The sequence below is a fragment of the Mytilus trossulus genome, unplaced genomic scaffold (assembly GCF_036588685.1).
Source record: "Mytilus trossulus isolate FHL-02 unplaced genomic scaffold, PNRI_Mtr1.1.1.hap1 h1tg000261l__unscaffolded, whole genome shotgun sequence".
NCBI classification, from domain to species: Eukaryota; Metazoa; Mollusca; class Bivalvia; order Mytilida; family Mytilidae; genus Mytilus; species Mytilus trossulus.
The window spans coordinates 257,219-545,576 of record NW_026963321.1 but is presented as its reverse complement, the minus strand read 5'-3'; the positions used below and the strand labels follow the sequence as shown (position 1 = coordinate 545,576).

At 31.8% G+C, this 288,358-nt stretch overlaps 7 protein-coding genes across 14 annotated transcripts in view; 4 read left to right on the top strand and 3 right to left on the bottom strand.

Annotated features, from left to right (window-relative positions):
- The window catches only part of LOC134701714 (apoptotic chromatin condensation inducer in the nucleus-like), a 40,925-nt gene extending 14,006 nt beyond the window's left edge, over positions 1-26,919 (bottom strand). Inside the window, exons 1-15 of one of the 3 annotated variants that reach the window (XM_063562846.1) lie at positions 26,739-26,895; positions 24,586-24,625; positions 24,153-24,184; positions 23,284-23,374; positions 22,915-22,997; positions 20,753-21,031; positions 20,329-20,719; positions 19,605-19,851; positions 17,081-17,267; positions 16,613-16,692; positions 15,894-15,966; positions 12,211-12,283; positions 11,176-11,333; positions 10,345-10,458; positions 2,081-2,219 (exon numbers count right to left, since the gene is read on the bottom strand). In XM_063562846.1, coding sequence (XP_063418916.1) covers positions 2,081-2,219; positions 10,345-10,458; positions 11,176-11,333; positions 12,211-12,283; positions 15,894-15,966; positions 16,613-16,692; positions 17,081-17,267; positions 19,605-19,851; positions 20,329-20,719; positions 20,753-21,031; positions 22,915-22,997; positions 23,284-23,374; positions 24,153-24,184; positions 24,586-24,625; positions 26,739-26,885 — 2,134 coding nt within the window. In that variant the 5' untranslated portion in view covers positions 26,886-26,895. Of the gene's footprint in view, positions 1-2,080; positions 2,220-10,344; positions 10,459-11,175; positions 11,334-12,210; positions 12,284-15,893; positions 15,967-16,612; positions 16,693-17,080; positions 17,268-19,604; positions 19,852-20,328; positions 21,032-22,914; positions 22,998-23,283; positions 23,375-24,152; positions 24,185-24,585; positions 24,626-26,738 lie in introns of all 3 variants that reach the window. The other 2 variants (XM_063562845.1, XM_063562848.1) reach the window with 2 other exon arrangements.
- On the top strand, positions 26,884-44,723 carry LOC134701706 (VPS9 domain-containing protein 1-like). Its single transcript, XM_063562839.1, has 14 exons — positions 26,884-26,890; positions 27,134-27,232; positions 28,477-28,572; positions 29,039-29,174; positions 38,197-38,311; positions 39,117-39,179; positions 39,689-39,741; positions 40,174-40,261; positions 40,988-41,073; positions 41,360-42,331; positions 42,841-43,031; positions 43,225-43,291; positions 43,844-43,948; positions 44,394-44,723. Exons 1-14 carry the CDS (start codon positions 26,884-26,886, stop codon positions 44,476-44,478), a joined length of 2,163 nt encoding a protein of 720 aa, XP_063418909.1. The 3' UTR covers positions 44,479-44,723.
- A 9,814-nt stretch (positions 44,724-54,537) lies between these two features.
- Positions 54,538-60,005, top strand: LOC134701705 (transcription intermediary factor 1-alpha-like). The gene is made up of 3 exons (XM_063562838.1): positions 54,538-56,549; positions 58,089-58,095; positions 59,889-60,005. Exons 1-3 carry the CDS (start codon positions 54,619-54,621, stop codon positions 60,003-60,005), a joined length of 2,055 nt encoding a protein of 684 aa, XP_063418908.1. The 5' UTR covers positions 54,538-54,618.
- Positions 60,006-64,806: 4,801 nt separating this feature from the next.
- LOC134701725 (alanine--glyoxylate aminotransferase 2, mitochondrial-like) lies at positions 64,807-102,100 on the top strand. Its single transcript, XM_063562867.1, has 14 exons — positions 64,807-64,942; positions 73,821-73,906; positions 76,401-76,585; positions 76,899-77,022; positions 79,188-79,282; positions 84,045-84,138; positions 86,256-86,321; positions 93,558-93,692; positions 94,854-94,946; positions 95,919-95,991; positions 97,470-97,618; positions 98,968-99,117; positions 99,612-99,710; positions 100,525-102,100. The coding sequence occupies exons 1-14, from the start codon at positions 64,900-64,902 to the stop codon at positions 100,618-100,620; spliced, it is 1,488 nt and encodes a 495-aa protein (XP_063418937.1). The 5' UTR covers positions 64,807-64,899; the 3' UTR covers positions 100,621-102,100.
- Positions 102,101-110,938: 8,838 nt separating this feature from the next.
- On the bottom strand, positions 110,939-127,660 carry LOC134701728 (lysosomal protective protein-like). Of its 3 annotated transcripts, none has more exons than XM_063562873.1 (12): positions 127,572-127,660; positions 123,942-124,117; positions 122,144-122,255; positions 121,739-121,789; positions 120,856-121,190; positions 120,204-120,297; positions 119,318-119,488; positions 115,896-116,044; positions 115,226-115,301; positions 113,851-113,937; positions 113,231-113,338; positions 110,939-111,100 (listed from the first exon to the last, which is right to left on the bottom strand). In XM_063562873.1, exons 2-12 carry the CDS (start codon positions 124,106-124,108, stop codon positions 111,014-111,016), a joined length of 1,437 nt encoding a protein of 478 aa, XP_063418943.1. In that variant the 5' UTR covers positions 124,109-124,117; positions 127,572-127,660; the 3' UTR covers positions 110,939-111,013. The 3 variants fall into 3 exon arrangements, with proteins under 3 accessions (XP_063418943.1, XP_063418944.1, XP_063418942.1); XM_063562874.1 differs by having other exon boundaries at positions 110,945-111,100; positions 127,549-127,660; XM_063562872.1 differs by lacking the exons at positions 115,226-115,301; positions 127,572-127,660 and adding an exon at positions 115,363-115,438 and having other exon boundaries at positions 110,945-111,100.
- A 512-nt stretch (positions 127,661-128,172) lies between these two features.
- LOC134701727 (probable ATP-dependent RNA helicase DHX35) lies at positions 128,173-275,724 on the top strand. Its single transcript, XM_063562871.1, has 25 exons — positions 128,173-128,320; positions 129,964-130,097; positions 132,096-132,188; positions 134,279-134,356; positions 139,482-139,586; positions 139,932-139,993; positions 141,743-141,812; positions 143,046-143,105; positions 143,656-143,699; positions 145,435-145,503; positions 146,169-146,265; positions 146,545-146,576; positions 148,292-148,373; positions 148,856-148,952; positions 151,046-151,099; positions 157,149-157,247; positions 158,811-158,935; positions 159,578-159,632; positions 161,502-161,597; positions 163,007-163,101; positions 163,991-164,068; positions 168,040-168,169; positions 265,460-265,613; positions 268,308-268,419; positions 274,997-275,724. Exons 1-25 carry the CDS (start codon positions 128,287-128,289, stop codon positions 275,039-275,041), a joined length of 2,100 nt encoding a protein of 699 aa, XP_063418941.1. The 5' UTR covers positions 128,173-128,286; the 3' UTR covers positions 275,042-275,724.
- LOC134701730 (probable G-protein coupled receptor B0563.6) lies at positions 209,309-260,243 on the bottom strand. Of its 4 annotated transcripts, XM_063562875.1 has the most exons (4): positions 260,153-260,243; positions 256,687-256,789; positions 248,453-248,527; positions 209,309-212,299 (listed from the first exon to the last, which is right to left on the bottom strand). In XM_063562875.1, exon 4 carries the CDS (start codon positions 212,234-212,236, stop codon positions 210,926-210,928), a length of 1,311 nt encoding a protein of 436 aa, XP_063418945.1. In that variant the 5' UTR covers positions 212,237-212,299; positions 248,453-248,527; positions 256,687-256,789; positions 260,153-260,243; the 3' UTR covers positions 209,309-210,925. The 4 variants fall into 4 exon arrangements, with proteins under 4 accessions (XP_063418945.1, XP_063418947.1, XP_063418948.1 ...); XM_063562877.1 differs by lacking the exon at positions 248,453-248,527; XM_063562878.1 differs by lacking the exons at positions 248,453-248,527; positions 256,687-256,789; positions 260,153-260,243 and adding an exon at positions 233,354-233,465.
- Positions 275,725-288,358: the final 12,634 nt, after the last annotated feature.

The following is a 288,358-nucleotide window of genomic DNA, read 5'->3' as shown; positions in this document are numbered from 1 at the left end:
GGCAAATATTTGCCGTTCTCATAAATAAACACACTATTAAATTGATGTAAAAGAACGAAGCAAACTGAATTAGTGACATGTTTTTAACATTTAAAATAACGTAGTTAGATAGTTTGGGATGAATTTAAATGATAATTTACTTATATGTCTAACATGTATAAATACAAGAGGCTCTCAAGAGCCTGAATCGCTCAGCTTAATTCTTTTGGTTAAAACTCTCATCAATGATTATTTTGGCTTTTCAAATTATTTAAATGTTCTTTGGATCGTCCTATTTTCTTCAAAAGCCAAAAAAAATAATCATTTTCTCCTATGTTCTATTTTAGCCATAGGAGCTATGTTTCTTGACATACAAGGAAACAAAATATAAAATTTATACTAGATACTCTGGAACTCATTAAGCCTAAGTTTGGCTGAAATTGATACAGCAGTTTCAAAGGAGAAGATTTTTTAAAGTAAGTCAACATGATGAACAAATTGTGAAAAAAATCTTTAAAGGGCAATAACTCCTTATTGGGTCAATTGACAATTTTGGTCAAATAGACTTATTTGTAGATCTTACTTTGCTGAACATTATTTCGGTTTACAGTTTATCTCTATCTATAATTATATTCAAGATATTAAACAAAAACAGCAAAATTTCCTTAAAATTATCAATTCAGGGGCAGCAACCCAACAACAGGTTGTCTGATTCATCTGAAAATTTCAGGGCAGATAGATCTTGACCTGATAAACAAAATTACCCCTTGTCAGATTTGCTCTAAAGGGTTGGGTTTTTGCGTTATAAGCCAAAAACTGCATTTGACCCCTATGTTCTATTTTTAGCATTGGCGACCATGTTTGTTGATAGATCAAAACTTCGGATACAATTTATAAACTAGATACCCTAAGGAACATTCAGTTAAAGTTTGGAAGTATTTGGCCCAGTAGTTTCAGAGGAGAAGATTTTTGTAAAAGATTACTAAGATTTACGAAAAATGGTTAAAAATTGACTAAAAAGGGCAATAACTCCTAAAGGGGTCAACTGACCATTTCGGTCATGGTGACTTATTTGCAGACCTTACTTTGCTGAACATTATTTCGGTTTACAGTTTATCTTTATCTATAATAATTTTCAAGATAATAACCAAAAACAGCAAAATTTCCTTAAAATTACCAATTCAGGGGCAGCAACCCAACAACCGGTTGTCTGATTCATCTGAAAATTTCAGGGCAGATAGATCTTGACCTAATAAACAATAATGCCCCATGTCAGATTTGCTCTAAATGCTTTGGTTTTTGAGTTATAAGCCAAAAACTGCATTTGACCCCTATGTTCTATTTTTAGCAATGGCGACCATGTTTATTGATAGATCAAAACTTCGGATACAATTTATAAACTAGATACCCTAAGGAACATTCAGTTAAAGTTTGGAAGTATTTGGCCCAGTAGTTTTAGAGGAGAAGATTCTTGAAATAGTTTACGACGACAGACGCCAAGTGATGGCATAAGCTCACTTGGCCCTTCGGGCCAGGTGAGCTAAAAATGGCTTATACCACATTTTAGCATCGTTTGTTTACATTTCCTTGTTGTGATGATTTTCGGATTCACAAGTGTGAATTTTCCCATAAAATGCTTATATTCTTACATCATCGTTCTATAAAATCATTCCTTAAAAAACATATGACGTGGGGGTACAATGGGAACAGCCCATGAAATATATTCATATTTTACCATGGGTGTGTACTCAAAGCTTTTGAAGGACGTCATGTAAGAATACAAAGTAGACTTTGCCCTAATGGTCTATTAACACAAATAATGAACTGCGCCTTTCAAATTCAAATGAGATATTACTTGCTGATGCTATCATTTGACATACATGTACATTTGGCATAAGGTCAGATTGAAAAACGAGCATCAGTATGTAATATCCCTCTTAATGTTAAGAGAGATGAATGTTTATAAAAAAAAATAATCATGGACAGAAAGGCAAGTTCAGAGTATCCCCATGTGTGTAGATCAAATTTGGATAGTAAACCAACAATAGCATGAATAAGCATTATCTTACTAATGTAGTTTTTATTTTTCAATATGGTTTACCTTTTTTAACTTTTCTTTTATCCTCTTGAACCTCCATTTCAGTTTCTTCTTTATCTTCTTCCACAGTCTCTCCCTCTTCTGGAGAATCAGGGGTTTCTCCTTCCTCTAAGTCCTCTTTAGCCTCATCATCTTTAACAACCTACATAATAGACAAATGTTTATTTTACATAATGTAATATGCTTAATTTGGATATTTGGATATATATGAAGTACAAAAATCCTTCTTCTGAATTGTAAGTGAATAAACTTAGCATAGATCCATGTTAATTCAACCACCTCTGTACAAAAATTGCACATATTTCAATATGTTTCACTATCATATCAGGGTAATTTATTCCTACAGATCTATAAAGTCTAGAGAAAAAAACAATAATCAAACTGTGACAGCTCCTTCTCCTTTAAAAAGCCCCCCAAGAGATCAAGTATACAGATATGTTACCACAGTCCTCCTAATTGTCACATTTCTTTCCCTTTAAAAAGCCCCCCAAGAGATCAAGTATACAGATATGTTACCACAGTCCTCCTAATTGTCACATTTCTTTCCCTTTAAAAAGCCCCCCAAGAGATCGAGTATACAGATATGTTACCACAGTCCTCCTAATTGTCACATTTCTTTCCCTTTAAAAAGCCCCCCAAGAGATCAAGTATACAGATATGTTACCACAGTCCTCCTAATTGTCACATTTCTTTCCCTTTAAAAAGCCCCCCAAGAGATCAAGTATACAGATATGTTACCACAGTCCTCCTAATTGTTACATTTCTTTCTCTTTATAAAGCCCCCCAAGAGATCCAAGTGTACAGATATGTTACCACAGTCCTCCTAATTGTTACATCTCCTTCTCCTTTAAAAAGCCCCCCAAGAGATCAAGTATACAGATATGTTACCACAGTCCTCCTAATTGTTACATCTCCTTCCCCTTTAAAAAGCCCCCAAGAGATCAAGTGTACAGATATGTTACCACAGTCCTCCTAATTGTTACATCTCCTTCTCCTTTAAAAAGCCCCCCAAGAGATCAAGTATACAGATATGTTACCACAGTCCTCCTAATTGTTACATCTCCTTCCCCTTTAAAAAGCCCCCAAGAGATCAAGTGTACAGATATGTTACCACAGTTCTCCTAATTGTCACATCTCTTTCCCTTTATAAAGCCCCCCAAGAGATCAAGTATACAGATATGTTACCACAGTCCTCCTAATTGTTACATCTCCTTCCCCATTAAAAAGCCCCCCAAGAGATCAAGTATACAGATATGTTACCACAGTCCTCCTAATTGTCACATTTCTTTCCCTTTAAAAAGCCCCCCAAGAGATCAAGTATACAGATATGTTACCACAGTCCTCCTAATTGTTACATCTCCTTCCCCTTTAAAAAGTTCCCAAGAGATCAAGTGTACAGATATATTACCACAGTCCTCCTAATTGTCACATTTCTTTCCCTTTAAAAAGTTCCCAAGAGATCAAGTGTACAGATATATTACCACAGTCCTCCTAATTGTTACATCTCCTTCCCCTTTAAAAAGTTCCCAAGAGATCAAGTGTACAGATATGTTACCACAGTCCTCCTAATTGTTACATCTCCTTCCCCTTTAAAAAGTTCCCAAGAGATCAAGTATACAGATATGTTACCACAGTCCTCCTAATTGTCACATCTCTTTCCCTTTAAAAAGTTCCCAAGAGATCAAGTGTACAGATATATTACCACAGTCCTCCTAATTGTTACATCTCCTTCCCCTTTAAAAAGCCCCCAAAAGATCAAGTGTACAGATATATTACCACAGTTCTCCTAATTGTTACATCTCCTTCCCCTTTAAAAAGCCCCCAAGAGATCAAGTGTACAGATATATTACCACAGTTCTCCTAATTGTTACATCTCCTTCCCCTTTAAAAAGTTCCCAAGAGATCAAGTGTACAGATATATTACCACAGTCCTCCTAATTGTTACATCTCCTTCCCCTTTAAAAAGCCCCCAAGAGATCAAGTGTACAGATATATTACCACAGTTCTCCTAATTGTTACATCTCTTTCCCTTTAAAAAGTTCCCAAGAGATCAAGTGTACAGATATGTTACCACAGTCCTCCTAATTGTTACATTTCTTTCCCTTTATAAAGCCCCCAAGAGATCAAGTATACAGATATATTACCACAGTTCTCCTAATTGTTACATCTCTTCCCCTTTAAAAAGTTCCCAAGAGATCAAGTGTACAGATATATTACCACAGTTCTCCTAATTGTTACATCTCTTCCCCTTTAAAAAGTTCCCAAGAGATCAAGTGTACAGATATATTACCACAGTCCTCCTAATTGTTACATCTCCTTCCCCTTTAAAAAGCCCCCAAGAGATCAAGTGTACAGATATGTTACCACAGTCCTCCTAATTGTCACATCTCTTCCCCTTTAAAAAGTTCCCAAGAGATCAAGTGTACAGATATATTACCACAGTCCTCCTAATTGTTACATCTCCTTCCCCTTTAAAAAGCCCCCAAGAGATCAAGTATACAGATATGTTACCACAGTCCTCCTAATTGTTACATCTCCTTCCCCTTTAAAAAGCCCCCCAAGAGATCCAAGTGTACAGATATGTTACCACAGTCCTCCTAATTGTTACATTTCTTTCCCTTTATAAAGCCCCCAAGAGATCAAGTATACAGATATGTTACCACAGTCCTCCTAATTGTCACATTTCTTTCCCTTTAAAAAGCCCCCCAAGAGATCAAGTATACAGATATGTTACCACAGTCCTCCTAATTGTTACATCTCCTTCCCCTTTAAAAAGTTCCCAAGAGATCAAGTGTACAGATATATTACCACAGTCCTCCTAATTGTCACATTTCTTTCCCTTTAAAAAGCCCCCAAGAGATCAAGTGTACAGATATGTTACCACAGTCCTCCTAATTGTCACATTTCTTTCCCTTTAAAAAGCCCCCCAAGAGATCAAGTATACAGATATGTTACCACAGTCCTCCTAATTGTTACATCTCCTTCCCCTTTAAAAAGTTCCCAAGAGATCAAGTGTACAGATATATTACCACAGTCCTCCTAATTGTTACATCTCCTTCCCCTTTAAAAAGCCCCCAAGAGATCAAGTGTACAGATATATTACCACAGTTCTCCTAATTGTTACATCTCTTTCCCTTTAAAAAGTTCCCAAGAGATCAAGTGTACAGATATATTACCACAGTCCTCCTAATTGTTACATCTCCTTCCCTTTAAAAAGTTCCCAAGAGATCAAGTGTACAGATATGTTACCACAGTCCTCCTAATTGTCACATCTCTTTCCCTTTAAAAAGTTCCCAAGAGATCAAGTGTACAGATATATTACCACAGTCCTCCTAATTGTTACATCTCCTTCCCCTTTAAAAAGCCCCCAAGAGATCAAGTGTACAGATATATTACCACAGTCCTCCTAATTATTACATCTCCTTCCCCTTTAAAAAGCCCCCAAGAGATCAAGTGTACAGATATATTACCACAGTCCTCCTAATTATTACATCTCCTTCCCCTTTAAAAAGCCCCCAAGAGATCAAGTGTACAGATATGTTACCACAGTCCTCCTAATTATTACATCTCCTTCCCCTTTAAAAAGCCCCCAAGAGATCAAGTGTACAGATATATTACCACAGTCCTCCTAATTATTACATCTCCTTCCCCTTTAAAAAGCCCCCAAGAGATCAAGTGTACAGATATATTACCACAGTTCTCCTAATTATTACATCTCCTTCCCCTTTAAAAAGCCCCCAAGAGATCAAGTGTACAGATATGTTACCACAGTCCTCCTAATTATTACATCTCCTTCCCCTTTAAAAAGCCCCCAAGAGATCAAGTGTACAGATATATTACCACAGTTCTCCTAATTGTTACATCTCCTTCCCCTTTAAAAAGCCCCCAAGAGATCAAGTATACGGATATGTTACCACAGTCCTCCTAATTGTCACATCTCTTTTCCTTTAAAAAGCCCCCAAGAGATCAAGTATACAGATATGTTACCACAGTCCTCCTAATTGTTACATCTCCTTCCCCTTTAAAAAGCCCCCAAGAGATCAAGTGTACAGATATATTACCACAGTTCTCCTAATTGTTACATCTCTTTCCCTTTAAAAAGTTCCCAAGAGATCAAGTATACAGATATATTACCACAGTTCTCCTAATTGTTACATCTCCTTCCCCTTTAAAAAGTTCCCAAGAGATCAAGTGTACAGATATGTTACCACAGTCCTCCTAATTGTTACATCTCCTTCCCCTTTAAAAAGTTCCCAAGAGATCAAGTGTACAGATATGTTACCACAGTCCTCCTAATTGTTACATCTCCTTCCCCTTTAAAAAGCCCCCAAGAGATCAAGTGTACAGATATATTACCACAGTTCTCCTAATTGTTACATCTCTTTCCCTTTAAAAAGTTCCCAAGAGATCAAGTGTACAGATATGTTACCACAGTCCTCCTAATTGTTACATTTCTTTCCCTTTATAAAGCCCCCAAGAGATCAAGTATACAGATATATTACCACAGTTCTCCTAATTGTTACATCTCTTCCCCTTTAAAAAGTTCCCAAGAGATCAAGTGTACAGATATATTACCACAGTTCTCCTAATTGTTACATCTCTTCCCCTTTAAAAAGTTCCCAAGAGATCAAGTGTACAGATATATTACCACAGTCCTCCTAATTGTTACATCTCCTTCCCCTTTAAAAAGCCCCCAAGAGATCAAGTGTACAGATATGTTACCACAGTCCTCCTAATTGTTACATTTCTTTCCCTTTATAAAGCCCCCAAGAGATCAAGTATACAGATATGTTACCACAGTCCTCCTAATTGTCACATTTCTTTCCCTTTAAAAAGCCCCCCAAGAGATCAAGTATACAGATATGTTACCACAGTCCTCCTAATTGTTACATCTCCTTCCCCTTTAAAAAGTTCCCAAGAGATCAAGTGTACAGATATATTACCACAGTCCTCCTAATTGTTACATCTCCTTCCCCTTTAAAAAGCCCCCAAGAGATCAAGTGTACAGATATATTACCACAGTTCTCCTAATTGTTACATCTCTTTCCCTTTAAAAAGTTCCCAAGAGATCAAGTGTACAGATATATTACCACAGTCCTCCTAATTGTTACATCTCCTTCCCTTTAAAAAGTTCCCAAGAGATCAAGTGTACAGATATGTTACCACAGTCCTCCTAATTGTCACATCTCTTTCCCTTTAAAAAGTTCCCAAGAGATCAAGTGTACAGATATATTACCACAGTCCTCCTAATTGTTACATCTCCTTCCCCTTTAAAAAGCCCCCAAGAGATCAAGTGTACAGATATATTACCACAGTCCTCCTAATTATTACATCTCCTTCCCCTTTAAAAAGCCCCCAAGAGATCAAGTGTACAGATATATTACCACAGTTCTCCTAATTATTACATCTCCTTCCCCTTTAAAAAGCCCCCAAGAGATCAAGTGTACAGATATATTACCACAGTCCTCCTAATTATTACATCTCCTTCCCCTTTAAAAAGCCCCCAAGAGATCAAGTGTACAGATATGTTACCACAGTCCTCCTAATTATTACATCTCCTTCCCCTTTAAAAAGCCCCCAAGAGATCAAGTGTACAGATATATTACCACAGTCCTCCTAATTATTACATCTCCTTCCCCTTTAAAAAGCCCCCAAGAGATCAAGTGTACAGATATATTACCACAGTTCTCCTAATTATTACATCTCCTTCCCCTTTAAAAAGCCCCCAAGAGATCAAGTGTACAGATATGTTACCACAGTCCTCCTAATTATTACATCTCCTTCCCCTTTAAAAAGCCCCCAAGAGATCAAGTGTACAGATATATTACCACAGTCCTCCTAATTGTTACATCTCCTTCCCCTTTAAAAAGTTCCCAAGAGATCAAGTGTACAGATATATTACCACAGTTCTCCTAATTGTTACATCTCCTTCCCCTTTAAAAAGCCCCCAAGAGATCAAGTATACGGATATGTTACCACAGTCCTCCTAATTGTCACATCTCTTTTCCTTTAAAAAGCCCCCAAGAGATCAAGTATACAGATATGTTACCACAGTCCTCCTAATTGTTACATCTCCTTCCCCTTTAAAAAGCCCCCAAGAGATCAAGTGTACAGATATATTACCACAGTTCTCCTAATTGTTACATCTCTTTCCCTTTAAAAAGTTCCCAAGAGATCAAGTATACAGATATATTACCACAGTTCTCCTAATTGTTACATCTCCTTCCCCTTTAAAAAGCCCCCCAAGAGATCAAGTGTACAGATATGTTACCACAGTCCTCCTAATTGTAACATCTCTTTCCCCTTTTAAAAGCCCCCCAAGAGATCAAGTGTACAGATATGTTACCACAGTCCTCCTAATTGTTACATCTCCTTCCCCTTTAAAAAGTTCCCAAGAGATCAAGTATACAGATATGTTACCACAGTCCTCCTAATTGTTACATCTCTTTCCCTTTAAAAAGCCCCCCAAGAGATCAAGTGTACAGATATGTTACCACAGTCCTCCTAATTATTACATCTCCTTCCCCTTTAAAAAGCCCCCAAGAGATCAAGTGTACAGATATGTTACCACAGTCCTCCTAATTATTACATCTCCTTCCCCTTTAAAAAGCCCCCAAGAGATCAAGTGTACAGATATGTTACCACAGTCCTCCTAATTGTCACATTTCTTTCCCTTTAAAAAGTTCCCAAGAGATCAAGTGTACAGATATGTTACCACAGTCCTCCTAATTGTTACATCTCCTTCCCCTTTAAAAAGCCCCCAAGAGATCAAGTGTACAGATATGTTACCACAGTCCTCCTAATTGTTACATCTCCTTCCCCTTTAAAAAGCCCCCAAGAGATCAAGTGTACAGATATGTTACCACAGTTCTCCTAATTATCACATCTCTTTCCCTTTAAAAAGTTCCCAAGAGATCAAGTGTACAGATATATTACCACAGTTCTCCTAATTGTTACATCTCTTTCCCTTTAAAAAGTTCCCAAGAGATCAAGTGTACAGATATATTACCACAGTTCTCCTAATTGTTACATCTCCTTCCCCTTTAAAAAGTTCCCAAGAGATCAAGTGTACAGATATGTTACCACAGTCCTCCTAATTGTTACATCTCCTTCCCCTTTAAAAAGTTCCCAAGAGATCAAGTGTACAGATATATTACCACAGTTCTCCTAATTGTTACATCTCCTTCCCCTTTAAAAAGTTCCCAAGAGATCAAGTGTACAGATATGTTACCACAGTCCTCCTAATTGTTACATCTCCTTCTCCTTTAAAAAGTTCCCAAGAGATCAAGTATACAGATATGTTACCACAGTCCTCCTAATTGTTACATCTCCTTCCCCTTTAAAAAGTTCCCAAGAGATCAAGTGTACAGATATATTACCACAGTCCTCCTAATTGTTACATCTCCTTCCCCTTTAAAAAGTTCCCAAGAGATCAAGTATACAGATATGTTACCACAGTCCTCCTAATTGTTACATCTCCTTCCCCTTTAAAAAGTTCCCAAGAGATCAAGTGTACAGATATGTTACCACAGTCCTCCTAATTGTCACATCTCCTTCCCCTTTAAAAAGCCCCCAAGAGATCAAGTATACAGATATGTTACCACAGTTCTCTTAATTGTTACATCTCCTTCTCCTTTAAAAAGTTCCCAAGAGATCAAGTATACAGATATGTTACCACAGTCCTCCTAATTGTTACATCTCCTTCCCCTTTAAAAAGTTCCCAAGAGATCAAGTGTACAGATATATTACCACAGTCCTCCTAATTGTTACATCTCCTTCCCCTTTAAAAAGTTCCCAAGAGATCAAGTATACAGATATGTTACCACAGTCCTCCTAATTGTTACATCTCCTTCCCCTTTAAAAAGTTCCCAAGAGATCAAGTATACAGATATGTTACCACAGTCCTCCTAATTGTTACATCTCTTTTCCCTTTAAAAAGCCCCCAAGAGATCAAGTATACAGATATGTTACCACAGTCCTCCTAATTGTTACATCTCTTTTCCCTTTAAAAAGCCCCCAAGAGATCAAGTATACAGATATGTTACCACAGTCCTCCTAATTGTTACATCTCTTTTCCCTTTAAAAAGCCCCCAAGAGATCAAGTATACAGATATGTTACCACAGTTCTCTTAATTGTCACATCTCTTTTCCCTTTATAAAGCCCCCAAGAGATCAAATGTACAGATATATTACCACAGTCCTCCTAATTGTTACATCTCCTTCCCCTTTATAAAGCCCCCAAGAGATCAAATGTACAGATATATTACCACAGTTCTCCTTATTGTCACATCTCTTTTGTCTTCTTCTACATCAGAAATCCTGTCATCATCATTACCAAGGTCAAGAACAGGTTCTGTTAACTTGATATCTGGAATCAATCCCTGTTAAATACATATCAAATGTTAACCAATATTCATACTCGTAGCCCGTTGAAAACAAATAAGCACTGTTAAAGTCAATGTTCTGTTCGAATTGTGACTGTTAAAGTCGAGTTTGTGAGTCCAACGAACACCCCCCTTGGAAATTCCTGGCTACGGGCCTGACCCATTCTAATGTCTTCATGAGGTTAATGAATATCCTTATCCTTATAAAATCTGAAAATGACATGGTATAATTTTTTTTTATTCTATATTTAAAGATATAATCATTATATAAATAAGACATAGCTGAGAGGGTGATAGAGAAGATTGTTACCCAGAGAAAACATTTCCAATGAGACGAAGCAGAGGTTGACAATGTTTTTATGAGGGATACAATCTGCTCTATCACCCTCTCAGCTATGTGTTATTTAATTTTTTATTCATGTCCTATCATTATTGTCTTTTGCTGTTTAATTTTAAATTTTAAAAAATTAACTTTCATTAACAATGGCACATGAAACCTTAGTTTCTATGATTAATTGTTCATATCACTTTACTATACTGAGAAAGTAAATTATCAGTCTGACAGTAAGATCAAAGGAAAATTTCCTACTATAGCAAATCAGAGGGATCCACTTGTTATATATACTTTCAATTAATCAAAAAAAGTTTTCATTTTCTTGCCATATATCTTTTAATTTCACAATGATTATTATTTCTTCTGTGTACTCTCTTTACCTTCAGTGAGTCTGTAGATATATTGTAACTAGAGATCCTCTTCGCTCCCTTTGGCTGCCCAGTCTTAGATCCCCATTTCCTCTTTCTCACAGGTTTCTCTTTCACATTCTCCTTTTCTTCTTCTTTATCTTCTTTTTCTCCTTCTTCTCTGTCAATACCTGAATTCAAGTGTAGCATTCATGGTCAATTTTTCATTCACAAATGAACTTCTCAAAATATTGTTAGTTTCATTACAACAATCTTGCATTAAAACTTTTCGAGTCACCATCAAATTACCCCAAAAAATTGACTAATATGATTATGGGATATGTTCTTGTAAGTTGTAACATGATTAAAGATCAGTTACTGTCACTTAAAAATATAGGATTTCCTTTTAAGCAAGACAATAATGTCATATTTTTGCATTGTGTAAAACCATTGCCGTTCAATGGGGTTGTTTTGGTGGATTTTTCAGGTAACATTATTCAATATTGTTATTTTGTGAAGTTTTTGTTTGTTCTGTTTCATACTTATTTTCTTAAATTAAACTTCTTTTCAAATTTATTTGTTCAGTGTGTGTTCACTTGTGTTGATTTGTCTTTTGGTTGAGTTAAGTGATTTCAATTGATATTTCATACATGTCATAGTGTGTCTTTCTATACTCTATTGTTTTATATAAGAGTGAAGGTTGGTACCTATTAAAACGTTTAAACCCCCTGCATTTGTTTGCACCTATCCTAAGTCAGGAACCTGATGATTTGTAGTTGTCGATTGTCATTTGTTGATGTGGTTCATAAGTGCTTGTTGTTTCTCATTTTTCATAAAGATTAGATCGTTGGTTTTCATGATTGAGTGGTTTTAGACTAGTAATTTTTGGGGCTCTTTATAGCTTGTTGGTTGGTGTAAGCCTTGGCTCTGTTTTGCTGTACATTGACCTATAATGGTTTACTTTTATAAATTGTGATTTGGATGGAGCGTTGTCTCATTGGCACTCACACCACATCTTCTTATATCTATTAGAATGTAGCCTTTGGCATTACAGGCAAGTGTACAGACCTGGAGACAAGATTTTCTTTTTCATCTTCTCTGGTGATACATCTGATTCCATTGTTGTCTCTCCTTCTGTTTCCTACAGAAAACATATCAACAAATCCCCTTTCAACATTTTGTCTATGTATTACTTTTATAACATTGTAAAGTTAAACACACTACATCAAAGTCTATATAAACCTCATTCCGTTTTTTTTTCAATACTATTATTATACATATATACAATACTGTAATGATATTCATTAGATACCAAACTTCATGTATTTCTTTATGTAACTTAACGTCACAATAATAGCCTAAAAACCTTCAACTTCCAAGTTAAATAACATGTGTAACTTGTATCTTTGTAAAGTTTGTTATCATAACTTATGACTAAATAGTGATTTTTCATCATGTTCATCATACACAAAATTTGGTTTTTATGAATAATTTTTAACAATGTAACAGGATACAAATCGACTGACCTTAATTTGGAGCTAGCTTATCAAATATTATTTGCATTTATATATAAAATTCATTTTTGTCTCTGATGTCAAATGTTTTGTTAAGAGTTGATTACAAATTTTTGAAATAGGAACAGCCAAAAATTGTATAAGAGCATATTTCCTATTATAGATTGTGATTTTATGACAAGAGTCACAAGACATAAGGATTGGCCAATATTTATCGAAATTCAAATATGCTACAACTTAAACTAATTTGAGAAAGTCCACACTAATTGAAATTTTGTACATCACTTTGAAAATCCACTTTTATATAAATGTACATAACATGCTGGTGTATGGTCTTCTTTTGTTTTATTTATCTATATGTTCACAGAAAAGGTGGTCAAGTTAAAGTTCTTTCTGTATGTAAGATCTATTGGGACATATTGTATTTGCTTTTAATTTCTTGAAAGTTATATCAATTTTTGGTATGGGTTTCCATGTATGCATGTACAAATAGCATCTGAAGAATAAGACATGAATTAGTAACAATATAACACATTTATCTTATACAATCACATGTTAGGTTTTAGAGAGATAATATCTATTAAATCTATTGAACATGATGAAATAATTTCCAAATTTGAGTCCTAGATTGAAAACCATTTGCATGATTTGCAATCAGGGAACTGTTTGACTTTTCTATTATTATTTATCAAAACAATAATAATAGTCAATTCAATAAATTCATGAAACAGATTTTCAAATTATCTAAAAGAGATTGTTACATTTTGACAAAACTGTTAAATTCGACTCAACATGTGACTGCATGAATTATTAGAACGCAAGATGATTAACACAAATTAACTTCTTTCAAACAAACCAGGTGGTTACTGCCTTTTCTGCTGCTCCCGCTGTATTTAATGTTAAACAGGGAATGGGGTGAGTCAGGGAAAACCCATGTTGTCACTTAATTAGATCTGCCTTCTAACAGTATAAAGCTTCAGGTAAAATAGATTGCTATGAAGTGTTCATATGACCTCAGATTCAGTATGATCTAAACTGTTCCTGAATTTGTATTCATAAGTTCATTGTTTCGTACAAGTTTTATATGGCTAAGAACTGTAGCTGACAGTACTTAGCATGTCCCTATGCAATGTTTATACTGAATTACATCTTGGCAGGTTACATTTTACTTTCACGTATAACGTCACAGCGTGATCTATCATCTTAGATGCTAAATGTCAAATCACAGCTGATGTAAAAAAAAATAAGCCTTTTCAACTTGTAAGTGTCACATGAAAGAATTCCTAAAAGTTTGTACACAAATTTCGCATAACTCATACAGTGATCAGCAGTTCGAAAGAAAGAGCACCATTACAGTTTAGTGCTCATCATTTATTCTATGTTGTGGTGGTCTTCAATTCAGATTGCAAGTTTGAGGTTAACAGTTCTTCACAGTACAAAAAGCTTGCTGAAAGAATATCCATTCCTGCGCTACTGTTGCATGTAATTATTTGGCTGTGTTGAGAGACAAAAGAAGTTTTCAGCTGATGGTAACAATATGACGAGTTACTGATTGTTCATCTTTGAAATTAGTAATCAAGGGTTAAAATCACATCTTTTTTTCCACTTCCACAATTAATACTGAATAGTATATAACATGTATATTACAACACTCACTACAAGGTTTTAATGGTGTGTGGCTTCAGAGTCAATAAAACTTCATGATTCCAAGTCCAGTAATGGCTTGATTGAAAAATCCAATACTCTATTCTCTAGAAAGTCAAAATAAACTGACAATACTTTCTAGCATGTAAAACTTATGCAAATTGTTAGTTTGAGATTAACAAATGCATACTAAATGCAGTCCAAACAAAATGTTACTCCAGCTTCTCAGAATTGCACAACCAGACAGTTTTCAATTAACAACAGGAATAAAAAGCAGTTTTCTGAAAATGTTTACTTCAATCCATTGATTGAGAGTCAAGCGACCTGTCAGTTTTAGACTAACAGATGCCTTTTTTTCCCATGTCCCGATAAAATGTCCTCACAAATAGGAAATATAAGATATACTGGTGCATACATTGCAGTTTTGATAAAGATACACTCCTTTATCCAGCCCAGATATCTATTCACTTCAATGCACTTAGAAACAATTCAGAAAACTGCTAGTTTGAGACTAACAGCTGCCTACTTTACGCAGTCCAAAATCACTTTACGAAATCCAAAATCACTTTATGAAGTCCAAAATCACTTTATGAAATTCAAAACTAGATTTTATGAAGGATTCCAAAACGTCACATTCCATGGAAGGAATTTTCAATTCATGCAGTTCAAAATTAAACTATCGTCCACCTTCTTATGTAAAAGTTTTCTTTCAATGTCAATCTGAACTTTTCTAGATATTGCAGTCTTTGAATATTTCAACATATGTGACAACCTTGACCGTGGGGCAGGGGTTCGGGACGTGAAGAGAATTTCCTCAGTTTGGTCCTTGTTCATCCTCGTACCATTCGTCTTTGGCTCTAGTGAGTTGTGAAAAATTTATTTAAAAATTGTATTCTAGAGAAGGAGTTTACTCAAGTACAAAATAATATTTCAAATTACTAGAATTTACGTTATTCACATGAAATGGCAATAGTCTAAAAATAAAAGAGAAACAGGCCTTATCTTAATACTTTCAATTTTTATTTAATTAATCAATTAATCTAATTAATTTAATTAAATTGTGCAGTTACATAAACTGTGACATCTGACATTTCCATTTTTATCTATCAAATAAATTGCACTTAAAAAGCAGCAATAAAATTTTTAGAAAACTGGTAGCATACTTATTATCTTTCTTTAAAGAAGCAATTAATTTATTACAAAATAAGTAGACATTTTTTATACTATTATCAATCTTTAAAAAAAAAATATATTTCAATAATTATGTTTAGTGTAAACAAATGGAGATTTTCTAATTAAAAAAGTTGAAATGATACTATTGTATTGATGAAATTTTCAATATACAATACTTAAAATTTAGGTCAGGATTAATAATATATTTAACAAATAACGTCAGGTTCAAAGAAGTATTAAGTCTGAACTAAAGCAAGAACGTTTACTACTGCCATTTCCATGAGTGGTCCTTAATTTTCCAGGAACTATTTTATGAACTTTACATAATAAATATTCACCTATCAAAGTATGCTTTTTTTCACAATTCAATGTTTGTAATACTCCTTCCCTACTTGTGTACAGCAGAACAGATTAACATACCTTTTCAAATACTGATTCTACTGTAGTATCTGGCTTATTGTCACTGTCTTCTACCTCCATTGCTGAAGAGCTCCTAAAATCATTTTTTTTTTTAGAAAATAACATATTTATCCTGTATATGAAATTATCATGTATATAAAATTAGTATAATATTTGTTACAACTTGTCATGATTTGATAGCATTTTTTTAGTATGTTTTCATTCTGATTAAAAGGAACTTAAATTGTTCACAACAACTATCAGTGGATGTCTTGGGTTAATGTCGGTCATATTTGTTTTTTTCCTAAATTGTTTAATGTTAGTTTTCATTTTTCATGTCTGAGAATTTTTTAGTTGACTATAGAAAATGTTGGTTTTTTTTACAATGTTGAAGTCCTTTGATTATATTTACTTCATTTGAGTTTTGCTGGACAGTGGTCTCTTTGGCAATCATAACATATCTCCATATTTTTAAACTGATTCAAAACCTAGAACATATATATACATTTAGCATATATTACTGTTTTAACTTCTCCTGGTTCATCAAAAATTTTAATTATAGAAATTTTGTCACATATGGTATAAAAATGTGAACTATAAAATTCTTCTCCAACAAATTGCGATTGAAAATATGAAGAACTATCATATGTTTGATAGATCGGATCTGAAAAACTCAATTTTGATGCTAAGAGGGTAAAATAAACACAAGATTATAGGTCATGATATCTAAGAACTCTTACTCATCTGCCTTTACTTCATCATCCTGTGTTGCTGTTGTTGACACAGCTTCCTCAACTTCCATTTTTGCAGGTTTCTGAATCTGCAAAAAGTATATGTTTCAACAAAATTAAGACATGCTTTATCAAAACAGATTGTTTGTTTATTAGGATTATTGACAGGTGTTAAATAATTGTTACTTACCATAGCACTCAGTTATTTTTATTAAGAGGCAATTTCAAGGGAAACTCCCACAGACAAAACTCAAAATTTTCACCATAACTATAAAATACTGATGGACTTTTCTTCTTGATGACTATTTTAATAGTTCTACTTCTTATATATAATACAGAAACTAATGACTGATTGAAAACTAAACTTTACAACTAAATTGATGTTGGTTTCATCTGATATCTTATCATTTTTTTCTCTTACTATCTTGAAACAGTTATTGGCATGGATAAATACAAACTGTACGTAAAAATATTAACCTTTTCAGGCACTGGTGATGGTGACCTTGACTTGGAACTCGACGATCTGGATCTTCTTTTGGATGGTGGTGATCTTGACCTTGATGATGACCTATTATCTGGTGATTTTGACCTAGATTTTCTTTGTAATTTTGGTTTGGTTGCTGCCTCTCTTGTTGGTGACTTAGATCTAGACCTTGACCTTGAACTTGAAAAAAGTAAAATCATAAGTGACATACTTATTTTTTCTGAAATGCATATTATAACCAGATGCTCCGCAGGGCGTAGCTTTATACGACCGCAGAGGTTGAACCCTGAACGGTTGGGGCAAGTATGGACACAACATTCAAGCTGGATTCAGCTCTAAATTTGGATTGTGATTAAATAGTTGACACAGCATAGGTTTCTGACACAAAATGAATGTGTTCTAATGAACTTAAAATTTTTGTTTTCTCTTAGAGTAGAGCAGTTCACTATGCTGTTGAATATTAATCCTCTCAAAAAAATGTTTGAAGAAATTTTCTTTTTATTTATGAAATTTCAAATGAGAAAATTGAACCCAATTTTTTTAATCACATCCCCCTTTCCCTTATTCCAAAACTAATGTCAATTATAATTTCTAATGGAGTTTGCAACAATAACTACTCATTTAAATACATCATAAAATATTAAGATGTAAAAAAACTGCTTGTTATCACTGAAAGGTAAAGATTATTTTAATTTATCAGTTGGTAGTAAAAAGTGAATATACATTGTATATTGTATATAACAAAGATTTAAGTTGATTCTGGACAAAGAAAGATAACTCCAATTAAAAAAAATTCTTGCAATTGCACAATATTGTGCAATTAGATATTTCTTGCTTACTATTCTGGACAAATAAAGATAACTCTAATTTAAACAAAAATTGCTATTTCACAATATTGTGCAATTAGATATTTCTTGCCATTGCGCAATACTGTGCAATTGAAAAGACTTGCTATTGCACAATACTTAATATAATAATTTTAGATCCTGATTTGGACCAACTTGAAAACTGGGCCCATAATCAAAAATCTAAGTACATGTTTGGATTCAGCATATCAAAGAACCCCAAGATTTCAATTTTTGTTAAAATCAAACTCAGTTTAATTTTGGACCCTTTGGACTTTAATGTAGACCAATTTGAAAACAGGACCAAAAATATCAAAGAACCCCATTTATTCAATTTTTGATGAAATCAAACAAAGTTAAATTTTGGACCCCGATTTGGACCAACTTGAAAACTGGGCCAATAATCAAGAATCTAAGTACATTTTTAGATTCAGCATATCAAAGAACCCAACCATTTCATTTTTTGTCAAAATCAAACTAAGTTTAATTTTGGACCCTTTGGACCTTAATGTAGACCAATTTGAAAACGGGACCAAAAGTTAAGAATCTACATACACAGTTAGATTTGGCATATCAAATTACCCCAATTATTCAATTTTGATGAAATCAAACAAAGTTTAATTTTGGACCCTTTGGGCCCCTTATTCCTAAACTGTTGGGACCAAAACTCCAAAAATCAATACCAACCTTCCTTTTATGGTCATAAACCTTGTGTTTAAATTTCATAGATTTCTATTCACTTATACTAACATTATGGTGCGAAAACCAAGAAAAATGCTTATTTGGGTCCCTTTTTGGCCCCTAATTCCTAAACTGTTGGGACCTAAACTCCCAAAATCAATCCCAACCTTTCTTTTGTGGTCATAAAGCTTGTGTCAAAATTTCATAGATTTCTATTAACTTAAACTAAAGTTATAGTGCGAAAACTAAGAAAATGCTTATTTGGGCCCTTTTTGGCCCCTTATTCCTAAAATGTTGGGCCAAAACTCCAAAAATCAATACCAACCTTCCTTTTGTGGTCATAAACTTGTGTTAAACTTTCATAGATTTCTATTCACTTTTACTAAAGTTAGAGTGCGAAAACTAAAAGTATTCGGACGACGACGCAGACGACGACGCCAACATGATAGCAATAGAGACGAAATTTTTTTCAAATTTTGCGGTCGTATAAAAATTGTTAATAATAAATTTATTTCAATGCAACACATTATTCAGGAATTTGGTATTGAGGGCTGGCCCCTGGTTTTCTCTATTAAATATTACCATGTTTTCTAGACTCAATCTTGACATATTGTACAGTCACTTGTTTGAATTTCAAAGACCTTTTTTAACCCTTTGATTGTAGTGTTTAAAAGGGCATATACACTAATTTTCATTTATTCTTGTTAAATAATTCACCATGAAAGCTCACTACCATTTGGTAAAAAGTGACAAATACTAAATCAACTCTGCAAAATCTGTATGCCATATGAGTCACATGTAATATTTTTGACACATTCATTAAACAAAAAGGCTTGTTTCATAAGATTGTTGCAATCAGCGGTTCGAAAGCCAACAAATTTGTTGCAGCATATTCTTAGTACTGAAAATCAAAGAAGTTGTAATTGCTCCAAACATTAAATATAATTTATCAATGAAACCCCTTCATCTAGCTAAACAATTTTTCTGTTACCTTGAAGATGACCTAGATTTCCTTTTCGGAGGTGATCTTGACCTACTGCTGCTGCTGCTACTACTACTAGATGCCCTTGATCTCCTTGGTTTCTTCGACTTTTCCCTGTCACTGCTGCCACTTTCAGACCGGCGACGCCCACTGGTCTTTTCCCTCTCCCTGTTGCCATCATCGGATTTCTCAGTGGACATACTTCTTTCTTGTCTTGTCTTATCTTCAGGAGATTTTGACCTTGATTTCACAGGTTCTGCAAAAAAGAGTCATTATCTGTTTCATAGTACAAATACATCGATTAGATAGTTAATCAACCAAAAAACATTATTATGTTTAATGTTAACCCAGAAAAGTCCTTCAGACACACAAAATTTGCAAGCTGTTAATTTCAAATAAAGGACTGGTGTTATTATTGTGTATTTGATCCAAATTATTTCATATTTCATATATAATGCAGCTAAAACAGGGGTAATCTTATGCAATAAAAACAAGGATTTCCGTTGTATTCCAAAACAGGTTCATATTTATACAAAACCATAATGTAAATAGTAAATAAATTCATTCGTTTTAGTCTTCTAAACTTTATGCATGTACATGCAAAATACTTAAACAACTAAAGGTTATTATAAAATTGAATGAAATTACAAAACAGAATATGTTTTAAAATGGTTTACGTACTCTATCACAGTTTATTACCCATCACCAATACTTTGTCAATTAATATCATTACCATTAAGTGTTTCCTTTGATTCTTCAGTACATATATTTTTGATTTCTGTTTTATTTTCACCTTCTTCACTTTTTTCTCCTTTTTTGGAATCCTCTGCTTTTCCTGTTTTAGGTTTATCTGTATCAACAACTTTTAAACTAATATTTGAATCCTTAGGTGTGCCAGACTCTGCAACTTTTTCAGTTATACCTGAATCCTTGATTTCCTTAGCAACCTTGACCTCATCTGTGACCTTGTCTTCCTCAACAACCTTGATTTTATCTGTGACCTTATCTTCCTCAGCAACTTTGACCTTGTCAGTGACTCTTTCTTCTTCAGCAACCTTGACCTTGTCTGTAACCTTATCTTCCTCAGCAACTTTGACCTTGTCTGTGACTTTTTCTTCAGCAACCTTGACATTGTCTGCGACTTTTTCTTCAGCAACCTTGACATTGTCTGATACCTTATCCTCCTCAGGTACCTTGACCTTCTCTGTGGTCTTATCCTCTTCTGTAGACTTTTCAACAATCTTAGCTGCTGGCTCGTCTGGTTGTGTTGCTTCTTCCTGTGGAGCAGGACCATCTCTCGACTTTCTCCATCCTCTTTTAGGCCTTGGTTGAATTGGAGATGTCACCTCTATCTGTGCTGTTTCCTCTGTGTTGCTGTGGGTACTTGACCTTCGCCTTGAGGCTCTAGAATCACCAGCACCATCTTCTGAAGTTTTCTGAGAAAAAAAGATCTTACTTATACTTAAATAGTCAATATGGGCATTATTATTTTAAAGACGATTGTAGCAAATGTTATGGTTGCTATGACAGTTATATTTCTTAATGAATATTTACTGCTGCATTGCTTTCACCCTTTGCAAATATGATGCATCAGTTGTTAGCTGACTTAATACAGATGGCTTATTTTGTTATCAAGAAAAATATTTACCATTCATCTCCGTCAACTTTTTATAGCTTACTTTACAGTATGGGTTTTGCTCATTGTTGAATGCTGTAAAGCAACCTGTAGATGATACATCCTTATTCATTGGCCTCTGGTAGATTTTTGTCTCATTGGCAATCATATCAAATCTAATTTTATATTACAAGACAAACAAAATTTATACCGGCAAGCAATAATGCTTTTGATTCAAAATATACTCAATTACCAATGTACATCATATCATCGATGGGCTTCTAAAATGTCGTATATGACTTTTTTGGCTAAAAATACTTTTTGACACCAATGGTCTAGGCGGGAAAAAATCTTTAGTATTACAAAATAGCAAACAGTTAGACCAATCAAAATGTGTGAAATAAGACATATCACAAAATTGCCAGTGTCAGATGTTTGTAAAGATTTTTTCCAAAATGTTGTATGAAAACTTGAAAATCGTTGTAGAATGGCTTTAGGAAAAAAATAGTTGTACATTTCTTTATATCTGTGAAAATAATTTAAGTTCTTAGATAATCCAGAAATGTCAAAAGTTTTTCTTTCACTGCTATTTACAAAAATGTTCAAGTTCACATACAACATTTTGGAAGCACGAATAAAATTTTCAAAGCCTGTTTGTGAGAAAAAAAATTCTTGAAAAATGTGTAATTTACAACATTTTAGAAGCCCACCGACGATATTGCTTAATTAAAACATGTATTATACAAATGAGAGAAAAGTAAAGCCTGCTCCTAATAAACATTGGCTGGCAAAATGTAATTTACATCATGCTTTTTTCCTGAAGCTCGCAAAGAATTGAAATTAATATTCCTCAGACAAAACTCAGAAAAATTTAATTTAAGTCTTTGGTCTAATTGTGCCAACCAAGCAAATTTGAGGTTCAGGCCACACTTAAAAATATTTTGGATTGCCCAAACCCTACCCAAAGGTTGAGACAGTGGGTAGGTAGGTAGGCATTTTCTTTTTTTTTCAAAAAAGAAATTGAAGTATCAGATGTCTACTAATCTGTCTACTACATGCCTATCTGATTAAAAAAAAACTTCTTCAAATCAGGACAATAAAGAATTTGAGTAGGCAGCTTTTTTCTGGGTCGGTAGCGTTTGGGCAAACAAACCTATTATTTATTATGGCCTCAATGGCTACAGGTTTTTAAAGTAAATGTGCACACTGTGCAAGGTGAAGGATGAACAACTTCATATCGTGAATAGCTTTTTCTGGACACTCTCATCTATAGAATTTGTGTTTTAAATTTAAATCATTGAGAAGCTTAATAATCGTTTTACAACACAATGTATTTAAAACGTTTAGGTAACTTTACAGAGTTATCTCCCTGTAGTGTTAGGTACCACTGTAAATGATGACCTGATTAAATTCTAGTACTCAATAAAGTTATAACAATCATGGGCATAATATGAACAGACGTTGCAGGTAATAACTCCTAAAAGTTGTCTACACGGCTCACCAATTACAGTAATATTTGTGTAAGGTACAAAAGATAAGCTTTCACCATGACATCACAAGTTTTGACATGATAAAAATACATATTCTCTTCAAAAGACAATATGGAACAGTATCAACCACCTTGTCATAATGCATAAAATACAGTTGTATAGTGTTCAAACCAAAGGAAGAGAATATAGCTGGTTTCGCTCTATATTAAGTTACCTTTTGTTCTGGAGTTTTTCTAGCAGAAAGATCTGGTTTGTCTTTCTTGGTTGGACTTTGACATTCTTCTGATGCACTCTCATCTGTAAAATGTCACAAGTATGTAAATTACTAGTGAGAAATTAAATTACATTTTGTAATCATATTGAGTAAAAATTGTTAAATGAATTGCATTTGATTTCTTTCAGATTATTGATTTGTTTTCTCATAACTGAGTTATTTATCTATTGAATTGTTGTATAATAGTATTAAAGTAATTGATTTTTTGTTCTTTTCATACCTGATAATGAAAAAAATCTATGGCATTTGTCGAGGACAAGTTGGGTAAAATATTTATCACAAACACAGTCTTTTAATCTCTAATCTTACCTGAAAATCTTCTTATTTCTTCCTGTCTGTCTGCTAGTAACTTTTTCTGTTTTTCCAAATACAATTTAATAACATCACTCTTTTCTGATTCCTGTGAAATTTATAGAGATATTTATTGTTTTTTTTCACACTTTTTGGTCTATAGTTTTTGTTTTGGGGCCAGTTGAAGAACGCCTCCAGCTGTGGTAATTTATCACTGCATTGAAGACCAATTGGTGGCCTTCGTCTGTTATTTGCAAGTTGGTCAGGTTGTTGTTTCTTTGACACATTCCCCATTTCAATTCTCAATTTTATGGTTTTTTTTCTAAATATGATCTATATATATAATGGTTATAAATAAGAATGTGCAATCTCCTCCATCCATATTTGACTCAACACCAACTTCAAGTCAAGAAAATTATTTTTTAACTAAATCCTGTTAATATGAGTAATCCATAAAAAGATGATTGGAATAAGTTTGTGTAATTCCACATACATAATTTGTTGTATTTCTGATAAACAGTTTTGTAGTTTTCATCTATATTTGATACTGTGAAAAGATGAACATGTTTAGCAAGTTCAAATATTGATAATCATTTGTTTATGTAAACTTATTGTTGTGTCTAGGATTGAAAGATAGGTGGATATATTTTTCCACAAGGGGAATTTGCGTAAAAATGAATGAAAAAGTATGTTTCAATTTTCTCTATATTTTTACTCTATTCTTCAGACTTGTACAGAATTTTTTGATAATTTTTTAAATGATTATTAGAATTAATCCATTCACATCCACAACCATTAATGTCAAGGCAATATAAATAAGATACACAGAATAAGTCCTTATGGTAACAGTAAACTTGTAGTTTTATTTGGGGTACTGATTTTCTTACCGCTGCATTTTTTGGCTCATTATCATCTTGATCTAGAAATAAAGAAAACAATATAGTAAACAATTCAATACATCTGACATTCACTAAAATATAAATATACAATAAGAAATTTATGGTGATATTTAGTCTTTTTACACTCGTTTCTGTGGTGGATTGTTTTCTGATTGGATAATTGGATTCATCTAGTTATCTTTATTTTGGAAAGATACATATGATGACCCTTCTTACTACACATTGCACATAATGTATGAGTATTGATTTGTTGTGTAAAAGTAAAAATATAATTGTTGCAAAAATCAGTTGCTGGTTTTTAAAAAAAAATACAATACTGTTTTCTCCTTTTTCAAGCTGTCAGACAGGGCATTATTTTAACTTTTCTTCTGTATGAAGTCAAGAAAATTCATTACAAACAATCATTCTACCAGTTACTTACTTTCAGGATTTTCATCTGTCTCCTGTTCTTCTCGTAGGAACTGAAATAAACGATGACAAATGAGCAAGGTAGTTAACATGGTAAACCATATCCTGGAATGTTGGAAAGTCTTTATCCTAAGGATTTTTTTTTTCTTTTTATGTAGACTTAGTTTTGATTTTTTATTACCATGCATTGTCAAGCTTGGTAACTCATAATAGTTTCTGAGTAACTCAACGTACGATGCTGTCCCATACTTAACCTACTGACCTTGTTTTGTTTACATTCAAATTCCATGTGATGTAAAATCTTTCTACCCAATCAAATTGCTCTACTGCCAATTAGGTGATTTTTCAGTCTACGGCAATTACGTTATTTGTTTGTGGGATATTGCTTTAAAATAGGTTGCAATAATTTGTGGTTTTATTCAACAAGAAAACTCATTTTTTTGTCATCCTTTTTGACATCAATGGAATTTTGAATGAATATTTACCTACAGCAGACTACACGAAATATGCTGGACCGTTGGACAAATCCGGTGAATAATGGATCGGTCTGGTAAAATTTTGTTCAATTCCGGTCCGAATGTCTAGTGTTTTTTTTTCAATGATTTTTTCTAACATTCTGGCAAAATTGCCAAACGATCTCAAATTCATTTTCATCTTTTGATATTATTCATCACATCGATGTTTATTTTGTTCAACCGCTAGCTCTATGCCAAAAACCGTCATGAACCTGAAATATGTAAATCCGGGTAAAAACATATCTGACTGTCAAAAACAACAATAGATGCCATCATTGGCACAACCGGAAATGTAAATAAAACGGTTAAAACCGGATCCGGTTCTGGAAACGGATAAGTATAATTCCGGGTTTGCCGATTAAATACAATAAATGAATAAAAATCCAAGCAGATCACAATATTCAGCTATGAAATATAAACACTAGACACAAGAATTGAAAACCAAAAGATATATGAAAAAGAAAGAAGAAAAAGGAAATAATATTTTATACAGAAATTCTAAATTATGTTTAGTTCACAAACATTGTCAAAATCCAATAAAATGGGACATTACTCTTCACTAAAATGCATTCAAGCAATTGTGCACACAACTTTCATAACAATATACCCTCTTGTTACATCATTTTGTTTTTGTGCATTTTAGGGGGGAGTAGGGCACAACAAAGTCATATGTTGTTGGGTTTTTTTTGATAATATACAATTAGATGTAAAAAAAATTGGTCTGGTAAAATTTCATTCGGTCTGGTAAAGCTAGGATGCTTACCAAGACCGAATGTCCTGTTAAAATAAAATTCATTTGTGTAGTCTGCTACAGTTATGATAGTCAGAATATCATTGTTTTTTCATATAGTTTTCCTTTCATTTTGGTTGGGCTTTTTTCACCAGAAAATCGTAAAAGATGTAAGGATCATGTCATTTCTAAAAAATACGAATTGCTTGATGACGCTGAATGGAATGTACACAAAGCAATGGAGGCTGGAAGTGGGATTTTGTGAAGTTCTAGAATGTTTTCAGACATTCGGAATTCAGGATTGAAACGAGCATTAGAAATTGACATTTTTTAGCAAGTACTTTTTAAACAACAATGAAAACTTACCTTTAGAAATGTTTTTTAATTCAAAAGTACAATAAAAAATGTATTCTGCACCGGTTTTCTACGCTGGAAGTAGCGTAATGACGTTAATGCATAGTTTTCCAGTGTGTTCAAACACAAATACCTAACAAACTGACATTGACAAGATGACTGATTTTAGACTATGGTAGGATTTATTTAGTGGTTGTCATTAGTTCCAAAACCAAAATGAACAACAGCTTAACCAAACTGACATTGTTAATGCTCTGATTGGTTAGATTGGTTTTTTAGTGATAGTTATTGGTTTTTTTTTGCATTTTTAAGGTCTATAATTTGAGAATTATCTCCCTTGACCTTGGGTCACAATTTTGGCTTGGAGTACAATTATCACTGACATTTTCAACAGTACTTTAACAAGATAAATGTGTGATATAGAATGATGAACATTGCTTTTTGAAATACCAAAAACTACAGGTAAGCCGCTACGGCAAATTATATTTCTGATTATTTTTAATATTTTGTTTGATGCACATGATAAATTTTTCAGATGCCCTATTTATATGGTTTATTTAGCATTACCGTTCTTAGTCTCTCTACAATGTCTTCCTTTTTTCCACTTTTAGAAAGACCCCTTTTGTCACATTCTTTCTTTAAATCTACCACGCGATAGTCATTTATGTCTTTTCCCCTTAGAGTCGGAGCATCAGTGTCCGCCATTGTTGACATGTGCGGTCGTTCATTTCCGTAATAGTAAAAATTACTATTATTTTTTTATTCATTATAAGTTTCAATTACCACAAATAAATTAAACACAAAGTGAATTATTTTACAAGTATGCCTACTTAGAAAAAAATACTACATAAAAATTTCTGTGTCTTTCGATAGTTTCCGTATCCCGGAAAGTGACAAAAAGCTGTCTGCAAAATAAATGAAGCTGCAGGTGCCCCTGCTAAAACAATAATCTGTTTAAATAGAAACAAATATTGAGGATGACAGCTGTAAATACGACAATCACAACAGTGATGAGAACAGTAGCAGATGCGTTAAAGCTAGACGGAGACGGAAAAGTTCAAGTATTTTTGATAACTCTGAAAGTTTTATGTATTTCCAAAGACAGACAAAGTTCAAGTATAGTCGCCGTCAGCTGAAATTCGTAGCGGTTATCAATTAAAATAATCTAAACTATCAACCACGTTCACTCGAGATATAGTTTTTCACATTCCATTCATAAATCGCAAAAAGAAAACCACCACTGACCTACCTTTCAAGTGATTGCACTGTGATAATCCTGACCTTCACATTTTCCAAGACTATATATATTCTGTAACAATTTCATCTTCTAACATCTTAACGCAGTACATGATATATAAAGTTAAGATGTTAGATTGAAAACTGACGAGGAAAGGTAATACCTGGCCACCGAAAAGCTTTATTATTTGTAGAGCCAAGGTGATTAAGTGGTCAAGCACTTTGGGCATGGTGCAAGGTGATTTATTGCCACGATTATGGTAATATCTCAGTAGCATGAGTTCCAATAAGGCAAGGGGAGAACAAAAATTTGCTTTCAAAGATCTAACTTACATTGTTGGGCTGATGTTTAGACAAATTATATATATTTATATATACATATTTAAATATTTAATTAAAATTATCAACAATTTTTTTCAGGAATCATATATGAAGTATTTAGAATGTGTTTTAACTTAGCCTAAGTCTTGGTATCATGAATTAATTTGATGTTCAATTTTGCATTTTGTTTCAATACAAACTTTATATATTGATACTGTAATTGAATCAATCAAATGTATGGTGTTCATTTCTAAGTATTACATGTTAATAATTTACTAAAGCCTTAGAAGTACCGTTTATCAAGTTATACTCACGAGATCAAAAAGCCTTCATATAATGTCAAGCAGCTGATATTTTACAATATCAATATGCAGATAATCTGATAATCGATTTATCGGGCTATATTTGCGTGTTTTGGTAGTGTTTTCTTTTTTTCACCACCTCACAAAAGATGACTTGATAAGTTCGGGTCAAAGTTATTAACGTCGGTTCAAACATTATGACGTCGCTGATATGACCGGGTCAAAGTTATTAAGGCCGGGTCAATGTATTTGACGTCACAAAGACATATAGAATGTGGGACGACCGATAAGTTTCAATTATTATCAGTTTTACTTTCCTGTTCATATTAAGAGTATTGAGCTTCACCTGGGCTGTAGGGCTTATGTGTGTTGACCACTGGGCAATTTTCACATGAATTTTAGCAGTAATCACATATAATTTTACCAGTAATCACGTATAATTTTAGGTAACTTGAATGTCATCATTGGAAAAGACACAGTGAAGATGGTAAGACTTGGTCAGCAGTGCATGGAAAGGGTTGCTGCAGTTGTTACTCAGATTGGTAGGTGAAGTATGTTAGTGGTTTATTATAATGGTCCACAGCCTCTTTATATGGTCTGACTTTATCACAAATTTATTGCGTCTTTTTAGGTGCAAATATTTGTATTTTTGAACTTTCTTTGGCCATTTACACATGTTACAAAAGGAATGTACATGTAATTGAGTTACTGATATTCAGAATCAGATTAAAACAGATCACAAACAATGATGAAATCAAAAATACGTATATAACTTCAGATGACATGAAAACATTTTTATTTAAGCGTAAACTTTAAAGTTGACTACTCACAACATTTGTCATACCCATGATTTTTAAAGAATTGTTAAATTTCTTTATTTATAAATGAAATCTGCTTAAAAAAAAAAAATCAATTCTTCAAGAATGGATATAGACTAATAAGACATTTTTCTTCTTTTCATTTTTAAGTGTTTAATTCCAAGCATAAAAGCAATGATTATTTTTTCAGATGCACAGAGCAGTTCATTAGATAGTATACAGATAAAACCATCATATAAACCCAGTGGTACCAAGTCTGAACCTTGTACTCCATCAGATCAGTTCCAGTCTTCTAAATGTAATGTGTTTCCTGATAGTGTTCTTATGTAAGTAATTTGAACAGGATATGTTGCTAGAATAAACATTTGGTTTAAAATAACTTTGACACAGCCATCAACATGATTAAAGTCCCATGAAACTTTATTTTTGTGATTTTCTTTTAAACAGTGAGAATAGAACTGTTTCTTATTCAAATATCTTTATGCTAATGCTATAAACTACATTTTTGAAATATAAGGTTAAAAAATGTTCAGCTGTGGATATGTTTTAACGTTTTTACTGTTTTCTGCTTTAGAACATCACCACTCAGCATCCAAAAAAGTGGCAATTTGGGAACTAAGGGAATACATACATGATGAAATTCATATGAAACTTGTGGGTGATTTTAGACCAAGCTGTTCGACCTGTTTTTCTTGTGACCATTCCCTATTCTCGTAATCTGATTTTCAGTAAATAGAAGAGTTTATATTATTCATATTAGGATACCAATTTGAGTGGATTTCGTAGATACAGGCAAACCAAGAATGTAAGGTGGTACCCAACCAAGGGTCCGGAAACGGTCATATTTGCCAGTCATGTCCTAAACTGAAACTATAATGTCCTAAACTTTTAATTGGGATTTAGGTCAAATTTTATTTTTCAACAGTAATAATTTCTGTCATTTCGTTGAGATTGACTTTCAAAATCGCCATTTTGAACATATTTTTGTTTTGTTATTGACTTCCTGTAATTAAACTCCAATAAAGTGTTATAATCCTGAGGGCCCTCCTAATAACTATATAAATGCCTCGGGGAGCTATTGGCTAATGATTGCTAATCTCTTTACGGGCGTATGACATTTGCGCCGATTTTGAAAATTTTATTCTTTCATTTGCACCGATTTCTTTTTTTCATTTGCGCCGATTTTATATTTTTCTTAATTAGATTTACAGGTAAGTTCATACTTTTACATTAGCCGAGCACAGAGTATAAAGACAAATCAAGTGACATTGCAATTGGTAAATGGCTATCCCAATGTCTCGGGTTACCATTCCTTTCCCTAAATGAAATCGATGACTGCTTCACGTTTGACATTGTCTAACGCTCCACTCCTTCTGATGACAAATTTCATACATTCGTAGACAATTAACGTACAAGTACACATTCCATTACGGTCAACCAATTCGTGATGGCGTCCATAAAATTAACGAAGGGATGATTTCAACTTCACCATATGGAACTCTTGGTTTAATAGCTCCCTTGTGAGAAAATGCGAACCCTAGAAATCCCCCCACCAGTACGTATGCTAGACAAAGAAAAGACGGCCTTCTTTGTCGACAATTACGCCAAATATAGAAGAGACGAAATCATAAGAAAGGAATATATTTGATGTGTTGCCTACTATACATACTCGGCAAAAACAGATTTATGATTTGAATGTATTCCGTTTTTATGGATTTGAATGCTGTACATATATTTTGAATTCATCATTTTAGTATAAACAAAGTGCATGTTATCATTGACAATTCATATCATAATTATGTACAACTGGCTAACGAAAGAGGTCTTTAATGATAAATGAAAATAACATTACTGGGATGGAGAGTTGTCTCATTGGCACTCATACCACATCTTCTTATATCATTTCACCTGTAATTTACCTGTTATTTACCTGTAACAAAATTGGCGCATATGAAAAAAAAAAATCGGCGCAAATACAAAACGCTGCTCTTTACCTGTGTTTTTAATTCACACCTGGCAATTAATCACAAACTATTATTATAAAGAAATAAAAATTCCATACCAACTGGCTTCATTATTTAAATACCCAATAGGTCAGACAATTGTCAATTATGATTTAAAATTAAATAAAAACTTGGTTTAATTTACGTAGAAAAAAATATTTTTTTACTTTTAAAACACGTGCTTTGTTTACTATGTAATACGCATGCTTGAAATTCTCTTCCACAGATTTAGACAAATAATCGTAAATTTAAAATAATTTCATCCTAAATAAAGCTAGTGCAACTATTTTAATTAATATTCTTGCACTATTAAAGGTAAAATATTAAAAAGTCGATGATTTCCTGTGATTTGGGTAAACAAAACTAATCCCGGAAATGAGTCTGGAATTGTTTGTTTTAGTATTGTCGCATTACATACAGTTGAATTTTGACTTCAGAATCAAAACGTAAGTGATAAATGAGAATATTATCGTTTTGAGTTATTAAAATCATTTTATTTTTAAACTGGTGCATTCCCTTCATTGCTCTTGATCGATTTTTGGAAAATGGTAGGACAAATCATGACGCAAATGCGATGCAACAGTGAAACAAGTTTGTTGATGCTACGAACATGACGATCGTGTATGAGCATACTCATAATGAGTCTCATGCAGTAATGTGATTTTGACAATCATTTTTTGAAAAGGGGCATCAACTTTTAAGTTGTATGAAAATGACCGAAATTAGGTGAAAAAATTTCCGGATCCTTGTACCCAACACTTTCACTTAATTTAATTTGGCTTTTAAATTTTCACAAAATTTTGACAGAGTATTTACTTTGACCCTTTGACAAGAATATAAAAATTTCCAAAAATTTGAACCAACCATTTTATCAGAAAAATTACACTGATTACATGGCAGTTTGACTGACAGTAATTTTGATCATTGTGAAGCTTAATATTCCATTAACAACACAACATAATTAAAACGTTATGGTGATTTTACATAGTTATCTCCCTGTAGTGTTAGGTACCAACTTAAATGTTCAATGAGGTACAAATTTTCTGTTTGAACCATTGGAAAAAATGACATTGCAATTTTACTTCAGTCAATGAAAATTCTAAATCCACAGTACTTGATTTGTCAATGAATGGATTCTAAATATTCAAATTTTAAAGTAAATTTGGATTTTATTAGATAAATACTTACCATCATAAATTCTGAGTGTAACCCCAATTGCGTCATAGGTCATATGGAAAATCCCAACTAAAAATAAAAGTACTCTCACTGGTCCGGACATATACCCCTGTTTGCCCATATTCTTCCATTCCATTTCCTCAAGACAGAAACATAAGGAAAGGGATGAAGGGGAGGTGGGTGGGACCTATAATTTATGATTGTAAGTATTTATCTAATAAAATCCAAATTTACTTTAAAATTTGAATATTTTATAGCTATCAATACGTTACCATCATAAATTCTGAGTAACAGAATCTAACGTAAAGCTGAATCCCCTGTAACAGAAGAAACAGGAGGAAAGTTCAATCTTTGTGCTGAAACTATAGGTCCAAGAGAGTATAAACTCTCGGCAAAAGTAGCCATAGATTGGAGGTAGTGAGATATAAAAGAGTTCTCATTTCTCCAGAAACCTGCAGACAGTACCTCTTCTAAAGATGCACTGTTAAACATAGCCCAGGATGTAGAGATACCCCTAACATCATGGGCTTTAACATTAAAACTATTTAAAAGTTCTGCCTTAGAAGAACCATAAGCTAAAGATATGCATTTGCATATCCAAGTAGAAATAGTTTTAACAGAAAGATCTGAGATTCCTTTTTTAATAGGAATAAAGAGTCTTGAGTTAGAAACAGAACGTAAACTACATGTTCTTTCCAGATAAATAGAAAGAATTCTTACTGGACATAAAAGTACAGAAATAGAATCGCTAGGGAGTGCAGCAGTGGCGGATGCAGGAATTTTCGAAAGGGGGGGTGCTAGCCCAGGGCAAAGGGGGGGTGCAGGGGGGTGCAAACATATGTCCCGATTCAAATGCATTGATCGGCCAAAATAAAGGGGGGGTGCGGACCCCCGGAACCCCCCCTCTGGATCCGCCACTGTGCAGGAATCACAACTGGTTCTGCACCCTTATCTGGAATCTGATTCTTTGCCAAAAAAGCAGGATCTGTTAAAAGAGTAACAGAAGATTTATCCCTGTTAAATCGAAGGCAAGCATCAGAAATAGAGAAGGCATGGATTTCACTCCTTCTCCGTCCAGAAGCCAAAGCTAAAAGAAAACAGCATTTATAGGAAAGAAACCTTAAATCTATTGTTTCTGCTGGTTCAAAAGGAGGAAGTTTTAAAAAGGATAAAACTAGTCCAAGGTCCCACTTAGGAACTAAAGTTTTTTGTCTTGGTCTTTCAAGACTAAAACTACGAACCAAAAGAGAAATATGCTCATTGATTCCAAAATCTGGGCCACCAGAAATATGAATAGTTCTTGAGATAGCTGATCTATATCCCTTAATAGTAGAGGGACATAATCCTTTGGATTCAAAAAGAAAAACTAGAAAGTCTGCTAATTGTTGTACAGTGACTTGGAAAGGATCAATTTCCCACTCACTACACCAATCTGAGAAGATTGACCATTTTGCATCATAGACAATGCTAGTGGAGTCTCTGACAGACTTTGTGAGATGCTTGGTTGCTCCTTCAGAAAAACCTCTCTTTCTGAGGCTAACCCTGAGAGAAGCCAGGCGTGTAGATGAAGTTTTTCTGGATTTTGATAAAGAACCTTGCCCTTGATTTGAGACAGAAGGTCTGGTCTCAGAGGTAGAACTAGAGGACAAGCACATGATAGGAGCAGAAGGTCTGGAAACCAAGACTGTTTTGGCCATGCTGGAGCAATAACTATGATCTTGCAATTTTCCCCTGCTATTTTCTGAAGTATTGGGGAGAGAAACCTGAAAGGAGGGAAGGCGTACCCGAACATTCCTTTCCAAGATAGGCTCATTGCGTCTACCGCAAAAGATTTTGGATCTGGAATCGGAGACACAAATGTTAGATGTTTGTGATTGAGACTGGTCGCAAACAGATCTATCTGAGGTGACCCCCAATGAAGAGTCACAGCTTTGAAAACTACTTGAAGTAGTTCCCACTCCGTGTTTACTGGAGCAAGGGATCTGGATAGAGTGTCGGCTAGAATATTGAGGTGCCCCGCAATATGTCTCACCACTAGATGAACCTGGAGTTGAAAACACAGAAGGAGAATGTCTCTGGCTATCTGATAAAGAGAAGGTGAATGAGTTCCTCCCTGATTCTTGAGATAAGCTACAACTGTTGTGTTGTCCGTGGCCAGAATGACAGACTGATTCTTTAGAGACATGTGGAAATGATTCAGTGCAAACAGAACTGCTTTCATTTCCAATACATTGATATACTCTTCCAAAAGATCTGGACTCCAGACTCCCGAGACTGTAAGCCCCTCCAGATATGCTCCCCAACCGAGGGTGGAGGCATCTGTGAATAATGTTAGACTGGGAACTTGAGGGGACAGACATAGGCCCCTCATTACATTTTCCCGTACTAACCACCATTGAAGGTGTGGAAATAAAGGCTGAGTGATTGGAATCAATGCTTCCCATTCTTGTGAAGCTGCAATCCATAACTTGTGCAGATAAAACTGAAGCGGACGAATGTGAAGTCGTCCCAATGGAATTACATCTGCCAGAGAGTTCAGTAAACCCAGAAGTTGCAAGAATTGACGTGCTGTGACTGATTGAACCGTCAGGAATAAATGTATTTTCTGACATAGTTTTGTAAATTTCTCCTCTGGTGGGAGGACTAGGCCTACACTGGTTAGGAAATGTTCTCCCAGGAAAACAAAGTCTTGAGACGGAATTATCTCTGACTTTTTCCAAGAGATAAGGAAGCCTAGGGACAGAAAACAATTGATGACCAAATCTGTCTGAACCCTCAATTTGATTGGGCAAAATTCCTTGAGAAGGGAATCGTCCAGGTAGGAATGAATCTGAATAGACAGGGAATGTAGGTGAGCTATAGCTGCCTGCATGATTTTGGTAAAAGCCAAAGGGGCTGTAGACAGGCCAAAAGGGAGAGCCTTGAACTGGAAAACTTTGTTGTTCCAAACGAAGCGAAGGTATTTCCTGTAAGTTTTGGAAATGGGAATGTGGAAATAGGCGTCTGAAAGATCCAGAGAAGTAGTCCACATTCCTGGAAGGATTGAAGCCCTGATGGATCTGTTTGTTCCCATTTTGAAGTGGGGAACAATAAGAAATTTGTTCAGAATAGATAGGTCTATGACTGGCCTCATTCCTCCAGTCTTCTTTGGAACCAGAAAAAGACGGGAATAAAATCCCGGAGACAGAGTTAAGATCGACACCTCCTCTATTGCAGCTTTTTGTAACATTGTGTCCACTTCTACTGATAGAAGTTGACACTTGACTGGGTCTTGAGTATGAGACAAACTTATTGGAACTGCAGACAGAGGAGGTGGGTTCTTGAACTGAAGTGTTAATCCCCCTCGAATTATTGACAGCACATAACAGTCTGAGGTAATTTTCTTCCACTGATTTAGGAAAAAACTTAACCTCCCCCCTACTGGTATTGATTTTTGAGGAACTTGTTGTAAATTTTCCCCTGGGGAAGCTGTCAATAAGGTACGAGGGGGCAAGAACCTAGGTACTAGACCCAGGTTTCTTGGAACCCTTAAAACCACCAGAAGGCTTACCTGAGCTTTTTCCTGAGTTATTGGGTTTGTTCTGCGGTTTGCCGTAGTTATTCTTCCTTTTCTTAGCAGAAGAAGGAGGACCACCTGAAGCAGAAGTACTAGTAGAACTAGATGTAGCATTAACCGACCTCTTGCCATTAGTAACTTGTACACTAACTTTGACTGGAGGAGGGTTTTTGCTGAGTTCCTCTTGAACCCGCTGTAAGGGTAAACCAAACATCTTGTCAGAGAGTGGAGATTTCAGTAAAGAATCTTTCAAAGGTTCAGCGATAGAAATGTTTTCAAGAAACTCTGCTCTTTTAGATAGGGTGCAATTAGCAATAGAACCCATTAAAAGCAACTGAGATGAACCTAAAGCTTTGTCCAGTTGAAGTAAGAAGGATTGTACTTCTGCTGGAACAACCGAATCTTCGCTGTTAAGCAAATGACCGGTTGCAGCTAGAAAATGTTCGGCTGTGCCAAGAACTTGAGAAGCACTACGAAGGAGATTCTCAGTCTTTGACCAAACAGGTTGAGTGAAACGAAGACCATCTACTGGCTTTTTTCCCAATAAAGATGACATAGATTTGTCACAACTGGGAACAAGTCTACCCAGTGAAGAATCAAAGATATCAAAATCCTTGTACTTAACCTGATCAGAAAAGGATGACATTCCAAATCCTGAGATATTGTTATTAGCAACCTTTTCACTAGCAGAATTAGCGATACCTTCATTAATAAATTGTAAAGCAAAAGCCATATGGCCAGATTCAGGAAAAGAATTGTGAGAAGTCACAGTATCCTGAGAAATACCACAGGAAGCTTCAAAAGTTGAAGAAGGTTTCTTCGGCTTGGAAGGAGAGGCAAAAGGGATATGTGCTTCATCCCTCATCAAGGTATACACCTTATCCCTAAGATCCTTCAAGGAAGGAGGATCCTCAGTCTCCTTGGTGGGAGGTTGTTGAGCTGACTTAGAAGAAAGCTCAGGGGCCGTCTTCGATACCTTGGGAGAAGAAGAACTTTCAACATCCTCATCAGTGAGGAAAGCCCTTTCATGACTCCCAGGGGAAACAGAAAGCTCGTCATCCTCCCTCTCATCACGTTCTACAGACTTAGCTGGACAAGGTTGATGAGAAGAAACTCTATTCTCCAGTAGAGTCATACGACTGGATAGAGTACTAAATTCAGCCTTGAAAGACTCACCAAAGTCCAAAAGTAACTTCTGTAAACCATCCAAAGGTGATGCATGATCAGAAACCTGAGTACCATGAGAAGAACTAGAAGCTTGAGAGTCAGGTACGGTGGTAGAAGGAGCTACTGCAGAAGTCAAAGATACTGCTACGGGTAGAGCAGGAGCTAAAGGTGGTGCAGTAGCTACCCCAGAAGGGGGACCATAGAAATTGTCCCTATAAGGCCAAAAACCAGGTTGGTTTGGCATAAACCCACCATAAGGGTAAGACTGTGGCCAAGGTGGCTGAGACCATGAGGGTAAAGGTTGTGTGCCCGTGTTGGGAAGCATATACCCACAATAGGATAATGGGGGTCTAGAACCTGGCAAGTTCAAGCCCATAGCTGTACCTGGGACAGAACTAAAAGTACCCGCTGAATTAACAGGCCTAGATAAAGTATGAGTCACCGAAGTTGACGTAGGTACCCCCCCAAAATGCATGGCCTAACCTTGTGAAAGGGTCGGATAGGTAGCATTACCAGACACCGTTGTCGAAACTCCGGTCAATGTACTGGTAGTTTGGGGGGGACTTAAAGGTAGTGACCCATCTAAGAGATAGTCCGAACCAGGAATACTTACATACGGACTATTCAAATTAAAGTCCATAATAAATTTTACTTTAGTCAAAAAAACACAAATAATTTGTTTAGAAATTTAAACAAAACAAGGGAATATACTTCCAATAAAATACACAATATATATGAAAAGCAATTAAGCTATTCAAAAAACTAAACACTTCTCTGTTGAATCTGTAAAACTTGATGTGCACGTGTGACCGATGTCGCAGATGGAAATTGAATGGAAGAATATGGGCAAACAGGGGTATATGTCCGGACCAGTGAGAGTACGTTTATTTTTAGTTGGATTTTCCATCTGACCTATGACGCAATTGGGGTTACACTCAGAATTTATGATGGTAACGTATTTATAGCTATAAAATCCACAGTACTTGATTTGTCAATGAATGGATTCTAAATCCACAGTACTTGATTTGTCAATGAATGGATTCTAAATCCACAGTACTTGATTTGTCAATGAATGGATTCTAAATCCACAGTACTTGATTTGTCAATGAATGGATTCTAAATCCACAGTACTTGATTTGTCAATGAATGGATTCTAAATCCACAGTACTTGATTTGTCAATGAATGGATTCTAAATCCACAGTACTTGATTTGTCAATGAATGGATCCTAAATTTCAGAATAACATGCAATAAGTCACAAGTCACCCAAGATTATGATGGACACATAGTTTAAATACAAAATCTTTCAAACATAATGATTTCCCTTGAAAATTTATTTGATGATGGATTATATCAATGTTTATCATAAAAAGGACTATAACATGACTGTGTATGAATTAAAGTTATAATTTGATATAATGGTTGCTAATAATATCTTTCATTACAGTCCTAAGGAACAGTCTCCACTAGAGTTAGCCTACAAACAGAACCAACAATTAATGATGGCCTACAAGGCAAGGTTGGCTAGACTGGACCCCAAGAGAAGAACAGCTACAGATTATGTAATGCTTGTTTACTAAAGATAACAGGGGAGAATCTAAAACAGGAATTTATATGTTCTTAGTTTCTGTTACACCTTAAACTTTTTAACAACTCCATGTACAACTGGTAAAATGGCCTTTTTCTTGTTGAAAGTTTACATATACTAAATACAATTACTAACACAAAGGTTCCTGGTTCGATTCCCGTTTGGGATGAAAATTTCAGGAACTTAATTTTCGGCTCTCCCTTAAAACCATTTGCGAGTATGGTCTTGAGGAAACGATGATAGTCCGTCGGACGGGGACGATAAATGGCTGACCCGTGTTTAGAGAGAGCCATATCTCTTGCACGTTAAAGACACCCTTGTAGAATTCGAAAAAGAGTAGGCTAATGCCGCTACAAGACACCAGCACTCGCACCCGCAAAGTGGAGAGGGATTAATATAAGTTGAAAAACTTGTTTCCGAATCCACTATAAATAAATATGTTTAAACTAATTGATATTGTCAAAAATATTTTATTGTATCAATATGTAATAATTTTATCTCCCCTTATCTGAGATTTTTTTAAAATAAAATACCAACATGTAGATAATTGGGTAGCTGACGAGATAATTCTTTTGAACTATGAAAATATTCTTATGAGCTGTTTAACATACAAGTGATTCAGGGAAGTCACTTTAAAATCTAAACTGCGGTTAGGTGTGTAGTGGACTGGAAATGTAATTTAAATTCTAAAGTTCCCTCTATTGTCGATTACCCCATTTTGAAGGTGCCAGGCAGATTTTATTTTCTACTGAAAATATATATAATATATTTTTTTTCAGAGTTTGACAGTTCAAAGGAAAATGGCAGAAAATTTAGCAGTTGCAAAAGTACAAGAAGAAGCAGTATCCTTGTTCTAGAATTGTATTATATGAATAACAACTGTCACAGCAAGCACAACTTAAACTTTATCTAAATTATTAAGATATTGTGTGAAACTTTAGGTTTTAGGTAGTTTACTGTGGCCCCTGTGACTCACATAAACTTGAAACTTATTTGTTGTTGGCTCAGCATGTTGTCCAATTGGCACATTCCTGTAAATGCTTATGGACAACATCAAAAAATCAATGAAGGATAAAAAACTTAATTCAAATAGTTTTTTGGGGGGGGGGGTCAAAATTGCTGCAAGTTTTGTTTAATTGACATCAATGTTATATATATCCTTTATTGGTCAATCAATCTTTCCCAAATTAAGTTGAGTGGGGGGAGGGTCAGGGAAAAAAATATATGAATTAAGTTTGTTATCCTACATTGAACTTTCAATGTTGTCCCTTATTGTTTGCTTTTAAATTAATTTTAACTGATTTTATATCTGTAACGATGTAGTTTATATTTTTCCTTTAACTTTACCAAGCTGAAGAAGAAAATGAATGAAAGACAACAAAGATTAGAAGAACAAGCTGCAAGGTATGGTTTGTTTTTTCTAATATGTTTTTTCATGTCCTTTAGATACCTGTAGATTACTAAAGAAATAGATTTACCTATATTTGGCATAATGGATCAAAAACGTTGCAAAAATGTTTGAAAATTTTAGTCTTTTTTAGCAGAGGTATGCCACTAAAGAATAATTAATATGTCTTTGGTCCATTAAAAATAGAAAAATGATAATAAAGATTGTAATGTTATGTCCATCTCTGTTATGACTAAACTGGCAAAGTACAGTGTATTCTCCTTTGAGATAACAAAGCACTGTCCTTTATTGTACTGTTTGATCGACTCAAACAGTTATGGTTGTTTGGTTGTTTACAGAAATTCTGGAAAGTCAAATTAACTCTGTATAAAAAAAAATGCATTTATTTATCTAAGCCATATGGATTCAATGATTACCATTGATTTTAGGAGATTTGGAACACCAACAGGGCTAACAGATGATGATAAAGAACAAAGATTAATCTACAAAAAAGTCCTGGAATTTGAACAAGAGCATGTAAATAATTATATAAATATATAAGTGTTGCTTCTGTATGGGAGTCAGAAGTGTGTGCAATCTGGTCAGAAAATGGAGAGATCAACTTTTTTATGAGTACCATATTTAGTGAGAGGTCTTAAAGAAAAAAATCAATCTTATGAGAAAGAACCCCACTCTTGCATGTTTAGGTACTACATTGATAAAAATGTTATAAACAACTTTTCAAACTAGAAATAGTTATTCATTGTATCCCACGCATTACTGTTTATTTTTCTCCTTGCCTATTTGATTTGTGTCTGTGAAAACTCAAATAAAAGGACACCCGTTATTAAATCTATGAATTTGAAACAAATTGTATAGATTGCAATTTTAATAGCACTTTGAAGGAATACAAGTAAAAAGAACTATGTACAGAAAAAAGATTCTTTTAGTTCCTGTCTTGTTTATTATAACTGAAAATATTACAATAACTCAAATGATTTTGAAAGTCTCTATTGTTTTCAAGAGTTTCAAAATTCTTGTGTTGAACTTAACAAAGAGATGATGAATATATACTAAAACATCATTTCTGATGAAAACTTTCAAGTTCAACATTGTCTGACAGAGTTTGAACCTTACCTTTAAAATTATTTTAACGTATCAACAAATAATTGCAGTACGGTATTTCAACAAAAATTGTCTGAATCCTAAAAGTTGTGCTTTAAACATTTATTTACAAATACATCCATTGATTTTATTCTTTAGCTGTCTTTTAATAGTTGGAGGAAAAAGCTTGAGGAAAAACCAGATGATTCAGAACTTATAAATAAATTGATACAAGAAATAACAAGGTAATTATAAATATTCATTGTAGTGATACAGTATTTGATCTGAAATATCAAACAAGAAGAGTGTTCATATAGACATGAGTTTAACTGTATTGAATTCTCATGGAAGAGCATTTTAACACATTATCTAGGTCATTGGTATTGTGTAATAAAAATAACCATGAGAGATGAAAGATACCAGTGTGAACATATGTGTTCAACATTCAAATGCATGAGTCAAAAATAAACTGACAACAACATGGCTGATTTCTAAATGACTAAAACTGTTTTCTTCTTCATTATTTTTCAGATCTAATGAGCATCCATTAACACTGAAGATGAAGTCGCTACAGAAAAGACTGTATGATAAGTTACAACACATTGTCAATGAGAAAATTAATATTGTTGATCAAATTAAAGTTCCATTGTCAAAGTCATTGTATCCTACACATCATTGGGACAAAAGCAAAGAGCAGGATAACAGTAGTGAAGATTCCAAAGGTACTAGTTTAAAAAGGGAAGGTAAGGTAAAGGGTCATGAAAATGAAAGTGAAAGTAGAACTGATGATGAAAATAACAGTACAGATGATAAATGCCAAAGTGAAAATAAGACAGATACGGTAAAGAATGATGAAGGGAAAGATAAACATTTTCAACAGGAGATGGACAATGAAGTAGAAAATAAGGAAGATATTAAAGAAGAAAATTTAGATGAAGATGAAAACAGGGATAAATGGGAACCAAATTTTACTGCAGAAATAAGTGACATTTCTGAAGTACAAACTGAAGTCAAAAAAGATTTGGAAAAAGCAACTAACATGGGTGGGAAAGAGAGAGATAAATTGAGGGACAGTATCAGAGAAACAAAAGGCATTCTTCATCAAATTTCACAAGAATATGACCAATATAATCAAGATAATATGGATGAATTATTTGATGATGAAAATTCTGATGAAAGTACAGAGGATTCAAAAGTTGGTGAAATGACAGATGAGAAAAATATTGAAATTGATGAAGAAGATCAGAAACCTTTGAAATCATCTGCATCTTTGTCAGATTTAAAGTCGATAGAAATGAAAATTAAAAATCTTAAAAACGAGGCCTATCAGCGACATATTAAAGCAATATCACAGGATATTCACATGTACCTTGAGAAGATGTTAGTGTTGTTTACAATCTGTTATGAACAATTAGACTGCATTGAAGGCAAGGACCAATGTTATGCTTGTTTAGAGAAATCCATATTTAAACCAGTCTGGAGATATTTATTGGGACTTTTCAGGTAAGCTGACTCAGACTGTTGGTTTATGTTCCTCATAAAAAGATATAAGTGCACTTACTATTCACAAATGTCAAAATCATACTGTGTGTAGACAAAACAGAAATGAATTCAATAGAGATTACACCAAAGAGTAAACTTGAGAATGGAACAAAACCCATTTTATACGACAAAAAACATGAGTGACATCCACTTATAAGGTTCATAGACTTGAAAAGGTTTATCTAAATGTAACAAGCTTTTTAGTTAATCTGTAAACAATTTGATTGTAAAATTAATAGCTTTGTTTTTGGCTATGTAACACAATAAACTTTACAAAATGTTTTTTTTTTAACATAAGATGCACTATATACTTTTGTCATACATTTAGGAGAAGTGTGACAATAGGTTTTCATAGCTTTTTTAAAAATTTCATATCTATCATCCTTAGATTTGATATGCATTGATGTATATTATTCTAAGACGATGAATAAAATGTAGATGTTATATTTTTTTTAGTAAATTAATTGTAGATTAGCTAATGAACCAAAAGAGTTGACCTTAGCCTATGTGATGACAGAGAGACAGACATGTTTACCAGCGGACTGTAGTGTCAAACTAAAGCTTCAGATGACAGATTGTGAGGAACCATATAATATTGCAGTGACACATCTAAAAATGTTTCCAAATCAGCAGACACTCCTGGATAAACTGGAATGTTTAGGTAAGTACATGTACCTTGACATGCTTTCAGTTTAATAGTGACACACTCATTAAAGAAAACAATTTTAACAATTAGACAGTAATGAACTGCAAGCTTTATTAACTGACACACTGGTTGAGATGCAACAGCTAACTAATTTTATGGAAGACTTTTCTCATCTATAAATGTTAATAACATATTGTTTACATTTCAGTAAAGTGTTCCAGATTAGTGTGTCAGTGTATTGAAGATTACTTTAAAAATCAGAAAATTCCTTCTATGTAAGTTTTTGTCCATTATTCTGTAGACATGGTAGATATTTAGGTACTTTAAGTTTGATAATCCAGTTAAACGAGATATTTTTATTGCATATTGAGGAAGAGAACAAAATAACAAACAAATCAATAAGGTGGGTCTAGTGAAAAGGGTTGACTGGGATGAAGAATGGTGGAATAGGGCCTCTAGAAAAACGGCTACAAAATGGAGTATGGCTAAAAAACAGCTGAAGAAATTGTCAGTTCTCTGAAGATCATTAGAGGACCAGTTTTTATCTCAACAAACTCCTATTTAAGTTTGTTATTTATACACCAGTCATTCATTAAGCTATATTCTAGGATGATGATTGTCTTAACTGAATGCATGTTTTCAATTTCTGAGACTGAATAGTTATCTCCTGCAATCACATTTTAATAATCAAGTGACAAATATGTTTATACAAATCAAAAGGTATCATAACAATATACATATGATCTTAAGGATCTTAAAAGGAGACATTTTTATGTAAATCTATTTTTAACTAATGATAATGGTTTCTATTCATTTGTGTTTTACAGTGGAGCTGATGATTTGTTACCTATCCTGTGTTACGTTATCATCAAGGCTGGACAACCACAGATCTTGTCTGAATGTCTGATTCTGGAGGAGTTTATTCATGAAGGGTAATGATTTAATGCATATTTATGAAGGATATTTAAATAGGATGGCAAACTAAACCAGATATGTATTCACTAATGGTGTATACAAAGGTGAATTATTTCATAAATTTTTAGGGTCATTTTTAGTATTAAAAAAGGCCATTATGGTAAGCCAAAGCATTATGCCATGTTTTAATTCTGAGTAGCTCTGGTTAGTTTTATGTTTAAATGCCAGATAAATCTTATAGTCGACTTTGATGTTCCAGTTTTGATATTTTCACAGTTCTAATATTGATCAAATTTGCGGATTATTTTCAATGAATAAAAATTATTACACTAAAATTTTAGCTTAGTTCAATTTACTGGACAGAGAATTTGTTATAAATAATTCAAACTTACTGTTTAATGTTCCTGTCACTCTTTATTAAAATTTAATTCAGTAGCTGACATGCATGTTTTATTTTCATAGGTACATAATGGGTGAAGAAGGATATTGTTTGACATCCATACAGACAGCAGTAGGTTATCTGGTATCCCAGGGAATGGCTGCATAAGACTTGAGACCAGCTTATTCAATGATATAGGTTGTTATTACCTCCCCTGATAAAGTGAAATATAATGTGAAGAAGTTATCAGTTGTAGGTGGTAGGACTGTGATATAAAGATGCAATGTTGTTTAACAGTGAATGATTCCATTTTAATGGTGTAGTTGAAGTTTGTTTTTATGTGATTTTGATATCATTTACAAATAATTTAAGATATGTGCCATTTCTTTAAAGGAATATGAATTATGTATATATATGTTATTCATTAATGAGATATTGTAAATAATATTCATTTTTATACTAATATATAACAGTATTACAGTTACTTACTAAATATCCACTGATTGGGAAATGGATTTGAAAAAACTGTGAAAGAACATAGTGTGTGAGTATTCCCCCTAATATATGTTCAGTAACTTTTGTATTATACTACGATGAAAGGATTAGAAAACAATTTGACTATTTTTGTTTTCATCCTACATTTATCCTTTTTTTAAGCCATCTGCAGGCAGGTGAAATTAGTACAGTGGTACATTTTCACATATTGTGAATGTAAAATAAATTGTTTTTGTGCATAAAAGAATAAAAAAAATAATTATTTCACAGACAATCTTTGCATTATCAGGGTTTTCTGGTATGGGAAAGATGCAAAGTCTTTATAATATATTGTATAGTTGGTTAAATTTTGTGTGACTTTTATGAGGAAAAATAAATGCTGTACCTTTCAAAATAAATTAATTTACTTCTAAAGGTGGTGGTTTAGGTGAGAACCTACAACTATTGCCTATATATTTCCAGAATTACTGTATACTTGCAGTTGCTGATAAATTAGTTAATTCTCTTAAAATGCTTTACCTACTCTTCCATAAGATAAATATTTCTTGTCATGGCAGTTGTTTGAACTTTTTGGTGGTATTGTATTTTATGATAATTTCATGTCTGTGATATTTAGTAGTTTGAACTTTGACCCCTATGTTCTAATTTTAGTCAAGGTTGACGTATTGGTTGATCAATACTAAAAATCACAAACTTAAAAGTTGACATTCAAATATTATGGCAAACAAACTTGAGTTCTAGAGAAGAATCTTGAGAGAAATATTACAGACAAAGTATGGACAACATACTCAAAGTGATGTAGAAAGGTCAGATGGTGTTGAAATCAGATGATTAGTATTATGCATCATATATTTATATACACTTTCAGGGTCACTTTAATTTGTGTTATCCTTCACTTTATTCTATATATATTTTGTAAAGAGTTATAATTCAGATATAAGTAATACCTAACTTGTTGTAATTCTGATAATTTTAGAAACATTTATATTTATACATTGTTTAATTTTATTGTAAAGTTTAATATGAAAAATGAAATGTTATTGAAAATTTGAAATACAGATCCTGTGTCAAAGCTGTGGATCTGACAACACTCCTGTAGTACATTTGTACCTTCTGTTCTGGTTATTAGTCCTATATCCAAGAAGTTTGTACTCTGTCTGTCTTTCCATCCCTCAGTCCAGCAAATGAGTCTTCCAGACTTTTTTCTTTGTGCTAAACAATAGTGATTTGATATTTGGTGTATTGTTTTAACATGACTAGTTACAGGTCAAGTTCGATTTTCAAGACTTTAGCTTTCCTCCTTATTCAGTTAATAAAAGCTCTTTTCCTAGAATTAGATTTTTAATGAAAAGTATTAATTTCTAGATTTCTGTTAAAAGGGAAATAACTCATTTTGTAAAAGACATTGTAAATGTATTTTAAGGTAATTGACAATTTGGATTTATTTTTCTCTTTTCTCCGGTAAATTGTTTATAAAATTAAGTGGTAGATTTGTTTGTTATTTTATGTAGATACCACAATGAATTTTTAACTAGTGGTGGACTATGTATTGCCATGCATATGCTCAGAATGCTTGTTATTAAATAAGCTAATAAAATTTCAGCCTTTAAGTCTTTGGAGGTGTGCATTAATTAGAGGAAAGATATTTTAAAACAGGAAGTAGAACAGTGTTTTCAGCTCCATGCAAACAAAGCAGTATTGTATTTTGATCAGATTGATGAATAATTGTATGTCAACATCGTATTTGCATAATAAAAATGCTAGTTAAACATTTAATATGTTTGGCAAATGATGCATGCTTGAATTATCAATTTGTGTTATATATTTTACCCTTTGTTTTGTTGAGTGTCAATATGAAAATAAGAAGTTGTGGTACTATTGCCAATGAGACAACTGACCACAAAAGACCAAATAATAGCTACAAGTTAACATGCAACCTTCAACAATGAGTAAAACCCATATCCTTAGTTAGCTGTAAAATGCACTGAAATGAAAACAACCTAATTTATGGACAAAATAATAAACAAAAAACAAATATGATAAACAGCACCAAAAACAACCACTGAATTACAGGCTCCTGACTTTGGACAGGCACTTAAAGACTTTGGCAGGGTTAAACTACTTAAAATGCCAACCCTCCCCTATAAAACTGGGACAGTTGTATAACAACACCTTGACTAATATTAATTTGGTTTGTTTAATGACAAATATTCACAAATATTCACTTTGACCCTTTGACAAAAATTAAAATTTCAAAAATTTTGAACAATCCACTTTATCAGAAAAATTGCATTGATTATATAGCAGTTTGACAAACACAAATTCCTTAACAATACAATGTGATTAAACATTTAGCTGATATTTACAGAGTTATCCTGGTATCTTTGATAGCTAATTATCTCCCTTTAGTGTTAGGTACCACCTTAAGAAAAAAATATAAAAATCAAGACTTAACTCTTCAGATGGATACAAATAGAAATACATCAAACTAAAAGAAGGAGTGGGTGTGGACGGGTACATATCAAAAACAAAAACACACCAAGTACAGATCTGACAGTACTCTCAAATATAAGTTATAATCCTGGTATCTATGATGAGTTTATTATACCCCACGCAACGAGTTGCGGAGGGTATAATGTTTTTGACCCGTCCGTCCATCAGTCCGTCCGTTCGTCAGTCCTGTTTCTTGTCATCGCAACTTCTCTCAAACCACTCAACAGAATTTCACGAAACCAATCAGATAATAAGGACATACTATGTAGTTGTGCATATCGATGGGAATTTGCGATTCAATTTTTTTTCTAGGAGTTACGCCCCTTTGAACTTATTTACTTTAATGTACTACTGCAACAGTTTGTCATCGCAACTCCTCTCAAACCACACATCAGAATTTCACAAAACCTTTTCAAATAATAAGGACATACTATGTAGTTGTGCATATCGACGGGAAATTGTGATTCAATTTTTTTTCTAGGAGTTACGCCCCTTTGAACTTATTTATTTTAATGTACTACTGCAACAGTTTGTCATCGCAACTCCTCTCAAACCACACATCAGAATTTCATGAAACCTTTTCAGATAATAAGGACATACTATGTAGTTGTGCATATCGACAGGAAATTGTGATTCAATTTTTTTTCTAGGAGTTACGTCCCTTTGAACTTATTTACTTTAATGTACTACTGCAACAGTTTGTCATCGCAACTCCTCTCAAACCACACATCAGAATTTCACGTAATTTTATTTAGATTATAAGGACATACTATGTAGTTGTGCATATCGACGGGAAATTGCGATTCAATTTTTTTTCTAGGAGTTACGTCCCTTTGAACTTATTTACTTTAATGTACTACTGCAACAGTTTGTCATCTCAACTCCTCTGAAACCACACCACAGAATTTCATGAAATTTTGTAGATAATAAGGACATACTATTTAGATGTGCATGTTGGCAGGAAATTAATTTTTATTATATATTTTTTTTTCCTTACACTTATTTAATTTCTCTGATGACAATGTGGGGAGGTGGGGTATGTGAGCGTGCTCACTGAGGTTCTTTAATTTACTGACAGCTAGCTCAAAGACAATAAACCAACAAATAAATGCATCTAGTTAAACTAAATTATCAATCAGTACACATCTAACATCCAATGAATTTTGTCATTAAACAATCAGAATAAATCATGACTTAAAAGAGTTATCCTGGTATCTTTGATACAGAATTATCCTGGTATCTTTGATAGCTAATTATCTCCCTGTAGTGTGAGGTACCACCTTTAGAATAAAAATACAAAGACAGTCATGCTAGACGGGGGAAAAATCACGGGAAATATCTGGAATGCACAGGTCCTTGTCTAATTGTATTCCTCATTTACATTAATGATTTCCCAGAATCCTTAACACATAGCAATTTAAGTTTATTTACCGATGACACCATCATCTATAGAAACATAAAATAACAGAGATGATTCATCCAAATTACAACAAACTTAGATTTAACCGCACAATGAGAGAAAAAAGAAACCAGTTAACCATGACTTCATCCTTCATGGTCACATTTTACAAACTTACACAGCTTCAAAATATTTAGACCTTACCATGCAATCAGATCTTAAATGAAATAAACATGTAGATAATATAAGAAAAAATGCAAATCGACAGCTAGATTTTCTAAAACATCACTTAACCCACTATACATGATATATATACTACAATACAGGCCATGTCTCAAATATGCTTGAACAAGCATGGACTAAAACAAGATTAGTGGTTTACAAAAATTATACTAGTACATCAACATTTATAAATCTACCCCTAATGTTCTAATTACATCATACATCAGAACAAGACACAAAGCATACATATGGGAACGAACTGTGCGCCTCTCTCTGTCGACCTCTTCTTATTTTCCTATGAATCGCAGTTCCTTCATACACTTGTCAAAATCAAGAAGACCAAAGAAGCCAGATCATTTAATTTCACATTCAGACATATTGATGATGTTCTTTCCATTAAGAATCCAAACTTGTTTGATTGGTTTCCATCGCCGCCTCATTTTTATACTTATACCTCAATCATACACGGTCATCTCAGTACTAGAATCTATGACAAACGAGACGGTTTTAATTTTGAAATTATCATATTTCCCAAACTTAGAAGCAATATACCAGTTTCATCTACTTGTGGGATACACATTTCCCCAACTTATTCGGTATTCAAGAGTTGGCAGCCCCTACTAAGCACCAGTGTCTGAGCAGAAAGTTGATGAACCGAGGGTATGTCAAAAAACGTCTCGTCCTTTTTCTAAAAAATCACCAGAAGGTACTAAAAAAAATACTGAACTCCTAGGAAAATTCAAAACGAGAATTAAGGCCCCATACAAATGCATGCAAAATCAAATGATAAAACACATCAAACGAATGGACAACAACTGTCATATTCCTGACTTGGTACAGGCATTTTTAAATGTAGAAAATGGTAGATTGAACCTGGTTTAATAGCACTAAACCTCTCACTTGTATGACAGCCTTATCAAATTCCATTATATTGACAACGGTGCATAACAAATTGTCACAAATAGGGGAACAACGACTTAGGGTAATTACAGGTGCTTCTGAAGGATAAGCAGATCCTATTCTACATCTTGTACATGTTATTACAAAGCCGGTAAATAGTCTTATTCGGTAGGTCACATTCGTGAAAAGGGAAAGGGGTGGTAGTTAAAGCATATCTGATATCATCTGTATTTATTACGAATATTCCATAACGTTCAACCAACTCGTGATGGCGTCCGTAAAATTTACGAAGTGGTGACTTTAACTTCACCATTTGGAACTCTTGGTTTACAAATAAAATGGTCACAATTGGGAAGCTAAATCATCTCGTTTGTCGTAAAAATTTGTTTTCAACTGACCCTTATAGTCAATTACTGGATATAAGTCCTGAACAAATGGCAAAATCCAAAGCTCAGACATATCAAACGTAGGATAACAACTGTCATATTCCTGATTTGGTACAGGAATTGTGTAGAAAATGGTGGATTTAACCTGGTTTTATAACGCTAAACCTCTCACTTGTATGACGGTCGCATCTTGTTGACCTTGTTGATCAAAAGTAAAATCACAAAAAATACTTAACTTCGAGGAAAATTCAAATCAAAACAGAAAGTCCCTAATCATATAAATATACCGGATCAACTTCTCAAATAATACACGATGATCTATCCTGGGCCCTCTGTTATTTATTTTATATATCAATGATTTACCACTTAATATAGAACATTCATTAATAGATTTATATGCAGATGATTCTACATTACATTGTAGAGGTAATGATGTAATTCAGATAGCTTCTAACCTTCAAAATGATATTCATGTTATTGAAAACTGGTGTTTGCAAAATTGTATGAAATTAAATGCCAAAAAGTGTAAATCAATGATTATTGGTTCAAAACAAAGGCTTTGTTTAACTGGAAACAGTTTAGATATAAATATTTCAAATGAACAAATAGAAAATGTAGATTGTGAAAAACTACTTGGTTTATATATTGACAAAAACTTAAATTGGAATCAGCAAATAGATAAAATGTCAATTACTATATCAAATAGAATCAACTTATTACAAAAGATAAGAAAATATTTACCTATGCATATACGTATTATCTATTTTAATGCTTATATTCTGCCATTATTTGATTATTGTTGCAATATATGGGGAAGTTGTTGTGAAAGTGGAATAAATAAACTTAATAAATTATTAAAGAAATCTGCTAGGGTTATAGTAGAAGCTGACATAATGACATCATCCAGTTTATTGTTTAAAAGTTTACACTGGTTAAATGTGGAAAAACGAATTCAATACCAAAAGGCAATACTTGTATTTAAATCAGTTAATGGCATGGTTCCTAACTATTTAGAAGAAAATTTTCATTTTACTAATAATCAAAACTATAACTTACGTTCAGCTGATGAAAAACTATTAAATCTTCCAAAACCAAAAACAATTTTTTTAAAGAAAACATTTACATATTCAGGTTCTCAAATGTGGAACAGTTTACCAAATGAAATCAAAATGAGTGATACACTTGTATCTTTTAAAACAAAATGTTACAAATTTTTCATCAATTGTGCAAATTAATATGCCTTTTCATTATTATTTCAATACAATTGTATATTGTGTATAATATAACTTTATAATACTGTTTGTACTTATAACTATGTTATTATTATTTTGAGGACTCTCAGGAAGATTAGTTTTAACTAATGGGATCATCCTCTTGAAATAAAGATTATTTATTTATTTATTTATTTATTTATCTTGAAGAATAGATTATGGGTAATAACCATCTTAATAACATGTTATATATTCTTTTATTTGTCTTTATGAATACTACTTTTACTGTATGGTTTGTTTTTGATGATATTCATTTGACGTATCTCAGTACTTATACTTACATTCGTCATTGTGTTATAATTTTTGTTTTATTGTCTTTCATTTTTGCTAATGTGCTTTTTGTTTATATGCCTTTTTGTGTTTCTGGTGGTTTTTTTACATATGACGTGGCTCTGCATTTATATATCCCGTCATTGTGTTATTGTTCTGTGGTATAATTTTTGTATTCTTGTCTTTCACTTTTGCTAATGTGCTTTGTCTCTATGCCTTTTTTGTGTTTCTTTTTTCATATTACGAGGCTTTGTACTTTTACACCCCGTCATTGTGTTATGGTGATATGGTAAATTTTTGTATCCTTGTCTCTCATTTTTGTCAATGTACTGTGTCTATATCATGTATATCATGAAAAGCCTTTTTATGCTTCTTGGTACATTTTGATTGGCAACGGTTTGCTGTGTTCACACATCGTTGTCAATATACAGGACTTGTATACGACTGTCATGCAAGATATTAGTCTAGCTATAAATCAAGATTTAATCCATCATTTCCTACATAAGAAAATAACTGCATCAAGTTATGAATATGACAGTAGTTATCCATTTGTCTGATGTGTTTGAGCTTTTGAATTTGCCATTTGATTAGGAACTTTCCGTCGAAAATTTCCCTCGGAATCTAGAGTATTTGTGTGATTTTACTTTATACCAACCACTATCAACAAAGTAAAACTCTTATTTCAACCGCACACAATAGTACACCTCTAAAGTCATCAATTCTTTGTACAATTGACGGCTTCAAAGAGAGGATCTCTATATTTGCTCTTCCACTTATATTTTAAAAACTTCATAATTAGTTATCAAAGATATAAGGATTTTAATTTTGTACGCCAGACGCGCATTTCGTCTTCATAAGACTCATCAGTAACTTTCATATCGAAATATTGCAGTTGTCGATGGTTGTCGGAACTTCATATGCAGTGGTCACAGCGTTATATGATGTGGTCATAGCATTATACGCATTGGTCATATCTACATAATACTTCTTAACTTCAATATGTTGAAGATTACAAGAAGGCACATGCATAGCATTATATACAGTGGTCTCAACATCATATGCAGTATTCACAACACTATATGCAGTGTTCACAACATTATATGCAGTGTTAACAACATTATATGCAGTAGTCACAAAATTCTGTTTTCTGAAATTAGAAAATTGATGGGTAAACTGTTAAACCTGGGTCTGTTTTCACCCGACTTGAAATTACTTGTAAATAAAATTCTGACTTCGAATTCTCCATTTTTCCTAATGATTTCGGTTGCCTACCCTTCCGGAGCACATGAGATCATCCCCAGTTTTTGGTTGGGTTTGTTTTGCTTAGTTTTTAGTTTTTGTCGAGCCTGCGACTTTTGTAGCAGAATGCTAGACATAGGGATAGTGATCCGGCAGCGGCGGTGGCGTTAGCTAACTTCTTAAAAGCATTATATTTTAAAAGGTGGAAAACCTGGATGCTTCATACTTTATATATAGATGCCTCATGTTATGAAGTTTCCGTCAGTCACATGTCCAACGTCATTGACCTCATTTTCATGGTTCAGTGACTACATGAAAAAAAAGTTAAGATGTTTTGTAATGTTACATTCTGTCTTATTATAAGTAATAGAATAACTAGATTTGGTATGTGCGTACCTTGCAAGGTCCAGACAGTTTTAAGTTGACCTCGACATCATTTCATGGATCAGTGAACAAAAAATTAAGTTTTGGTGTTCAAGTTCATATATCAGAAACTATAAGTCATAGGTCTTGTATATTCTGAGTATCGAAGGACTGTAAGGTGTACATGTCAAACTGGCAGGTGTCATCTGACCTTGACCTCATTTTCATGGTTCAGTGGTTATAGTTAAGTTTTGAGCTTTGGGGTCTTTTTTTCTAATACTATATGCAATAGGTCAACTACATTTAGTGTATGGAAATATTTCATGATCTATGTTTCAGTCGCGCAGAATTAATTTGACCTTGACCTCATTATCATGGTTCATTGCTCAGTGTTAAGTTTTTTTGTATTTTGGTCTGTTTCTCTTAAACTATAAGCAATAGGTCAACTTTATTGTTGCATGGAAGAATTGTTACCTATATATGTCGACTTGGCATGGTTCATCTGACCTTGACCCCATTTTCATGGTTCATTGTTTAGTTTTCTTGGTAAATGTAACGTTTATGTGACAGTTATTATAAAGCTATATATTTAGCACTATCAACATAATATCAATGATTAGTAAAGAAGGCGTGTGCACTCTTGTTTATGTTATGTCTTGTGTTCTTTATTTTGTCTGTTTTTTTTTTCTCGTTTTTTTTCCTTTTTCTTTTTGCCATGGCGTTGTCAGTTTATTTTCGATTTATGAGTTTGGCTGTCCCTCTGGTATCTTTCGCCTCTTCTTTTGGTGTTGATTTGAAAGCTTTCGGCGCTGTAAAAAAGTCTTTCAACATAGATAAAAATATTTAAAAATATATATATACACAAAACGTCACAGTATAGATTTCGATTAACTGGTTAATCATTTTATTTCATAAAAAAAATATTCAGATCACCAATTTGATGAAAACACATAGTCTGGATAAGCAGAGGACACAAACAAATTTCTGAATCTAAATTTCCCTAATACGATATGAAAAAAATCATTCCCGGCTCAGACTGAAAAAAAACCCCACCCCTGCATTTGAAGTTAACTTGAAATATTTGCAATTATAATTAATAATTATAATTGCAAATATTTCAAGTTAACTTCAAATAATTATAATTGCAAATATTTCAAGTTAACTTAAAATGCAGGGGTGGGATTTTTTTCATATCGTATTGGGGAAATTTGGATTCAGAAAATTGTTTATGTTCATTAATAATAGATTATGAAGTGCATTTATTAGGTACATGCACCTATACACACAAGGAAGTTATTTACCTATATGTTGTATCATGGCGACATCAGGTCATGTGAAAGAAAATGCTATATTTACATGTTCTATCTGTTTAGAGCAACTTAAGTCACCTAGAAGTCTACCATGCTTACACACTTTCTGCTTTCAATGTATCAGTGAGTATATTTTGTCTGCTGAACGCCATGCCGGGCATGAAATTGCAAAGTATACGTGTCCTGTATGTAGAACAATTGTAACGCCCAAAAATCCAGAGCAAGATACAACACAATGGATTGAATCATTGCCACATAATTTTACTATCTCTGTTTTAATGGAAACTAAGAAAGAGCCACAGACCCAAGAATGTCATATTTGTAAACGCAAACAAAAATGTGTTTCAGCGACAAAATGGTGTCGTGATTGCACTGAAGCTTTTTGTGACAATTGTTGTGAAATGCATGGTTTAATGAAATTGTCGATGAGCCACAAAGTTGTAGACATTATGAGTATTCAAACCAATGAATTTGGAATCGATTTGAGTAAAATTTCGGACGCATGTCCCGTTCACAGTTCTAAAGTCGTGGAAGCGTACTGTTTTGATCACCAACAACTCTGCTGCGTGTTGTGTGTAACGTTACAACATAGAAAGTGTGAAGATGTCCAAGCTATTGAAGATATAACAAGTAGAAAAACCGACAAGGATTCATTTGAAGCAAATTTAACTAAAATTCAAACAGCTACTGAAAACTTACTGCAAGAACAAAAAGATGAGAAGACTATTATGAATAAATCACTGTCTACTATTGAAAGTACCGTCATCGACTCCGTTAATGCTGCAAAAGGTAGATTAGATAGTTTGTTGGTTGTATTTTTGAAAGAATTAAAGATAATAGACGATAAAACACAAGGCGATCTTGATTCAAAGTTAAATTTGGTTGAAAAACTTTTAAATCGCATCAAGGATTTTGTCCGAATTACAACATTTATTCGATCTTATGGTTCAAAACCACAACTCTTTATTCATCTCGAAAAATCCGAAAAGGAGTTTAATTCGGAAATCGAGAATGCTGTAGCGTTATTACGTCAGGTCAGTGGCGTAGAAGCAAGCTTTCTGATTGGAAATTCACTTCAGAGTTTGATGGAAATGCAGAATCTTGGAGAATTACATGTTACAGATAATTGTAGTAAATCTGTAACAAAGTATGAAGGGGTATTATCAGATAATATGAGTTTACCAGCTGGTAAAATATTTGATTCTATTCAGTTGATAAAAAGGAAATTAGTTCAAAATTCTGGACATGATTTGAAAGGTGGTATGTGTATTTCAGATCAGATAATGGTTCTATGTTCGTCTGGCATGCTGATTGTCACCGATATATTGACAGGAAAAATAAAAACAGAATTTGTTTTAACTAAAGGCCCTAAAAGAATAGCATATGATACCGAAAATCAGACATTATATATTTCTTGTTACAGTAATTATTTCTACAGTGTTAAATTTGATCAGAGCTTCGGAAAACAAACACAGTTAAAAAATATTGCACCATATAATGGTGGTGTTTGTATTCATCAACATAATCTTTATATGGTTGTCGGTGGTGAAATCACGAAAATTAATTTAAATCGAGGCAGTGGATTGCAAACCGCTTTTCCAACCAATACAGATTGCAGAGATCTTAACGGATTAACGATTGACCACAAAAAAGATCGTTTAATTCACACAACCAAAGATTTTGCTGTTGTCTGCACGTCTTTTGATGGAAAGAAAATATATTCTTACAAAGATGATGAAATGAAGAAAGTTACCAGTGTAACTGTCAATTCTCTTGGGTTAATATTTGCTGGTGATGAAACTGGTATCGTACATTTGATATCTGAATATGGGAAACAGAGAAGAACCTTACTTGACAAATGCGAGAAAATAACAAGATTGTGTGATATCTGGTTGGACAAATCAGAAAAAAATCTATTTATTTGTGGAAACGAATTTGTAGAAATTTATGAAATTAAATATTGAACATTTAAAACTCTAAAGCCATGTACAAGTTCAACCATGAAATATGGATATATGTATACTAAAAACAACAAAAAAAGATTTAAAAAAAATAACTATAATTTGTCGTTATTATGTTGAAAAAAAACATTTATATCAAATAATTTTCTATATGGTGTAACTCATAATTACTAGATAGGTCATAAATAAAAAAAAAAAAAAGAAGATGATTGCCAGTGAGACAACTCTCCTGGCTCCTCAAGACAACCAAATTACAGAAATTAACAACTATAGGTCAACGTACGGCCTTCAAAAATGAACAAAGCCCATACCGCATAGTCAGAGCTCTATAAAAGATCATAAAAGGCCCCGAAATGACAAATTAAAAACAATTCAAACGATAAAACGAACGGCCTAATTTATGCATAAAAATTGAACGAAAAACAACTATGATACACATCAACAAACGACAACCATTGAATTACAGGGGCTCTTGTTTTGGACAGGCACTGCATACAGAGACTGAATATAACGGGGTTAGCCATTTTATAGCGGGACCCCAACCCTCCAGTTAAACTACGTACTAAACTGGGACAGAAGTGTATCAGTGCAATATAAGAACGAACTATAAAAAGCAAATGAAAAAGGCAGTTGAATGGTTTTACACTAGTAATTTTGGGGCCCTTTATAGCTTGTTGTTTCGGTGTGAGCCAAGGCTCTGTGTTGAAGGCCGTACATTGACCTATAATGGTTTACTTTTTTTAAATTGTTATTTGGATGGAGAGTTGTCTCATTGGCACTCACACCACATCTTCCTATATCTATTAGCTCATTAGATGGATACAAATATAACAAAAACACAGAGTGGACTTGGCCGGGTACTTGTATATCCCAACAAAAAAAGACACTAAGTATAGATCTGAGTGTACTCGGAGTTACTGACAGCTTATTTTAAATCACTAGCAACTAATAAAAAATCATGCACCTAAGACTAAATTATCACTCAGTACACATCCAACATCCCGGAACGGATTTAGTGTGAAGACGTCATAAAAAGTCAAGAGAAAAACATGACCGTATGCAATGCCAAGATAAGGTAGCGAAAGATTGTAGGTCCATGAATTAATGTATATGTGTATGCAGCAATACTAATTAGTTCGCTTTTAATTTGCTGATAACAAAATCAATATCAATACTAACAAAAACAATATCCAATGATTTAATTACAGTGTTGAATGTGTAACCTTTTAAAATACGTTTACGTTAACTGTTAACTTGTAAACTAAAGTTTAGTTAAGGTGGTACCTAACACTACAGGGAGATAACTCTGTAAAGTCAGCTAAATGTTTTAATTACATTGTGTTGTACAATGAATATTAAGCTTCTCCATTATCAAAATTGGTGTTTGTCAAACTGCTATATAACCAGTGTTATTTTTCTAACAAAACGGTTGGTTCAAAATTTTTGATTTTTTTATGTTTTTGTTATAGGGTCAAAGTAAGTACTTTGATAACATTTTATGAAAATTAAACGAGCCAAATTAATTTTAGTCCAAGTGTTGGGTACCACCTTAACATACTAAACTACATGAAAAATTAAATGAAAAGCACAGTCAAACGCTATCAATCAACGAAACAAGCAAGCAGCCATTGTTCTTTTATCTGTTATAATGAATTTTATTTGTTTAACATTTGTTATTACGATTCTAATCCGTTAACAAAAATACAAAATAAAAAATATGTGTCGAATTACAAAAACTAATTTCGGAAACTTATTAAATTCGTGACCACATAGAAATATACATTCTGGGATGTCTTTAGAACTTGAATGGTCTTCCGTAAACTAGTGCCGTCCGCGTTTCTGATAGAAGTGCCCATAAAATCAGTTAAGCTGATGTTATACTGTCCTCAGGTATATATTTCATCTGAAAAATAATACAATTTAGTGGTATTATACACTTTTCTTATAATTTCATGATGATGTCCAAAACCAAAATGAAATAATTTGTCGCCACAGGACCTTTTCTTTTAAAAACAAATTGTTCCTTAATTATTCCCATACTTTCTTCTTGCTTATTTTTATTATAAATTCTAAAGGTTTGCCATTTCATCACTATATAGTAAGGCATCATGTGCATGTCTCGTGGTTCTGATCGAAAAGTTTTAATTCCTGATGCTCTTTACTCCTATTAGAAAGGTAATACTATAGACGAAATTCAAACAGTAAGAGTGTATCATGAACTATCTATGAATGATAACACAATTCAATTACGTGTATATTTGTCTCTGAATTAAGGAACACTTAGAACAATTGAAAACAAAAGTAAAGGAAAGGAAAGAATGTCACTCTTTTCATTGACTCACCACTAGTGTTTTCCTTAAACTAACATACACACAATATATATATATATTCAGTGATCAACCTTAATATGATCACAAAGATGTAGACTATGAACAAATTTTAGTCCATGAAACATTATTTTTTTCAATAAATTATTTGGGAAGGTGGGTGTATGTCAAAATTCAACGATGGAAGGTTTATATACAAAATCATCAAGAAAAGAACCATGTTAAAAGTCGAAAATAAAAAAGGGTCAAAGACAAATGTCACATACCAGATAGAGATCTGACCATAGGACCGTAAAACAGGAGGCTCCCAGTAAACTGGATCGATCACCTAGTAAATGTTCACCTTTGTGTTTCCTTCATGTTTGATGTTTTGCAGATATTAATATTAAGCAGCATTTTTGTAGATTTTGTATTACTGAAAATGTTTAATGTAATCGACAGCCCAGTATTCAACATTTCGGTGTTGACATGAATATCAATAATGTGGTCATTTTTATAGATTTCCTGTTTACAAAACTTTGAAATTTTCGAAAAACTAAGTATTTTCTTATCGCAGGCAAAGATTACCTTAGCCGTATTTGGCACAACGTTTTGGATTTTGGATCCTCAATGCTCTTCAACTTTGTAATTGTTTGGCTTTATAAATAGTTTGATATGAGCGTCACTGATGAGTCTTATGTAGACGAAACGCGCGTCTGGCGTACAAAATTATAATCCTGGTACCTTTGATTACCAATTAATAGTTTCTACCAACATGTATTCATGAAGGGACAATAGTTAGTTAAAAATATAGATCATGTAGACTTATTTAAAGAAGTTTATTGTGGCGAACATTTTCCCATCTATTACGGTTTCCACAAAAAATAAACTAGAGGCTCTCAAGAGCCTGTGTCGCTCATCTGTGTTTACTGTTGTTTTTTTTAAAAATTATGTTAAATAAAGCAAATCATAATCAATAGTATAAGAAAATATAGATCATTAGATCTTAGATATAAAACAGGTTGCTTGAAAATTTTAAAGCAGCTAAATCTAATCGTGATGAACATTTTTACCCCATGACAGATTAGCTCTAAATGCTTTAGTTTCAGAGATGTAAAACCAAAAACTGTATTTTACCCCTATGTTTTCTTTTTCAGCAATTTCTGACATGTTGGTTGTCAGGTGGGGTCATTATACCCATTTAAAAAAAGATACCCTATAAGGATGATTATGGAAAAGTTTTGTTAAATTTGTCTCAGTAGTTTCAGAAGAGAAGATTTTTTGTAAAGGATAACAAAAAAATAATAGAAATTGTTAAAAATGGACTATAAAGGGTAATAACTACTTATAAGGATTCAATTGGTAATTTTTGTCATGTTTTTTAAACTTATTTGTAGATTTAACTTTGAAGAACATTTTTGCTGTTTACAGTTTATTTCTATCTTGCTGCTTGCAATTATCTCTATCTATAATGAAATTGGCCCAGAAGTGAGTGGAAAATATTTTATAAAAATTTAAAAAAATTTACCAAATTTATGAAAATTTGTCAAAATTGACTATAAAGGCCAAAACTCCGTAAGGGGTCAAGTTGACTTATTTATAGCTATTACTTTGCTACAGCACATACATTATTGGTATTTACAGTTTATCTCTATCTATAATCCTTAAAATAACCAGTTCAGGGGCAACAACCCAACAACGGGTTGTCTGATTCGTCTAAAAATTTCAGGGCGGATAGATCTCAACCTGATACACAATTTTATACAATGTCAGAGTTGCTCTAAATGCTTTAGTTTCAAAGATATAAGCCAAAAAAAAAGCAGTTTTACTCCTATATATATTCTATTTTAAGCCATGCCAGTCATCGGACACATTTTTTAAACTAGATATCTTTATGATTAGTTTGGCCCAGTAGTTTCAGATGAGGATATTTTTGTAAAAAATTAACGTCGACGGACGACGACGGATGACGGTGGACGCCGGGTGATGAAAAAAGCTCACCAGGCCTTTCGGACCGGTTGAGCTGAACAAAAGGGTAAAATCATCTTACAAAAATAATAACTGCTTTCTTCTTGACTTACTTGTAGACCTTATATTGCTTTTTTCTATTTTCTTTTTTTTTTGTTTCTACAAAAATGGTTAAAAATGGTCTTTCAAGAACAGTAACTCAATTGAGCCATCAATTTACAAAATCTTCAATTCTAATTTGTAGATTTGATTGTTCTATTTATTTTTTCTGTGACATTTTCTTCAAAGTTTCTCTTTATCTGCACTCTATCTCTCTCTTACTTGTGCTTATCCTTTTCATCTAGTTTTTACATACATGTTTGACTTGAAGGTAAGCCAACGATGGCAATTTACTTCTATGTTTTTATGGATCGTATTCCAAGTATACAATTTTAAATTTAGATTAGATTAAGTTTGCTTAGTTTCTCGCTACTTGAAGGACAACTCGGACCATGTGATCTATTAAATTGTCATCACTTGTTGTTTTTTAAAATTTTGTGTGTATATCTTTTTTTATTCCATATTGGTCTAGTCTATGTAGAAATTTGTGTAAAATGCTTTGTAGAAGTCGAACATGGCTACATCGATTTAATGTCCCTTGTCATGTTCTTGTAGGAAGTCGTTGGTGGTTGTGACGAGTTGGGCTTCACTTGGGTAACCTGACGTTGCCTAGGATCTTGTTTTTCTCTAGTAGAACGTAATCAGAGATCAATATTTTAATTAGATTGGATTTTCATTGGAAAGTCTTTAGAGTAATCAAATAACTAGTAGTTTTGGAGTGAGTACTTTTTGCGGTATGTACGAGTGCTTTTGACATTTGCGGCATCTTGATCAAAAATAAAGAACGGTGCAGCTATGTTAGATGAATTAATTCATTTTCACAGAAAAGCTACGATGGAGATACGACCAGATATAGCTGTAGTAAGTTACGCCAGGATTTTCGCATTAGTTAACTTACCAACATCTTAACTTACGACGGCTTTGTGAAACGGCTGTAAAACCTACGATTTATTTACGATGGACCTACGATGACACGTATACTTACGAAGACTTTGTGAAACGGTACCCTGATGAACTTTCAAATTGATGTAGTGGGACTGTTAGTGGCTTAGAGCCTCTAGTCTCGAAAATTATAATAGATAGAGATAAACTGTAAACAGCAAAATTGTTCAGCAAAGAAAGAACTACAAATAAGTCAAACATAAAGTTAACAGATTTTTTTTATCCCTTTTTGCCATCATGTATATGTAGCATTTTCTTGTTTGATTTGGCGTGTAGAGAGTACCACACTCATAAAAAGTAAAACAAACTTTTATGACTTGACAACATTATCATAACTATAGTATCCCTTCTAAATAATTTCGTATAAATGTTTAGTTAGCTTAAATTTGAGATGAATCAATGACGGCATTTGTGTATTTAGCATAGAATATTACCACAAAAGAAATTGTTTTACATAATGGAAATTATAAAAACAAAAATGATCCTTTATTTTTAGATTAGAACAACTGGGTTATACATTACCAAATTACCAAATACCAAATTTATGGCAAATTTAAATTATTTTGTACTCGATTGTTGTAGTTTTCTTTAGAAAATAAATGAAGTGCGATGGTATTTAAAGATTTGTATCTTTACGCTTTAAAATACCTTTTTATACTTACAAGTTCAGGAAAATGAAATAAATAAAATAAAATAAATTGCGTAGTTTGTTTGAAAACGTAAATACAATGGAGTAAAATATACTTAAATGATCTTAAATGTGTACTTTAAGGATTTAAATGGGCGATTAATTTTGAAGTAGACAGTCCTAAAAAATAATGCGATGGATGTTTAAAATATACTATGCGTGGGTACATATATTGTGATGTCTTTTCATAGCTTCTCGCCCAAAAGAACTCTTGCCACCTTTCATTGGTTAAGAATATCATATTTATTATCTGTGGCTTTGATCGAACCGCCAAACTGTGTCAAAACCTATAGATTAGCAGTTTCGAGATATCTTTAGAAGTTTATCATGTGTCAGTTTTAAAAATGATTGCTAAGTAAGTCAGTAATTACGTTATAACAAATTAAAGGTACACAGATAAACCCATGAAACCTTGAAGTATAGTTTGAAATCTTCTAAAAATTATTCTGTCTTGAAGTGATTAACAAGGCCAAATTAGAGACTTATTATACAGGTCCCCGTGAAGAATGACAATAATTGACCGTTTTGACATTGTAAATTAATAGTCTAAATCACCACTTTTAGCTCACTCAAGATTTTTAATACATAATAAACGAATCTACGGAAAACAATGACAAATTAAAAGAATGAAAAAATAAAGGATTTTGGAAAAAAAAAGTGGTGAGGGCTTTAAAAAGTTGTCCTTTCACTAAGTACTTACGATAAAAAAAAAACAGAAAATGAAAATAATGAATAGAATATCATATAGCACTATCAGAAAATGAAAATGTAAAACCACAAATAAACATCGAAAATAATAATTCCCCTCTCGGTCCTATGGTGTCATCCTGGTTTGCCCACTTTTAATTACATGCATATGTAAACATAGGGAAAATTGTTGTTTTAACAATTATAGTTTATTTCTAAATAAAAGTCATAATTTTTACCTTTATTTTACCTGTAATTTTTATATAAATGATACAATATTCTGCTTATAAACCAATGAAAATCTGCAAAAATATTTTTATTTTAATATTTTTTAGCAGGAAAATGTGCAGAATTTGACATTATACCTCTTATTTTTTTTAATTAAAGATACTACATTGTATATTCTGCTATTAACTCAAGAAAAATGTACAAAGATATTTTTGTTTTGATATAATTTTGAAGGAAAGTGTATTGAAATTGACAAATATAAAAAAAGGCAAAAATGTGTATTACTTTTGTAATTTATTAACAAAAATTGTTAATTGTTGTCACATTCTGAAAAATAATAAATTAAAGAATAATAAATATATTTTTATTATTTAAATAAATACACTGCTCTGAAATTAATAAAACAAATGTCCATTTGGTTGTAACAAATAGAATATAAATGCAACTGCACCTTAACAAATGCACAATTTGAACAGTAAATCTGTCTCTAAGAGCTCTGAAAGGTAGCATTGTCTTATTTTCAAAACAAATCTGATGCTAAGTAAGGATACATCGCTAAAGAAATTCAGTAACAGCTTCATTTAGAAAGAAATATGAGACAGCAACCAACAACACAGATGGTATTCCCAACTTTATTAAGTGTATTTGTTGAAAGGCACAGAAATGTTGACTACAAACGTATGATAAATAAAATGAAATATCACTTGATTTAAAAGACGAGCCGCAGTATACCTCTTGTTCCACCCCAACTCGTTGAGGAAGTTTTGCAAAAAAGTTTAGAAGACATTGGTGAAGCTGACAAAATACTTGCTACAACATTATTGACTGATTATGTGACAGAATTCTAGGTTGAAGTATTTCGCTTTCTATCACGGTACACCAAAATTATGATGAGACTCCAACATGCCCATCCGTGCTTTATCTATTCCCTATGTAATGTACTTATAAACTTTGATTCATATATCATATAAATTATGTTTGCAATATTTGTATTGCAGTATTTATATCATGAAAATCATTCAGAAACTAAAAAAATGTGAAGACACTTTTATTACTGAATGTCATTCAATTGTTTTGTCTTTAGTTGTATGTAATATTATAATATTGAATTGATATCAAATTATTAAGAGAAAACCTATTTGATTTATTTATTATTTTTTTTAACCCGGTCCTATATTGACTAAAAAAGGCCATACTAAACGATATCACGCACTCTTGTTCAGCAGTTAAACATGGATAATTTCCCGCTAAAAAGTGTAACAGTGTTACCTCCCATTTAGTGGGCGTGTTTAATTTAAGCATGTTCGTTGTTTACAATAAGTTATCATTTCCAAAACAACTGGGTCAGGCAGCTGTTGAATCATGGCAATACACAAAATACCTGCACAGTTTTTGTGCATTGGACGTAAGTATCAATACTTTGAAAACGTTTGATAAATGCATGATATAGTACATTTATATTGTGCATATCGTGTAATTAAGAAGTATATATTATATATAACATATTACTGTTATTTTTAGATAACAGTTTACAAATGATGTTATCCAGAAATCAGAGCAGTTTCTACATGTTTACCTGACCGATTTCCTTCTATATTTAATTATACAAATGTATGTCAACGCATGTCTGTATGAATGCAGACAATTTATCACTTGAAAAAAATAGTCATATGTACATTTGTGCAAGTCTTTAACCCCCCCCCCCCCCCCCCTTATTTGCACATATCCACCCTGCTAAGTAACTGCATGTATCTTTAGTTGGATTAAAATCCTTCAAAACAATCAATTGATTAATTAATCCCACTCACCAAATTTTTGTACATTTAACCCAGGGACAAATCATTTACATGATTTATTTTCTTGTATAATAAAATTAATTAGACTTTATTTGTTTCCAATAATCATAGATACATTGCCACGACAAAAGTCTCATATGCAGACAGTTCTATATTAATATGAATCACTTAATCTGAGGTGTTGGCCATAATTATATTCAATTTATCTGCAGATTTTTAAGCTTTTATTGACTTAGCCAATACTTTGGAATTATTTTCTTTGTTTATATATACAATTTGTTATGATTGCAAGAGTACTTTTCTATGATCTTATTATGCTTGGCATATTGGTCTGTGACAGGATTGCTTCTGTTAGTAAATGTGGTAGACACTTAGTGAGCCGTAAGCAGTTGAGCTAAGGAAGTACCTCTTAAGCTCAATCGACATGCAAGCTGCCTGGTAACACAGAAGTCTTGGGTTCGAGACCTGGTGGATACAAGCAATTTTGTATTGAAAATTATACAGGTCAATGACTTATTGACATTTAATTTGGTGTAAAAAACAACAACAATCAAATCATTTCATGGTTTCTCTATGTTGCTACTAAGTAGAAAATACACCATTCTTTAACCTGGCTTTCCTTCATGGATTTTTTTTCTTCAGTAAAATAAATCAGCAGGTTTAAAGTGTTAATGCATTGTAAAAATGAATATTTCATCAATGAAATTTTAAGTTGGATATTCTCATGAATTTCCTTTTCATATTGGATACATTTTTAAAAGTTTGATGCAGATATTTTGTAGTCGAAGCGTTTCAACTGAGGTACCACAGAGGCGCCAAAAGGCGTCATTATGGAGTAAAGGTGGTGGCATCAAAAGCCGTCATTATGAAGGAAAGGGTTAAAGAACATGCAATACTTGATTATACAGGAGTTCTTTATAATCATAAGATTTTATTATCTACAGAATATTTGTGATTTTATCAGCTTGAATCACTTACACTTTAGTACACATTTACTAGTATTAGTCCTTGGATGTTATATTATTAAATTAAACATGACTAACCATGCAATTAGTTTTATGAGGATATGTATGGGGATTTCTCATTTCGGTTTCTTGAATTATTAAATAGCCCATTTTCTCCATTCTTTATATTTTTGACCCATTATTCATTATTTTTTTTTTATTTTTCCAAGCTGTTTTTTACTATTTTTTACCATTCTTTTATTCTTTTACCCATTATTCTCTATTCTGTAAACCCCATCCATACCTTTTTTTTTAACACTGTCTGGGAATAGATGTGTCTGCTTTCAAAATAATAATAAAACAAAATAGACTAGGTCTGCATTTTTTTGTTTCCCTTGAATTTAACATACATTTTTATGTAAATTCTCAAATTGAATTCATAATGTGAACAAATGGGGAAGGTTTATGAAAATATAAAATTTACCTCAATAAACATCATGATAAAGATAATCGAAATCCTGTTTTGTACTGGTAAAATATTTAATTTCTTAAAATATTGAATTTAATATTTGATTGAAATATATATTTCAGAATTCTAAGGATCAGGTAGTTTTCACACCAGATGGTTCAGATGTGACAAAATTTGTGAAAACTTGTTTTTAATGAATATTGGAAATATTCAATTTAATTCTTGAGAGATAAAAATTATTAAAGTTTCTTTAAATTCAGTGAAACATGACCACATTTCTTTTTAACCCTTTCGTACTGAAAAGATCCTTTTGGCACCCTGGAGCGCTAGCAAAAAATATTCTTTATTATAAGACTTAAAAAGTCACTTTTGTATCCTGTACATTATTTACTTAAGAAGTTTCAAACAGACTTAATTTTAAATAAAGAACACAAATACTTGATCTTACAATTATTTCAACAAAAAATATCTTTTAAGGAGATTAAAATTGATTGTTTATCATTTTAATTTTTTTTTTGTTGAAGAGAAAAGATTAATATGCAAATTGTGTCACAATCGTTTTGAAATACAAATCTTATATCATCTACTTTTACAAATTTTGACTTGGATGGAGAGTTGTCTCATTGGCACTCATAACACATCTTCCTTTATCTAATTAGTTTACAAGGACTATTCTAATTTCTGCTTAATGAACTTTCAGGATACTTAGATTTTTTCGTAATGATGCATGTCTTCAAAAATTTGATTTGGGTGATATAAAAATTACCATAACATAAAATAGAATTCATCTAATGTATGTCAGGTATGCAAGACAAGTGGAATATGAAATATTGACGCTGAAAGTTAGAACTTTGCAGGAAATTAAGTTAATGTAGAGCAAAAACATGAACATGAAAATTGTATGGTATTTTGTGTAGTGGGTACCAAATGCAATTTTCAATTTCCTTAATTTCTGCAATAATTTTTCTGCAATCAAGTTTCAGTATAGTGAAGTTCCCTAAAAAATTTAAGAAGATGTAGTATGATTGCCAATGAGACAACTCTCCACAATAGATCAAATGACACACATCTTTATTACTCAAGAGGTAACCATTACTGTCCTTAGTATTGACCGTTTCCCTTTTGTAAATAAATTGTTGTCTGTCCTTATGAAATAAAGTTATAAACAATTAAAGTACAATATGTGTGAAAAAGTATTTTTCCATATTGATTTAAAATTATTGTAAGTTGCTTGACTTAGGTTAATTTTTATGAGAACAAATTAATATTTTAAACATAATAGTTTTCCTCATTAAACTTTAAATGAAAAAGCGGGTCTCCTTTGGATCTAAGCATGACACTGGATTTGGCCTGATTATGTCAATAATTTGTCATTAAAAGATAGGTTTAATAGATTTATGAGGTCAGCATTGTTAATAATGCAAAAAAAGTGTTTGACATTTGAAAGTAGTTTTTTTTTTCCTTCTGTTCAGGGACAGTTAAATTATTTCTTAAGCCTGACACTGAAAGTCTTTTTATTTTGAGTGAAAAAGTTATTTCTCTTTACTTTTTCTTTAAATCTGCAACAGTGCGCGATATTAAGGCAGTAATAATATAATTGTGTAAAGTCTATAATTGACAATTTAAAACAAAAACTACAACATTAAAGCAATAGTATTCTCAGACACAAAAGTCATGAAATGATATTGGATTTGTATGTTGTTATGTACAATCAAGAATATAATGAGAAGGATAGGGACAAGACATTTTATTGTAAAAAACAACCATTATCAGTGGCAGATCCAGAAATTTTCATAAGTGGGGGCCCACTGACTGCCTAAGAGGGGGCCCGCTCCAGTCACGCTTCAGTGATTCCCTATATAAGCAACCAATTTTTTTCCCAAAAGGGGGGCCCGGACCCCCTGGCCCCCCTAAATCCACCTCTGCTTATATCATGGTAAGCACACCTAGCACTTCAATCACCACTTCTTCCTGTACATAGGAAGTCATGATTCTGTGTGGAGTAATGTGAGCACTATACTGATATAGAAGAATTATTATTCCTGAAGGACATAGACAGTTAATATGACAATTGTAACATGAATAATTTAGATTAAAACACAAATAGCATACAAGGAAATCAAGTACCGTATTACAAAGAACAGCTCAAGCTTTTATAATACACATACAAGTGTGGCTGATATTAAGTTAATAGCTGTACACATATATAAAAATAATCCATTATTATATTATTATAAAAACAAAAAAACATGATTATATAAAAGATATATATATAGGTTTGAAGGTTGTTTTCAATTTAGACATGTTTATATATATATATACAGTTGTGTAGCTCAGAAGGTTAAGTGTGTTTTAAGTTTTACCCTTGTTAGAATCATTAGTATATGCATACTCACATTGCTTTTGTGATATTTGTATGGTATGCAAGATAATTATATATAAGATTGTATATATACATACTGAATCAAGTTTTTGTCTCCCTTGACACAGTCAAAAAGTGAGACATAGGTATACTGTTTCAAGGCATTGGTGCCACCGCCACCGCTGACGGCAGCGTCAACAATGTATTAGTTTGTGATTAGGTAGCAATAAACAGTTAGGAAAAAATACTAAAATTTGCCCTTATGAATTTTACCATTCCCTTTTCATTGCTTTCTTGCAATATCAAGCTTACTGTTTGTGTCATATATGGGCATATGTATGTAATCAGAATCTTCCATAGATTTTATTTCCAGTATATAAAATGGTAAAATATAATTTCTTTTTGGTGTATCCATGGCAACAATCTGCATTTATTTGTTATGAAATATTGCAAAAAGGGGGGGAAAGATGTCACATATTTCCCCAAAATTTGGCTAAAAGTAGAATTTCAATCGCTTGAAGTAATACCTTTTCTGAAACTGTGTAGATATATCATTCAGCAAATCCAATGAAAATCATATGTCTTTCGTCTCATTTTTTTGTAAAATTGCGTCAAAAACTTCGTGTAGAAAAAGAGTGTTTGTAAACAGTACATTAATTTCTGGACCGATGGCCGGTCTAGCTATGAAAATATGGACTGTCAAACAGAAAACAGCCCATAAAACATGTAAAAAATAATCTTGATGCTCTTATAAACCATCTTTGAAGGCTAAATTAGCACTCATCTGTCTAAAAATGAATTTTATTACACAATAACTTTCCTATTTGAAAAATCCACAGGGGCCATAATGCGAAACTAAACTCCTAACTGTGTATTGCTACCTAGTAAATATTTTTTTCAAATTCTCCCTTTTAACTTATTTTCTGAGTTCTGCTAGCTAAAACGAGTAAAATGGCCTTTTATTTTTGAAAATTGGTTGAGTAATGAATATTTTATGAAGGTTAGCAGTTGACACTGAAACGTGACAAAAACTGATTTAAAGAAAGGTGCCAAGTCAAAGTGGGAAATCTTGTCTCTACCTAAATTTTTAGCCATATCTTAAAAATTGTACCTCTTTTGTCAGTTTTTTATTGTTGAATATCATAATAAGATCTCTGATGATGCAACATTGTACAAAATTAAGCAATTTTAAGCATAAAAATGTTAATCTTTATGCTTATTGCATACAACAGACTTGATTAAAAAAATTGGTTATAGGGAATCAATTTCTTACATCTGATTTAACTATACATTTAATATATGCCAAAATGTAACATAAAATCTTGATAAAAACAATAATTTGATTTATTCGCAAGAAAAAAACCAACGCGTTCAATACTTTGGCTACTACATGCAGCCCAATCCACCAGAAGCAAGCGTTAAGCCGATAGAATACAAATATAAGCCTAGTGTCAAAATGTCTAATTTTGGTTGCTAAGGACTGTAAACAATAAAATTGACACATATTGTCATTGTTAAACACTTAATTTACTCAGAAGTTGATTTTGAATCTAAATATCAATAGATTTGTGGCATGAAAAGTCTAAAATTATACAATTCTGAGCTTGGTAAGTATGCCATAAGGTAGCAATAAACAGTTAGGAAAAAATACTAAAATTTGCCCTTATGAATTTTACCATTCCCTTTTCATTGCTTTCTTGCAATATCAAGCTTACTGTTTGTGTCATATATGGGCATATGTATGTAATCAGAATCTTCCATAGATTTTATTTCCAGTATATAAAATGGTAAAATATAATTTCTTTTTGGTGTATCCATGGCAACAATCTGCATTTATTTGTTATGAAATATTGCAAAAAGGGGGGGAAAGATGTCACATATTTCCCCAAAATTTGGCTTAAAGTAGAATTTCAATCGCTTGAAGTAATACCTTTTCTGAAACTGTGTAGATATATCATTCAGCAAATCCAATGAAAATCATATGTCTTTCGTCTCATTTTTTTGTAAAATTGCGTCAAAAACTTCGTGTAGAAAAAGAGTGTTTGTAAACAGTACATTAATTTCTGGACCGATGGCCGGTCTAGCTATGAAAATATGGACTGTCAAACAGAAAACAGCCCATAAAACATGTAAAAAATAATCTTGATGCTCTTTTAAACCATCTTTGAAGGCTAAATTAGCACTCATCTGTCTAAAAATGAATTTTATTACACAATAACTTTCCTATTTGAAAAATCCACAGGGGCCATAATGCGAAACTAAACTCCTAACTGTGTATTGCTACCTTAATAGTAAATATTTTTTTCAAATTCTCCCTTTTAACTTATTTTCTGAGTTCTGCTAGCTAAAACGAGTAAAATGGCCTTTTATTTTTGAAAATTGGTTGAGTAATGAATATTTTATGAAGGTTAGCAGTTGACACTGAAACGCGACAAAAACTGATTTAAAGAAAGGTGCCAAGTCAAAGTGGGAAATCTTGTCTCTACCTAAATTTTTAGCCATATCTTAAAAATTGTACCTCTTTTGTCAGTTTTTTATTGTTGAATATCATAATAAGATCTCTGATGATGCAACATTGTACAAAATTAAGCAATTTTAAGCATAAAAATGTTAATCTTTATGCTTATTGCATACAACAGACTTGATTAAAAAAATTGGTTATAGGGAATCAATTTCTTACATCTGATTTAACTATACATTTAATATATGCCAAAATGTAACATAAAATCTTGATAAAAACAATAATTTGATTTATTCGCAAGAAAAAAGCCAACGCGTTCAATACTTTGGCTACTACATGCAGCCCAATCCACCAGAAGCAAGCGTTAAGCCGATAGAATACAAATATAAGCCTAGTGTCAAAATGTCTAATTTTGGTTGCTAAGGACTGTAAACAATAAAATTGACACATATTGTCATTGTTAAACACTTAATTTACTCAGAAGTTGATTTTGAATCTAAATATCAATAGATTTGTGGCATGAAAAGTCTAAAATTATACAATTCTGAGCTTGGTAAGTATGCCGGTAGCAATAAACAGTTAGGAAAAAATACTAAAATTTGCCCTTATGAATTTTACCATTCCCTTTTCATTGCTTTCTTGCAATATCAAGCTTACTGTTTGTGTCATATATGGGCATATGTATGTAATCAGAATCTTCCATAGATTTTATTTCCAGTATATAAAATGGTAAAATATAATTTCTTTTTGGTGTATCCATGGCAACAATCTGCATTTATTTGTTATGAAATATTGCAAAAAGGGGGGGAAAGATGTCACATATTTCCCCAAAATTTGGCTAAAAGTAGAATTTCAATCGCTTGAAGTAATACCTTTTCTGAAACTGTGTAGATATATCATTCAGCAAATCCAATGAAAATCATATGTCTTTCGTCTCATTTTTTTGTAAAATTGCGTCAAAAACTTCGTGTAGAAAAAGAGTGTTTGTAAACAGTACATTAATTTCTGGACCGATGGCCGGTCTAGCTATGAAAATATGGACTGTCAAACAGAAAACAGCCCATAAAACATGTAAAAAATAATCTTGATGCTCTTATAAACCATCTTTGAAGGCTAAATTAGCACTCATCTGTCTAAAAATGAATTTTATTACACAATAACTTTCCTATTTGAAAAATCCACAGGGGCCATAATGCGAAACTAAACTCCTAACTGTGTATTGCTACCTTAGGTCTAATTTATGGTGAACCACTAGTGGTAAGTCAAAGATATTGGTATGCAGTTGTATTTGTATTGGCACATCTCATTACCATGGAGATTATTTGGCCATGTACCTTCAGTTATGGTTCATTGACTTTGAATATTTGCAAAACTTAAATGTTAAAGTGTTGCTATTTTAATTTCAACATTTGCATTATCGAAGTTACTAAAAAGGGAGACATATCTCTGTGATAACAGTTTATTTTTGTTTACATCAGTTGAATTATCTAGCTCTCTGATACTGTGGGTTTTATAGTAGGATACCCCTGAGTTCAAAAGGTCTTGATTTGCAATCACTTCTTTAGGCCACCTTAAAACCTGTAGTTTATCAGTAATATATAAGCTTGGTAAATAAATCACATTGGAGGCTCTAAAGTCAACACATTTTAAAGATGTTTAGTCATAATAGAACAAACTTTTGTGCTTTTGCTGGACCAAATATTTTCAGGAAAAACCTAGGCCTCAACCTTCAAAATGTTCTGCCACCCAACATGCGGAAAGGTTCAAAATTTCATATAGAGTCTAATAAAAGACTCAACAATTTTTTAGATCAAAGGTTACAACCAAATTGAACTATTTAAAAAAATTGTTATATTTAATATTTAATAAGTTGCATTACAACACAAATATTAATATATAATTTATAAATTTCTGTTGTGCATGATGCGCGAAAAAAAGTTAATTTGTATTAAAAGTTACAGCACAACTATATCTATGGAAATTTTGAAGTATTATGGTCAGATTAAAAGAAATATTAATTTATCAGGATCTAAGGGCCAGTTTTAATGCTTCTATATGAATTATTTATCATCGAGAGAAAACGAAGATATTATGTACAAAAACAATGAAATCCATACGACCCAGTGGGTTTATGTCTATCAAAATCAGAAAAGTTTTTTTTCTCACAGATATAATATGGAGATGCGTGTTGAACATCTTAGAAATTATCTAAATCATATTGTATAAATAATTAAACCTTCATATGTTACAGGTAGAACTTTTAGCTATGGATCAATACGTTTTTCATCATCGGAACCATCCATGCCACCATGTGACTTTGTACCAGAGAAGTACCAGGTACTTATGTTATGAATAGCAGTGTTATTTTTTATACGACTGCAAGAAGTTTTTTGGGATCGTATAATCGTATGATGTCTTCGTCTGCATCCTCTGCGTCGTCGACAATAACTTAAGTTTACATGAATGGATCTCTTTGAAATTTAATAAGAAGGTTCAATACCACAAAAGGAAGGTTGGGATTGATTTTGGGGATGATGGTCCCAACCGTTTAGGAATTAGGGGCCCAAAAGAGGCCCAAAACAAGCATTTTTCTACTTGCAGGTTAATAACTTGTGTATAAGTATTTCAATTGCTCTGAAATTGTTCCACAATGTTTAATACCACAAGTAGAAGGTTTGGATTCATTTTGGGGGTTATGGTGCCAATAGTTGAGGAATTAAGGGCCAAAAACAAGCATTTTTGTAGTTTCTGGACAATAACTTGTATGTAAGAGTATGGATCTATCTGACATTGACCACAAGGTTCCATATCACAAAGGGAAGGCTGGGATTCAGTTTGGGGTTATTGCCCCATTCATGCAGGAATTAGGGGCCAAAAAAGGGCCAAAAACTAGCATATATCTAGGTGCCAGATAATAACTTGTGTTGAAGTGTATGGATCTCTCTGAAATAGTACTACAAGGTTCCATACTACAAAGGAAAGGCAGGCATCGAGTGGGGGTAATTGCTCCAAGGGGGGATTCAAAAGGTTTTGGGGGGTTCCAATTTGTTTAAGGGTTCAATTTTTTTTCTCAAAATTTTTATAAAGTTTCAAGAAAAAATCTTTTATTGCACAGTATTGTGCAATAGATTTGTAAGATCTTGATTTTTGTGTGTGTCAGAAACCTATATTATGTCAAAAATTTGATAACAATCCAATTTCAAATCAAGTTTGAATATTGTGTCCAAATTTGGCCCAACTGTTCAGGGTTCAACCTCTGCAGTCATATCAGGCTGTGCTCAGCGAAGCATTTTATTAATAATTGTAGTGGCAGATCCAGTTGGAACCCCCTTTTTTTGGATGATCAATGCATTTGAATTGGAACTTATGGTTGGAACCCCCTCCCCCTTTGTCCTGGGTTGGGAACCCCCTCTTTTTAAAATTGCTGAGTCTGCCCTTGAATCGATAGTTTGAAACTAAAAGTTACCATTTGGCTAACAAAATAGTATCATGTCACAGTCCATAATCACAAATGTGAATTCAATTGACCATTTCAGTAAGATTTAAAAAAAAAAAAGCAGGCTTATAATATGTTATGCCAGACAACCATTTCATATACAAAAGACATCATCAGTGCCAATAGAATCAAACTAAATCAAACAGGAAGTTGTTAATAACAAAATATAGATTTTTGGGTAAGGATTACATGAAATGCAATCAAAACCCTATTGTCTCTACATTGATAGCTTTATTTGCATTATTTTGCATCATCTCTATCTTTGACAGTAGTCATTATACATGTTATACATTGAGGTGAACAATCTTTAGTTCCATGTCAAGCAATTAAATATCAATAAAATATAATAGTTACTTAGATATTTTATAGATACTCAATAATATAAAAAAGAAGATGTGGTATGATTGCCAATGAGACAACTATCCACAAAAGACCAAAAATGCATGTTAGTCTCTAGAGATTCGAGAGTTTTTTTTAAATTTTCAATTTTAGCAACATGTAATTTTCACAGATATTTTAAAAGGTCATAATAAAAATATGTAGAGTACATTTGTACTAAAAAGTTTAGTTGTATTTTTAAATTTTCGTATTTTTAAATTTTCAATCAAAATTTAATTTTAGCAACATGTGCATGGTTTTGATATTTAGGTCATAACAAAAATATGTAGAGACTGAAACTTTGGTTGTACCTAAATTTAAATCAATATATATATGTCAATTCTAAGCCACCAATTTAGCATGCAGACAAAAATATAATATTTCTTTTATCTTATATCATGTGATGACAACTCAAGTATAAAATTATTTATCACATGAATTACTGTGGATCGATAAATGTATTCATGAGATATCCAATGTTCAAAGATTTTATGTGTTAATTTAAATGTTCAACAAAGTGCACATTTTCGTTATGCTTGTATGCAGAGTTTTTTGCAGAGTTGGCGAAAAATCACAACATCTAATATCCACCAACTTTTCCACAATCCATGCCAATTAGTACCCACAAAAATAATCAACGGTTCTTAGTACCTTGCATTTGGCCTTTGTTAGTCTTGTATGTTTTTTTTAGTTTTAGTTCATTAATATGTTTTGGAGTTTAGTGTAACGTCAATTTTCACTGAACTGGTAAACATTTTTTTAAGGGTCAAGCTCACCTACCAGAAGCCCGCAGGCGCTTTGCGGGAGAGGGATTTTTCTCACTATGTTGAAGACCCATTTGTGGTCTTCCGCTGTTTTCTGTCCTTTAGTCAGGTTGTTGACACATACCCCAATTCCATTCTCAATTTTATTTGATGTCAAGATTATACTTAAATAACATTTGTGCTCCTCTTTTAGGGAATAAGCTACGATGATGCTATGAAGGTCAGAAGTAAGAACCTGACCCCAGCTTTGTTGACATTCTACAAGAAACCAGTCATGATAAACCAGGGTCACATGCAATGGCTGTGGGATATCAATGGCAACAGATACCTGGACTTGTTTGCTGGTATTGTTACTGTTAGTGTCGGACATTGCCACCCGTAAGTTACAACAAACATTTATGCATCATACCTGTATGGAAATTTTGATGATCCTACTGTTATTAAATATCATCCGCTTCGACTTGGTAGTCATGCTTAACCATCAAATATGAGTTAAAAAGTGTTATATAAACCAAAATGTTAATTTGTATATTATGATTTCATAGAATGCTGCATACAATTTATACTCTTAGAATTTATAATGCCATTTCTAAATTTTTCAATACTATTTTTAGTTAATATTAGTTGATTTTTGGTAAGAGAAACATTGTTCAGCAGAGATACTAATATATAACTCTTTATTCTTTCTAAGTAAAGTTACAAAAGCAGCAGAGAAACAAATGAGAAAACTATGGCATACAACTAATATATATCTTCATCCAGCCATCCATGAATATGCAGAGAAACTTGTTGCTAAACTACCAGGAGATCTTAAGGTACTGATATTAATAAAGCTTATACAGTATATAAAAGTACTGTTTGTTCCCATCAGTTCAGTGATCTATAGTTTTTGATGAAGTTGAAGTCTAATCAACTTTAAACTTAGTACACATGTTCCCCATGATGTGATCTTTCTAATTTTAATGCCAAATTAAAGTTTAGACCCCAATTTCACGGTCCACTGAACATAGAAAATGATAATGCGAGGTTGAGGTTAAAGTTTTTTTTTTCAAGGTAGTTTTTGATGAAGTTGAAGTCCAATCAACTTGAAACTAAGTACACATGTTCCCTATAATATGATCTTTCTCATTTAAATGCCAAATTAAAGTTTTGACCCAAATTTCACAGTCCACTGAACATGGAAAATGATAGTACGAGTGGGGTATCCATTTACTATGGACACATTCTTGTTATTTTTCACTTACACTTTCTAATTTTATCAACAATATCGTCGTAACAACCATTATTGTAACATTACTTCCCGTTAACCACTATAACCGCAAAATGTGTACTTCACTGTTTTATTTCAACGATATATTACTCCTGAAGACGCCACACTTGCTGGGGAAACATGTCAACCTAATAAACCAATACCATGCAGTGAAAATTTGAGTGTTGTTGTCTTTTGTGGCCACACATACTTTTAAAGATAAACATTAACACTGAACTTACTGAATGAAAAAAACAACAGTGAATTAATTTATTTAGAGTTTTCAGTGATGCTTTAAAAATATTTAGATTTGATAAATAGAATCAAGCCCTTTGCAAAGTTTTTAGCTATGACATGCAATTAACATCATAAGCTTTTTTTAAGTACTCCCCCATTCTAATTTCATAGAAGAATATGCAATATATATATGTAGGACTCAAATCTATGCTGGGTTTCAAATCTATGGCAGATTCCTAATCTATGGCAAATGTGATGTCATGCCATCCCAAATCTATGGCAAGTTTTGTAATTTTCTAATCTATGGCGGATTTTTGTTGTTTCCAAATCTATGGCAAATTTTGAGAAAATGGAAAACAATGCAGTACATATATGATCAATGACTTGTCTGAAACCAGTGGAAATGTACGACATGTCTATAAACATTTGTGAAATAATGGTCAACCAAATCGTGATAGTAACCAAATTTTTTTGGTAAATGATGAATTCTTCAATACAGACTTCAGGCTTGAAATGTTGTGCCCCCTAAATATTAAAATATATATTTATTATCATGGTACCTATATTTAACCCATTCCTAAGACCAACTAGTAAGTCCCTTAAAAAAATAAAAATAAACAGTTTGAATTTTCATTTAATATTTATTTCATCATTAATACATCTTTATATTTGTTGACAATTTAAATCAAAAAGATATCAGTTAATTTTATCTTTCACTTAATAAACTTTGCCAGCTGTAAATAGTAAAATATTTACTATAACTAATAATCCGGTACTGAAACAAGTGGTGGCCTAGCTTGTTCATCGCGGGTTTTGGCTGGTACAGCACATTTTGCCCCTCTTCCTAATAATAGGTTACATCTTCCTTTAAACCATCCGCAAATTGTTGTCCAGTCACCTTCATCTAGAATCGTGTTCAAATCTATGAGCTTCGCAATCGTTTGTGGCAGCTACCATGTAAAATTGCCTTATTCATGCATTGTGATGCAATTTAAAGATCTACCATAGATTTGGAGAAAACAAAAATCTGCCATAGATTTGAGTTGTTTGGCGTTTGTAGCGTCACATTTGCCATAGATTAGGAATCTGCCATAGATTACGAACCCGCCATAGATTTGAGTCCTACATATATATCAATTTATAAGAAGCACAAAACACTATTTTATATTATCAATAAAGACAACATTAGCACTGATCCAAGTGAATCAATACTAAATGATGTAAAATCAGGTAATGAAAGCAAGCTAATTAACATACTGAACGTGCTGTTAAATCAGATCTGTAAATCTAAAAATTAGTTACCAGTACATTTCAATAGCTGCATGCCAATATTTTCCTAACTCAGAAAATTCCTGGAGCTTAGATACATTAACATATGAAAAATCGGTTTGAATTGAACTCAGAAGCACATGGTATATGTCAAAGTATGTCAAAATGCATTGCTGACAATTTCAAGAATTAAACTGATCAAATTTATCTTTAACTTTTTTGTAGGTTGTGTATTTTACTAACAGTGGTTCAGAGGCTAATGATCTGGCATTGTTAATGGCCAGGATGTATACTGGCACATTTGAAGCTCTCTCACTCAGGTAAATATTGTTAATGTCTGGGATGTAAACTTGTACAGTTGAAGCTCTCTATTATCATGTAAACATTGTTAATGGACAGGATGTAAACTAGTACACTTGAGGCTATACAATTGTTAATGGCCAGAATGTATACTGGTACACTTGAAGCTATACAAGTGTTAATGGCCAGGATGTATACTGGTGCACTTGAAGCTATACAAGTGTTAATGGCCAGGTTGTATACTGGTACACTTGAAGCTATACAATTGTTAATGGCCAGGATGTAAACTAGTACACTTGAAGCTATACAATTGTTAATGGCCAGGTTGTATACTGGTACACTTGAAGCTATACAAGTGTTAATGGCCAGGATGTAAACTAGTACACTTGAAGCTATACAAGTGTTAATGGCCAGGATGTATACTGGTACACTTGAAGCTATACAAGTGTTAATGGCTAGGATTTATACTGGTACAGTTGAAGCTATACAAGTGTTATAGCCATGATGTATACTAGTACACTTGAAGCTATACAAGTGTTAGTAATGGCCAGAATGTATACTGGTACACTTGAAGCTATAAAATTGTTAATGGCCAGGATGTATACTGGTACACTTGAAGCTATAAAAGTGTTAATGACCATGATGTATATTGGTACACTTGTGACTCTAAAATTGTAATAGCCAGGATGGAAACTGGAATATTTGAGGCTCTAAGATTGTTAATAGCCAGGATGTATACTGGTACATTGAAGCTCTGTCTCGCAGGTAAACATTTGTAACACCCAGGATTTTATATGTTGGTGTTTACATCTATCTCTCAAATATAATTGCTTGTTGAGGTTTATAGTACCTGTCAAGAACAGACATATCCTATAAGCTTGCATGCACACCAAATTTCCAGCCATTAAATCCATACATACTTTTTTGCAAATCTACTGGTTTTATGTTTGTTAATTTGTTTTTGGTAGGAGGTAGAAAGTCATTGTTAGAAAAAGCCATTTATAACATGATAAATATCTAGAGTTATTTGAATAAGTATTTGTGATGAAAAGATAAACACTTTAACATTGGTTTCTTTTTGACTAGCACTGAACTTTACATCATATATCAGTTCTTAAGATGTTTTACATTATCGTTTGAATTGAAAAATATTTGAACCTACATTTTAAATTGATAGAAAAAATCAAAATTCTCTGCTCTGTAGATTTTCTTAAATGTAGTCTATAATATATCCATAAAATGCACTGTAAATGAATGGATATATGAGAACAACTACTTATTACCTGCTTTGTATTGAGACATGCAACATAAAAGAGAAATTGTAAAAAAAAGAATTACAAAAGCGTTTCTTTGACAAATTTTAAACAAACTTCATTTCAACAAGTTTAAATAACATTTTCAAAAAAAAGGCTAAGAACTGTTTGCCTTGTAGTAAATTTAATTTATTTGGAATTTATTCAAACACAATGTTAAAGATAAATGAGTGCCAATTAAATACAATAATTTGGTATTTTATAAATTAGTATCTTTGTAATAAAAGTGGTCATCAATAAGCCTCATTATCATACTGGTTTCCAAAAAGATTTGTTGCATTGTTATAACAACAAATAGGTCATTCTGAAACAGACCTAGAAAAATAAACAAAAAGCAAATTTTAGAAAACGTATCTCCTAAGCCTGGAAGTGGCTGTAGTCATGTACAGTTAATTGTGTTTTTCCGACAAAGAGGCTCTCCCTCCATAAGCCTGAAAAGTCGTTGTGGTTTGGTACAGGACATTCAGATAACATCAATCCAAATCTAGAACAGTCTCTTAAACAGTCTACAGTAGAGTGGACATCTTTACATTTCTTACATTGATAAGGTGGTGTAATGTTTTGTATATGTTTTCTTTATGGGTATAGATTGTTTGTCATGTTGTCTGGAAAAAATACCCCTAAAAACAGGTTTTCACAGGTTGTAAAACAGACCACCGAGCAAAGTAAGTCTAGGACACTAATTTATAATATTCAATATTTATTTCTCCTAATAAACCCACATTCAATACTTCTTACACATATTGTTTTACTTTTGTCATTTTGATGTTGGTAGCAGAAACAATTAATGTTTTTGAAATTCAACAAATAACAGGCTATTATTTCTAGTTTGAATTACATTCAATTATGGAATTTGCATAATTTCTTGTGCTTGAAATTCTTATTTAATTCCATGTTTGTTCTGTATCATAATGTTTTGAGCTGCACATAAAACTTTCCATACAATGTATTTTGTAAAGATAGTGTTGAGTGCGGCACAGTACATTCAATTGAAAATGTGACATTCTCTATGTAATAGAAAGTGTTGTGCTCCGGACAGAATATTAAAATATTAAAAATTTCAAGCACAAGAAATACTGCAAATTCCATAATTAAAAATAACTCCAAGTTGAAATAATAGCCTGTTAAATATAGTTCTATCCTGAACTGTCTGTTTTGTGAGCTTAATTGTGAAGATTAAGCTGTGGTATCCTCTTTATGAGTTTAAATAATAAAACAATTTCAATTATCTTAACACAATTATACATTTTCCTACTATTTAAAGATGTGTCAGTCAGATGTAATATCCTGTTACTAACCACAGAAACAAGATCAACAAATTTATATATTTGTTACCTTGGAATAACTATAAATTGTTCAGGAAGTTTAAGTCATTCAAAAAAAAATCTTATGGAAAAAGGGAGAAAGGCTTGGTTTAAAATTAAAAAAAACAGTCTCTTTAGATAATTCCTGCAGTATGCTTGAAAAATTATTTGATACTTTAGTTGTTCTAATAACTCTTTATGGAAGTGAAGTTTGAGGTGTAAGCCAAGTGTTCAAAGATTCAGACCCATTTGAACATTTACATATTAAATTTATTAAAGAAATTTTAGGTGTACAGTGCAAAACAACAAATGTAGCCTGTTTAACTGAGACGAACAGAATCCCTTTGTACTTTAAAATTCAGCTTTCAGGTATAAAATTTCTAAACCATATTGTAAACTCGCCTAACACTTTAGTCCATAAAATATATAATAATGTAGAGAAAACAAGTAAATGGGTTAACATTGTAAATGACTGGTTAAATAAATTAGGTTTTGGTCATCTCACTTTTGATACTTTTAATTTAAAATATCACATAAATAGTATCCAACAAAGAATCTATGACCAGGCTTATCAAATTATAAATTGTTCTATCAATAAATGTGAAAAATTAAATTTCTTTTGTCATACTAAAAGAATTAGAAAAAGGCCCCCATATATTGATATATGTAAATTCAAAACTGACCGATCAGTTTTCAGTAAATTTAAACATTCCCTAGCAATTGAAAGAGGGCGTTATACCAACATTGAAAGAAGTAAACGCATTTGCTTATCCTGTAACAGACAAGAAATTGAGGATGAATACCATTTCTTCTCAATCTGTCCATGCTATACATCATTAAGGGATACCTATATACAAAATATTAATAAAAATCTTAATTTCAATTTTATTAAATTGCAGTCCACTATAACACTTAAGCATTTGACTGTACTTTTAAATAGCAGTCTACCAGTCATTATAAAAATCACCATAAAGTATATTAATGATTGTCTTTTATTAAGAACATCTGTATAACTTGTATTTCTTTTAATATGCAATGCCAACCTAATTTTTGTTTGTGTTCTTTTTTCAATTGTTCATGAACATTAATAATGTGTTGACTGTTGATATTTATAGCCTTTTTTCTTCTTTGCTGTGAATACCACTGTCACTCTAATATAATTGTAATCAATTTAACTATTGTAAGTTTATTGTCTTAATTTTGTATGCCATAACCATTTAATGTTAATGTGTTTGTGCGAATAAAATATTGTCTATTGTCTATATTGTCTATATTTATAATCCTGTTGTCAATTAACTTTTCCTATTTTGCAGTGATAATGATTTGTTTGTGTGATCTTGTTTTCCAAATTCACTTTTTACAAATACATTACACAATGTATTATTTTAATTGATAGATTTGGTGGTAACAGCATAGTTGTAATAGAAGAGTATTGGAATTTATTTTTTACAAATTAGATTTCTTGGAATTTTACTTTTCTACACATTTTCTACAAATTTTTAAACACAGAATATTTATACCCCCGCTTTAAAAAAGGGGGGTATACTGTTTTACCTCTGTCTGTCAGTCCGTCCGTCCGTCCGTCCGTCAGTCAGTCCGTCCCATGAAACTTTCGTCACATTTTTCTCAGGATCTACACATCCACCCTTTCTGTAATTTGGTATCTAACATTTATATATGTCAGCCATACCGTGTGATGCGTTTTCAGATTCATCATTCATCGACTTCCTGTTTACCGAACACTTGTATGATTTTACACATGATAGCCAAGTTGAAAAGTTTCGTCACATTTTTCTCAGGAACTACAATACAAGGATTTCTGAAATTTGGTTTCAGGATTTATATAAGTCAGCTATACCGTGTGATGCGCTTTCAGATTCATCACTCGACAACTTCCTGTTTACCGAACACTTGCATATTTTTACACTATTAATTAGATACAGCAGTAGCTCGCAGTTTCACTTGTTCCATTCGAATGATTCTTGTGAGTCTTTTGTAATTTTTCTCCTCTAATTTTGTAATTATGAAGAAATTTTCAGTCTGTGTTCATATTCAAGTTAATTTTTTCCCCAAATAAGATTTAATCCTGGTACAATGTACTTAGTTTCAAAATATCATGTAAGATAAATCTTAACATTCAATATAGTTTGTAATATATTTAACAGAAATGCCTACCATGGAGCCAGTCCATATCTAATGGGACTTACAGCATTATCTACATGGAAATTCAACAGTCCCACTGGGCTGGGAATACATCAGGTACATTAAATTATTATATGGAATTAAATCCCCAACATAACTTTAGATGTAGGGGCTATATTTCAATCATTGGTTGTTTGCATGTCCTTCCATCCAACTGTTTGTCCAGTCTTCCAACAAATATTTTATTTATAGTTAGTGGGGTAAAAGTGTTGAATTGTTTAGTGTGTGGGCTTTTCTGATCTTTCAGCAGTGGCGGATCCAGAGGGGGGGAGGGAGTAGAGGGCATACCCCCCCCTTTTGCATGGACTTTTTTTTTGTTTGTAAAATGACTAATCAGACTAGACTTCATGAACTTTCCCATTTCCCGTGTACTCTATATAGTATTTGATTTTTATGCGACAATTCTTTACTTATAAAGATATTTTTCGCTGGAATTTTACTGATTATCAAAGTCATGTGATTCGCTATGGTGGAGTTGACCAGTGCGTTGAAAAAAATGTCGCTCAGTCATTTTGAAATTCAAATTACAGTTAAACATTGCTTAGGCTGAGGATGACAATCATGACACCTTCAAAGCGACACAGGATTGGGCAACAACATCTTGACTTCTATTTCACTATTTCACCAACCAGAAAGTAATACTCTATAACTATTAATATGTAAACATGTTTAACCCCAAACGCCCCAGCCTATTTTAAAATAATATAGATGAATAATGATCCCCAGTCAGTATAAGCTCTAGATAGATCTAAAGTCGTAAGTACGAACCATTTGATTTGAGGAGACAGTCTTAGATATTTGAGAGAAAAAAAAATGACTGATTTTTGCCTTAAATAAAAATTCTGGACGCATCTGGATTGAAAACAAAAATCTTGTCCACTTTTAGGCTATAAGAAACGAAAATTTCCAACAGAATTATTTAGCATTAAAAGAACATGATCAATAAAAACGGGCATATTTTTTTGTGGCAGGGGTTTTCATGTCTGACCGGAATGTCTGTTTCGCTGAACTGATATATATGGAATACTTTTTTCAAGACCAGACTGCAGACTGCCTGCAGGGTGATGCCTTTATGTCTCCAGTTGTTGGCGGCCGTCATTCATAAATTTGTTGTCATTTCAGACTCATTCGTAGCCTTTGTTTGATATGGAATCCCTCACTTCCTTAAATGTTGTTGGGTGAAACATATTAATCAAACATTTGGATAAAAATTGCTTGTTTGCCTTTTTGAACTCGTGTTGGTCGTATTTCAAATTCAATCGAATAGCCCGGCGTATATCTTGTTTACAACAAGAATTCTACGAGTTTATGATAACTTAACTTACAACAAATTGGCGAGAATTTTCCATGTCTATTTTTTACTGACAAATCCCACATCTTTATCAGTACATAACTTTGGATCCATACTATCATTTATGATAGACAATTAATAGGGAGCATCGAAAATGTCCAACCCTTACACCTTAACAGCAACTACAAAATATGCATTTTGATTGAGTTAAGTCTGCTAATTGATATTTTATCGTATGTTTTTATATGTTGTGATGTTATGCTATTGTTTCAGAAAAAGGGAGAAGGTTTGGGCCCATTAAAACGTTTAATCCGGCTGCAAATGTTTGCACCTGTCCTAAGTCAGGAATCTGATGTACTGTAGTTGTCGTTTGTTTATGTAATATATACGTGTTTCTCGTTTCTCGTTTTGTTTATATAGATTAGACCGTTGGTTTTCATGTTTGAATGGTTTTACACTAGTAATTTTGGGGCCCTTTATAGCTTGTTGTTCGGTGTGAGCCAAGGCTCCGTGTTGAAGGCCGTACTTTAACCTATAATGGTTTAATTTTTAAATTGTTATTTGGATGGAGAGTTGTCTCATTGGCACTCACACCACATCTTCCTATATCTATGTCCAACGCCAGGAACCATTTAAAAAGTGCATATTGCACCTATTTTATGTTTTTAGCCCAAAAAAGGGCTCCAAAAAAATTCGTCCCCCCCTTTCCAAAATCCTGGATCCGCCCCTGTTCAGACACTTACTTCCTGTTTTCCCGATACTGGGCATTCTTTTAATTGTCCATGAACAATTGATTGTCTATTACAATCATCATGATCATTATGTAATGTATTTTTAGAATGATTTTATAAAAACTAGTATCCTAATTTATTTTACATTATAGACAATGAATGCAGATCCTTACAGAGGCCCATGGGGAGGAGCAAGATGTAGAGATTCTCCGTCTCAGGTAATCAGCTAATTAACAAGTGCATATTGGAAGATTAGGTATCTACAATTTGATAAAATTGGCAAAACTGAATTCAACAGACATGTATAATCTAGATCAGACTTCAGGAGATAAGAGAATGTTGAATTTTTGAAAATATCAGCAGTGCTCTTGTAGCTAATGTAGAGTACACCATCCACAGGGACTCAATCAACAGATTTAAATTTTGTTTACCAATGTTTTTAAATCTTTTTTGTATTTCCTGTCTATTTGTATTACATTATAGTCCAGTCATTCTAGCCAAAATATGACCAAACCTCAAACTAATTGCAACAGAATGTTCTTCTAGTTTTCCAAGCTGATTTAGGTGTACTGTTGAACATAAAAAAATCGAGAATGTTTTGATGAAGGGAAATTGTTAATTTTGGGTGAAAACCTTGATTTTTGGTGAAAAATCTCTGAAAACTGGTAATTTGCCGTGACTCAAAAACAAAAATAGCAACTTGCATAATTTTTAATGAAGTCAATAGGTATTATTACAGTAATGATTTTCTTAAACGTTGATGAACTGTAAAGATCAGGAAATTGAAAATTTTGGGTGAAAACCTTGGAATTTGATGAAAAATCTCCAAAAACTGGAAATTTGCCGTGACTAAAAAACAAAAATAGCAACAGACACAATTTTTAAGAAAGTCAATAGATCTTATTACAGTTATGTTTTATTTGAAAGTTGATGAGCTGCAAAGATCAGGAAATTGAAAATGTTGGGTGAAAACCTTGGATTTTGACGAAACTGGTTATTTGTTGTAACTAAAAAACGAAAATAGCAACGTACATAATTTTTAATCAAGTCAATACATCTTATAACAATGATAAAACATATTAAACTATGATGACTTTTGAAGTATAAGAAGTAATAATTTTGGGTGAAAATGTTAGTATTTTTGATAAAAACTGGGAATTTATGTTAATTTCTTAATAAAAATCAAATTATATCATGAGTCTTCAAATTAAATTTATATATATGTTAACTGTTTAGATCGATCAAATAATGACCAATTCGTAAATTCAATAGATCTTATAACAACAATAAAAAACGATTGACCGGTATGATACTTTTTTTTAAACCAAAATATTTACTTAATATGATAACAAAACCATGCAATTGTTTTACAAAAACCCCTTAATTATGCTTATTATGTTTTTGCGTATTCTACATAAATCTTTAGAAGTTGATTGTCACTTAATCGTCCATATCAACTGTTTTGCACGAATTTGTACAACCAGTTCCTTTACATTCGCCACAAGCTACTGAACATTCAAGTCCGTTTTTTCTACAAGTACATCTTTTGGTGTCACAGTTTGTCTTACAATTGCATCGAATAATGTTCAGCAATTTAGAGGGAGCTGCGTCCATTGTAGACTTAACTGGAACAAGGTTTCCATTAGCGACTTTCCAACCCCATTCACACGGATTAAAATTGTCCTTGTTCATCCACATTTTCATTTGAAGATAAGCCCTCTGGCTATGAAATGAAGCCGCATTTGATGTTGGCTGCAAAGTATGAATTTGAACGCATGTTTTGTTTGTCAATACTCTTGCAGCAAACTTCCTGTAGCGAAGAACATTCAGTCCTTCATATGAAGCACCATTATATAAAGAGGAAATAATGTTTTCACCAGCAGAAATAACATCATCCTTTGCGTTAGCATTGCATAGTAACTGTGCCTGAGTCTTGAGAAAGTCATGTTCTCCAAATTTCTTTAGGGTCGCTGCCTTACTGACACCGAACATTCTTGAAGTTGTGTCACAACCACTGATAGCATGAATTAGAGGTAACAATGTACATAGCTCCTCACCAAGCAGCAATTTGGTCTTCAAAATATCCCATATCTTAATATGTGTGTTTACTTTTGATACATTGCCGGATTTGAATATCAGCGAATTTGATGTAACGTTGACATGATGAAGGAGTAGTACCAGAAGATCAGTGTCCTCTCCAAGTAAAACAGTTGGTTTTGTTTTCGCTGATTCGATGGCAGTAAGGGCTATCAATACATCAGCATCGGCATCTGCATGTTTTGTTTTGATTCCCTTATCTACCATCTTTGCACTCAAGAGGTTTATAAAGTTCTGCTTATTCTCAATGTTTGCTAGAAACATTTCTTTTTTAGATTTGAAAGGAGTTCTATCTATGAATGAAACTTTTGTGCCTATGATTTCTTTGGTGCGCCGCTGGTGAGTTGCATCTTTAGTATCTGGACCTGAAGCATATCCATCAAATACAACTATAGCTTTACTGTATTTCCGTTCTACGCTGTCAATGTACCTTTGACAAATTTCACCGAAAGAAAGTCCACTTTGCCAGTGTATACGATGGAGAAGAGAGCCGCCATCAATAACATACTGAGTTTCGTTGTTTTTGCTCATTCAAATGCGCAACAATCGCCCTTTCCCCAAATAGCATCTGCAAGACTAGACTTTTGTGCTGTTCGCATGAGACCATTTGGATCAAACATTGAGCTGGGATGACTACAGAGTTCATAGGTGAATATTTCAGACTGATCTTCATATATGCCATTTGATGCAGCAAGAAAGCGCTGGAAGAGAAGCTGTGAATCAACAATAATGACATCATCATCAACTTTGATAGCCGATTTTGCACTTAAGATAATGGCCTGTTCTATCCTTTTAAATGAAAATTCATCTATTTTTTTTCCGTCCATGGACTTCAGTATTTTAATGCCTAATTCCTTCGAATTATCAACATTGACAAATTTGTCCGCCGAGACCCCTGTTTCTATGTTTCGCAAACTCGTTTCCTCTACAAAAGGACTTCTGCTAATAAGAAACGATAAAAATGTTTTCAAATCTTGACAGTCTCTAGATCTCCTTGACTCCCCACCTTCTTTATGTTGTTCACTTGTTCCATAATTGACTCCAGTAAACTCTTGCAAAGCATTGTTCATTTCCGCGCAGTCTGGCATAGATAAAATCCATTGGGCTCGCTGACCCTCTGACATACCTCTTCCTCTAGTCATCCCGCCTGTCGTCTTTAAGCTTCTCATTAAAACCTGTTCTATGACCAAATCAGAAGAAAGACCTGCCCAGAATTTATCACTCCTCCTTATAACATGATGGCCTGATTGTAGAAAAGCTAATACTTCGGGATGGGTTGTTTTCAAGTTCTCTATTTGTTGCAAGTATACCCGTGATGATTTGACATACAGATTGTGTCCCGAAGCTGCAAGATATGGAAGCATGTCCTTGACTGTTTGTAAATGTAGTTCCCAGTTACCAGTCCTTTCAGCTTTGATGAATCTACGGAGAGATCTATCATATCCATATATTGGAACCATAGTTGTGAAGTACGAAAACTTTTGTGTGACTCCCGAAAGTTATCTATCCTAGATTTAATTTGATCTATTAAAACATTGTCGCAAGCTTTTTCGATGGATATGTCCCCTTTCAGTAGTTCATCCAACATCGCATCTGCTTCATGCAACTCATCCAAAAGGTCCTCAGCGTTAATATCGGTATTGTCAGCATTTATGTAATTTGCTGGATTAATATCATTGGTACCAGTCTCATTTTCGATTTCATCTGGAAGTGGTATGCCGTATATGTGTGACAAGATTATTGACGTGAGAGCTGTATCTATCAAAAAATGTGCTCTTACTGCTCGTGAAATAGCCTTTCCGCTATTCATATGAGTAACTGCATTTGGTGCATACACTGTTTCAAGTAGCTCAGTAATTCCTGATCCTTCCATCAAGTGACCAATGCCGCCTACAAAACTCATTTCTAAATGAAAGCCTCCAAGTCTCAAGATAACTGACTTTAAAGGACTGTTCAATGGTTCATCTTTAATTATGTTCATTGCCTTCCAATAGAGGGGTTGATCAAATGTCAAAATAGGTACACACTGTTGAGCCTTTGCGTGCTTGCCTATGAAGTTAAGTGTTGAATTTATACATGTGAGATCACTAGGATTCATGTCTATCATTGGCAAAAAAACAACAGATGATTTTCCTGGGTAGTCACCATCCATCACTATGTGCATAATTGCTGGCCAACTTGGACGGTTGCATGTCAAAGGCCAGCATACTTTTGACAGAAGGTCTAACTTCCATGTTGTATCGATCATATTTGGCTCATAATGCATGGTTGCGAACTCTGCCTGTAACGATTGTTTAGATGGCATTTTATAATATTCTATGTTAATTTTTGCTAGGTCCTTTAGTGTAGGAGACAGCCTAGGGACAGCTTTGTCAAGTCTGAATCCTGGAGTGACAGCTGCAATCATGCCCATACCATGAAATGTTCCATGACCATCTAAAGTTCTCAGATTATGGTCTACATTATCAGCTATGTACTGAACGAAAGTGCCATTCCCAAACTGTGTGTTGGTTCTGTCATGAGCAGCAGCAGCAGCATTAAGTTCAAATCATTGAACCTCTGTGTAGGAAGAAGCGAAACCAAGAGTGTTCAAAGTGTCCAATAAAAATCTTGATCCAAAGTGATGGTGCATTTGTACACTGAGGGCAATTTTTAGCGGTGCAATAAGTGTTCTTGGTCGGGAAGCCTGAATAATAGCTTGACCAACAGATGCAACTTTAACAGAAGAGTCGTTTTGACTAAATAATGCACGTAGTAATGTTTGTAACGAACCTGGGACAAATATAATGTTTTGCTTTGAGTTTATATCAACAGAAGACGGATACACAGCTTTTGAATCTTTAAGACTCATAATATCAGCTTTTATTAACTTAGCTGCTGTTTCTATCATTGATAGCTTTTCCTCTTCTGGACTCTTAGATGATGGTCTTCTGTAAAATTCGTTCAGTATAGATGATGCTGTTCTCCTGAATGTGACTATATTCGGCTTTCCGTTTACTTCAGTGATGATGATATCGGATCCAAAATAAGTTTGCAGTCTCTTTTTCATGTGCACCACACTATACGCCTTATCTCCACAAATGTCTTCCATAGCCTGAACAAGATCGCTTACGGATGCAAATTCGTCTTGTGTTTCTTCTAATTGTCTAACTATTTGCAGGAAAGCTTTCTCTGATGAATATTCTTTTGGTCGTCCTGGTGTCGTTCGTTTGACCTCTTTGTTTGCTTGCTTCGAGACGGGGATTTGCTTACCAGTTCTAAAATTAACACTACATGTTTGGTGGTATATTGCGTCTGCCGCGTGCAAATCTGATGGTGCAATGTTGAGCCTCTTCAAAACGATTTCGGACCATTCATCATTTCTTTCTTTGCAGATGTTTTTAAGGGTGTTAGAAAAATCTGTTGTCCTAACAGGAAACACGTCAATTCCCCTTTTGCTTTCTGAAAATTTTGCAAAATATCCACAAAATAAACAGTTCTTCTGGAACTCAAAATCAGGAGTAGCAGATCGTAAGTCACGAGTTGGCTCGGGTATCGATACATCCTTTTCTCGCATGTCCTTCTTGATTGAGTTAGTATTAATGTTATCACGTCAACATTTCTGATGAACCTTTTGTCCTGGAGTTGTGACAATTGTATCATTTCTGGTTTGGCTGGTCCTGTTAACCGTGTTACATCCTTTTTCTCTCAGTTGTGTTATTTCTTCACCATTTTTCAGAGACACCCGACAAAAAACACAAGCATCCATCATTACCTAAAAAAAAGAAGATCAAACTGTTAAGATGAGATTCAAATATTTTGATTTTGCTTTCATATTATTTTTATCATATAAGATTTGTTTTGAATACAATATTCAAAAAGATATATGTTGACTTATAACCAATAAATTATTCCGATGTAGTATCTGTTCTCAATTGAATTGTATAATGGTATTTTTGTTGAATATTAATTTCCCTCTGTTAGTTGATTTTAAAATAAATATTCATTTTTTATCATTTGATTTTTTTTTTAAATTGTCTCATCCTGTCCTCCCTATTTATTTATTTTTATTTCATCCTAGCCCCTATACTAACATGAAAAAAATAAATGGTAGCTCCATAACACAATTTGTCTGCATCGATTTTGTATTTGATTATCGGTACAACTTCATTTTTCCATGAATTAAATTTGGTTAGATTGTAACCTTTTTGGCACTATCGGCGTTCCATAGTTTTTTTTTCTCGTCAGCAACTCCTGGCAATAAGAATAACATTTCCTTTTTTCGGGACTATTTAATGTATGTGATGTATATACTGTAGTCCAAATATAAAAAAAACCAGCTGTTTTGTATGTGATTTCTGGTTTAGAAACCTTGGCAAACCGAAATGAGCTCATTTCTGCCGCGTTCTACATTTTGACGTTTCCCATGTATCTAAGCCTTTTAAAAACATCCCAAATACCTTGCATGGTAGCGTTAACTCTTAAAAATGTTAAATATGTACAAAACTTTTATATATAAGTTTTATATTAACTTACCAGAATGAAATGGATGGAACCTAGATGTGTCGTCTGCAGTTGACCATTACGAGTTGTCTCCCATATCGTCATTCTTAATCTACGGGCGCCATATCTTTCCATAATATTTGAAGTAAAATCTAGATATTTTTGGGGCCAAAATTGACGACTTTCCCCTATTTCGATTTTTCTCGATTTTTGATATGTTTCTTATAAGTTATATTTCTCACGAATTCCACAAAAAACATTTCTGTTGCAATTAGTTTGAGGTATAACCATAGAATGACTGGACTATTATCACTATTAACATTTTTGAGGATTTCTCAGTACCGGTAAATGGATATTGATAGTAAACTGTACATAGCTAGAAAACAAAGACATATTTATGCCAATGTAAAAAATGTTAATAATGTTTCATTATTTGTAATATTATTACACAAATAGACAGGACATACAAAAAAATAGATTTGAAAAACATTGAGAAACAAAATTTTAATCATCACTGAGATCAGGATACTAAAAATAATTTGATTTGAAAAATTGAAATAAAAATAGTTACACATCAAGACTTTTTGGTACATCTGTATCTCAAAAAGTGTACAATCATGCAATATGAAAGCAGTCTGTTGCTCCACTTCAATTTTTAAAGGAATACTATACAACATTTCATGTCAACCCAACACATTTAATTTGAAATGTAATAAATATTTGCTTGTTTCACCGAAATCACAGCTTGAATTGTGATCTTTTAAATAATTCCTTGTTGCAATTTTAAAATAAAGAGAAATAAATAACATTTTTAAGCATATAAGAGAAAAATCACAAACTACATTTTGATAATATTATTATTTGATAATTTCCAGGTAGTAGGTAGATCATGTGACTGTGCTATAGGTCAGTGCCAAGCTGGAGAACAATATTTGGACCAGTTAAAGGACACAGTAGCATTCTCTATGCCAAACAAAAGATGTGGTGCCTTCTTTGCAGAATCTATTCAGGTAAAGTGTGCTTTGATAATAAATCTCTTACCTGAGCATTAGGGTTGACAATTGTTGACAATTAGTAACAAAACACAAGTTAATGTTCGAATATAATTTGTGTCTTAGAGTTTCTGGTATTTACACCAATACCAATACTTTGTCCAAAAGTAAAATCTTTTTATTAAATATTGATGACCCTGAAAAGAACCATTTATAAGAAATGTGATCTGCACTAGAAGCATTTCCAAAGCCTTGAGGGTGGTAAAGGGTTATTTTTTGTGCAATGTTATTGCCGTTTTTATTTTACGTTCAACATGTTTTTGCTTTTTTATTTGATGTTTAGTTGTGCAAGACAGGTGCCTCGTTCAATGTGTTCTGCTTATTTAATTTTACGTGCTTCATGATTTTCAAATGCTTATTTTGCGTGCTTGGTATTTTTCAAATAATATACGAACACTTAGCAGGGATCATCAATAATTACTTTTTTAAAATGCCATAAACCATTTATATCATAAATGTGTATACTAAATCAGGAATATCAAGTAAAACATAGAGTTCATTTATACAAGAAGACAGTGACTCACTCACAAAAGGTTCACATCAAACTCTTTATTTCTGGTGCAACGTTCATGCCAGAAATTATTTCACATGTTTTCCATGCAAGCAACCCCCCTTTACCACCCTCAGCCTTGTTTCCTGGTCACTCACTGGGCTTCCTGTAACATGAAAGTCTGTGACATCATTTTCATGGGAGATAACTTGTGTACAAATCATTAAACTCAAAAAGTTATTTGTGTGTGAATAAAGGGTTGTTCACCGCTGGTGTAAATTTTTAGGGTTATTCATTCTTCCTAAAAAGTGCAATTAAAAGAAAATTTAACTGAATTATTCCATGTCATGTGATATTGTGTTACCCAATAGAATTGTTTATGATATATATAAGGTATAATTACAGATTGATACATACTTTACAGTGTTATTGACAATTCATTTAACTTTTGACCTGCAAACAGCTCAGCATCTTCTGAAATGATTAAAATTAGAAAATCCACACAAATAGAAAAACACAAAACATTTTCTTATAATTCTTTAAGTTTCTTAAGTGTACTTCTGCAGATGAAATGATGTGACAAGGTATTTTGGCAAAGTTAACATTTGGATGAATTGATTATTTTGTAGGGAGTTGGCGGTACTGTGCAGTTTCCTAAGAATTTCTTGAAGCCAGCTTTTGAACTCATAAGATCTCATGGAGGAGTTTGTATCTCAGATGAAGTAAGTGTATTAATCTATTATTGAAGAAGTTCTAACTTATTTGTTGAATGAGCAGGAGTTATTCTTGTAAAAAAACTTATGATGGGGAAATACTATTTTTATATTACCAAATTTTGACTAGTCAGTATATAATTTTTTGACAGGTTACTTTATCTGTGGTAGGAAATCCTGGTACTCGGTCAGGCAAGAGCAACTAATAGAAGTAAAATCGAGTTACAAGCTCCAAAAAATTGTACTGTTAAGATAACAGTTAATGGCAGTTCTACAAAAGCAGATTTGAATTTTTGACCAGTAAATCTTATTTTATTGGATAAAAGAAATTTCTTTTTGGTCAATCAAGTCAAAGTAATTCAGTTTGCCTCTTTATCTCATTCACATGTCAGTTTTCTAGTATTGAGAAGTAATATGTTTATAATAACAAAAATAGACCTAACTATCTAGATCTTAACACAAATACAACACTATGTGGTTCTATATTGAAAATATATCTATAGAAGATTTTGCTCCAGACTATATTTCTAATAATTGCATTTATTTTCTTGACCCTTTTTTTTATATTATCAAAAATAAGAAGATGTTGTATGATTGCCAATGAGGCAACTCTTCAAAAGAGACCAAATGACACAGACATTAAAAACTATACCGCCACTGAATGGCCTTCAACAATGGTCAAAGCTCATACTGCATAGTAAGCTCATTAATAAGCAAAGCCCTTATGCCTAGTCAGTAATAAAAGGCCTGATACAAGAACACTAGTGGCCTAGTTTATGTTCAAAACAAATACAAAATCAAATTTATTACACAGCAACAAAAAACAACCACTAAATTACTGGCTCCTAACTTTGGACAGGTGCAAACAGTTTGTTGCGAGGTTAAACTGGTCATATTGGTATTAAATTATTTAGAACATTTTCATTCTGTTTTATTTTGGAAGTAAAATATTTTCTTGTAAGCATATGTTTTATATTATAGGTGCAGACAGGATTTGGAAGACTTGGATCTCATTTCTGGGGATTTGAAACTCATGACATAGTTCCTGATATAGGTTTGTATTATTTGGTCCTTTTTAGTCGTCCGTCTGTCGTCTGTTGTTGTCCATTGTCGTTAACTTTTACAAAAATCTTCTCTCAAACTACTGGGCCAAATTTAACCAAACTTGGCCACAATCATCATTGGGGTATCTAGTTTAAAAAATGTGTCCCGTGACCCGGCCAACCAACCAAGTTGCCGCCATGGCTAATAATAGAACATAGGGGTAAAATGTAGATTTTGGCTTATAACTCTGAAACCAAAGCATTTAGAGCAAATCTGACAATGAGTAAAATTGTTTATCAAGTCAAGATCTATCTGCCTTGAAATTTTCAGATGAATCGGATGACGGGTTGTTGGGTTGCTGCCACTGAATTGGTAATTTTAAGGAAATTTTGCCGAAGTAAGATCTACAAATAAGTCAAACATGACCAAAATGGTCAGTTGACCCCTTAAGGAGTTATTGCCCTTTATAGTAATTTTTTTGTAAAATAACAGAGCCCGCGCCACAATCAATAAAATGGTTAAATTATATCGACACCTGTATTTGTTGTCCTTGTAGCATGTATCATTAAAAAAGTTAAAATTGTGTGAGATAACTATTTATATTATAGTTATATATAGCTGATGATTAGTAAAATATATATGTATATACAAATATGTTTTATGTTATTAAACTAGTTCATATTTTCTAACTACATTAAAGTAGGAATTACATATATTTATTCATAAATATATTATTTATTCAACTCCGTATTTATTTTAACACATGTATATTTCACGGATTTTTCTAAGGCTTCCGATCATCAGCCGCCCAGCCAAAATTTTAAATATTATGATACTCTTGTTAGATGCTTAATTTCAAGGACCAAAATGGTCAGTTGACCCCTTAAGGAGTTATTGCCCTTTATAGTAATTTTTTACCAATTGTTCGTAAAAAATCTTCTCCTCTGAAACTACTGGTAATGTTAGATCTACAAACAAATCATGGCACCATCACTTAAAACACAATTTTGTCATGAATCCATCTGTGTCCTTTGTTTTTAATATGCACCATAGACCAAGGTAAGCGACACTTTAGAGCCTCTAGTTTAAGGGATATTACAGATTTTACATATTACACAACTTGAATTGAAAAAAGTCTTTATAGAATATGGTCACCATGACCTACATATCAATTACCTAATGTGCTCTTCATTATATGATGCTTTGTTGGTCTCTTGGTAGCTTGAACAGCTTTGCACAGGGTCATGGTTTTGATCCCCATCAAGGTTAGACTAAAGACATACAAATGGGTATTTATTGCTTCCCGAGTAAGTGCACAGCATTTAGGAGTAAGATCAAAGACTGATTGTCTTAGAGTTTGAATAGTGTGTCCAGGTGTCAATTAGTGTAAATGACTTCATTGATCTAAAACTGTTAATTCGAAATTATATAAATTGAGTAATAGCATACTATTTTGAATTATAAACTAATAGCATATTATTTTGACAGTAACCATGGCCAAGGGTATTGGTAATGGATTCCCCTTAGCAGCTGTTGTCACCACTCCAGAGATAGCTAAACAAATGGGAACAGCTCTACATTTCAATACATATGGTGGTAACCCAATGGCATCTGCTGTAGGATCAGCTGTTCTTGATGTGAGTATAGGAGAGTTCAGGGATTGTTGGAGTTTCCACACAAAAATTTGACTTCACTTGCATATTTTTAACCCTTACCTAGACGAAAAAACCTATTTTAACATGTGTAAGGTGAACATATAATAAATTGGTGTTTCCATGCAGACAACAGAAATGATCTCAACACTAGTACTGCTTAAAGTTTTGACATTTTAATGTGACTTTTGTGTTTCAAATGGATTAGGATTCAGAAAAACAGAAACAAAGTACTGGTATTGAAGAATTTAAATCTACAGTTATAAAAGTATGCCTCATTAATTAAATTGATTACATATAAATATGATTGATTGTTGGCGTTTTAACGCCCCTTTTAAGCACCACTTTTGGGCTATTTTGAGGCAGCCAGTTTTTATTGGTGGAGGAAGATGGAGTGCTTGCAGGAAACCACCGACCTTCGATAGTTGTAGTCAATTAATTAAGATTGGAATCAAGTGCATCCACCTGAGTGGGGTTGGCAGGGCTGTAACTACATTGAGGCAAATGAGGCAAATGCCTCATGTTGAAAATTTGAAGATAAAAAAACTGAAACAAAAGATATTCTTCATATCAAATTGTTTACACTGAAAGTGCGTTGCAAGAAGCAAGTTCTTTTCACTCTCTGCTGTCGCTCCTGCATTTTTTTCGTGATCCATGTTTCTATTTTACTTTTAGTTTTCAGAGATGATGGTCTATTGTTTGTACTTCTGTGTCCCGGGTTTGCCTTTTGTTTATTTATTGTCTTACTTTATATAGTCTGAGTGTTGATTTTTATTTGTAAATTTGTGGTTTTGCAAAGAATACACGATGCTACTGGACACAGAAAAAACATGGTCGTTTGTTTCTGCATGGAGAATTGAACTTGATATCAAAGAAAACTGGCTCTTTTTTGTAGATAAAACTAGATAGCCGACATGGTTTAAGTGTCGACTTAAGCAGTACTAATACTTAAAGTATAATACTGCACTGTCACTATATTTAAATCAAGTCATACAAAAATCACCAAAGTTTTTAAAAAATAGCTAAAAATTAATTGCGTTTCAATGTATGAAAGAGTCCGGGAAACGCTCAGAATGCACGATTTTGCGTTATTTTTCTCAGAGCTTCTGTGAGCCTTGAGCAGCCCCCAGACCCCTCGCAAATTTTTTTTCGCCTCGCTACGCTTGGCGAATATATTTTGCCTCACTATTAAAAGAGGCTGGTTACGGCCCTGGTTGGAACTCACAACCTCAGTGTTGACAGTTATTAAGGTAGTAGAACTACTTAGGCCACTAATGGCCTCTAAGAGCCCTTCACACATAAATATGGTCACTAACTATGTCTCATTTTTACAGGCAATTGAAGAAGACGGAACACAGGAAAACTCACATGTAGTTGGAACATATTTTATCAATAAGTTAAAAGAACTCCAGAATGAATTTGATATTATTGGAGATGTAAGGGGCAAGGGACTCATGATTGGTGTAGAATTAGTATCAGACAGGGTAGGTGTGAATTTGATCTTATCAGACCTGGAAGGAGTATATTTGGTGTAGAATATATATAAGTAGCAGACAGGTTAACAGGGTATCAAAATTGCCATATTTGATAGACGTATAATGTTCTTTCAATTGATGTCCAATAACATTAACAATACATAGAGAATTGCATAGATTTACTGGTGAAGAAAAGGAAAAAAAGATACATTTAGGAATTTTTTGTAGGATTGAAAGTTGTCCTTTACACAGGCATGTATTTTCTGGTCATTAAGATAACACAAAAAGTAACAAGCACTTAATAAATGTCATCAAAACAGTTTCAATGATGACACTATTTTCTTTTTGATTACAGCTATTTGAAACAAAACAAATTAAAAAAAAATATTATGGAAATTGGAGCTACATGTAATACCTTTTTCATTGCTTAGATAATCTAAGGCAATTGATACTGAAGGAAAGAAAGTACAAATTTTATGTTTGTATAATTATTTATAACACAGGAAAAGAAAACACCTTTGTCAACAGATATAGTTGGTAAGATCTGGGAAGACATGAAAGATATGGGTTTATTGGTTGGAAAAGGAGGATTTTATGGCACAGTGAGTTTATTAATATTATGTTTTGATAACTATTAAAAACTGTTCTGAATATTTCAGCAAAAAGAAACATTTATTACATATGATCATACCACATAAAATTATGCTTATTATTCAAAGTTTACTTTCTTCTGTTTTGTAAGAACTTTTTTCAATGTTTTTCTATTCTAATTTGTTATTCTTGTTTTTTTATGCCCCTGCTGTAGTGGAGCTTTAACTTTTACCTTTGTCCTTTATAAAGGAAAAAGTTGCTGAATTTTTCGTTTTTTTTCCTTAACTTTAGTTTGCCTTAAACTAATGTTATGAAACTTATATGCAATGCTTATTTCCACAAAACATAGATCTAAATTAAATTATGGGGGCCTCAATTTACTGTTCTAAGAGTTATACCTCTTTACAAATGGAAAAATTGACAATTATTTTGTTTTTTTTCTCTTACTTAAGTTTGCAACATGCAAATGTTATGGAACTTATGCACAATTAAATTAATGCTTGTTATCACAAAACACAGATTAAGTACACATTTGTGTAGTGTCACTTTTACGGTTCTTAAGTTATTTTCCTTTATGAATTTATATACAATCGAGGCCATCATTGGTGTCTCATGGACATGTTCCCATTTATTTGACTACATATTACATTTCAATCTTTTGTAAGTCTATATATTTTGATTGGCTTTGACTTTGTTCTGTTGATTGTATTTTCAATTCCAATTTTAGAAAACGGAAAGAAAAAAAAAGGAAATAAAAATCAGACAATTGTTTACTATATTTCTTCATTGCTATGTTCAATTTTTAAAATACTACATATTTTTCAGGCACTAAGAATTAAACCACCTATGTGTATAACTAAAGAAGATACTGACTTTTCAATTGATGTTATGAGGAAAGCGTTTCAGAATTCCTGTTCTTGAAAAGAAGACTAAAATAGTAACTAGAAGTATTACACGGTGCTGACTACTGCAAGATTATGAAATTAAGTATATTTTTTAAAGTTTGTTCACTTTTGAAGAACCAAGCTCAACAGTATTCTTTAATTTTGATTTTACATTAACTTTATATAAAATTCAATCTGGTCATTTCAATGTGGCATAAAGCAATATTTGTAAGTTTTCATTAAACAATTCTATACTACAGAATATGTAACGTAAGTTTTTATTTGAAGTTTCTTCATGTTTATTTTATATGGTAAAAAAGGAAGCTAACTCCTAGATTCAAAATATGTGATTTATCTCCCTTTGTTACAATGCTGAATCTCCGGAAAAGCATTTAACCAATTACCAGACTCATGAACAATGGTTTTGTTTACATATTTTGAATAATTTACTGAATTGAATGAAAATTGTGATCTTGTGGTGTATGTTAAGCATCAAGTGTAAAAAGTATCTTTTAGAGAATATGTATATTAGAATAATTTGCTAAACAATCAGAACTAGATAACCAGATTTCAATCCCGATTGACATTCAATTATTTTATTTGATAGATAATGGTTTTGGAATTGTTGTAGTGCATGCTGGAATCCAGTGTTTAAGGGTTATGGGTGTGATCCATATGCAGGTCGGATTTTTGTTTGATAATGCTTTTTGGTATGATAGATATTGCTATATGTATGTCTAAATAATTTTTTTATTGCTTTCAGTCAGAGATTTGACAGTGTTTTATATTTGTAAACGAACCGTAATTGAAATTGTGCACAGCTTTTTCTAGTCATAGTTATGAAGTCATGATTAGTTGCAATATTAACAAGCAATATAAGTATATATTTATATATTTCATGGATATGTCTGATAAACTATGTAAGAAACTGGTGTAGTATTCCATTTTATAAATAGAGTGTATGTTTTTGGTAATAACTGACACTGGGTGAAAAGGGGGGATTATTACTACCAATTATATTAAATATTTATAATTACGAAAAATTTGATATTGTTTAGATAAAACCAAAAAGTATCTTAGTCTACATTTAAATTATTTATGCATATTTCATTACATTAAATTGCACATTCTCATGATTGGTCTATTGTTGTCACATGTATTTACAAAATAAACATTATGTTCATTTTATGGTGGTTGTTTATTTTAATGTGTATGATAACGGCACTGTCAGCAAACAAAATTATCTATCATTATACATGTATCATGATTTATGCATTACCTAATGAACTATATTGAAACAAAGCCATATATATCTAAAGTGAATTGATTTTTCTGATGTTCAACTTTTACAGCGGTTTCATTGGCTGATATTTAGTGTATATCTTTATTGTTTTTTTCTATATATTTATACACAAATGTTTTTGTTTTTATATCTAACTGTTGATGGCTTTTTATTACTTCGTGCAATTAAATACTAGGTATACTGATATTATATATAAATAAATATGTTGACAAATAACATGTTGTACTTTTTGTCTGACTTTATAGTACACTTTTTATTTGTGCAAATTTATATTAATTTCTAGAATTACAGATTGTGACCCAAATGGACAAACCATAGAGTTAATGCTTATCAAGTCAATCACAATTATTTATAGATATAAGAAGGTGGTATGAGTGCCAATGAGACAACTCTCCATCCAAGTTACAATTTGTAAAAGAAAAACCATTACAGGTCAAAATACGGCCTTAAACAAGAAGCCTTGGCTCACACCAAACAGCAAGCTATATAGGGTCCAAAAAATTACCAGTGTGAATAAACTCATCATAGATACCAGGACTAATTTTTTTATATACGCCAGACGTGCGTTTTGTCTACAAAAGACTCAGCAGTGACGCTCAAATCAAAAAAATTAAAAAGGCCAAATAAAGTACGAAGTTGAAGAGCATTGAGGACCAAAATTCCTTCAAAAAACCATTCAAACGAGTAAAACAATTGTCTAATCTATTTAAAAAAAAAATGAGAAACAAGAAACGGTTATGAATCACATCAACAAATAAAAACCACTTAACATCAGGTTCTGAACTTAGCACAGGTGCAAACAAATGCAGTGGTATTCCACTATGTGTAGTTTTGACCACAATTTCAGGTTTCAACAAACATAGAAAATGATAGTGCAAGTGTTGGTTAAAATTTTTGGTCAAGGTAGTTATTGATGAAGTTGAAGTCTTGTCAACTTGAAACTTAGTATACATATAAAAAAAGAAGATGTGGTATGATTGTCAATGAGACAACTGTCCACAAGAGACCAAAATGACACAGAAATTAACAACTATAGGTCACCATAAGGCCTTCAACAATGAGCAAAGGCCATACTGCATAGTCAGCTATAAAAGGCCACAAATGAAAATTAAAAACAATTCAAACGAGAAAACTAACAGCCTTATTTATATAAAAAAATGAACGAAAAACAAATATGTAATACATAAACAAACGAAAACCACTGAATTACAGGCTCCTGACTTGGGACAGGCACATACATACATAATGTGGCAGGGTTATACATGTTAGCGGGATCCCAACCCTCCCCTAACCTTGGACAGTGCTATAACAGTACAACATAAGAATGAACTATAAAAATCAGTTGAAAAAGGCTTAACTCATCAGATGGACAAAAATACAAGTGGATGTTCACTATGATGTGATCTATCTAATTTTATTGCAAATTAGAGTTTTGACTCCTATTTCACAGTCCACTTCACATAGAAAATGATAGTTTGAGTGGGGCATCTGAGTACTATGGACACATTATTCGTAAGATTTTTTTAAATGGCCTGTCATATCCAATTACTGCAGTACACATTTATATCCCAGAGTAAAAGAAACTCCCAGAATCATTATTATATAAAGCCATTGTGCAACCATGTTTCAAGTTTTTAATTCATGTTATTTTTAGGGGTTTTCGCATGCTATGAACTTTGCCATTTGTTTTTGTGGTTCAGTTCCTTTGGTTGGAAATTGAACCACATACAGTGTAACTTGCATTATCTAACTCCTGAGTATTCCAACATCCTGCTTTTACCAACTCATTTTCATGGCCCCAAAATATGCCTAATCCTTGCCAAAATAAATCTGTGTATTCTGACACCCTGCTTAAGGTGGTACCTAACACTACAGGGAGATAACTCTGTAAAGTCAGCAAAAACGTTTTAATTACATTATGTTGTAAAAGGAATATTAAGCTTCTCAATGATCAAAATTGGTGTTTGTCAAATTGCTATATAACCAGTGTAATTTTTCTGACAAAACGGTTGGTTCAAAATTTTTAAAATTTTATATTTTTGTCAAAGGGTCAAAGTAAATACTTTGTCAGAATTTTACGAAAATTAAACGAGCCAAATTAATTTTAGTGAAAGTGTTGGGTACCAACTTAATCTGACATTAGTTTCTGGTCCTTCAGGTTACCCTGTACACATAATGCCATCATTGATCTATTCAGTGTTTTTATCTGGATTTATATTCAGGTTTCCCCTCAGAAAATCATGTACAATACACCATTTGGTTATCATTTGTGAACTTTGCTTACTGTACCTCTATTTTTTTGGGGGAAAGACGGCTTCAAGCCGTCAATCCCCTATGGGGTTGACCAGAGTGACACTCCCTTACATCATTCATTTTGATTTTATACATGTTATAGTGTGGAAAACCCCCCAACAAATTTTACTTAGATTGAAGAGAAGGAGACCCAGAAATGAATAGTTTGACTTTAAACACTTTTTTACACATTTCCCTTCTGTTTCTCACAAAATTATCGTATCTTGAACTCTCCTTTACACTATTAACGCTTATTTTACAATCCGGAAAAATTAGTATGACGAGATATTCTAAATATATCCAACCTACATTGCATTTTATAGTGACGTCATTCTTGGAAGAAGCAGGGACATCCTTCACCAGTTCACTGGTTTAATATTTCAATCATTCTTAGAGATCGTGCACTAATTACAAATTTGTATTTGTTAAATCTAAACATAATATTGTTTACTGTAGATGATTTAAACATCAACATACAATACTTTAATTTGTAGGTCAACAACTTTCAAAATGAACAAAGATTATGGGGTTACATGAGACGGGGGAAAGAAACGATTTTATTACTTTTTTCGAGTCCTACTAATCAGAGAAAAGAAGCGTCAAAAAGCGACAAGAAGCGTCAAGAAGACTATTTAGCGACAAGAACAAATATTCTTCTTGTCGCTTCTTGTCGCTATAATTCTTCTTGACGCTAATTAGTGAGACCACTTTTTCTGTAAAAAATCTGAGAATCTTCCTCCAATTCAGGAGCACCTCAATTGATGAGTAATTATCCACTAAAATAAAAGTTAATGTATTTAAACACTTCAAATGTAACATTTCATTGGATTAGTAGTCTTCTATTAAAACTAAATTTTTGTGTACCTACATAATCAATGTAATGGTAAAAAAAAATAAAAAAAAAATTTGGATTTTGTAGTTTAAACATATTTATTATTTACAAATATTTCAAAATTAAGATTTGGAAACAAGCTTCACACAGTTTACATCTCTCATATTGTTTTTTTTATTAGTACCTGATTCCCTGTGATGAGAGTTATAACTCTGAACTTCAACAATGGAAATTTAAAACTGAATAGATTTTTCAGTCCACACTTACTAAAGAAAAAACCTAAAAATCCAAGAGAACTATCACAAAAAATGGAAAATGGCCCGAGCCTGCAGTTCAGTAGTACACAATCAAGATTTCAGAAAATATTGTAGTTGTTGTGAAATGACAGAATTCAGTTGAGTTTTATAATTAGCTATCAACTTTAATCAAATGTTTAGATTTAGAAGATGCAGATCTCTTTCATTGGTCCAAATTGAATCCTAAACTAAGGAAATGAAATTACATAAACAACAATTGATTTCAATATTGTCAACCTTTCTACATGTTCTAGCTGTTCTCTTTTTCATTCTTCATATGAAAACTATCAAAAGATACCCCCCCTTTCCAAAAACATAATTAAATAGAAACAAGGGCCGTCTTTCCCCTCAGAGCTATTCAGCTCTTTGATTTATTGTGACTGGGAAAATGGCCTTACTACAACCACATTTGGACTCTGGTGGAAAGTTGTCTAATTAACAAACAAACCACATCTTCTTACATTCCTACTTTTTACAAAAACTTAACATTGAATGAACTGTTGAAACCTTTCAACTGACTTAATGACAAACTTTAACATGTAACAGTGTAAATGTTTTAAGATCAATAGACCTTGACTGAGGGGGAACAGCCAACTAATCTCCATGGCACAGATTATGTGTCAATGCATAAAACAGGTCCATACCACATAGCATTAACTTGTCATAAGTTGTTCACCCTAAACTGACATTATAACAAACTTTAACATGGCCACAACGCAAAAGTTGCAAGGTAATTAGATAATGACTGTGAGCAGTGGTTCCTAGAAGATAGCTAGTAAAAAAATAGGTTCTCCTTATCTGAGCAACATATATACCATCACACTTGTTTTATTACAGTTTACTCAAGAAAAAATTAAACACTGGGTATACATTAGTGGTTCTATACGTCCCCTTTCTTCACAATGGTAGGAGTAATAAAAACGAAAAGTATTAATAAGAAATCAAGTACCGGTATTGACTTAGTTTCAAAATTTAATTATGCACTTTCAAGAAAAACCAAAACATACATGCATATTAAACCATGTTTAAAATACAGGTAAAATAAGAATTTTACAATACAATAAGCTGTTACAACTTTCATAGAATGTTTTAAAAAAAATATGAATAAAAACAAGAGGCTCTCAAGAGCCTGAGTCGCTCACCTTAAATTTTGTGGTTAAATCTCTCATCAATGATTATTTTGGCTTTTCAATTTGTTTAAATGTTTTTTGAATCGTCCTATTTTCTTCAAAAGCAAAAAAAAATAAAAAAAATCTCCTATGTTCTAATTTAGCCATAGGAGCTATGTGTCTTGACATACAAGGAAATAAAATATAAAATTTATACTAGATACTCTGAAACTCATTTAGCCTAAGTTTGGCTGAAATTGATACAACAGTTTCAAAGGAGAAGATTTTTTAAAGTAAGTCAACATGATGAACAAATTGTGAAAAAAGTCTTTAAAGGGCAATAACTCCTTAAGGGGTCAGTTGACAATTTTGGTATAATTGACTTATTTGTAGATCTTACTTTGCTTAACATTTTTGCTATTAACAGTTTATCGGTAACTTTAATGATATTCAAGATAATAACCAAAACTGCAAAATTTCTTTAAAATCATCAATTCAGGGGCAATTCACCTGAAAAACCAGCTACCCAATTCGGCTGAAAATTTCAGGACAGGTTGCCTTGACCTAATAAATTAAAATAAACCTTTAACTTCTTGTCTTATATGGTCTAAATGCTGGAGTTTTTGAGATATAAGCCAAAAACTGCATTTTATCCTGTGTTCTATTTTTAGCCATGACAGCTTTTTGACGAAATAGAAAATAAAACACAAACTTTATTTTATATACACCCTACTGATCATTCAGTTGAAGTTTGGTTGAATTTGGTTGAGTAGTTTTAAAGGAGAAGATTTTTTAAAGTTAGCAAATGTTATGAACAAATTGAAAAAAATTGTCATTAAAGGACAATAACCCCTTAAGGGGTCAATTGACAATTTTGGTCATATTAACTTATTTGTAGATCTTACTTTGCTGATCATTTTTGCTGTTTACAGTTTATCTTTATCTATAATGATATTCAAGATAATGACCAAAAACTGCAAAATTTCCTTAAAATTACCAATCAAGTGGCAGCAACCCAACAATGGGTTGTTAAGTTCATCTGAAAATTTCAGGGCTGATAGATCTTGACCAAATGAACATTTTTACCTAGTCAGATTTGCTCTAAATGCTTTCTATTTTTAGATATAAGCCAAAAACTGCATTTGGCCCCTATGTTCTATTTTTAGCAATGGCGACCATGTTTGTTGATAGATCAAAACTTCGAATACAATTTATATACTAGATACCCTAAGGAACATTCAGTTAAAGTTTGGAAGTATTTGGCCTAGTAGTTTCAGAGATGACGATTTTTGTAAAAGTTAATTAAGATTAAACAAAAAATGGTTAAAAATTGACTATAAAAGGCAATAACTCCTAAAGGGGTCAATTGACAATTTTGGTCATATTAACTTATTTGTAGATCTTACTTTGCTGATCATTTTTGCCGTTTACAGTTTATCCTTATCTATAATAATATTCAAGATAATGACAAAAAACTGCAAAATTTCCTTGAAATTACCAATTAAGTGGCAGCAACCCAACAATGGATTGTTTGATTCATCTGAAAATTTCAGGGCTGATAGATCTTGACCTAATGAACATTTTTACCCCATGTCAGATTTGCTCTAAATGCTTTTGTTTTTGAGATATAAGCCAAAAACTGCATTTGACCCCTATGTTCTATTTTTAGCAATGGCGACCATGTTTGTTGATAGATCATAACTTCGGATACAATTTATAGACTAGATATCCTAAGGAACATTCAGTTAAAGTTTGGAAGTATTTGGCCCAGTAGTTTCAGAGGAGAAGATTCTTGAAAAAGTTTAAAACGACAGACGACGACGACAGACGACGGAGCCAAGTGATGGCATAAGCTCACTTGGCCCTTCGGGCCAGGTGAGCTAAAAAGAAGGCCAAAATGGATCACTTTCATCATGTTTCATATATATTTAAATGTACTACATGTACTGTAAATGCAGATATTGATGTGCCTTTTTTTTTAATACAAAATCATAAAACTGAAAAATGTGAGATCTAATTGATGCAATTGCCAACATTTTGTTTGGGAAAAATCACTTCTGAAATTGTGAATGCAAGTTTTTATTACTGCTAAATGTTGCATTTTTTTGCATTTATATAAACATTGCAATACTTTTTGACTTTACAGTATATAGATAACACATCATGAAATATCAAATGAAAACGTACAAACAGCAAAAAAAGAAATGATGGATAGTTACACATGATGAAGCATGTAAGACATGACAAAGCACGAAAGTAAATAATTTTATTGAGCATTGCACATAAAAAATCACAGATAAATCATAGCAATTTAATAATATAACAATAATTCTACAAGCTTTAAGTATCAGTTTTTAAAACATTTATGCAATTTTCAAAAATAAAAGAGAAACCAAATCTGTTATTTCATATCTCTACATACAAAATAACAATTTGGAATGATGCAGCTGTTTTAATACCAGTAGTGACATATTTTTTCAAAACATGAACACCAATTATCCTTGCAGTCAATATATACATCAGCAGAACTGAATGATTAAATATTTCAATTCATATTGCACTTTGCACAACAAAATAGAACAATATCTAATCAATATGTGACGAAGTATAACTTGTACATTGAGAATTTTTCAAATCAAATGCTTAGATATGAGAAATAATATAAACTTTAGGTGGAGATGAAAACAAACAAAACAGAAAAAAGAAGAGCAGCAGCTTATCCTAGTCCAGCCTATATTTTACATTAGACCCTTCTGGCAAATATTCCTGATAAAAAGAAATTTCAAATTTCAAAACTTGCCATTCATAATTTTTCATTTTTTATGCTTTAAAAAAAATAATGTATCATACAGTAATGTCAAAAAAATATATGTCTTATACAGTTAGCTGTGTATATATACTATGATTTTTTACCCCGTAAACTTAAGTTACCAAAATTACACACAGTCTAGTGCAAAATTATCATTAACCACTAAATGTTATATACAAACATTAATCATAACAAATAAGGAAGATTATGTTGGGGTTTATGCATTAAGTAGCAATTCCTTGATAGTATGATTTAATTTAATGATAGACAAGAGCTTGCAAGCAATATTCTTAATGCAGAATTGAGAAACCTTAATCTCACCTTGAAAAGTAACAGGAACTTTGTAATACTGTTACATGTACTTATCAAAGGAGTAAGTTCGGTAAGGGCCATATTTGGCCCCAATTATAAAGTTCAAAGTTGCATGACAATACATGCTTTAAGTTGCCTTAAAAACATGTTAGAAAGTTAAACAGAACAGTTTTTGTCAAAGTTTAATTCTTACACGTTGGTTTTTACATCCATAAAAGGTCAATTTAAGGGATTTAGGTGAAATTTGACAAAATCAGCTTGATTTCAACCAAATAAAGGACCAGGAAACATAGAGCGCAGGCGTCGACAAGCTTAAAATTCATACAACATATGTGAAATGTCTTCACAAACATTATTTTAAAAGATCTTTGTTGTCGACGTATGCGCTCTATGTTTCCAGTCCAATAATCTATGGAAATTTACCCATTTTCATTGATTTTTCGTGAAAAATCAACATGAGAACAACTTGTGACATCATAATGAAACGCAGAAACGTAGAAATTTCAAGAAAATGGTTTATATTCTAGCTAGTCAATGTATTAGCTATAATTTATCGTGATATTGGTCGATAAATCCGAGTTTGAAATTTACGCTAATAAAGGGGGCCATTTTAGGACCTTATCGAACATACTCCTTTACAAATGTTATATAAATAAATGCATACACATACTATATATCAAACAGTTCATACATATATACTTTATATAAGCAGTACTTATACAACAAATAAACTTGAACATTCAAAATAGAACAGTTGGTATTTCTTCAAGGTACATAACTCCAGTCTAACACTTGGATTTCCTGAGAAATTTTAAAACAAATTATCGTTATCTAAACAAAATGTGTTTTAAGCAACACTTCAATGATGCTGACAAAGTATGGGTAACAAAAATTTTGTTTAAGGCTTATGTAATTTTGCAGGGATCTAAAGAATGCAAAACTTTTGATAAGTAAAAATATACAACAAAGGTGTTCAAAAGCTAATATTGGTAACATCATATAAGGCAAAATAAATTTGGATAGTAATGAAGAACTCACTAGTCTCTAAGGAAATTATGGTCTAATATGTAAACTTTTGTACTTTGAAATCTGTTGTGTAAACATTATTTATTTTCTAGTGACTTGCCCACATTTGTTTTTTTAGATATTTTACAGAAACTGAAACCCTACAAAGGATCAAACAAAAATGGATTATACAGTTACTCACACTCCTTTACTGACATTTTATTCTTCTGATATAAAATAATGCCTTTATATTTCTAACAGCCATCAATTTCCTATATACCCTTTGCATATAATATCTTCTTCTTGATTGCTTACGAACCTCATATGATGAAAAAATGAGGGTGAAAAGTATAATAAGATTGTAATGTTTCGATATCATATATTAATTTTCTTTTAAAAGTTTATGAGCACATTGAGCTAATTTCTCTTCTAGGCCTGTATACTGGAATGTAATGCTAGAACTTAATCACATTTACTGGAATGGCTTGTCTTGTAAATAGTTGGTGATCATCATTAGTGCTGGTTGTGGTTTGTCTGTTGGAACCATGTGACCTGCTCCCTACAAATAACAATTAAATCACACAATGTACAATTGAATATTGTTATCTCCACAAAATATGTTCAAAATCAATTATTTTGTCAGTGAAACAAAATTTCTTTCGTACAAGGGTGAGGATTAGGGCACCATAAAACCTTGTCAAACTCACAATTTTTATTAGCAAAGAACCTGTAACAAATTAAGACCATGAAAAAACTAGAGGCTCCAAAGAGCCTGTGTCGCTCACCTTGGTCTATGTGAATATTAAACAAAGGACGCATTTGAATTCATGACAAAATTGTGTTTTGGTGATGGTGATGTGTTTGTATATCTTACTTTACTGAACATTATTGCTGCTTTATACAATCATTCTATCTATATTTAACTTGGCCTCAGAGCTTCAGTGGAAAATGTTAGTTAAAATTTACAAATTTTATGAAAATTGTTAAAAATTGACTATAAAGGGCAATAACTCCTTATGGGATCAATTGACCATTTAGGTCATGTTGAATTATTTTTAGGTGTTACTTTGCTGTACATTGTTTCCCTTTACAGTTTATCTTTATCTATAATAGTATTCAAGATAATAACAAAAAACGGTAAAATTTCCTTAAAATGACTAATTCAGGGGCAGCAACCTAACAGCAGTTTGTCCAATCCATCTGAAAATTTCATGGCAAATAGATCTTGACCTGATTAACAATTTTACTCCCTGTTAGGTTTGCTCTAAATGCTTTGGTTTTTGAGTTATAAGCAAAAAACTGCATTTTACCCCTATGTTCTATTTTTAGCCATGGCGGCCATCTTTGTTGGTTGGCCGGGTCACGCCACACAATTTTTAAACTAGATACCCCAATGATGATTGCGGCCAAGTTTGTTTAAATTTGGCCTGGTAGTTTCAGAGAAGAAGATTTTTGTAAAAGATTACCAAGATTTACGAAAAATGGTTAAAAATTGACTATAAAGGACAATAACTCCTAAAGTGGTCAACTGACCATTTTGGTTATGTTGACTTATTTGTAGATTTTACTTTGCTGAACATTATTGCTGTTTACAGTTTATCTCTATCTATAATAATATTCAAGATAATAACAAAAAACAGCAAAATTTCCCTAAAATTACCAATTCAGGGGCAGCAACCCAACAACAGGTTGTCCGATTCATCTGAAAATTTCAGGGCAGTTAGATCTTGACCTGATGAACATTTTTACCCCATGTCAGATTTGCTCTAAATGCTTTGGTTTTTGAGTTATAAGCCAAAAACTGCATTTTACCCCTATGTTCTATTTTTAGCCGTGGCGGCCATCTTGGTTGGTTGGCGGGGTCACCGGACACAATTTTTAAACTAGATACCCCAATGTTTGGATTAATTTGGCCCAGCAGTTTCAGAGGAGAAGATTTTTGTAAAAGTTAACGACGACGGACGCAGGACGACGGACGACGACGGACGACGCCGGACGCCGCCGGACGCCGGACGCCAAGTGATGAGAAAAGCTCACTTGGCCCTTCGGGCCAGGTGAGCTAAAAATAGTTGTTCAAATGGGATGACATTTTCCCCCTAAATTATAATCCAGTACATTTCTGAAACGGATAATTTTAAGGGATTTTGTTTATGTAACTAAGTGCTATTGCTATTTTAGAAGATATGAAACAAAGGAGCTACTAAATTGCAAGTATGTGACAGTTACTCTTCTAATCTTATCTGATCATGAATGTACAGGGCAAAAAAAATTATATATATATAACTATATTTTATTATAGTTTATTAACAATTGTAAATTAATCATTCTTTGTCTATTTTGTCGAGCCATGGCTGGTATCATGTATTTTATTTCTAATATTTCTGTTGTCCTAGTGGTTTTAAAAGATTTTTTTAAAATACCAATAAACTATAAATTTAGTAATTTCACTGCCTTTTTATGATCTTGTTTATTTAAGGACTCAATGTTGAAATCCCTTTAAGGTTGTCGTATGGTTAAAGTGTTTGACTCTTTCAGAACACATACTATATCCTAATGTATTGTTGGTTAATTTGTGTTGCTGTGTTGCTATCTAACATTTTCTTTCATTCATTTATACTAACTTTAATTTTATTTAAACTACACTTAATAATAATCAAATACTTCTTTACAAGACTTAAAAGTGACTTACCCTGACAGTAACAAGTGCTAAATTTTCAAACTGTTTCACAAATCCTGCAACCTGTGTACTGGTGGTGCCCTCTGGTGTATAATGCCAAGCTTTTCTTTCTGTCACCAACTAAAACATAAATATATATGTTCATGTATAAACATTTCTCTTCCTCATATGATGTCAGTACTGTAAATTCAGGAACTATTGCATGCATTTATTATTGCAATTTTGTCATTTTATACTAAAATGTGTATTCAATTTTTTCTATATTGTAAAAAAAATCCATTTAATTCTTTTTAAACAAATAAAACTTTTAAAACAAATAAAATGTGAGTTTAATAAAAAAATTTTATTATATTCCTGTTAATTTTTCACAACAAAAACGTCGCAATACTTTCCGAATTTACAATATTAAGATGCTCCAATTATGCATAAATTTTGAACATTTTAATGTTTTAACTTCATACTTTTCTTATAACAATAAAAATAATAATAAAATTCATTCTTCTTTCTACTCTTTTTTTAAATTTCTTCAACCAATTTACCAGTTAATATAATATGAACATTTATTTACTAACATCATTTTGAAACAAAAGGTTTTGATTACTTATCGTACAGTCCTAGTTGTTAATACAAACCTTTTGATTGAGACTCTCCACAAACCACTCATCTCCAAGGAAGTTACAAGCCATGTCTACATCTCCATTATATACCATTACCTTTTTCTGTAAGGGAAACCAAGCATAACATTATCTTTACTATAAAATATTTGAATTTCTACCCTTCTCGTCTAAACTCAACCAATTCAGTTCCACCAGAAGGAGAGTAAGAAGGAGAGTAGCAAATTCACCAGAGGATTGCTGATAGTTATCTGCTCGATATTCTTTCATTTGATCTTATTTACCGAGAAATGATTTTATTTTTGTCAATGAAGGATAATTAATCATCAAATCATGTAGGCACATTAACTTTAAGAAACAAATATCTATTTTCTCTCCATATTCAATAAGATGTCATTTCAAATAAAACTAATTTCTACAAGTTATACATGGAATATATATCTTTTAAATTGTATAAGTAATTTAGTAACAAAGAAACCCCAGAAAAACCTTGTCTATCTTTCAGTGAAGGCTTACAATTCCTGTATCACAGTGTTGTAAACATGAAATTAAGGACACTATCCAAACTAGAAGGAATGCTTCACATCTGAATTTTTTTCTTGTTTTATTTTATGTTGACTAACTTGACTTATTTTTGCTTCCATTCAAGTCGTAATGAGTTTTATTACTATGGTTACTATTCCATTAACCCAAATAATTCAGTCATTATATTTCACAGATCTATGATGGCTACATTAACATTACATTCCTAGTGTGGAAGGAAATCTGACACAGAGAGGGATTTAATTATTCAAGTTAATATTCCATATCTAATCAAAATGCATTTCAATGAGTTAGGATTTATTGCATTCTTGTATAATACTTGAGTTTCAGAAGAAAAAACAATCTTTTTATCTTTTGACTGTTAGCATGAAAAAGATTTTAAATCAAATGTCTAATTGTTAGTTCTGGAGAAGTGCTTTGCAGTTATCTGAAAACTAGCTTAAGTACTTGGGTTAACATATATGTTAATAGGAGTTAGTACTATGAGTCAATGCAATTATTCAAACTGTTGAAATTACTACACAAAATAGAGTAAATAGAGTAAATTTCAATGTAAAATTCCTTGGAATCTATGTAGAAAGTTTTTCCCACCCACAAATATCAATCTGTAAAATACATTAAACAACTAAGAACTTTACTCTTATTAAAGACTTTTTCATAATAGTAAATAATTTTAAAAGTGAAAAGCAACAAGAAAGAACAGAGGACAGACTGGCAACTACAAATGATCTGTACTAAACATGTAAGCAGTAAAGCTCCAGAGTTAGTAAATTAATAATATAAAATTGCCATGCACATGCCTACTAGCCATGCTCTATAAAAGAAAAACAACATGCACACGTTCACTTGCCTTGGCTAACAAGACCTTCTGATATTGTTTATCCATGGTGGAATATATACGCTTATATCCCATTCCTACAACGGCACTGGAAAAAAATCAAGATAGAATTTTTTAAAACAGGAACATTTATTAGTTACTTTGCTCACCTTGGCCAATAGTATTTTGTTATATTGTTCTTTCATTGAGTCATATTTCCTGCCATAATTCAAATTTATATCTGCACTGCAAATAAAACATGAACAAAATGTACTAATATTACTTTATAATTTTCAACTTTCTTTTTGAACATATAGTGTTTACATACATGTACAGTATGGAGTATTTGGAAGGTCAGGGACTGTGGTTATATGCAAGGGTGATTGCAGTAAAATTACTGTTTATAAATTTCTCACTGAACTAGTACACATTTTTATTCAGGGGCCAGCTGAAGACCACCTCCAGATGTGGGATTTTCTCACTGTTTTCAAGACCCATTGGTTGCCTTTAACTGTTTTCTGCACTATAGTCAGGTTGTTGTCTCTTTGACACATTCACCATTTACCATTTTATTGCATTGTAACCTATACTCAACAGACAAATCTCAGGAGTGTAGCTAAATGCCATGTAGTATTGTGACCTGATAGAAATCCTACTTTACATATTACAATGAAGCTCCCTTACTGATTTTAAACCTACATACCTACAGATATCCCACTTTTGCACCATATCAGGTATGTGTAATTGTTTCCTAACTTCAGCAGTGTTCAGGTACTTGACAACATTACTGTAGTTCAGACATGGAGGTGTTAATCTAAGGTGATCTTCTACATTTGTGAAGTCTTGGATAAACTATAAAATAAAGGGCATATAATATTTACTGTATAGTCAGTATATTCAAAGACATCTTATATTGTTAGAATTAGACTAGTGTGAGCTGATGTTCCAGAAACTTTTAAAACTTATTAAATATGTAGAAAATACATGTATGTACATATACCAAAGATAATTATACATTTTGTAAGGATATTTTTTTTTTTTTTAATGTTTCTATATGGGACCAGTATAGACCTGGCCCCGGCGCCATAAAACTTTTTTTTGCTGAGTAAAAAAATATTCTCAGAATGAATTATTTTACTCAGCTAAGAATGAGAACTTTTTTATCCGCCATAAGAAAATATTCTCAACGTTGAGAATATTCTCAGCTGAGTATTTTTGTTCTCAGTTGAGAATTTTTTTCTCAGTGATGTAAGCGTTAAAATAGATGTTTGAAAACTAAAAAGTGTACCAAACTTCGCAAATTGCAGGTTTTATCTCTTTATCAACAATGTCAAACATAAAAAAAAATCAATGATGGATGAAATGACAAGTAGCATTTTGTAAGCATTGGTAAATGGAAACCGCGCACTTTGTAAGCATCTGTAAATGGGCAGAAACTGAGAAAGTCACAGGATATAAAGTCACAAATAATTTGTGGACAATTGTTTGAAATAAAAGACAAAGATCTCAAAATATTTAAGTTATTTACCCGAAGCTTGTTATAAATATATATATTACTTTTTAATGAGTTTCAGTTTTTTTATTTTTTTTATAAAGATTATGTCTCTGTTAAAACATTACACATTAAGACATAATAATGGTATTCCTTAATTATATGTCTCTGATTATACCATAATTTATTCCAAATTATTTCAGTTTGGAAAACTAGACAAAGTTGAAAACTGCATAGATTTGTTAAGCATGTAATATGCGTGGAATGGTCTATTCTAAATAAACACCTAGTTTGAAGATAATTTCTACATCCAACAGATTTATATCGGTGCCAGCATTTATTTTCATACAACTTCTGTCTAAGATGCACGTTTTAATGGTTATGTTTTATTAATAATGGCAAAATCTTCAAAATTTTATCTCCTTGGATTGTAATATGAGTTGACGTTTACGTGAAGGGTGCTTTCTTTCACGTCCGCACTTCTATCCAGTATGGCATGCCTAATAAACATTAAGACGGATCAATAACATACATTATGAATTCAGACGACACATAAGAAGACACTATGTGACATTTTTTAGTTAATTGTTTATAACTTTTTTTTCTCAGATCTATAAACAAACAAAAAAACAAAACACAACAAAAAACCAACAAACCGGATATTTTTATAATATGAAAGCAAGTAAATAATTGTAATCAATATTCAAGATACATGTATGTAACTTTTAATATAAATTTGATACAGAATTTAAAGGGATTTAATAACTAATCAAGTAGTCATAAAAATTGCTCAGCAAGCAGCATAATGAGGTGAATATCATATTGCACAGGAAGAGAAATTGAACGTATGACGTCGTGTGAGAAGGCATGACATATATATTACCCATTTCATTTTTTAAAAACACCAAGTGTTCAAACATTCTTTTTCAAAAATAAAACAGTTGAATAGAACCAACTGCAAAACTATCCGCCACAATGATATATGAGGGTCTTTATAAGGAGTAGGGGGATTGGGGGGGTTCGTATTTTGTAAGAAATATTTATTTTGTAAAATTCTTCTGTTCTGATCGTGCATATGGGAATTTCCTTCTGTATCATGATTTTCACATGATAGATTTTTCGTTTGTATCTCCCCTGAATCTGTTACTGTACTGCACAAATTAGACATTTATCAATTTCATACCTGTTTAAAGCCAAACAGGGGGGAAATTATTTTACATCTTTGTAGAAATGGTGACATTATGTATATTTGATTATACATATATTTGGTTTGTAGATATGAGGTACCAATATTGCAATATTATTAGGGTACCTGATGCAGTAGTAAATTGTAAAAAGTAGTTATAAGAGAGATTAATCTAAAAAGAAAGAAAAACCATCACATAAACTATATTTTATCCTTGATAGGCCCAACTGTCTAACATAATAAAGGGTTATTGCATGAATATTGGGGAATATTGTCCTGAGTAGAATTTTATATTGCACGAGCTTGCGAGTGCAATATATGTTCTACGAGGGATAATATTCCCCAATATTCATGCAATAACCCTTTATTGTATAGCAATATAATATTTGAAAGTGAAAATTGGTTTAAACTGAGGTTTTATCGTTGATGACGTCATGAATTTTGAAGATTTATTGCACTAGTGCAATAATGGAATTTATTGCACGCTAACTTTTGGTTACTTTCTGTGGGAAATATTAAATTGCTATACAATAATATCAATTATTGTCTATATCTCAAATACTTTGGAGAATATCAAAATATATTTAACATTTATTGCGCGTGGTAGTGAAGAAAAAACTTATATGTACCTCAAAAAAATTCAAATAAAATGGTTTCCGTTCTATAATATCAGTCAAATAGCCCTCACCAAAAAAAATGTTCGCTCAAATATCCGATGCCCTCTAAAATGTGGGTAATTTCTTAAAACAAAGGAGCAGTGAAGCTGTTTCACACTAGAATAAAAAAGTATTTCAATCTTTTCTTAAATTCATAGTATCATAGAACTGTATGTACTTTTTTTGTTTGTTTTAACAACAGTTTGATTGCATAATTTAAATCAATCAACAAATTATGAACTCTGGAAAAAAGCCTGAAACCTCAATTTTTACAGTTTTTGACAAAATTGAGTAATTATTCTACAAAATATATGAAAAAGACGACGTTAACCAAACAAAAATTTTGGACTAAATAAATATGTGTATGCTCTTTTTGGATACAACTTGGTTTGTGTAGATTAGTGACGTTCTTCAAAATTAAAAAAAATATTATTAACAATTGTAATTTTATATCAAATACCCTAAATAGCAACATTTAAGATTTTTTTTTATACTTAAGTATGCTTTTGGCCATACTCAAATATTTAAGAATATTCTTAACTTTGAGTAAAAAAATCTGAGAATTTTTTTATGGCCGTGTATTTTGCTGAGAATAAAAAAATTGAGAAAATTCTCAGGCTGAGTAAAAAAACTGTACTCAAATAGTTTTATGGCGCCGGGGCCAGTAGTTACCAATGGCCTGGTCCATACTATTTGTTGTCAACATTGATTTGATACAGTTACTTGTATAAATTCTAAATAATTTTAAAGATCAAGCTTATCAAACCAAACATTAAATGATATTACTTTACCTTCATTTTCTGTAAAAGATATGGATTATTCTTCATTTGCCACTTCTGATGTGTGAATGCCACTTTGTTCGTTTCTTCATCAAAATAGATGCCATTGCCACCTTCACATGTACCATACAAGTTATACTCATTTAAACCACTGCCATACACAATCTCAGTTACAGGACTCAACTGTGTAGTAAATACAAACATAACATGAACACATGAATAAAATACAAACATAACATGAACACATGAATAAAATACAAACATAACATGAACACATGAATAAAATACAAACATAAATTGAACACATGCTAAACAAGTATATATGTCTATGGTATAGGACACCATGCCCTGCTCACACTATCACAACACAACATTCAATGAACTGTGAACCATAGGATACCATGCCCTGTACACAGCTGCAAAATCCTGGTGAAACTTTGATTTGGTTTATATCATAAAAGATCACATTATAAAAACATGTGTCTTTATGATTTAAAGATCGAAATAACTTAAATAAAACAGATTGTTTTTAAACCTACATACCAATATCCACAACTGATAATTTTGAAATAGACCAATATTTAAGATTGGAATTATATACTGTGGATTCAATATTATTTATGGGATACTAATTTTGGGGGATTTCCATGCAAACAAAGCACAAATCTAAATGTTCAAAGTATGTATTTTCTATAGGTTTGTGTACGTAAGTACTTTGGCAAAACTATAAAATCAAAAATACATAAAATACAATTTTTCCTCTTTTATTGAAAATGTGTTCTCATAAAAATAATGGAATCTGCAGTACAAGTGATTACATGTACATCAAATACCATAACATAATGACATACTATATTTTATAAATCACGCCATAATACATTTCTTTATAATAACTTACAGCTTTGCCACATTCCTCCTTTCCTCTGCTTTGTGAAAATGCACATCTAGTCATGTTACCCTGACAACAGTACTTTGATAAATCACTCCACAAACTGAAAGTAAATACAAAATACTCATTTACATGGGAGTGCAAAACAAGAGTACAAAATGAAGATAAAATGGTGAATGCATTAAGTTAAACTTTTCTTGTTCTCTAGGATATTTCACAAGAACAACAGCTTATTGCATTCAACTTTGAAAAGTCTGACTTAAAACTTAGTAGATTCCTATACAGTGTAATAATACTTAATTTTATTGGCAGTGAAAAGCAAAGATTAATCATAACTTAATTGCATTTAGATTAGACCGTTGGTTTTCCAGTTTGAATGGTTTTGCCTTCTTAGCTTGCTGCTCGGTGTGAGCCAAGGCTTCAAGTTGAAGACCTATAATGGTTTAAATTGCTACTTAGATGGAGAGTTGTCTCATTGACACTCATACCACATCTTCCTATATCTATTAATTGTGCACACTTATTGTTTTCTCTTCATTAAAGAAAAATATTATTTGATAGGGGCTACAATATGATAGTTAGGAGATGGAGGAATTATAGTATAATCATAATTATATGAACAGACCACAACTGTTAACAGAAACGACAAACACAAATTTACCTGTCCCCAATCAATCCATGATAATAGGCAAAGTAGACAAGAGAATCAGAATTCATTTCGTCATCAGATAATCCATTTCCTACAACAAAGCCTTTAAAGTTGATAGCAGTATCATCAACAACTCTAGCAGACAGTGTGGGAACATAAATACCACCATAGCTTTCACCAGTTATATAGAAATTGTTTTTGGCATATTCTGGAAACTTTAGGAAGAAATTTTTCAATGCCATGTGATTGTCTAGCGCCACTTGATCATCGTCTGTAGTGTAGTTTTTATCCTGTGAGTAAGAGAATCCTACTCCAGCTGGAGCCTCCAGATACATCATATTAGCTACCTAATTTAAAGATAATCAAATATTTATAAGAATGTCTGTGATGTCCTGCCAGAAAAAAATACTAAAAGGTCTCTGAGGGTAGTAAGGACCTTTACCGTCAGACGTCAACTGGCCAATTTCGGCTACCGTTAGTTTCAAATTGGTTAAAATTTTCCCATCGTCATGCATCTAAAATTATTTTTAACGTCATTTAGCAAGAATTATTACCGTTATTCGTCATGAAGGTACCTCCATTACTACCCTCATCTCTAGTATCAGTAAACAGAAAGCAGGTGTTTGAAAGTTCCAAAAAAAGCAAGCCACTAAAGAATGTGCCTTCGACAAATAAAAAATAAGCTTTACTATAAATCAATGATAGTCAGGTGGCTAAGGTGAGTCTTGAGAAATGTGTGAGACTTGCTGAATTATATATAAAGGGGAACTTTCATATGTAAATCTTTAACTGAGAATCTATTAAACATTTATTTCAAACTGCTTTAAATTTCAAAAGGGTTCTTTTTTTCTTTAATCATATTTCAGACTGCATTTGTAAATAAAAGTCAACTTACATTATTCCAGGCGTGTGGATTGTATGATACACTAGCTCCATCTTTACCAATCTAAAAATAGAAATCATCCATGCATAAAATATCACTCTTTGAAGTTATCATTAAACTATTACAAGCTTATTTTTAAAGTCACATTTATATAGTGAAGAAGTCGAAAATTCTGCTTAACACAATAAATATGTCATTTTGTTCTAAATTTTATAAACCATACTAACAATTTATATGTATTAAAACTTTCCTTTTTTTCAATTTTCGTCATTCAAATTAAAGATAATGTTAAACTGAAATTACTTTTCAAATTCTTGGTTAGAACATAGAAGGCAAACGAATATTATCAATTATGCAGATGCCTACAATGTATATCAATTCTAAACATGCACATTCATGCAGTAAACGTTTTTTTACCCTAAAAGGTCCATGTTCTGAGAGTAAACCTAAATCAGAACTGCATCCGGGTCCCCCATTCATCCACAGAACCAGAGGATCTTCTGATGGTTTATTGGCTGACTGTACAAACCTAGGTTAAAATAAAGATGATATTTAATTCACTAAATAATATCAGATTATAACATGGCATTTATCATATCGCATGTATTATCAGGCCTAGGTTTAATATCAGCCCAAGAGCCGCATGGCTCGAGGGCTGATATTGACCAAGGGCTGATAATACATGCGATATGAAAAATGACATGTTATGATCTTTTTATCATATGCTTCAACAATGGAGAAAAATAACAGATTCATATATTGATTCTTTTACGTGGTTCTAAATTAGAACTTCAAAGAGTGAAAAGTTTACGGATGTCGAATTTAGTACATACGATATGAAATCTTTCTATCATATACACTGTACCCAAACAGAAGAGAAAAATATCTAAATATGTACAAACCGACAAAAAGAAGTTATTCAACAATATTCATAATGAACACTGTTTCGAAAGTCAATTTTTTAAAGTAAATTTCTAAATTGTGTTTGAAACTTTTAAAAAAGCATTTATTTATTAATTTGTTTGTTTGCTTTTTTTTTGTTGTTTTTTTAATTATTTTACACAATATACTTTTCAGTATCTAAATAATTGTTTTGTACATTACTTTGTAATGTTTTCCACTGAAAATGTAGCATTGAGGTGTATTTTCCGGAATTTGCTGACTATCACCGGAATGCCATGCCATAACGTTACGGAAAGGCATGTGATAACAATCGAAGCATGTGATGAACTTTTCATATCAGCCCGCTAAGCACCAATTCGAAAAATATGGAGTTTACCTTTAATTTTATGCTATTATCATACAGTAAGAATCATATGTTATTTAGTCTAAGTATATGATAACTCTTTTTATAGTAGTACACAAGACACAACATCAACATAGAAAACTAAAGATTTTTGGTATCCTTAATTTGCATACTTAGTGCATGACAACTTCATTTCTCTACTTGAACTCAAGAGTATATCGAAAGGCACAAAAATCAAACCTATATTTTCTAGCCGCTAGTAAATATTTATAAGTCAGCATGTGTCTCAGTAAAGAAATAAATAGAATATTTGAATTGCAATGAATTGTATATTGTATCCTTCATATCCATTCAAACAATGTCAAATAGTGAAAAACAAAATTGATCAGGTAAAAATTTTAAAAGTAAATCTGGGTACAGTATATCTAATGGGACATGAATCTGATAGAATTGATAAAATCTCAAACTTTCTGACACTTCGTGAGAAGGATAGATTTTGGAAGCATCTGACTGCAAAACCATCCAGATTGCTCAATGAATTAACCACATTGTTACAAACATTCATCAGATATAAGTTTATCCTAAAGTAAATATATTTTATCATATGAAATTACCAGTATAAGTGTGATTTATTTGATGTAAATGGCTTTATATTGGTTTGTGAATTTCACAGTTACTGAGAATGCCATTGCATGGCACCATTTTTTTATAACATCATTTGCATTCTGTACCCTTCTGTGATGAAACAAATTAAAAGTGTTCATTATAGAGTTGACTTTAATTGACAAAATCCTCTTTATTGCCATGCTAATATTTACCCCTCAGATACTTAGAAATGATTTTTATCTTTAAACTTTAATTAGGAATTTTTAAGAAACCCTGATCATCCTGATGCTATAAATTGTAACACTTATAATATTCTATTTTCTATAAAACTATGATTTTGTTGTTTGTATACAATGTCCTTACCAGTAATGTAACTGTTTTGTTCCAGTAGCATTCAAATACCCAGAATACTGTTTCCAATATGGCTGCTTGTGTAGGCCTGGCATATATTTAATTTCGTCTGCAGGTGGCGCTCCATAACTCATATGAAGTGTCAAACTTATTGTCAACACTAGTACTGTAGTCCACATGTTGGTGATCTGAAACAAATTTGTTTTCTTTTATTTGCTCTCAATAATTACTATCACAGTATCAGCAAAGATGTGTCTATGGGGATAGATCTAGCTTGTATGAGTGAACAAGTATATATACAGTACTTTTAAGGAAATACTGAGATGGAAAACAAACATGGTCTGATGTCTGTCCTCCCATGACATACCATGTGTCTGTCTTGCCCTTAAGATAAATTAGGTCAAATAAATTAATATTAACACCTTGGTCATGTGGAATCATAAGTTAAAATCTTACACAATCTTACCAGGTGACTGATAAAAATATTACCATTTATACTTACTGATAATGAAAATGATAAAAATTGACCTTTTTCAAAGATAAATTTGATATACAAGTATATTTTTTGTGTTCTTCTTCTTATTAAAAAATTAGCATTGCAAAATGGCTCGTAGTTGTTATTATTGCTAAAAATTATAATCTTCAATCTGCATATTAAGTATATAGTTTGACATATGAATGTATGAAGCTAGATCAAGGCAAATCTTACAATAACTCAAAATGACAAAGGTAAAAATGAAAGGAATTTAACATTTCAAATAGTAACACATAAATCCTTCAATACAGTCACAGCACTGTAGGACACTTACAGGTCTGAATTGAGCAGCTGGTAGCTACATGTATCTAGGTCTCCTGATAGATATAAGGAAACCTTAACACATACTTTTTCCCACTGCTTGACTGCAGGGGTGTTTATTTTCACACCTCGTGCCACCTCTACAAAACTTAATACACTGATAGTACATGAAGTGAAATGTGTTTGATATGCATATGTTAATCTATTTCTGGTTGAAAAAAATTCTATGCCAAGTCTGTAAAATTTTGAAGATACTGAGGTCAATTCTAATCAACACAGCTCATATTCATATATTCGTAGTCTAATATAACTAGCATGACTAGTATTAAGTACATGTATTTTATTTAAAACATTTTGAAGCAGATTGCCTGTCACAAAAACAACATCTATATATATAGGACATTTTTCAAAATTGACATCAAACACACACACTCATCAGTAAAAAATATTACATCATACAATTCTTTTTCCACTGTCCACATTCCATTTAGTCAGCAGGTTGGGAACAACATCTCAAATAAAAGATAACATCTCAAAGTAATGATTATCCCTTCTATGAGGGTTTAATTTAAAGTATTAATCTTTTTATTCTTTTTTAAGGTACAATGTAAATGACCCCTTCTGAAGCCATTTTTGTACGATCTTTTCAAACTTCAATTGTATCAAAACTACAGATATAATGAATAAAAGAGATAGGCCATTTTGTACATGTCCCAAGGGGAAACTTGATGAAAAGCATTATTATATACTGATTCATTGCATTAAATAGAAAAAGAGAATTTGTGGCAAATATTAAACCAAGATTTTTTAAAGAAAATCCACAGCCTTTTATACAGAGTTATCAAAATTGAAGCATAGATTACCCACTTGCTTTTCTATGATACATGTATGCTAGCGTTTATTTTTTACAAAAAGCTCTAACCAACCTGTAATTTCCAAAATTCCTTGTGCTGAGTAATTTAAAGGCGAGAGCACATATAAGGTGTACTTGATTTGGTTCATATATTTATTTGTTTTAACCAATAACTACTTTTTTGTACATTAATAAACTTGTTTAAAGGAAATCAATGCTAGCACTGCATGTAATAATCCTATTACTATCAGTCATCTAATTGCCAAATATGAGAGTACAAGGGTTAATGCTGTGGATTTTCTATAAAATTTCCATTTTTAGCATTGAATCAACACAAATGTACAATGTACATAATCCTTAAAAACCAAGTGCTAGCTTCTTAAAATTAGTTCAAAAGAGAAAATATTTATATAATTTGCAGAAACTTTTCCCAAGGAACTATAAATCTATCTGGTATTGTATACACCTTATCTGCATTGCTATTTGGAAATCTGTATAACTTAACTAGAGAACCTGTCCCGTATGACAGAGAATCTGTCGCATACAACAATCACTTTTCCATTGTGGCGTCCAATATTTTCTATAATTATGAAGTCAAAATTTTATGGGAACTTTTGTGATGTCCAGTAAAGGCGGACAAATAATGATAAGTTGTATTGTCGCAACATGACTTTGAATTTTAAAATACTCATGGACTTCAATCTTCTTTGTCATCTAATAAAAATAAATAGCATGATTTTTCACCCTTAAAGCTGAGATTACTATAACACAGTAATCTCAGCTTAAAGGCTAAAAGCTCAGTTTTTCTTTTTAATTTTCTACAACAGCAAAATTACCTCTTGTCTGAGGGACATTGTCTCGTTTAAGGGTTACCATATTATTTTTTTTTTGGGGGGAGTGGGTTGTTCCCACCCTGATTTAGTCCAAATAATTATGACGTCTTGAAAGGCTATTATAATTTTTTCTTGGACACCTTTCTTGTTTGTCTCCACCATTATTCAGTCCAAATAACTGCTATTATACGAAGTCCCCAATAACAGTAGAAAATTCAATATTAAAAAAAAAAAATTGGGGAAAATTTCCCGAATTTTTCATTGTACTATTGAACTCAAAATCATTCAATTTTTTGTTGTGTTTTGAAATCCCGGACCTGCGCAGAAATCTACAATATACTTTCTTTTTCCGGTCTCAATTGTATGAATCTTTGAGTAAAATATATATTTATCAGTCTAGTATAAATAGGAAGGAACGCAATACAAGGCAATTTCATTTTTAAAATAATTCCTTGATATCGAAATTGTTACCTGATGATAGTGTTTCTTTGTTTACATACACCTAATGGCTATTTATTCCATTCCGGATAAGTTCTAAAATTACACAACTTTTTCATCCAGTTGAAGCTATCTGGGACCCTGTTTAAACAATTCACCATGCATGATACTTTTTAATGAGACCTGTTTATTTTTTACTTCAATTTTAATTTCGAAAAAAGTGGATCATACAATATCAAAGTTTCTTGATGATCACTTTCTAAAGTTTTTCCTCCCTCAGCTCACTGCTGATGACCTCCATTTTCGGCCTGCATAACCTAAACAGGAAGTTGCATAAATGACTGTTTTTTCCAGGAGTGGACTAAATAGCGATAAGGTGTATTGCATATGACGTCACAACAAAAAATCCCTAATAACAGAACCAAAATCAGAAACTTTACGGTATTTCCGTTTCTTTTTTTTAACAAATATTTAAGCTACAAAAAAAATCATCATACAGACTTCGTCCCCATTTACAGGTAATGCCTGCCTCATATTAATTTTTTCAAAGACACCCTGATTCAGAACCTGGTCTCTAAAATAAGGAAATCTTTGTTCAAGGTAAACCAGGAAGAAATAAAGAAAAAAATGTATTTGCTTTACCACTGGTAAAAGTTATGTTATGCACATGATATTGAGAAAACATATCTTTACATATACCTCTTTCAATGAAAAAAACCTACCAGAGAAATATTATTCAGTCATCAGTCATGAGATTCTTTCAAAGTTTGATCACGTGAATATTTTGTTCACGTGATATGTAATATATCTGATAACCAACTATTGAAAATTTTAAATATCACATGTTTTTAGTTGTTTTTACAATTCATTGCTTTTATAATTATTTTGTATGTTTGAAATTACCCCAAAATACGAATTATGTTCAACATTATCTGGAGATATGTATTGTTTAAGTCTCAATCAAAATTAAAATTAGTCATGTTTATTTATTTTCCTACTTTATCGTTGGTGATTGGTCTTACAGACGTTTCAGTCAGAATGTTAATTCATCAAATCATTTAAAAATCAAGTATAAGTTTGTGAAAATATTAGACTGCCAACGCACATCAAGGGACACTATTTAAGTTTGTTATACTTTGATGAATCCAATGTTTCCGACTTTACATTAACCTCTTGTGAAGTCAAGTAGTTAACCAATAGTTATAAAAGATAAATTCAGTGTGTGGTTTTAGCATAAACAAATGAGGAACGTGGTTGTTTATTATCTATTGAGATTGGAAGGTGTCTAATGTCATATCTTAAATGATTTTGAGTGATAAAAGTGTTAACAGAACTTGGGTTACCTGTCAACAAGGGGAAATAATCTCAACATGTGCTAAATTCAAACAAAACGAAAAGCAGACGATTTTACATGTTTGGAGATGATCATATGGGAAGATGAGCCTATTTTCTCGAAAATTCTGGAAACCAGGTACATGACTGTTTCACTCTGCGTTTTTAAAGTACTTTCTCTCAAAATTCTATAGACTAAACAGTTCAGGATAAGCGATTGGGTCTGTTCCAGCAGCTGTAGCCTGTACCTTTCAGTAAACATTAGCCAAGTTTAGGCTTAACAAATTGATCTCAACTGGCAAACTTTGCAAAAACACAGGTTAATGATCCACAAAGACATAAACAATGAAATTGCAATACCATCCCAAGATATTCTCATAAAAAGCAGTCCAAAACACAGGCAATTATATATGTTGATAGTGGGTCTTCAACTGCTTGTGAGTCCAAAACAAGATCTACCCATCAACAAATATACAGACAACTTAAAACATAGACCGTTTTAAGATCTTCTCATTTACTTTAGCCCAACAAACAAAGACTGGGTCAAATTACCACCTGCAGTTTTAAACCAAACCTTCACAGACAACTTAATTTAAAGATACACTTTCATATGCAGTCCTTCTTAAAACATTTTCTTACCTAAACCAAGTATTTGTACAGTACTAGTATATAAATACTTGCCTTAAATAAATGTGCCTATTGTTATGGCCCATTTATGGGCATTATGTTTGTCTGGTCTACGTCCGTTTGTTCTGCACCTTAAGGTTTTTTGGCAAGGTATTTTTTGATGAAGTTGTAGTCCAATCAACTTGAAACTTAGTCATACCTGTCAACCTCTGAAAATGAAAAGTCAGGTCATGACCTGCATTGAGAAAAAAAATCTCAGGTCATAACGCGTACGACATTTTGCGGGCTCAATTGAAGAACAAAAATATGTTTACATATAATTTATATAGTCAATATGTATATAAAACAGTTAGAACATGTATACAAGTTTATTTCAGACTATTGTTATATTCCATAGAAGCAGACTTGGCATTCTTTAAAAGAACTGCACTTGGTTTCAGTTCATAGCAATGCAAATGTGTATTCATTTTACAAGAAAGAAGAGCACATAGTGTATCCTTATTAAGATCAGCCCTAAACTCTGTAGCTATTTTCTTTACTAAAGAAAATACCCTCTTACTGTCTGCATTGCTGTTTGGCAAAACCAGTAATGTTTTAGCAAGTTTTGACAAAACAAAAAATCTTGGCTTGTTAAGAAAAATGTCATGCAACTTGGACATTTCTCCCCAAAATGTACCAATGTCAGTTTCAGGGGAAGTGCAAAGTGGAAGTTCATCTAATGGGGTCAACTGATAGTCACTGAACTCATCTTGTAGCTTGTTGAAAATATCGTTACGTAGCTCAGGTAAACAAGTCCTACATTTTGACTTTTGGTTACATTGAAAAAGACCGATAAAACCGAAGGTCGTATTACTTCTAAATACCGGAAACAATTCCGGTCAGAAATCCGGGTGAAACGGGTAATGTTAGAAATTCCCGGGACCCGCCGGGTAAAGAAAAACTCCCGGGTGAGAGGTGAAAATAACGGGTGTCACCCGCAAAAAAACGGGTGAGTTGACAGGTATGCTTAGTACACAGGTTCTCCATGATGTGATCTTTCTAACTTTTATTGGCCACTTCATGTGATTTTACAAAATTACTGTGTCAATGTATGTATTGTCTTGCAAAAGAGATACAAATCATTATAATTAAGAATAAATTTTTGTTTTGTTTTAGGGACAGAGGCACCAGATTCTGCTTTAAATGAGGAAAGGAAATCTACAAATGAGGATTCAGGGACCACAGTGATTTATAATCCTAACAGATCATTATCTATAGAACAGCAAAGACAAAAACTTCCAGTGTTCAAAGTATTGACATGACTTGACAATGCTAGAGAAAGCAAATATTATTTCAAATCTAATTGCTATATATTGCTAACTTCAATTTTCATATCACCTAGCTTCCAAAAAATATTTGAGCCAGCCGGACATTTCATATCTGATTCCGATTTTAATCCCTTAAGACTTAGTCACAAAAGGCAATTATGGTAATCAGATGGCCATTCCAATGATTGACATAACCATGATCATGATGATTACATTAAAAAAAAAATGATTTTAAACTTTACTTTGATATGATATGAATTTGATGTTCAGATGTAACTGTTAAATTGGCAGTGCATCATTCAAAGTGTGCACATCAGCGTGCTCATATCTGCCTTAGACTTTTTATTTGTGCAAAATGACAATGTCAAAATCTTTACTTTCGTTTTCACATTGTTCTAACCGGAAGTTGACTTGACAATGGTAATACATGGACCATAAATGGATACGTAAAATCCGTGTACGTTTACAAAGCATGACTGAGAGAAAAGCTCTTTCGACAGTATTTTCTTCAACAAAATACTTGAAATGAACGTTAGATACAGGTATCAATGATAATTTTAGCATTTTTGAAGAAATGTAGAATGCATAATTAAATTTCCCCCCTGTGCACAAGCGCAAACATGTTCTAGTTCAAACGACGTAGTTCTGACAATTTTTCATTTAAAACCTTTTTAAATTTTTCATCAAATCATGTTGATAAACTAATTTCTAATAATTTTAATCTTTTGGACTAAATCAATTAGAAACAAACCGCTGAAAAGTAAGAAAAAAATTGAGAATAAACCGATCAATTTATACGATCTCTGGTACTGAACATAGTTCACCTGTCACCTGAACAGGAAGATTTCAGGTGTCCAACTACTAATTAGCATTGATTAAAATTAGAAGTATTGAAGTAGGTGTTGTTTTGATAGTAATTAATCATCATGTCACATTTATGACTGGAAATGTGTTGATGTTAATGGCAAAAGGTTGGGTCTAAAAGATCGTGAATTATGTAAAAATGACCGAAAAAGCCTTGAAAACTAAAAAGTATATGACTGTTTCATGCTTTGCCCAGTCGGACTTTTACCGGACATTATACAAATGACTGGAATATATGACCGTTTTGGAAGCCCTGCCTAGGTTCGAGAACACAATTGTCGTCCCTTGATTTTCGTTGTTCACAAATATAGTCCCTAGTGTTGACAGTGGGTTACTTGCCATTAATTTTTATGCCCCTTCCAAATTTATTTCTCCATGTTTAATGCCTCAAATTGCAAGTAGTGGGGTGAAGTTACACTTTAAAAAAATTTGGGTTCAGAATTTTAAAGGAAAGTAGTGATTTGGTCCAGCTGAAAAAGGTTTAAAATAAGCACTTCGGAAGCTGTCAAAAGATTTCAAGACGCCCTTTACATAAAATTGTCTATATTTTGAGTTGGAGCTGATGAAGTTTTCTATAATTTTGATATAATTTGTCCCAAAAGTAGTACAACACACTGTAAAAGTTTCTTTGAGAAAGCGGAGGTGGGATTTTTTTTATTTACATTTATGTTCTAAAAGAAATGCACTACGAAATAATTGTGGTCTCGAACCACCTATGTTAGACAACTTGCAGAAATCTTGACAAATGACACAATTTTATCTTTTATCTTTTCAAAAAGTTGGACAAAAAATTATGTTGACATATTTAGTCCAGTAGGAAATTCAACTTTCACAGACTTCCATATGATAAAGTATGGTCGATTGTACTTTGCAACTGAATCTTTGGATTACCTGCGAAATTAATTGTTGGGTAATTTACAGATTTAAAGTTACACTTAAGCATACTTTCTCCTTGGAACTTTATAAATAGCTGATGTAATTAGTGTGCTTGATTTATATATGCATATAATTTTAAATCCTCAGATATATATTACTCATGTTACCTAAACATGCCTATGCATTCAATCATATCACTCATTATTGAACTAAAAATCCTTTTTAAATTTATATTTGCAGTTAAGAAATCATATTTTGTATTTACTGGAGAAATACCAAACAGTTGTGATTGTTGGTGAAACTGGATGTGGAAAGAGTACACAAATTCCACAGGTAAATCATATACAGCATTATATTAGACTCCTAATGCATTTTATAAGTATATCTTATGTATGACATTTTTGTACACATATTCCTTAGTTTAATCAACCTTAAGATATTTTTATACCGATCTTCTTTAGATAAAATTGAGAATGGAAATGGGAATGTGTCAAAGAGACAACAACCCGACCAAATAAAAAACAGCAGCAGAAGGTCACATGTATGAAAATAAGTAAAGGTATGACTGACAATGACACAATTATCCACCAGGTTATTATATATGGCCTCCAACAATAAGCAAAACACATACCATTTAGTAAGCTTTGAAAATCCACAACTTCAAAAATGTAAAACAATCAGGAAAAAGAACCAACAATCAGAAATATATGATTAGTGGTGAGGCATTACAGTAAAATATTGAATCTGAATCTTAGGCCACACCAATTTAATTTCTTGTTCTACGGATTTTTGGACTTCAAAAATTGGGGCGAGCGAGCGATTTGAAAATTTTAATAAAAAAATTATTTAATTTGCAAATTTTTGAGGCGAAGCTTAAAAAGTAAAGGCGAGCGATTATAATTTTTTTTTGTAAATATAAAATAGTAGGTTTTGACTATATTAAAACTTGATTTATCACTTGTACCTTGACATTTCTTTAATTTATGAAATATTTTTTCCCTGTTCAACAAGAAATAATTGAATAATTAAATCTGGTCTATGTATGTGTGACTGACAATGAGACATTTCTCCATCCAAGTCATAATCAGGTTCAGAACAACTCCTTAATGTTATGAATATCCCTTTTATGAGGGGTCATTATATAAGTTATATTATATTTTTTTTGTAAAAACACTAAGTACAAAAGGGCTAATATTTTCCCAAAGAACTATAATATTTTGTATTAAATGGTTGAAACGTGCCCAAGAATTTTGTAATATTCCTGGATTTTAACCATGTTAACACATTTACTTTAACAGTTTAATACTATTCAAAATAAGTGGACCCATCCCTCTTTTAGAAAAGTTGTTTAAAATATAATGTATTTCTCCTCTTTTTGAGTAAAACATTCTAAGTTGTCAAAGGTTTTGTATAGTAGCACTATACAAATCCTTAGTATTTCTGTTTTCTTTTCTACATCAGTAAACATGGTAAAATGACCCCTTCAAGGCCCTTGTCTGAGGGAAGGTTGTTCCCAACCTGGTAATAACAAACATATGTCAAAGTACGGCCTTTTACACAGATTTTTGATCCAGACCAACCAGCAACCTATAAGGGACCACAACTTAGTATTGTACACAATTCGAACAGGAAAACCAATGATCTAATTTATATTTCCAAACGGGAAAATTCCAATGAACTACATCAACAAACGATAACGGCTGAACGACAGGTCCTTGAATAAACCTGGACAGGTGCACAAACCTGCAGCGGGTATGATCGTCACCATGCATTATAATTGCAGTTGAAGGCAAATCCTTCAGACGTTCTTTGTACTTTATTTTAACAACGAACATTTTTTTATAGGGAATACAAGTTAGGGGGAAAGAAACCAACGTTTTGTTCTGTACTGGTATTTCCGGTTATATATTTATATCAGAGCCCTCCCAGGTGAAATAAATTGGTTCCCTGCTGAAACAAATATTCTCGCAGATATTTACAGTGTTGTGGGGTACTGATAGGTTTAAAATCTATTATATATAGGCTAGACTGTGATTTTATAAACAAATGTTGCGATCTTTTTATAATATTTACCAAAAAAAACGGTGCGGGAAATGGACATGATTTCATTTCCGGATGCGTGAAGCGGGAATATAATAAAAATTAAAAAATTCTGTTTTGAAAAAAATAGGTGCGGGCGGGTCCGTCGAACAAGGAATCAAATTGGTGTGGCCTTAAAAAAAGATGAAATGAATCTGACAGACAACAACTACTGAAATACAGGCTCCTGACTTTATAATATATTAATAATATCTTCACATCCAAATACATCAGATAAATCTAATTATGTGGCAACCATAGATCTGCTTCATTTTTCTAGAATATGATAAAAACAAATGGATATTTATTTGATGTTTTAGCATCATGATTGTGTTTATTTTCAGTATTTATTAGAAGCAGGATGGGCAGAAAAAGGTTATATGATTGGAGTTACTCAACCCAGGAGAGTAGCTGCTGTTACAGTAAGAATTAGGCTTAATGTTAACATTGTAAATCATTACCAAAAAGTGCTGCTCTAATCTCATGAACAGGTGTATGGTAGAGTTTAACTATGTAGTTACTCTGCAAACATCCAGAGTTTTAACCTGCACTTTATAAGATTTTTTTCACCAATAACACTGACTGTCTTAATGTTTATCATATATATGTCAATTTCCCAATCTCATTAGCCAGACTTAACTAATCGATCAGATCGGTAATCGAACACTAATCGATCATATTTGATCAGTAATCGATTGATGACTTGAAGTCATCGATCAGTAATCGATCAAACTCTCTCGGGAGTTTGATCGATTAGTGATCGATTAGATTACTGATCGATTTAAGACCGATTACTGATGGATTAGTGATTGATTAATGACAGATTAGTGATTTTATTATCATTGAGAAAACAATGCTATTCCAGAAATAAGACTTATGAAAGACATCAGTTGTGAAATAAAAGTTCCATGGAAATATTTTCACCATTGCCAAAATTACCTGGAATTCTAGAATTTAAAATCATTTCACTGCTAAGAAAACACTGGATTTTTTTTTCATGATTTTGCCAATATGGTTTGGAAATTTGAGTGTAAAGGATTGAATCAATACTTATAGAAGACATCAGTTTTAATTTTTTTTAGTTTTGAATTTATGTCTCTGTCTAAATATGCAAAAAAAATCCAAGATTTAGTCAGTAAAACAAGTTTATACAATATGCAGTCGTAACCAAGAGAAGCGTATCTGATAGGTTAGCCCTAACATATTCCTGATTAAAAACTACATTTTTGAAGGTTTACCCGTGTCTATTAGTACAATAACTATGATGTCTTGAAAGGCTATTGAAATTTTTTCTTTTACGCCTTTCATTGACGGAAGGTGTCAAGGCAAAATTTAAAAATTGCCATCCAAGATGTCATCTAATTAGTTTCAGACATTTGTGAAATAAACAGGCAAGTTGAAAACTTAACCTCCATCTAAATTTCAAGATTTTATCATGAAATATGTAATAGTGCTTGAAATAGTGACCATGGTGACCAGCCCATCCCTACCACTCAATTTATTCATCAACACTACCTGCCAAAGTTTACCCAGGAATGCAATAATCATTCCATAAAATTTCTAGACCTTGAAATCCCCATGCAAAGACGAACACATCAAAATACTGGTGTTTAAGATATGAAATGCTTTAAAAAAAAATACAGAAAAATTCCAACATCTTCATAAAAACCCAAACCAACCCATTTTGACTTTAAATCCTATATTAAAGGCAAAGGTATTCATTCACATAGAAACACAAACCAGAAAGAAAACTCTGTATTGAAAGACTATTTTATTAACTGAAATTGGTAAATCAAATTCTATCAAATTCCATGACAGAAAACATAAAATTTAGAAAAAGAAAAATTTAAAATAGATGTTAAGTATCATTCATTACATATTATCATCCTCAAGCAGAAGAACTTCAAAAAGTATTCAAGAAATACTGGCATCTTATTAAAACAGATTATTCAATAGGTGCTACATTGTGTATCATATCCCATTAAAACCTATCCATAGGATTCAAAAGAAATAGAACATTGGTGAATAAATGAAATGACCTATAAAATAGTATGAAGGTCACAATTCCTTCAAAATATTTCACTGTGCAGAACTAATTAATGACCATCACCATGTAAACCTCACATGTAAACTGATATTCTTATAAGACAAAATTCTACCAGGAAACACTTAATCTAACATTTATTGAACTATAGGTTGAAATAGTTAGAAAATCAAAAAAACAAAAAATCTTAATTCAAATTAACTGATTTTACAAAATTATGAAAAGAATCAATAAATCAAAACAGTGATACAAAAAAATGACAAAAAGAAGGGTGGTCTCTGCTGAAAGTTTCCCTTTAATCAACACATTTTCAGAAAAAACTCTAAACATTGCTACACCGTATCAATGATTTGTCCAGAACAATGATTTGTAGTTGCACTATGCAACTACAATTCATAGGTAGATATAACGGCCTTATTTATAAATTTAAAAACAAATATGTAACACAAAAACAAACGACAATCAATTACAGGCTCCTGACTTGTGACAGGCACACTCAGCAGGCACAATACTCAGTTCTTTTTAAAAACATCTTTAATTTCTTATTCATATTCATTTTACTAATCTTTAGTAATATAAGCTTTCATGTGAAAATAAAACACTAATCACAAATACTCCACTATTGTCTTGTATTAAGACTATTTTAAAATTTCAGAAAAAAGGGGGATCTTCTGTATGTAAATTCAAAAGTCAATAGACAGTTTTCCACTGACTCTGATAACAATCTATTTATTTTATCAGTATTTTGCAATCCATGGTAGAGTCATAGTCCACAGCTGGTCATTTCTGGTCAGTTTTCTACAATATTGTGATAATTAGACAATATCCTGCTGTGAAGACTAACAAGTGTGTTTGGATAAATGATGTATCAATTACCTGTTGTAAAATTGGTAAATGTTCTGGCTATTTAGTTGTGACCTAAAATCTGGCATTAGTTAATAATGTTATAGGACAAACCCTAAATTTCATCATAAAGTTAAGGATATATTTCAAATTCCACAATTTATTTGTGTTGATTAATCCTTATATATGAAAAATACAGATTTTAATGTAATATTAACTTGGTTGCAATTTTCATCCTCTTAATACCAGATAATAACATCACAAGTGTCTGAAGCTGATATTATATGTCAAAATTTATTTTGATGTGTTAACAAAGGTCATTTTCTTAAAAGGCATCAAATATTTATCGAACCATGGAAGTATATATATACAGTCGATTCCACTTAATTGCATACCGCTTAATAGCATAATTCGGTTAATTGCATACTTTTCTCCTGCACAAAACCATTTCCCATTCACCTAATGTTAAATTGTCCGGTTATATGCATAGCCTTACAAGTGGCATTTCGGTTTATTGCATAGAAAATAATCGCCAGCTAGATATGCTCAGTTAAAACTGACGAGATTTTTGACCGGAAACGGCAATTTGGTAAGTATATTTTTCTTGAATGCATCATAATTTTCATTATTATTTCACATTTACTTGTGTATTATTCAAATAAAGTTTTAAAACAGTATCTTTCGTGTTTATATGATTATAGAAAAGGCCTCGATGTGTACACAGGTAAAGTTTCCCATATTCTATTTTAAGCCTCGAGGTCATAAAAATGTCAATCAGCTGATTGTTGTAAAAACACAACCATTCTATGATCTTCTATCTCAAAAGGTGTTAATTATTGATTGGATTTCAAACAGCGTTCATAGATTATATTTTGGGTGAATTTTTAAAACATTAACGCCTGCTAATTATCGATCATTATCCAATGTGTAATTTCGTAATTCAGCTTGGGTGATCTACATTTATGTTAAATATTACAGGGCATTTATATATGGTTGAAGAATTTTATACATCAATCTTTCCTTTTTAATATTTTTCTAAAAGAAAATTAACTTCTGATTATTACATTTTCTCACTTTCAACACTCGTGTTCAGCAAATAACCCGTGCATGGCCCCATCACCTGTTAACTGCTTTGCATAAACGAAACTAGCGGTGTTAAAGTAACAGTGTCACATCACTGTGTAATTGGTAAATACTGAATATCAAAGGCAGTTCATTACACAATTATTGTTTACAATGATTATAAACTGTGTAGTATTGTTAAACAGTTTGTTTTAAACAAAGCGTAACAATTTAATTTGTACATCCGGGTCATAGAAACAAATCTATTTTTAGAACAATTTTATTATAGTATCTCAGGTAAAGGAAAAGTCGGTACATAAATAAACAAAAACAAAATGTGTTTATAAACTTTATTGAAAGAATACACAATGAAATAAAATGTATGACAGTAGACATATAACTTTTATTAGAATAAATAAGCATTCATTATGTTGTAAGTGGACTATGGACGTACATCTTTGCTGATCTGCACTATCGATGTCATTTGACTCCGTAATTTGTCATTTCGGATATAAGCATACTCCGCTTTATTGCATAATTTCGTCTGACAAATAGGCTATGCAAATAACCGGAATGTACTGTACTACTATATTCAAGTCAAATGTTGTTGTTAAATTATTTTATTTTTTTCACTCTTTCGATCTTTTGGAAAATGTAGTTTGTGCTGTATTTAGACCCCTCTACAACCAAATTTGTTACATGCACACATTTAAAAAATAGGGTTTTTATATCGATAATAATGACATCTTGGATGGCTATTTTAAATTTTGCTTTGACGCCTTCCGTCAATGAAAGGCGCAAAAGAAAAAAAATACAATAGCCTTTCAAGGCGTCATAGTTATTATGACTAATATACATGGGTAAACCTACAAAAATGTAGTTTTAATCAGGAATATGTTAGGACTAAGCTTTTATATACGCTTCTCTTGGTTACGACTGCATATTATATAAACATGTATTACTGAGTAAATCCTGGAATTCCAGAAAATTTTGGCAATGGTGAAAATATTTCCACGTAATTTTTATTTCACAACTGATGTCTTCCATAAGGGGTGGCTTATTTCTGGAAAAGCATTGTTTTCTCAATGATAATAAAATCACTAATCTGTCATTAATCAATCACTAATCCATCAGTAATCGGTCTTAAATCGATCAGTCATCTAATCGATCACTAATCGATCAAACTCCCTAGAGAGTTTGATCGATTACTGATCGATGACTTCAAGTAATCAATCGATTACTGATCAAATATGATCGATTAGTGTTCGATTACCGATCTGATCGATTAGTTAAGTCTGGCATTAGTGGCAATCTTCCTGAAAAGAAAATAGTCGCTTGGTTGACAACAATTTCTTTTTCTTAAACTAACTATTAGCAATGACTAAATTTGGAAAGACAATAATAGGGATGGAAGTTAATCAGAAAGAACATTTTAATATCCCATCTACAATAATAAGGGTATGTTGTTTTCTAACTGTCTTTAAGTTATTTATTCCACAAAGATTTTGCTGTTAATAGAGCATAATAATATGATAGTGTGAACATAGGGATAATATCTTATCTTCCTTTAAGTTAGTAATGTGATTTGTTGTTGACAGGTAGCAAGCAGAGTAGCAGAGGAAAGGGGCTCAATATTAGGGGCTGAAATAGGCTACACCATTAGATTTGAAGATTGCTCTGAGGAAAAAGTTACCAAAGTTAAGGTAGGTCAGGCAACTTAAACTTCAGAAGTTAATGAGAAAAAATCAAATGGAAAGTCTTCTATATGACTTGTGCTGATGGTTGGGTAAATAAACAGCAGATTTTTAATTAATTTGAGTTTTTTTAGTGTTGAAAATAGAGGGATTCTTTACCCCAAAAAATGTGGTTGTTAAAGCTTTGAGAGGTCAAAACTATAAAAAAAATAAGTAATTTAAATTTGAATTTAGTGTAGTATACTTTTTTAGTTTGGTTGGGTTAGAATCTCATTGAAATGTAAAACCTATATTTATTTGTAGTCATTTGTTTACACAGCAGTCGTATGGGAATATATTTTTTTCTATTTTTAGTTTCTTACTGATGGATTGTTGATAAGAGAGATCATGGGAGATCCACTCCTGAAAAAGTACAGGTAAAAGGATTTAGTTGAGTTTTACATAAAATCAGTATGAAAACAAAGATTATGATTAATTCTTTAATTTTATAGTCTCGCCAAATTCTGACTACAAACTTAGAAAGTATGTCATTCCATGAACTTTGAAACTTGTGGTTCACCTTTACCGAGGAAAAAGACAAAAGTTGGTAACCAACCAATAACAGAAGCTACAGAATAGTTATGGAAATACACCAGTAATTCATGGCCCATTGCTTTCTATGTTAAATTCATCAATTTCAAGCAGACACAGCTCTTTCATTTTAAGTTCAAATAAATTGACATTTATTGCATGTCAAAGCTGCACTTTATGGTGTCTTGTACTTAAAAAATCAACATACCTTTAATGGCATATAAGAAAGAAATGGTTCCTGGAACTTCGAATATACCAAAACAGGTACAGTAAAACCTGTATAAACCGGCCGGCTACGGGACTATGAAAAAGGGCCGGTTTGGACAGTGAGCCGGTTTATTCAGGTTTCCGTTTTGACCGGAAGTTAATGACTTGTGACGTCCATCATTATGCATGTAAAATTTCTCGTTGATTGTAAATTATATCTAATAAATTAAAATACTTTCACTTTGTTTTTCATTGTTTGCATTTGCGTCATAATGCTCGCGTTGTTTGGATGGTTAGACGAGAGTTTCGATTTACTCCCATGATCAATAATTTGAAATGTTGGAATGGCCGTTTAAAAAGCCAGAATATTATCAAACTTATTTAATCACTTTCAAAACGTTGTCGTTCAGTGTACAATATCCATTGATTGTTGTCATCCGGGTGATTTTCATTATCAAGGTCATTTGTTTAGAACATCACAACAAGGAACCCAGGATTTCGAAATCGCGATGTGAATTTTTTACTCTGCGATTTTAAAATGTTTATCCAAGTTAAAACGTAAGTTCAATCCGAGATATATTCGGTGTGTCTTTTCCTTTAATTGACACGTATATAATGTTTTAATAAATAATACAGCTCACTTCTGTACGATTGTAGATTCACAGTTTGACACCTGACTAATTGATTATCAAATATGTTTTGATTGCATATCGATCATTGAAATTAATTAGACAAACCGATTTTGACAGGTAATAATTAATGTAATTAAGAGTATTGGGACTTCATAATTAGACCGGAATTCGGAATACACAGGGTTCGGTTTACAAAGGGTATTTTAACAAAGACTTTGAAGGCAAAAATATGGGACTTTCATTTTCGGCCGGAATGGACAGGAAACCGGTTTATTCAGGGTCCGGTTTAATCAGGTTTGACTGTACTTCAGATCTGACAAACAGGCAAAATGTACCATCTTTTTAAAATTTGGTGCAGTTTTTAAATATCCAAAATTATAAGTTAAAAAGTGTTCTCCAATGATCACCAGTCATTCAGCTTTCATTTGATACCAAAAATACATAAATATTCTACATATTTAGAAAGTTACACTCATGTGTAGGAACTATTTTGTGTTAAATATATACTACTTTCTTCTGGTATGTGCTTTCTGGCCGGGCTAGAATAAGGGTGTTACCCTTATGGCATATAATTTTCTGGCTTGTCCATTTGAATTATCTCCCTTGAGATAGTAATTTTTTTATGTGAAATGATTTTATCCTTTAATTTTAGTCTCATCTTCCTATTGGCTATTGAAAAATATATGTTTTTTAGTTTATACTTTTTTTGGCAATTAAGTTTATTTCGGCTTTCATATATTAATTTTTGTATTACAGTGTGATAATGTTAGATGAAGCACATGAGAGGTCATTGAATACTGATATTATCCTGGGACTACTGAGAAAGGTAACACAATTGATTTCACAAGTATAACTAGGAAAATGAGTTGGTTTAGTGCTTCAATATCGCTACAATTAAAATTGAATTTTGTCTAAAATGACAAAATAGCAATAGTAAACAAATGCAATAATTCCTGATATCATCACACATTTAAATCGATATCTGGATGTTTATCTAATGATATTAGATTAAAACATTACAATTATCATACTTGTTAATTGGTAGTAGGTACAGACACATATCCCTTGTAGTCTGATATTCCTAAAGCTATACTTAATTTTCCATTTCATAATCATAATGAAAGTATGTACTTTAAGTTATTAATAGTGTAAAGTTGACTGACGTTTCTCTTCTTTTCAAAATTTAGAGTATGATATTGCTTAGATTGGTCTATATAACACTACCTTTGTAATGTGTATTTTCAAATAACGTTTCAAACTCATAAATCGAATACAAGGAGAAGTTTTTTTATGTTTATATATAAGTATTATATATGTCTTATAATGGTGTTAATTAAAAAAGAAATTGCAAATTTTGTTATCAATATTTTTGCAATTTATAATCTTGACATAAGACAAACTAAAATTTATATTCTTAATCTTCCAATACATTTTTTTTGTGGAAAAAACATCTCAAATTTTCCTCCTTTTAAAATGTTTGATGGCTATGTAAGGGAGATAATATAAATGTTGATATGTGTGTACACAATAAATGTGTCACTTCTCAGGAAATAAAAATTAGATATTTATAAGTTAGAGTGTATCTCCATAGCTTAGATTTTGCTCAGAATTGAACACATCAGCCATCCCTCTAAAATCAAAAATCAAATGCAATTAAAACAACAACAAAATATTGTATTAAGAAAGTTGAAATTGAAATATCCATGTTATTTATTTTACTCATCATTATTGGATTAAATTATCTGCTAAATTGTACATAAAGAATACTGTTAAGTTAGACATTATTGTAATGTTTAAGTGAATGTGAAAACATGACATTCTTCACTTTAATAAAACTTGAAATTTATCATGTTCTATACATTTTCAGCATGGTTTTAATTTAAGTCGTTTGGATGGTTGTCAAAGATTAGAAGTGAATTAATGTTTGCCACAGTAGAAATATATATTTGTATCATGATTTGTGTACCATAGTATTAAATCATTTGTAATTCTAAGTAATTTATTTTTACTTAAATCTTAAGAATATTTCGAAATGAATTAAAAATGTGCTTGCTTTCAGATTCAAAAGAAAAGGACAGACTTGAGAATAATTATTGCATCAGCTACATTAGATGCAGAGGTATGTTATGAATACAGAAATATAACTGATATATACAAAATTCCAAGTAATAAAGTTAAATATTTCAGGATCAAATCTTTAATATGAAATATATGTTAATAGATATAAGAAGATGTGGTATGAGTGCCAATGAGGCAATTCTCCATCAAGTCACAATTTGTAAAAGAATCATTATAGGTCAAAGTACGGTTTTCAACACAGAGCCTTGGCTCAAATCCAAACAGTAAGCTATTAAGGGCCCCAAAAATTACAAGTGTAAAATCATTCAAACAAGATAACCAACCATCTAATCTATATAAAAAACAAGAAATTGAAGCACTTATGAACCACATCAACAAACGACAACTACTGAATATCAGATTCCTGACTGGTGCAAACAAATGCAGCAGGTTTAAAAGTTTAGATAGGTACCAACCTTTGCCCTTATTTGAAACAATAGTGTAACATCACAACATAAAAAAGAGACACATACATATTATAATAAAATATTATTTTGATTGCAAATTGATTGAATTTGATATGTGTTTACTTTATAACTTGTTTACTATAGGAAATGAGAGATTTTTTCAACAATAATGAAACTGGAGATAAAAGGTGAGGGTAGTACACTGTTAATTGACAAATTCTTAAAGAGTTCAAGATATTATATCCTTTTGATGTGTGGTGTACAATGAAATGAGTGAATATTGATCGATATTACAGTTTTGTTATGTTTGGAAGGTATATTCTAACCTTCATTCTATTTGCCAGCAAAGTAAGGCCACACTTATTATCTCTTCAGGGAAATAGTTGGATATTATTTGCTATTTTAAAAGCATTAACTGGTTATATTTGGGTTAGATTTCATTCATGGTTTCGACTTAAATAGGTGCAAATAAATCTTTATACCATTTATTCTCGAAGAATGCATTTAAATGGACAAACAAATGTTTTATTTTGGGTAAATTCCATTGTTAAATATTTAACCTTGACTAAATGAAAAAAAGACACTTGTGAAAATTATAAATATATATTAGATTGTTTCAGATAATCTTGGCAACCAAAAAAAAAAGAAACAAAATAGATACTTGACAAAGTTTTTAAAGATTTTTAATTTGTTGTATGTGCACAATGGGTAAAGTTAGGGGTGAAACTGATATCAACTTAGAGAAATATGTTCAGTGTAAAAAGTTTAATTTGAATTTAGACACTTTAAAAGCTCAACATATATTTTTTAAGTACCTCTCTAAAAAGAGGAGAAGGCACCGTTTGATTCATTCATTTAGCTGGTTTACTAATATTCTTCAGGTTGATTATTTGGTTGGTCGATGCAACACAATTTCATATCTTCAAACTAGTTTTACTGTTTACATCAACAGTTTAATGTCAACATCAATGAACTTTAGTATCTGAAAACATAACTAATGAATACAGGCAACTTGAGAAATAAAGTCAGAAATGAAAATATAAAAAATATCACAAGGAAAATAAAGCTGTTTTAGTGAAATTGAATTTTTGAATAAGAGATAACATTATTTTAATGCTTATTTGATTTAATAGTTGTTAATTTTCTTATATCATGTATATGTTTCATTTGTTGGAACAAAATGCTTTGAATTTATACAAATTGTAAGTTGTTATACAGAAAATAAATTTTCAATCAAGTTTGTTTATAAATCTTTTAAACGGTGTTTGTGTTATGTAAATATACCACAAAGAACAAAATAAATGTTTAATTTTAACACCTGTACTGCAAAAGAATACAACAGTGATATTGTTGTCTTTTTTCAAAACTACCTCTACCCTTTTTTATTGGGAAAATATGTGTCATTTTCATCAAATTGGGAAATTTAAAATAAACCATGAATTTGACTGAAACTTCATTTTACAGACTCACTTTCAAGAGTCAAATCCTGCTTTGAAATAAGACCCCATTTTGTCAGTGATGATACATAAATAGACCCTCAAATGTGCACATATAGTCATTTTAGGCATGACAAATGTTTAGATGAGTGTTTTTCAGTTTGAATTCATGCACAATTACTACTGAGACTGCACTGTTTGGGAAAAAAGTTATCTATTTGGGAATAATTTTAAGCCATTTTTTTTTCAAATTGGGATTCTTCTCCAGGGGAAAAAGCCTGTATTCTCCACAAATTAAAGGCAAACAATATCACTGCAACTAATGAAATTTCAAAAACTCTAAATTCTAACTTCTGTAGAAATGCACTTCAAATCATTATATTGTTATTTACTTAAAATATTTTGATAAATAATCCCTTGCAATATTTCATTCATTATATTTTATAATCATTACATTTAAATTTTAATTTATTGATTATATTTACAGTAAAGATACAGCATCAATTATGACTATAGAGGGGAGAAATTATCCAGTAGATATACATTATTCATTAGAGTAAGTCTTACAACTGTAACAAACTATTCACAATGCTAAGTAACGTACCCTTTACATCTAGAAGAATTCTTAAGGTTTTGGGTTGTTTGGTTTCTGTCTCTGTAACCTCTTTTCAGCAGATGTATAGGAAGTCAAACTTTAAGTTGTCATGTTCGTATGTTATTTTTGAACTTTAAACTAACTTTTACCAAACCTAATTTGATAAGGGCTTTTCCAGAAAAAAATGTATGGTGGGGTTGGAAGGCAGTTTTTGTCAGCACCCGCCACCCAGACAATTGTAATTGAGAATTATAGTGCATTATAGTGTGAAAAGTAGCTCTGATACCCATCACCCATGTATTAATAATACAATGTGGCTTCCAACCCCCATACATTTTTTCTGAAATAGCTCTAATGCTATTTAGAATGAAGAAAACTACCCTGCGTTTTATGAATTAATAAAGATTGCTACTCTGCTTTTGAACTCAGTACTTTTGTAAAGACAGAGATAAATTATAAATAACAAAAAACAAAAAGTGTAATAAGATCTAAAAATAAATTAACTAAAAACTTCAAGTTGACTCTTTAAAGGAATCATTGTCCTTAATATTAGAATATTGATCAAAAGTTTTTCAAAGCTTTATTTGAATTTATAACATGTTACTGATTTCTTTATTCTTTTTCAGTCCTGTTCCAGATTACTTGAAGTGTACAGTTGAAACAGTTATGAAAGTACATAATTCAGAAAAAGAAGGCGATATTTTAGCTTTCCTGACTGGTCAGGTAATAGAAGTTATGGAACTTCATTGAAAAATTGTATTTATTGCTGAGCCATCAGTTTTTTTCTGATCTTTTTGATATTTTATGGTTTAAGATTTTTTCATCTTATCATTTATCATATAAATTTGACAGTTAAAGAATAAACACCCTTCTTTAATGTTCATTAAAATTAAGTGCTCATTTGAAATATGTATGATTTTCAAGCTTTTGTTTGCCAATGCACTTAAATATAACAAATGAAATATATCTGTTAATTATAAAAAGTGATGATTTACTATACAGGATGAAGTTGAAGCAGTTGTCAGGATGCTTATGTAAGTTATATATGTCAAGTTCTCAGAAAGTTAAGTTTGATTGATTTTTGTTTAACACCACTTTTAGCACTATTATGCAATTTTGTGGCGGTCAGTTTTTATTGCTGAAAGCAATCCATGGTGCCCAGAGAGAATCTTCAACCTTTAATTGAAAAACTGACAATTTTAGTCTTCTAAGATACCCTACCTCAAGCAGGATTCAAACTGACAACCTCATTGTTGACAGGCTAGTGATAGAGTAGTTAGACTCCTTAGACACTTGGCCTTCAGGCCCCTGTAATTAGAATACTTAGACCAGTGCTTTGCTTTTGCGCCAATTGGCATTTCATTTGCACAAAAAAAATCTTTCATTTGCGCCAAAATAAAACCTTTCAATTGCACCAATATTACAGGAAAATACAGGTAAATAGTATAAAACATATACATGTATATTTAAAAAAAAAGAAAAGACTATTGATAATTAAAGTTTGTATCATTGATGTATTCATGTCTGGAAAATTTCTGCTCTCAAGTGCATACCATATTGGTAAAATAAAGTCCGTTTTTTCATGAACTGCAGTCCATTTCAGTTGTTATAATTGCTTTGCAAGGTTTATTTCTATGGGGGGTACCAATAAACGACTTGGTCTCCATTTTTCAGAACGTATGATCTGATAATAAACTAAAAGTGTGGTCATCAAATATTACACACTTTTAAATTATTCTCCTGTTTTATGTCTAAATTGAAAATGTCCATCTTGACACCTAGAACATGTGAACACTATATATAATTATAAACCTTAGTGACTCTCAGCTTCTGAAATGAGTGTGGCATTGAACTCATCCCAATGATAAACCTCAGTGACTCTCGGCTTCAGAAATGAATGTGGCATTGAACTCACCCCATTATCCAGAGAAATACTGTAGAGACAAACCTTTTAGAGCAATGCATATTTAACGCTTCCGTTATTGCTTACCTGAATTACCTGTAAAATGGCGCAAATGAAGTTTTTATTTTTTTGGCGCAAATGAAATAGTACCTTGTTGCGCAAATGAAAGATTGTAATTTTCAAAAATTGGTGCAAATGCAATGCGCCCACTTAGACGCTTGGCCTTCAGGCCCCTGTAATTTGAGCAGAAATCAAATCGAAAATGGTAAATAAATAGTGTCTTCCCACTTTTTGAAATTAGAGGTAAAAAGGTAATGAAATTTTGTGGAACAATCAGGAATATGTGTGTAGGGCATTGACATTTTAGACTATAATGATATTTTGCATTTTGCAATAATGAAAAAGTCTTGTTTGCTTCATATAAAAAATTTCAAAATACAAGTTTAAATTGTTGCTATTTTAACCCTGTCGCATTTTCGCAAAATTTTCAAATTAAATGCACAAACTTGTACAAAGTTTTAGTCTACACAAATTTCAAGTTTAACATCTTTTATAAGATTGCTATGGGGCTTGATTATGCACCTTTTAGAAACTTTGTAACTGTAATAAGCATTGAAAAAGACTGTTTTTAATGTCTTGTAATAAGGCATAGAGAAATTATATGTTGCCTTTGGAATAACTTTAAATTTTAAAGCTGTGATTGTTGATTCCTTCTTGTCTATATTTTACACATCAATGACTGGATTACCAAGAGACATTTGTTAGATAGGTGATAACAGAATTATAAAAAAAATAATTTAAAAACTTTTAATTAAAAATCTTATCGATATCTTTCTCTTATTTCAGAGATGAGGCAAAGAAGATACCCAGAGATGGACATAAGATGAAAGTTTTACCTATGTATGGTACATTGCCATCCTCAGAACAGGTTTGTAGGTCAAAAATTAAGAGTGAATTAAAATGTTGGAAAAAGACATTTTTGAAGTGGCTGTTTCAATATGAAAATAACACTTAATAGATTTAGCTTGACTGAGGCTCTTTACTTGATTAACCTAAATCAGGAGTGCTCGAACCCCAAAATTCAAGTTAACATGAATATTTGAATTCTAGATGAGCTATATTACTAATACTGACATAAAGATAATAAAAGGTCTTTTTTGCCTAATATAACTGAAGTTGCCAAATGTATGTATTTTGTGAAACAAAAATGTCTGATCCCATATTCAGGTGACAAGATAAAAATAAAACCAAACATACAAAGTTTTCAACAAATTAAAAATGAAATCTGAGTAATTTACATAGTTTTGAGAGATAATGATGGTGTTTTCTGGTGTAGGTTTCCACTTTGTAACATGCCATGAGTTATACACACATGAATATTAGCACTGTATAGTAAATAACATTTTGTAGATGAAAGTATTTGAGAGAACATCTAGAAATATAAGGAAGATAGTGATAGCTACAAATATAGCAGAAGCTTCTATTACAATTAATGGTATTGTTTACAGTAAGTATATATATACTTTGGTTTTTATACATTGAAATCTTGTTATTCAGAATAACAAAAAGATTGCAGATTAGACATGTGTGTTGTTTAATATTGGATAAATTACTGAAGAATGTTTCTTTATGTCCTAGAGTATGGTAAACCAAGGATTTTAGTGTTCTCCTTCTTAAAGGCTGTATAGTATTAAACCTATAGTTGTATACTGACCCTGCAAGGGCTGTATAGCCAGTAAAGGTCGTTAAAAACTTCCATCATCATATAGTTTCTTTTTTTCCCTTTAAAACTTAATGGATAGTTGTAACATTTGTGCATCATTTTACATATCTTGGTCAAAGAAAGGCAACTCAAATCTTAAAAATGAGCAGATGCCTTTAAAAGAGGATTTTATTGTATATAGGAAAAAGAAGATATGATATAATTGCCAATGACATAACTCTCCACAAGTGACAAAATGACACAGAAATTAACTACTATAGGTGACTATACAGGGGTTGGTTGTTCAACTTGTCATTCAATTAAAACAAGTTGTTAAATTTTACTAATCACTGCGTTAAATTTAATCAGTCCATTATCATGTTGTTCAACTTGTCGTTTAAAATTGTCAAAGTGTTGTTATATTTAATCGACCTCATTGAGGTTGATTAAATTTCAATCAGTTGATTAACCTCAATCTAAGATGGTTGTCAATGTATCGTTTCAACCACCTGTTGTAAGAAGAGAGCAACATTTTTGCGGGTTTGCCCCTCTTGAAAGAGAATTTTCTGCTGAGGAGCTAAGGCAGAGATATAGATTTTGGCAGAGAGACCATTTAGTACTTGTCGGATTTAATGAGAGGGGATCTGGAGAGTGGGACAAACAAGGAGACAGCCCTATCAGTGGAGCAACATATCATGATTGCCTTGAGGTTTTATGGTAGTGGATCACACTTACATGTTGTTGGGGACACAATGGAATTTGACAATGAAAAGCCCATACTTTAGTAAATATAAAAGGCCCTGAAATTACAAATGTTAAACAATTCATATAAGAGAAAAACTAAAGACCTAATCATATGAACAAAATAATGAACCAAAAGCAATTATGTAACACAGGAACAAACAACATATTATAGAAAAAAGGAGATGTGGTATGATTGCCAGTGAGACAAGTCTCTAACAAAGGGAGAAAAACCTGTACTGTATTATTGGTTTTATGACAATTTAATTGAAAAACTAATGACCTAATATGTAAGAAAACAATTTTCCAAAGAAAAAGACATGACAGACAAGAACAGACTACAACCTCTGAACTATAGGCTCCTGACTTGGGGACAGGCAAATATAGAATGTGACAGGGTAAATTAGTTTAGTTGCATCAAACCCTCACCCTAATATAGGACAGTGGGTTAATAGTACAACAGAAGAACAAGCTATTAAAATAATTTGAATAGGGCTTAACTCAACATTGATACAAAGCTGAGAACATCTAAAGGAAACACAGACTGGATGTGACAGTGTATCTATACATACGACAACAAAAAAGACTTAAGTAAAGATCTGTGAGTAATTGCAGTTACGGACAGTAAATTCAAAACCAATAACTGGTATTAACAACTAGAAAACAAATTATGTATCTAAGACTAATATATCAGTCAGTACACATCCACATCTATAAGTGTAAATGTTTTTTTATGAACAACAAAGTAAATTAATTGCTGCTAGACAACTATAAAAACTTAGGTAATTATAGATTATCGTTAATCATTTCAATGAGATTGATTTTCTGGCTTGAGCCGGGACAGCGAAAGCGAGAAAGACAACTGAGTTGAGATGACCAATGATAATCTGTTTATCGCTATTTTACCTATGAAGACGTTGTCAATGTCATGTCAATTTCGTTAGCAACGCCAAGTGCTTGGTTAGTTTATAGCGATAATTTTCCATCTCAAGCGAGTAGCATGATATGAAAAATTATCACAAAAAAAGATCAAAGAAAAAATGCACATAATAGCAATAATATATATTATTGCTATTTCTGACTTTACTAATATATCTTAATAATTTGTAAGTCAAATCTTTGTTTGTAGTACTTTATATCAGTTTGTATTTTTTCAGTAATTGATTGTGGCTTTGTGAAGATTAAAGCTTACAACCCAACAACAGGAATAGGTAACACAAAACGTTATTAATTTAAATTATTAATATACCAAATATCAATGATGGATTTCTTGCATATGTTGATTTTTTTATGTTGCATTCTACACAAAGAAACAACAGAAGGGAGAGAAAATATATTATGAATAATTATTTAATCCTCAAAATTTCACATGTTTTTCATGTAAATATGCAAAAAAACTCAAAACATTTTCTTGAAATCTTCATCCCTACCATTAATAAGGATTGCAATCAGATCTGGAGATGTATTTTAGTGTAGACTAACAAACACTTTATGAACAATTATGAAGAACTTGTTAATATAATAAGAAAAGCATTTGTTTGTATGTGGGAAATATTGTAGTTACCCATTTTCATAGCTATAAAGTCACATGAGACACGTTTTGCATTTTATGATTTCATTTTCTCATCACTTGGCGTCCGTCGTCCGTCGTCGTCCGTCGTCCGATGAATCGGTCAATCGGTAAACAGCAATAATGTTCAGCGAAGTAAGATCTACAAATAAGTCAACATGACCAAAATGGTCAGTTGACCCGTTTAGGAGTTATTGCCCTTTATAGTCAATTTTTAACCATTTTTCGTTAATTAAAGTAATCTTTTACAAAAATCTTCTCCTCTGAAACTACTTGGCCAAATTAATCCAAACTTGGCCACAATCATCTTTGGGGTATCTAGTTTAAAAAATGTGTGGCGTGACCTGGTCAACCAACCAAGATGGCCACCACGGCTAAAAATAGAACAAAGGGGTAAAATGCAGTTTTTGGCTTATAACTCAAAAACCAAAGCATTTTGAGGAATCTGACATGGGATAAAAATGTTTATCAGGTCAAGATCTATCTGCCCTAAAATTTTCAGATGAATCGGTCAATCGGTTGTTGGGTTGCTGCCCCTGAATTGGTAATTTTGAGGAAATTTTGCTGTTTTTGGTTATTATCTTGAATATTATTATAGATAGAGATAAACTGTAAACAGCAATAATGTTCAGCAAAGTAAGATCTACAAATAAGTCAACATGACCAAAATGGTCAGTTGACCCGTTTAGGAGTAATTGCCCTTTATAGTCAATTTTTAACCATTTTTCGTAAATTAAAGTAATCTTTTACAAAAATCTTCTCCTCTGAAACTACTCGGACAAATTAATCCAAACTTGGCCACAATCATCTTTGGGGTATCTAGTTTAAAAAATGTGTGGCGTGACCTGGTCAACCAACCAAGATGGCCGCCACCGCTAAAAATAGAACATAGGGGTAAAATGCAGTTTTTGGCTTATAACTCAAAAACCAAAGCATTTTGAGGAAATCTGACATGGGATAAAAATGTTTATCAGGTCAAGAACTATCTGCCCTGAAATTTTCAGATGAATCGGTCAATCGGTTGTTGGGTTGCTGCCCCTGAATTGGTAATTTTGAGGAAATTTTGCTGTTTTTGGTTATTATCTTGAATATTATTATAGAGATAAATTGTAAACAGCAATAATGTTCAGCAAAGTAAGATCTACAAATAAGTCAACATGACCAAAATGGTCAGTTGACCCCTTTAGGAGTTATTGCCCTTTATAGTCAATCTTTAACCATTTTTCATAAATCTAAGTAATCTTTTACAAAATCTCCACTGAAACTACTAGGCCACAATCATCTTTGGGGTATCTAGTTTGAAAAATGTGTCCGATGACCTGGCCATTCAACCAAGATGGCCGCCATGGCTAAAAATAGAACATAGGGGTAAAATGCAGTTTTTTGCTTATAACTATGAAACCAAAGCATCTAGAGCAAATCTGACAAGAAGTTGAATTGTTAATCAAGTCAATATCTATCTGCCCTGAATTTTTCAGATGAATTGGACAACTGGTTGTTGGGTTGCTGCCCTCCAATTGGTAATTTTTAAAGAAATTTTGCCGTTTTTTGTTATCTTGAATACTATTATAGATAGCGATAAACTGTAAACAGCAATAATGTTCAGCAAAGTAAGATCTACAAATAAGTCAACATGACCTAAATGGTTAATTGACCCCTTAAGGAGTTATTGCCCTTTATAGTCAATTTTTAACAATTTTCATTAAAGGGAAATTCCGCGATTTTTTACTTATCATCTAATTATGTTCATCTTAACATAAAAAACACATTTGCAAAGTTTTAAATTTATATTCCTTCTAATAACGGAGAAAATCAAGTATTTGTAACTTTTTTGGTTGAATTCTCGAGTGGGTCGTGACGTATTAGCCCGATTTATTGAATTCTGGGAAAAAATAAAATCTGTTTAACTCTTATAGCTTATCGACAATATACGTAATTAAAAGCGCACAGCTGACGAATGGTCGAAGTTATTAACCACAATATAAGAATGAACGAAAGTGAATATGCATATATATACTGTTTTGTATTGATTGAATTAAACTCCTATAAAATTATCTCTAGTAAATGTTTTTGAATAAATTTAATTAATTATTGTTGAGATTTTTTTCATAAAATATTTATTGAACTGAAAATATTTCAGTTCTATTTACCGTTATTGTTTTGATAATCATTTCAATGCAACTAATGTGTGAGCAGAGTGTGTATATTATTTTGTAAAGGTAACTGTATATTTCTCGGTTTGAGGTCAATTCGTTTACCTTGTAGCTATTAATCGCTATTTAGTCGCAGGTGTGAGTTCAAGCGTACACAGGTATAAATGTTGTTATTTGGAAAGGATAAACAGAAAGGATTAGAAAGAGTATATGCTGTCATGATGTTAATACACTAAGATTTAATACACGATGAGAATAAAGATACAATAATTAAATAGTGTAAATTAATTGAAAATAAAATTCAGATTCGTAATTCCGAAAGTGTATAAAAATAAAAGGAAACAATTTTTGATTACTTTCTTAGCGGCAATTGGCGTAAAGATTCAAATATGAAGCAAAAAATAGTAGTTTTAATCTTTAATAAAAACTAAATGCAATATTACCCAATTTGATATACCATTGTGCATCTGTTTGATATCATTGACTTTACCGGAATTTCTTAACTTGTATTCAAATCTGGCTGTGTTTAAATGCTAATAAAACTATTGCAATTTTAAAGTTTTTTAATTGACAAAAAAATACAACATGCATATTTTTTTTTAGTTTCTTTTTAACATTTTATTCTTACATAATCAAATTCATTTGACAATCATTTACACGAACTTTTTGTGAAAAGACTACCAATTATCTAAGCTAAAGCATTATTTCTTTTGAGGATTTTTGAGGATTTTTTTTTAAATTCTATGATAATATTTGTGCAATGTTGAACATGATAGCCGTCATTAATCCAAATAAGTAATACAGTAGTTGTAATACAAGTTATATTTTAGTCATGCATAACAGATATTGACGAATTTATAATAGTTCGTTCATACATCTTTGTTCATGAAACAATCATTATTAGTACATGTAAGTTTCCTGACGTATAAGAGCCATTGAGGATGAGCTCCAGAGAAATCAGACTAGTAGCGTTTCGTTCGTTTGTTTGTTGGGAAAGGAGAGGAAATGCAACCGCTTGTACAGATAAACGACAGAATAACCATACAAGCATTTATAGTGATCAACACAATCAGAAAGAGTTCCCATCGTTAGACGGGGAATATGAAGGCTTCCAAAAATGAACAAGTGACATGTCGAACTCTGAACAGTTAGAAAACAGACTATCGACATCGACCGCTTGTTCTTGATATTTGAAACTGTATGCATATATATACGTATACGTTTATGATATAGTGATGAGTTCTTGCGTCTGACAAAAACTAAATTCCTTCATGGTTATATCTTGCCATACGTTTATATTGGTTTGTAAGGTGATTACTCAAAATCGTTATTTGAAAATCCTGTTTGTGAGATGTAGATTCATTTCAATACAGAAATTTCGTCTATATATTTCACAAGTGTATAACACGGAGAAGCTCTGAAGGTTCATTACTCCCATTTTGTTTGGGTGTGAACCATCGATGTTTACAGCAATATCAAAGAATAAGGTGATGATGGTAGAAAGAACAATGGGCGTCATGTGGCAAATATTACATGCATATCGGACAATGAGTTGTCAATCTGTATGAAAAGATTTCCAATACAACCATATTATTGAGAAGGAATGTTTACATGCTATACTCTCGTACTAGTATTACAGGGTTCTTGTGGCGTTCACCTTAGACATACATCGTTTTAACGATGTTTAAAAAAAGACAGAACCAATTTAATGTCATATTTCCCTATTTTTTTAAATATAACTAAAATTCTTTTATCTGACAAGAATAGCCCTATTTAGCGAACAAGTAATTTATTCTTTTTTCTGTTATTGAATACCAAGAAAGAAAATAAATCCCGAAATTAATTTGAAATTTTGATACTCAAAAGTTTCCCAGCAAAATATTCACATCCCCTGGGGATAATTAGTGTTCGTCCAGTGGCATATATAACAATTGTGATGACGAATTCCTTCCTTTGTTCGAGAACAATCTTATTGAAACATAAATCTGTGATTTTCCTAGGTCCACAGCTTCAATGAACCAAAGCAAAAGTTATACATCGACCTGTATTTAAATCAAATTGGTTCTCTTCTTCCTTTGGTATACAACTGTAGTCTATCGGCATTCGATGATTACATACTGTTGGCATACGTGGACTAGTCTATTTACAACACTTTTACCCCTATTTATTCAAAATATATGTTTTTTTCTTATGTGCAATGTATACACGTATATATTTTAAATTGCGCTATAGTTCCGTAACTTTCTATCCAGTCGTATAAACGAATCGTCGGCAAGTGCGTACATTTTTTAAATCAATATTTCTGGTCTGTTCCAATCTGTCCTTCACTATTGACAATGACTATATATTACATTTTCCTCCCAAATTCACCCTTGGAAAAAATATTTAAATAGATTTTAATTTCATCAAATCTTATGTTTTGGGTATTATTTATATTTTTATGAATTATATTCTTTACACCAGAAATGTTATTTATAAACAAGCGTATGAGTTTAGTAATGACAAGTAAGACAGAGTTGTATATTATAAATCTGATAGTTCAAAATTGAAAGTTATAAGTTATAAGTTATCAGCCGTGTACACTGATCAATACCTGCAGAAGTGAAACGAGCCATGAACTTGCAAGCCAGACAGGAAATCGCTTGAATACCTGGACGTGTCACCTCACACCCCTCACAATACCTTTGGAAGTAATACCTTTAGCCATGCTGGTGATCAGATGAGGGAAGATCAAAATATATTTGAAAAAAGTTTATTACTTTAAAGAATTATGAACAAATTAGATTTTCGAACGGAACACTTATTTATGATTTCAACTTTGACTTTTCACCTAATTCCAATATCAACAGTTTTAAAAACAACAGACCATGGTTATTTAAAAAAAGTAAGAATATTTTCCGTATCAAGTTAGTTAATCGGATTAAACAACCGTACGATTGACAAGATATCGACACGCAATTACGACTACATCGGTTACTGTAGTTTTGTTTCTTTGTGGTTTATAGACATATCGTTTTTATTAATCGGGAAAGAAGACAAGATGGCGGATCGCGAAGAATTGATACTCTAAATTTAAAATCGATGGTGATCGTTTATCTAGCGGAATAAAACTTTAATATTTACGAATTTGAGCATTTTTATACAGAATGAACATAATATCATTTTTTGATTTTTTTGCGAAGTTTCCCTTTAATTTGGTAAATTTATGTAAATTTTTACCAAATATAGTTCTCTGTTACTAATGGGCAAAGTTCATGATAGATATAATTGTAAGAAGCAAAATCGTTCAGTAAAGTAAGAACTTCAAACACATCACCATCACCAAAATACAATTTTGTCATGAATCCATTTGTGTCCTTTGTTTAATATGCACATAGACCAAGGTGAGCGACACAGGCTCTTTAGAGCATCTAGTTTTGTATTTTGAAAACCCTTTTATTTGGTAATATTGGTGCATGTATTCCTGTACGTGAAGCTGTAAAGTTTAAAAAAAAAAGGTCTAAAAAATTAATACATGTTTATGTGTGCTTTTTTTAGAATCTCTTGTAATTATCCCAGTATCCCAGGCTTCTGCCAACCAGAGAGCTGGTAGAGCAGGTAGAGTCAGAGCTGGCAAGACATATAGGCTTTACACAGGTAAGCTACAACAAATTAGAAAAGTGTAGGACTTATGAGATGGCAAATATTTAGGTAACAAGGTCATATATGATATTAAACACACACACCACAAAACCATACAGACCAACCTGATGACTGAGTAATTCTTGAAAAGAAATTGTTTATGCAGTGAAATAACCAGATAACAACATAACTTACGTCTACATCTACCAAGCTGGGATGTGGTTACTTCTCCATAACATGATCAGTTTAACACCATTGCAGTATTCAATGCCACAAATGATAAATATCAAAAGATTCTTTTCTTCTGTGATTTATTTCTGTTATACAGATTCAGATTCAATATTTTATTTAAGTCTCACTACAAATCTAGAGTTAAAATATTAGTCATTGGCTACCATCAAAGTCCAAATTAAATTTGCAAAAACTTTAATTGGAGTAAATAAATCAGCTGTAAATTAAGCAGTACTAGCTGAACTTGGTATGTATCCAGTTTTTATAGAAGCTTTAAAACTGTCAATTGGCTTCTGGTTGCATGTCATAAAATCTGATAACAATTGTTTACTAAAAGATGTATATTGTTCCAACCTGCAATTAACCAATGGATTTGCTAAAAAGATTGAACAGTTACTTGCTGCATTAAATTTTTCACATGTTTGGAAAAATCATGATACTATTTCAAAAAGGCGTTTAATATATGCAATTCATACCATACTTAATGATAGATATCTTAATTATTGGAAAGAAAATATATTTTGTGATAATAAATCAGTACATGGTAATAAGCTGTCAGAGAACATATAGACAGCTTAAAGAAAATTATAAATTGGAAACCTATTTATTGTTAAATATAGACAGAAAAGTAAAAGGGCATTTTGCTAAAATTCGTATTAGTAATAGTGTTCTTAGAATTGAACAAGGGCGTCACACTAAAACCCCTGTAGAAGAAAGAATTTGTCCTTTGTGTCTCTTAGAAGTAGAAGATGAATTTCATTTCACTTTAAAATGTACAAAACTAAATATAATTAGAGACCATCTGTTTTCCAAAATTAATGAAATAGTTCCCTCTTTTTTCAGTATGACTAATGAAGCAAGATTTAAATTTTTGTATACGTTTGTTGAGACTGATATAATTAGAATTATTGTTAAATTTATAAGCTATATGTACATTTCTAGAAATGCTCTATTAAGCACTAAATAACTTTGTGGTACCACCTCCGCATATAATGTTTATAAATTTGGTATGATATATATGTTTGTATGTTTGTGTATAACAAATTTGTATTGTCTTGGTATCAATCCTGTAATTTAGGATTTTAAACCAATAAAAATTACTTACTTTCTTACTTACACTACTTGCAATACATAAATATACAGTACATACAGAGTATATACACAATATAAAACAGACGGGATTCATGACAATACACACATATAAAATACAAGTACCATTCTATTAAGAATTACAAGAGACTGCAAAACAATTTCTATATTAAACTATTTAAATAATTTCATTTTAAGAATATAAAAATATAAAAAGGGAATTGATGGTAAGAATTTTAAATGATTTTTATTTTACAGAGGAGAGCTTCCAGAACTTGCCTCTTGCTACGGTACCAGAGATGCAGAGATCTGACCTGGCACCAGTTGTTTTACAGCTGAAGGCTCTAGGAATCATTAATATCATCAAGTTTCATTTTCTGTCAGTAAGGAAATTATGTGTATTTAATGAACTTTTTATTTATTATTCCATGGAGTTTTTCTGAGTAAAGTGATGAACTATCAGTTTAAGATATTCATGAATAGAACCCGCTTTTTATATGCAAATTCATAACTTGATTGTTTTACAAACATCCTAAACAAAAATATATTTGGTCCTTAATAAATCAGTGAAAGTTGATACCCATGGAAATATACAAATCCACAGTACATGTATCATTATTGATATATGCAGCTGTTTGTTGAAGCATGTTTATTAAGGACTCAGAGCAAAGACTGGTATACATAAAGATAGTACATTGTAGTAGAATAGAATGATATATTAAAGATCAAGATTAGCTTAGCTGCTAGTTACAAAGCAGAGCTTATAAATCATGTTGTAAAAACATGTTCTCCTGAATTTTTACTTATTATTGGGAGATCTATAAATATTTACCAACCATCCATCAGAGGGATATGCCTAAAAAAGAGATTTTGTGATGTTCAGAACTATTTTTTTGGCAATCAAAGTTTTTATTATAAAAAAAGATGGAAGCAAAATATTGGAATATTTGGTAAATTGTTTTTTCAAAGGGTTAAAACTGATGTTACCAGTTTAGTAAATTGATTACTTGACCATTGTATTTTAGCCTCCTCCTGCACAGAATATGGTTAGAGGTCTGGAATTGTTGTACGCATTAGATGGTAAGGTTAATTACTAAATAACGGAAAAGGATGATATTGGATGTGTTGTGTATTATGACTGAGGACTGCCTTCCAAAGTAAATGATTTTATTGCTGATCATCATCTTATCATTTGCCAAATAACTTTATTTTGAAGGAGAGTTCACACTTGCAGCACAATTGAGCTACTCATACTATTAAATGCCTTTTTAAACCATTTTCAGGCAGTTTGCTGTTTCAGCTTATAAATTTCTGTAGAAATTGAGGCTCATTTTGATAAAATCATTCAATTAATATTATCCCTGTTCAAAAGGAAGATGGTATAGTGGTTTACCTCTATCCTCCTGTACTTGTGTCTCCATCCCACGTCCATACAATTTTGGTCATATTTGATCAGGAACTACAAATGTAAGTTTCTTAAAAATGTAATTTTAAAAAAATGTAATCTTAAAAATGTAATTCATATTTGATCAGGAACTACAAATGTAAGTTTCTTAAAAAATTATCTTGCTTCTTTTGAGCATGCTTTACTATGTGATACATTTTCATATTCATCACTTATCAAAATCCTGTTTTGAGAATAATTTTAGTGGGGATATTAAAATTCTGTTTTGAGAATAATTGTAGTGGGGGTTCCATTAATGAGAAAAACCTTACAGCACAACTTTTTTTACAGCATACCTGATATATTTTTTATGCTGCGAAATTGGTATATATTTTTATTAGTATGTATAAATTCTATTTTACCTTGTATGAACAAATATTTTTAAAATGTTGGGTATTGAAACTCATAAGTACCCATGTAGAGTTTCAATTTGTTTAACCAGAGCAGTTACAGTCTTAACCAGGATGAAGCTTTTTTTTTTTTTATAAAATCTAAATAGAATTTGTCATTGACAAAAAAATTAGTAACACACTTATAGCAAATGCTTAACAGTACATATGAAACCTTTTGTATAAAACCACTTATTTCTGTTCACAGTACTGGTATAAAGTAAGGAATAATGTTGGAAATTGTTTAACTTGAGTTGTTTTAGAAATTAAGTGATTATTTTGATTAACTATCATTTTGTTCTCATGTCATTGTTTACCGGTAACTGATACAGTTTTTGTTAGGGCTGTTCCAGAAAATACTATGTCCCCCTCCCCAGGGACGGCACTTTTTTTTAACCCCCACTACCCACAGAAATAAAATTTAATTAGAACAGCACTCCCTTTGCATTTTTGATATTTCAAATACAACCACCCACATAATATTTAAAAAAATTGCCTTCCCTGGGGGGGGCCATAGTATTTTCTGGAACAGCCCTTAGCATTTTTTTCACAGTAGTCTACATAGATTTTTATCTTTCTTGTCAAAAAAGATTTGTAGTTGAAACCTTCTAATTATATTTTACTATAAATATGCACAACTGTTAACCATAAGATACATGTCAAGCAAAATTGTTTCTGATAACTCTTCACTGCTGATAGAATTATGTCTTGCATTTCTAATTTATTTTATTCATTCATTCCTTTGAGTTCAAGTTTTATGGTACTGTTACTAGATTAACATGTCCAGGAGAATTGTCCTTAAACAAAGAAAAGACTGAACATTTTTTTGCCATTGCTTTAACATTAAATATCAATGTTTCTTTTCCAAAATAAGTTTATATATACTGTACAATTACAAGAAAATCCCATGTTTTTGTAGACCATGTTGAAAAATACAATGCTATGTTTCCTGTGCAAGGCTTCCAAAACGGTCATATATTCCGGACATGACCGAAACTTTTATAAAAAGACCAGCTGCTCTCAGCCTCAAACGGTCAAATAGAATTATTTTTTTCAAGGCATTTTTCATAAAACGGTCATTTCAATTTTGATGATTAATGTTTCCTTCCATTACAGCTATAGATGAAGACTGTAACTTAACATCTCCACTAGGTTTACAGATGGCAGAATTTCCACTCACACCAATGTTTTCTAAAATGTTGCTAGAATCAGGTAAGTTGAATCATAAATCACCTATTCAGATGCTGCCTACATATTACATCAAGTAACCTAACAACACATTAAATTGTCGAATGCGCACAGTGCATGAGTTTATAATCAGGGTTATCCAGTCACTAGTTAAATACTTTTTGCTATTTTATTTCCTTGATTAGTTATTCGTTCTAATACGCTGACCATGGACTATTTATAGAAAATAAAGTAAAAATTTAAGGCACTAAATCTTTACATTCTCTATTTGTTTCACCTCAACGTCATCAACACTGGATGTCGACAAGACATTGTTGATGAAGTTGAGTTAAAACAAATACTGTCTTGTCGACTCCCAGTGTTGTGTTTCACCATAAGAGTGAAATTTTCTGCTTTTATTTCACTGACAAATCATGGTAATTCAATGCAACCAAAGAAATAGGTAAATGTTGTACTGTAAACTTGTCATTTCAGCAATTATCTTTTGTTTCCCTGTATTCTTGTCTGTTGCCAATTTTTCAAGTTTAAAATGTGAATTTCATACTTGAAATATTGCAGTTAGTTGATATTCATCAAGTACAGGAAGTTCAATAACTTGTTCTTGTAAAACTCTTTAAAAAAGAAGTAAAACAGTAATTAGACATCCCATTATTGTAAAGATGTTTAGTTTCTAATTATCCTGTTAAATGTACCTTGACTTGGCTTAGACTTCCAAAGGCAGGAGTCAAGGTCATTCTAAACTTGCTGTTGACAGAATACATGATACCTCTAGAAAATACAATATCAGGTATCTAAAGCATGAAAACCAGATCAGAGAGAGCTTCAAAAACATTATTTATCTATTTAATTTATTTTCATCATTTGAAACTTGCACTTCCTTAGCCATTTATAAAAGTAAGCTAGTGTAAAAAAAAAAAGGCAGAAGGGACAAAGAAATGTTGTAAGTTTGCCAAAAATGGACAATAAAATGACAAAAAACAAAAAGTGACAAACATGAGTCTGCAAAATACAACACATAAAACAAAATTTGAATAAATGTCTGGTGCTCCCTGAAAGTAAGAAGATTCTGCTCCACACATGACGGCACCCTTTGTGTACATAATGATAATACTAAAGAGGAATAAGTTAAAATGAATTTTGTAACAATAAGTATGATTAAAAACATAATATAGCTAAGATGAAACAAATGATTTTAAAATTTCAATATTTTTGGCACTAAATTGTCATTTGATATTAAAGGAACGACATTTGAATATTGAAATTTAGCGGCCTAGCAAACCTTTCAAGCATTATGACCAATTATTTTAAGCACTTTTAAAGCATGTTATAACCTGTATTTTTGTCCTCCAGAGATTCACAATTATGACATGATATGTAAATGCATGGGCTAGCTAGGACAGTTTGTTCACATTGATTCTTTATTATATTTTAAGGTAATTTTGGCTGTTCAGAAGAAGCAATAACAGTTGCTGCCATGACACAAATACAAAATGTCTTTGTTACTCCTTCTGGTAACAAATCTTCTGCTGTAAGTCTAGTGTTTATACATGTATGTTCAAATTGCCAAAATAGTTGTCTATGTTTTTGAAGTATTGAAGCTGAATTTGAATTCTATAATGTATTTTTTGCAGTATTCATGCAGATTCTTTGAAAAATTTTGGTATGCAATTGGAGTGAGTGACAGGTTTTAAGTATTGAAAATTTCAAACTTTTTGCAATATTTTTATGTTTGCAAAAATTTGACAACTTTGAATGATAAGAGAGTTATTTGTATGCACAATAACCTGAAATTACAATAGTTCATTCAAGCTCATGCCTCAATCATTTAGCACATGCTTACTGAATTCAGCTTACATTAGACCTGGAATTATAAACATAGTTTCTTTGGGCTTTGCAAAAAGATCATAGGGTAGAGATTTATTGTAGGATTTAAGGTGGTACCTAACACTTCAGGGAGACAACTCTGTAAAATCAGTCTAACGTTTTAATTTCCTTGTATTGCTAAGGAAATATTAAGCTTCTCAATGATCAAATTAAGTGATTGTCAAACTGCTATATAACCAGTGTAATTTTTCTGATAAAGCGGTTGGTTCAAATTTTTTGAAATTTTTATATTTTTGTCAAGGGGTCAAAGTAACTTAAACGAGCCAAATTTATTTTAGTTAAAGTGTTAGGTACCACCTTAACTCATTTTTTCTGTAGATTATTTATGTGTAAAATGTACTGATTTACTCACAAACAAACACAAAGTTCAAAAGGGGACTTACTATTTACAGAGGTTAAGAAAGCAGTTTTGGTAAAATGGTCAATAGAAGTGTTGACCTGAAATGGTAATAGTCCAATCATATTCAAGTATTTTATCGATGCAAATTTATTATTTAAAAAAACTGATCATATGTTTTAAATTTCCTTTGTAGGCCAGATCTAGAAGAAAATTTTCTGTAGCAGAAGGTGACCATGTGACCTTAATTAATGTGTTTAATTCATTCATCAAGGTACATTATGTCATTTGCTAATTTCATTTTACCTGAATATGAAAAAGATGTGGTGTGAATGCCAATGAGACAACTCTTCACAAGAGACCAATTGACAGAAATTAACAACTAAAGGTCACTGTACAACCTTCAACAATGAGCATAGCCCATACCGCATAGTCATAGTCAGCATGAAAATCCTTTTTACGTTGTAAATGTATAACAAATGATACATTTCTAAATGATTGGTAGTTCATATGGGATTTTTCAAATATTCTGTAAAATAATACCTTTCTCACATTTTTCTTGGATGTGATTTATTGAAGAAGACAATAACACATTGTGGCTTCAAATTAATAACATAACCTCTCCAAGCAACGAAAGTAAAAAAAATCCCCTTACATCTCTATCCAATCTTTCTTAAAAACCTTGTTTGATGGTCTTTGACTGTTTTAGGGCATGGAGCACTGCTATTTTCTTGTTGGTAATTTGCTTGTGTAAACCAGCTAATACCCTCACTAAATTTACCCAACTATGTAACTATTTTGTGCCCCACTGAAAATAGTAGGGATGGTATTTGTTTTCAATTAAATTTGATACATTGTATTACTCATAGTCCAGTCAGTCTAGCATAAATTTGACCCTAACCTGGAAGTAATTGCAACAGAAGATTTTTAAGTTTTAATCCTTAGCATTATACCCCAAATATACACAGAAAAAAGTCCCATAAAATCTTACTTGAGGAAGACTTAGAAAATCACCATTTAAAATTCCTATGGAGATTTGCACTGCAAAGGGAGATAACTTGCAAAAAAGGCAGAAATATCAATAAAAATTGATGCAAAATTATAACTTTACCACTTCTATTCATCAGAATGCATTGTTCCTTGATTTTTAGTGGTCTCTAGGGTATAACAAACAACTCTAAAGGTATTTTCATATCTTTTATTAAGCTATAATCTAGATTTTGTAATTCATTAGTTGACCATTTATTGAAATTTTCAACATGTCAATGTAAAGAATCTCAAAATTTAATAAAAATAATTAACCATGTATTCTTCTTTCTGAGGTTTATAATTTCTTTAAACAAGTAAGATGCTGAAAAAAAATACAGATATAAACAATAGCAAATTTTCACAGTTTTTTTTTCCAAAATGGTCACAAAGCCACAAATTTGCCATTTCTGTAATGAAAAACGCACAAAAAAAATAAAACTACCCATAACACTTCGGTTTTGTACATTTCATGAGCAGCAGATTTTATAATTTAGTCAAATACAAACTTATAACCCCCATCAAAGTATCATACTTTACATAAATTGTAAGAAAATCAACCAAATTCTAACCAAAAAAAAAGGCTCATTTTTGTGGAGTTATCTCCCCTTCCAATGTTAATTTCCATAGGAAATTAAAAATGCTGATTTTGAGTTTTCCTCAAGTTAGATTTTATGGGGACTTTTTTCTGTGTCTATCAAGGGCTTAACAAAATTAGAACTAAAACATTTCCTGCAATGAGTTTGAGGTTAAATCTTAGTTTGAGGGGACTATCAGGACTTTCACCCATAAGATCACATAATAGTTGCAAAACAGCTCTCAATAAGATAAGAATAAAATATACCACTTAAAATTTAGTAAGACTAAGAAAAAGAAGAAGAAGATTTGGTATTATTGGCAATGAGATAAATCTCCACCAGTGATTAAATGATATAGAAGTTGGCAACAATTTGTCAAGGTTTGTCCCTCAACAATAAGCAAAACCTGTAAACCTAACAGCAAGCTGGTTATATAACATTTATCAAACAGCTAATTATTATTTCCACATTAGTCGCATACTAGTATGATGCTTCAGTTTACGATTTAGTATTTTGAAGCTTTGCAGATTTTTGACACAAATAATAAATAACAGCATTTGATTTCACTGAGAAAATTCCTCTCTGATTAGTAGCCTTTTTTTAAAAACAGATATATTTCATCAGTAAGATGAAGCATAAATAAATATAGTATGATTGCATCTAATTAATCCTTTTTTCTCGTTTTTTTTTAACACCTGAAATGTGATAACCTTTTTTTTTCATTTATTTTTATATTTGTAAAAGTACAATGCTTAGAAATAGTAGGTGTTGGAACTGACATGGTTCAGATGAAACTCTGTTTAATCCATAAACAATGTCACCTGCAGTTTAGCTTTTTTATGTAGGCTCAATTGATTTCAATACCTCACTTATATTAAGCTCACCTGGCCCTATGGGTTAAGTGAACTTTTATCAACTTTAACGTCCATTGTCATCCATTAACTTTTACATAAAATTATCTCCTCTTCACTACAGGGCCAACTTTACCACAATTCTAATTGGGGTATCTAGTTCAAAAATGTGTGCAATGATCCCACTCCGCAAACTTCATGGCCAACATGGCTGAATATAGAACATAGGGTTAAATTGAAAGTATTGTCCATAAATTTCACAAATGTTATAAAGAGAGAAAATCTGATTGGCAGTAATGACCCCCCCCCCCTTTCCCAGTAATATTTGAAAAGGTTGAGATCTACATATGAATTTTCCTTAACATCAAGATTGTCATATTACTTCTTGTAGGATTTATTGCTCTTAATTGATTGACAAATTTTACCATTTTTTTAAAAACTTTTCCTTTAATTTTAAGAATTAAAATCGTTTTAGAGAGAAACTTTTAATAGAATAAATGATCAGCAAGATTGGATAAATTTTTCTTTATCTTTTAGCATCCCATCACAATACATTCTTTATATTGTTGCCTATATTCTTTATTTTTTACCCTTCAAGTTCAATAGATGTGCGTATTGTAATGCGTTTACTTTTCTACATTGGTTAGAGGTATAGGGGGAGGGTTGAGATCTCACAAACATGTTTAACCCCGCCTCATTTTTGCGCCTGTCCCAAGTCAGGAGCCTCTAGCCTTTGTTAGTCTTGTATTATTTTAATTTTAGTTTCTTGTGTACAATTTGGAAATTAGTATGGCGTTCATTATCACTGAACTGGTATATATTTGTTTACGGGTCAGCTGAAGGACGCCTCCGGGTGCTGTAATTTCTCGCTACATTGAAGACCTGTTGGTGACCTTCTGCTGTTGTTTTTTCATTTGGTCGGGTTGTTGTCTCTTTGACACATTCCCCATTTCCATTCTCAATTTTATATATATTACTTTTCTGTAAACACCAGCCAGACTTGCATTCACTCAACATTGTAAGATTTCTTATTTGGTATTTGTAAACATTAAGTACAAAATTGACAGATCTGCATTTTATATCTCGTCATGGTTTAATGTTTTTATTTAAATGTCACAGACTTCAATATAGCGTAAAAGTATTCATTTTAAGGCCTATGCCAGGATCAACTCATTGTAAACAAAAGGAAAAAATAATCATCACAATAGATTATTTATTTATAATCATTCAATTAACTTATTTATTTATAACAATTCTATTTAGATATTTTAAGTAATTTAACAAAGAGATATTTTGCGATAACCAATAAGACAACTATCCACTAGAGACCAAAAATGAGGATGTAAACAACCATAGGTCATTGTACGACCTTCAAAAATGATCACAATTCATACTTAGTTATAAATTCATATAAAAAACTCAATACTTATTGTATGCCTTTATTGCAATTTTCAAGGGATAAAAACGCAAGTGACATAACACATTTTGAAGCAAAAATGGCCTAAATGCTTCATGTGACAAATATCTAGCTTGAGCGATAAATGCATTGAATTTTGAAATTGTCATAGCATTCTTCATTATATTTGTGTAGTAGTTAAGAATGCTATGACAATTTCAAAATTCAATGCATTTATCGCTAATGCTAGATATTTGTCACTTGAAGCATTTAGGCCATTGTTGCTTAATTGTGTTAAAGATTTGTATGGCACTTTGTTTAAGTTTTTTTTTATATGTTCTCACCTAAAATCTGTGAAAACTAATGAACAAATAGTTTATGAATATTTATTTAGTATAAAAAGAGTTCCAAATGGTGCCATGAGTATTTCCTAAACTATAAAGGATTATGTAGAGCTGTAGAGATAAGACATCAATTATCCAGAATCCTGAAGAAGTTTAACGTACCACTGGTCTCTTGTGGAGGTAGGTGAAACATACTGTATATCATTGGAAAATATGGTGAAACTTATTGTTTTGCAGCAGAAGACAGTGATATTGTTTGCCTTAAATTAGTGGAGAATAAAGGCTTTTTCCCCTGGAGAAGAATCCCAATTTGAAAAAAAAAATGGCTTAAAATTATTCCCAAAAAAGACAACATTATTCCCAAACAGTACAGTTTCAGTAGTAATTGTGCATGAATACAACCTGAAAAACACTCATTTTTACATTTTCATGTCTAAAATGAGTATATGTGCAGATTTGAGGGTCTATATGTGCAATTATCACTGACTATAAGGGGTCTTATTTCAAAGCATGGTTTTACTGGACTTGAAATGGGGTCTGAAAATTGAAGTTTTAGTTAAATTCATGGTTTATTATAAATTTCCCAATTTGATAAAAATGACACATATTTTCCCAATAAAAAAGGGTAGGGGTAGTTTTAAAAAAAAACCATCAATATCACTGGAAGAATTGTGAAAATCATGGAATGATTTTAGTTGTCAAAGGCAGACTTAAAATATACCTTCACAGTTAAGTCTTCTACATCAGAAGTGGTAGAAAAATCAGTTAATGCCTATTTATTTTAAGGTCAGAGGTAGGGAGTTTAGCTTTGTTTCAAAATCTCGCAGATGTTGATGATGTAATTATATAAATCTTGGGTACTTAAATTAAGTCCTTGATAATAATAGAAAGGTACTGTTACTGTTACTGTTACTAAAGGTTACAGGTCAGTACAACATTACACCAAATTTATTAGATATGTAAAAATTTACCCTTATTATAGGTCTCCATTATGTTTTATTCAAGTAAACCTATATATAAAAGTCATTCTTGATCCAAAAACAAACTGGCCTTCAAAGAGATGTGATCTTTGAATTAAAGTTCAAATCCAAAGAGTTGGACAAGAAGAGGATAACTTGACCAGACAGATTTTTGCTTAATAGAAATGACCTATTCGGGTTTACTTTTTCCAAATTGTGCCTGGGATGGAGAGTAGTCTCATTGGCACTCATACCACATCTTCTTCTATCTATTGACCTTTATATTAGTTTTGACTGTATTTCTAAGCATGTTATAGGTTATCAGCCATATTATTATATATATTGCCCTCGTATATCAATCAGACTTAAATCAGACTGCAGGTGGGTATTCACCTTACAGGTAGTAGTGCCCTTATTATCACTCATAGTGTAACAATGTGCAGATACATTTTTTTCAAGAACTCTTAAATACATCAATTTTATTAGCTGTTGTGACATGAATGATATTTTTTTCTGCAATCTTCAGGTGTTTCACTTGCAGAACAAAAAATTGACACATATTTACCATTTCTGACATCTCTTAATCAGTTAAGAAATAGACCTAAGGTCTAATAGGGTGTATTATAAATTTGAAAGTTTTGTAAATTGTATTAGATTTCAAAGATGTTCTTTTTCTTAGCACAAACATGTTTTATCTTTAAACTAAGGAAGTAGCAAATCAACAAGACACGATTTGTTTTTGCGAAATGTTTGACACATAGCTGAGATTGACCTTTGCTTGGTTCTTACGAGTGCATCTGTATCACCTGGAAGGTACATATAGATTTGAATGGAATACAGAATATTGTTCTGATGTGAAACGATTATAGTATAATGTTGGGAACACATTAATTGATTAAAGTAATGTTATTCTGTATATATCATCCATGATAATCTTGATCTATGTTTAATTTGGTTTCAATATCAAGCTTTGCAATCAATTGATTGATTGTTCCTTGTTTAAAGTCCAGTGACAAATATTACATTAATTTTCGTGACATAAAAAAGATAATAATTTAAGTACAATAAAGTAGATTCTGTAAAGAAATTGAATCAGAAAACAGTGACAATTTGGACTGCCATTGGAAATTGAAGGCATGTTCAGTCAACACTTAGACTTAGCTTATGACCAGATTTGCCGCCTTTTCATTTATAAAAGAAATCAAATCTTTTGAAATGTTTTACCAAGGAAATCAATGGCAAGTCATTTTCATCGTTTTCTGTATTTTGTTGTGAGGTACAGGTTTGGTTGGAAAGAATATCAAAAGTTCACAAGTATATATTCAAATTTTCTATCAAATTTAGCTTAAATTTAAATAATATCAAAAGGTACTGTAAATTGAAAAACTGAATGAACTTCAACTAGGAAAACAAATTATTTATAGTAAATAAGTTTTTTGAATAAATAGCAATACTTTATCAATTAGCTCTTTAATTTCCCCACTCATATGCAGCTGATAGCCAGCGTTTAACAGTTTTAAATGAATTATTGAATTACAACATCATTTTGAGAAAAATATGTTTTGCCATAGATAACAATTGATAGATCTGGTTGACATTCATCTGAAACCCTGCAAGGCATCACTCACTGAAATCTGTCGTCAATTTCCCTATTAAAATAAACAAGAGAGTGGGTATTAGGTATAAATTAATTAGATATTATGTAAATGAAGTGCAGATGAAGGACAATTAACAACTCACAGTTGTTACAGTGTGAAATGTACATTAATTTTGCATTGTGGGTGTTGGTGGAGGGCTGATTGATAAGGGAAGTTCAATGGAACATGGGGAATAAGGAAAGATTACAAATTGTATGAAGGGGAACCTTGTTAAATTAGGTCAATCAAAACTGCTAATGATGATTCTAGCTTTAGGATTATCTTTAATAATTAATTTTGGTGCATTAAATTATATAAGAGATTTGATAGCTAGTTTTTGAAGATTATACAGATGAGGAAGTCAGGTACTCAAGATGCCAGAGAAGACAGCATGCTAACAGGAAGTTTTATCTATTCTTTTTTTAAAGAAGTGGTTAGATCAGATTAAAAAAAATATCAAATATTCCTTAATCATTTTTGTATTGTTGGTTTGCTGTATAATTGATGTATGGCAATACTATGAATTCATTGGATTGTGAAAAACTTCCATTTTGAAGGCTTTTTTGCCAAAGTCTGCATAGATTACTACAGAAAATTTGTAATTCCTTTGACATTGGAATTCATGGTTTCCTGGTTAACCACGAAATACACAAAAATTAGTATCCAACAAATAAAAATTAATCCTAGTTACCTTACATCTCTTTTTCATTATTAACGTAAAATTCCATGTCTAAAATAGTTGCGTAGTATTTCCTAATATTACGCTGTAGTGAGTGTAATGTAAATTGAAATGTCTCTTTTTGCTGCTATGTTTCTCCTAACGATAGTATTTGACATTTATGATCGCTATGATGGACGGCCATCACACACCTGTACGCCATTATTTATTAAAGGCATATATACTGCAGTAAGTTTTAAGTACATTTTACTTAACATTCCTTATCTAATGAGAGGAATTTGTCTGTAGATATTACATCAATAATTCTCTAACATTTTTAAAAAGTTTTATGACCAGTGTAAATTATGATTAGATTAGATCATTGTGACCTACTTAATAAGGGTTACTTACTATGAGTATAGTGTAGGTAATATGGATGTACTAAGGTATTGTACTGAGGTATAATAGTTGTTTTGATTTTTTCTCTCCAAGAAGCCACAAGTTTACTAAAACTATACACTGTAGATATTTCACAAATTATATGCGTGTTAAAACATTGATTTGCATGGGTTAATATTGTATGGTTTTGTCTATTAATTTTATTTCATAGGGATTACCCGTAATATTGTTGAGTTCAAGTCTCGTTTAAGTATGAATAAGTAATTTTCCTTGTAGGTTAAAACTGAATATGTTTTTAATACAGTATACAATTTTATATATAATGATTTTCTTCCAAAACATGGCAAGGAATAATCAAGGTTTAGAAATTATCTAGGTTTGTTAGATGAAACAAACTGTTATTTATGGCTTCAAGCCTCTTTGGTATTTACCAGTTATTACTCAGATATGAACTGTTCTTCTCATGTCTTTATTGATATGCCTGTAACTTGGATAGTTTATTGTTTTCTGTTTTTTGCCATGGCATTGTCAGTTTGTGTTTTTGCATATGAGTTAGAATATACCTTTGGTATCTTTCAAGTCTTTTTGGAATTTTGGATCCTCAATGCTCTTCAACTTTGTACTTGTTTGGCTTTCTAAATATTTTGATATGAGCGTCACTGATGAGTCTTATGTAGACGAAACGTGCATCTGGTGTACTGGATTATAGTCCTGGTACCTTTGATAACTATTATTCATGTTTTGTTTTAACTAATATTACAAGACAAGTATAGTTACAACTATATAATTATATGTACCGTAAATAAAGATAGTTGTAAAGTTTGGAGTTCAATCTTTAGTTTTCTGTGTGGTCTTTTGTGGGTTGTTGTTAGTGCTTTTGTTGCCCCTTTCTGATATTCTTCCAGTTTCAAAACAAACCATGTACTTTTCTTGATAGAGGAAGTTTAAAAGCAAGATTTGTTTTGAAGAGAAAAAGTCTTTTCCAAAAATAGAATAGCACAGGGCTTGGTAACTTCATGTATTTATTGTTTAAGTCAGAGTCTGTCAGACACTTCTGTGTGATGTTAGATTAATTTCCTTCTTGTTACATAATAAATTAAAGAGAAAATTACAACATATGAATTTTTAATCATTTTGGGAATTAGACAATTTGTGCAAATGTGCAATTGCTCAGCATTGAGAAAAAAGAATACAGTGTTTGTAGAATCAATCTTGATTTATGTCAGACTATATGATGTAAACATTTCATGACATTTTTGGTTAATACCCACAGGTACATATACCAACTGTAAATATTATTACTCTGGTGTGGTGAAATTAGACAAATAAATCTGACATGCAATAGAATTAATGAGAATTCAAATTATTGAAATGAATAAATAAATCGCAATTCATCATTCAAGATTGAATATAATATATATTGAAGTAGCATTAATGAGTACAAGTGCAACAACCTCTTGATTAGATCACAACAGCAACAAATGGAAGTTTTTAACGACCTTGACTGGCTATACAACAGCATAATCCCTGTAACTTTATGTACCTTTACTACCTCCCTACAGGAGAGTAAATTGTTCTTCATGCCTGAGGGACTCTCTAGCTGAATTGATGCGCCCAATTACTTTTCAATCAACTGAATCACTAATGTAATATGCATCTGTCAGTCATACTTTTCTTGTTTACATATCTTCTTTAAAATGAATTTGAAAAAGATTGCTCTTCAAATAAAGTACTTAGTATGGACAATTGTTGTTGTCTAAGATCACAGTGTTAGAGAAATTACCAAATTAAGGAGGGTATTGAACTTCAGCTAGCAAAAGTACATTGTATGGAAATATCTGTAATATTAGTAAGTAAACTACTTGAACCTGTTACACTTTGTTGGCTAGTCACAGAGACATGCATTGAAAGTCAACAATCAATTCAATTTTGAAACTTTTTATTTGATATAAGGTGGCCTTGAAGAAGAGTTCTGAAATTTTTTTTCCCCTGGAGGCCCTGTAGAAAAATCTGCTGGTCCTTACTATTAATTTACTGCAAAGGACAGACAAAATTTTGGTGGTCAAATGTTTTGACCACTTCTTTTTTGAGATCTCTGCTGAAGAGGTTATTATCATCATCATAGTTACAGCTTGTGATTAGTAGAAAAGAATGGGAAGATTTTAGTCAGAGTGGTAACTATATTAATAACAAAATACATTGGAGTTGTTTTTATGTTTTCAAGGAATAGTAAGTGTCTATCTGATATCTTTAAACCCTCTCCAGGAAGAAATCCCCACCCCTCTTCCCCTGTGACAAATCAAGCAAAGCTTAAAGAAGTTAAAATTGCTCAGAAAACAAATTTTTCTAGCAGTAAGAATTACATGTTGAATTTTGCTGATTTTGGAAGGAATTTGTGCACTTTGACCTCCAATGTGACAACAAAAGGGAAGTAACTTGTGTCAAACTGTCAATTAAAACCTTTCTATAGCTTACAATACTACTGTTTAGAAGCAGGTGCCCCTTGCTCATCTGCAACACATTCTTTTTGGCTCATAACTTTCAGTTCATAGGAGCATTTATTTGAAGGACCCTCATCTTCATTTTCATGTTCTATCTAACTTGTTATCCAATTTAACCAGCCAGACACTGACTGTGCCACTTATGAACAATGAATAGAAAGATAGAATACCGGTACTCAGCTGTTTAATATCATGGTACTTGATCAAGTACATTTAAAAAGTACTTGACCAAGTTAACATGTATGTGACATTTTTAAAATGTACCAATTAGACCATATGCTACTGTGTTTTTATCTGTGTCGTTTCCTTTAGTTAGATCATGATGTATCAGTTATATAGTCCATTATCACATCCAGACAGTGTTGACTTAGATGTGCACAATACAATGACCTTAATATTCCCATACTGAATAAAAAATCATAGTTGATATTTTCAGATCTTTAATGTCTCTACCTATGGTCTTATTTTGTAAACTGCAACAGTTCAATTTGATCAAACAAAATGGTATTGGATTAGAATTTTTTATGAACTGCAGTATACAGAGAGAAACACTTAAGATCAAGTCACAGTTACAGGAAATTTGCAGAAAATGACAGGAAACAGTATTCATTTGTTGTCAGTCAGTTAGTCTGTCAGTCTATTGGTCACTTTGGTTTCCAGAGAGATAAATCAAATACTTTATGTCTGATTGGGACCTTGTATTGATATAAAGTTGCATAAAATGAGTGGAGGTCAAGGTCATCATTACAAAAAACAGACAGAATTGTTTAAACAAGTGGTTTTCAGATGCTAAATCAAATACTTAATATGAGGTGGCAACGCTACTTAGAGATATGGTTACAATAGATCAGAAGATCCCTTTTCATTTGATGTCACTAGATCTAGGTTCAAGGTTATAGTTTCTAAAGATACTAGATCTAGGGTCAAGGTTATTAAGTTACTAAAGATACCCTGATTTGCTAGAAAGTGGTATCAGATGATTTATAAATCAAATACTACATTAGTTTATTTGGATATATTGGGTAACTATTATAATAAGAGTAAATTCACTTTTTATTTTGGGGTCAATACACAAAGATCAAGGTTTTAGTTATTTAATGAAGCAGAATAGTAGTTTGAGTTGCTCAATCTAGTACTGTTTATAAGATTGTAATGGTTGTATAGAATGAGAGGAATATCCCAATTGCTGTTGAGGTCACTTTATAATAGGTAAGGTCATATTGACTAAAAATAGATTTATTTAAGACAATATTACTGTCTGAAATCAAAACAATAGAAAACATATTTGAGTAATCAGTAAAACACTATGCATCCAGATCACCTACAATAAGCTATTATAAATGGGGGTTGTAAGTATTAGAGTTTGCATACAAAAAGTTACCTTCAATTTATTTTATTAAAATAAAAAATCTTAGAGTAAGTAATACACTAAATATTTTGATTTGCTTGTTTTATAAGACATTGATAATGCTTAAAAACAAAGTCACAGTTGATGATGCTATATATCAAGAATGTTAACAGTGACAAACATCATAATCTTTGTACAACTTCTCTATTGGTGTTATTAATGGTGATTAGGTATTGAATAAGGGGAAGTTTTAAAGACAAATTGTATCATGTTCTATGGATGCTTCAACCTGGTGGTATGTTTATACAAACTTCAAAGGTGTTTGTATCCTGCTATCTCATATTGTATTTTCTTGTGGTCTTGTATTGTATTTTCTTGAAGTGTTCTATTGTATTTTCTTGTAGACTCTTATTATATATTTCTTGTGGTCTCATATGGAAATATTATTTCTTGTAGTCTCATATGGAAATATTATTTCTGTAGTTTCAGTAGGAGGTTGTGTAATCTTTTGTTTGTGTAATCTTTGTTTGTGTAACTGTTGAGGGATCCTGATATAGCAAATCTCAATAAAGTCAGCATTGCAATATGATAGCTAGCCCACATTAAAATGAGCAAAAAGACCAAATAACTGCTCCAAAACAAACTACAACCAAGGCAAATATAAGGGGTTTCTGTGTGTAAACCAAAACATAGTCTCAGCAAATCATACTGGCTTAAAGCAGAAAGACAGTTAGAATAATAATATTTATTAAAAAATCATTTAATTTTGGCCCTTGAGAAACACTCAGCATACAAACGCAATTTTGAGTTCCTGCCTGAGCAAGTCAGCTTGCAACCTTCAGTGTAAGGAAGAACCTGCCTGCCCGACAATGCGCCAGCCGGGGAATGTGAAGCGAGGGTTCTCCACTTAGGTGATGAGACTAGGCGTCTCATCGGCAGCCAGGTAGTGCAAGGGTCTGCCTGGGGGATAGCCCATGTACTCGTGAAGTAGCAGGGGTCTATCAAACTGGCACTGGAATAAATTTGATAAAATTTGTCCCCGAAATGCTTGGGGATGAATGAAATTTTAGAAATGACCAGTGATAAAATTCCATTAAGGAAAACTGAAATAAAGAAAAAAAATATCACTAGTTTAAGCTGAGTTGTTTCTCTAGTCATGAAACAATATTGAAGGTGTTATAGGAAGGGGAAGGTGGGAGGTAAATTGAATAATAGCACTGTAAAACTCCATCAACTAGTCAGGCTGCTATGAACCAAGAAACTGATTATACAAAGACCATGCAATAGGCTTTACACACAGATTGGGTACATCTAACATCCAGGGGAGGAGACTGACCTACTGACCCTCAAATAATATACTATTTATTGTGTAATCAGTATTAAAGAGATCTGGTATCATATTCTGCTTCCTCTCCCACAGTGATTGTTTGTGACATGTATCTGATTAAGACAAGATTAGTGTGCCTCCTAGTGAGATTCCAGTTGTAACTTCAAAGTGTCAAATGTTAACAAGTGGTCTGTGTATGTTAATTGATTGCATGCATCCATAATGTCAGCATCTTTATCATAAAATTAATTACTTGAAAACTGAAATAACTTTTCTGTTTGTATAAACAATACTTAAATTACATATAAGTAACTATTTATACAAACTTCAAAGGTGTTTGTATCCTGCTATCTCATATTGTATTTTCTTGTGGTCTTGTATTGTATTTTCTTGAAGTGTTCTATTGTATTTTCTTGTAGACTCTTATTATATATTTCTTGTGGTCTCATATGGAAATATTATTTCTTGTAGTCTCATATGGAAATATTATTTCTGTAGTTTCAGTAGGAGGTTGTGTAATCTTTTGTTTGTGTAATCTTTGTTTGTGTAACTGTTGAGGGATCCTGATATAGCAAATCTCAATAAAGTCAGCATTGCAATATGATAGCTAGCCCACATTAAAATGAGCAAAAAGACCAAATAACTGCTCCAAAACAAACTACAACCAAGGCAAATATAAGGGGTTTCTGTGTGTAAACCAAAACATAGTCTCAGCAAATCATACTGGCTTAAAGCAGAAAGACAGTTAGAATAATAATATTTATTAAAAAATCATTTAATTTTGGCCCTTGAGAAACACTCAGCATACAAACGCAATTTTGAGTTCCTGTCTGAGCAAGTCAGCTTGCAACCTTCAGTGTAAGGAAGAACCTGCCTGCCCGACAATGCGCCAGCCGGGGAATGTGAAGCGAGGGTTCTCCACTTAGGTGATGAGACTAGGCGTCTCATCGGCAGCCAGGTAGTGCAAGGGTCTGCCTGGGGGATAGCCCATGTACTCGTGAAGTAGCAGGGGTCTATCAAACTGGCACTGGAATAAATTTGATAAAATTTGTCCCCGAAATGCTTGGGGATGAATGAAATTTTAGAAATGACCAGTTATAAAATTCCATTAAGGTCCAAAAACTCAGATGGAAACATATGAGTGCCCCCAAGGATTTAGGAGTTTGGATTATTCACCTTCAATAAAGTCATGAGAAAAATAAACAAAAAAATGATGAAAATATGTGTTACATACTGATTCATAATAATGTTACTACATGTACATGTATTACTAATGATATTTAGTATTTAAAGATTAGAAGTTAATGATAAAAATTTCTTAACAAAACTGCATACTTGTTAGGAAATAAACATGATAATTTTATAAACAAAGGTATCCAGTATTCAAAACATTAAGTGATGCTATTAACATAGAATTCAGTATCCCAAATTTGAAAATGTTATAAAAAATGATATTCAGTATTCCAATTTAAAAAAAAAAATGCTATACAAAAATGCAATCCAGTATCCAAACAAGATTAATTCAAAATTTTATATGTTTAAAGATTCAAACATGATTATACTACCATAGTCAGTATATTCAATGATGAGAATGCTATAAAAATGATACTCAGTATATTCAATGATGAGAATGCTATAAAAATGATATTCAGTATATTCAATGATTAGAGTGCTATAAAAACGATACTCAGTATATTCAACATTGTTCAATGATGAGAATGCTATAAAAAATTATATTCAGTATATTCAATGATGAGAATGCTATAAAAAATTATATTCAGTATATCAATGATGAGAATGCTATAAAAAATTATATTCAGTATATCAATGATGAGAATGCTTCAATGATAGAGTGTGTCAGTATCAGTTTCTGAAATACAAAAGCTGCACCAGATGGTTGATAAGATTTGAACCTTATAAGAAATGCAATCAGTTTTCAATTCAGAGTGGGGGAGAAACTGCCTGTATAACAATCTGCTAGTTTAGGGAATGTGGAGCGAGGATTCTCCACGAAGAGTGAGACATGGCGTCTCATTTGTAGATGTTTGTATGCAAGGTATGCTTGGGGATATCCCTGTGCTAGTACATTACCATACAGGCATGAGAACTATAAATCCATAATTCAAACATGATAAATTTTTCTAAACAAATTTGTGAAGAAAATGCCACTCTGTTCAGTTAAGGCAATTATAAAATAATACTTTCGGGCTAAAAAATTCTCATCATTGAATACGATGTTATTATATGCAGTTATATATTTAATAATTTTTTACGAGGTGTGTCAAATTTCACAGCTATAAAGTTCTGTTAGATTCTAGGGTATATGTAGTATTAAAGCTATGTATACTTCCATCTGCAATTTATCATTATGTGAGTAAAAGTTTAAAATACATTATACTCTACAGAAAATATCACTATATCCCATAGTATAAATATCTTTAACATCAATAAGACGATATAAACAATCTCTATAATATCTTAAATAAATAGGAAAACTGAAAAGATCCTTGGTTTTGACATATTTTAGATGTAAAGTTGTCTATTTAAAAAGTGTATGTTAAATTGTCCAATTTTAAGAATTCAAATTGCTGGAATAGCTACATCCCGAGTTATGGAGTAGGTTTACAATAAGGTTCGATATAATATACTTCTAGACTGCTTAGGCACTGACGAGGCTGTAGTTTGTCCTTTATGATACATCATAATTACGGAGTAGGTTTACAATTTTGGTTCACAATCAGTAACATACTTCTGGAATGTTGCACGGGCACTGATGAGGCTGTACTACTGCCTTCTAGTCAATAGCTAATGTGCTACATGATCTCATTGAAAGGTTGGAGAAATAATATGTCCACACAGATAATGGAACTGATATATACACTTATGTCCATGTTGTAATGCATTAAGTCTCATTTCAAAGTTAAATATCTGCCATGTCTGTAATGTAATCCTATTTGAAAACCTTCTGAACTTGATAAAAGTGAGAACTAGTGCTGAAAGTACTTTAAACCACATAAGCTGGTAGAATATGATAAGAACACTGGCAATGTTCATGCTCTGTATAATATGTAGGTACGACTGAGGTACAGTTGAATAAATGTAAAGTTTAAAACAAGAGTGGAAGTATATCCATGCCAAGTAAGTCAAGCTGTAATGCCACATCCAAAGTAAAAAGAAGAACTTGATCATGTTGATAATGTCTAATCCTTTGTTGTAATTAAATAGGCCATGCAGAAAAATTCATAGATTTTCTAGAAGTTATATGCTTACCATATAGTGCTGTTTATTATACTTCATGTTAAAATGCCATATTTTGAATGGCTAATACGATGGTGTTAATTTACTCTATCATATGGCTGAGAGGGTGACAATTTTTTAGATTTTTACCCTCTCGTCTAGACCAATAAAAAATCAACAATTTAAAGGAATATGAATTGAATTTAAATCAAGTAATTATTTTAAAATACAATGCTTTAAAAAGTTCTACATTTTTTTGCTCAGTTTTTGACTGTCAAAATAAAAAAAAAACATCTTAACTTTTGCTTCTTTTTATAATACCCTCAATGTTGTTATGCATGGGTTGTCATAGAAAATACTTTTAAAATACAATTAATCTTCAAAAGACAATAATGATAGGACATTCAGTATAATAAATTAAATATCACATAGCTCAGACAGTAATAGAACAAATTGGTACCCCTCGAAAAAGCATTGTCAACCTTGGCTTGGCTGCGGCTGACAATGTTATCTCGGGGTAACAATCTGCTCTATCAGCCTCTCGTCTATGTGTTATTTATATACTGTCTGTTTGATACTTATGATATGTTTTTGCCCCATTGGCATCTTCACCACTTTTCTCTTAAGCAAATTATTTTTGGGGACACCAAACTTGTAGAAGAGGATATTATCAGGATTTTATCCTACCAGTAATCATGAACTAAGCAGACCAAAACCCTTTTGCAAAAAAAAATCTCCATTTAACATTATCTAAGTTTGGAATGTCCTCAGTATCTTCCAAATACTGTGATATACATCTAAATATTTCTGACCATATGAGTTTATACTTATTTGGTTATGACCATACCTGTATTGTCCGATACACATAGTGTTCTGATCCTAAATACCATCATTTATAAATGGCATCATCATCATCTTGATACAAATTTCATTGGCTAAAATGATTAAGAAATCTCTTCTGTACACATTGAAATATGAAGCATAATTGCATATGGATGCCAGAACAGTCTTTTTAGCATGGCCTAGTAAAAGTTGATAGTAAATGCAGACAATAAAAGTACTTATATATAGGAAATGAAGAAGATAACCAGATTAACAAAACAATATATTGAATTATAAGATCAGTTGAGAAACGTTATATTCAAATAAAGCAGTGTCTCAGACTTGTAATGTTATTTGTTTTTACCAGGGACATTTTAGTTCATATAACCTATGAAATGGATGTACCAGCGACGAGACGATTAAAAATATAGTGAAAGTTGATATGGTTTTCTTTAAGGACATTAGGGACATTGCAGTCATTTTTTCCTGTGGGAAATTGTATAAAATCTGTCATGAGAAATTACATTGTTTTGCTTGTTTTACATGATTTACACAGAGATTATTTGATTTATAGACTGAGTTTTTGCTGTGTTTGAAGTATTTTTCTTCATTAACTTTTGTTAATTATTCAGAGGTGGACATTTTAAAAAGTCCAAGATGTTTGATTAAAAAAAGGAAACTTTTGCATTTGATGAAATGTTTGGAGAACAGTCATACTGTATAAACTAATGATGATTACATTTTTTCCCTGCAAATGAATTTCTGTGATAGATCAATTTGGTAATTTTCTTTTTTCTGCTATTAAAGCAAATGGACCATTGTATAATGTCTTATTATTTATTACCTGAATCACTATCAGATATGATTGCATAAAGAATTTTTTCATTGGTGAAAATCAAAATGAGTTGGTAACCTGCCATGAACCTGGTGACCTTTTAATAGCAATAATGAGTAAAAGTGAGAAAAATTGCCAGCAAAAAAGGTCATGTATATATGAGTTTTCTTGACCCAATCTTATATTTACTGGCTTCAGGTCTATATTGGCAGTCAATGAATTTGAGTTATGGGGAAAATTTATGAATTTAGGAATTTTATTCCTAATTCAATTCCTGTAAGCAATTTCAGAAAAGGGAAGGAAAGAGAAAGTTAATTGATATATCATGAAAAAGAAATTTAGGTGAAAAATACTAAGACCGCACTTTAGAAGAGACACTCTTAATTGATATATCACTAAAAAGTAGTTGGAAAAAACTAAGACCACACTTTGATTTTTATCCTACGCAAAGGTTGTTTTTGTTTTAAATCATGTATCAGTTATGTTAGCATCAAACTATTTATTCGTAGGTAGAACGTCATCAAGGTGTATGAGTTTGTTTTAAGACGTAGATTCCTTTATTTAATTAAAATACTATCATTCTTGTTTGATCTTGGAACATTAAGACATGATCACGATAATAACATAGCAAACTAAAATAGCTATTTACGTGTAACAGTTCTGTTGCTGCGCTCAATGTGAAAATAATAGAAGTTTGGTATTTTATTACTTTGTTTATTTAATTTATGTTTTTAATTAAAACGTAATTACTTTTTTACCTAGTTATCACAAGACTCGGTATGATTTTATATTTTAATGGTGTACTGTGTCAGGAACTATGGGTACTTTTATTGTCTTCACAGTGTGAGTAAGACACATATGTCTCAGCAGATGGATTAATAAAATTTGTTAAATTATTCCATGTAGCTTTAATGTTTTGTTAGAACTTAGACTAGCTGCACTTGTTGTTGCAGATTAATTGATGAAATTTGTAAAATTAGTACTCTGCAGCATGTGTTTTGAATCTTATGTGTACTGTTTTTATTTGATCATAGATACCTATGAATAGAAGAAAGGATATATGAAAGTCATGCAATGAGACAGCACCTCCCAAAAGTACAATAAAAACCATAAAAGACACGTAGATTTTCATCAAAAATAAATTAAACTACATCATACATTGTATGTTATACCTAAGTCTAGTCATGATGTGAATAAATTTGATATAGACTGTTTTCAATAAGAAACATTTTTTATATGGCATAAAATCTAGACTGAAAACAGACACATTATAACATGTACTTATGTGTTGGTAATAATTCATACAGCACTTACAGTGCTAACATCGTTACAGACAGAAAATCTTAATTTGCATACTTAAATGGCTGTGTCCTAAAAACCATAAAAACAATTGGCCAAAATATTTTTACAAGGTACAATTTGAAATCATATCTTCAAACCGACCAGCTTATACAAATATTTAGCCATTTGCTTGTGAAAGTTTTTAAGAACATGTATAAAGCAAGTGCCATTATAGATGAGAGATATTCCTACAATTCCAATTCCAGAGATTGACATTTAAAATATATAAAAAAGAAGATTTGGTATGATTGCCTGAATAAATGAGGCAGTTCTCCACAAGAGACCAAAATGACATAGAAATTAACAACTATACTGATCACAGTACGGCCTTCAACAATGAGCAAAGCCCATACCGCAAAGTCAGCTATAAAAGGCCCGGAAATGACAATGTAAAACAATTCAAACGAGAAAACTGTATTTTAAGATCATAAGCTTTAGAAATGTTCAATGAGAAATTGGTTTTATTAACTGGTGTAAGGCAGTAAACAAATGAGCTATCCAGACCTGTAACACACATTACAAAGTGGTAGAACAAACAAGACAATCTTTCTATTTTATGTGGTAGAAGATGTATGATGTTGTCTGTCTGTCATGTTATAGTTTCTCTTCATTTATTCTTTCATTCATCTACTTTGTAAGTACTAACTATAAACCAAGACATAGAGTACATTCATGTCTACTGGAATTAGTACATTGTACTATGAAGCTAACTAAGATAGTGTTTATTAGAACAGACATACTATTTGTACCTGAACAACTGATGCAGCAATTTCAACCGGTATCTTAAATAAGTAACAGTCTGATTTATGTTTTTTTAGAACTTTTCATTATGGTGAAATTTATGTTTTTACATTGAAGCTTAAAAAGAAGAAAGTTATATATCATGTCTATATATAGTTGTGTTGTTTTCAACATTTTTCCGTCTTCTGCAGTCAGTCTAAAAAAAAATAGAGTAGTTTGTAGGCCCTTTACCAATTGTTTTCATATCGGACCTATTGCACCCAAACATATATTATATATGTATATACCATTTATACAGGTGTAAAATATTTGTTTTGCATTATTTCAGTTTTGTTTTTAGCTTTTAAAAAAAATATCAGGTGTTGTAACCGAAGTTGTGTAGGTGAAACGCATGTAAATCTTATGTCAAGTCACCTGAAGCAAGCTGATGTATCAGGGTATTCTTCATACCATACATTTGTTCAAATATATCTAGGGAAAACTTATACTAGTTGACCTGTAAAGTGGTAGTTTTTGTGAAGGTTTGACTTTTATGTAAGCTTGTATATTCTGATACAATATGTGAAAATGTCCCCTGGCAGGAAATTGGTCTTTCAGGAAAATCAAATTCATGAATGTTAAAACTTGCAAACAAGTTTAATTCACCCTGGAAATTGCAAAATTTGTAATAAATTATGCACCTGTAGTGTACAAAACCAGATAGTACATTTGATTACTTTGGAATCAATTTTTGTGGTTGAAGAAAACTTCCCACTCTGGTGATACAGAATTGTTATATTTCATAATTTGCTCCTATCAAAGTATCTACAAATTGGTATTTTTTGTCCCGTAGTCACTATTGAAATTTGGTTTTTTTTCTCTACCAAGGATATCCTCTAACAGAAATAAGTAAGTCAATAATAGTTTATTTGTGGTTGATAATTGTTAAAATTAAAATGGAATTACCCAGTATATATAAGGCATAAAACCTTTGTTTACTCAATACTCATTTGTTATCGGTAATTCATATATTTTCCCTTTCAAATCTTACTGCCTTATATTTTCGAGTATCAACGCACTGGCTGTATCACTGAAAATATTAGGCAATACATTGTGTGACGTCATAATTACCGATAAACAGAATAATAGGTAGTTGAGTTATTGATACTGACTATATCATGTTGAATATCTAAACTCGCCCTAACGGGCTCGTCTAGATATTCCACATGATATAGTCAGTATCAAAAACTCAACTACCTATTACTCTATATATATGTGAAATTGCACCAATATTTCATACAAAGCTAACTTCTCAAGTTATTCCTATAACTTGTTGTTAATGCTATCTTGTTTTATTTGTCCATTCATGTCCAGCCATAACTATTCATAACATTGTATGTACAAAATTATACCCATGTAGTTTGTCTCATGATAATGAGTTACAATGGTTTCTCTGAGGAGAAATGTACCTGTGACATTTACATGTAAGATCAAGGATAAAGTGTATAATGACCAGTATGACTACATCTTTTTCCTTTGGTCTTTTGATGGACAATGGTCTGACTGGCAGGTTAACAAGGTCTAATTACTTACAAAGATGAGGATTGAGCTTACTGTTTCAGCTTCATGGGAAAAGCTTGTAAGCAGTCTGTACAAATATCATCTTGCATCTTGTCAATATGCCCTTATTGCTATTTGGTATTCTGCAAAACTGGAACTATTGACGTCATACAACAATAATTTTGCTTTGTGACATCAAAATTCATTTACGGTGGTACCTATTAAAACTACAAGGAGATAACTCTGTAAAGTCAGCCAAACGTTTTAATGACGTTGTGTTGTAAAGGGAATAATAAGCTTCTCAATGATCAAAATTGGTGTTTGTCAAACTGCTATATAACCAGTGTAATTTTTCTGACAAAACGGTTGGTTCAAAAGTTTTGAAATTTTTATATTTTTGTTAAAGGGTCAAAGTAAATACTTTGTCAAAACTTTATGAAAATTAAACGAGCCAAATTAATTTTAGTGAAAGTGTTGGGTACCACCTTAATTGTGATGGCCAATCATGTTGGAAATATGGCAATAAGGGGTATAACACTTTGTGAATTTTTGTTTGAAAAAATAGAGTGATGCACTCTAAGCTATTTCAAGATCAAGGTCACTCAATAGTTTCAACATCTTCATTGAGAAGAACCGTATTGTAAATGTATTTAATGTACTTATTTGACCACAAGAAGTCCTGCAGCTGTACTAGATTAATGAAATAAATATAGGTGTGATCATGCAATATTATGATATTTTCACAGTTATGTTTTTGATTTGGATTATATTTTCAATCAAATTCCTAGTATGATATTAGAAGTTTAACTTTTTGTTATAGTACTTTTTGAACTGCTCTGGTTCTATTTTATCATAAAATTGAGGATTGGGAGAAAACTGATAAATGTTAATGTAGTGTGTCTTAAATAGTAGAAATCTGATCAGAACTACTTCCAGTTACAAGACAGATGCTGTATTTGCGTCTAAATTATTTATCTGCACTGAAAATGCAAGATATTATAAAATCACTTGTGATTGATAACAAAACTGTCAGAAAATGATAATTATGAGGGAAAAATGGTGGTATTATTTGTAGATTTTTTGTAGAAAATTAATAAATCTTAAAGGTTTTTTTATTATGTTGTTAAAATTGGTCATAGTAAAAGAAAATTCACTTGTGTCATCCTCATCCTGAATTAAAGGTAAAACAAGAATGTGTTTTTGTAGAACATAATTAGAAATATTATATCATAGGGAACATAATTACTAAGTTTCAAGTTGATTGGACTTCAAATTCATCAAAAACTACCTTGATCGAAAAACTATCCTAAAGTGGGACAGACAGATGGACAAAGTACAGACATACAGACGGAAAATATATTTCCCCTAGGTGGGGCATAAAAAGCTTGATTGCTTCTTAATAGATGGAATGTAAGTGAATCTTAAGAAAGACAAAGGTAACATTCCTTTTACCATTTAAATTGGTAATTCCTTTCTTTTTTTGTTGAAAAGTTGCCTTTAATTTTGAACAATTTTTGGTTTTACAATAAACATGGTTTTAATAATGTTCCAATGGGAGTCCTTTGCTTTCAAATTAGTTTGCATTCTCTGTAATTCTATTATAGTGTACAGAGTTAGTATTTGCCGCCATTTCCTGCATGTCGATTTCTGTCAGGTATTCTTTTATGAATGTACTGACAAGTCATATCTTAAGAGTACATCCCCAACCTCTGATCAATAATTTTGTTAATAAGCAGAAACCCACACAGGTGTCGGCACTTTTAAAACTTAAATTCTTAGAGAAGAATGTATATAATTCTTAATAAATACCACAGTATGTCCTGCATATGTATATTCTTCCTCATTTAAAACAGATTTTTGTTACGATTTTGTACGGTTTGACCCATTAGTGAACCAATTTTTCAAAGAATCTATCCTACCTTAGTTTCTCTGCCAACATGCTTCAGAAGTTGTTATGTTCAGTTTACCTAATTGTGACGATACTCAGATGAGATAATTATTAGTTTAACATGAATAAGTTACTAGAATTATCTTTATGTTTTACTATTATGTTTATTTTGTTAAAGTTGTTATTAACAGGACTGTATACATTCTGTGGGTAGATCTTAGATTTAAGTGATCTTGTTGAACTTTGCACTCCAAATCGAATTTATAAATGGTAAATAACAAAATTGGACAGGTTAAACAGGTCATTATACTTTAGATTTATGCCATAGTAATTTAGGTTTCAACAAGGCCTAAATTTTAATGGAAATTATCTTGATAAGATTGAGAAAAGATGTTACATTTTCAAGAAAACTGCTCACATTTAAGACATTTAATGAAGTTCGTGAAGAGAGGGTATGTTCATAGGCAAATGAGAAACATAATAAACCATTTAACAATAAATGAATGGTGAAAAATATAGTTTTCAAATTGCTTTTTCCCTGATTACCACAAAGCATGATGAATTTAAGCTCCAGATCTGAATAATAGTGGAATAAAAGTTGCAGACACATCATATGTGAATAACTCGTCACATGTAAATAAACCATTACCACCCATTCTGCTAAGCAACAATAAATAAATCATGTCAGTCAAACTATTTCAAAGTTTTGAGATCTTCATCTACATATCAAGAATACAGCAAGCAAAGAATAAGTCTGTGACCATCAATAAACCATGACAAGTATACATGCTAACTTAATGACAGCACGTACTCCATGTAATTGTTGTAGATTACCACATGACTAGAGTTTTGTTAGTTGTTATTCATATCTGCATAACTGAATCAATGTTGATATTTCACTGTGACATTGTTTGCTATAGATATATTGAGGGAGAAGCAATCTTTGACAATCACATTATATAACCTATACCAGACTTCCCAAGTTTACAGTAGGAAATTGTCTGCGGCTTTCTGTTTAAAGTACAACAATTGTAACAAATCGTAATCAATTATGTAATTCATTTGTTAAGTTAATTATGCAAAACTTTGTGGAGTTTGATGCCAATTGGGCTGGATTTGTATAGACGTAAAAATATTTCATAGTTTTGCACTAATTGTTTAATTTTTTGTTGTGCATTTTCAGCTTTTGCATAAATGATATCAAATAAGTTTTCATTCTTTAAAAACTTTATCTGACTATTTATACACTAGGAAAAATAATTTGGTTATAGATTTTCCAATTGGCTTCGTATCAGGAAGTTAAAGTTGGCTGTAAAAATTAGTTATAACGACATCATTTATTGCTTTAGGTGACATTTTGTTATGTAAATAGTTGATTTTCACTAGATTATAGCTATTAAGTGAACTTTGATGAATTTATTTTGAAATAAAAGCAGTTATAGTTTAAATAAACAAAATTTGGTTGATTTGGTTGCTTTATTCTATTAATTCACTTTTTTTCCAAAATAAGGTATAATTTGTGTGGGAAATACAGTGCTAAATAAAAACAGACAAAAGACAGTGCATGTTTATAATAAGTATCTTACTTATAAATAAGTGGTTACTGGTACACAGCCAATTTTTGCGTAGGTACTATATATATGTCTGTACCAAAAATCTGTAGTACTGAAAATCTACTTTTCATATTCAGTACTATTTTGTTACTCTAAAATTATTGTAATATTTAGGAACCAGTATTTTAAAGTACTTGATTTGTACTTGAAAATTTACGTCCTACATATTTTTGGTAAAATTACATTTTCAGCATTTTGATAGTACCGTGGTATGTCTATTTACAAATCTCTTAAAATTATGATTTTCAAACATGGAATATTGTGATCGCTTTTGGTATTATTTCTGTACCAAAATTTCAAGTGCAAATCAAGTACTGTAAAATATAGGTACGTAAATAGTACAATAATTTTAAAGTAAAGAAATAGTACTAAATATCAAAAGTAAATTTTCAGTACTACAGATTTTAAGTACAAAAATAGTACCTATGCAAAATTGGCTGTGTAGTAAAATTACAACTTTTAAGTTAAACAGAAAGAAAGAGTAAAGGTAATTACTGATCAGCTCATTGTCAGAATCATATGTCTGAGTTGGGGGACGTGTCAACTTGCTGTGCAACAAATATAAAAAAAAAGTAGTGGTATGATTGCCAATGAGACAACTCTCCCCAAGAGACCAAAATGACACAGAAATTAACAACTATAGGTCACCGTACAGCCTTCAACAATGAGCAAAGCCCATACCGCATTATAAGTCAGATATAAAAGGCCCCAAAATGACAATGTAAAAAAGTTCAAACAAGAAAACTTATAGCCTTATTTACTGGTATATAAAAAAGAAATGAAGTTAAGAATTAGACTCCACATCCTGACATCAGGAACAAGGTAGGATTTTGCATATCTCCTTATAATAATATGTAATCATCATAAGAGTCGTAAACAATCAATCAGCAAATTGAATAGTTATCAGAATCTCTTGGAAATGCTACAAAAAGACAGGAACTGGCAACACTCATAAAAGTTATAAACAAATCTGATATTTTGAGTTTCCTTGCACAATACCGTATAGCGGGTTATTTTCGCGGGTGTAAAATTTCGCGATTTTCATTGAACAAGGTATACGAAATATTTTGGCGGTTATTATTTTGGCGGATTAAGATCTTGTATTCATAACTTTGTATGTACAAATTAATTTGGCGGAACTTATTTTGGCGATTTTGTTCTATCCGCGAAAATAAGCGAAAATTTGCACCCCGCGAAAATAACCCGCTATACGGTATGTTACACTTTGTTACATGAATATGAGTGCTGTAACATCAATCACCATTCCGTGTCAGTTCAGAATTGAAACTCAAAAGTTATTGTTTAAAAATATCTAAAGATGAATAGTAAACACAATTTTAGTCCAATTTAAGCATTGCAGCAGAAAGTTTAAGAACATAGTCATCTTTGAAGCATCACATTTTAAAATCAGTCATTTATGGGCCCTTTATAGCTTGCTGTTTGGTTCTAGCCAAGACTCTGTGCTAAGAAGGCCTTTTATTTTGACCTATGATTGTTTTCTTTTTATACTTTGTGACTTGGATGGAGAGTTGTCTCATTCAGCCACTTATACCACATCTTCTAATTTATAAAAAAAAACCCAATGATTATGCAAGCAGCTGCAAAGCTAGAAGCTTATTTTAAAACTTAAATAGTCATGTGGCAAAGTGTGCTTTAATTACTAGTAGTCAATTAGACATACATTTTTGGTCATTCACTATTAAAGGACATGATAAAATAGGATCCAAAAAAAAAACAAATTAGTTTTGAACTGGTTTTAAATAAGACAAACATATTTCATTTAAGGTTTTACGAAACATGAAGAAATGTTAAAATTGGATTGTGGTTAATGAAGAATTGAAACAACGTGACATCTTTAATCCTGATATAGATGGTCTAAAAGTAGTATTATAAGATCTAGGTTGCAATTTTGACATTCAGAATATTATGAAATGTTTTTGAATATGGAAAAATATACTTATTACACTAAAAAAGCTTTTATATTAAGAAAGAATTTCTAACAACCAATGATACTTCGCCAAGTTGAAATTCAAATTATACCCTGAGCACAGCACAGATAAATATTGTCTATATTGCATGTATACCTGTCTTTTGAAGAAGATGCTTTGTTATTTGCTGCCCTCTTGATGTCTTTGGTTATTTTTGTTGTTGGTGATACAGTCTTGTTGTTCTACCTGCATCCCTCAACTCCTTTTATTCTCAGTTAAAATAAAATGATTTTTTGTTGAGCCTGCTTCTTTTGTCACAGAAAGCTTGACATATGGATAGTGATCGGGCAACAGCAGCAGCATTAGCTAAGTTCTTAAAAGCTTTATATTTTAGAAGGTGGAAAACCTGGATGCTTCATAATTTGTATATGGATGCCTCATGTTAGGAAGTTTCCGTCAGTCACAGATCCAATGTCCTCGACCTTATTTCTATGGTTCAGTGACTACTTGAAAAAAAAGATTTTTTGTACCGGTAATGTTCAATTCTCTATTATTAAGTTATAAGATAACAATATTTGGTATATTTGGTATGTGCCTACCTTGCAATGTCCTCATGCCCATCAGACAGTTTTCACTTGACCTTGACCTCATTTCATGGATTAGTGAACATAAGGTAAAGTTTTGGTGGTCAAGTCCATATCTCAGATACTATAAGCAATAGGTCTAGTATATTCGGTGTAGGGAAGCACTGTAAGGTGTACATGTCCAAATGGCAGGTGTCATCTGACCTTGGCCTCCTTTTTATGGTTCAGTGGTTATAGTTAAGTTTTTGTGTTTTGGTCTGTTTTTCTTATACTGTATGCAATAGGTCTACTATATTTGGTGTATGGAATGATTATAAGATGTACAGATCCAACTGGTAGGGATCATCTGACCTTGACCTCATTTTTACAGTTCATTGCTCTGTGTTAAGTTTTTTTGTTTTGGTCTTTTTTTCAGCAATAGATCAATTATATTTGTTGTGTGAAAGAATTGTTAGTTGTACATACCTGCCTAGCATAAATCATCTGACCTTGTCCTCAATTTTATGGTTCAAATGTCAATGTTTAGTTTTCTTGGTTTATGTTAGGTTTATGTGACAGTTGTAATAAAGCTTTATATTTAGGACTATCAATATAATATCAATGATTAGTTAACAAGGCAAGACTGTTCAGTGTGTTCACTCTTGTTATTCCTTGATTACGTTATTTATATAATAGGATAATAAATATGTTTCAATTTCTATTTTATTTCGATTTTCTCTTTTTCCACCTAGCACTTATTTTACTGTATATAAAAGTCATTGGTAAAAAGATTGTTGAATGAAGATAAAACTCTTAAAGCATTTTCTTCAACTTCAGGTCATTAAAAAGAATAAGATTAAAAAAGGGTCACATTAAAAAAAAACTCAAGTTCAAAAGAACAAAAGCTATATATCACTTGAGAAACTGCATTTTTATCAAATTAGTAGAATAAATAGTATTACCTAGCTGTGCCAAAAAAACTTGTCTATTTCCTAATGTGAACTTCAGCAGGAAGTAAAATTACAACTCAGAAATTGCATTGTATCTAATTTTATTTTTGTATTGCTCTACAAAAGACATTTAAGTATACATCAATAGATAACTGACAATAAAAATTATTTAAAAATCTATCAAAACTATTCTGATACAACAAATGGATTTTTTAAAAATGGGACCATGTGCTTAAAACAAAGTGAAGAGGGAAAAAATGTTTTGCATTTTTATACTATATTGTGTAATAATGAAACTATCATCCATATCTGTTTGTGGTAAAATGTTGTTGAGAAGATGACATTTGGCAAATATAACTTGGAAATAGTGGAACGGTACTTCAACAATGGGTTGTATTATTTAGTTGTATGCCAAATAGAACAAGGAAGTAATAAGGCTTTTGTGTTTGATGGAAATAGAATGTGTTACAATTTTTAAAGGAGAAATTATATAATTGCTTGACTCCAAAAAAAAATGTCCTCATATATGGATAATTGAAAATAGTTAGTCATGTTTAATTTTTATAAATATGAGTGTTGGATTTATTTTATTGTAGCATTTTGGTTCAACTGGGTTAAATCTGTTAGCATTTCATGATGAGGAGTTAAAGTTATAGGTCCAGAACAACTGAAAATTGATTGGTCTAGTAAGATAATTGACTGCTCATTAACAATTTCAGAACCCTGCAATTCAGTGGTTGGCCTAAATTTGTAGCTGTTCATCATATTTGTTTTTTTTTGTACAAAATCAGGCTATTAGTTTTCTGTTTCAATTGATTTGCACTTGTCATTTTAGTTGCCTATAAGGTATGTGTTTTGTTCATTGTAGAAGACCTTTAACGTTTAACTTCTACAATAATTTGTTCTCTGATGGAGAGTTGTCTCATTGGCAATCAACAAAATCTTCTTATTTTCATAAAGAAACATTTATGGTCCATATCCATATGACCAAAAGGAACCTAAAAAGAACAGTCATAGTTACATATCTAAGGTTAGTTTTACCTTAATGATTTGTAACTTAATCTTATTGAATTAAGTTAATTTAGTTTTTTTGAGGCAATGACTTCTGAACTGATGATAACCTGTAGACAATAGAATTCAAAATTCTGTTTTGAGAAAAACCCATGAATGACCAAATACATTAAACAGACAACAACAGATGGTTTTGAGACAACTTGAACCACCAAAACTAACGTTATTCTCTGAGAAAACATTAGTAAACTTGTAGATCGAAGATTTCATACATTTACGGTATGCATGTAAACAAACAAGATGTTTTCTTTTTATTTATAATTGTCACAAATTAAGGAGCAACATATTTAAGTGTGATTTTAATGGCTGAGCACTGAAATATTATTTGCTATTAGAACCTCAACCATCATCCACTGATTGTAGATTCACAATTACGAGTATTTATGCCATCACTTGGCTTCCGTCGTCATCTGTCATCTGTCGTCGTATACTATTTCAAGAATCTTCTCCTCTGAAACTACTAGGTCAAATACTTCCAAACTTTAACTGAATGTTCCTTAGGGTATCTAGTTTATAAATTGTATCCAAAGTTTTGATCTATCAACAAACATGGTCGCCATTGCTAAAAATAGAACATAGGGGTCAAATGCAGTTTTTGGCTTATATCTCAAAAACGAAAGCATTTAGAGCAAATCTGACAGGGGGTAAACATGTTCATTAGGGCAAGATCTATCAGCCCTGAAATTTTCAGATGAATCAAACAACCCATTGTTGGGTTGCTGCCCCTTATTTGGTAATTTTAAGAAAATTTTGCAGTTTTTTGGTCATTATCTTGAATATTATTATAGATAAAGATAAACTGTAAACAGCAAAAATTATCAGCAAAGTAAGATCTACAAATAAGTTAATATGACCAAAATTGTCAATTGAACCCTTAAGGGGTTATTGTCCTTTAATGACAATTTTTCACAATTTGTTCATCATATTTGCCTACTTTAAAAAATCTTCTCCTCTAAAACTACTCAACCAAATTCAACCAAACTTCAAATGAATGATCAGTAGGGTGTATAAAATAAACTTTGTGTTTTATTTTCTATTTCGTCAAATAACATGGCCGTCTTGGCTAAAAATAGAACACAGGTTAAAATGCAGTTTTTGGCTTATATCTCAAAAACTCCAGCATTAAGAGCAAATAAGACAAGAAGTTAAAGTATTTATTAGGTCAAGGTCTACCTATCCTGAAATTTTCAGCCGAATTGGGTAACTGTTTTTTCAGGTATAATGCCCCTGAATTGATGTTTTTAAAGAAATTTTGCAGTTTTTGGTTATTATCTTCGATATAATTATAGATACAGATAAACTGTTTATAGCAAAAATGTTAAGCAAAGTAAGATCTAAAAATAAGTCAATTTGACCAAAATTGTCAATTAACCCCATAAGGAGTTATTGCCCTTTAAAGACTTTTTTCACTATTTGTTCATCATGTTGACTTACTTTAAAAATCTTCTCCTTTGAAACGGCTGTATCAATTTCAGCCAAACTTAGGCTAAATGAGTTTCAGAGTATCTAGTATAAATTTTTTATGTTATTTCCTTGTATGTGTGTGTATGTCAAGAAACATAGCTCCTATGGCTAAAATAGAACATAGGAGAATTTTTTTTTTTTTTTTGCTTTTGAAGAAAATAGAACGATTCAAAAAACATTTAGAAAAATTGAAAAGCCAAAATAATCATTGGTGAGAGATTTAACCAAAAAAATTAAGGTGAGCGATTCAGGCTCTTGAGAGCCTCTTGTTTCTTAATTTTATCTATGTTAACAAATATCTCAAGGGAGATTATAGTTTTCCTTAAGTGTTTTTTTCTAATTTGTATAAATCAGTATGTGTCACCTATCCATACTGGATGCTCCAATAATTATATCAAATACTTGTACCATTACCAATTATATAGTGTCTTTGATATTTCAAACAAAAAGTATAGAAACTATGAATGTGGTTTTTTTTCTAGAAATGCCGCAAATTACGTAAACAAACCACAACCTAGCACCATTAGCCTTGATAACATATTTGGAAAGTTTCATTTCATGGTGTAAATAAGGTAATTGTCTATACACTAATTTGTTTTTTACTTCCTTGAAGACATAGCACAAGGAGAAACAGATTTCTGAGATGAAATTTACAAGGAAGCAGACCATTATTTGTCACTTTCTTGGAGGTCATTTCTATAATTCCATTTTTATTGGCTGTATATTATCTATAATTCTGATTCCCATATAAATTGTGACCATTCCTCAATATCACTGATAAAACATAAAGATTTATAAATGCTTTTATGGAGAAGATGTTATTACAAATTATTGTCTTGTTATGTTCAGAAGTAAATGGATTATGTGCAGTGGAATAATTTAAACAAATAAACTATAACTCTTTATCACAAATAAATAAAGTCTAACAACTTTGTTAAGGAGAAGCAATTGTAATTTTAAGCTAGACTTGAATAAGGGTGATATATTGTACTTACCATGCTGACTAAATTCTGCAATGAGTTAGCTTTCTGCTCCTGATATTTTTATCTGCTGTGGAGGTATAATAATAATTGCTTTTCCTTGAATAGTGAGTACATCCATATGTCAGAAAAAAATGGTAAAGTTTCTTAGATGGTAAATATAATATATCCCTTGATTTATTGAAACGAAACTTACACAGAATGAAGGGGAAGAATCTGATTGATATTAAGGTAATTAGGTCAAGGGTCAAGGTTACCTTTTGTAAAATATTGTTTTGGGAAAATGGTTTCTAAATTGTCACTTTGCTAATTGGTGTGTAACTTTAACAGAAAGACGATATAAAGGAGGGAAAATATTATTATATTTGAAGGTCAATAGGTCAACCATCAAGACATACCAATACATTGTTCTTATAAATGATAAGTTATTGAAAAATGGTTTTCTGATGGCAAGTTGAGCTTTCCTTGTTATATTGGAGTGGAACTTAACAAGTATAGATGGAAGATATATGGAAGGGGAAGTGGCCTTTAAATATTACAGTCAGAGGTCAAAAATGTATGGAAGGGCCTTTAAATATTACGGTCAGAGGTCAAAAATAGATGGAAGGGGAAGTGGCCTTCAAATATTAGTCAACGGTCAAAGTTATATGGAAGGGGAAGTGGCCTTTACATATTACAGTCAGAGGTCAAAGATATATGGAGGGGGAAGTGGCCTTTACATATTACAGTTAGAGGTCAAAGATATATGGAATGGGAAGTGGCCTTTACATATTACAGTTAGAGGTCAAAGATATATGGAGGGGGAAGTGGCCTTTACATATTACAGTTAGAGGTCAAAGATATATGGAAGGGGAAGTGGCCTTTACATATTACAGTCAGAGGTCAAAGATATATGGAGGGGGAAGTGGCCTTTACATATTACAGTTAGAGGTCAAAGATATATGGAATGGGAAGTGGCCTTTACATATTACAGTCAGAGGTCAAAGATATATGGAGGGGGAAGTGGCCTTTATATATTACAGTTAGAGGTCAAAGATATATGGAATGGGAAGTGGTCTTTACATATTACAGTTAGAGGTCAAAGATATATGGAAGGGGAAGTGGCCCTTACATATTACAGTCAGAGGTCAAAGATATATGGAAGGGGAAGTGGCCTTTACATATTACAGTTAGAGGTCAAAGATATATGGAATGGGAAGTGGCCTTTACATATTACAGTTAGAGGTCAAAGATATATGGAAGGGGAAGTGGCCTTTACATATTACAGTCAGAGGTCAAAGATATATGAAGGGGGAAGTGGCCTTTACATATTACAGTTAGAGGTCAAAGATATATGGAATGGGAAGTGGCCTTTACATATTACAGTTAGAGGTCAAAGATATATGGAATGGGAAGTGGCCTTTACATATTACAGTTAGAGGTCAAAGATATATGGAAGGGGAAGTGGCCTTTAAATATTACAGTCAGAGGTCAAAGATATATGAAGGGGGAAGTGGCCTTTACATATTACAGTTAGAGGTCAAAAATATATGGAATGGGAAGTGGCCTTTACATATTACAGTTAGAGGTCAAAGATATATGGAAGGGGAAGTGGCCTTTTTACATATTAGTTAGAGGTCAAAGATAAAATTGGAAGGGGAAGTGGCCTCTAGATATTACTGTCAGAGATCACTGTTGCTTAAAAAAATAATAGAAATGAAAAAATGAGTTTAAATTATATGAATTTTTCTTATTTAATGAAGTAAAACTTTAACTGATGGAAGATATAGAAAAGGGGGGAAGTAAGGTGTACCAAGATCAATTTTAAAATTGTGCCACAACTTTGTAGTTTAAGACAGGATTTGTATATATAAGTTTTGGTTTAGACAAACCACAATAAAGTACTATTTACCTTGATATTCATGCAAAATAACATTTATGCTGGATGTCAATAAGGCAATTGAATGGACACAAATTATACTTTTCCTGTAAGGCATAAGAAAAGACTTAACAGATTTCTGAGATAAAATAAACAAGGAAATAGACAATCATTTGTCCCTTTCTATGAGGTCATCTCAATAATAATAATTCCATTTTTATTGGCTGTATATCATCTATAATTCTGATTCCCATATAAATTGTGACCATTTCTAGAAATCACTGATGAAATATAAAGATTTATAAATGGTTTTATGGAGAAGATGTTATTACAAATTATTGTTATGTTATGATCATAGAAGAAGATTGGGTATGTGCAATGGAATAAATTAAATAAATAAACTGACAATTTATTACTGTTAATAAGGTTACTGACTTTTCTAAGAGGAGTTATATGGTTATTTATTAAGAAAGCCTTTATTTAACAATGGTTTGCCATGGTATGATACCTGGCCAGCATCAGTGTTGTCTAACAAACTTTCAAATTTAGTATTTTTGGGTTTAACATTGTAATGGTCATTTCTCGAGTTTATGATTGCTTTTTTACCATTTTTACCATTCTATAACAAACTGATTTATTTGTGGAGAATGATTTGTTTTAAGAACAGCGGTAAAACAGTTGAATATGATGTTTTGTAATATATATGAAATGATAATGCAAATGGATTACAAATGCTGTAAAATCTCTTTATTATCTAAAACTGGACTTTTTATTTTTATTATGGAAGCCATGTACATAAATGTCAACTTAAACAGAGCGTTTCAATTTCAAAAGAGGTAATTGTGATATGACTTAAAGGGTGTAGTTGCCATAAAAAGGTTATAAAATAAATGACATAGCGTTAAAAAGACACATTTTTCATAATTGAAGATGTTCATGATTAAAATGATTGTCTTGTAAATTGTCTTAGGTCTTCTATTTATGGTTTACGATTTTCTGTATTAATTATTAACAATTTGTCATTATGAAGAGCTATAATCTTGTATGTCTGGAATCTGGAGTATATTCCTGGATTGTCTTATCAGATCTTAGATCTTAGATCCAATAGTCTTAAATAGACTACGGACTACTCCTTTTTTATATTTATTTGTATGGCTAGACATTTCAGTTATTACAAATTTGGTGTCAAAAATGTTTTTTCAGGTCTTTACACAAGTTTTTTTTTATCAGATACATGTACTATTTTAAGGATGCAATGCCAAAATAAGCTCTTAATTTTTGTAGCTCTTCTGACCATGCATCTTTTAAAAGATAGTAATATAAGTGAAGTAAGTAAAGATTAGGCACTTATTATGAGCAGTTGTTTACGATGCTGCCTGATAATTTTGTCCTTTCTGTTCTTTCAGAATTAGGGTAAACATAATGCATGGACTTAATAAATGAACAAAAATTACAAGACTCTGAGTGACTATATGCGTCCCATTAATGTTAACATCACATCTTTTCATCTTTTATTAAATCCTCAAAATCTTTCTTAGTACATAGATAGAAGAGAATTAATGCATAGGAATGAAAAATGAATCCATATTCAAGATGTAAAAGAAATCTATGTACTTTTACAGATTATTAGAAAACCATCCAAAAAACTACCAGACGCAATATTAATAAATGTCAATTTACATGTTTGCATCTCAAATGTCATAGGACTTCAAAAATGTATTTATTCATTAATGGCTATGAAATAATTTCCGAAACCTGGAAATATAATCCATTAATTTCCCAACTTTGAATAAAAATATCAATTTGAATTAAAAGAATATAAATTTGACAGTAATGACGTGAACACTGTTTCCTCACATCCGTTATTGTATGTGAAGATATTTTCTTTGGAATGAAGTCTTGAGGTGGTCTTTTAATGACAATACACATGCAATTGTATAATTAGTTGACGGTTTAATTCCTTTAATACATTTATAATTACTTAATGATTTTAATGTTGTCGAAGTGCATTCCTGAAATTCTCCACTAATCTTATGATTTGCAAATTTTAAAATTTGGTAAATTTCCCATTTGAAAATCAGAAATTTGAAAGATATCCTTCTTACTCCCTTGGATAGTTGTCTCATTGGCAATCATACACATCTCTTAACTTTATGCTGCAGAGACAAAAAATTGTCTTAGAACTCAGACAATGTTATTTCAGTTCATGCACTTTAAACGAAATGGAATAAAAATCAGATTTTTTTTTAACTTTTATTATGGCATGCTGATTTGCCGTCATCAATATTTATAACTATATATATATATATGACAGTAGCATATTAATCTGTTGTCTATACTTTTATATAACCATTCAACATTTCTATATTTATATTGGCTTATCTATATTGGTAGTTAGACAGCATCTTGTCTCCAAGAGTCCAAGGCAAACGGCTGGAAAATTCTAATTGTGAAACATCTGCAGATTTGAACCCTTTCAAATAGTTTTTGATGCGTAGTTCTTTAAGGATGTCCATGTCAATGATTTCATTGACTACACAGTCGATTTCTTGACATGTTTAAGTCTGCTGAACTAATATTTTGAAACATTAGTTGTAGAAGTGAAATTTTCCAGTTGATTGCAATGAGCTGTAACTGTCTTGTTTCATAGTACTTTATTCTTTGATAAAGAAGTTAATTTATGCTTACTGTAACATTAGATACTGTACTTAGTACACAGGCACTTACCTCTGATTTTTTTTTCTATACATAAAAAAAGAAGATGTGGTATGATTGCAAATGAGACAACTCTTCACAAGAGACCAAATGACACAGAAATTAACAACTATAGGTCTTAAAGTATGACCTTCAATAATGAGCAAAGACCATACCACTTAGTCAGCTATACAAGGTCCTGAAATTTCAAATTACAAGAAAACTGAACAGACCAATTTATTTACTGTTATATTTTTAGAGACAAGTGCCTGTGACTAAGTTCTTTAATGTAGCTTAGTTAATCAACTGAAGAAAACATTTGATTAATCCTTACCAAATTACCAGGTTTTTATGATGATTTAAAGAAATGGAGAAAACATAGTAAGCTGTAACTGGTCATTTGTGTTTAATACAAAATGTAAACTTGCCTTTAAGTCACCTTTCTTGTAACAATTATAGTAAAGAAAAAGAAGACATGGAATACTTAGTCAACTAGCACAGATAGCTTCCCAAAGACACAAAAAAAAAAAATTTGAAAGAGATCTAGAGGTCAACATATGGTCTAAAACTTGGTCATAATTTTCAGTCATATAATACAATTTTTGGCTGTTGAGCTCTATAACTGTTTTGTTTCTTTCAACTTGTCCTTCATTTATATGACTTTGATTATTTCTAAATAAGGAAAATCCGGAAAAACACTTTAAACGCCTAAAATTTATAAAAAGTTGGTTTTCATTTTTGTTACGAACTATGAGTACTAAAGGAACTTGAGATATTACACCAGGATCCACTTAGGCCACTAGCTATCCAATTGATTTGCATGACAATTCATCATTACACGACAAAAACAGTAATTGTTCCATTTGAAGTCAGATCAAGTGTTCTTTGTGTCATTACCTAAACATAAAACATTTAATCTGATTCCTATTACTTCCTGTCCGACCATTTCCATCATCGGAAATTGTCATCGTAGACATCCAGACAAGGTACTAGAATAAGCAATGATGTCGTATATTTACTGAGAACTGGAAACAGTTTTATATTACTTAATGCAGTGGTGATCAGAATGTTAATTAACAATAATAATGTTAAAACATGGAAACGGATTGGATTATTATATTAAAAAGGATAATAAAAATGTGTTTACACTGTCTATTACTGCAGGGTTATATAATAAAAAAAATCTCATTGTTATACTCTCTGTTTCATGCAGTGCACCGAGGTTTGAAGTTACTCTTAGAATACTAAAGTGCATTTTGTATTTTTAGTTGGGTTTTCCTACAGAAAATCTGGTTAGAGTTGTACAATGAGGGGGACTCAGACTCTACTATTAAGCTGTTTCACTTTATTTGGTTGTTTGCCATAATTTGAGAAAAGTTCTACTAGTTCTCTGAAGTTTTTTTAAATGGACATAACCATCCAATGACAAACAAAAACAAATTTTTTTTAATTCAGTTATATGTTTTGGAGTTTTAGTATAACATCAATTTTCTCTGAACTACTAGTTTAGATTTAAAATTTTAGAATGAATACCTAGACTTTTTGTTAATGTTATATTCTCATTAGTCATTGTTAGTAAAAAGAAATTTTGATTCATTCTTACAAAAGAAAAAAACATAAGATCTGTCTCATCTTTCAAATTTTCCTTAAGAGTTGCAGTATATAATATTGCGTGTACCGGTAATGCTAAGCAATTTATCAAAAACAGAACAGTTGAGTTTTCTTTTTTGTTTCTAAGATGTAAGTGTCATGGCAGATTTAGGTTACATTTTAACTAGCATAATGACTATAAAATGTGCTAATTACTTATTATAAGTCTGTGTTTGTATAATATTTTTGTTTGAAGGTTATAACTGGTGGTAGCTTAGTGAGTTGGCATACTTTGGTAAATGACTGTGTTGTTCTGTATAAGAAATACTTTCATGTAGGCTTTTGAAATACTATCAACAAAGTGACTCTAAACTTGCATGGTCACAATCATCTTATAATTGTTTAAACTGTTCAAATTTCCCCCTGGTGATTATGTCAATCAACCAGCAAGACACCATAACAAACAGTAGAACCACAGGCACTTGTCACAAAAAAAAAATAACTATATACCTTAATATATTAAGGTATATAGGAATTTTTTTTTTGAGACAAGTGCCTGTCACTCACTCAGAGTAGAACACTGGAATTAAGGCTTTTTATGGCTTTCTTTTAAAATATTTATCATAGTTTTATTTTATAGTTTTGAAAAATTAATATTTACAAAAATACCCTATATATAAATATTACACTGTTTTTCTGGTAGATAAATCTGGTTCCCCAGTGTGTCGGATTAGGCAGGTTACACTTTACTGAATACATTATGTTCCACTTGACATGTTTTAATTATTTTTAGAGCCCTAGTTGACTTACCCAATTTCATGATTACAGCAAAATTCATTAGTGTGTAGGTAAAGGTAATATCTTTGACTTGTAACCTTGCCTGCTAGCTAAGACCAATAATAGAACTGTGAAGTGATTGTTAGGTAAGGTATACTACCCTTCTCTCAAAATAGTATAGTCCTACAGTGGGTCTCATTGGGGTCTAAGCGTGACACTGGATAAAGTTTTTATATGAACATGATGAATGAAAGACCTTAATTATATCAATCGATTGTCCATTAGTCCGTCAATTCACAAACCCTGTGAATTATCCATATTTAGCATATTAAAAAATGAGGTTAAGATATTCAGTTTGCTCATCTTGTAGTTCAAATTAATTTTAAAACGCTATATTGATTCTGTAATCTTGGTCAATTTTGGTTCCTTCACTCTTGGGATGGTAGCTTTACAATTGAGTGTGTAATTATCGCCTCGTTTTGTCTCTCTTCAGGGATGATAGGTACATTGAAAACACTTATTTATTTGCAATGCGTTTTCAAATGATTGATTCTTGAAGAGTAATATTTGATCGGGTATAAAAGACTTTAATGAGAGAGAGACTGGTTCAAACAAGACGACTTATAAACTAATTCTCGATTGTTTATTGAGGAAAAATAACTTTAATTACGAATTGTCATGAAGTTTATTTTTTAGACATCCACTTAGAAATATGTGTCGGAAATAGATGGATATTGAATAGATCTTGTTTGACGTCAAAGCACATTGAGATTAAGTATCTTGCACGTTAAAACCCTTTTTTTCTACTAATTAATCTATTAATGATGTTGATGAATGTAAAAAAGAACATGATAATTTGTGTTTGTATGCGATATTGAATTCTTTAAGGACTGTATAACCTTTATTATTTCCATTCTAGGCTATCATTCAACCTATCATTGCCAGCTGTGGGACCTTTCATTCTAGGCTATCATTCAACCTATCATTGCCAGCTGTGGGACCTTTCATTCTAGGCTATCATTCAACCTATCATTGCCAGCTGTGGGACCTTTCATTCTAGGCTATCATTCAACCTATCATTGCCAGCTGTGGGACCTTCCATTCTAGGCTATCATTCAACCTATCATTGCCAGCTGTGGGACCTTCCATTCTAGGCTATCATTCAACCTATCATTGCCAGCTGTGGGACCTTTCATTCTAGGCTATCATTCAACCTATCATTGCCAGCTGTGGGACCTTTCATTCTAGGCTATCATTCAACCTATCATTGCCAGCTGTGGGACCTTTCATTCTAGGCTATCATTCAACCTATCATTGCCAGCTGTGGGACCTTTCATTCTAGGCTATCATTCAACCTATCATTGCCAGCTGTGGGACCTTTCATTCTAGGCTATCATTCAACCTATCATTGCCAGCTGTGGGACCTTTCATTCTAGGCTATCATTCAACCTATCATTGCCAGCTGTGGGACCTTTCATTCTAGGCTATCATTCAACCTATCATTGCCAGCTGTGGGACCTTTCATTCTAGGCTATCATTCAACCTATCATTGCCAGCTGTGGGACCTTTCATTCTAGGCTATCATTCAACCTATCATTGCCAGCTGTGGGACCTTTCATTCTAGGCTATCATTCAACCTATCATTGCCAGCTGTGGGACCTTTCCCCATATCAAACATATATCAGTATTATTGTAATCAAACTAAACATGTCAGTATAGTTATGGCATATTCCCCCCTCCACCAAAAGATTGATATTCTGATCTGTTGTTTCCTCTCTTTACAACAGAAGCAATTCATCTTTCAATCATTTTTTTATTTACATGTTTAGCTATTGATAATAAAAAGACATGTAATATTATATACAAGTTAAATAGCATCTTAAAAATCATTTATCATTCTTTAGATTATGTGTTGTTGCTGTGTCTTGGTGCACTCACACCACATCTTCCTATATCTATTATGACAAAATTTTTAGCTCACCTGGTCCAAAGGGCCAAGTGAGCTTTTCTCATCACTTGGCGTCCGTCGTCGTCCGTCGTCGTTAACTTTTTCAAAAATCTTCTCCTCAAAAACTACTGGGCCAAATTAAGTCAAACCTGGACACAATCATCATTGGGGTATCTAGTTTAAAAAATGTGTGGCGTGACCCGTCAAACCAACCAAGATGGCCGCCATGGCTAAAAATAGAACATAGGGGTAAAATGCAGTTTTTGGCTTATAACTCAAAAACCAAAGCATTTTAAGCAAATCTGACACGGGGGTTAAATTGTTAATCAGGTCAAGATCTATCTGCCCTGAAATTTTCAGATGAATTGCTGAATTGCTGCCCCTGAATTGGTAATTTTAGGGAAATTTTGTCTGTTTTCGCTTATTATCTTGAATATTATTGTAGATAGAGATAAACTGTAAACAGCATTAATGTTCAGCAAAGTAAGATCTACAAATAAGTCAACATAATCAAAATGGTCAGTTGACTCCTTTAGGAGTTATTGCCCTTTATAGTCAATTTTTAACCATTTTTTGTTAATCTTAGTAATCTTTTACAAAAATCTTCTCCACTGAAACTACCAGGCCAAGTTGAACCAAACTTGGCCATAATCATCATTGGGGTATCTAGTTTAAAAAAAGTGTGGCGTGACCCGTCAAACCAACCAAGATGGCCACCATGGCTAAAAATAGAACATACGGGTAAAATGCAGTTTTTGGCTTATAACTCATAAATCAAACCTTTTAGAGTGAACCTGATGGGGGTAAAATTGTTAATCGTGTTAAGATCTATTTGCCCTGAAATTTTCAGATGAATTGGACGACCCGTTGTTGGGTTGCTGCCCCTGAATTGGTAGTTTTAGGGAAATTTTGCTGTTTTTGGTTATTATCTTGAATATTATTATAGATAGAGATAAACTGTAAACAGCAATACTGTTCAGTAAAGTAAGATCTACAAATAAGTCAACATGACAAAAATGGTCAGTTGACCCCTTTAGGAGTTATTGCCCTTTATAGTAAATTTTTAACAATTTTCACGAAATTTGTAAATTTTAACTAACATTTTCCACTGAAACTACTGGGCCAAGTTCAATATAGATAGCAGCAAGTTCAGTAAAATAAGATGTACAAACACTTCACCATCACAAAAACACAATTTTGTCATGAATCAATCTGCATCCTTTGTTAAATATTCACATAGACCAAGGTGAGCGACACAGGCTCTTTAGAGCCTCTAGTTTTGTCGAGCCTGCGACTTTTGTCGCATAAATCTCAACATACGGATAGTAATCTGGCAGCAGCTATATTTGGTGTATGGCAGGTTTATAAGGTGTACATGTCCAACTGGAAGGGCTCGTCTGACATTGACCTCATTCTCATGGTTCAGTGGACAAAGTTAAGTTTTGAGTTTTTTTCTTTTTTTCTAATACTATATGCAATATGTCAACTATATTTGTTGTATGAAAGACTTGTTAGCTGTATATGCCTTCCTGGCATCGTTCATCTGACCTTGACCTAATTTTCATGGTTCATAGGTCAATTTTTAGTTTTCTTGGTTAATGTTTAGTTTATGTGACAATTTTAATAATTAAAGCTTTATATTTAGGACTATCAACATAATATCAATGATAAGTAAAGAAGGTGAAGAAGGCGACACATTTCAGCTTGTGCATGCACTCTTGTTTTTCCAGAGTAACCACAGGTACTGTTAAACAAGCTTCATTGTAACTTTTACTGCCAAAATCCTTTTATTTATTGATTTTTTGCTCTCCATGTCCGTAGGGCCAAGTGAGCTTTTCTCATCACATGGCTATGGTCTTCCTTCTTCGTCTGTAATTCTTATCAATTTTTACAAAAATCTTTTCTGAAACTACTGCCCTAAATTAACACAACTGGGCCACAATGGATGGATGACATGGCTAAGAATAGATCATAGGGGTAAATTTAAGTTTTGTCAATTCTTATGAAAACTGTTATAAATAAAGGAAAATCTGACTTAGCTAAAATGTTCAGAATGAAGAGCTCTTATGAAATTAAATTGTTAAATTCAGAAATTATTGCGATGTTTTTTATTATTGGGGAAAATGTGACAGTTAAAATCACAATAATCTAAACTCCATATTGATTTTTTGTCGACCCTGCAACTTTTGTTGCAGAAAGCTTGACATAGGGATAGTAACATGATCCGGCGGCGGTGTTAGCTTACTTTTTAAAAGCTTTATATTTTAGAAGGTGGAAGACTTGGAAGCTTCATACTTCGTATATAGATGCCTCATGTTACGAAGTTTCCATCAGTCACATGTCAAATGTCCTTGACCTCATTTTTATGGTTAAGTGACCACTTGAAAAAAAAGTTCAGATTTTTTGTAATGTTGAATTCTCTCTTATTATAAGTAATAGGGTTATTGTATTTAGTATGTGCGTACTTTGCAAGGTCCTCATGCCTGACAGACAGTTTTAATTTGACCTCGACCTCATTTCATGGATCAGTGAACAGGGTTAAGTTTTGGTGGTCAAGTCCATATCTCAGATACTGTAAGCAATAGGGCTAGTATATTCGGTGTATAGAAGAACTGTAAGGTGTACATGTCCAACTGGTAGGTGTCATCTGACCTTGACCTCATTTTCATGGTTCGGTGGTTATAGTTAAGTTTTTGTGTTTTGGTCTGTTTTTCTCATACTTTACGGACGCCATCATGAGTTGGTTGACCGTTATGGAATAACCGTTTCACAAATGATATCGGATATGTTCCTTACGTCGTAACTACAATCCCCTTACCTTTCATGAAAGTGACCTACCGAATTAGACTTTTTACCTAATTTGTAATCACATAAGCAGCAAGACGGGTGCCACATGTGGAGTAGGATCTGCTTACCCTTCCGGAGCACCTGAGATCACCCCTAGTTTTTGGTGGGGTTTGTGTTGTTGATTCTTTAGTTTTCTATGTTGTGTCATGTGTACTTTTGTTTTTCTGTTTGTCTTTTTCATTTGTGTCCATGGCATTGTCAGTTTTTTTTAGATTTATGAGTTTGACTGTCCCTTTGGTATCTTTTGTCCCTCTTTTATGCAATAGATCTACTATATTTGTTGTATAGAACGATTGTAAGGTGTACATGTCTAGCAGGCAGATGTCATCTGACCTTGACCTCATTTTATTGGTTGAGTGGTTATAGTTAAGTTTTTGTGTTTTAGTCTGTTTTTGTCATACTTTATGCAATAGATATACTATATTTGTTGTATGGAATGATTGTAAGGTGTACATGTCTAGCGGGCAGATGTCATCTGACCTTGAACTCATTTTCATGGTTGAGTGGTCAAAGTTAAATTTTTGAGTTTTGGTCTTTTTATCTAATACTATATGCCATAGCTCAACTATATTTGGTGTATGGAAATATTTTATGATCTATATGTCAGTTGTGCAGGTTTAATTTGACCTCAACCTCAATTGTACGGTTCATTGCTCAGTGTTAAGTTTTTATGTTTTGGTCTATTTTTCTTAAACTATAAGTAATAGGTCAACTATATTTGTTGTATGGAAGCATTGTTAGCTGTACATGTCTGCTTGGATTGGTTCATCTGATCTTGACCTCATTTTCATGGTTCATTAGTCTTTGTTTATGTGACAGTTTTTGATAAAGCTTTATACTTAGGACTATAAACATAATATCAATGATAAGTAAAGAAGGCGAGACATTTCAGTGTGTGCACTCTTGTTTTTACATAAACCAGGAACTTTGCTTGAGTGTTTTACTTTTAGAATTGAGAATGGAAATGGGGAATGTGTCAAAGAGTCAACAACCTGACCAAAGAGCAGAAAATAGCCGATTGCCACTAGTGGGTAATCAACACAGCAAGAAAATCCCACACCCTGAGGCTTGCTTCAGCTGGCCCCGCAACAAAAATGTGTACTAATTAAGTGATATAGATGTGAATGCTTAACTCCAAAACCTAAAAATGAACTAAAATTAAAAATCATACAAGATTTAAACAAAGTCCAGAGGCTCCTGACTTGGGACAGATGCAAAATTGTCCTTTAAGGGCCTTTTGTTATTGGTTTTTCTCATTGTTGAAGGCCATGATCTATAAATAAAACTATTACGTCATTTGGTCTCTGGTTGACAGCTGTCTCTATATGGAAATCATACCACATTTTCCTATTTAAACAAATGTGTCAAAATCTTTATTGACATATGTATTCAGCTTCACAATGAACAATGTGTTCTAAATTTCAAATGGATGTGACATCAAAATAACTGAATTTGAGTTTATATATCTATGATGAGATTCTTCGCATAAATATTTTTAAAAAACAGCTATTTCATCAGGAATATATATGCTCTCAGTGTTTCCAGTTGATGTATGTTACCATGAACTAATGTAAAATGTTTTAACCTGATATGGAATGGGCAGACAGACAGACAGACAGACTAAAAAACACAATGCCCCACTACTATCATAGGTTGTGTTTAAAGAAAAAAAGTTTAGATTTGACTGTCTAAAGCCTGTGGTCTAACATAAGCGTCCCTCTGTGATGAAGCTTTGGAACTATGTGTGTAGTTGGAAGACTTCTAGTTATCCGATATTTAAAAATAAATAAGAGTAAACACTCCATTGGTAGGATGGACATTTATTTACAACATGATCACATTATGGTTGTATCACAGGGACTGAAATTTAAAATGACAATATTTAAATATCTATATATATAAACTATATGTACATCTAATATGTTCTATAACAGTGAAAATGTGTTTAGTAGTCAGATGTAAATATTGAAAGCTTATTTTAAAATAGAAGTTTAATTTTTGTGTCTGATTTATTTAAACCAAAACAATATGAAAAAATCTTTTCTTCATTTTTCTATTTACAGTATTTGTAAAAACAAGACTACTTCTCACATAGAAATCAAAGGGAAAATGTACAAAGAGTTATATAACAGTACGTTGTATTTATAAGTCCTATATAGGCATGAGTAAAAGATAATTAGTAAATCCTTGCATGAGTGAATATTTACTATTGTTTTTATCAATAATCAAATTCAGTGTAGAAGCTATTCATTCTTGGATTCCTTCTTTAAAAATCAAAATGAAATTTGTTTTAAATATTTTTTTACAATGCTTTCCCTAATTCTTGATATATTCTTATTATTACAGAGTTTTTTGGATGCCAGTTGAATTCTATTTACATTATATTAAAAGAGGGATGAAAGATACCAGAGGGACAATCCAACTAATAATAAGAGAGAGGTTAACTTTTGTGTAGTTGAGATGCCAGGTTTTCTCACTAAAATATCTATTATTTCCTTAAGAAACTTAGATTTATTCCCCTTGAATTATAATTTATCAAAAGGCAGGGTTTTATGGGGTACAAATTAAAAAAAAATAAAAATGTTTAAATTTTACACTACTTTAACTTCAAATGAACATTTTGCCAAGAATTACCTTTTGTTTACCTCCTGCCACAGATATTTTTAGATTTAGTCCCAATGAAGTGTTGGCCTAAATTTTGACATGATAAGCTAACTTGAAGGAATAATTCCACTTTCAACAAGTATTTAAGTATTTGAAATAAAGCTAAAACTAAGAGAACTTTGAAATAAGGAAAGAACATGGAAATCAGTGGTGTGAGTACCACTTTAAAGTCCCATAAGGAGATAACTGACATAACAGTTTACTGACTTCTTTTCTTCGTACATGTTAGCAGACAAATACACATATATATTACATATTAGCTTGGTTATCTTCAGTGTTACTGATATACTTTGAATTCATCATTAACTATTCGTGGGTATCAATTGTTATGATCTGCTGTATAGCTAAACCAGGAATTTAAATATTCAAAGAAGTAGGAATTTCCAATAAGCTTGTATGGAAACTTGGGGATCCACGTAATTCAAAGTTACCACGAAAATACAATTTTTCCTCAAAACACGAAAAGTGGCACCCAGGAAAATAAATGAATTCACAGTATTATTGATGATTGTTGTATAACAAAAATGCTCCTTAATTATGCATACTTTTTCAAAACTTAATAATCCCATTTTATGTAACAATTCAACAATATAGGTTACTCCAGATTCTTGAAACAAAAGCTAATTTTAAATGCAACAGACAACAGTATCACAAATTTAAGAGGTAAATAGAAAATATAGCAACTTTTAAAGTCTCACTCCCTGAAATCTTTCACAGTAAGCAAATGAAATGATAATCGCCTCAATGTTTGTTTTTCCTAGGCTTCATTTTCTGTTTCCTTTTCGCAATCTTCTATGAGTGCTGTTTTATGGTTGCCATTATGGTTGTTTCTGTCTGTCTTTAACAGTAAATCTGGTGGGTTTGTCTTCGACGTCATTGTAATGCTGTTTGTCTGACTACTGCTGTTACGGGTTATGGAATGTCCAGACTTGAAGTTGACCAGAAGCAAGACGTTGCCGTTTCTTCTCCTTAGATTCTTGATCCAACGTTGTACCATCCAACGCATAACGTAACGAAACTTCTTGTTGATGGCACAGTAAAATACGAAATTCAAAGACAAATTACACCAGACAAGAACGTTAGCTACGTATTGCAGAATTAAGTAAAAGTTTGACATAGCAAAGTGGCTCAATGGTTGGTCCCCACCAAACAATGCATATGCAATTCTTTTATTTGAGAATGCTGATGGTATAATACAGACGATAAAGAGACAGACTATACTGATAAGTGTTACAGTAAGTCTGACTTGTTCTCTGTACCATGTGGCCTCTTTGTTGTTACGGATCTGTAGGATTTCTCTTTCTTTCCTTGCCCTCATTACGGCATAGACAAGATAGGCATTGGCTGTGCTGAGAATTATAAGTGGAACAAAGTGAATGATGATGCTATAGAACCAACGGATTCTATAGTAGTGCTCACTGTGTCGGAAATCAGTAGAAACTCTGGTGTACTGATCTGTTGTGTTTGCTATTGGTTCTACTCTCAATAGGAGAAAGTGTGGAATGTTTATGACAAACATAATGCTAATAATTAATGCATTTTTCATTTTTGCACTGGCTCTATCGCACATGGCCTTTGCCCACAGTGGATAACGTACAAAGAGAAAACGTTCAATCGTTAGAACCACTGTTATCCAGACGCTGGAATTGGTACATACATTAACCAATGGAAGATAAATATAGGCATCATAAAACTTCCAGAAGTATTCTTTTCTCTGGTAAGAACCCACCATGAAAATGAATGAAAATGTAAGTGCTCCCAAATCAGTCAGAGCTAGTCCAGTTAAATATGTATATGGGGACTCTTTGAGTTGACGCTGCGTCAAAACTAATAAGTTCATAATGTTGCATAAGATGCCTATTGCACAGATAATTGGTCCAATGTATTTATAGCATATTTTGCCAACTTTGAGAGCCAGTGCTATATCTGCTACCCAGACCGTTTCATTACTGACCAATGATGGCGTTGTGAAGTTTCCCATAACATGATGTGTATCGTTAGCCTCTGAAATGAACTGGTACAGAGGAGTAACAATGTCTAAAGGACTAGTTAAAGTTGCGTTCAACATTTTTGAAAATGGTGGATTAATCTTCTATTCAGTCAATGGTGACCTTTGAATACCATCTCAAATCTGTAAATAGAAAACAAAATTATCAGTAATGTGTTTCAAAGTATTAGATTTTAAAAGGTACTATTGCAGACTTTAGCAAACTGTGCTCTTATATACTTTACATTTTGTTTACAAAATGATGATGAAGGACTTTCCAAAGTATTTTATGTATGTCCCTGCCATATGCTGAAAGCTGAAGTTCCTTTGTTTTGTTATATAACATTTGTTGTCAAGATAAAAAAAATGAATTTGGAATTTGACTTGGCTGAATTGGTACATGTACAAGTGATGTGATTCTTGTTTTGTCATTTTAGACACGTAAATGCATTGAATAAAAATGTAAAAATTGCCAATGTCTGCAATCTTGCAAAGTTTTGTTTTTTTCTTCTATTTACTGTAATGACTTATATTGCAAAAATCATCGGGTATCATAGAATCATAGACTGTTCATTGTTCTGACAAGACCATTTTTTACTGATGTGTCAAGCCTCAGACTTTACATTCACATGTTAAAAGTTATTAAAACTGAAATATAAGTTAATAGCTGTAATACAATAGATAAAATACTTGTGATTTTTTTTTCAGTATTGCATTTCATTTACAATGCCTTTGACAAATTGTATGTCAGATTGTATATGTGAAATCAAGTCTACATCTTAGAACTCTCAAAGTTGTGACAAATGTTTTACAAAACATAGAACTAAATTGGCATAATCTTAAACTTTCAAATTCTAAAGTTTTCCCAAAAACAAATTCAAATGAGCAAGCTCAGCATTTTAATTCTGTTTTGGACATAAATCTTTAAACTCAAAGTAATTAAACTCCTATTGCTATCTGAGTTTCCTGATGGTACATTAACCTAAGATTACATCTTTAAAAGCAACAAGGGAGTAACAAAGCTTCAATATCCATTAAACCTAGATTTACCTTAACTTCTGCAGCTGAAAGAACATAACAGACTTGTTTATTCTTTAATAATCTTTCATGTTTAATTATGTGCGAGGCTTAAGGTATGTTTGTTTATATAACTTAATTTCCTCAGCAAAAAAACTTGCCACAAACTAGCAGGCAGCAGATTAGAATTACATGCTTAATTATCTGAATTGCTGTAAGAATGTTACATGAACCCCTCTAAAAAGTTACCTGGCTTTTTCTAACAGATAGTAAATGGCATTCTTAATTTAATTACATAAACTGGTTAGACTATGTAGCCAGTCACATCTGGAATGTGTTCTGTTTATTAAACTTTTTCACTGTTTATTGTTTTATTTATTTAGTTTGAACATTCTGATGTATGTGCAGTTTTAAAAGGAACAAAGCACTAATATTCTTTAATTGTCAGTGAAAATTCATTTTTTTGTGACTATTTGGACAATTGCTTAACACACAGATGTACTCAGGTGTCAAATAACAGTTGCAGATTCAGGGAGGGTGTAGAGAGAGCTAACACTACACCCCCTTTTTTTCTGATAAAAAAATGTTTTTCTTAAAATCTATTCAAATAGTTTATTGGTGAAACTTTAAAGGCAGTTAGTGTTTTAATTTCACTACTTCTAACTAATAATGGTCTAATATATATAAAAAAAAAAAAAAAAGGGCTCCTGTGGTAGCTGCTGCTCTCTTGTCACGTCCTGTGCAAAGGGGTGTTTTGGACTTTGTAGTACATGTATAAGAATTAGTCAAAGAGCATGTATTAAACCCTTATTGTAAATAATGTAATCAATAAAGGGTTAGTCAAAGAATTTTGTAGATTCCCTTATGTCTTATAAGATATGGTTTTATTTGCTTAATACATTCCAAAGACTTAATTGTGAAATGTGGGTTTTAAAATGTGAGCTTCATGTATGACATGGACTTCATTTTTTTAAGTCATTTACTTATAAATAATCTGGCCATGATAGTAGTCTTACATCAAAGATAAAAAATAATGCCTTGGACACTTTTATTGTTATTTAACTTAACTAGACTTTAAAATATTTTGGAATTTTGGTCATTATTTATCCATGGTAGATATTACTTATTTATCTTATCTTAGACAAAATATACTCACAACCAAATCTTTACTTTCACTTTGGATTTTATTGAAATTGAAAATGGAATAAGTTGTAGTTTTGGGACAGACATAGTTTAATTATGTTGTGTTGACTGTTAATTAAGAAGATGTGTGACTATAATTTAGATTGAATGCTTGATTATACTTCATTAAACTTAAGTTTTTTGAAACCTGTGCCATAATTTTTTTCTAGATATTGTGTTTGTTGTCTGGTTTCATTGAGAGCTGATCTAATATTCAAATGTTGTTGTTTTTTAAATAATTGGTCAATTTTTTTTTAATCTTCTGAAAACTAAAAAGTGCATATTTTGAGGTGACTTGCAAATTTTTGTATTTAATTTCCTATTCTTAAAGACCTCAGATGCTTTAGTGCATGTACTAATGCATTACTGTTTTTTTTAACTTCTACAATCATAAATGCTACTAGTGCTTTGGGAAAACAAATTCATGAAGAATTATTTAAAATGAAATGTTTGCCATTATCTCATATTAACCAATAAAATGTCAGGTCGTCTTTTGGTGCAATATCATCTATTTAATTATGAAATCTATAAATTGTAAATAAAGATTCCAGAATAAGAATTGAACATTAGTTGAATAAATATTAATTATCATTAGAATGTTAACCAGTGCATGTATAGTTTATTTATAATATTTGACTTGTAATGTTTTGAGGAGTTTAAATGAGTAATATTTTTATAAATATAGTACTGAACAAGAAATTTTATATTTAATAGGACACCATGCCACCTACTGTTAAATTTTCGAATTTCACATTTTGCTTGCTCAGTGGGGCCTTACAATCATAGCTGACTATATGGATTGGATTTCTCATTGTTGAAGGCTGTATAGTGACCTATGATTGCTTTAACCTACATCCATATGGGTTGAACAAGGGTTACAGGATAGTTGTACATGTCTCATTTAATGCATTCAAACCACATTTTGATATGTTTTTTTATGGAACGATCATAAGTTGCAGTATCTATTCAGTGAAATACCACATGTACATTTATATATATTAACAAAGGAAAAAAGTTGGGTTTATGAAGGAATCATGTCTTAAATAAATTGTGTTCAGGACTTAATGTCCAATTATATATTCAAAAGGAAAATCCTGATTGAAACATACATAATTGATGAGACAAAAAATAGTTCAAGAAGTAATAGTTAGCCATGACATTTATTTTTAATTTGGTCGTCCTACCTACGTGATCAAATTGTTTTATTTTTAGTTAAATAGGAGTCTGGTTTTCATCAGTTCAACTTGGTGAAGTTGGACTTTTCAATTCTATGTATGGTTAAAACAGATTGATATATATGTATGTTGTATTTTATTTCCTTAATATATATTACAATAATTACTGAGAAGTTATTTATTTGTTTTAAGTGATCTCTGATAATTGAATATAAATATAATCAAATAGATGTACATGTATTTAGATAAATTATGTCCCTATATTAAGATTATAATGTATGACTTGCTTTTTTATTTTAAATAAATAATTTAAGTTAAGAGGTTAACCTACATAACACTGAACTTTGCAAGATGGATTTTTTTGGGTGTTTTTACACCACTTTCAAGCACTGCATATAGGCTATTTAGTGGCAGGTGGAGGAAGCCAGAGTGCCTGGAGAAAAACACTGACCTTTGATAGGAAAACTGACAATCCTTAAGTCAATTACTGTGGATTCATTATTATTCGTTGGATACCAATTTTCGTGGATTTCGTGGGCACAGCCAAACCACGAAATTAAATATTCAACGAATGATAATTTTACTATAGGTTTGTATGCAGACTTCAGCAAAACCACGAAATTAAATATCCACGAATATGCAAGTTTTTCTTAATCCACGAAAATTGGTACCCATGAAAATAAATGAATCAACAGTAAGATTGGAGCTGAGTGCACCTGCTGGGCTGAACTCGCAACCTCAGTGTTGACTGGCTTGTGAATACAGTAGTAACTTAATTTAGACCACTCACTGGACATAACTTCTGCCTGTATAGCAGATTTGTTTGTCACAAAACTAGTGGTTGATTTTCTCTTTTGAAAGGTTTCATATTTTGTCTTGTCTTGGCCTTTTATAGCGATTGAAAGGGAAAATGGGTTTTGCTACCGTAAATGTTGAAATCCATTAAGTGACCTATATTTCCTTTTAATTATGTCATTTGGACTCTGTTGGATCATATCATATTTTATTTTTATATTCATGATAAATTTGAGTACAAAACCCACCATAGTCAGAATGAGATATAACATCAAAGACTGTTATTGGCAACCCCTGAATGATTTCTCTCTAGAACATTCTGGGCTACATGTGAGGAAATGTCAGTGGCATGTCCTGTCAGTAAAACATGGCACAGCTGCTGGTGACATGATTAAAGAAAACCATCAAAATAGGTGTCAGCTTTGGAGCTATGATTCCTTCAAATGCGGAGAAAATGTCACATTCAGTAATTAATTGGCTAAATTAGGAAAAGGATATGAGGTTTAACGCCAGTGAAACAGCACACTCAGCATTAATTCTTGATTTTGTTCCTGAAAGTGATAGTGTGTCCAATACTTTTGAATGCTCTAATTACACTTCTAATGACAGTATCCTTATTAGGCAGTCTAAATGAATAGAAATTTTGATAAGTATGAAACTGTAATATTATGATTGATCATATTGTATGAATGAGTTTTTCTTTATCATTTCTGTTTTTGATCTTTGGAGAAAACTTTTATAAATTTTTACAAGTTATCTTGATTTTTCATGCAGTAATTTCAAAAAAAAAAATTCAAACAAGTTGTTGAATCTATTTTTTGGTCCTGTGAATCAAATTGAATTATAAATCTATCAAATCAGTATTTATGCTAATTAATTTTCTTCTGCACATCTGAGTTCTTGAGGACAGTGATCAAAAAAGTTTTCCTAAATAACTTTATTTTAGGGTCTTGTCGTATATATTTTGATATAGGCAACAGCTTTCCCCTTGAACTGATGTTTTGCCACAGATTATGATGGATTTCCACATGAGAATGTACTGTTAGATAAGCGTCATTGAAGCTATTTCTGCTCTAAAGTGTCAATACTAAAACCTCCTGCACAACTTTTCATTTTTGCTCTAAAGTGTAAAAATATTACATGTTTACATGTAATGATGAATAATTTAAATGAAAGCTGAAATCCCATCTGTAACTATTTATTATATTGTAATATCATAATATTAATGGCTTCTAAGTATTTATTCATAATTTGTCATCATTAAAACAAGTGTTAAAACTTGCATGAATAATATTAATGTTATTGAATTAATTTGAAAAATACTTAAAATTGAGGTAAAAGTATATGTGTGGCATTAATCAGTGAGACAGCAACACAACAAAAACAAAAAGGTCATGTTGACATTTAAGCATTAAAAAAAAGATGTACCATGACTAAGGTAAAATAAAAAAAAAAATATGAGTTATCCATAAAACATAACATAGAAAACATAAATTGGAAGGAAGATGTTTTGAACTTCAAGACACCCATCTGATCAGCACCAAAACTTAAACAGACATTCGGAACCCATCTTAAAAGTTGAAGAAAATTAATTATTAAATCAGGTCAGTCTTCTTTCAATAAAGAGATGTAAGCTTGATTGTAAATTACTAAAATGTATACTGTAAATTTTCATATTTCTATGAAACATTTGAATGTCAATTAATTTAGCTTATAATTCAAATGCATCATGTAGCTGAGAGCCCCAAAACTTAGTAACTCTCTTGCTTCATACTATTATACAATAAATGAATTTTGCATATGATTTTGACAATACAATATAGTTGATCACTATTGTGCACTTAATATTGGGAAAAAAAAGAAAGTTTTGTCCATTAATAGAACCGCATGCAACCTTGATATTTTATAATTGATGCTATTGATATTGGTTTATTAAGGTACTGTTTGTTGTTTTAAACACTAACATTAATTGGAAAAATATGATAAAACTTGCAAAAAAGTGTTTCGTGACAAACTAAAGGATTACTGAAGTTCTTTTTATAACTAAAGGTAGATACCATTGAAGAGAAGACAATCTGATTTCCGGCCTTTTTCTCTTATCTAATTCATCTTTGTCAATCAAGTTCTATCACTTTAATTTCACAAACTGACAATGTTTCAAATCAACTGATAGGAAAATTTTATGGTCAAAACAAAAAGAGAAATAATGAGTGACGCAGATGAAATTCCCTGAGTGACAATTTCCTAGGATGTTCAATGGGGTAAAGAGCTATTTAATATCCTGGTCTCAGTGTGCAATGTATTGTACAATATTATTAAAAGAAAATAACTGCATTCTACAGAACACTTCATCATTTCAAAAGTTGAAAAATAAGACATGAGTAGAATATTATCACAATAATCTACAATCCCTGGACAAATTATGTATGAAAGTTTTGCATTTAGGTTGATTGAAATTCTAGTTTTAATACTCCTTACTTCCTACTATATAAAACAATGAACTTAAAATGATAAGGTCAATCATCATTTATTTATGCTTTATCTATGCAATTACTGACCCTGAAAAAAGTATATCTCCCCCACACATTGTGGGCAGACAGATTGTGTTTGTCCTCTTCAACCATCTGTCCTTTGCAAAAGCTAGTCAATACAAAAACGCCTACAAATAGTATGAAACTTGACACAATTTCTTTATGTTGTTCACAGCAATAATTGTTGTTTCACAGTACCGCTAGCAAAATACGTCACCATTTATACTTGTCATGAAGTTTGTTCATGAAAAATCTTGCAACTTTTATTTTACAATTAGCAGAGAACACAAAACTGATATGGCTTGATAAAATAAAATACATGTAGACTTTCCCCCTTTTTTATCAGATTTACTTCTGGGTTTCAAATCAATTGTCAACCCAAAGAAGTTTGCATTGAATTGATTGGGATCAATGACATAAAAAAACCAATTCACTCAATCTTAAAATTGAAGTTTCATGTAGATGAGACTGTTTTTCTATGGTTGCTGTCTTTTGTCTCAAGCAGAATGAAATTAACTTTAATAGAGACATGTTTTAGGTCATTAGCACACTGCCATTGTTGCTTTAAGTTATCTTTGGAACTGGGACTTTTTCAAACGTATGAACTTTTGAATATCTTGTAAATTGTTTGCTTGAAAACATTTTGTAGACTGGTAAGACTTTTTAACTGTTTTTGTCTTTTCTTTTAAAACAAGCAGTAAACAGAACTATTGTTAAATTAAACTCAAAAGAAAACAAACTTGAATAAATCCATACTTGATCAAGTTAAGAAGACAAAGGAGCCAAAGCCAAACATTTGTTTTCTTCAAATTAGAATCCTACCATAGTATTCTCAGACCTTACCATTTTCTTATTTAATTATACAAGGAGGAAAACCAAACTGGTAACTGTAAATAGTTGTCATCTAACAGTATGAGTCCAAACAAATCTCTTTTCTAGGAAACAAACTGTCTTGAAAAAGACTTGAAGCAAATTAACTCTCCCACACAAGGTTAATAAAGATGTTAGACCATTCAAGACATCATTGATGTACAGATGGACAGATAAATATATTTTCATTCAATGTTTAAAGTAAAAGTACATATTTGTCGGAATTATGGGGGGTTATTACTTTTAGAATTATTTCACACTCTTATATTCATATATATAGGTTCACAGCAATCCATCATCTATTTATACTTGTATATAAAATGTTTTCATCATATCTGATTGAAGACTTAATATAGTCTGTATACCAATTCTCTTCTTCATTTATTTTAAGGAGAATTATTTGATGTTCTTTTAAAATGATGGGCATTCTTGTTGACTGAAAGAAACTGAAAAACTGACCAATCTAGAGGGTTACACCACTCTGTCCTATACCAACATTTTTTTTTAGCAAACTTTTAATGAACACTTACACTGATTTAAATGAATTGACTTGCAGATGGAAAATTGATAATAAAAAAAGAATGGAAAGTTTTATATGTAAAAGAACAATGCTGAAATTTAAGAAGCCATAACCATACAACTGTTTTCATGGATCATTACTTAATTGTGCATGCTTTATCTGTGACTGTTTGAAACAGAAGGATTTAAATACATTTTTTTAATTTAACAGCTGATGTGAAAACAAAAAAAATATATGAACAGTTTTTTTAAGCAACAAAAAAAACCACAAAAATCTTCAATATTTTGATTTATTGGTCACTCTCTTTGTTTACCTTTATTTCATTACCCTAAGTTTTGAATTTCAACACTTGTTAATCATTGAACTTTAATGTGACAGAATTATTGACATACTGATGAAGGATCAACTTTCATATCTCCTTTTAGATTGTTCATTTGTTGAACCAGTGCAACATTTTATAAATTCCTAACTGAATCATATGAAAAACCTTTCGATATGTGGGGTGATAATCCTATTTTGAACAAAACCAAACATTTTAATTAATTCAGTGGCTACAACTTTGTTCAAATGATTCTGTGAATTTGCTTTGCATTACAATGACACTGTTAAATGTAAGAAGTCTAACTTGGAATGTGAAGGATGAGAAGCATTCTAGGTTACAATTGAGCCTAAGACTCAAGAACATGTAATACCCACCAAAGCCGGGGGATATTATGAGCCAATCTAAGCCCATCCTTTAATTTTGTAGGATACTTAATTATGATGGTGACAGGTAAAGCCTAGACAATATTTATAGCACAACCATACTCTTCTCAGGATAGATTTATCAAGAAGAAAATTGTGAAAATGAAATGTGACAAAGACTTTGAATTTGTCAGTTATATCTGGTTAGGCACAATGTTGACTCTGTCAGAGTGATAGGACTTCAACAGTTACTAAACTGTTTGAAGTGTCAGGATTGTGATAAGATAGGACTTCAACAGTTACTAAACTGTTTGAAGTGTCAATACTGTGATAAGATAGGACTTTGACAGTTACTATAGCAAGCTGTTGAAAGTGTCAATACTGTGATAAGATAGGACTTTGACAGTTACTAGCAAGCTGTTGGAAGTGTCAAAACTGTGATAAGATAGGACTTTGACAGTTACTAGCAAGCTGTTGGAAGTGTCAATACTGTGATAAGATAGGACTTTGACAGTTACTTAGCTGTTGGAAGTGTCAATACTGTGATAAGATAGGACTTTGACAGTTACTAAGCTGTTGGAAGTGTCAGTACTGTGATAAGATAGGACTTTGACAGTTACTTAAGTAACATGTTGGAAGTGTCAATACTGTGATAAGATAGGACTTTGGCAGTTATTAAGCTGTTCGAAGTGTCAGTACTGTGATAAGATAGGACTTTGGCAGTTATTAAGCTGTTCGAAGTGTCAGTACTGTGATAAGATAGGACTTTGATAGTTACTTAGCTGTTGGAAGTGTCAAAACTGTGATAAGATAGGACTTTGACAGTTACTAGTAAGCTGTTGGAAGTGTCAATACTGTGATAAGATAGGACTTTGGCAGTTATTAAGCTGTTCGAAGTGTCAGTACTGTGATAAGATAGGACTTTGGCAGTTATTAAGCTGTTCGAAGTGTCAGTACTGTGATAAGATAGGACTTTGATAGTTACTTAGCTGTTGGAAGTGTCAAAACTGTGATAAGATAGGACTTTGACAGTTACTAGTAAGCTGTTGGAAGTGTCAATACTGTGATAAGATAGGACTTTGACAGTTACTAGTAAGCTGTTGGAAGTGTCAAAACTGTGATAAGATAGGAATTTGTCAATTTTGTATTGCCTTATTGGCTCTGAAAGGAACTTACACTTTAACATCAGTAACTGTGACATAATAAATCCCATACCTCGCTTGAAACATTTAAATTTCCTATCCTATCTGTTTGAGTAACTGAGAAAGGAGTGTAGAAAAACAGTAAGGAGTGAAGAGAAAACGAAGAGTTTCACCTGTTACAATTACGTAACAGTGATGTCTTACAAAACAACCCACTGACATGTAATAGGAAGTTTGTTCTCTAACATCTGTTATATGATAATGTGGTTCCCTAATCAGTCTGTTTCTGCAGTTGTTTATTGATTGAGCATATCAAGTGCAGTGATGACAGTTGTATATTGAAATAGGTAATTGGTTTGAGCATAGACTTGTGGTTTAGGGGAAGTCATTTGCATAAACAAAATGTATAAGTAGTCAACAGAGGTTAAGAAACATTAGTCGTACTATTCAGCTGAGAGCAATAGTGAGTCTTAATACAATAATTTATATCTATGGTTCATGTATGATAGACATACACATGGCTTATGGTTTGATGTTTTGTCTCCTTGATGTTAGATGACCTTGATCTCAGATAACCTTGATCTCAGATGACCTTGATCTCATGTTCATGGTTTTGGTAAATGACTTATCAAATCATGTTAAGTTTTCAAAATTGCTTCTATCAGTTTGTTTTGCAATATTTGAGTAAGAACTTTTCTGTATAGAATGGTGTTGAGGTGTTCATACATGCCAATTGACCTCAAACTCTTACCCTAAATGGACCATCATTAAATTTTCAGGATGACACCCAGATCAAATTTTCATTGAGAATGAGAATAAGGTCAAATATCTATGCTATAGAATCATTTTCAAAGGTACATATGTCTTTGATAGGCTTCACCTGATCTTGACATCATTTTCATGGTTCAATAATCAAAGTTATTATAGAACAAGAAGTTTAGACTTTGTGCTTTAACTCGGAGAATACCTATTATCAAGCACATGTACTGTAATTTGCTTGGATTAAACAACAATAAAGACATTCACCCAATATTCACAATAGGTTAACCCATAGGCTTGGAGTCAGGAAATGGACTGGGTGCCACTCACTGGTGCATAAGTCCTAGTGAATGACAATTTGTCATTGGTGAGTATACACCATCCCTTTATCCTCATTCTAAACCTGACACTGAATAATAAACACTGTGAATGGTTTTCAGTCTGCTCATGGTTGAGTATTGACAATCCTAGCTTGACTTAAATGATTTTGGGATACCACTATAGGTCCTTTTGTTGGCTTATTCTTTTATCTTGTATTCTAACTCTCAAAGGGAATCAATAATGTTATATAATGTTTGTACCTTACCTTGAATGTATTTTAATCATCGAAAAAATCAAAGGAAACCAATTTATAATGAGCTATTGGGCTTTTCTCTCTTTTATTCATTTAATTATGTAAAAACAAGATTATATTGCAATATTTATGTATGAGGTTGTTACATCAAACGCGTCTATGTTATAATGATTAAAAAAAATCCAAATTTTAAATCACATTTGAGTAATTAAAGTTTAGATTTATCTTGGTTATTGAATGATTTATTTGTTTATTTACTAAAACGCAGGTTTATAAGTGTGATTGATGTTAAGGTCGTTGTCATATCTTACATGTGCATGCATGATATCTTGGAAATTCTACATTTTAACATGATCTGATTTTGTAGAATGTGCCAAGAGAATTTCCTGGAATTCTAGATATGGGACAATATAAGGAAAAAAGGGGTAGATTGAGTGAAGTTGAGGTTAACTGACACAATTATGGTTATGTCTGAGCCTGACAGTAGACTGTAAACCGTCAGACATTGTTTTGTAAAGTGTTCCAGAAATGGTGTTACAAAGTATTTAAATACAAGTAGATGAACTTATATAAAAAATGATCACTTAAAGTTTATGGAATGAATTTACTTTTGCTCTTCATGAAATTTGATATGAGATGTAAAGATGATAGTTATTGATATCTTTAATGTAAAGGAAAGAAAAAAGAATTGAGCAATTGAGTATGTATATATGGGTTATCAAACCATTGCTAGAAACCTATACAAATTACCAGTAGATGAAGAAGTGTCTAAATCAGATACCTTATTATATCAGGATATTTTAGTGTCAAGTTTTGTTTGGAATTTAACTGTTGTATCTTTTCTATTTATCCTATTCAAGAGTTATAGCCCTTGATTGCATTATATTTTTCAAGAACACAGTTTGCTTTCAAATGTTTTTGACAGTCTCTTCTCTTCTTATGTTTTACATATTAGGTACATGTAGTTACAAAGTTAATCATTTGTGGAATGTTCACCATTTCCAATTATTTCAGGTTTATATTATTGTTATACTGAAAAAATAATTGAAATCTAAATGGTGAAATAAAAAAAAAATGCTTTGTTTTGTTAAAAATAAGTTCTTCCAAATATTGCAGGAATAATCTGGAATTAATTGATGCCGATTAGTTTCTCTTTCTTTGAAAGTTGATAGTCAGTAGTTAAATGATTGAAGATCCTACCCACTGAAGAGAAGACATTTCTATGTTTAACTCCTTAACTGACATTTAAAAGTTTATGGTAGGCGAAGAATGTTAGAAATTGGTCTATTTTAGAAAAAAATTGCGGTAATTTTTAGTTTGTTTTTTTAAGTATCGTAAACTGATTATTTTATCAATAGTAAACCTTTTCTTAACGGTATAAATTGATCAATCGATCTGGGTGATTTAATACTTGAATGAAGTATTATTGTTCGTACAAAAGCATAGTCTAAAAATGTATCGTGATTTGCTCTGATTTTCTGTGAAGTAAGAATTATTTATAAAAGGAGTTGTGGGGTATACGTCAATGTGTTCATTGTATCATAAAATGAGGTTATACAATACCACAGAAGTGTCAGTTTCATTCTTAGTTTATATTTTTTATTTATTAAATCGCAAATACTGATTTTCTTTGCTCTTGCACAATCTGGATTTTATTTCTTTTTACTTTTGGACATTAGAACAATGAATTTAATAGTGACTACTTAAATATGTGGTTATAATTTTAAGTCGCTCACTGATTTGCAAAACTTTTTTATGGAAATGCAATATTCTATTTCATTTTTCTTGTTTGATTTTCATTGAAATATGAATCCCAAATGTCATTTTCAAAATTAATATTGAGTAAATATTAATATCGCAAATCAATCAGATGTTCAATAGTCAGGTAATTGGAGGGAATTTCACTCCAGTGACTAAATATTAATTCTCTTTAAACACATACAGTTAAATATAATGTGGTCTTGTTGTGGTGGTTATAAGGTAAACAATAGGCACATTGGCTGAGGTCATTGGCACTCGGCTGCTAGTGCAATCATGAACCTTCTGAAGTTACAATGAGCATCCACTTTTACTAGATATGGCTAGTTTTTATACGCCCATCTTTTAGACGGGACGTATTATGGTATACCGTTGTCTCCCCGTCCGTCGTCCACACTTCGGACAATAACTCAAAAACACTTTCACCAATTTCCATGAAACTTGAGTGAATTGTTTATGTGTATTGACATAAGCTCCCTTTCGTTTTTCTTTTAATTTCAGATTTTAAGTTTTGGATTTATGGGGCTTTATTCATAAAAAAGGGGGGATTTTCCACACTTCAGACAATAACTCAAAAAGGCTTTCACCAATGTCCATGAAACTTTGGTGAATTGTTTATATCTATTGATGTAAGCTCCCTTTTAATTTTTATAAATTTCTGATTTTAAGTTTTGGATTTATGGGGCTTTATTCATAAAAAAGGGGGATTTTTAACACTTCAGACAAATTTTTACTCAAAAAGGCTTTCACCAATGTCCATGAAACTTTGGTGAATTGTTTATATCTATTGATGTAAGCTCCCCTTCATTTTTTTTTATAAATTTCAGATTTTACATTTCCATGTTCTGAATTTTTATGCTTAAAAAAGGGGGGATTTTCCAATTTGGGGACAATAACTTATACGCCCATCTTTTAGAGCAACGGGCGTATCATGCACTAAAGCGCAGCCCTTTATTCTAGATTCTTTAATATAATTTATTCTTAGATTTTATGTTTACCCTTAATGTAGACTAAGTAGTTCTTTTAACCATAACCTTGAACTCACCCAACAACCAGTAGCCATGACCTTGAACTTTCTTAAAACCATTGTTACCTTGAACTGAAAGTATTCTATGAAGTAATATCTCATTAAAAGTGATAAAAACAGTTAATGTTTTTTGTCTCAAAATATGCTATTTGATACAAACATGAAGTTGAGTGCCCATCTTTTTTCTTTCTTTTGATCTCATTGTGACTTAAAACTGTAAGGGTGTAATTTTGATGAAATGCACCCGGGTTTTTTTGGAGATGATTGCCTGATACTGTTGGATTCATTATTAGTTCCAATTTGTAACTATAAACCTATTGGGATCAGCCCAATATCTGGGCAAAAAAAAATGTTCAGCATGAAAAGGTGAATTTAGGTTTTGATTTCCTAAAAAATCTAAACTAAGCTTGATGCTGACTTCAGCATTTCCCACAAATTACCAATCCTGTCAAACACAGTGTGCAGCAGAAGTCTGTTTAAATTGATGATCAATTTCAGTCATAAAAAGCTGCTAATTATAACAGTACTGGTACTCAAAGTGTGTTTGACAGTAAAGATTGACAATATGATGGGTTACAATAATATAAGTACAAATAGAGAATTTAGTTTGATACAGATTTAATGCTATAAGAGACATTAGTTATAGGGAGGACCATCTGCCTTTAATTGGCATGTAGAAAGATATAATTTCTGTTTAACAGCAAAAGTACAACAGTTAAAATATGAATTAAGTGCATTAACTATTAGCTTTAGACAATTTTATGTTTGGTTTTAGGCAGATTATTAATTTTATTGAGAGTTAGAAATATTCATTTACATTTAATTTTTATAAATGATGCTTTTTAATCTAAATGCAATCAAAATCTGTTTTTGAGGAATTGAGGATGAAAGCTGGATTATGCAATGAAAGTTAATCAGAATTATCATAAAAAACATGTTTATTAAATATCTTTGATCAGAAGCATGCCAGATATTAAATTTAATGGTTTTATATGAAATTAAACAGCTTGAAAGCAGGTTAATTCAATTAAATAACCAGAAGAATTTTATAAGTGAAATCTTAGAGATTACTGATAATCTCAAAGTGGGGATGTCTCCAGAAAACTTGGATGAAGTTTGGTAAACTATGATATGTTGAAAGAGTGGGGTGGGGACTTTTTACTTTAATTACATTAAATTAACAGGCTTATTAATACAGATATTTTCAGTTTTAATTTTGGGGAATGATCATCAATCTGACAGTCGTCATATACATAAACAATGTCTGAATTATGTCGTGTTATCTCAATAATCAGATGGTTTGCAGCTTCTAGTTTAATTTAAGGGCATACGATACAGTTTTGATCCTGTATTTACAAGTTCATGAAAATTTGCATATAGGCTATTTTTCACATGATTAAATCAAATATGTAATTAAAAATATACCTTCATGTGCTACTTTTTGAGTAAAATGAGGTCGAAAATTTTGTATATTTGCCCAAAATTCAGATTTGTGGCCGTAATTTCTTTTTCGAAAGAAAGACATAACTTTTTTGTTTTAAAAGATAAACACAAATTGTTTTTTGTTAAATAATCAGTAATTTCTGTATTTTATAAATATAATAAAAAATATGCATTTTTTTATTCAGAAATAGCTCATATTTATCAAATGTTCATGAACTGAGAAAAAAACGTCATTTTTTACTGCATGTTTATCAAAATTAAAAAAATCATCTATTTACAGTTTCATAAAATTTGAGTCACATAATCTCCCTGCAAAATGGAACAAAATGCCGTTTTGAAAAATAGGGGTCCATGAACTCGTTTTCAAATTAAATCAGTTTGAATTATAAAAATCAGTCGGAAAATGCATCTTTTCCCGATATGTCACAGTTTGACGTCGCGAAAATAACAAATTACGTTAGCAACGTCATTACCTTCCCTGTAACTGTATCGTATGCCCTTAAGACCAACTTGGAGTGTTTAGTGCAGAAGTGAAGCATTGGTTTACCCGAGGTTAATTGGAATAAGTGACATTGAATAATTAGCTCTCATACTATCATACAATTACACAAGTATTGCAATTTTTGAAATATAAGGGTAAATTCACAAATGTGAAAGTCTTTTATTCATTTTGGTTTCAAAATATTTAATTTTTCTTTAAAGGGAGATTTGGTGAAAGGGAGGTGGGTGAGCACAAGCACTTGTCTCAGAAAAAAATGTCTTATATACTTTTATATAATCTGCCCGGTGGTCGTGTGGTCTAGCGGGATGGCTACTCATGAGTGAGTGAAGACGATTTGGTGTCACGATATCCCAGAAGCATCGATGGGTTTGAAACCCGGCGAGGGAAGAACAAAAAAATTTGCTTTCTTACAGATCTAACATTGTTGGGTTGATGTTTAGACTACTTTTATATTAAGGTATAAAATAGAGAGAAAAAATCTGAGACAACTGCCTGTGTGGGTGAGGGAGCAGTCAGTAGATTTTGCAACAATTTCAATAAAATTGATTAACTGTAAGAATATTTATGTAAAGTGAGAGTGGTTTCTGCAATGAGAGTTTTCATGCTTAGACAAATGTCTCTCTTGTGACTAATGATTCTAATATTAACATTCTGTTAATTTATCATACTGTACCAATACAAATCATAATTTGTTATATTACAGAACAATTTATTTTACACAAGTGGCATGTAATCTTTCTGGGTTAATTAATAAAGTATGATTAATGTGTAAGATTCAATTGAACCTAGTGCTGCGTGTGATGTTCCTTAATATAATGAAAACTATTGAACAATTTTATTTTCCTAGAAACGTTATATTTTCGAACTTTTATTGATTTCATTAATAAAAGAAACTATTGGCATGTTTAAGATCTGTTAACCCATTTTCTTGTTCAATTTGTCAGTTTTTTTGTGATGGTCTATTCTAATGTTTGTGTAAATGATGTTGTCCAATTTTGAAATTCTAAACTTGGAAACAATGTTGTTTTTTGAAATTGGCTGGTGTATCAAGAAGTTGTGTTGTTGACATTAGTTTTTCATCATGGTTGCCTATGAAATTGGTGACTGTCAAAAAATGCACAAAAAAATGTTACTATATTATATTTTTTTGTTATGAATCAATGAATTAATAAATAATTTATTAAAGTGCAATCTGAATAGTGCCATAATGTAATACATATGTTATGAACATTGTTATTTTCAGCCAGCCTAATACTCTTACGAAGCACTGCCATTTTAAAATATTGTTATGTACATTTAAATTTTTTCATTCTTTTTATAACAAAATCTTTTTCAGTCATAAACTGTGAGTAGAAGGATGAATTGTACCTCTGTTCAAAACACACAAGTTTTTATCCCTAGTAAGAATTGATTGTAAATTAAAAACAGTTGATTCATCTGAGAACCCAGTGAAAACAAATGAAGAGAAGGAGCTTTCAATCACAGCCTTCAACAATGAGCAAAATCAATACCATAAAGTAAGCTTTAAAAAGTATGGGCATTACAAAATTTGAAATCAAATAGGTGTAAGTAGTTACCGTACTGTACATTTCAATTTATGAGCAATTGGTTCTTATATATTTTAAAAAACATTGCTATATCAAATTTCTAAGAGTGTTGTAAACCAATTCCTTAAAGCTGAATTTAATCATCAATTTGATACAGTGCTACATACATGTCATTTCAGGTTTGTTTTGTGTTATTGGGTTGGTGTCTCATTGACCTTTTTTTCCATATTACCTTAAAGATATACAATAATTGGTAGCTATATAGATGGCTTTGTGTACCATCAACACAGAGAAAAAATGTGAATGACAGTGATCTATTGTATATGTATATGAGAAAGTTACTATGTTCATGTTTAGGTTGATTAGACTTGTCATGTAGACAGGATCATTGTACTACATCTGTTACAGGACAAAGTTACTATGTTCCTGTATAGGTTGATTAGACTTGTCATGTAGACAGGATCATTGTACTACATCTGTTACAGGACAAAGTTACTATGTTCCTGTATAGGTTGATTAGACTTGTCATGTAGACAGGATCATTGTACTACATCTGTTACAGGACAAAGTTACTATGTTCATGTTTAGGTTGATTAGACTTGTCATGTAGACAGGATCATTGTACTACATCTGTTACAGGACAAAGTTACTATGTTCCTGTATAGGTTGATTAGACTTGTCATGTAGACAGGATCATTGTACTACATCTGTTACAGGACAAAGTTACTATGTTCATGTTTAGGTTGATTAGACTTGTCATGTAGACAGGATCATTGTACTACATCTGTTACAGGACAAAGTTACTATGTTCATGTTTAGGTTGATTAGACTTGTCATGTAGACAGGATCATTGTACTACATCTGTTACAGGACAAAGTTACTATGTTCATGTTTAGGTTGATTAGACTTGTCATGTAGACAGGATCATTGTACTACATCTGTTACAAGACAAATTTTACAGATTCACTCATTACACAAGTAGTTGGAATATGCATCATTATGGTTTTTAACTGGCGTTTGAATTGTTCCACATTTTCATGTCTGAACCTTTATAGCAGATTATAGGGTAAAGTTTGTTCTCATTGTTGAAGACCAATACCATGACTGCATGAATTCAATAGAGGCTTCTATTTCTCACATCATAACTTATTTTGTAGACAAAGATATGAATGATTTTAAATTTTGAACTTCTTGACCTTAATGTAACAATTTGACCGGAAAGTTTCCTAACTTAACGGGTCATTTTTAATGGGCGGTAGAGAATTAGGTAAAAAAACAGTAATGAACACAGAAAAATTAATATTGACAAATTTAAGATGCAAACATCTACAATAAGGGGCCATGGGTGTTTCTGGTGATCACCAGAGCACAATAAATATTGCAATGATGATGGGCTTAATACATGCATGTTATATTTGGTGAAGTTGTGTTAATAAGTTGCAGTCTCGATAATATACTTGTATATCACAAAGCTCCTTAAAATCATACTGTAACTTTATCTTTTTAAAGGGAATTGGCCATTAACTTGTGGTTAAATAAGTCAACTTAAACTAAAGAGAAGTTTACACTTCAACTGTGAAGTATTTATGTTAGTTAAGTCTGTATGTACTCAGTCTTTTCTTGTGAATGGAAGCAGGTTGACATTTGAAATGGGAAAACATTTCACAAGGAGGAGCTATCCATCTGATTTGCTATTGTTTGTCACAATTTGATTTGTGGGAATAGAAAAATTAAATATTTCCAAATATATTAAAAAGTCAGGTCATTATGGTACATTTTTAAGTTCACACAAGGGTATAATTATCACAATTGTAAATCTATATATTAATTTTAATATTTAATTTCAAAGGACCTTTGTTTGATTTGAATTTCTAAGATTATTTTACAAGATAGTAAGAATTTGACTGAAGCAAAGTATTCAAAAGCCATGTGAAATCAAATAAAGATTGTTATTAAAAAATTTTTTTTTTTAATTAAATGAAATTATTGGAGTCTGGTTCAAAGGACTTAAGGGACTGTTTATGCCTACCCCTATTCACTTAATTATACTAACCTACCCCCTTTTTACTCACAGAAATTAAGTGTATAAATACACCTTTTTAAAGTTTCACCATAACATCATATTTATAATTGATAATACAGGTTATAGTATAAGTATACCGCAATTAGACACTTATTTTTCTGTTATGCATTATCAATTAAATAGCGTTTCTCTCTATTCAAAATATATAACCAGAGGGAATGAAGTAATACTTGTACAATCAGTTAATAAATAAAAACACTGAAATAAGAAATTGAAAGAAAAAACTAAAAATTCAGGTAAAGATTATAGTTTCAAATTTTAGGTTTTACAGAAAAAAATACTTTGTAATATAAGTAAAAAGATAAGTAACTTACCTTTAAATTTATTCACATGTTATGAAAAAGGAAAACTTTGTGAATACAAATAATTGTTTGTTCTTGAGCACAGCTGATATTTTTTTAAACTCCGAAGGTATGTTGTGTGGAAAATTATTATTTATAATCAATTAATGCACTTATTTGTGAAAGCTAGTCTTAATTATGTAAAGCTCAGGTGAAAAAGCGTAGATTATATGAGGAGGAAGAGGGGGTGTTTTCTTTACACTATAGTTCTGCCTCCAATTGTCAATGATTAGACGAAAAGTGATCATTATAATATTGGTGATTATCTATCTCTCACAGCAGGTTAAGATGACATCAGAGAGCTATTACCATCAATTGTTAACTTTTCTATTGGATAAGGTGTAATCAGGAGTAGAATTGTTCAAATCAGTTTTTGTTATATGCTGTGTTTTTCGTATTATTTGAAAAATTAATGAGATAATAATAAGGACAAATTGATGAATTCTTGTTTGTTCTGAGATTGATCTTTTGATCTATTGATTTTATGTTTTCTGGTAGAGTTAGTTATTGCTTGACATTTGATTGGATAATTTAATAATTTCATTGTTTTGTGGTCAATTAAACAAACAGAGTAGCTGGTGCTCTGAACTTGTGCATTTTTTATGTTACATTTACTATAAAAGAAATCTTCAGTGTAAAACTATGAACCACTACCTTTCACTTTTATGACGGTACATTCATTTAAGTGCAATTTGTTTATTTATTTTTAAAAAAGCACCTATCTCCTTTCCTAAAAATAGTATGAAGAGGATATCCCTTTTCTTTCATCTTTAGTACATTTAAACTTTCCAGACTAGTTAATTTTCAACATATTGTTTGCTTAATTTAAGTAATCTTCATTGATCAAAATTCAATTATCCTCTTTTTTCTATTGTAATGAAAGGATAAAAGTGCCTGATAATGTCTCATTGTAGTGGATCATTGAAAAATGTTAAAATTTTGCCCACATATCATCCTAAGAAAAACTGAATTGACATCACCAATTGACTTGTTTCATCCAATATTTTTCACATCAGCCTTTAAACTTAAATATTTGAAAACCAAATAGACGCCTGACTCTTTAGAATGAAATTTTGAATAGGTGAAGATGGTCTGAGTGAGGAAATATTGTATCTCACTCAATAAAATTGATGACAATGACTTTTTTTTTATGTACTTTCAATTTGACTTTTGAACGTAAATACCGGTACTTCGAAAAGAAAAATTGTTCAATGTTAGATAAAACTTAATATACTGGTTAACACTTACTATAGTTGTTTGTTCAGACTTTCTTCTTTTCCTTTTGCTGGTTAACATTTTGAAAAGGAGAACACTTCCGCGTTATTACTGTTAACCCTTTATTATTTTCATTAAACAGTTCTACTAAACTACCATTTACTGAGAAGGAGAGTGCAAAAAATGATCCCATATATTATTTACTAGGAACTGTTACTAAATGAAACCCTATAATCATTTACCGAGAACTGTTTCTTAAGTTACCTGAGGCGTTATGATTTAAATAGAATCCTTTCACAAAGTACCCCAATATTAACTTTTTTAAACACAAAATAGACTAATAGCAGGAGCGAGAGAAATGGCTTTAACCATGTAAATTTTGACATAGTTACAGCATTCAATACTTAAAAGTAAATGGTGCAGAAGAAGTAATAAATAGTAAATTATATAACTGGTTTATCATGGGTTATTGAACTCAAAAGATAACCGGGTTACAGAAAGATGAATAGTAAATGTTTTGATCCATTTATTTAATATTTATAGTATTGATGAACTGTTACTGTATAACATAACTTTTCGAAATTAATTCACCTTTTTTTTTATTATTGCGAATATTGTGACTTGCATCAATTCACATTATGTAATGTACTCATTTTTATTCCAATATTTAAATGTATATTTTAGTAGAAAACGCTTCCGTCATATCAGTTTTCCAAGTTAAATAATTGTTTTGTTACTTCCATTGATAAACTTATGCATGCTTTTAAAGAACTCAAATACAGACATATATTTTTTATAGTTTTTAAATGGTTTTTGTTTATAAAAACATTTGTCCTTTGAGTCTTGACTCTCACTGTGAAGGGGCTTGAGGACACCTCTGGGTGCAGGAATTTCTCGCTACATTGAAGACCTGTTGGTGACCTTCTGCTGTAATTGTTTTTTCTATGGTTGGGTTGTTGTCTCTTTGACACATTCCCCATTTCCATTCTCAATTTTACTTCTTTTTAGGAGGCAGAAATTGATTAATATCATAGGAGGCTTTAAAGACATTCAGTGACACAGCTATAAATATAGACAAAGATCCCAATTAAATTGTACTACAGTACTTGAAGTTCACAATTATTGTTTACTGTTTACTTATTTGGTAGGTTTTCTTCTTAATTTATAGTACTTATTTACATATAGTGGTCACTTGACTAGGTCATTTTTTGGTTCTCAGATTATTGTGACAGTACTTGACAGAATTGTGTGGTCACTTTACCATGTCTGATGGGAATCAGTGGTCACTTAACCCTGGTTGATGGGAATCAGTGGTCGCTTGTAGCTTTTTTGAATGTCACAGTTGTGGTTAAATAAATTTGAGATGATACTTAAAGAAAGATTAGCTTCATTATATGAATATGACGACTTTTCTAAAACTGGATGACGTAAATGAAATCAGAAATCGTTCACACAATATAAATACAAAAATATTTACAATTTTTTTTAGCTGTATCATTGACTGTGTCCACAGTCTACTTAGTGACCCTAGCCTATTTGAATTGTTGTCTGTTGTAGATATCCTGATCGATATATTTGAAATTACCACTAAATAAAAACTGATTTGTCTATATACAATGGAGAATACAGGTTGGGATATCAAAAGGGGAGGGATTTTTGGCATAAAATTGTAAATAAAACTGCTAATTAAAAATAGGAAGATGACTGGTAATTGATTGCCAATGAGACAACTCTCCAGAAATCACATGACACAGAAATTAACAACTAAAGGTCACTACATGTTCTTTAACAATGAGTAAAACTTATACGACATAGTCAGCTTAGAAAAGCCCAGAAATTACTACATATTTACCATTTTACAATAACATCTTTTTTCTGTGAAACCTCAAGTTATATCCCCTGAGAAGTGTTTATATCATTTTCAACGAAAATTTATGGTAATAGCGCTGAATAAGGGAATATTAAAGTATGGTTATATTTGAAATGTATTTTGATACTCTTAAAGTTAAAGCATCAGGGACGTTTGTTATTTAAATCTTGTTATTTTCATCAAATTTATTTGCATTGAATGTATTTGTTGATAGCACAGTAAACTGATTTTTATAACTGATCAAAAGACCTGTGAAATCTCTTAAGAGTTTGGAAGTACTTTTTCCTTAACTACTTCATTATTGTAAACTGTGAAATATAATAATATATTATCTAACTAGCTGTATCCTAAATCAGGCCAATGTACTTTACAAAAGACTTATTTGTACCAAAACAATCTTGTTTATTCATAATATTGACTAGCTAAATATCCTGTCCACTGGTCTCTAGTGGATTGTTGTCTCATTGGCAATCATATCTCCTTATTTTTGTATGGTGTTATTAGTTACTACAATTTATTTGTTTTTCTCCAAATATAGCAGTTTTTCAGATGTAATTAAGTGGACCATGTATTCAACATTTAATAGTGTGGAACCTGATTTTTAGTACTATTAGACAGTGCATGACAGTTCTAAGTAAATGTATGTGAACCTTAAGAGAAAAAAAATCTGATTATGAATAAATTGTTCATTTGTTGATTAACGGTAATTTATATTGCAGCTTCAGCATACATGAAATATGTTGGCAAGAACACATTTGTCACATTTAAAAGTCAGGCAATTTAGCCTCCCTCACATAGATTAAGTCAATGTATAAAACAATATTACTACATGTGGATTCATATGTAAAACACCAAGATATTATTATTCTTGCATAACACGTTTCATGGGACATGGAAATACTTGGTGTCCTTCAGGAACAATCCTTGCCAGATTTTTATAAAACTTTTACTATGGTTAATATCAGCAATGTCTCGGACTCTAAGAATTATGAGGTCCATTTAAGGTCAGAAAGTCAAAGGACCCAACCTGCTGTCCTCAATCACCAGGATTAGCCATCAAGCAGGTAAAATTACTAACATTTCCCATTTAGGAACCTAACCTTCCAAAATATGAAAGAATACACAGAAGCTATTGTAAACAATTTCTGGTAAAGGGGTATGGGCCCAGCCCATTCAAATTAGTAGCCTGTGCTTATGAGCCCCACTAGTTTTTTTCCCTGCCTAGAGTGATTATTATACTGAATTTTATGATCTGTCTATTCCTATTCCTTAAAATATCATACCCTATATCCTCCCTAATTTACCAAGAGTTATAATAAATCTCAGATTTATCTTAGCATCAGAAGTAGTAATAATAAACTCATCCACAGATTTAATATGAGTTACTAACCCTGCAACAACTGTTTCTTGGTTAAGAAGATTAAGAGGAAACTAAGTCCTTAGGTCAATGCTTTATTTTCAGTGAATTACCTGTTTTGATCCCTATTTGTTAAAACAGAGTCAGATATTTGTATTGGATCTGTCAAATTACTAATATCAAGTATATAGATAATCAATTTACCATATGCTATCATAGTTTTATATGACAGTTGTTATGATAATTTTAATAACTGCATGAAATTGTTTCTTACATGAACTGATTGATACCTTTTCAATCTGTACATGTTCAGTTATATAACAAATGTTTTGTTAATTGATGCTGTTCACCTATTTAAAAAATATGAAGAAATGGCAAACTTTGTCCTATCTGAAAAGTCTCATGAAATTTTTTCTGTCTAAAATACTTTTGTCACTTTGATTTCAGTAAGAAAAGGTTGGTTTATGCATGTCTCTAAAAGAAAAAAACAAACGCTAGAAATAAAATTAAGTGTAAAAACTGAAAAACTTGCGCCTCCAGTCATCAATCTTTACATAGTACTCAGAGACTGAGCTCAAAATGTATGCTGGAGACAACAAACCCAGTATATTGACTGGGTGAATTTCATATCTGAGTTCAATAATCATTACTACCGGTACAAATTTTCATAAACACTAGGCCTAAACTTCTTGATTGATAGTACAAATGGTACAAATATGCCTCTTTTAATCATCAACATCTCAATATACATGTATTTATATATATATATATTTACAGGAAAATTTATCTTGTGGATCTGCTGCTGTCCCATGTCCAAAATTATCTTTAATGATCAAAAAGCATTAGATGTCAGAGCAATCTCAGATTACAAATCACCAAACAATGATTGTTCTGTGTTTAAACTCGTCTATCGTTCTCAGTTCCTGTACTTGTCTAGGAACTACCTAAGGAATTTGAACATCTCTTTATGATGAGGGTGTCTTTTAAGTGCAACCCATGTCCATGTGTTAATATTGTGTACCTACCCACTCTCTTTTACAATAAACAATGTTTTACAATCCCTGGAGGTCATAGACATTACTGCCAAACCTTATTATTATTTAGTTGATACTCCACTAACTATATTTGCCATCGATCAGATTTTCCTTAACAGTCAAATAATTTCATATATTGTCAGTTTATTTGAGTTTGAGTGTTCTATAATTGATAATTAATGAAATAAACATTGACAATTTGGTTAATCAAGTACATGTATCGTTTCTGTCAAACCTAATTATTTCATTATTTCTAATGCCTACAGATTTTTTTTAAGAGGAATGATCGCTTTTTCAAGATTAAAGATTCAAACTTGTCGTTGACATTCTGACGCAACCACTGAAGTGAAAGTCCTGTAAATATCCGTAATGGATAAATTCAATTTTAAAGGCTTCAAAGAAATGAAATGGAAAAGTACCAAGTTACTAAAAGGTTAGAAATAAGATTATGTATAGAATAACAATCTCTGAGTTCATGACTCGAAGATATTTATTACATCAAATGTATTTCATCAAATTCTGCTACTTTAATATTGTTGTCCATTTGGCAGTTGACACATGGTGGACAATGATTTAAAATATCTACGATCTATATTTAGAATGGCTGTTTTCAATTATTGTCATGTTTACTCCTTGACTTTAAATTTTGGAACTGAGTTACTTGTATTTTTACCATGAAGAAGCAATTTTCCATCAAATTTTATATTAAAGTCCTGGGTTTTTCTAATTGACCTTGACCTCTGTCATACATAACCAAGATTGATACACAAGCAGTGAACTCCAAATGTATCACAAAGGATTATGCATAAGAAGATTGATTTGATCATTATCAAATTTGGTGTTAAGGAAATACTGGAGGTTAATACTGAATAGTCAAGGTCACGTGATATATGTTTATGCCACCATATTTTGAATTGTTGCAGTAGTACGTGGATGTTGAGTTTTACTTGGACATAAAATAATACATGTATGTTATATAACTATTGTGGCTTTTAAAATTTTGAAAGGTTAAAATAAAACCTCTATGTTATTTCAAACTCTCTCATTTAAGGACTTAAATATACACGAATGACTGTAATAAAACACATTTGGTCTGGGAACTTTTTCTTCAGTAAACAAATTATGAAATAGAAAGTTATTGAATAATTTGTATATCTGCTTATTTGATATGTCTGAAACTTGTACGACTGACTGCAGTTCTATGGGGGAAAGAAACCCTTGTATAAATTCTAGACCTTGAATTAACAATATAAAGACTACAAATAAAAATTATTTGACATTGTTCTTGTTAATATTTAAAACATAAATATGACTTTGCTTTAAAATGCAAAGTACTCTTTTATAAGGGAACAAGAAGAGAATATGATGCCAATAAGACAACAATCTACCCAAGTCCAAACGATATAGGTGTTAGCCCCTGAAGGTCATTGTACAGCTACAGAAATAAACAAAAAACTCATACCATATAATCATCAAAAACAGGCCATAGCATGAGAAAATGTTAATGAAGGACGCCTCTGGGTGTGGGTATTTCTCACTACCTTGAAGACCTGTTGGTGACCTTCTGCTGTTGTCTGCTCTATGGTTGGGTTGTTGTCTCTTTGACACATTCCCCATTTCCATTCTTAATTTTAAACAAGGAAACCAACAGCCAAATAAGAAAGCATTTATTACAAGGCGACATTTGAATGAATGTAACATACAAGATTGAGCTAAAGCAAGCCCTGCCTTTTTTGGTCCTCCATTTAGAAAGTACAAATGTGCATGGTCATGCACTTATGTTATGAAATGCACCAAGAGCATTTTCTTATAAACTCTTTGTTTCAATACTAAGGTCTTTAAGAACGTTTCTTGAACATTTTAAGAACAGTTCTTTAATTCCTTGCAGGGGTGGTAGATTATGAAAGTGCTTTATGAACAATTTTTTTTTAAATTGTTTTAATCATTTTGAAGTTGATATTAAATAAAAGGGAGAAACCTTCAAAATGTTAAAACAATCAATTTCTTCAATTTAATTTCATATAGTACTTTTAAGTGAAACATGTATTTCAATCAGTATTAAATACTATAATTAAGAATTAAGTTAAATTTAATTGAAAGTTTTGGTAGCCTACCAGGAGTAACAGTATTATCAATCAAATGAATTTCTAATAGTAAATTGTATCATTGTGTCTGCTGCTTAGGCTCACAATAGGTTGATTATGTAATATGTTGCCTTAGTTCAGTATTAGGTATAGATACTTGGGAAATTTACTGATTATACATGGAGTATCTTTGAATTACATTATATTTGTAATTAAATGTTATTTATACAGTCATTTCTATATAGTACACCATAAGTTTAAACTTGCTATGAATTCCTTTAATCATAGTCCAGTCAATATAAGATTTAACCACAAACTAATTTAATTTTGTATCAATTTTTATTGATATTTCTGCCTCTTTTGCAAGAGTTATCTCCCTTTTCAATGCAAATTTTCATAGGAATTTTAAATGGTAATGTTTTTAGTCTTCCACAAGTAAGATTCTAGGGACTTTTTTCTATGTATATTTGGGGTATATAAATGCTAAAGATTAAGACATTAAAATCTTCTGTTGCAATTACTTTTAGGTTAGGGTCAAATTTATGTTAGATTGACTGGACTATCACAGAAGAAGGGGTTTATCAGGTCTTGTCGTTGACCAAGCAACTAATAGTTGCCCTATTAGAGTTTTTTGTGGACTTGGGCATGGAAAAATCATACTTTAATTTTCAAAGATATGCAATTACTAAACTTAGTTTTTAGTGAAAGCATTGTTGAAGGCAGTTTCCGTAACCTATAGTTGCCCAACTTCAATTGTTGTACTTTTGTTTGTCTTATGCAGTTAAGTGCATTAGAACTATTTCCTGGCAATCATGCTATTGATTGATCAGTCTATCAGGGCTTTTAGAAATGAGTGGTTAGTGACATATTTTGACATGCTAACTCTGCGCCCACTGCCGCCTACTTTGAAATAATATTTATATTTATGTTCAAAAGTTGGCAGCTTGAAACTACTACTTCAAGTTCATTCAATGTTAGAAGTCCAAAGGATTTGGGTTGTACTGCTTATTAACATCAATTTTCATATATTGATACATGAAGTAAACATTATTTTGGAACCGAGCTAAAAACTTTAACTTTAAGTGTCCAGGTCATATTTCTGAAACCCAAATAATGTAAAAGACCCTATGAATTTATCATGTATAAATAAGAAGTTACAGCAAAGGTCGACATCTAGAACGTCACATTTAACTTTGACCTAGCTGGACTTCAATTTTCAGGTCATTAAACAAGGACGTCAAATCAAAAGACCATAGGTCTTTCATTAAAAATGGTTAATATTAAAGTAATATCACCATACACATTTTTTTAGTATAAGTGAGAAATCCCATCAAAAGATATGTAAGGGAGAATCAGGACCAAGTTAGGTAATTATTACATGTAGAAATGATTAGTTGATTGGAACATTCAGGCTTCATATGCTTGTAGTTTGTTTCTGTAAAAATCTTTATACAACAGGTCATTTCCTAGAACTTGATAAAAAATATTAATTTAAATGAAATAGGAAAAAAGAATTTAACTGAGAGACTTTAATGGATGATTTAATAGGATGAGAAGCAATGTTCTGAAACAGTTTTTCCCATGTATTTAAATATTGACAAATCGTATAAATGTTCCTGATTAAGTATAGGTAATAAGCAGTAGCCATAAACTTGCCTAAATGATTGATTGTAGGTTGGTTGCTTAATGTTCAGAGAAAAATATCTCATGTATTTAAATGATGCATTTAAGCTGATTTAAGAGACTTCTAAAAATTCATTGCACCATTGAATTAATACTAATATTTGACTAATGTTCTTTCGTCCTTTTTAAATATTTTTTTCCTGTTCATTTATGCTACCATGATACTTGGGTCAAAAATGAAGAATTTGGCAATGACAAGTATACATATTGATTTGTAGGTGTTAATCTGACATCTTGGTATTCTTTTGCAATGTCAGCTTTCAAAATTTGCACTTTCATCTTGAAAAAGCAAATATTCCACTTAAAAATTATCAATAATCATAAATATAATTTTGATGGTTAAAAACAGCTGGTTATATGATCATTTAACACATTTCTTTGATGTTTTAACACATCCTTGTCAATAAATATAAATATTGAAAGATTTATGGCATGCACATTTCAATTTAGAAAAAGGATGCAGCTTTTCAAATAAGTTACTAAAAATCAGGTCATTTTTGATTACCATCAAATACAAAATAAGTTTTACAAGATAAAATATCAGTAAAACATGAACAGATTATTCTGACTCAGTCAACCAATACTTGTTCTTACTCCGTTGCCTTTTTAAAATAATTTAATTTTATTTAACTGGGGTGTCTGGCAGTCACCCCTACAAAACGTGAAATCCTATAAGCAAATTTTAAATGTACATGTAATAATTTAACATAGTTTGAATGGGGTAAAATAGTAAACTTATAATGCCTTTAAATGTTACAGCGGATTCCATTGAGTGTACAGTGAAAGGTAATATCTTTGGTTAACTTGCTTGTTAGCTGAACCGTGAAGTCATTATATGGTCAGGTATACTACCCTCCGTTCAAAGTAGCATAGTCCAACAGACAGATTGATTAGTTTTCTGTAGGACTAGTCAGTTCTTTAAGAAGGGAAGTTTACCTAACCTAAAAATGACTTCACAGTTCAGCTAACAAGCAAGCTAACCAAAGATATTACCTTTGGCTACACACTCAATGGAATCCGCTGTAATTGAAATGAAAACTAAGTTAATAATGAGTTTATTGAGTGTTGCTTTGTTTATGTTTTCAGATGTTGGCACTCCAAGGTGTTATATCACACCCAGTCACTCTATGGTACTCAATCTATTTCATATACATAACACTAAATGATTTAATAACCTCAAGCAGAACAGCTCTGCTTTGATAGAACTGTCAGAGGAAGCTTTAATTATCAATAGTGGGTTATATAAGATGAAACTGGTTGGTATGGAGCAAAAAAAACAAAAAAAAACACTATATAAGTGGTTAGGGAGGTGATTAACAGTGAGGGAAATATGACCAGTGTGGGATGATGATTAGACTAGGAGATACATGTAGGTGGTTGTTTTTTTTTTATCTCATATCATAGAGACTGACACCCTTCTCATATTTTTGCAAAACAATCTTTTTTTAAACAGATATCATGAGACAGTTGTGTTGTGTACCTAAATCACTTTTCAAGTTTAAATGTTAGCATTATTAATGCAACAATTTTTTTTCAATAAATTATTTCTTTGACCCCATATTAATAAAAAGAGTATATGGGTAAACATAAAGCATTAATGTACCAACCTTACAACACACATTAAACACAAGTTATGATCCACTACAGAACCAAGGTCATCTATGGTCATCAAGTGTATTTATTAAATGTCAAGCTTATAATCCCCCAAAGTCTAGTTTAGTGCAAATCTTTAATTTGTTGTTTTTTTTCAAATGGTTCAGATGAGTTCAGGTAATAAAAGTTTAATTCCTTGTGCACTAACCAGGTGTCTAAAACAATTGTGATTCCTTTTATCCATTTGCCTTTATGTTGAGGATGTAAAACTTAGAACTAAAGTATTGAGACAAAACTTCTATTTTCAATACCCTAATGGAAATTCAAATGTATGACCATTATAAGTTGACCATGGTTTAACTTGACCATGACCATGGTTAAGCTGGATCATGACCATTGTTTAAAATCTGCATGACCATAGTTGACCATGGTTAATCTCTAGAGCAGGGCCATGGTTAATCTGGAGCATGACCATGGTTAATCTTTGACCATAGTTGACCATGGTTAATTTGTATGACCATAGTTGACCAATGGGTTAAACTTGATGATCATTATGGTTAATCTGTATGACCATAGTTGACCATGGTTAATTTGTATGACCATAGTTGACCAATGGGTTTAACTTGATCATGATTATGGTTAATCTGTATGACCATTGTTGACCAAGGTTAATATGCTTGACCATGGTTAAACCGTAGGATTACCATGGTTAATCTATGACCTTAGTTGATCTAGGTCAAAATAGGTCATGACCATGGTTAATATTATGTGCATGGTTAACCATAATAATTGACATGGAAAAATCATGGAAAAACATGACTGTTCATGGTCAACTGTAAAATAAATGGTTTCCATGGTCAACTATACCGGTAATCTTCATTTTGCCTGTGTAATAAGTCCCGCTTGTGGTCGAATGTAAAGTAGAAGTTTAATAAAAAAAAAACATAAATTTAAGTTTAGCTGAATAAACTACAAAATCTGCAGAAGACATTCTCTATGGAAGTGCATGTATATTATACATACCTATTTTAAAGCACAATAATGAAAGGAAATTAAGATTCATTACTTCCAAACAGCATTCTCTTTAGAAAAAACAGTATTGGTTCGTACAACTTCTAAAATAACTTTCAGGACTAATTATTTCCTCAAAACATATGTTTAAAACAGAAGAAATTCTGACGAGTTTTGAAGATAGATTAATAAGTAGATGTGGTAACATGTACATCATAATTATGATGAAATATGAAGCATTATCTTTTGATCAGTGGGTCTTTGTGTCTGTAAAATTGTAATTTATATCTTCGTGTAAGCTGTTTTTTTAAGTGCACTTTGTGTTAGTGAGATTGGTGTGGAAAAACAGCTTAGGTTTTTTCCAATTGGAAAGAATCAATAGATAGTTTCATGAAAATTCTTTTCAATTACTTTTTTAGAATTGCAAAAATTCAGTTGAACTTGAGATCAATTTTTTGACAAATTCTGAAATTGTTTTGTTAAACTAGAAAGTCCTTACAAATGTATGTATTCTGAGTATTTAAAGGTGGTACCCAACACTTTCACTAAAATTAATTTGGCTCTTTTAATTTTCATAAAATTTTGACAAAGAATTTACTTTGACCCTTTAACCAAAATATAAATATTTCAAAAATTATGAACCAACTGTTTTATCAGAAAAATTACACTGTGTATATAGCAATTTGACAAAGACCAATTTTGATCATGGAGAAGCTTATTACTCCCTTAACACCACAACGTAATTAAAACGTTTAGCTGACTTTATAGAGTTATCTCCCTGTAGTGTTAGGTACCACCTTAAGTTTCTGTGAAAGTTTTGCAAATTTTTAGAATATTGTCTTCATTATTGATGCTTTGCAAGTGGCATAGTTTAATTTTGTGATATTGTAAATAAAACATCTTTGAGATGACCTCGAACAAAGTCAACATTTTGATAATCAACATGTTTAAAGATCATAGATGAATGGAAATATGGGCTTTGCTCATTGTTGAAGGCCTTATTGTGACCTATAGTTTTGAATTTCTGTGTCATTTGGTCTCTTGTGATGACTTAATTTTGTCTCATTGGCATCCACATCACATCTTATTTTTTACAATCATTCATTTTTTTATGGTCTTTATTTGAGATGGCGTTCATATTTCTCTGAGCTTATTTATTGGTAACTTATTTCTTTGTTCTTCTTATTAATGCAATCAAACCACATGATGCTTATCATTACAGTTCAAAAAGTGTGGCTTCAAAAAGTATGTTTTTCAATTTTTCAATAAGCATATAAAAGACCAAATTAAAAGTCTTTTAACTCTTTAGCAAAGGGGGCAAAAAGTGTAACTTTCGGAAATATACATTACCAAAGAGGATATCGTCATGGCTATAAAAAAACGATGTTAAATAATGATATTTACATAGCAATCACTAATGGTTTCCTCCTTTATTGATAAATAATAGCAAAGGATAATGGATTTAGTTGCGTCTTTTTTATTGACTCTTTAACAATATTCATCACATAAAACATTGAAGATTTCATTTTACCACCATAAGTTCTAGGTCTTATTGTACCTTGCTACCTGTGCATTCATGTGTTATGAAAATTTAATTGAAAATTAATAAGTTTCTTTACTTTGGGGTATTGTGGTTATTGAACTGGTCTCGGTGGAATTTCTGTGGTTGTTAGAGTTTGTCGTATCATTGTCTTCACTAGATTACCAGCTTTTGTAACGATTTATTGAAGATTCTAATGGGAATTACTTGAGAGTTACTCTGACACTCAAATTAACATTAAGCGTTATTAAGTGTCCGGTTATCTGTCAGACCTCTGTTTAATCGTAATTTGAGAGCTTTAATATTGACACTTTGTATCCTGTTATTAGTTGATCCAGTTTTCTTTGCCTAGATTTTTAAATCATCATTATATTTAGAATTCGAAATGGCATTTCATCATAAAAGGAAAGATTTTATTGATGATAATATATAAGAAGTGTCTAGAAAATTGCAAAAGTCTGGAGATTCCAAAAAGTCCACCTACTTTGTGGTTATAAACTCTTGGATTTCCCATGCTTGTTGCTTACGATACTGATTCTGATGAAATACCAGATTAACTTTAACATGCTATGTTAGAATTAAGAACTATGTGTTGTTTTTGGTCCATTTGCTTTTTTATGTAGTTTGTAAACGTGCTGTAATACTTAAAACACTTTGTTTAAATTATTGATAAAGAAATCCAGTCCTAATAAAACGACATTTTTTTTTATTCATACAACAATATTGACAGTATTTTTTTATTCAGAATTACATTATACTCAAATACTCAGTTGAATTCCAATCAATTATATTTTTCTTGAGAGCATTACACATTATTCTTGGTCACAAAACCTAAGCTTTATGGTCAATTATTGATGATCATTAGATAATAAATCCTATCTTGCATGTTTAACATCATACTGAAAGAAACTACAGAACCCATGAATAAGCATGGAAGTTAATTCATGGGTTCAAGTTGATTGCAGCATATTTTTGGATTTTTGTTTGCATTTTTGTTTGTGTGTCTTGTTCCTGAAGGTATAAAGCCATTTCAAGAGCCAGTCATTCAATGGTTGTCATTTGTTAATGTAAATCTGTATATAGATATAAGAAGATGTGGTATGAGTGTCAATGAGACAACTCTCCATCCAAATCACAATTTGTAATAAGTAAACCATTATAGGTCTAAGTACAATCTCCAACACAGAGCCATGGCTCATACCAACCAACAAACAATAAAAGGTCCTAAAATGACTAGTATGTATAACAATTCAAACAGAAAAAAACAACCTATAACCTGTATACAAATGAGAAATACTTATGAGCAACATCAACAAAGTTAACAACAACCACTGAACATGAGGTTCCTGACTTGGAACAGGTGAGTACAAATGTAGAGGGTTTATTATTTTTTTTACATAAACCAGGCCTTTAGTTTAATCATTTGAAATGTAATATAATGTCAGCTTTTTAAGTTGTACTGTTTTGCTCATTGTTGAAGGTTGTACAGTGAGCTATCTATGATGGAGAATTGCCTCACTGCCAATCATCATATCAAATCTTATTTTTATTTTTATAAATGGTGCCTTCTAAATGTTTAATGGGAATTTCTTATATTCATAACAATAAACAATATCCCATAATTGTCACAGATTACCAGAGATATTTTCTATTGACTGAAATGTTTTTTATTGACTGAAATGTTTTCTATTGACTGAAATATGCATTAACATCAATGGCATCTCATATTACATAATCTGTCAATTTCATGTCCATGTATATTTCTATCAATAACCATTAAGATAGTACATGTAGATGCATTTTACTATCAAAACCCGTTGAAGCATTACTCTCTGGAGTATAAGTACTGCCATAAACTACAGCGGAAATGTTGAAGTTAATCTGTATATGGAACTGTCATCGAATTTCTATGTTTTGAGTTAATTTAGAGGATTCGATTAGAAACATTTATTTGATTCATTATTGAGATGTAACATAAAGTGCAATTTTGCATGTCAAATAAAATATTTATAAATGTATGCATATTGCATGTGCAAAATCATTTTGGTTTAAATTAAACAATCAAATGTCATAGTAATAACTTACAATGTAAATGTCAATGTGTTAATGTCTTTATAAGAGCAGTTAGGTTATATGGTTATAATTGATTTTAAATGTACCTTTTAATTATTGATGTTTGCTCTTATGTATTTATTTAACATTTCTGTAACTCCCCCTTCTGACTTTTATTATGATCCATTTTAATAATAAATGGCATATTTTCCTGACTTTCTTCATTCTTCATTATTTTTTTCTTCTCATACATTTCATATGATTACGCTAAAGATATTTTTATCCCAACAAATAAGCTCATAAATTCATCAACTTTTTAAAAAAAAAATTTTTATAAATTAGCTATTGAAACAGTTGATAAATTATAAATTTCAATGATATTTTATCAGTATCTTATGCTTGCTCAATTGAGTACAAGTTATGTGTTAATATCAAAGTCTGTTCTTACTTTTCAGTTTGTTTATATATATTCAGAGGGAGATAATTCAACCTCAGGTCTTCAAATTGAATTCAAGTTGCCAAAGATCGGCTACTTTTTACCAAGTTGCATACATATCCCTCTGTCTACATTATATATTGTTGCTGCTGTTTTGTAATCAAGTCAGATTGGTGTTTCTCACAGCATTTACAGTGCTTTGATTACAAGAAAAAAGAATTCAAATGATCAATTTCTTCATATTATGCATACAAGCAAATCTTAGGGAGGTTTTTTTACAAAGAAAACACACATTCAAGTTTCTTTCATCTTCTGAAAAAATATGTCTCTATTGAAGCCATGTTTCCAGAAATTTTTAATGACTTCAGGAGCTGTTCTTAAAAGAAACATGACTGGTCATCTTATATCACAAAGTAGCTAAGGTTCTATGCCTTTATCTTTTCTGAATTTAAAAAAAAAAGTGCACTCTTACCTCAGCAAAATGTAAGATATTGATCTGTCCACCACAGATTTGTGATTTCTGTACAATAAAGGGCAAAACTATGATCTGAAAAGAAAACAGGTAACATTTGTTAATGTTTTTATTGTGACCCCTGTAATAATTATAAATTGGTTTGTGTACATGTCATTTCTTTCTCAGTTTCTGTCTTGAGTAGATTTTTTGTGAATATTAAATATTTTTCCCAAAAACTGGCAATCCTGGACAACTAAGGTCAAGAGTTGAAAGCACCTTTCATAACCTTGATGTTGTCCATTTAGTTATATTGTAGATGAACTACTAAAGACCACTTTGTCACGGATTTACCTTCAAAAAGAGGAAATGACTTATATGTTTCGTGTTTTCCCTTCTAATTGACTTGGCTTCAATTTGCTTAAAATGTTTTTTAACTTTTTTATGTATCTTTATAAAGAAAGATCCAAGTCTGAAATTAGTAGTGTTTCGAATTCATTTTTGTACTCCCAAAAGGAGCTTTCATTTTATATGCTGAGTAGGTTTTGGGTTACAAAAAAATCCCCAAATCTAACACTTGAAATGGTTCTGTCAATGTCACACCTAATTGCAAGTTTTTTTTTAAGTTTCTGTAAATGAACTAAGATTATTTAGAAACAATAGGCTAACATACCATAACATGGAATGTGCCAATTAGTTTTCAACACATATGTTAAAACTGGAGGTTTTTATTTAGTGTAACATGGGAAAATATCACAAATGCCAAAACTTAAAACAAACTCTGGCATTTTTAAAGTAAAGTTTTCAAACTGAATTACAGATATGATAAAGCAGACCCCCAACGATGATTTAAATGACAGGTTTATCTCCCTTCTTCTGTATTCAGTAGTTTACCCTATCTGTTTTATGATTCTCTTCAACCAGATCTTTGGTAATATGACTTATCATAACTAATTTATGAACTCTTAAAAACTATTAAAGAGGCCTTTAACTTCTTATCCACTTGATAGATACTGGCACTTTGATTTGTATAAACTTGATATATAGAATATTTAGAAACAATTTGAGGGTAAAGTTATATAACAGTGAAGTTTTTTGCAATCACATGTTCTGCTGCCAAAGACGAAATAAACAATGCATGTAATGAAAGATATGTTCTGGTTCAGAACTTGTAAATTCTGGTATTAATTAAAGTCTCACTTAAAATACCTTTGTCATTTGTAAACTGCAAACTGGGGTAGTATTTAAATGAAGATTGATAAATTGGAATGATGTCTATGTTATTCCAAATTGATTCCTGATGTCAAACATTAAATACATAATATTATTTGGTGAAAATTGCAAAACATATTTTTAGGTAGAACTTTAGATCACAAATTTTGAAAAAATACATTTGTGAGGCAAAATTTAAAAAGTATGATTAGGGCTGGAGGGAAATTTTGTACAGTTGGTTGTTCTTTATATTTGTATGAGTTAAAAGTCAGTTCATTGCATCTTTATTATTAGAAAAAAAAGGCTGAGTACAGTCAAGTGGTGAAATGGAGAGATTTAGTGACAAGATTTTTTCACCAGTATGTGAAATTTGATAAAACTATTATTGAAAGACTTATCTTCAGAAAGAAATTGTTCTTTTTTTCTAACTTTATAAGCTGTTTCCAAAATCTTGAAGCGTCAACATTTATTCTTCTGAGCAAATGAAAAACTGAGAGAAATATAGTGCTCTAGTGTTATATTCATGGTCAAAATGTATCTTTATTATTATGATTGGCCTTGGTGGCAAAGTGGTCTAAGTTTAAGTTTTACATTGGTCAATAGCCTGTCAATCTTGAGACCTTGATTCCACATGTTAGTTTTGACAACAATCTTCACACGGGGATTGCCAATGTTCTTTCCTTTTCCCACTGACTTCCTTCACCAATAAAAATAGCTGCCATGATATAGCAAAAGCAGCTGAAAGTGGCGCTAAACACCACTAAACAAACATTCAAGTGTCTGACTCTGTATTGTTGTGATTTAATCAAAATGTATATTTTGAGATTCAGATAAGCTTCTGTCTTTTGAAAGTGTTGAGCAATTAGGGAGGTCAAATTACAATAAAGTCTATGAAAGCTGATTATGTGTTTTGATGATATTTGATCTTCTTTGGTTGCAAACATTAACGTTAATTATATATTAAACTTATCTATCTGTATTATCTTTTTCAGGTAAGTGTTAAACAAGACCATGTAATTGCAGAATCAGAGTGAAATAATTAGAAGGTACATGTATTTAATCTGTTTAAGTTCTCATATAAAGCTAGAATAATATGATTAACCGATTTGAAAGCCTTAGGTCTCTGATCTTGGTCAATATCAGGAAGTTGGAATTTGTATTATTAACTCCAAGTCCTTTGTCACTGTCATTTGATTGGATAAGTATGATGGCTCTTTGAAAAGCTGAGTTACGAATCTCCCTTTGGTATCTAATATTGTCTCTTCATGGAATATATCTAACAAGAGGTTTATCATTTTATGTAAAGTTTATCTGCACTTAAATTAAAAATAGAAACCACATACATTCCTGAATACTTCAGGAACAATTAATTTTCTAAATATAGCACAAATGATTACTTAATATATATTTTGTTGGAAATCCCTCCAGTACCTATCATGTTGGATTCATTAGCTTAATTGGTCGTGAAATCTAAAAGAAGAGGTTTAAATCAGAAGTGTGATGAGATTCATTAATTAAACTACATTATGGATGTAGTTAGTTAGCTTTAACAATCGGGCAAAGAAGTTCAGCACTTTTGTACCCTAAACGACCTTTATTACAACCCTGTATTTACATGTCCCCCCCTAGTTTAAGAATATTGTCCCCGGTTGAAATTTTTCAATTTTGATATATTTGAAAAATAAGTAAGTTTCAGGAAAAATGAATAAGAATTTGCACTGATGACTTGATAAATATTTTTGAAATTGATTGATGCATTAACCTCATAGAAAAAGATGATAAGAATATATTTTTTCCTATGCTATCCTAACAGATTTTGTATGGAACTTGATTAAAACAAATGATTAGTGTAAGACATTCAATTCATATTCAAAGTCTCTATAAAATAATAGGGCTTCCTTTTCTAATAGTTGATTTAAATTCAACATTTTTTTGGATGGGATTCGTGTTGCTCTGAGAGTCGATCATGAGTTTTTGATGAATTTCTTTCTTGTCTTTTTGTCATCTTTTCTTTTTTACTATAATGATGACTGTTTTTCATGGCTTATTATTTTCATTGTTGTTTGGTTTCTTATTCCTCCTATCAGTTACATGATAAAATCATAAATAGGGTATATTTTTAGTGGCTATAATTGGAAAGCTTAATCCACAGCTTTAAGTGGCTAAAATTGGAAAATTTATCCACAGCTTAGTGACTAAAATTAGAAACTTTATTCACAGCTTAGTGGCAAAAATTGGAAGCTTGATCCACAGCTAAGTGGGTAAAATTTTAAGCGTGATCCACAGCTAAGTGGCTAAAATTATTACTTAAAGCTTTATCCACAGCTAAGTGGCTAAAATTGTAAGCTTTATCCACAGCTAAGTGGCTAAAATTGTAAGCTTGATCCACAGCTAAGTGACAAAAATTGTAAAGCTTTAAGAACCCACCATCAGAATTAATCACATGTACAACAGGGTTATTAATTAATCAAATCTGTCTTAATTAATGTAATTACCTTTTATCAGCAGCTAAGATAAAACATGTAATTTTATCTACATGTTTACATTTGGTTTATCAGTTAAATGAAGTAGGGGGTGAAATTCAAAGATTTACATGCAGAAATAAACCATATTGTTTCCGGCAGGTTTTGCAGGTTAACATGGATTTTTTTTGGCAGTGACTGAAATAGAAATATTTTTTATCGTATTGTTCAAGGTTTTAAATCTGGTACATGTTTATATATATATTAAAGATATGTGCAGAAATCCATACGCCCTGTTAAAAGAAACCATTGGCTTGGTGAATTCTTACACCCTGTTTAAGATATCTTGACAGAGTAAATTCTTACACCCTGTTTAAGAAATCTTGACGGAGTAAATTCTTACACCCTGTTTAAGAAATCTTGACGAAGTAAATTCTTACACCCTGTTTAAGAAATCTTGACGGAGTAAATTCTTACACCCTGTTTAAGAAATCTTGACGGAGTATATTCTTACACCCTGTTGAAAGAAAGCATTGATTTCGGAAATCCTTACACCCTGTTGAAAGAAACCATTGATATGATATATTCTTACACCCTGTTGAAAGAAAGCATTGATTTCGGAAATCCTTACACCCTGTTGAAAGAAAACATTGATTTTGGAAATCCTTACACCCTGTTGAAAGAAAGCATTGATTTCGGCAATCCTTACACCCTGTTGAAAGAAAGCATTGATTTCGGAAATCATTACACCCTGTTGAAAGAAACCATTGATATGATTTATGTGCATTAAAATAAGGGCATTTGAAACCAAACAGACCTTATTGAAAACACAGCCAAGTACAAAAAAAATGTAGTTGCAACTTTATAACAAGGGAGTTAGTATGTCAAGGTCACTTTAAGTGACATACATTTTGGATAAAATATATTGGTTATTTTAACTTTGCCTCCAAATTCTTTAATATGAATAAAAGAAGATTTGGCTTAACATCAATGGGATGGTAACCCAGAAACCCTGATTATCTGAACCTGTCTGATTACATGTTTTACCATTAGTACTTGATGCAGTGACTTTAATTTAACACTCTCACTTGAAGTGTCTGTGAACTTGATAGTTTTAGAGTTATCTAGTACATCAGTTTGAAGTAGGGATATTGTGTCTATGGTAAGTAGGTCCATCATAGAGTCTACTAACCTGAGACCATCAGAAGTTAATGTTACAGATTTTAATTTTACAATCTTTTTACAAATAAGATCATTGTTATATAAATGTATGCTTTGCATATAAATATAAGAAAATGTAGTATGATTGCTAATGAGATAACTCTTCACCAGGGACCAAATGAGGTAGAATTCAGCAACTAAAGGTCACCATTAAGGACCTTCTATGATGAGCAAAAGCCATACATAGCAAGAAATAAACAGAACTGAAATGACAAATGTGAAATAATTCAAAACTGACAGGTCTAATATACAGCAACAAGCAACAACCACTGAATTACACTGGCTCCTGACTTATGAGAGGCACATACAGAATGTGATGGGGTTAAACATGTTATTTAAACATGACATAGAGGCATATAACATCAATCAAAATCTATCTATATATGAACATTAAACATGCAGGACAACATGCATTGTAAGTAAACAAACTGTTACATAAAAGCATCCAACAATAGCAATAAGGTTTTACAAAATTGTTAAATAAGTTGGCGAACAAGAATCTTAGACTAACCACTGAAAACATTGCCATGGACAGGGGGACATAAATTTTGCCTTGCCTTAGTCATCATGATAAAATTTTGCTGCCACCGATCCAATACAATTTTTTGGAACATTTTTTCAGACTACATTATCTGTTACAATAATAGAAATTCTTGCAGGCTTAAAAGAAATTTTACAAGCATTACGGGTGGTTGCCCTGTGTCCAAGCTTGATAACTGCTAGTTTACGGCATTCATCAGACCACTCATAGAATAGTTGCAAGTGCTCTTTGATACGCAGAGTGCATTGTGGCACTGTCTCTGCCAACTTTTGGTATCAATCTTAATAGCCTAATGCCAACTGGAAATTAACTTAAATATGTTTTATTTGGAAAAAAATGCGTGAGAAATTGTAATAGTTAAAAATTTATTCTTAGAGGTCAAACTTATACAATATTTAATTCATGACCTTGACCTTTAAAATAAGTATGTCAAGAAGTGGTAAATATTGTTGTTCCAGTTTTGGTCATTTGATTTAAATTGGCACAATCATGTCTGAAACACGAACTTGATCAACTGACCAAATGATAACCATCACATCAACACCCCTCAACCCAATTTTCTCCCAGATAAGAGGCAATCAAGAACCATTGTTATCAAACATAATATTGACCACAATAATGACCGCAGTACTTAACCATAATTAATCAGCAGTTTTTAGCATATTCATTAGCATTGGTATATGGGTAGGTAAATGAAATCATGTTGGCTTTTGTCCTGTAAGTGGTCATTAAATGTGAAGATGTGTGTTTAACACATCCTTGAAATAATAATGTCAATCAAAGATCATGTTGATATAGGTTTTTATGTAGTACTATAATTGTTGTAATTTTCTCACATGTAAATATACTTGAAAATTAAAATATGAATGAAATGGTTATTTCTTCGAGTATAGTAAAATAGGTTTCCCATGTCCAAAGGTTAATAACTGAAGGTTTTTTGCTGTTTCTTGCATTTTTTAGTTTGATTGGAGAAGGTACAATAAAGTTCATTGTATATATTTTCTGGTAAAAAAATGTAATGTCTGGATATCGATAAAGTTTTACAACCAGATCATCTCAACGAGATTGATTTTCTCGCTTGAGCTGGAACAACTTGCTTAGGTTGAACAAATTACTTCATAAATCTACCAGATTAAACTTGCTAAACTGACCGTGCTTTAACTTTTAAAAAAAAAATTTTTAGCCTTCAATAATTCATCACTGCAATCTAGTAAGATGCTCTTAGAAGACTTGCTTGTACTTGTATAAATCATGTTTTAATGGGATTTTTTCAAATTCTTGTGTTTTCTACACAACTCAATTGCATACATCGAAATTGGAAAAATATTTAGAATCAAAGAAAATAAAGGATATGTCATAACAGTAATCATCAAAGATAGAAGATAAAAACTTTTGTAAGAAAACTATTCTGAATATAAAGCTTATAATATTACCCACATACTATAAGGCAATGTATTACCATTTTTTAGTAAAATAGAAGTTAATGGGTTGCTTTGAGTAATTCAAAAAAGGTATCCCTTGCTGTAGAAGAGTTAATTAGTTAACAGTGTATAAATCTGCACAAATTTTAGAATTAAAAATGTTTATACAGTAGGTAAGAGTTTTGAATAAAGGATATGAATTGCTGGGACTTTCTCCCTAACTTACACATGCAATAATGTTTTTGCCCTTTTGTATTGCTTAATAAGTTTTGCTCAAGTTATTATTGAATTATGGTTTTAAAAATATATTTCATAAAAATAAAAATATGCTCAATACATTTTTTTTTTTTAAATAAAAAAAGTAAAGAATAGTGAAGCAATTTTTTTCAAGAACAAAAAGAATCATTGACAAGTAATACAAAAGTTATGATGGTTTTTAATTTATATTGTCTGCTCTTTGGTTGGGTTCTTGTCTCTATGACACATTCCCCATTTCCATTCTCAATTTTATATTAAAAAACATAAGAAAAGTGGTAACTGTGATAATCATATAAATTTTATTGCATATAAATTGATTGGTTGATTTTTTTTTCTACAAATAACTAACATCTACTTTTATTCAATTTTTCAAAAGAGAAAACAAATATTAATGCAACATCAGTAAGGGCTCAACATATTGCCCTTTGTTTATCTCTATTAAATCAATTTCATTACAACTTACATGTAGAAAAGTACCTTAAAAATTCTGAGCTGTAAAATTTTTGTGCCTAAATAGCAGATGCGTAATTTGATGTTTAAATGAATGAAAGATATAATTCTGATACAAAATACAATGAAAAAGTTGAAAATGTTTTAGGTTTAAATTCTAAAAGTTGATAAAGATGATTATTTTTTCACAAAGACACCTTATAAAACATTTGGTTATTTAATTTTTATACTAAGTAAAAGAAAAGAAAGAGTTGCCTAATGTCATATATATACTATTCTTGAATCCCAGGGATTAATAGAATTTCTTGCAGATAGTACATGTAGTAACAGATGGCAGATTTTCTGTTGAGGCAATATGTTTTATTCTAAAGAAAGCATTCGACTATCTGTTATTATAGTAAAGGATGAGTTAAGGTGATAAATGATATAATCCTTACAAATTATGTTCAACTTTCTGGTGTAGATTTATAATCTAGTAAACTTGATTTATTATTCTTTAGTAAGAAAACCTATTTTAGAATATTAAAGTGATTTTATAGACCTTTGCACTGTGAATTAATGTTAATATACTCTCATACTTATATACTGTAATATAATAGAAGATAATAAACAAAGAAGCTAAAAATGATCTTGATGCTGGATTAAAACAACTGAAATAGATTATTTTTATTAGAATTAATTTGTACTTACGATTATTTTCTCTGTTTTGTACTATTTGATGGTCAGCTACTAAGCTCTCACACTTCTGTCCAATGGTCAGTTTCCAAGCTCACTGATACTGACAACTTATCACCTACAATGATGGAGTTGAAATGATAAGATGGAGGGTGGTCAAGATATGATATAACTAGAAACGTCTCCTGTTTCCTATTTAATTAAGTAATTTACGTACATATATTGACCAAAGGGCCTGTAACATGGGAGGGCTAGTGGTGTCATAGTGTAATCACGGCTTCTAAAACAAACATAGAATTGTCATCAGTTAATCTACCATTTATCTGTCGGGTAGGTCTATCAGAGTTAGAAAAATAATCAGCCTTGGTGTTTTGATGCCTGACATATTTGGACAAAATGACAGTTCTTACTGTGCGGTCATTTTAAACTTAAATGTTATTATTTTAGCATAATTTGGTATATTAATTATTTAAATACAAGTTTGAAAATTTTAGAATATTTATTTTCATAATTTTTGCTTTTTAAACTGTTAAAACAAGGTGACTATTATTGCTATATTAAAAGTTACAAATAATTTACCCTTAAGTGTACCTTTTGGAAGGTGTGAATAATTGTTAACTTTGTCCATTGGTCATTACACATTTGACAACCAAATTAGGAACGTTTTCAATACATTTATAACATGTGTTCTTGTACCTAGTTCTGCTATTGTGCAAAAATTAAATAAAAATAGATAAAATCTGAATTTAAATGAAATTTTACTATTAAAAAATAATAATTAAAAAGTATCCAAACCAGGTGTCCTCTTTTTAAATCCCAACAGTCTTTGCATTTTGTTAATAGGTAGTGAGTGAGTTTGGATATCTAACAATGAGAAGCATTATACCCTTGCAAATTGGAAAAAATGGATAAAAAATTGGTAGAAAATTACAATTGCTTTTCTACCCTAAAATCAACATGTGACTCTGTACATGTGACAAAAACTCATTTCTATTTTTATTTTTTTTCTTCATTTTTTTCCCAAAAATCATTTATACATACATTTTAAGAAATGGTTTGTCATATTTCACATGTAACTTTGCATGGTTTCTTGGACAAACCCATTCACCTGTGACTGATCTACATATTTCTATTTTTCAACTAATTCTAACTAAAAGGAGTATGATATGGTTAAATTTGTATTTCCTTTATGACTGAAACTTTCCATAAATTAAATTCCTGCTGTTGTAGACTTTAACATTGAACACTTTTGTCATTGCTTTTGTCATTGAAGCATGTTGACTATAGAATAAACCACAAGGGCCTCCTGCTATTAACTAGTTCTTCCTGTTTCCTAGTTCAAGAATAGAGGGATTATCATATGCTATTATGAAGGAGTGTGCATGCTTAAATGTTTCACAAAAGACTGCATAATTTTAACTGATTAAATAACATTTAAAAATATTATGTAACATGAGTAGGACATTTACTGTTTTCTAATAATTTTTTTACCAAATTGATTTCAACTTGATACTGAATAACATTTTGTAAATTTGATTACTCCGAGGACGATTGATTGTTATTGTTTACTTATAGGTTACTAAAGTGAAAAATCTTAATGTTAGTCTGTTAATTGTCTGGGTTAAGTGGAAACTTTATTCAATTTCTGTAAAGTTGTGTTTGTCTCTTTTTCTTCTTGATGGATTTATTTTGGTTTGAAACCTTATTTAACTACCAGCATGAACTTTGATTTTTTTATTTCATTTGATGCTATAAAAGGATCTCCTGTGATAATTTTTTTTGGTTGACGGTTAAATCATGGTGGTGTTATTGATAGAACAATTATTACTAGTGTTATATGGTGTTTTGATGAACGGAATGATAAGCGATTATAATACTATGGTAATATGATATGATCCAAAATGATAACATAGGGTTACTTTTCAATCAACATAGCATCTTCCTTTTTGAAAACTTGATATATTTTCCATTGAGACATAAGAGACCCCTTCAGATTATGTTTTGCAGTTTTAAATATGCTTAAAGATCAGTGTTGTCATGTTTTAAATAGAAATATATCATACTTAACAAGGCCTTACCTAAAATACTGTTTGGAGGACCCCCTTTTTGGCCCAAAATATAGCAGTTTTACAAAGTTGTGAAAATGTAATATTTTAGCTATTTATTTGAAAGTGGAATGCTTCTGCTACACAAATATGGGTTGTTTTTGACAATTCAATGCACATAATTGGGTACTAACATCATTAAGTATTTGCTAAATTACTGAAATCTTCACAATTTTAGCATATAGTTAAATTTTAGACGGTTTCCGTCTTATATGAAAGTGGCTGCATTCGTGTTCATTCATAATATTGAAATGTAAATTGTATTTGATGATAATATATATAAAAAAGAAGATGTTGTATGAATGCCAATGAGACAACTATCCACCAAAGACCAAAATGAGACAAACATAAACAACTATTGGTCACCGTACGACCTTCAACAATGAGCAAAGCCCATACCTCATAGCATACCCATAACATATATAAAGGTTGGGGATGAACACTGATGCTGCCACTTTCATATGATATAGAAAAAAAAAATGACCTTTCTAACGTCTCCTTTATAAGTCACTACTAATAAATTTTTCCATTAAATGGTCAATCTGCGAGGCAATATTAAGGCACTTTATTCTTAATTCAAAATAAAATGAAATTTTTTTCACAAGACCAAAGAACTTTTTATTTTTGCATTGTGCATTATTAGGAGAGCTTGCGTTCGGTCGTGTGTATCTCAATTTAAAGTATTGACTTATGACAAAACGGTTCAATAATAAGTGTAATTTTATAGAATACTGCTAATAGAATTTTTGTAGCAGAGAAAATGAAAATCAAGTAAATAATTACCAAATTGGTATTTAATTATGTCCAAGTCAAATTAGTACAAAATCATTCCCCAGGAATTATCAGTTCATTATTGGGATAAATATGTTTATTCTTAGCAAATAAAGACAAATACTTTATTCTTTAATTATGTAAATATGTATAAATAGATTGTACTACTGTATATTCCTCTTATGTTTATAATCTTATTCCACAGATTCCAACTGATCAAAAATATAAGACCAATGTTTTTGCCGTGCGTGCGCAGAATGTCATCTTATCTTTGATGTAGGTCATTATTAACTTAGCTTTTTACAACCTAATATATGCAGCATATTGTCCACATATCTTAATGCATGGTGTCTTCTTATTCTATTTTCTAACCTTATATCCTTATTACATAGTACAGAAAAAATGGGAAATACTTCAAATGATATTTTTACATCCGGTAAAACATATTTTTTATTTTTTCAAAAAATTGGCAAATAAGATTTTTGTGAAAAAATAATATTTGATGTGAATTAAAAAGATTAAAAGAAGTCCTTGCTAGAAAATGTAAGAGATAACTAAAATTTAAATGATAAAAACTAATCGAACTGATAATAGTAAAAACCTACCATTTTCATGTGTTGAAATTCCATGATAGGTATGTTTTGTATTTAAATAGTATTTGATTAATTTGTCCAGTAAATTTTTAAATGCCACAATATCTATTGACTCAGATTTATTATACAAACTGTTATTGTAGGGTGTAATTCACCTCACAGTTTTGGGGAATGTTGCAAAATAAGGTATTTCTAAGATGGAATGGAACTGACATGTATTGTTAAAATTTGTTATACTGCACTCGTTCTATTTCAGCAGTCAAAATGCGTTGACTGTATATTTCTATGTCATATACGTCACTGACCCGATATCACTTTTACTCATGAATATTTAAATAGAAGTTGCCAAATTAATATTTAATTATTCATATGACCTCTTCAACCTGTTTTTGTTTCCAATGCATACACAATGCGTGGAACAACTTAACCTTGTTTATTTGAATTTATTGGAAAAACATATTTCATTTGTTATTATTTTTTTGCTTGCAACCTATAAATCATTATGTTTTATGCTTATGGTTGATATTTTAGTCCATACTCAAACGATTTCGTTCACCATTGTGTGTAGGTATCAACAGGTAAATGTATGTTTCATTGTGTTGTATATTTCTCTGCGAGCATGACATGAGACCTTTTTAAAGGGGATTTCCCCCAGTATTAAAATCAAATAAATAACCATAACGCAATAGACAACAATTGAAAATGTTTTTTTAGATTGCAGTATAAAGACAATAATAGTGCATTGACTTGACATATCAACGATATGAGGATTTGGCCTGAAACAGGGAAATACTCGGGAGAGCCTCGCATTTCCCTGTTTCTAAGCTTCATCCTTATATCGTTGATATGTCAAGTCAATGCACTATTATTGTCTATAAGTACATGTCATGATTGCATGATTGTGTTCTGTCAATATCAATATTGAAAGTAAGTGTGAATTTAGTAAGTTTCCAAGTGGTCTTAGTAGTTCTACTACTGTAATCACTAGCCAGTCTACACTGAGTTTGTGAGTTCAAACCCCAGACATGCAGGTGCACACGGCTCAAATCTTATTTGTCTAGGATTATCAGTTTTCATATCGAAGGTCAGTTGTTTCCTCCTGCCCTCTGGCTTCCTCCACCCTTTAAACTGACTACAACAAAATAGCCAAAAGTGGAGCTTAAAAGTCACATTACAAGTGCGGCTCTTGGGCTGATATAATGGCCTATGGCCAATAAAGGGTCTGATGTGAAAAATGCTATGTAATATTCTATACATATCAAGCCTTCAAAGCCCTTCCACCATTCCACTCCAAAGTAGTACGGTTCAGTGTTTTAGTGATTATCTAGTGAAATAGAGTACTTGGCATTTGATTACTGGTATTGAATAGTCATGTAATAAACATTTATACTTGCATTAACCAATCAATTCATCATTCCAAATTGCATTCTACTTTGATTTTTCTTTCTTGCTAAAATAATTGCAGGAACATTTGAATAGAATAGCTTATTAGCCAATACACTATCAATTATTCTATCATTATATGCAGCAATTTATTTTTCAATAGAGTTTCTTTTGTTTCCTCTGAGAGCTCATATTACTTGGTTCTTGAAGATTAGGAAAGGATTCTGGAGTAATATGGCCTCATTTGCGAGTATTGTAAAGTATATTGACCTGGACTATTTTTTTTTTATAAAAAAAAAGACAAATCATTGCTGCGAATGTAAAAAATTTCTTCTTTTTTCCAACACCAATCTGAAATTTTCTTAATATGTACCGGTAAATAAACATTTTTGAAAAGTAAATGGTTCTGATTTCAGTATTTTCCATATAGGTTTCAGGGGCGGATCCAGCCATTTTAAAAAGGGGGTGTTCCAAACCCAGAACAAAGGGGGGTCCAATTACATGTCCCCATTCAAATGCATTGATCTCCCAAAATAAAAGGGGGGTTACAACCCCGGAACCCCCCCTCTGAATCCACACCTGGGTTTGTTGTGAAATATTTCCGTGAAGTGTTTTGTGACATTGTGAACAACAAGTTAATAAATCCAATGTCCATCCTTGGTAAGCTATAACCCTCTTATATTGGGTTAATTATTAGGGAGCTTTAAATCTACTAAACACCTGGTAATCCATGATATCAAGGTATTAGCACTTATTAAACTAATAAATTAAACACCTGGTTTATTGAGTAATGCAAACTATTTAAATTCAGTGTTATTATATAAACATTGTGGTCAAGTTAGTTTTCTTAAAGATTTCAAGTATGTTATGCCCGCTGTATGTACCTGTTTCAAGTTAAGAGGGCTCACAGGTATAAATCTTTTTTTTTTAACGAAATACAGGATTTCACTATATTTTTTATACATGAACTTTATTATATACTTAATAGAAAAATGAAATAAAAATATGGGGTCACTGTTTTTTTAAGCTCACAATCTGCCTTGAAAGAGGCATACATTTTTGTTTATGTCCTTTTTTTCTGTTGAACTAATGGGACAAATAGAGGGCATATCGAAATAAAAAAAAAAGAACTAAAATAAAGAAATCACTTAAATTTTACAATTATTAAGTTTAAGTACAGCTGACATTTGAAAACAATAATAAAAAATGTAGGTCACTGGTGAGTTAAAAAAGATATTTCAATTTTAATGCCAAATTTTTTACCCAAAAGGAGATAATTTGAAGCTTTTTCAATGATATAAACATTTTAAAAGTCATCTGAGGCCAAACCAAATTGATTTTTTGGAGTGATTTTTGTACTATATCATCAAGTAATAACTAATAGTGTAATAAATTAAATTTGTAATATGAAAACAAATGTTAATTTTTTGCTGAAATTTTTGTACCTGTGAGCCTCCTTAAGAGCCTATAGTTCAGTGGTTATTTTTTTTATAAATTAAGATGTTAGTTTCATCTTTTTCATGTTGGGCTTTGTATATCTGACTTTACCTTAAGGTATGGATTTGAATGGATTTTCCTCATTGTTAAAGGCAATATGGTTGCCTATAATTATTACATCCACTTTATTGAACCTTGGTTGGTTTGAGTTGTCTCAATTGGCAATTAGGTGCATAGCTCTATATCCACCAAAACACAGTTGGGTGCACATTGGCATGCTAGAAAAAATCTTTTTTTTTATTATTTGTTCTTGTGAGCATGATCATCAGCAGCTCAGTCAATATTGTATAAATACCTCAGAATGCTAAAATCAGCAAAATATTCTATGCAATAAATCTTACTTGTAACATGAATTTTGTTTTTCATTAATTACAAGTGAGTAAATTTGGTTACATATAAACAAATAAATGAGTTTTTTGGTTATTGTACATAATCAATTCCCATTAATGACAGCTTGTCATAGCTGTATCTGTATTAGGAACTCCTTCCTTTAAAGGAACACTTAGAATAATACAATGTCCTATTAGGTGTTACAGTGTATCCTGTGTTGTCTGACACACTGGGGGACCAGAAAAACTGTCTGACTATTAAAGCAGGGTGTCGGAATACTCAGGTTTTTCTGCTAGGGTTAAGGCATATTAAGGGACCATGACAATGAGTTGGTTAAAGCAGGATGAATAATCAGACCATGAATCAAACAGGTTATACTGTACTTATGTCCATCCTTTTGCTTTTCCGTCATTTTGTCCTTCAATTTTCCAAACTATTTATTGTGATATTTGATGATTACATACTGATTTTGGTATTATTTGTAAGTGTACCATGATTAGGTACATATTGTGTGTGTGTGCTTCCTCAGAGGTCAACATATTTTTGTAAAAATTTGTATCATAGAAAATCTGATGAGAATTGAACTTACATCATCTTTTTCTTGTCCTGCTTCCTGATATGATACCATAGGTTGTCTGATTTCTGAATCAGAAATACCTGGGGAATTTATGTTCTAAGAATAAATTGAACCAGAATCAGTGTATTAACTTCTCATTGGTATGTCAGGAACTTTACACCCGGAATAACACTGAAATAACTTTAGGCGTGACAAGTCTTTAGCTCCAAGCTAAAGTGTTGTAATATAACGTAATAAGGTTGTTTTGTTTCTTACTTATTGGTAATCAAAACAGTCTTTTTAATTCCAATAAAAGATGATCTTGGGGTTGAATATTTAAGTAATTGTTTGATTTAAGGAGCTTGAATTCAAAGCTCTTATTATTTCAAAGTAAAAAAATCATTAACAATTTTGTTCATATGTTATATTTTTGTATGATATTAATTTTCCATCATTAAAAATATGTTACATAACTACTTTTTTAATTAAAGAAGTTAATAAATAAACAATGTCTATTAGAAATTTGGTGTAATAAGACTCTTTATTGTCATATATATTTTAAAAGAGGCATTTGAAAAACATTAATGTTATCCAGTTTATTTGTATTTATGTTTTACCATGCCCAGAGTGCATGTTGTATTTAACTTCCCCAGATTGCTGAATGAAGGTATCTTTCCCAGAGTGTTGCCCAGTGTGTAGGCTGAAGTTGACTTGCCACATAGTGTAGTATGGACAAGGATAGGGGGAGGGTTTGGCACAATCAGACAAGCCACATGCTGTATGTGCCTGTCCAAAAGTCAGTGGGTGTAATTTAGTGGATGTCTTTGTGTTGCTGTAAAAAAACATGATCATTCCACTTTCCTGGATTGATATCCCCCAAAAGATGCAAGATTTTTTTTTAAGTATATATATATATATATATATGTTTCAATTCAGCATAAACCTATAATCAAACAGAAAAAATTGAGTTCAGAAATAAATTCAGAAAAAAATGCTCTATTTTGTTTCCCTCCATGTTTTGACATGCACCGGAAACTGAAGACTCTGGTCATGCAGCGGAAACTGAAGACTCAGGTACCTTCAGGCTAAAACTTTTGGTCAAGGTAGTTTTTGATGAAGTTGAAGTCCAATCAACTTGAAACTTAGTATAGATGTTCCCCATGATATAATCTTTCTAATTGTAGTGCCAAATTAAAGTTTTGACCCCAATTTCACGGTCCACTGATCATTTTCTATGATCGTGCTAAGTTCAGGTTAAAGTTTTGATTAAAGTTTTTGGTCAAGATAGTTTTTGATGAAGTTGAAGTCACATCAACTTGAAACTTAGTACACATGTCCCCTATGGTACGATCTTTCTAAATTTGTTTCCTAATTAAAGTTTTGATCCCAATTTCATGGTCCACAGAAAATTGAAATTGATAGTGCGAGTGGGGCATCTTTGTACTATGGACACATTCTTGTTTTCTTTTATTTTACTGATGAATAAACATTTACACTGGAAGCAGCAATCACTCAGGCAGGTTACAGGTTTTTTTATTTTTTATTTCTTGCAGAAGATGTGGATGCATTAAGGAAGTGTATAACAGCAGGATTTTTTGCCAATGCTGCCAAGTTTCATTACACTGGAACATACAAAACTGTAAGAGATGACCATACCCTACATATCCATCCAACCTCAGTGCTTTCTACAGAAAACCCTCCTCAGTGGTAAGTCATCTTTCAATTCCTCTCATGATAGTTATCCAACCAACCTCAGAGCTTATAATCAACAGAAAACCCTCCTCTATGGCAAGTTATCTTGTAGTTTCAGAAAAAGCATTCAAGAATATTTTTTTCATCCATTCAACACATCCAGGCCTAGTTAAATACTGAAAACAAAAATGCTCTTGTCTAATATGTGATCAAAATTAATATTCTGTCCAACAAAATGTTAGAAATAATTGATTACAAAAGGGAAAAAAAAATAACCAGTGCTGCAAGTTAAATAGTAAGCCTAGCAACAGTTAAAAATTAATATTCCACCCCTAAATTCCTCCTGTATTAAAAATTATAAAATTACACTATCAATTACTGTACATTTTATACTTTATTGTGTTTAAAAACATCTGAACACTTTGTTGGTTCAGGGAGACATCTTATTCCTACATGTAAAAATAGCATTATAAACTACAAAATGCAAGGGACATAACTCTATTAGTTACTGGTACTGATAAGTAAGCGACTTTATAGATTTATTGATTACATATAGAATAGAATAAGAGGAAAGGATGTAAGTGATTGAAAATAGTACAAAGGGTAGGAAAAAAATAAAACATATTACAGGAATAATAAGATAGGATAAAAATAAGAAAATAAATTAACTGCCTTTCCTCTGCCTATTTATCACTTCTAAGCTCAATTTTGTGACGTCAAATGCGTTGACCTAGTCTAATGAAGTTTAACCCAGACTTGTCATTGACGTCACGTCAAATGTGTTGACCTAGTCTAATGAAGTTTAACCCAGACTTGTCATTGACGTCACGTCAAATGTGTTGACCTAGTCTCATGAAGTTTAACCCAGACTTGTCATTGACGTCACGTCAAATGTGTTGACCCAGTCTAATGAAGTTTAACCCAGACTTGTCATTGAGGTCTTTATGTTTGATGTTTTGACCATTGTTGATGAGTTTGACCCAAAAAACCTTTAAAAAATGTATGTAACGGTATGTGGAATTTAAAATAAAATCGGAACTTTATAAACCATCAGGAAATTACATATAATACATTTCTTGCATGCTAGATAGCTCAAGTGAGATTTTCTCATCACTTTGCATCCATCATCTGTCATTGTTGTTGTTCATTAACTTTTATATAAAAAAAAAACTTGCATCGGAAAATACTGTGCCAAATTTATAAAAACTGGCAACAATCATCATTGTTGAACAAATTTGTCAAATAACACAGCCTTCCAACAAACATGGCATGGGAAAATACAAGTTTTGTCTATTATCTTGAAAACCACAAAATGTAGAGAAAATCTGACACTGCAGAGATGTTCAGAATGTTAAGGTGGTACCCAACAACTTTTAAAACTAAAATTAATTTGGCTCGTTTAATTTTCATAAACTTTGACAAAGTATTTACTTTGACCCTTTGACAAAAACATAAAAATTTCAAAACATTTAAACCAACCAATTTATCGGAAAAATTACACTGGTTATATACTAAGCAGTTTGACAAACACTAATTTTGATCATTGAGATACTTAATATTCCCTTTACAACACAACGTAATTAAAACGTTTAGCTGATTTTACAGAGTTATCTCCCTGTAGTATTAGGTACCACCTTAAGTCCTACATTTTGTTCATTAACATCAAAATTGTCGGACGACATTTTGTAGGAGTAATTGCTCTTTAATGATGAATTGATCAGCAAGACAACATGAACAATTTACATTTTTAAGTTACAAGGGACAAAACTCAAAAATTAACTAACTCCTTATTGGAACTATTGCTCATTAATGACACATTCAAATGTGCCTAATATCTTTAAAATTATAATAGACTGTTAGACAGTTAATTAGGAACTTGAATAAGCATAAAAAGATGAGATCTACAAATAAGTCAACATCACCCAAATTGTCAGTCAAATCTTTGATATTGAAATTCTTGTTCTAAAAAAAAAAAATTACAGAATACATGTATTTGCATTTTTGCCTATTATCACAAAAAATAAAGAAACAGATGCAGAAAAGGTTATCAGCAATAAATGTACAAAAGAAATATTTAGTCATGAGTTTTATTCTAGTCCACAATGTTGGAGATTGTCCATTGTTCAATATGCAGTTTGACCTAGGTGAGGGACTGTCAGGCTCTTCCAAGCTTTTATATGAATAAAAGGTCATCAAAAAGTATGTTGTATGTTCCGTATTTAACTGTATGATGAGAATGATGTTGTTTTATGCATAGTTATGAAACAATAGATATTATTGTATAGCAATATATTTCCCACAGATCGTAACCAAAAGTTAGCGTGCAATAAATTATAATATTGCACTAGTGCAATAAATCTTCAAAATCCATGACGTCATCAATGTTTAAGTCTTAGTTTAGACCAATTTTTGCTTTCAAATATTATATTGCTATACAATAAAAGGGTTATTGCATGAATATTGGGGAATATTGTCACTCGTAGAACATATATTGCACTCGCAAGCTCGTGCAATATAAATTCTACTCGGGGACAATATTCCCCAATATTCATGCAATAACCCTATATTATTTCATCTGATCTTACCCAAATAATAAAAGAACACACAAGGTCAGGACACATATTGTGATATTGTTTTTTATATGTCAAAAGGTTTGTTCTTGGTATAATGATTAAATAACTAATATTATTTTATCTGGGTTTTCTTCAGGGTTGTTTTTAATGAAGTTATACAGACAAAGAAGGAATACATGAGAGATATTACAGTTATAAAACCAGAATGGTTACGAGAATTAGCGCCACATTTCTATCAGTTTGGAACTGTAAGTTTTAACAATGATAGGCAATGAATCGCTTTGATTAGCGTTCTGAAAAAGAATGTGTGTAGATGGTTTATTGCCAGTCCCATCATTCATGGAGATACATTCATGGTTAATGCATACATTTTTCTTACAAACCCTCTCCTAAAGTTGTCTTGTCTGAAGGAGCCCCCATTTTTTTCAAATTCTGGAAATGCACTTACTAAAATTTGCATATTTTGGATCAAACTTTTTTCATAAAAATTCAACTGTTTACTATTTGATTTGAAACAGTAATATTCCTGCCAACATATCAAAATGCCCATGGGGATTTTAGGTGCAAGAAAGTTCTCAAAGACCTACAAAACCTTTAAAAGGGCTTTCAACTTGATTTTAATGTTGTTTATTAACTTCTTCATATTAAAACAGTCCTAAACCCATGGTTTAAGTTGATTGTTTTGTTTTAAATTTTGGCAAAAATTACTCTTTTAAAATTTCAAATTGGTAGCTTCCATGGGGGAAATCCCCCGCAAAAAATGACAGTTTTAATAGAAGGTATGCAGTAATTAAATTTTCAACAGTGAGGCTTTGAAAGCTTTCATTTTTGTGTGTCTTTCACAAATTCATTTTTTTTTTATTGAAGACCAATTGCATGGTACTGTGGAGGAATTTAGGAAGTTTGTCAACATTGCTCTTATACAACCTATCAACACAATAAAAACTAGTTCAATTCTTGTTTTGTACCAATTCAAAAGTAATAATGTGTTTGCTGTACTATTATTTAAGGGGACACTAGCTGTCAAATGCATGGTCAACGATTTGACTCAAATTTTTATATTTGATTTATAATAATTTAAAACATTTATTCAAACTATCAAAAAGTCTAAAATTAACAGTTTACAGAGCATGGGTAGATAATATATAGGTTCGTTTCGTGTGTATTTTAGTCCAGACGCCATCTAATTACCTATTGATTTGACCTCAGATAAGCAATTAAACATAAATAAAGATATGAATAGATTAAACCAACACGTGCAATTGGATTTTTATAGGTCTGTTTGATTTTATTGTATAGATTAAAAATAGATGTTTTGCATTGCTTTTAACTGTATAAGAATGATTTTTAATATGTGCATCGAATTAGTAATCAAATGATTTACCGTAGTTTCACTTTCATTGTTGACATTCTTTTTCTTTAAATAACCAGTACACGTACAATGCATGAGTTGTCAATCTCTAGCTAGGAGTTAAATTGAAGTTCACATGAATATGGATTTAAAGAGGTTGACTCATTCACTTGCACATGAATAACTAATTATCAATGTTTCTTAGCGTAATTTGACAAAATTGAACCTTTTTTGGCTGCAAAAAGCGACTTGTTATTTCACTATTTCATTATTGATTCAATGAACAAACAAAAATCAAACTTTAGATTTTTTATATATCTCGTAGCTAGTGCCCCTTTAAGTCAGTTAATAGAGTGTTTTCTCGTCTATTTATGCCATTTGATATTTTTAAGTTTTTGTTTATTATTTATTAACATCAACTTGAAACTTAGTATAGAATTGTCCCTTTACAAAGTGATCTTTTTAAGATATATGCCACATTAGGGTTTTGACCCACATTTCAAGGTTCACTGAACCTAAAAATGTGGTAGTATCAGCAGGCCACATATTCTTGGGTTTTTTTTGGCCTAACAGAACTAAAATGTTTCAGTATCCTCCTCAGTGAAAACAGAAATATTGAAATATATGTTTTTAAACAAAAAAATATTGAAATCTGGAATAATTTTGAACCTGGAAAAAATAAAATTTTCCAGATTTTATAATTCCTTGTTTTAAGAGTATTCATTTTATACCTTACTATTGAGGTCAATTTTACTTGGAACAAAGAATTTTTATTCAAATGAAATATTAGTCATTCTTATTGGAAAAAAATATGTCAGAGAGATCAGATTTGTATGAAAACAATTTGTTTAAAATTTAAAAAAAAAAGTATTTACTTTTGATTGTCAGATTAACACTGGTAATAATTTGATATCTAAAGATAATTAGATTCCATTGTACCAGAAAAGACCCATTAAAACTGTTCAATTTACAACCAGTTACATAAGGTTTCAATATTTATTATGTTTGACACATGGTAATCAAAAATAAGTTCTTATAAAGAATATCTGAAATAGGAGAAGATGATTTTAATAATCATTACCCAATTATAAAAAAAGAATGGTTTAATGGCTTGTTCGGTATTTTATAAATATTTTTGTAATCACGTTTCTGATGGCTATGTCAGTTAAGTTCTAGTGGTTATGTCAGTTAAGTTCTAATGGTTATGTCAGTTAAGTTCTGATGGGTATGCCAGTTAAGTTCTAATGGTTATGTCAGTTAAGTTCTGATGGGTATGTCAGTAAAGTTCTGGTGGTGATGTCAGTTAAGTTCTAATGGTTATGTCAGTAAAGTTCTGATGGGTATGCCAGTTAAGTTTTAATGGTTATGTCAGATATGTTCTAGTGGTTATGTCAGTTAAGTTCTAATGGTTATGTCAGATGAGTTCTAATGGTTATGTCAGTTGAGTTCTAATGGTTATGTCAGTTAAGTTCTGATGGGTATGCCAGTTAAGTTTTAATGGTTATGTCAATTAAGTTCTGATGGGTATGCCAGTTAAGTTCTGATGGTTATGTCAGTTAAGTTCTAGTGGTTATGTCAGTTAAGTTCTGATGGGTATGTCAGTAAAGTTCTAATGGTTATGTCAGTTAAGTTCTGATGGGTATGCCAGTTAAGTTCTAATGGTTATGTCAGTTAAGTTCTGATGGGTATGTCAGTAAAGTTCTGGTGGTTATGTCAGTTAAGTTCTAATGGTTATGTCACTTAAGTTCTGATGGTTATGTCAGTTAAGTTCTAATGGTTATGTCAGTTAAGTTTTAATGGTTATGTCAGTTAAGTTCTGATGGGTATGCCAGTTAAGTTTTAATGGTTATGTCAGATATGTTCTAGTGGTTATGTCAGTTAAGTTCTAATGGTTATGTCAGATAAGTTCTAATGGTTATGTCAGTTAAGTTCTAATGGTTATGTCAGTTTAGTTCTGATGGGTATGCCAGTTAAGTTCTAATGGTTATGTCAGTTAAGTGCTGATGGGTATGCCAGTTAAGTTCTAATGGTTATGTCAGTTAAGTTCTGATGGGTATGCCAGTTTAGTTCTGGTGGTTATGTCAGTTAAGTTATAATGGTTATGTCAGATAAGTTTTAATGGTTATGTCAGTTAAGTTCTAATGGTTATGTCAGTTAAGTTATAATGGTTATGTCAGATAAGTTCTAATGGTTATGTCAGTTAAGTTCTAATGGTTATGTCAGTTAAGTTCTGATGGTTATGTCAGTAAAGTTCTGGTGGTTATGTCAGTTTAGTTATAATGGTTATGTCAGTTAAGTTCTAATGGTTATGTCAGTTAAGTTCTGATGGGTATGTCAGTTAAGTTCTGATGGGTATGTCAGTAAAGTTATGGTGGTTATGTCAGTTAAGTTATAATGGTTATGTCAGATAAGTTCTAATGGTTATGTCAGTTAAGTTCTAATGGTTATGTCAGTTAAGTTCTGATGGGTATGTCAGTAAAGTTATGGTGGTTATGTCAGTTTAGTTATAATGGTTATGTCAGTTAAGTTCTAACGGTTATGTCAGTTAAGTTCTGATGGGTATGTCAGTAAAGTTATGGTGGTTATGTCAGTTAAGTTCTAATGGTTATGTCAGATAAGTTCTAATGGTTATGTCAGTTAAGTTCTAATGGTTATGTCAGTTAAGTTCTGATGGGTATGTCAGTTAAGTTCTAATGGTTATGTCAGTTAAGTTCTGATGGGTATGTCAGTAAAGTTATGGTGGTTATGTCAGTTAAGTTCTAATGGTTATGTCAGATAAGTTCTAATGGTTATGTCAGTTAAGTTCTAATGGTTATGTCAGTTAAGTTCTGATGGGTATGTCAATAAAGTTATGGTGGTTATGTCAGTTAAGTTCTAATGGTTATGTCAGATAAGTTCTAATGGTTATGTCAGTTAAGTTCTAATGGTTATGTCAGTTAAGTTCTGATGGGTATGTCAATAAAGTTATGGTGGTTATGTCAGTTAAGTTCTAATGGTTATGTCAGATAAGTTCTAATGGTTATGTCAGTTAAGTTCTAATGGTTATGTCAGTTAAGTTCTGATGGGTATGTCAGTAAAGTTATGGTGGTTATGTCAGTTAAGTTATAATGGTTATGTCAGATAAGTTCTAATGGTTATGTCAGTTCAGTTTTGATGGTTATGTCAGTTAAGTTCTAATGGTTATATCAGTTAAGTTCTGATGGGTATGTCAGTAAAGTTATGGTGGTTATGTCAGTTAAGTTCTAATGGTTATGTCAGATAAGTTCTAATGGTTATGTCAGTTAAGTTCTAATGGTTATGTCAGTTAAGTTCTGATGGGTATATCAGTAAAGTTATGGTGGTTATGTCAGTTAAGTTCTAATGGTTATGTCAGATAAGTTCTAATGGTTATGTCAGTTAAGTTCTAATGGTTATGTCAGTTAAGTTCTAATGGTTATGTCAGTTAAGTTCTGATGGGTATGTCAGTAAAGTTATGGTGGTTATGTCAGTTAAGTTATAATGGTTATGTCAGTTAAGTTCTAATGGTTATGTCAGTTAAGTTCTAATGGTTATGTCAGATAAATTCTAATGGTTATGTCAGTTAAGTTCTAACGGTTATGTCAGTTAAGTTCTGATGGGTATGTCAGTAAAGTTATGGTGGTTATGTCAGTTAAGTTCTAATGGTTATGTCAGATAAGTTCTAATGGTTATGTCAGTTAAGTTCTAATGGTTATGTCAGTTAAGTTCTGATGGGTATGTCAGTAAAGTTATAATGGTTATGTCAGATAAGTTCTAATGGTTATGTCAGTTAAGTTTTGATGGTTATGTCAGTTAAGTTCTAATGGTTATGCCAGTTAAGTTCTGATGGTTATGTCAGTTAAGTTCTAATGGTTATGTCAGTTAAGTTCTAATGGTTATGTCAGATAAATTCTAATGGTTATGTCAGTTAAGTTCTAACGGTTATGTCAGTTAAGTTCTGATGGGTATGTCAGTAAAGTTATGGTGGTTATGTCAGTTAAGTTCTAATGGTTATGTCAGATAAGTTCTAATGGTTATGTCAGTTAAGTTCTAATGGTGATGTCAGTTAAGTTATGATGGGTATGTCAGTAAAGTTATGGTGGTTATGTCAGTTAAGTTATAATGGTTATGTCAAATACGTTCTAATGGTTATGTCAGTTAAGTTTTGATGGTTATGTCAGTTAAGTTCTAATGGTTATGCCAGTTAAGTTCTGATGGTTATGTCAGTTAAGTTCTAATGGTTATGTCAGTTAAGTTCTAATGGTTATGTCAGTTAAGTTCTTGTGGTTATGTAAGTTAAGTTCTTGTGGTTATGTCAGTTAAATTCTTTTGGTTATGTCAGTTAAGTTCTAATGGTTATGTCAGTTAAGTTTTGATGGTTATGTAAGTTAGGTTATTGTGGATGTGTCAGTTGAGTTCTGATGGTTATCAATATGTCAGTTAGATTCTAATGGTTCAAACTCCAAAACAGTAGTGACATCTGGCTCTGCTTCTTTAGAGAAAGGGAAGTATGACCCGACCGAATACTTCCCTGACCGATAATGCTGTATACTAATGGTTATGTCAGTTAAGTCGGGTTGTTATGTCAGTTAAAATCTGATGGATTTGTCAGTTCAGTTCTGATGGTTATGTCAGTTTAGTTATAATGGAATGTGAATGTCAGTTAAGTTCTTGTGGTTATGTCAGTTAAGTTATGATGATTATGTCAGTAAAGTTTTAATGGAATGTGAATGTCAGATAAGTTCTTGTGGTTATGTCAGTTAAGTTCTTGTGGGTGTGTCATTTGGGTTCTGATGGTGTATGTCAGTTAAGTTCTAATTATTTGGTCATGTCAGTTAAGTTCTAATGGTTATGTCAGTTTAGTTCTGATAATTTTTAGTTAAATTCTAATGGGTATGTCAGTTAAGTTATGATGATTATGTCAGTTAGGTTGTAATGGTTATGTCAGTTAAGTTCTAATGTAATGACAGTTAGGTTCTTGTGGTTATGTCAGTTTAGTTCTGGTGGGTGTGTCAGTGAAGTTATAATGATTATGCTAGATAAGTTATGATGGTTATGTTAGTTAAGTTCTAGTGATTATGTCAGTTAAGTTATAATGGTAATACCAGTTAAGTTCTGATGGTTATGTCAGTAAAGTTATGGTGGGCATGACAGTTTAGTTGTAATGGTTATGACAGTTAAATTATAATGGTTATGTCAGTAGAGTTCTAGTTGTTATGGTCACTTTTCAGATTCTATAAACAAATAGGTCTACTATAGAAGGTGAATTGAATGATTGTAAATGAAAAACATTGTACTACTGGGTACACTTGACATTTTATATCATTTCCTGAATCACCAGTTAGTGTGATACCTGTAGTAAGACCTCATCTCAACACAAAATACAATTGTAACCAGTAAAACAGAAAAGATTTTTTTGAGAGTATGCAGTCTTATTATAGTATTACAACATGGTCTTTTACTTCTTTCATTTCCAGGAAAGTGAACTTGCTGTTAAAAGATTAAGATCAGACAATAGCTGAAAGTACCAGGATGTAGTATTACCTAACCAATCAGATTTTAGCAAGGAAATAACCAGGATGCTCACCGGACCAATTTGATTTTAGCATGGAAATTACCAGGGTGTAGCAGTATCTGACCAATCAGATTTTAGCAACATTGAATCCTGGAATTTTATGATTTAATTTCATGGAGGACATTAAATAGTTTATTTACCTTTTTACCATTTCATATGAATATACAATAGAAACATGTCAGAAGCAATAAGCTATATTATATCACATTTATTGAAAAGTCATCATATATTGTAATTAAAATGTCAATTATAATCAGGATTTTTTAGTATTTCAGATATTGAAATCAATACTATTGAATATCTATTTTGTTCTGTGAAATGGCCATTTTTCTAGAAAAAAAAATCACTTTGCCAAATAAAGCATGTATAGAGCATGCATGCAACATTGATAACGAGAATTATATGTTTTATATTTAGAAATACTATGTGTTAGGAATTTTATAATAAACATTATGGTGAAAGTAATTCATGTGTTAACCAATAATCATGCAATTGTCAGTCCATTTAGATTTTGTTGGGAGATAAGTACTCCTCTTGTGGTTCATATCTCCTTTTACTCATACTATAAAATCCTTTATTTTTGTAGAGATTAAATATCAATAACAGTCCAGAATAAAGTAGAGATGTTTTTGTAAGGTTTTATTTTCATGATCCTTGACATGATCCATGACTCATATTTTTCTAAAAGATCAAAGAAATTTTTTCCTGTTTAATCATGTGAAATTGGTGCAAAATAAGTCCCTCTTGAACATTTTCACATTACAGTACAACTTGGATGACTTGAATTCAGACAACTATGCAACTTAGGTTTTAGCATCAGCCATGCTTTATTTATATATTATATACATAATGTTGTTTATAGAGCTAGTAAGCTTAGGTATGATCCATGTTAACATATTAATCCTTGTGATAAACTTATTTTTAAAATCAATTTAATACAGTTGTAAATCTTTAGAGAAATATGTGGTTAAAATTAAATCCTATGAAAAAGGTGTCTTCTTTCTCGCTATGACACATTCTCATCATAATTAGAAAGATTTCAAGCTTGTTGATCGGTTGTGTTTAATTCAATGTCAGTCCATACTATCTCAACCACAATAACATTTCACATAATTACCCATATACAAAAATGGAACTGGAGAAATATATAAATTTATTAGTTAAACAAGGTCTATCAATGAGCTTACAACTGATGATGTTGTAAAGCAAACATGACTGTTTACAAATTTATTTATAAATAAAAAGGGAATATTTACCGCAAAGACTTGAGTACAGGTTAGTGGTTGATGTATCAGAAATTTGGATAAAATTTTATATGCATTTAGAACTACATGTATTTGGTCTGCGTCTGAATATAAATCAAATTACTGAAGTAGTGAACATCAGAAGCCTGCAAGTTCTTGTGGATATACATAAGTAGTTGTCGCAGAAAGTAAATCACATCTCTATACCTGAAAGTGAGGTTAAGGTACAGACTACAGAGATATATTTTTATCTGAGACAATTTTGTGCATGGATGATGAATAAATGACAAGGAATTCAACCGCACTGTAATAACTATTATATTGTAGTGATACAAATCAGTATACTCTGGTTTATTGTTATATATTATATTAATATTTGTATATAACAGTTATAATATGACTGTATATATAGTTTTCATCCATTTGTATATCATTCACGTTCACTTATTTATACGATCTGTTACCAGTCAAAAATGAAAGTCAAATCTCTGTGGCAACAATACATCAGAATACTCTCATTGGTCATTGTGATGTTAAAAAAGGTTACATATATTATAGACAAAAATAAAAAAGGATTTATTGATATACTGGTAAAGACTGTGCATGAGAAGCCTTATATACATGAAAAGTCTTACTGCTGAAAACATTTCTATTTAATATTCTTAAAGATATTATGGGGTCACCTGAAATTTGCTGTGTATTTCAACCAAAAAAAAGGAGGGATGAAAGATACCAGAGAGACAGCCAAACTCATAAATCGAAAATAAACTGACAACGCCATTGCTAAAAATGAAAAAGACAAATAGACAAACAATAATACATATATAATACACATGACACAACATAGAAAACTGAGGAATAAGCAACAGAAACCCAACAAAAAACTAGGGGTAATCTCATGTGCTGCGGAAGTGTAAACAGATCCTGCTCCTCATGTGGCACCCGTTGTGTTGCTCATGTTATAACAAATCCGATAAATAGTCTATTATGTAGGTATTTCCCATTTTGTGTCAAAATTATATCTGATTGAAATTTACATTTGTGTCATTTGGTTATTTGTATTGAATTTAATGAGACATTAAACTGAATCATTATATTCAATATTTGTACTATATCGTTGTGTCCATGTGACAGGACACAACGTGCATGTCTGTCAACTAAATTTTGCACCGGAACCTCGCCACTAATGGTCTAGTTCGGTAGGTCACATTCATGAAAGGGAAGGAGATTGTAGTTACAACTTAAGTAACATATCCGATATCATCTGTGGAATGGTTATTCCATAACAGTCAACAACTTGTGATGGCATCCATAAAATTTATGAAGGGATGATTTCAACTTCACCATTTGGAACTCTTGGTTTAATAGCATCCTTGTGAGCAGCAATTCTCTATCAAGAAAATCATGATAGGAAATACAATCACGGGAAATATCGTATCAATTGGGAGATATATATCCCTGTGTTGCAGGTGCTGCTGGAATGTTGCTTCTTAGAAATGGAAAGTTCACAATTGGAAAGCTGAAATCATCTCTTTTGTTGTCAACAGACCCTCATTGCCAAATTAGACACTAGCTACGGTAACATTGAAATGTAACAATAATAAGAAAATTATTATTACATTGGAGACTTATTGCTTGAATGCAGGGTTGTGCAAGGAACTAATTAATAACGATTCAATTGTACAATAACAATTGTGTCTATGGTTACATTGCGATTTTACACATGATAGCCAAGTTGAAAATTTTTGTCACATTTTTACTCAGGAACTACAATGCAAGGATTTCTGAAATTTGGTTTCAGGTTTTATATAAGTCAGCTATACCTTGTGATGCATTTTCAGATTCATCACTCGACAACTTCCTGTTTACCGAATCTTGGAAGTACACACCGATATCCATAATTTTATAATGATCAATATTAACTTACCTGCAACTTTTTTTTAATTTTTAGGTTATTAAATACACTTCTATTATAATTTTATTCATTAATATATGTTTAAAAGTCACTTAAATGTGTTAATATTGATATTTGAAGAGTTATTCGGTAATTACATGAGTTATTCGGATAATAACACTGTTATTCGGTAATTCGTGTTACCCTTTACCGAACACTTGCATATTTTTACACTATTAATATTATCCACTTGCGGCGGGGGTATCATCAGTGAGCAGTAGCTCGCAGTTTCACTTGTTGTTACATTAATGCAATCCAATGTATACTGGGAATAGTTATATGTTTTAAAAAGTTTTATTTGAATTGTACTACAATATTGCATACAATTTTTATTTACAAAGAGCTTCTATAAATCCAGTATGATTTATTTGTAGCATGTTTTAGTCCGACGCATTTTGGTGAAACTACTCTAAGCAGTCGTCACAAACGAGCGATGCAACAATGTACACGTCTGTATTGCATAATGTACAATTTACTCTGCACTAGAAACTTTCAATGTATCATGCTTCAGGTGAAAAAATTTTTTTTTACTCTTGTAATGTTTATATTGTCGTCCAATCTTTTTGTTGGGAATATGTCAGGTTGATACTTGTCTTTTTATGTGATGTCATTGTTGTCCATTACTGATTTTAATATGTTCACCTCCCATTTCAAAATTCAACTTACTAGTCTTAAAATAAATTATAGATTTCAGTGAAAAAAAGTCAATAAAACTTGATTTGATGGTAACAATTGCCGACAGGTTGAAACTGGTAGACACAGTGTTTAAATTTCATTTTCAGAGTCCCGTAATTTTGTGGGGGAAAAGCAACAAAACTATAGAAGGTTTAAGTTCAATAAATTTAGTGTGCATTGCAGTCTTTAATATAATGCGGTTAATAATCGCGTAACCCTAGGTGTGACATTTCACAGTCTTTAATATAATGCGGTTAATAATCGCGTAACTCTATAGGTGTGACATTTCACAGTCTTTAATATAATCAAGGATTTGTATAGTTAACTATACAAATCCTTGATATAATGCGGTTAATAATCGCGTAACCCTAGGTGTGACATTTCACTGTATATGGTGTGCAAAGAGCGAATAAAAAAAAATTGAATTATTTTTGTGAGGGATCGTAGCTGACCGATTACAAGGGAAAACACGATTCTCTCAAATATACTCTTATTTCAATTGACAGTCATGAATCAGTTATCTCCCTTATTAAAAACTATTTTTTAATTATTAATCTGATATCTCATCCATGATAAAACAATTACAACAATACAAAAAATATTGGAAAGTAAATTTCAAAGACACTGATACCTAATATTATTTTTAAAGTAATTTAAACCCGTTATTTGCAATGTTACATCTAAAATTATACTTTCATCATGTATTTAACCCGTCTTTGATATAATCTGATTATGCCCTCTAGGTTGTTATATACCGACCGTGCGAGGGCTGAAAAGCCAGTCAAGGTCGTTAAACACTTCCATATATGGGTTGTTATAGAAGTGGTGCATTGCTAAGGACGTTTTGGGGATCCTTATTGTTTGGTATCCCAGCTGATATATCAAAGTACCAAATTATTTGGGGTCTTGGCCATCTGGCCAAGCATTGTAAGCAATTAGTAATAAGTTAACCGATACTTGATATCTTATGGTACTATACTCTGTTCATTAGAAAGATAAAATGATCGGCTAATTGTTTAGCTTAACGTTCTCTTACTAATGTTAACTCATATTCAGAACGAGAACAAATCATTTAATACATCCCATTATTATAGGTGGGTTCTCTCAAGTTAGTCAACTTGGATTGCCGAGAGACTGAGAAAATTGGACTGTTACTTGAACGATCTTGAAATAGAGTATATTTGAGAGAATCGTGTTTCCCTTGTATGTAATACGTCGGCTTCGATCCCTCAAAAAGTGTTTTCAAACATTTTTATTCACTCTTTGTACAGCAATCAGAATCCCACGAAAAGATACATTTGGTAAAAAGATTTAAAACAAAATTATTTGGTCTACTGCAAAGGACCGTCTTGTGCAATGATAGATAAAATTGAGAATGGAAATGGGGAAATGCATCAAAGAGACAACAACCCGACCATAGAAAAAACAACAGCAGAAGGTCACCAGCAGGTCTTCAATGTAACGAGAAATTCCCGCACCCGGAGGTGTCCTTCAGCTAGCCCCAAAACAAATATATACTAGTTCAGTGATAATGAACGCCATACTAATTTCCAAATTGTACACAAGAAACTAAAATTAAAATAATACAAGACTAACAAAGACCAGAGGCTCCTGACTTGGGACAGGCGCAAATATGCGGCGGGGTTAAACATGTTTATGAGATCTCAACCCTCCCCCTATATATACCTCTAGCCAATGTAGAAAAGTAAACGCATAACAATACGTACATTTAAAATTCAATGCAAGAGAAGTCCGAGTCTGATGTCAGAAGATGTAACCAAAGAAAATAAACAAAATGACAATTATACATAGATAACAGCAGACTACTAGAAGTTAGTACATTTCATGAAGGAAACCAGTTTGAATTTGGGCTGGAGCTTTGAGTAAGCCAGACATTGTTTTATCCACCCAACACCTTTTGCACACACAGTTTGGGAACTATAGGAATCATGTCTGTCGAATTATCCGAATCACTTTGCTTGATTGTAGGATAATTAATCATGATATCATGGAAACACGATTTTATTCTATTAAATTATCCAGAATTATGTCCCCTTTACTATAAGGCCATCGCAATAGGTACCAGATTACAATTCCCGTTTCAAAATGGAGTGTTTCGGCTATTTTTTTTTCTGATTTTTGTTGTGGACTCAATTTTTCCTGTTCGATTAAAAGTTTATGCTGAAATGAAACATATATAGAGATTTAAAAAAATATCTTGCATCTTTTTGGGGATATCAATCCAGCAAAGTAGAAGGATATCATCATCATCATGTTTACTGGAAGGGCTTGTAAAAGTATGAAGAAGCAAAAAAAAAATACAAAAAAAATTTAAATACATTTGAAGTAGGACTGTCATAGTTATTTTGCACGTAAAATCCCTATGGGCATTTTGAAAAGTTGGCAGGTATAGTTACATAACTTTTTATTTTTGGTGGCATGACCCACTTTTTTCGATTAGATCACAATATCCACATTACTATATGAGCATGCATAATTTTGTTTCTATGTAGGATTTTTTTCAAAGATCACTGCTGTATTGCATGTAAGCCTACGAAGCAGTCAATTAAAAGACTGCAACCTCAACTCCACTTACATGCACAATTTTATCGTATCAACATAAGCGAAGAATTTTTATCGTATCAACATTTATTAAACGAGAAGACCTCATTTTGGATGTCGCTTCTCTTCTTTCCACAATTAATTGATCAACACGCCTCTGTGTCCTATAGGTACAGTGCATAGTGCCATTTGTCATCCATTCATATGATTATTCAGATTTAGTTATTTTTGGAGAAAAACGAGAAAAAAGGCATCCGGATATTGTCCCGTCATTGGTCGAAATTTTAAGTCAGATTATACTTCCGGTTTGCGTTTTTCTGTTTATGTTCTAATTCGTAACCTCAACCGAACATAAAACATTTATCAATATAATACAAAACTCTCACATGGGAGTAGCCACTTGCAAAAGTCAAGTGCATTTTATTCAGGTAATAAGTACACGTAATTCATTTTATATCAATGAAAATTATGAAAATTGTCTATCTCTAACTAGCACTGCAACATCAATATTTGCGACTCTTCTTGGACTATCAACCTGTAAATAAATAATTTTCATAATTATTTATTTGGAAAAAAGCATCTAGAGCACTTGACTGCAATGACTCGAATGACTTAAACTACTATCAAACCACCCGTGCATAAAATTTTTCCCGCATACTTTGATATATCCAATCAAACAGACCTTTCTATAAACAGCATAAACACATTTTGTTCCTTACCAAACAAAACAAACTATCGATATATGTACAACTTTGATAAATATAAATACTTTGAACATACATGAGGGGGATAGGACCTTTATCGGGACTCCGGGATCGGTTGTTTTTAAGCTCGGGATTTCGGTATTGACCCTTTCGCCGGGATCCGGGAATTCTTTTTTCGAATTTCGGGACCTCGGGATTTCGTCTTTATAAGCCCGGGATTTCGGGAACAGAACCCCTCCTACCCCCTCTCATACATATACAAAGAATAAAGTGTATTTTCAGAATTCTATCTGCTATCATTTTCAAGTTTACTATCCACGGCAGTCACAGAGTTTGTTAAATAGAGAGGATCTGTATACTATATCAATGACCACTATGGATCGATTAGTAAACTAAGAATTGAAAGTAAATACACTATATTTTTACAGTAATGAATGTTCATAATATACAGATAAGCGCTAAAAACATTCATGAGAACTTTTAATACCTTTTCTGAAATTCTTTAAATCTTTTACAAAATTCATTGATTTAAAAAAAAAAGGAGATGTGGTATGATTACAATGTTGAGACAACTCTCCACAAGAGACCAATATGACACAGATATTAACAATTATAGGTTACCGTACGACCTTCAACAACGAGCAAAGCCCATACTACATACTCAGCTTTAAAAGGCCCCGAACTGACTATGTAAAATTATTCAAACCAGAAAACTAGCGGCATTATTTATGTACAAAAAAATGAACGAAAAACAAATATGTAACACATAAACAAACAACAACCACTGAATTACAGGCTCCTTACTTGAATGTTCATAACACACTAAATATATGTTCATATTGAAATTGATAGGAAACCAAAAAAAATGGGAATATTGGAAATAAAGGAGGAGGGATTAAAAAAAGCATTTCCTGTCGCCAATAAACTTTTGCTGAAATTCTCCAGTCATTCAATATTATACAAAATTCTTCCAACAACACTTTACATACTTTAAACTACGCTCTGAATGCCCGCGATTTCGCGGGTGTGTTCTAGTCAACATTTATAAGCGAAGAATCGTGCATTTGATTGGATGTCCCAGTCCATTGGGTTGGATTTTTTTCTTTTTGGAGTTATTCTTCTTACGACTTAAAAAAAATATTCTTTGTCCAGCAAGATTTTTTTTGGGGGGGAGGGGGAGACGGCTTCAAGCCGTCAATCCTCTATATGGTTGGCCAGACTGACAAGCTCTCAAGTCAATCATTTTGTTTTTAAACTAGTAGTTGGGAAACCCCCCAAAAAATCGCACACATGAATAGATTGACTTTATACACTTTTTACTTATTTCCCGTCGGTTTCTTGTGAAATTATCGTATCTTGAGCTCTCCCGCACACTATTTACGTTTCTATTACAATCCGGAAAAAAATCAGTATGACGAAATATTCTAAATATATCCAACTTCATTGTTTTTATACTGCAATCAGCTATTTTACTGTACAGATAAAGCTATACGTATAAACGTTAGCTTTATACGTCAATGACCCCAATTGACCTATGAGCCCCGCCTCCTTATTGTATTTCATCAACAACATCACGTCACGACCATGACAACGTAAAGTAACAATGGTCAAACTTTTTTGAATTTAAACTTTTATGTCTTCAAATTGGTTATTTATATATCATGTTTATCAAATGCTATTAATTAAGTTCATTTTCCCTTTCTAAGATTCCCTTAATACGCCAATGTCTTACCACCCGGCCACCTGGACTACGCTCATAGGGAAATACCCCAAAATGGTACCCCAAGAGGGAAATTCCAAACACTTTTTTTAACAATTTTTGTTACATGTTTTTTTCATTTTTCATTTTTTTTTCGATTTCAGTATAAAGACAATATACGTATAGTGTGTTGAAATATGAAATTTATTTGTATTCGGCACGAAACGGGAAAATGCTCGGTAGAACCTCGCATTTTCCCGTTTCTAAGCCTCATACAAATAAATTTCATATTTCAAGACACTATACGTATATTGTCTAATTATAAGTACATGTATCCCGGTGATGAGAGTTGTAACTGGGAACTTCATCAATGGAAATTATTTTTCAGTCCTCACTTTCTTGAGTAAAAAATAAAAATCTTTTATGGAGAATGACACTTGCCGCAATTCAGTGGTACACAATTAAAATTTCAAAAAATATTGTTGTAGTTGAAAAATGATAGAATTCCGTTGAATGTTAGTTAATTAGCTTTCAACTTTAATCAAATGTTTTGATTGAGAAGGTGCAAATCTCTTCCAGTGGTCCAAATTGACTCCATGATGAATTCTTAACTAAGGAAATGAATTTACATTAAACAACAATTAATTGCAATATTTTCAACCTTTCTACATGTTCTAGCTGTTCTTTTGTGCATTATTTGTAATGTAGACTATCAAAAGATACCCCATCCCCCAAAAAAAATATATTTTTCGAACAATGACCGTCTTTCCTCTCAGAGCTCTTCATCTCTTTGATTATTTTAACTCAGTCCTACATCATGTTATATCGTATTCATTGGAAACTTTGGTTATTGTTATATCCTAATATACAGATATATAGATAGGTTGCTTCAGTTTATATAGTTATTTTTCTAGAAACATGCAACCGGTTTAGCTTTGAAAAAAATGGTACATCGTCCCATCCAAATATCCAGATGCGGTGGGATTGATATTTTACCACATACAAAACTTCTGGAGTAAATCCCCTGAAAAGTTATTACATTCTGGTTCTTTTCTGAATCGACATTATTTTTAGCTCACCTGGCCCGAAGGGCCAAGTGAGCTTTTCTCATCACTTGGCATCCGGCGTCCGTCGTCGTTAACTTTTACAAAAATCTTCTCCTCTGAAACTACTGGGCCAAATTTAACCAAACTTGGCCACAACCAACCAAGATGGCCGCCATGGCTAGTAATAGAACAGGGCTAAAATGCAGTTTTTGGCTTATAACTCCAAAAGACAATTAAACGTTTTAATGGTACCAAACCTTCTACCTTTTCCCGTCTCCTTTCTCCTTTAAATGCATGTATAAAAATATAAATGTATAATTTCACGAAACTGAACGCAGTTAAAAAAACGGGTGACGAAAACCGTTTGAACAATGTTGATAATAGAAATAAAGAAATCCAATACCATCATAACAGAATTATCGATAAATAAAGATATTTGTTCTTTTAAACACTATACCAAAATTAATGAACAGTAGGTTGGAATTTTGTGCAACATTTGTTTTTAAATGTTGTCATGCGTACGACGTTAAGCACGATATTGCGTCTCAAATGGTAATGTCAAATTTTTACGTTTCACGGTGATTAATGATTATTTTTTGGATATTTTTTCGTTTCACTTGCAATTTTCGTTTTGCACATCAATATGTATACTTCTTAATGTTTGGTTGTACTGACCATGCATGAAATATCTCCTACTAAAAGTAATGTAAGCAACAAACAACAACAAAAATCTTATAAACATAACCAAAAAAAGATTATCCTTAAAACGGATTATACTTTTTTTGTAAAAAAAAAATCTTATATTTTAAGAAAGGGGTAATTGATAACAATTGTATCTTCTGTATTTGTACTTTAGCAGTTATTGTTGTTTGTTTATCTATTTTCAAGTAACTCTTTGACGACGAAAATAGATGACAGCATACACGAAAATAAACCCATCAATCTTGTTCCTTATCCTGGTGGATAACTTCAACCCAATTAGTACAAAACATGTAAACAACACAACTGAGTTTATAACCAACGCATATTTTCCGAACATGTTGATGAAGTGTCAATATTTGATTTTGTTTGTTATATGTATATAAAAATTTTAATTAAATTCTCAGTCAAAATACTGTTTTTTAATCATTGCTTTATAAGGAAAGGCTTTGAAGTGTCTGTAAAAATAGCTCAGTGGAAACAGACTACTTGATGGTTATATATACTGATAAACAAGTAGTACTTGTCAACTGATTTCTATACAAATTACAGTCCATCGGGTTATCAGTAAATATCAATCTGTTCGATTTTTTTCGAACTGATCTCCCCGACCTACACTTAAATTGTATCCTCGACGCATTAATTAATTAAAAGTATTTGGTCTCATTCTCATTTTATTCATTTTACGTGTTTAAATGACTGTATTTATTGGTTGGCTGCTGTATTTTTTGTTTTGTTTTTGTTTTTGTCTCAGAAAATCAGGTCGTTCTTTTTTGTCGAACGATCCTACATTCCGTCGTCGTCGGCGGCGTTAACAGATATTCACTCTGTGATTAAAGTTTTTGAAATTTTAATAACTTTCTTAAACTATACTGGATTACTACCAAATATGGTCAGAAGCTTGTTTATGATAATTTTGTAACAAAAATAAATCTATTTTATTTTATTTATAAATGGACTTAGTTTTTCTGCGGGAAAACATTACATTCACTTTGTGGTTATTAAAACTTTATTAACTTTTTAAAATATCTTGGGTTTGTATTAAACTTGGACAAGCTTGTTTATGATCAAAAGATAGTATACAGAAGTAAATTTTGTAAATCGTGAAATTCGGGTAAAATCTCTAATTTGGCATTCAAATTAGAAAGATCATATCATAAGGAACATGTGTACCAAGTTTGAAGTCAATTGGACTTCAACTTCATCAAAAACTACCTTGACAAAAAACTTAAACCTGAAGCGGGACAGACGGACAGACTGACGGACGAACGGACGGACGAACGGACGCACAGACCAGAAAACATAATGCCCCTCTTCTATTGTAGGTGGGGCATAAAAATAACAACTTTCTTATACTATTTTTAACTTGTGCAAAACTTAGACAGATGCTTGTTTATGATCAAAAGCTAGTATCTTGAAGAAACTTTTGTTAATATTTTGTACCTGTGGATCTGTATTTACTTATAAATGGACTTAGGCCGTGTTCACACCAAACGCCGTGTAGAGTAAACATGTTTACAATTCGTTTAGTGTAGTGTACACTGGTTTCACATTACATTTGTTCACATCTATACACCTTGTTTAGCTACCTGTACATAAGATTTGTTCCCACTTGTAAACAATATGTCATTTAAATGTTCATTACGTAGAACTAAATTCAAAATGTTTGGACATTTTTTCTAGCGGTAAGGGATCAACCATTTGTCTTCAAAAGGGGATGGGGGGGGGGGGGGAAATAATCCGATCCCCAATTTGATAAAAAAAAAAAATGGTCATACAGATGATAAAAAAAATATTCTGAATCAAGAGTTTCCCCATACATTATCGTGTTAAATATTGAAAAAAAAGTATTTGATCACCAGCATCGAAAAAAAAAGGAATAAAAACGTACGCGCGAAAAAAAATCTGACTCAGATAATAAAAAAATAACCCTCCCCTTTTTTAAGTTAAGTGGTTGGTACTTTATGAAAGCCATTTTTATAATTTGCAGTAGTTTGAATATACTAGAGATGTCTCGATTACGCATTAGAAAACGTTAGCTGCAGCAGCGTGCTTACAGCCGAGAAAATGGATTGAGATATTAGGGATCCCTACATTTTATCTTTTCTGTTCGTTTCAAATGGCATTTCTTCTCCAAGGAGTATTTGGTAAAGGAATAGGGTAACGTTTTTTTTTTAAATCTATTTCAAGTGTTATTTAACGGATCTGAGATACTATACAAACATATCATTTACCTCACACTTTTTTTAGTCATTCATTTATGCGTGAATCGTTGTTTGAGTAAAGACCAGTGGCGAATATTTCTGTGTACGTCAAGTCGATTCGGGAAAAAACCTTTTCAAATGAATTAGGCAGCAACTATTAACTTCAATTTTTGTGGAGGGGGAGGAGGAGCGGAGGTAGGGGGGCGTGGGCTATTGATTTTTTCAGGACAAATTTTGGTGACTACTCGAAATCAATTTTAGCATTATATATAGTGGCAGCTGATGGTGAAAAAACTGGAAACATGTTTTGTTTCCAAAACAAAATCTATAGCTAACCTTCCCACCCCCTTGCTTTTATGTTTTATACTAAACTATAATAGCCCCCCCCCCGAAAATCAATTGTTTGCTGCCTTATGGGTTCGGCAATGATGCTGCTTTGAGTCTTGATCAGGGGTTAATACAGTACGTTAATTTTTT

Excerpts from the sequence above, each read along its gene's own strand:
- LOC134701730 (XM_063562875.1), bottom strand. The coding sequence starts at position 212,236 with ATGTTGAACGCAACTTTAACTAGTCCTTTAGACATTGTTACTCCTCTG.
- LOC134701727 (XM_063562871.1), top strand. The coding sequence starts at position 128,287 with ATGAGCCTATTTTCTCGAAAATTCTGGAAACCAG. Across the intron at positions 139,994-141,742 it reads CCACTCCTGAAAAAGTACAG|TGTGATAATGTTAGATGAAG; the intron begins GTAAAAGGATTT and ends TTTGTATTACAG. Across the intron at positions 141,813-143,045 it reads TCCTGGGACTACTGAGAAAG|ATTCAAAAGAAAAGGACAGA; the intron begins GTAACACAATTG and ends GCTTGCTTTCAG.
- LOC134701705 (XM_063562838.1), top strand. The coding sequence starts at position 54,619 with ATGCACCTATACACACAAGGAAGTTATTTACCTATATGTTGTATCATG.
- LOC134701725 (XM_063562867.1), top strand. The coding sequence starts at position 64,900 with ATGGCAATACACAAAATACCTGCACAGTTTTTGTGCATTGGAC. Across the intron at positions 77,023-79,187 it reads AACTACCAGGAGATCTTAAG|GTTGTGTATTTTACTAACAG; the intron begins GTACTGATATTA and ends ACTTTTTTGTAG. Across the intron at positions 95,992-97,469 it reads TGACATAGTTCCTGATATAG|TAACCATGGCCAAGGGTATT; the intron begins GTTTGTATTATT and ends TTATTTTGACAG.
- LOC134701728 (XM_063562873.1), bottom strand. The coding sequence starts at position 124,108 with ATGTGGACTACAGTACTAGTGTTGACAATAAGTTTGACACTTCATATG. Across the intron at positions 121,191-121,738 it reads ATCCACACGCCTGGAATAAT|GTAGCTAATATGATGTATCT; the intron begins GTAAGTTGACTT and ends TCTTTAAATTAG. Across the intron at positions 116,045-119,317 it reads ATCTTTTACAGAAAATGAAG|TTTATCCAAGACTTCACAAA; the intron begins GTAAAGTAATAT and ends TTTATTTTATAG.
- LOC134701706 (XM_063562839.1), top strand. Across the intron at positions 39,180-39,688 it reads CAAAAGTACAAGAAGAAGCA|CTGAAGAAGAAAATGAATGA; the intron begins GTATCCTTGTTC and ends AACTTTACCAAG. Across the intron at positions 42,332-42,840 it reads TATTTATTGGGACTTTTCAG|ATTAGCTAATGAACCAAAAG; the intron begins GTAAGCTGACTC and ends AATTAATTGTAG.